The sequence below is a fragment of the Equus caballus genome, chromosome 26 (genome assembly GCF_041296265.1).
Source record: "Equus caballus isolate H_3958 breed thoroughbred chromosome 26, TB-T2T, whole genome shotgun sequence".
NCBI lineage: Eukaryota > Metazoa > Chordata > Mammalia > Perissodactyla > Equidae > Equus > Equus caballus.
In genome coordinates, this window is record NC_091709.1 from 44,309,673 (window position 1) to 44,595,711 (window position 286,039).

At 50.8% G+C, this 286,039-nt stretch overlaps 4 protein-coding genes and 3 long non-coding RNA genes across 14 annotated transcripts; 2 read left to right on the forward strand and 5 right to left on the reverse strand.

The window, feature by feature from the left end:
- Positions 1-5,978: 5,978 nt before the first annotated feature.
- On the reverse strand, positions 5,979-36,830 carry RIPK4 (receptor interacting serine/threonine kinase 4). 2 transcript variants are annotated; one of them, XM_023630209.2, is made up of 8 exons: positions 36,548-36,830; positions 22,558-22,849; positions 17,301-17,449; positions 15,678-15,727; positions 13,310-13,468; positions 12,082-12,185; positions 10,359-10,620; positions 5,979-8,442 (listed from the first exon to the last, which is right to left on the reverse strand). In XM_023630209.2, exons 1-8 carry the CDS (start codon positions 36,556-36,558, stop codon positions 7,283-7,285), a joined length of 2,187 nt encoding a protein of 728 aa, XP_023485977.2. In that variant the 5' UTR covers positions 36,559-36,830; the 3' UTR covers positions 5,979-7,282. The 2 variants fall into 2 exon arrangements, with proteins under 2 accessions (XP_023485977.2, XP_023485976.2); XM_023630208.2 differs by lacking the exon at positions 36,548-36,830 and adding an exon at positions 32,844-33,098.
- Positions 36,831-39,688: 2,858 nt separating this feature from the next.
- Positions 39,689-44,054, reverse strand: LOC138920957 (uncharacterized). Its single transcript, XR_011433067.1, has 3 exons — positions 43,875-44,054; positions 41,781-41,936; positions 39,689-41,419 (listed from the first exon to the last, which is right to left on the reverse strand). It is a non-coding gene; the product is annotated as an uncharacterized lncRNA (long non-coding RNA).
- A 19,663-nt stretch (positions 44,055-63,717) lies between these two features.
- PRDM15 (PR/SET domain 15) lies at positions 63,718-134,815 on the reverse strand. 4 transcript variants are annotated; one of them, XM_070252699.1, is made up of 24 exons: positions 134,728-134,815; positions 112,560-112,605; positions 111,882-111,975; positions 110,185-110,338; positions 107,858-108,110; positions 102,674-102,769; positions 101,096-101,320; positions 99,016-99,145; positions 97,195-97,376; positions 96,890-96,984; positions 96,385-96,472; positions 92,146-92,313; positions 89,654-89,748; positions 87,309-87,440; positions 85,406-85,540; positions 84,837-85,000; positions 83,815-83,894; positions 83,362-83,481; positions 77,486-77,617; positions 75,808-75,891; positions 75,227-75,402; positions 70,400-70,480; positions 68,560-68,769; positions 63,718-67,264 (listed from the first exon to the last, which is right to left on the reverse strand). In XM_070252699.1, the coding sequence occupies exons 2-24, from the start codon at positions 112,594-112,596 to the stop codon at positions 66,785-66,787; spliced, it is 3,411 nt and encodes a 1,136-aa protein (XP_070108800.1). In that variant the 5' UTR covers positions 112,597-112,605; positions 134,728-134,815; the 3' UTR covers positions 63,718-66,784. The 4 variants fall into 4 exon arrangements, with proteins under 4 accessions (XP_070108800.1, XP_023485981.2, XP_023485980.2 ...); XM_023630213.2 differs by having other exon boundaries at positions 102,674-102,775; XM_023630212.2 differs by having other exon boundaries at positions 134,724-134,793.
- A 5,428-nt stretch (positions 134,816-140,243) lies between these two features.
- C2CD2 (C2 calcium dependent domain containing 2) lies at positions 140,244-194,625 on the reverse strand. Its single transcript, XM_001491310.5, has 14 exons — positions 193,931-194,625; positions 184,929-185,027; positions 174,156-174,275; positions 171,247-171,351; positions 167,640-167,762; positions 164,582-164,705; positions 162,994-163,102; positions 160,648-160,712; positions 158,811-158,935; positions 158,137-158,311; positions 157,214-157,327; positions 155,030-155,157; positions 152,931-153,240; positions 140,244-144,144 (listed from the first exon to the last, which is right to left on the reverse strand). Exons 1-14 carry the CDS (start codon positions 194,201-194,203, stop codon positions 143,924-143,926), a joined length of 2,091 nt encoding a protein of 696 aa, XP_001491360.3. The 5' UTR covers positions 194,204-194,625; the 3' UTR covers positions 140,244-143,923.
- A 2,510-nt stretch (positions 194,626-197,135) lies between these two features.
- On the forward strand, positions 197,136-205,492 carry LOC138920900 (uncharacterized). Its single transcript, XR_011432892.1, has 2 exons — positions 197,136-197,491; positions 200,490-205,492. It is a non-coding gene; the product is annotated as an uncharacterized lncRNA (long non-coding RNA).
- A 21,229-nt stretch (positions 205,493-226,721) lies between these two features.
- ZBTB21 (zinc finger and BTB domain containing 21) lies at positions 226,722-245,799 on the reverse strand. Of its 4 annotated transcripts, XM_070252387.1 has the most exons (3): positions 245,541-245,799; positions 232,369-233,969; positions 226,722-231,768 (listed from the first exon to the last, which is right to left on the reverse strand). In XM_070252387.1, the coding sequence occupies exons 2-3, from the start codon at positions 233,954-233,956 to the stop codon at positions 230,774-230,776; spliced, it is 2,583 nt and encodes an 860-aa protein (XP_070108488.1). In that variant the 5' UTR covers positions 233,957-233,969; positions 245,541-245,799; the 3' UTR covers positions 226,722-230,773. The 4 variants fall into 4 exon arrangements, with proteins under 4 accessions (XP_070108488.1, XP_023485982.1, XP_070108487.1 ...); XM_023630214.2 differs by having other exon boundaries at positions 226,722-233,969; positions 245,541-245,755; XM_070252386.1 differs by lacking the exon at positions 245,541-245,799 and adding an exon at positions 240,279-241,762 and having other exon boundaries at positions 226,722-233,969.
- Positions 245,800-259,383: 13,584 nt separating this feature from the next.
- LOC111770828 (uncharacterized) lies at positions 259,384-261,041 on the forward strand. Its single transcript, XR_002804262.2, has 2 exons — positions 259,384-259,543; positions 260,751-261,041. It is a non-coding gene; the product is annotated as an uncharacterized lncRNA (long non-coding RNA).
- The last annotated feature ends 24,998 nt before the right edge of the window (positions 261,042-286,039 follow it).

Consider the following 286,039-nt stretch of genomic DNA (forward strand, 5'->3'; position numbering starts at 1 on the left):
CTAGTAGATTTTTTTTTTTTTCTCCTGATCCATCCTTTGTCTTCTGATTCTTCTCTCTGCTCATTGGGCTGGTTGGGAGTAGCATCTTCGGCTTTCTGGTGAGGGGCATTCTTTGTGTCCAGAGGGATCACTGTTCATTTTCCAGACATGAGTTCGTAACAGATGTCTGGAAACCCCTTGTGCACGGGTGGGGCATATCTATGAGTGTGTGTCTCTGCAGGATGATGGGGGCGGGGACCTTGGAGCGTCAGGCTGCAGATCTTTTCCTGCTTGGAGCTGCTGGATGCTGAGGGAAGGGAGAGGCTGGAGGGGTGGGGCGGTGAGGCGCTTCTCACCTTCAAGTACACGGATTAGACCTAATTTCCTCCCACTGAGTTCCTTCCCCAAGCCGACTCCACACGCACCAGGAGTCATCGGGTCCAGGCACATCTGGTTCAACCTTGTCCCATCTGATGGAGTGGGGGCAGGGAGGGACCCCTGGCTGTGTGGGGCGAGAGGAGGTCTGCGTCTCCCCGTTACTGGTAAAGAAGAACAACCTTCTTGCGTCCGTCCCACCCTTCTCCTCGGCCTTCACAGTCAGGTGCAATCACCCCTGCAGGCTGACATTATTATCGTTAGATTCAACAGATTTGGTTGACTTTGTTCCTGGAGGCACAAGGAGAGGTCGGGAGGCGGGGGAGAATCCTGCTCTCCCCAGGAGTGGCTGGCCTTCTTGAATCAGCGAGACTTTGCCTGTGGGCAAGCCTCTCTCCCCACAACCACCCGGGAAAGAGAAAGAAAGAGGACGCCCCATGGCCACAGCCCACAGAGGAGGCTGCTTTCTCCCTGAGCAAGGGCCACCTCCCCACCAAGCCCACTCACAGGGCTCGCCAGGTGCCACCTCACCTCGGTCTCGTTTTTCCGGTGGCACAGCTGGTCCAGGCAGTGACGTGGGAGGAAGGAAGACACCCACAGGGACACCTCATTCTTCTTGGTTGCCACAGAGGGACCAAGGCTTAAGGAGACCTCCAGGCTCCATTCCAGGGGCAGCATCTGACCCAGACGTTGTCATATAAAAAGTGGGGGTCCTCCCCCAGTGCCCTGGATCCCCACTCTCTGGGGCAGCTCTTACTTGGGGGAGCACCTTCTGAAGATCTTCACACAACCCTGTATTTATTCTTGTAACTGCACACGATCCTACACGTGAAATGCTAAGGCGGGGACATCTCCTGCCCTGGAGCCTGCTTGCTTATGTCCCACTGCACTTTTTCTCTTCCTAATCCAGCATCTGAACACTTTTTTTTTTTTTTTTTTTTTTGAACTTACTTCTTTTAGTGCAAACATTTTCACTATAGATCTTAGCACTTTCCACCAGCCAGGGAGACTCCGTTTACTCTTCGTTACTCTCTGTTAACCTCTTCATCATCAGGGACCACAGCAGTTACCTGGGAGGCTCTGGAATGTTCTTTCCCTCCCGTGGAGAGCAGAGGCAGTCACCCCGAGAAAGGGGGCTGTTCCTACAAGCCTTTCCTCATTATTCGGTGGCTTCATTCCTTCAATTAGGTGGGCTCTCTCTTAGGTCCCACTTGGCTTAGGTACGCTGGGGCGCCCCCACTCTCCTCCGCTGGGATCCTGGCTCTGTGCCTCCCCTTCCAGGCAGAGCTCAGTGGCTGGAAGTGGCTGTCCTCCTCACTCCAGATGTGGTTTGGTGCTTCACTGAGCTCTGGGATCAGGGGTTCTTCCTCCACCTCTGACACAGCTAGCGGGTAGCCCCCCGACTCTCTCTGACCCACCTGCTGTGGCTTTGAAGTTACTGGGCACCATCTCCATTGCTGGGCTGATGTGTGGTTCTTCCAAAACACCCGCTGCCCTTCTCCCATGGTTCCGAGAGGGGCCGCCACGGATCAGGGAGCCCCATCCGTGTTCCTGAGAAATGGACACACACACATTCCACACACTACTTCAGGTCGTTTGCAGGTTGTCCCAGCTGCTCTGTGGCTCTCCACAGAGGGTCCCCCATGTGAGACCTCCTGTGGCTGCAGCTACCCAGGAACGAGTCCATCTTGTCCAGTAAGAGCACCCCCGATTTTCCTTTAGGCAACTGCCACCCCCACTTTCAGGGGTGAGATCCTCCAGCCTGATCCAACCTGGTCAACCAGAACATTCTCTGCCCCTGGCTGCCACGATCGTTTTTAAGAACAGGCAGGGCCACACACAAGGGCCACCATATTGCATCAATTCTTGAGATGCCATTGATTATAAAATGTACCATTATCTAAAGCACTTCCAAAAGAGAAAAAACGCTGCCAATTTGAATTGTTAGATACCATCAACTCTCTCAAGTTAAAATTTGGGGGTTGGGGGAAGTCTAAGCATCTATGAAGTATGTTTAATTTGGGAGTTAGGAAGCGGGAATTATTGTGGAAAGAAGCTCTCTTTCTACTGGAATCCTCGAGCAGAGGTTATTTAAGCTTAGAGATGTCAGGGCCATATTTTTGCAAGGGGCCTGACCATTAGTGAAGCCAACATCGAGGAAAGGTGAGGCCATGTGAATGCCTGGATCCAGCCATTCCTGACACTGGTGTTTCATAAGGCAGTACATTTTTTTTTTTGCCAGTGGGGCCTAAAGCAGTGACTAGCACCAGTGCATGGAACAGACTGCACATCCTGTGTCCCTTCTCATGCAACAGTCACCATCAGTGCCACTGTCCCTCTGATCATGGATGTGTCCATGCAGACACAACAGAAGGCTTGAGCTCCAGCACCTGAGAATGTTGGTGCAAGGCCTAGTGTGGTGGAGTTCTGAACTTCTGACTTTATGTGATAATTAATTATAAAGGGAGGGAGGGAAGCAGGAAGGAAGAAGGATGGATGGAAGGAAGGAAAGTGGGGGAGGTAACTGGTGAGGAAATCTTGTCCAGGGTTAAGAGTGTGTTTTCAAGAACTGGCCACGACAGTGAAAGCTTAGGGGCAAGGATTCTCTCTCCTCTGAATGCCGACTTCTGTGAATGCCAGCTCCCTTTCTGCTGCCGTGTCACCCAGAGGCCTTCAGAACACCACCCACCACACCCATGCTTTTGCAATAAGCAGCTAATGCTTGGCACAGCGAAATGCCTCTGGAAGACAAAGGCCCCAGAGAACTGGAACCAGGCTCAATGACCCGGAAGAAGATGGTGACTCTTGGCTCATCAGTGCTGTGGAGTGGAGCGGTCGAGGGGTAAGCCAGCTGTTTGCTAAGGAAGCCCTTGGTACACAGGGACGCGGGCCACCAGCCATCACCGTGAGAGCTCCAGGAGGCTGACTGGCTGCCCAGCAGGGACTTCAGAAGGACGCTGCACTGGGGCCCAACATCTCCTAAGATTTGTAGGACACAGTCATGAAACCATGGAACCAGAAGGAATACGCCATTCATGGCCAGGCGGCCAACCTGTGCTCTGAGACAGCACAGCTTCAGGCGTGTGTCTGTAAGATTTGCTGACAGACAATAAAGTCGTGGTGCACCTGAGCCCAGCGGGTCCCGGCTCTCAGTTGGCTGGAGGTGAGCAGAGATGGGCATAAGAAGAGCCACGTGGACCTGGATTCTCCGTGCCCGGCAGGGTGGAGGGTGGACAGTGGCGGGACTGACTCCGCGGCTGAGGGTGAGAGCTTTGCTAGTGGTTTGCTGGGTGGCCCCCAAGCTGGGTATCCTGGTCAGTAACTGGGGAACGTTTGGTGCCGACTCCCCCCGGTTCTGACCTCATCCCAGGCTGCTAGGAGGAATGCAGCGAGCAGACCATCTGTGGACCCGGATGTCAGGGCTTGGGGTGCTGCCCTGTGGCTCCCCTTGCTCCAGCTAAGGAGAACCACTTCTCTTCTGGAACCTTCCATCTCCATGTCTCAGAGCTGCTGCAGAAAGGCTGGCATGCCTGACAGTGCCTGGGGCTGGGGGCCTGGAGGGATGGGCTGGGGGTGTCCTAAAGGACCCTCAGCCCCAGAGCAACAGCAGAGCACATGTAAGTGAAGACCCACTTTTGCTTCCTTCCAGGAACAAAGGGGCAGTTTTTTCCTAAAGTGGAAGAACTAAGAGAAAAGATCATGTGGTCCTCAAACCAGGGTGAAAAAGCATGGAACAGGGATCAGAGGGAAAAGGGAAAAAAACGTTCAAATTTTCTGAGAAGTGAAGGAAAAATGTAACATTGTTAACCTATCTCAAGACAGGAAGGGAAGTGACGGAGGTACCTAACAGAGAAAAAGCAAAGTTAAGCCAAATGGCAGAGTCTTAGTAAGACAAAGTTCATAGGTCTTGATTCCTGGCACAAAAGGCTTTTTGAAAGAATTGTCACTCCACAGGCTGGGGAACTTGGCTGGCGCACTGCTGGGCACAAGGCTGGGAGGAACCTGGCTGGCTCAGCCTCTGTGAAGGGACACAGGCTGAGGTGGCAGTCAGCATGGCAGAGAGATCCACCACACACTCGGGACCCGGCAAATGTGCACATATGTTGAGGATGATGGGGACGGACCTTCTCCTTGTCAGAGGAAGTAGATGCAACATGGATAAGCTAGAATAAATCCTGGGATGTTCGATGCTAATTGAAGGCATTGTTGCAAAATCACGGTTCTTAAAAAGATGCAGAGATGTGTACGTGTATATATGTGCAAGTTATGCACACACAGTTTCCCTACGTCTGTCTGCAGAGAGCACAGCCGTGATGACACCCCCGGAACAACGAGCACACCTAAGGCCCAGATCTTGGTTTCTAAAGACCATTCTCCACTGAAGAAACTGGAGAAACGGCTGCTTCTGAGGCTGGGCTGGGGGAAGCACAGATGAGCCTGGAACATCTCATGTGTCAGAAAGGAAGATGTGCTCAAAGGACGATGGAGATGCTTCACGGGGACACAAGCGTGACGGCACTCGAACTGGCCAACTCAGGGATAATTTGAACATCAAAATGAGTGATAACAATGGAGTGGAACCTACGGATCAAAGAGGACTCCGTGACTGCACACTGATAGAAATAAAAAATTAAAAGGAAAGCTACACTTCATACACAATAGCCCATCTGTGGTATTTCTGCCCAAAACACACAGCCTAAATTAAATCCTTAGCAGAATTAAGACAAACCTAAACTGAGGACATTCTACAAAATAACTGGGTGTACCTCCCAAAAAGGCAAGGTCATGAAGGACAAGGCTGAGGAGCAGAGGCCTGAAGAGTCAGGATAACCGAATACAGCGGGGGCCCGGCCAGAGGCGGAAGGAAGACACCCTTCATTGCTGCTGGTGGTGGTTGTTTTTTCTACAAACAGTTTTGAGACAATCAGAAAATCCTTGAAAAGGATTTATAGATCAGGTGGTAGTATTGTAGCACTGTTAATTTCCTGATTTGGAGGGGCTATATAGGAGAAAGTCCTTGTTTTTAGGAGATACACACTGGAACATTTAGGAGTCCTGGGGCACATTGTCTGCAACCTACCCAAATAGATGGATGGATGGATGGGTAGATGGGTAGATAGGTGGATGGATGGACGAGTAGATAAGTGGGTGGGCGGGTTGATGGATAGACGGGTGGATGGGTGGATGGGTGCGAGATGAGAAAGAAAACAGAATGATCAGGCCAATGAGATAAAATGTAAAAAACTGAGAAATCTAGGTGAAGGGTACCCCAGAGTTCTAGGCACTATTCTTATATTCTTTTCTATAATTTGTCATTATTTCAAAACATAAAGTTAACAAATGAAAACAAGAACTATAAACTTAGGAAGAAAAAAAAAACCTTGTGTTGGGAGCTTCTTCCACCAAGACTAGGTCAGCTCCCCGCTGGTGCACAGTGTGGAAGCCGGGGTCCAGCCTTCCACCTCCTTCGTGCCCCCACGTCACAGGCAAATTCAGTGCATACGGACCGCCCTTACCCAGGGCATCTCCACACCACAGAGGACCGTCTCAAACCGCTGGTTTTCAGAAGTCAGACGACTTGAGCTCATTTATATGAAAAAGCAGTCTCACTGACTTCAAAAAAGTAGAAGAGTACTTTGCTTTATTGACATCAAACAGAACTTTTTTTCTTCTACGCGTTCTATATAACAGTAGCACAAGGGAGTTAAAAGCAGGAGGCATATTAAAACATAGCCACTTCTAAGCAGTCTGGATATTTCCTATCATAGAAAAGAAGTACCCTGCCCACAGATTCACATTAACATACACGGTACGTTAACATCAATCTCGGTACCGCACGCCGGGCCACGGGCGTGTGTGCGTGCGGGGTTGCAGGCTGCAGCAAACTCGCGAACAACAGTGTTCGGGGGGGCACCACGTGGGACACACGTGACAATGAGGAATGAGGCTAATCTAATCTTTTACAGCCAGGAGTGTGCGGGGGTCTCCGGGAGCCGCCTGGGGGGGCTCCTGCGTGGTGCGGCCGTCTGTCCGGCAGGTCAGACACGCCCGTGGAGCCCCCACAACAGGGGCGTTCAGCACAGCCAGCCAGCCGACCGAAAATCAGAGCTGGAAAGAAACCGACGAGGAAGGAGGTTCCTCCACCTCGGTAATACTGTTTTTAGTCCAAAACTGAGGTTACTGGCTCTGGAGTTCAAAAAGCATTTTATGCCGTAAGAACGGAACGAGAGCAAGAAGATAGGCGTGTGGCCGCCCACGGGGACTGATGGAAGGACACATCTGGAGACCTAAGGGCTGGTAAGATAGCCGTTTTTTGTTTTAAAAACCAACCTTATTAATTCATACTCATTCCTCACAGACCAGACTATCCAATGATCTGAACATTTTGAACAGGTTTAAAGCAACAGTTGATACTGTGTTCATCTAGCAGAGATATTCTATTAAAACAAGAATCCCACTAAACTTTCTGGAACAGGCTGCGTGCCCTGCGGCCGCACATGAAGACAAAGGGCAGCTCCTCTGGTGTCTGCCTCCCCAGCTGGGGCCCCGAGCAATCATTAGGTGGCTCAGCTCAGGACAAGGCAGACCCAATCCTGCCCGCGGTTTTGTCACCGAGGGGCCAACATCAGGAGCAAGGAGCCCAATGAAATGACTCCGACCCATCGTCCCTGACACCGGGCGCACTGAGGGGTGGACGGGTCACACATCCTAACCAACTTCATCCAGGGGGGAACACGCCCAAGCAGACGCCCGGCACGAATCAGGAGTCGGCAACCCCCTGCCTCTTGACAGCCCGCTCGGTCAGTGTTCCACCAGGCCACTGACAAATGAGCGAAGCTGACCAGTGTGGTGTCATTCTGTCCCCTCAGGGGAACATGACGACGGGACAAGAACCCCGCACAGGGCCCCGGTCTCCGTGGGCAGCAGACTAGGTCTTGCTCCGCCGGAGAAGTGTGGCTGAGGGGCTGTGGCTGCCCTGGAACTTGAGGCTCTGCAGGTTGACGTGGGCCCCGTGCTTGAGCAGCGTCTCCACTGTCTTGGCGTGCCGGCCCTGGGCGGCCAGGTGCAGCGCGCTGAGGCCCTGCTCGTCGGCCAGGTTGAGCACGTCAGCGCTGACCAGCTCCTCCACCACCTCCGAGTGCCCGCTGGCGGCGGCCAGGTGCAGCGCCGTCTGGTTCCGGGGCCCCCGGGCCAGCACATCGGCCTTCTCCTCCACGAGCAGCTTGACAGTCGCCAGGTGCCCGTTCCGGGAAGCCAGGTGCAGGGCAGTGCAGCCCTCCGCGGTCACTGCCTCCCTGCTGGCGCCGCGATGCAGGAGCAGCCTGGCGGTGCTCGTGTGCCCCGTCTCCGCGGCGACGTGCAGTGGTGTCTGCGCGAGCAGGTTGCGGACATTGATGTCGGACCGCAGGTCGATGAGGATGCGGGCCACGCGGTAGTGCCCCCGCTGGGCGGCCAGGTGCAGGGGCGTCCTCCCGTCCAGCGTCTGGGCGTTCACGCTCACCCCCGGCTGTTTCGCCAGCAGCTTGACGATGGGCAGGTGGCCCTGCCAGGCGGCGTAGTGCAACGGCACCCAGGCGTCCTTCCCCTGCAGGCCCACGTCAACACCTCGGCGCAGCAGGATGCGCACGATGCTCTCCTGCCCGTGCTGGCAGGCCACGTGCATGGGCGTCCGGCCCTCGAAGTCCACCTCATTAATGGAGGCGTTCTTCTCCAGCAGCAGCCGCGTGCTGCACTCGTCCCCGTTCTGGGCCGCGAAGTGGAGGGCCGTCCACTGGTCCTCATCCGTGGCGTTGATGCTAATCTTCCGGGACAGCAGGAGCTCGACGACGCCCCGCACCCTCCTCTCCACAGCCAGGTGCAGGGGGGTGGAGCCCTTCCTGTTGGTCAGGTTGGGGTTGGCATTATTGAGGAGAAGCCACTTGACACACTCCTCCTGCCCGGCCTCCACAGCCAGGTGCAGCAGGCTGGCGCCACCGTCCAGGACCAGATCAACGTCCTGGGGCTGCAGGATCTTCATCAGCCTGCTGGTGTCCCCGTTCACGACGGCGTCCACGAGCTTCTTCTTCTGGACGTCTGTTGTGCCGAGATCTGCGGGCAGAGCAGACGCAGGGGTCAGGAGAGGCTGCTTACCTGCAGGTTCCCCCTGAGGCCCCGCTGGTGTCCTAACGGGGCCCACACCTCCCCACGGCCGCCACGTCACTTTTCACCTGAAACTGCTTAAGTCTTGTGCTGTCTGCACTGATTTAATCTTGGGTCTAGCGGGGAGGGGGAGAGCTTGGGCAGGTCAGTTAACGTCTCCAAGGTGCTCTTTTGTCAATTTGCAAAACAGAAATCATTCTGGCCATCCTGTAGGGCCGTGATGAGATCAAGAATGTAAAACTCAGGCCCCTGCTGGTGCTCAGAAATGGCAGTGATTACCAACAGGAAGGGAGGGAGAGAGGGAGGGAGGGCACAGACCGGCGCAGCCCCAGTCCACCTGAGAGCTAGCAGCTCCTACCTCAGCAACACCCCTCCAGGGCCCACCTGCCTGCTCCCAGCCCATCCTCCAAATGGTGGTTCTCGTCCCGGCAACACCACTAGAAAATTTCCTGCGATAACCCTCAAAGGACTGAGTCTCCGATTTCAGGAGGACCCTTATTCGCCATGAAAAGGGTTTTTAACATAAAAACTCTCCTGCATTGTCTAGAGTCCTGATTCACATTGAACAATATGCCCTCGCAAGAAACACTGCCAAGGGGACTTGCCTGGGAGGGCGGGGTGCTGGGTGGAACTAAGAGAATGCCATCAACCCAGTCTGGACCTGGTGTTTTTACTGTGACTTCTGAGTTGGGCCAGGAATTGATCCTCCCTAAGTAGGAAGACGTCATCCAGACAGAAAGTTCTACATCTTTCTCCGAGGGAGACGGGGTATTTCTTTCCTTTTATCTCATCTTCATGGCTTACCTCCCATCTGGCTGTCCAGCCACAGCCTTCCCCATCTCTGTGTCTCCGTCTTTTCTCAACCCTAAATGCCCTCTTTCAGCTCAAATTTTCCACTCTGAAAATCCCAGGAGGCCCACAGCATCCGGGAAAAGTGCTCCCTTCCTGGAGGAATTCCTCGATTCGTCAGGAAAAGCAAACATCCCCTCCTCCTGGTGTCTGCACCCCTTCCACGACCCTCCAGCACCGGGCCACCCCTGCAGTGCAGCCCCGAGCATGAGCATCTGTCCTCCCCTCCCAGGGCTGCAGCCTCCTGAGAGGCAGGACGTGACCGCAGCCCATCCTCGCAGGCAGCAGCGAGGGGCTACAGTAAGCACCAGCCCCCACACCCAAGGACCAGCGCTCAGGGCAGGGAAAGGGAAAAAAACACCCTCTAAAAAGAAAACCTATCAAAATTAACATCAGAAGACAGGATGAGCTAACTGAGAAGGGTCCCACCTAACAGGCAGCATAGAGACATATAGATGGGACCAGAGTCTAATAACCTCCCAGGATAAGTCACCCCTTACAATGCACAGCTGTAGTAGATGGGGACCCCAGAAACGAGAAAGCATGGGGCTATTTACCCAGCACTGTCTGAGAAAGGGGTGCAGGGCTGATATCAACAGAGAGAGATCTCCAGGGTGTGGGGTTCAATTCACCCACTGGGCTCCCTTGATGCAGCTTGGGGTTTTCAAGCTGCAAACCTGAGGTTGAAGCCTGCACTGGGTGTGGGCACAGGTAAGACCCCCCCTCCCCCCACCACGCACAAGCAGGTGCGTGGCCCCATTCCCTTACACTTAAGTGACACCCCACAGAGCTGCCCAGCCAGTGTCCATCTGTGCTTTGTGCTCAGTGAACTAACTATGCCACTGACCCCCAAAACCAATTAGTGAAGGGAGGGAGAAAACAAAGAATTACTGTGTGGTCAAGAAACGGGGTGCCTGATCCTTTTTAGTCGCTCACGGACACCACACACCCTGCCCGCGGCCCCCCAGCCCCATGATGAAGCTCATTCTTCCCCAGGGTGTGGGGTCCTTGCTCACCGCCCGTCGAAGGCTCCCGCTCAAAGGACAAGGACAGCGACCCTCTGGAGGAAAAGGCGGAGTCGACGGAGGACACCCCTGAAAGCCTCTTGCCGCTGTTGGCCGAGGGCAGCTTGGACTCCGAGGAGCTGCGGCTGAGCTCTTCCGGGCCCTCGAGGGTCTGAGAGATGCCGGAGTCCAGCTGAGACAACAGCTCGGAGAGGCTGCAGTCGGTATCGAAGGTCGGGGCAGAGGCTCGCTTGAGGGGCGCGGGCACGGGTGCCTGCAAGGACGAGCAGAGGGAGGTGGCTGAGACCCCATCCACGACACGAGCGGGGAGGCAGAGGAAGGAGGGTGGATGGGAGGAAGGAAGGGAAACACGTGGGTGCACCGTAAGCCAAGCAGGGGACTCAACTCCCCGTTACCATCCGCGCGGCGCCAGGGAGCCCAAAGACACCGCGCTGGGTCCACCAACGGAAACGACATTGGAAGATAAAGTGGACTTGATAAAAACGGCAAGTCCAGCATCACGCTGCCAGGGCCCCACCTGCCCGGTGGCATGGCACAGAGCGCCATCCGGACAGAAGGCAGAACACAAATAAGCTGCCTAAGCGTGACGCCTGAGTGCTGGGCTGTGTCCGCCCGGCACGGGTTGGCAGGGTGAGAAACAGAGGAGGGAGCCGGGTCCCTGACCACCTGCGAGGCCTCCGTTGAGCCGTGCGAGTCTGGCTTGGGGGCCGTGTGGACAAGGACAAGGAGTGGAGCCAGCTACAGGGACAACACTGGGCTCCAACCCAACATGGACCAACGGGACCCTCTCCAAGGGTCTCTCCTGACCGCTGACGAGAAAGGTGGATTTCTGGTAAGTGACCAGAATCCGTGGGTAACTCATTCTTCAAGTTCACGCCCACTTGTCCCCAAATCCTCCCTCTCCTTGGGAACTGCCCCAACTTGCAGCACTGACTCACAGGCGCTCGCTGGGTGCCTTCCTTTTTCCTCATCGGGGGCCAGCTCGCCTACCTCGGCACCTTTGCTCCCCAACCTCACACACACGCCCCTCCATGTTCAGACGCTGAGTGCCCCACAGAGGTTTGCTTAGCTCCCAGCCTAACGCCAATGGCCTGGGACAAACGCCAGCACCAGAGAACACGTCAGGAAGTCAGCTTCTCAGGCTTCACCCAATGAGTCTCATTACCTTACAGGTATTGGGTTAGGCCTGGCGTAATTTCTTATCACATCTTACGTCACCGGTGTGGCACTCAGGGAACAAATCATTTATGAGCAGTTAAAAAGTGCCAGGCCCCCAAGCCATGAGTGCAAAGACCCCCAGACCCCACACCCACTCCCCCAACCGGGCCCAGCAGGGGCCTCCCATCCCCTGCTGCAAAGAGCAGCCAATGGCGGCATCGTAACGCCCAGCACAGGCCTGCACTGTTCATTTGTGACCACAGCCAGGGTGGGGATGGTCGCAGTTGGGCAGAAAATGACTCTGGGGCCACCGAGGGTGGCCACAGGACCTGCCCTCCTGCCACCAAGCACAGGACTCCCAAGACTGGTTCACCAGAGCAGCAAGCACGTGGCCGCCTGGCACAGGATGGAGCTCAGATGGCAGGTCCGAGCCACAGAACAGGGGTGAGGGGTCCAGGCTGGCAGGGGAGTGTGCAGAAAGGAGAGGCCCGGGGTTCGGAAAAGTCAACCCGAGGCCCATGCAGCAAAAAGAACGCCTGCGGGCGATGCCCATTACCTCGCTCTTGGGCGCAGGCGGCGTTTTCACGTCCAGATCTCGGGTCATCTCTTTTACCTCCTCGTCAGGCTTTTCACACAGGTCCTCGGTTTCAGAAGTAATTTCTTTTGGGGAGAAAACGAGAAAGGGCACGTCACTCAGAAAAGGACTCGTGAGTACAGCTCTACTGAAACGTGCAACCTTGGGGATGGAAGAAGCAACACCCTAAGGGCACACGTCTTGGTGGACTCGGTCTGCACCGCAATTCCCACGCTGCTGGCCCCCCGCTGAACTCACAGACAATCGCCTGGGGCCTCTGAATGGGCCAAACCAGGCCTCCCACCAGCAACCATCTGCAGGGTCAGACTCAAGCAGGAGCCACGCTGTTGCAGTTTCCAAAAATCCTCAGGGAAACATCAGGGGACCATCTGCCAGACCCACCAGCCGGAGTCCCCCTGACGGCCAGGCTGCCAGCACCCAGCACCTCATTCAGGTTGTTTCCCTGAGTATTGCTGTTTTGTTTTGTTTTTTTGCTGAGGAAGATTCACCCTGAGCTAACATTTGTTGCCAATCTTCCTCTTTTTTTGCTTGAGGAAGCTTGGCCCTGAGTTAACATCTTGTGCCCATCTTCCTCTATTTCGTATGTGGGATGCTGCCACAGCTTGACTGATGAGTGGAGTAGGTCCATGCTCAGGATCCAAATCCGTGAACCTGGGCCACCAAAGCAGAACATGCAGAACTTTGACCACTTGGACAGGGGCCAGCCCCTTCCCCATGTGTTTTAAATGCAGTGATCGTCTTCATTTTCCTAAGGATCATTTTTCTAACCAAACAACACATCTGTTCCATGGGGACAAGACCCCAAGAGAAGTGCAAAGGAAGCCTCAGGCCAGCAGTCACAGCAGTCCCTAAAAGGCACATCGCTGCCTCGGACCCTGAACCACCAAGTATGGGCCCCTCCGGGCAGCAAGCCCAGCCCCGGGCGGGGGGTAGGGGTGAGCGGCTGGAGCTGACCACGCAGTTCCTGTCACGCCATCCCAGTCCTGAGGGCTGGAGGGCCTCAGGCAGGTGCCAACCTGTTCGTGCAGGGCTCACCTGGGTGCACATGTCTCTGCACAGCCTTCCCCATCCAGCCTCCTCCCCACCCCATCCTGGTCATCAACTCTGTCCCCTGTGACACCAGCAGAACAATCTAACAGCAACATTCCAGGGAGCCCCGAGGCTGGGACCCCTCGGGTGGAGCGCTCACCTTGGAAGGTGGGCCGTTCGCGCGGATCCCCATGCCAGCATCTCTGCATGAGGCGTATGAGGTTCCCACAGGCGCGCGGCCTGGGTCTGCAGACGGGCGGCAGCTCCGGGCGGTGGCCCTTCACCACTTTCACCATAATGTGCAGGATGTTCTTCTCATCTGCGAAGGAAACACGCCCGCGTCAGCACAGCTCTGCGGGGCTGGGGGCCGATTTCTCACCTCCGGGAGGAAAGGACGAGGAGCGCGCAGAGTGAAGCCCTCAATGTTCGTCCCCTGGAGCACTCCCCACCTGCACCCCACCACCGGGAGACCACGTGACTTCCTCTGCAAAGCACAGAGCTTTCTTTCATTCCTAGTCTTACAGGGCACGTGTGTTCTCTATTTTCCAGGTTTTAGCAACTACCTCTGATCTATCAAATGAAATCAGTGCATTGTATCACAGAGCAGATCTTTCTGGGCATGGAACTCAAAGGAAAACCGAGTTCAAAGGAGGAAAACATCGAATGAGACATGTTCCGCAGTGGGCAGTGCCTGCTGAAGGGAGAGGACACTTAGAAATCGTGGAGCCACATCATCCAGCCCCCAAGTGGACCCAAGCTCCCTGCAATGATGGACAAATGCCTGAATTCTGATGCCTACCTCTCCTCGGGGCACACAAATGGGGGCCTTTGCGCCCCACAATTCATAACGTGGGACCCCACCTGTCCTCCTTTCTAAACTCCATCACAAGCACGCCTGGACTCATTATTGCCGTCATCATCATCATCTTGGTCACAGACTGGGGGCGAAGGTGACCCTCGATGGGCCAGATTTCTGCTCTGCTCAGCCTAAAACCACACTGTCCATCAAGCTGCGTCTGAGCTCCTCATTCCCAGCAGCCGTCCGCAGCCGCACGGTTCCCAGCACGCCCACACGGGGTACCTCAGCGGGCAGCAGACGCAGAGCAGCAGGTGCGGGAAGTTGGCCCGGAGTCCCCGACGGCTGCCAGGACTGTATTCCCATGTTTTGTTTCACTTTCCCGTTAAACCTTGTGCAATAACCATCTGAGGTATCTACACATTATCTCCATGATAACTCAAGACGTCCAAAACCCAGCACGCCCTCTCAATAAAATGAAAGTAAATCCAACACCTGCAAGGCTTTCTACTGCCGAACACAGATGGAGAGAGTTCACGAGCCTCCTGTTCCTGCACCCTGCACTCCCCTATCTACCAAGCCACAGAGCACGCAGGCCTCGCCTCTTGGCCTTTACATCGTGAACCTGGCCTCAGGTGTTGCATCCGTCAGACAATTTCACGTCAGGCTGGCATGCTGCCACGCGGAAAAGAATTCAGACCACAGACCTCCATGGAGGAGGGCAGGGAGGGAGACGGGGGATTGGTGGGAAGACAATGGAGACACAACTCTACACTGGCCCCAGTCTGCACCTCAACCAGCAATGGACACCCAGACCTGGGGGCCATGCATTTACTCTGATCTGCATTTTTACGTATTTTTGGTCAAACCAGAAAATATCATGAGTAGCCCAGAGACGCCTGTAGAGGAAAAGGGAATCTTTCTCCAAAGAAGTGAAGAAGTGGTTGACTTTTACAATAAACCAAGTCAAGGCAGCAAAGCTTGGAGGACAGAAATCAGAACAGCTGCTGCCTGGAAGGGGGAAAGGATGCTACAGAGCTCGAGCCAGGTGGTGGCAACCTGGGTGCACCCGTGGGTGTCAAAATCCACTCCACGATTCTAGAGACTGGTTGCCCGACCATGTGAACGTACTTCACATGACTGAACTGGACGCTTAGAAATGGTAACGATGGTCAGTTTAATGCTATGTGTATTTTACCACAATTAAACATTAGAAAATTAAATAAAAGAAGGACTAGCTAGGAAACAATCACAATGGGCAAATCCAGAGACAGAAAGCAGATGAGTGTTGCTAGGGGCCGGCGGTGGGGGAATGGGAGTGACTGCTTAATGGACGTGGGGTTTTCTTCTGGGGTGATGAGAATGTTCTGGAACTAGATAGTGGTGATGACTATATAACACTGTGAATGTACTTAATGCTGCTGAGTTGTACACTTCCAATGGTTAAAGTGATAAATTTTATGTGATGTGTATTATATCTCACACAACACAAGAATTAGCTGGCACCTAAAAAAATAATCCAGTGAACAGACCCCTGCAGACCGGTGCCTTTTCCTGGATGGGAATGACACCACAGGAGCACTTTGTCAGCATATACAAAAGCCCACAGTGAGGTGGGCTGTGGGTCTCCATGTGGACCTCTTGGGCAGGACAGAGCAGCCTCACCACAGGAGAGAGTGCCCTCCGCGGCTCCAGGAGAGCCGGACCACTGCCCCAAGTCCAGGCCACTCACCTGCAAATGGCTTCTTCTGGGTCAGCACGCCCCACATCACGATGGCGAAGCTGGAAGGAAATCGGGCACGTCAGTGTCTGTGAACCTCTTTACATAAGGTCACGAGATCTCACGCTCAGCCACAAGCTTGAAGAAAACCACTCCAGTGTCTTGGAGAGAGAGATGACACCAAGACTTTCTCGTGAATTTTTTAAATGAGCAAACACTCTTATTGTGGGTCACACCACATCCATAGCTCAGAGGCTAAACAGACAAAACCCCGCCAACTGAGACCTAAGTTCCAGCAGCATGAGGGGTCCCCCAGAAGGATGCTGCTCTGTGACTAGACCATCAGCTCGCGGGAGAACGCCCATGCCTCCCGAATTCACCACTGTCTTCTCGCAAGCACTGAGCCTCAAAATGCTGACTACAGCTCTGGGTGTTGCGAGCAACCTGCTCACGGAGATTCCATCAGAGGGCTACTGAAGACAGCACACAGCAAAACGAGGTGGTGATCCCGCTGAGCCTCCCAAGGCCCTGTCTCGGTTGTTGGAAATTATCCACATATATGCGTAATATATAAAATCACTCGATACTACAAAAAAGAGCTCAATCTGACACTTTTTTAAAAAAAAAAAAACAAAACCAGGAGTGCACACCTTGAGCCAACACCCTGTGCCGAGTTGACGGTGGCTGTTTAGAGAGAGGCAAGAATTCTTCCTTGAAAACTGAAATCTGCAAGTTCAAAAGTTGAAACGCTCAACTCTAAAATAAACAGGGAATCTTGTTGTCCCCAAACTCGACAAGCTGTGACTGGCCCCTGAAGATCCCTTCACCAGCAGACGTACAGCTAAAGCCCAGCTAAACACACACACAATGGTGACTGTCAAACCAGTCCACCGGGACTCCAGGCGGTGGGTGGCGATGACAAGAAAGCCAAGATCGAGTGCTCAGGGCTCAGGGTCACAGTTACCGTGTGTAAGACGAGAACCACAAGGAGGAGCTGAGGGCAGGCCCGCACACTCCCTCTCTCTGTTCTTCTCCTAGGAGTCTGAGTGACTAAGACCTTTACAATTTCGGAAAGGAAGGCATCGGATGACTCGTGGCTTATCCTCCAGGACATAAATCCCACGGATGGTGTTTTGTGAACAGTCCCCAGCGCGTCTGCACTCCTCTGTCAGAGGTAAGTGACACTTGGCAGAGTGAGATGCTGGCCCAGAGGGGACTGGATTTCAGAGAGCCCGAATCCACATGCATACAGACACGCAGACTGCTTAAAGCCGCAGGTTTTCAGCAGATAAGCTGTAAAAACCCACGTTTCTTAAAAATACTAGAGCTTTCACAGTGTGCAAGCAGCCAGTCTAGTTACATAACTGGCTCCAATCATTAACATTTTGCCTCCTTGGCCAGCAGCACCCACAGGAGACAGCGGTCTCTTGTCTACCTGGGGTGGCCTGCAACCACCAGCTCAAAACCCCAAACCCTTTCATTTGGACTGAACCTCATGTCTGATGGCACCAAGGGGCCTCTGGGAAAAGCACCGCTCAGAGCATGAAGAATCGTTCAGAGCTTAAGAATCGAGGTACAAGCCCCCCGCGGGGCCAAGCACGCAAGGGCTCCGGGGGCTGCACACCTGTCACACACCTGTACACATCGTGCTTGGTGTCGAAGAGCCGGCTCTTTTCTCGGATGCGCTCTGGAGGGAGGTAGGCGATGGTGCCAAAGAGGCCGTCCATGCTGAGGTCGTGCGAGTGGGACAGCCCATTGCACTTGGCCAGCCCAAAATCGGAAATCTGTAACAGAGCAGTGGGAAGTAGGCTCAGCGAGCTGCTACTCTAGATGCTTTATTAACACCTCCCCTCTGCAGTGTTGGAGGGCGCACTCCCCAACACGGCCGTACCAGCACAGTCGGGAATCAGCCCCTGAGAGCCATCACCTGAGCTCCCCCGGGCAGGCAGGCAGGCAGGCACAATTGGCTTAGAAAGAACGAAGCCTGAAGCCATCAAGAGCTTGATGCATGGGGGAAAAGGTGACACTTTAAGGAAGGAATTCACTAGAGGGAGAGAACTCAAGAAGAAATATAATCCTACTTCTGTCAGGCACAAAGTCTGCCATTGTGGTCGACAGCCCCCAAGGGCACGAAGGGAAAAGGCAGCCCTGAGAGTTCTCAGACAACACGTGAGAAGCCGGGTGCTAGAGCAGTGGTTACACAATCGCCCCAGCTGGGCAGGCGGGCAAGTGGCAGCAGGTTCCTTAAGGGGAAGTCCAAGTGCCTTAAAGGGAAGGGCACCTTCAGAAGCCCTTCAAAGCAAGCAAAACACACCACACAACCTGGTCCTCCATCTGCACCGTTCTGGGATCTAGACACTTGCTGGCTCCTTCACCAAACGTGCATCTCCTCCCCCACAGGCCCACCGCCTGAGGGGCACCTGGACCCAGCTGCTCAGACCCACTCCTCCGCCTCCTCGTCTCCTCTGGGCAAAGGTCTCCAGAAAGCTCCTGGAACCCATGATGGGGGAAGCAAGCCATCCCGGACTCCCCATGGGGCGCAGGCTCTGCCTCCAGCTCCCCACCTCCTGGTGTGAACCAGGCCCCCCGGAAGCCGCGTGTGTGGGATTGGGCCACACTTGCTGGCAGTAAGGGACTCAGGATGCCCGTGGAAAATGGCCCCTTTGGATGCTCCTTCAAGGCTTACGGATTTTTTTAAGACTTCTAATTAACTCCGGGGCTCCTCCTCAAACACACCTACATAGGGATAGGAAACGGGGCTGAGTCAGGCCCTGGGTTCTGGGCTCACGGTGCCCATGGGTGAGCCAACGGCCTGGCGCCACCACCACGGAGCACGGGGAGAACTTAGGACTGGTGACTCGGTCCTTCAAGGGCTCTCTGATCACATCTGCTGGGAGGTGATGGGAAGGAAGCTCGCCAGACTGGACCCAGCTTCCACTTCTGCAGCCAGGCTGTGCCAGGACTGGCGTGGGTCTACAGAGTGGCCTGGCCCACTCTGGGCCCCTGGCAAGGTCTGTTCTCTGGTCTTCAAGAAACTCCTCACACAGGAAGGGACATCACCCAGAGTCTGCAGATCGGTAAAGCAGCTCGGGGCTGGGGAATCTCAAAACAAGTTTCAGCTCAAAACTCTCAGCAGCTCGAACCAGATGGACTGGAATGCAGGGATCCTGGTACCCAGTGCCCCTCTTGCTGGCAGCTTTTTCTCTTCATTTCTGCCATTTTCAGACAAAGTCAGCCACTTGAAAATATATTTGGTGAAGGAAAATAAGCATGAATTCTATGTAACAGCTCTGGCATCAAAAAGCAAACTCGGAAATCAGAATTCTCTGATGGCTGCCAACTCCCCACCCTGCAGGGTGTCTGTTCCGTTCTCTCTCACCTGTCCTGCCCAGGGCCTGCCTCGTCTGCCCCCTGCTTCCTCGACAGGAGGACACCACACAATCCCTGGGAACAGCAAATGCCCTATAATTTACAAATGCATTTCCCTGTTAGCATCCGCCTCAGTAGTGCCCAGAGCTGAGCACTCACAGGTGCCCCCCAAGATGTGGGCCCTTCACCTTCCAGGTCCAGCTGGATGGGACTAACGAGGGGCATGGTCAGGGCTGTGCTGCCCCGGAGACAACGGCCATTTCAGACCCCAGGAGAACAGGACCCTCAGCATCCCTCTGAACATAGTCTGGTCTGAGCAAACTGGGCCAGAAATAGCCTGAGATTTTAAGTCAAGTTATCTCATTTTCATCTTGAAATGGGTTTACTACCACTACGTGAAAATTAATATTTTAATATTGATATTTAGTATATTTAATATTCATATCAAGCATCAATCGATTATGAAGCATCTTTAGTACACTTGGCAAAGCAGGTGGTTGCTGGGAAATTCTCAGTTCCGATCATTCTATCTAGGGACAGAAAGGGAGTCTTGAGAGGCACAAGGGATGGGGGTGGACTGACAACTGATGATTTCAAGATTTCCGATTACAGTTTTATTGCCTGAAATAACCACTGACTATCTGCCTAGAAATCCAGGAAGATCAACGGGGAGCACCAGCCGACTTGGAGCCTCCGCTGCCCCCCTGCCCCCAAGTCAACTACTTCTGAGAAGGAAAGAAACGTGTTATGCAAATACATTTTCTGTTTGTCTGCAGCCGCGTGAGGCAGTCACCTAGGCACTGCTGGTCCTGGGCCTCCAGGAGCTTGGGAAGCCGGGCGGGTGTCTGCCTCTGCCCGGTCATCACTCTGCTTTCTGTCCTCGGAGACCGGTCCACACAGGCTTTGCCCCCTCCCTTTCTCAGCCTCCCAGGATCCTTCAGAAAGGGCCACTCGGCTCCCTAAGGAGTCTCCCCCATTTACTAAAACTGCCCTGACGGGCCAGGCCTGCCAAGTCAGGTGTTTATAACACAGGAGGAAGAGGAACGCGTTCCAGCTGGGCAGCTCGAGAGCCGATGCAGAAATGACCGACAAGGAATGCAAGCCACCCGTGGGCCAGACAGAGAACAACACTCGTTTTCCTTTTTGTAGTTTTTTGGTGAGGAAGATTGGCCCTGAGCTAACATCTGTGCCAGTCTTCCTCTATTTTGTATGTGGGACGCCGCCACAGCGTGGCTTGATGAGTGGTGTGCAGGTCCGCTCCCCAGCTCCTAACCTGCAAACCCTGTGCCACCAAAGCAGAGCACACGAACTTAACCACTACGCCACTGGGCAGCCCTCAGTACTTGTTCTCCTAGTGAGCAAGTATTAAGTGCCTGCTGTGTACCCAGCCCTGCGGACAACTCCACAATGAAGGTTAACATCCTCAGCATGGAAAAGATGACTACCTACTGGCCACAAAAATACCTACACCAACGGCACCAACCCTCACCCAGCACTTCCCCAGGCCAGGCACTGAGCTAACAAGCACTTTCTCATCACGGGACCCCTTACAATGACAGAGAGGGATTACCAGCAGGGGACACAGTGGGGGAGGGGGCTGTGCTCCGAAGGAGGACACCTAGAAGAAAGATGTCACTGTGATCCTCTCAGGGACCCATCTTCCCCCCCAACCCCAAACATCCCACACGACGCGTTAGCAGAGCAGCAGAGAGAGTGGAAAGGGAATGAACTGAGATAAAAGCCCAGCCAGGCCAATGTCCACCTGTGACTCTGGAGAGACACCTCAAAGGGACATGGCTGCAGACACACCCGTCTGAGGATCTCGTGAGCCTCCCACGGTGGCCTCCCCAAGCACGTTCCAAGCAGCCTCTATGACAACAGCAGTTCAGCATCCTTAAAGACGAGGGTAAGGCCCTCACGCACCCTCCATTCTAATCCGCCTATGCCTCCTGCTTGCCCTCCCCCCACACCCCAGAATTTCCCATGACTTTCGTTGGGCTGGTTCCTACACACAAAGGCTCTTCTCCTGCCCGCGCCCTCACTCCTGAGCAGGAAAGCTTGACACTCTCTGAAGACCCAGTCCCACCCAGTAACATCCCCCCAACCCCAAGGGGCTGCCTGGACACCTACTGCCCGCTACCCACTCTGCCCTCGTGACACCGAGGGCCACATGATATTTGTGAGCATCTCATATACAGCAGCAGGTCAGGGGGCTCTGGAGGCCGCAGACCCGGTTCTAACCTCTGCTCGATGACCTACAACTGGGGGACAGAGGCCCGTGCGTTAACCCCTGTGAGCCGCAGGCCCCCGCCCCAGGGAACCTTGCTTTGCAGACTGGGGCAGCTCCTGAGGTGGGGCCCCTGGCACACAGCAGGGACCTGTCATTATCTCCCGTTTCATGTATATATTCAAGTCTGAGACCAAAGGCTTCACTCTCCACGTGGTGACCACGGGACTGCACACTCCTAGTGACAACTCTGTGATGTTTTCAGGGGTACGGGACAACCAAGCGGAAGGAGGCAGGATGCCCTGGAATCCTGGAACTCCAGCACAGACTTGGGACCACCACAGTGCCGACTCAAACCAAACCTTCAGAGCTTGCCTCCGTTCTCTGGGTTTCCTGCTTCACTCAGCAGGAGAGCACTTCCGTCTTGCGCTAAAATCTTACTACTGAGGGACAACTTGTAACTACTGTCCGACATGAAAATGCACTTCCCCACCCACCCTGGGCTGGCTCAGCGGGCAGCGCTGCACCTGCTGCAAACTCCGGGCTCAGGGAGCGGCCGTGTGCATGTGTGCATGCCAGCAGGCCCCACCCCTCCTGTTACAGGTGAGGAAACTGAGGCCCAGCGAGAGCCAGGGGCAGAGCCAGGCTGAGTTCAGGCCCTGCCTGCTCCTCAGGCCAACAGGGAGGGGTCCTGCAAGCCGTGTGCAGCCCCAAATAGCCCGGTGTCAGAGCAGCAGCCGAGCCCCTGCTGAACCGGGAGGGTTTTGGGCCATCACTCCTGGGTCCTGCATGCACTCACAGGCCCACACGCTCTCCTGAGTGGAAGGGAAAGGGCCGGGGCACCTCATCTCATGGGCCAGCACAGAACCCCGGGCCTCCCGAGCGTGCGAACGTCACGACATGGGAAAAACCCCTGTCGTGTGCCCCCCAGGGTGTGGGCAACAGGACAACCCTGGACACAAAGGCCTCCCAAAGGAGAGACATGTTTAAAGAAATACAACCTAACGACATTAATAATTGCCAAGTGCAGGTGGCCGCCCCTGGGAGTGACCCGTGTTCATAAGGGTCCGTGTTCCAGATGCACATATTGGGGTGTTTATAGCAAGCATGACAAGACTGGGGAGTCCTGTGCTGAGAGAGGCCTTTGCTTCACGTTCTTCTCGCAACAACTTTCCCCTCTTCCACCCTCAAACTGACCTTAAGGTTCGACCCCTCAACACCATGTTTCCCTGCCTTCCGAAAGCACTCCCCACGCCGGCTGCCCGGTGCCCACCCAGGGCACCATCGAGTCCCTACCTTGACATGGTAGTGGGCGTCCAACAGGATGTTCGCGGGCTTGAGGTCCAGGTGGAGCAGAGGCGGGGACATGCAGTGCAGGAAGTTCATGCCCACCGCGGTCTCATGGACGATGCGGAAGCGCAGATCCCACGGCAGCGGCTCAGAGGCCAGCAGCTTCTCCAGGGAGCCCGTCTCCATGTACTCCATGACCAGGCCCACGGGTTCCTGGCAGATGCCGTACACGGGCAGAATGTAGCGAAACTTGGCCATCTCCATCTTCTTGGCTTCCTCCAGAAGTTCCATGCGCTCCCTGGAAAAGTTCGAAGACATGAGGGACACGCAGTGGTCACCTGGCCACCAACGCAGAGCACCGTGGCCAAGGGACAACCAGCTCCACACGGCTGAGAAAATTACTAAAAGGCACCCACATATGTGCAAGTGCACGCACATGCACGCACACATGGAGCTCACTTTAACGTCAATCAAATTCTGGGTCTTCCAAAGTCTTCATTCCCACAGCTATTCAAACACACGTGTGCACGGTGGGGTGATTATAAGAGAGAAGGAAAGAAATTCTAATGATTACCTGAGACCCTCAGGGAGCAATGAGCCAGTGCATGACCCGGGGCCTCAGAATGAGGAAGTCGACGCTGACAAGCCCTTTTCTTGGGTTGAAGGAAGAAAAGTTTAGGTTCAACTAAAAGTTGTAACAAATTATCCATCCAGAGAACCCAGCTCACCTTCTCCATTAAGCCCAACACTCTAGCTGGGCCCCCATTCCTGAATCCAACCTCACACTTAAATTAACGGCACATTAGTCTAAATCTGGGGTCTGCAGACTGCTGTCCAAAGCTACCTTTTTTTTAAACCATTTTTTATTGTAGCAAAATATACATAATATACTATGTCTCATTTTAACCATTCCTAAGGGTCAAAAGCATCATGATCATTCACAATGTTGTGCAACCACCACCACTGTCCACACCCAACACTTTTTCATCATCCCCAACAAAAACTCTGCCCCCCTTCAACAATCACTCCTTCCTCCCAGCCCCTCGTAACCTTTCTTCTGCTTGCAGCCTCTATGAACTTGCCTCAGCATGATGTGTTCAAGATTCATCCATGTTGCAGCCTAATCAAAACTTCATGTCTTTTTATGGCTGCATAATATTTCATTGGATGGATGGGCCACATTTTGTTGATCCATTCGTCTGTTGACGGACACTTGGGTTGTTTCTACCTTTTGGCTATTGTGACTAATGCTGTACATTTGTACACAGAGGTGTATGAATAACTGTTCAGGTCCCTGCTTTCAATTCTCTGGGATAGAAACCTAGGAGCACAATTGCTGGGTCATGTGAGAGTCCCTATTTAACCTTTTGAGAAGCTGTCAAATGCTGTCCACAGCCCACCTCCTTTCTGTAAAGAAACTTCAACTGGAAAACAGTCTCCCCCACCCACGTCCACATGGGCTGTGGCTGCTCTCCCACTCACAGCAGAGACGAGAGCTGCCATGCAGACCCTATGGCCTGCAGAGCCTATTCTTACCCTCTCGCCCTTCACAGAAAGTTTGCCAACCCTGGTCTAAGGTCACTTCCTGTTGCAGCCCATGGATTTACAAAACCAGAATCCCAGTGTCATGGTCTGTGTTAGCATCACGGGTCAAAAGTCCCACGGTGCATCCAGGGAAAAAGGCTGAATCCCAGAAGACAGGGCTCGACCACGTGCAATCTAGGTCAGCAGATCTCAAACACAGGCACAGGAGAAAACACCCCGGAACCAGCTGAAATGCAAATTCCCAGGCCCCGGGGCTTGGCCAGTATCTCAGCCCCTCTGCCTTGCCTGTCCAACCCCTGTAGCTGGGAGCCGAGACCTTTAGGAGCACACACTAAGGGGCTGCACAGTGGTGTCTCAGGGATCCCTGGGTGTAGACCAGTGATCGTCATATACAGGTGACTTTGTCCCCCAGGGACACTGGGCGCTGTCTGGAGACATTTTGGTTGTCACAGCTGGGGGCTGCTCCTGGCATCCAGCAGGTGAGGCCTGGGATGCTGCTCAGTATCCTAAAGGCACAACACAGGCCCCAAGGCAAAGAACCATCCAGCCCAAAATGACAACTGTGCCAAGTCTGAGAACCTCTGGTATAGACTGAGCTAATGCATTTCAGCCAAATTTAAAATAAACTACGACAGTCTAGAATCACCCACTTAAGTACTCCCAGAGTTTACTTTAATTTTAACCTGTTTCTACAATCAACTAATATTCGATAAGGGAGCCAAGAACACCACAAACAGTGCTGGGAAAATGGAGAAACACATGCAGAACGACGAAACTGGATCCCTCTCTCACACCACTCACAGAACCTAACTCAAAATGGATCACAGACTCAAACATAAGCCCTGATACCATAAAACATAGAAGAAAACATAGGGAAGAAGCTCAGTGACATCGTTCTCGGCAAAGATATTTTGGACATGATGCCAAAAGCACAAAAAACAAAAGCAAAATTCAACAAATGGGACAACATCGAACTCAAAAGCTTGTGCACAGCAAAGAAACAATTAACAAAATGAAAAGGCAGACTACGAAACGGGAGAAATGTTTTGCAAATCACGTTATCAGATAAGGGGTTAATATCCAAAAATATATAAAGAACTAACACAATGACAACAAGAACAATCCAATAAAAAATAGGCAGAAGAACTAAATAGGCATTTTTCCAAAGAAGATATCAAACAGCCACCAGGCAGATGAAAAGATGCTCAACATCACTAAACATCAGGGAAATACAAATCAAAACCACAATGAGCTATCACCTCACACCTGTTAGAATGGCCACTGTCAGGAAGACAAGAGATAACCAGTGCTGGTGAGGATGTGTGAAGAGAGAACCCTTATACACTACACGTGGGAATACAAATTGGTGCAAATGTTAGGGAAAACAATATGAGCATCCTCAAAAAATTACAAATAGACCAACTGTACAATCCAGCAATTCCACTTCTGGGAATATACCCAAAGGAAATGAAAAAAGGAATTCAGTGAGATATATACATCCTCATGTTTACCGCAGCATTAACCACAATAGCCAAGATATGGAAACAACCCAAATGCCCATCAACAGATGAATGGATAAAAAAGCCGCGCTGTATCTATAATGGAGTATTATTCAGCCACGAGAAAGGACAAATTGTCATTTGTGACAACATGGATGGACCTTGAGCACATTATGCCAAGTGAAATAACTCAGAGAAAGATAAGTACTGTATGATCTCACTTATATGTGGAGTCTAAAAAAAATCAAACATAGTTAAAAAAAAAAAAAAAAAAAAAACCACCACCACGGTAAAACGGTGGTTACCAGGGGATGCAGGTCAGGGGATATGACTGATGGTGTTTAAGGAGACAAACTTGTAACAAGTACTAAAATGGCCACAGAGATTTAACATACAGCTTATTAAACATAGAAAATAATATAATATGTACTGTGATAAATATCATTACGATGGCAACCATATTACAATATAGAAATGTATCAAAGTAACACGATGTGCACCTTAAGTTTACACAATGTTACTTGTCAAATATATCCAATTAAAAACATTAATTTGCTTCTTCTGGAGATCGGGTTTCTGGTGGGTGCTGAGGAACCTGCTTCCTAATAAGCTCCTACAGGAAAAGTCCTGAACCATATGCCCAGACATGCCCTCGTCAAGCTGGGAACCGCGTAGCTCCACTGTCCGGACACTGCCATGCAGGCAGCAAGCTGGGGTGGCCCCAGGGACTCCCCCAGAATGCAGATTCCAGCACAGGCAGCCTGTTCCCACTGCAGGGGCTCTTCTGGAGCCTGGATGTACCTGCCCACATCCCCCACCCAAACCTGCACCTGCTCCCATTTCCCAGCCTGCTGGAGAGTCCAAAACTGCACCAACAAAACGAGTCTGTTTCTTACTGATTTGATCTCCTCTTCGAGACTACAACATGCTCCCAGCTGCCCTTACGGTTACGGAAACATTTTCCAGGGAGGAAGGCTAGCGGGCAAGGAGGAGCCTCAGATTACACTGTTTACGGCACGCTGCAGCACCTGAGCTCTGCTTGCACTGAGCACAAAGCACTCAGGGTGGGCACCCTCCCCCGACCCCCCGCTGGTCGATGTGGAGAAGCAGGAAGCCGGCAGACACAGAGCACATTTTCCAGAGAGAATCATTAAGACTTGATGACTGATTGGATGTGGAGGAGAGAGAGGCAGCAAGGACGACCCTGGATCTCCACCAGGAGTCATTGGGTGGGGGTCAAGAGCTTGGTTTTGAACAGGCTCAAGGAGCAAAGAATCCCACTGGCCTTAGAAATAAGTGAAACAAGAATCAAGAGCGAATCATGACATGATGATAAAACAAACCTGAGTCTAACATGGCTTGCTTTCTTAGCATCTGGTTAAAGGGCCAATTAATGGAAAGCAAGACGTCCACAAGAGTGCCACGCCAGCCTCTGGCGGTCCCTGGACAGGGCCGAAGAGCTGCTCCCTCCCTCGGATGGAAACTCTGGACTGACAGATTCTGGTACCTCATCCAGGTGGGCCAGCCCCTCCCCACAGCCTCGGCCCGCTTGGCCAGGCCCCGAGACCACATGGAGGCAGACCTCAACCCTGTGCCCAGTCTCCAGGCATCTGGAAGAGGAAAGGGCTGGGTGCCAACGTCAAGCAGCCTTTAAAACGAAGCCGGTCATTTAAGAAGGAGAGAGAAGACGACACCCCTGGGCCATCTTCTTTCTCCTACACTATACTGCTGCATACAACCCCCGCTTCTCACAACAGTCACTCACTCCCCAGCTGTTGCAATTGGGGCTCAGTTCCAGCTGTTGCTTCTGCTTCCTGTTAAGTATCAGTTTTGTGACTTGTCTTTTCCTACTGCTTTTATTTTCTTTTAAAGTGGCCAGCACCCCTCCCCTACCAGTGTATGTCCTTCGAGGGACACTGCGCTCACATGGCACTGGCATGTGTCCTGCTGCAGGATGGAGACCCACTTCCAGTGGGAGACAGTGTGAGGCTCCCCTCCCGGTCCTCAGGTTTTCGGGAACTGACAGTTCAGGTGTTTACAGCCTGGCCGTGCACAAGGCTCATTTTCCCCTGTAAGTAGACATCCTGAGAACGAGCCTTCTACACCAACCCTGACTGATAACAAACACGTATTTTACAATTGCATTAAGTGGAAGCTCTGAGCCACTCTGCAAATAAAGTGTTTCCTTCCATTTGCCCAATGGGCTTCATACATAAACCCAGGGTGACTTCTGACTGCCGAGCTCATTAGCGACTCCAGAGCCATGCTGGCAGATCGCTGGTCTCTCCCCACACCGCATCGAGGTAGGCAAGTTCGCTGCTCTCTCCCCGGCCCCAGGTCCTTCCACAGAACAGACCCCATTTACCTTAGTCAAAAAAACAAAAGGGCCGGCCGGTGCCGGTCTGCTCCGGAAAGCTGATCAAGGCTGGAACGTTCTGAGAGAGCCCAGACCTTCACCGGAACACATGCCAGGCAGGCTTTGCACAACTGATCATTTCGTCGAGGAAAACCAGCTATCCTGGAAAATCAGTCATCGTTTCCAGGAACAAAATTACCTCCTTCATGACAGCTCAATCAGAAATGCCTCAGAGCAGAGAGGACCCCACCCGCCTGTTGCCAGGCCTCCCCAGTGCGAGAAAGTGGGTCCCGGGATCGCCCAGCGGGAAGTTTAAGGGGACAGGAGGTAAGCTGCTTGGCACAGGCCTGGGGAACAAGGTTGGCCAGGGCCCCCTAAATGCCAGTACTGGTTGTGTTCAGAAAGGTGGGCACAAAAAAAAGGTTCATCCTGTTTCGATTTTAGTAATCCCTGAGCTCAAACCCAGCCGCCTCCATCCTCTGGCCCTTCTTCAATTGCTCCTGGACACCCCGCTGGGACGTGCCTCCCCCAAACCCTCCCTGCTGGTTGCCAATGGCTTCGGGCAGCCTGAGCCTTTCCCCTATTGATGTCCCCAGCAGCATTTGCAATTCAATAAGCCTGAACCGGGCCCTCTCCAGGAGCCGAGGAAAAAGACCGAAAAAGACTCCTGGTGCAGAAAGCAACCAGCAACTGTTTTTTAGTCAATGGCGATTATTTTTTTTAAATACACTTTTCCTCGAAGCCGTGTTTCTGGTTCACATTGATGACAACACAAAAGGAACTGTAGATCCATGACTATGATTACCATTATTATTTTAGGACCTGGAGAGATTTTCCAGCAGTGCCAGGGCCCAAGTGCTGGGTGGGGACCCTGGAGCGCACAGTCCTGGTCCTGGTGGCACCATCATCAACTCCCATCCTTTATTGTTAGGAGGGAAGTTCAAGGCCACTCGAATCCACTGACATCAGTCTTCATTAAAACAACCTAAAAATCATGACGGGCTAAAAGCGTCCCTACAATTAGGCATAATTCAGTAGGCCGGCCTCACGGTTCTCTTCGGTCATCATTTCAGAAACGTCTCCTCCGCCCGCTTGGGGAGAGTCATTAATTGTGTTTCCCAGCAGGAATGGAGAAAGCGCCCCCACCTCTGGACCCCCTCTTGGTCCTAGATGGAAAATATCTGGGCATTAACAGGACCAAGTTGGGGTTCCATGTGTTAAAGCTACTGTCTCAAGAGCACTTACATTATTCCACTTTTCGTTCTCATTTAGGGCTGTATCTCCCCCATCCCAGGAGGGCATCGGGGGTAGGGAGAAACATCAGAAATATCACCAGACCGATCATTTCTAAGAGACGCTTTCTGGAGAAGCTCCGGGGTTCTCCCGGCTCAGTCACAAATTCCAAAGACAGTCCGAGCGCTCAGCAAGTCGAGGCTTCCCCTTCTGGAAGCATTTCCCCGGGAAAAAAGGCGAGAACGGGCCCAGGATGCAGTCTAGGAAGGCAGAGAAGCAGTCAACTGCAGGGAGAGGAAAGACTCGGTGCAGAGAGAGCTCGGAAGGCGGGGGACCCAGAGGGAGAGCGGGCCCCCTGTGGGAGAGGCAGAGGGAAGTGGCTTGGCCGTCTGCTAGCGGAGCCTTCGGCAAGGCCTGCCCGGCGCGCGCCAATCCAATGACGTTCCCTGGGAGCCTCCAAGGGGTTCCCACACTGCTATTTTTAAAACTGACAAGAATCGGGCTTGTCCGATCATCAGCTTGTACTTACAAACCCTGGGTTTGCTCAGGCTCGTCCCGACCAGCTGGTGCCCATCTCGCTGGAGCTGCTGGGGCTGCCGCCTGGGCCAGGCCCTCAGCTACGCAGAGCCTCCTCTGAGCCCGAGGGAACGAAGAGATGGGGCCTCTGGGGTCACCTGTTCTTGTCTAAATGGAATGTCCCCACCCCTAGACTCTGCCTTGGCCCCCAAGACCCCCTAATGAGGGCCAGCCAGGGAGCCAGGTCTCCTCAAAGCCAGCAGACATGCCCTTAAGGAGCAGGAAACAGATCAGTGGGGCGTCTCTTGTGGACTCTCCGAAGGTCCCCTTGGAAGCCCCCCTGGCAGGCGTTTCTCTGCTCCTTGGGATCTTTGAGAGGTGTAGGGTGCTGTGCAGCCCCTGAGGTTTCCCACACTGAAGTACATGCTCACATGGTCCCGGGCGGCTGCTGGGGATCACGCCCCGCTGTGGCCAAAGGGTGGCATAAGGCCGAGGGAAGGGCAGGAGCAGGGGACCAGGGGACCCTGGCCTGCCTGGAGGGACAGGCAGCCAATGAAAATCAGCCTGGCCTACACCTGTACCTGCGGTGGGTCCCCAAGTAACACATGGAGGGGGCCACAAATGACTCCATGTGCCCTGGGAAAGGAAAGGCCCAGCCCTCGTGGCACTGGTGAGAGATGTCATCCTTCAAGACAGCCAGGAGGGGCCCACAGCCCCGGGGGGGCTGCCCCCAGGAAAGTCCTATTCCCCACTCCAGGGAACATCTTGCAAACAGCGGGGTGACGATGGGAGGCAGCTCCCTGAAAGCGCACTGAGGCCAAACTGCCAGAATTTGGCAGGATGAGCAGCACAACTCTTCCAAGGTCTGGATGCAACCCTGCAGGATTGCGATGCGACCACTTTCTCTTGCCCTGCGGCGGGAGAGACACAAATTCCTCTCAGGACCTGAAGCTGAATACACTCAATAATTAACCCAGTATTCTTTACAAAGAACCGAGGTTTGACCATCTTCTCAAAAAATCACCCACTGCTGCCAACGCAGAACTCCAGCCCGCCCTACCCGGCCCGGCAAAGTGCAGGAGGTGGATTGCTTCCTGTTGGGTGATGGTGACCGGGACCTAGCCACCCAGGACAAGCCACCACCTGCCTAGTTCGGGCAGGGCAGGAAAAGACTTCCAATTAAAGGACAAAACACTTTTCAACCAGACTATGCAACATCCTAAGTGACGCGCCTCCAATGGAGAAACCCTACCTGCCACTGGGCCACCCAAGAAACAAGGGCCTGGTGGCTGGAAATAACAGATTCTAAAGATGCAGGCTGATGAGTCAGCCTGGGGCCGGGTTTGTTTACTTTGCCCTTCCAATACCAGAAATTGGTGTTAAAACTGCCCCGATGAATAAAACTCGCTTGGACTGGAAGATTCCATCAGACAAATGTCCCGGGGAGTGTAAAAATACCCCTAGGGCAAGGTCTTGCCTTTCAGGATCTAACCACTGGCTGGTATTCAAAGTGGTTTGGATTCCATCAAAACAACCACAGTGCCCCTCCCGGCGTGAGATGTTCCCAGGATACGTGGCACAGCGAGGGGAGGAAGGGTTTGCACAGCTTCACAAGCATCTCACCTTTGAGTTACTTATATTTTTATGACACTTGTCACCACTCTGATTAAGTTTCCAAGGAACACAGGGGTTGAGGCTTGTAACAAAAACTGCAATAGCTCTACCGTGTAAGCGCCTAGGCCAGGACACAAACGCAAAGGCAGAGAGTGCGGGGGCCTCTTCTCCCCAGGGCCTGTTCAGTGTTGCTGGCCGTGGCAGCACACACTGCCATCCTTCTGTATACCTCAGTCCTGGGGACGCACACAGCCACCCCGGAGATGGGAATCCCCACCATGCTCCAGGGGAAAAGCTGGGTTTTGGAGGCCCCATCACTTAACAAGCTGCGGATCAGAAATCGGGTCTCTGAGACAGCAAAGGCTATGTGGAGTTTAAAAGGAGCTGCTGCTCTGAGTCTGTGAGCTTCCAGGCCTGGCTGTATCAGAGGGATTTCCATACTGAACGCAAACACAACCTAACTTCTAAGCAGAATACAAAATCACCATACAAGTAATTTAAATGTGCTCCACTGAAACTCACACGTAAATTATTATTATTAAAACACAACCACATACGGCGAAATGCAAAAAAGGGAGCTGCTTCTGGACACCATCCTTCCAGCCGCTACCCCTAAATCACGCACAGACCATAATCGACCGAGGGAATTTAACTGGAGCGGCTCTGCGTCCTTTCCAATTGTCTTTATTAACTTGAGCACCCCCGTTAGGAAGGGATAGGCAGGTTGCGTCCAGGCTTTCGGACGGGGAAACTGGGGGTCAGGAGGGCGCCATGGCACGGCCACAAAGCGGGTTAACGCAAGGCCCCTCCCCAGAGGCTCGCCCTCGAAATTAAGCCAGCTAAAACGAGGGCGTGAGGCGAGGAAGCACTGGGCGGAACGAGCCCCCCGGGCCACCTCCCCGACCCCACGGCCAGGCCCACGCCCCGGAGAGCCGACGCGCAAGTGCCCGGGCGCCGAGGGAGCCTGGGCCAAGCAAGCCAGCGCTTCCGACCGAAATAATTACCGTCTTACACCAATTTGTGTTTCAACGCAAATTACTAAGTAAGTCGAACGGAGTTTCACTCACTCACAAAGCCCAGATCCCCACACGGCAATTTCTCTAAGCCGGGCGCAGACCGCAGCGCCCAGGTGGGTCCCGGGCGGGCCGGACGCGCCTCTGGCGGCCGCGGGGTCCAAGGGGCAAGACGAACTCGCGACCCTGAAAATCTGGGGCCTCACGGGAAGCCAGGTGGCCCCACCAGGCACCCTACAGCGTCTCGGCCAAACGCGAGCCCCCGAGGTGCCCCCCAGGAGCAAGAGCCCGGGGACCGGAGCTCACCAAACCAGTCCCCGCGTCCCTGCGGCCGCGCCACCCGCGCTGACTCCGCCTGGGGCTCACGGCCGCGCCCGGCGCTCGGTTTGCCTCGGAGACCACTCAGGAGGAGAGAAGGAGAGCCCCGGAATCCAAGCCCCCCGACCCCGGCCCGCCGCCGCTAGGCCCTCCCGGCCGGCCGCCCAGCGCCGCGGCGCCCCCGCCCGGGCCGCTGACCTGTCGTCGACGTGCAGGCTGGGCGAGCACTTGATGGCGAGCCACGTCTTCCAGTGGACGTGGCGCACCTTGTACACCTGCCCGAAGCCCCCCGAGCCGACCTTCTCCCAGCCCGCGAACTCGCCCGCGTCGAAGGTGCGCAGCAGCCCGAGGGCCCACGGGCTCCCGCTCTCCCCCTCCATCGCGCGCGTCTCGCAGCCGCCGGCCCGCCGCGGCCGCCCAGGTGCCCAGGTGCGCGCCCCGCCCGCCGACCTCACTTCCGCCGCGCGCCCCGCCCTCCGCCGGGCCCGCCCCCGGGGGCTGGGTCCCCTCCCGCCGACCCACGGACGCCTGGGGTCTCCGCGCTCGCCCCGGGGGCGCAGAGCGTGCTCAGGGCCGGGCGGCGCGCGCACCTGCGGGCCTGCGTGTATTCGTGTGTGCGTGTGTATATGAGTGGGTGTGCGTGTGTAGGCCATTGTAGTCGCAAGCAGTTGTAATAATTCCTTCTGCCCACTTTTCCCCAGTGCTATCACTTTGCAAAAAAAAAAAGTATACTCTCACAACCAGAATACTGACTTTTATACAATCCACCGATCTTATTCAGACTTCCCCCGTTTCATTTGTCCTCGTTTGCGTGTGAGAATTAAGTTCTATCCAATATTAATCGCCTGCGTAGGCGCGTGTATCCACCACCACAGTCCAGATAGAAAACATTCCTTCACACAAGGACCCCTCCCTGTAGCCCTTTTATAACCGAACCCACGAGCCCTCACCATCACTAATCTTTCCTTTATTTCTGAAATTCTATTTCAAAATATATTTGTACGCAGGAATCATACAGTATGAGATTAGGGGGAACTGGCTTTTTTCACTCAGCATAATTTCCTGGCGATTCATGTCTTGCTTTTTTACACCCAAGTTTCCACTCGGGAAGTAACTTTTTTTCATCATCCCAACAGCAAATCTAAAGTCCCCGTTACAAAGACAGCCAGGGGTTCCCCCAAGGCTTTGCTAGAAGACAACTTTTTACATGCACAACAGATTGCTTAAAAAAGGAAAGATATTTTTCCACCTTTGGGAGAAAAAAAATTCCCAGAGTGAATGTACTGAGCTCTTGGAAAGATATCTGGGTCAGAGGTCGAGAAGAGTAATCACAAACTTCCACGCCCCCAAACAACTCATTCCTGTAGGTCTGTAGGTGAGGGAAGGGTTATTTTTGGACAGATGAGATGAATAGTGGGGGCAGGATGGGGAAGACAAAGGAGGGAGCATTTTAAGGACATTAACTGTGTTTTTGTGTTAGTCACCTGAATAGAGAGGCTGATGTTAGCTGGCCTATGGAAGACTGTGACAGCTGCTACACAGCTTCCCTTCCACGGGGCACATGATAATCTTATTTTACAGCCAGTAATTGAGCCCCATTTCTGCTTTGTAAACAGCCCACTGCCTCCCGTCCCCCCCCCCGGGGCTTCTCTTTGGAGAGGGTTCACAGGTGGGAACATGACCGTGCTTGCTCCGGGCCCTCTTAAGAAGGGCAAGCAGCCACATCCTTTCCCACATCATCCTGAAATCAAAATTAATCTCCTTGAGCCCAGAATGGCAAGTGGTTATTTCAAGCTTGTCGGTGGCAAAGGTAACTAACATTTAAGCTAACATTTAAAAAAAATAATTGGGATTTTGAATCTATAAAGATAACTTGAAAGTAAACATAGTCATTATTTTAGTGGGAAAAAAATGAATTGACTAGAATGAGAGTCATTGGCACTGTTTCCGGGGTTCTGCTGGAGGGACCTCTCTTAGACTCCGTGAAGATTTCTCGTCTCACCTGCGTGCAGTTCAGCAGCCCAGGTGACTAACAGTCCACCCAGGTCCAGTAATAAAACACACCAATTTCATTTATTTAATCATCTGCTTGCTTCACTCGACAAATATTTATGAAGTGTCTGCTGCAGGCTGGGGGCTGGGCTCCTAGGCCAAGGGACCAGAGCTCACGAAGCCTGTTACAGCCAGTCCCCAGCAGCAAGTGGAGGGGGTGCAGAGATGGCAGGGGATGCTGGGTGGCCTGGCCGGGCTCCTCCTCAGACTTGTCTGTGTTCCTTACGCGGGCACTCCGCCCACTCTGAGGGGCTCCATCCTTGAATCTGTAAAAGGCAAACCAACTTCCTTGTAGGAACTGTGAAGACCCAGAGGTTCTAGACCCTCCGGGATTACGAGAGAGCAATCGTTATTTGTGTTCATGGCTATCGATCTTTGCCAGTTAAGGTTGGCATTTCCAAGTATAAAAGTAACTTCTAGTATCCATTTTTTTAATGATTATTTTAGCGTTGTTTATTTTATGACGGAGGAGATAAACCTTTGTGGTTACTCCTTGGCCATCCAAGAAACCCCAAAGATAGTTTAAATGTTCAAGACATCTTACTCTTTTCGACAGAGAAAATTTGGTCTGACATTAAGATAGGAGACTAACGAGTCTAAAGGGAAGAAAATATTTGCAGTCTTATTTTGTGAAAATATTTAACAGAAATACAATAGCAAGTAACAGTGACAAACTAGCAGCACAGATTTAAAATGAACACCGGAGCAAATTGTTTTGTTAAAATGATTTAAATCATTTAAAAGGCACAAAATGTAAAGATCCATCTTTTTTGAACTGTAGGTAATTTATCACTTGTAAACTTTGAAAAAAATAAATCCTAACACACCATTTTACGTATGAGCGTGTCTCTGCTCCGTGAGCATTTGCAAATTGATATTTAATGCTTTCAATGTTAGTTTTAAAATACAACAAATCTATATAATAAAATTAAAAATAACCAAAAATACAAAAATCAGAATATTAAATAAGACGAAATGTATATTAAATTGACTTTTTCATCTTAATGAACTGTGGCAATTTTCTTACTATACAGAGAAACTTTATCCATAATTTTTTAAGCATCCATATTCTCTGAAATGATTGAACCCACTAACCATGTCAATAACTTATGTCAATGAAAGCTTTTAACCGAAGCATAAAGTTTCTCTTTAAATACATTTTACCTAACTATTAAAGTGGACCGATTTAAAGAAAAATATTAGGGCAAGTTTTGCATCTGCGACTTGGGAGGTGACCTTCGAAAGGATTAATGCGACCATGTCTGGAACGTGCCAGGGTGGACCACGCGCGCGAGGAAAGCGGTCCGCCCAAATCGTGGGCGCGCGGCTGGGGCAGCGCCAGGCCAACGCGGGGCTCCGGGTAGGGGATGTGGGGGAGGTGAGCCCGGAGGGCGGGAAGCTCAGAGACGTGACGCCTGACTCCGCCCGCGAGCGCGCGTGATGGGGGGAGGGACCGCGGGGAGGGAAGGGCGAGCCCCGGGGGCTTCTGCTGGCCTCCGGCGTAAGATTTCCCAAGTCCGCTTCCTCCTGCACCGGGCCCTCGGACGGCGCATCTCAACAGGCCGCACCTCTGCTTCAGGTCCTCCGGACATTCCTGGCCCCCAGGGGATGTCCCCTTCTCCACGTGTCCATTTAGCACCGCTCGCTGACCCTGCACGCCTTTGAGTCTCACCGTGGGGACAGCCCGACCCTGCAGGCCCGGGAGAAAGCGGGTGCGAGGACCGTGGGTGCGTTTGCGGGTCCCAGAAATGGGGGCGATAGGGGTCCCTGCCTCAGGATGGCCGTGGGGCTCCAAGGAAACAGCGCGCCTGGCAGGTACCAGGTGATGGATAAACAGCGCTGGTTGTTACCTCTGGGGCATGCGTCTGCTCTGCGAAGTTTAAACTCATCTTTGTCCTCCGCAGGGTCCCCGAGCGGCGCGCCGCCCTGACACAGCCCTCCCAGGCGAGTGGCTCACTTAGGTCCTGGGGCCAACCTGGGACTGGCCGAGCTCTCCGGGGCCCAGAATGAAGCCAGCGCCCCCAAGGTCCTCCCGCTTGACCGGCCCACAGGAAGGGGCAGTGGAGCCCCGGCCGCAGATGGCGCCCTCCGCTTCCGTCCCCTCCCCGCCCCTCCCGGTGACTCCTCCAGCCCAGCCTCTTTCTGCTCGCAGGCTCCTCCCCAGGAAGGAGCCCTTGCTCTCCCACTGCAGCTCCTGCAGCAGCTTGCAGACCATTTTTTGAGAATTCCCTGCAAAGTTGAATGCTATTTGCTAAAAGAACATAACTTGTTCACTGCTGCGATTCTGCCTGCATTTACTCTGGAAAAGTGATTTGGGAGGAAGATTCTGTGGCAAGCATTTCCAGCGCCGTCCCTGGGGGTGGGGGGAGAAAGGAGGTGGAGGGACCAGCTCCTGACTTCTAGCTTTTCTCAAGCAAATATTTTCTTTTACACAAACCTCCCTTTTCAGAGATGCCACCTCCTTTGACTCGAGTGGTCCCACTTCTGTCCTCCCAGGTGGGTCTTGCTGTAAGATCCTTCATCACCTGCCAGCGGCGTGGGGTGTTATGCAAGAGCCGGCATTAGGCAGACGCTTGTTGAATTACACTTCCACCGTGGCCTGTCATCTCCTCTGCACTCTCATCCTCCACTCCCTGGTCTTCAAGTGTTGGACTCCTCAAGCCCCGGTCCAGGCTCTCTTCTCCCCAACTGCAGCCTCTCCTCTTTATCCCTAGTGATCTCGTCCGAGCCCACTGCCTCAGTTTCCATCTATTCAGCAAAGACTCCTACGTTTATATCTCTAGCCCAGACTTCTCCTCGGAGCGCCAGACCCCAAAATTCAACATGGCGCCCACACTAGGATGTCCCTAAGACGCCTCAAGATGTTTTAGATGAGCCTATGATTTTTGCCCCCAAATTGGTTCTTTCCAGAGTCCCCCATCTCTGTGAATAAACTGCCTTCTGTTCTGAAGGTCAGGAACCAAGAGGCGTCTGCTGTACCTCATGCCCCCTCCATCCCACGAGATCCAGTCCACTGCCAGCAGCCCCACCCTGGACCTGCCTTGGCCCACTCTCCAGAGGGCCCCTGTCTGGCCTTCGGTGGGCCTGCCTGTCTACACAGGGCCAGGAGGTGCCCACCGTCCTAGATCAGGCTCTGGGTACCTGTGACCCCGGAATTCCCAGCCCAATGTCCCCAGCTCATCCTCCAACCCCTGCACAGGTCCCTCCTCCAGGGGGTGACCCCACTGCTAGTATGAGCACCCTAAGGCCCAAGGCTAGCTGGAGGAAGCTGTTTGCAGGGGATATGGGTGGAGCTGGGGCACGGAGCTGGCATGTCCCCCAGTGGGCACACGAGGCCTCTCTCCGTGTGCACAAAGCTGGAGGTGGAGAGCAAGCGCTAGAGTCTGAGGGCTCTGGCTTGGGACCTGGCCCTCCACGCTGCTGTGAGGGTGTATTTGTCAAAATGGGAGGATGAATGCATTTTATTTAACATTTTGTCCGCTTGATTTATAATCTTCAACAAGTTAGATGCCTGGCATGTAGGTCTCAATTTACACCCTTCCCTGGGGGGAAATGTCAGCAGTCTGAACACCAAGACACTCGCTCCACCCTCCTGAGAATCTCTTGGCGGAACTCCGTCTCCCGTGCCAGCCCTGGGCCTAACTCACGGACAGTTCTGGGCTGGGTCATTACAGCCCCGCTCCAGCCTGTTCCTCATGCTGCAGGGGTGATGTTTGGAAAAGGCACACACACACACCCTCCCCTTCTCATTGTTTTAGGATGGAAATAGGCCTGCCTCTCTAGCCTCATCCTCTAGTCTCCACTGCTCTGGGTCCTCCAACCACCCCACCCCCACCCGGCTTCTCCCAGGTCCTTCCTCTGGGTTCCACAGGGCCTTTGCACAAGCCATCCTGTCCATCTGGAAAGTTCAGCTGATGCCTGGTTAACTCCCACTCAGCATATCGTGTCTTCTCCCGAGTCCTAGACTGGCTCAGATTCCTCTGTTTCAAGCTCGAGGGCATGTGGCCAGGTGTATCATCATGTTTACTGGGGCCTGCTGATTAATACCTGGCTCCTCCCCTCTGGGCCCCGTGAGAGCAGGGTTTCCTCTGCCCCTCCGCTGGCAGAGGCGGTGGTATGACCCTGCCCCACTCGCCCGTCCAGGTTCATGCTGACTATCACCCCCTCTCTGTTAGCAACACACTGGCCTTTTATTCTTCCACAACCTGAGCGCCTTCCTTCCTTCCTCAGACCCTCTGCAGTCCGGTTCCTCATCCTGGGATGTTCTGGCACTGATGCTCCATCAGCCTCACCTGCCTTCACCTCCTCCTGTTCAATGTCACCGCCTCACCGACATCTTCCCAGGTGACCCGTCTAAAACAGCACCGATCCCCTCCACCTGGACGCTACCCTGCCCTGGAGCCCCGCGGGAGGCTGGTGCTCGGTTACCTCTCTGCTGACACTCACCCTAAGACGCCTGGTGGTTCAGGTACTCGGCCCTCCAGAGCACTCCTGGGGTGCCTAGCGGTCCAGCAAGTGCTCCCTGAGTCAGAGGTTCCCGAACGTCCTCTGCACACAGCACCCTTAGCATCTCAGTGATGTTTCTGCAGCTTCCCTGGGCCCAGAGAAATGCCGGCAGTTTCGTTTACTTAGTTAGGATTGAACAACTTAAAAAGTATTTCTGGGAGACAGCCTGGCAATTCCTCAAAACGTTGAGCATAGAATTGCTGTATGATCTAGCAATTTCACTCCTGGGTATATCCCCCAAAGAGCTGAAAACAGGAATTCAAGCAAAAACTTATACATAAACGTTCACAGCAGCATTGTTCGCAATAGCAAAAGGCTGAAACAGCCCAAGCGACCATTGATGGACAACTGGGTAAGCAGAAGGTAGGCTGTCCACACGGGGGAATATTATTCAGCCATAAAAAGGAATGGAGTGCTGACTCATGCTACAACGTGGAGGACACCAGAAGACGCTATGCCAAGTGAAAGAAGCCAGACACAAGATGCCAGTTATTATAGGAGTTCATTTATATGGAATTTCCAGAATAGGCAAAACCACAGAGACAGAAAGCAGATGAGTGATTGCCAAGGGCTGGGGGGGAGGGGAGAATATGGAGCAGCTTCTTAATGGGTGTGGGGTTTCGTTTTGGGGTGATGACGATGTTTTGGAACTAGACAGTCATTGTGGTTGAACACCACTGTGAATGTACTAAATGCCACTGAACTGTACACTTAAAAATGGTCAAGATGATCAATTTTATATTACGCATATTTTACCCCGATAAAAAAGGTTAACTTTATGTGATGTGAATTTCACTTCAATTTTTTTAAAATTTATATTCTAACAACTTAATAGCATTTTTTAAAGAAACGATCCACACAAATTGAAGAAAAAAATTTCTTTCATTCTTAAGTAAGCACAGTTATGCCTTAAGTAAGCATAGTTGTGCCTGTTGGGCACTGCACAACTCCTCAAACCTGGGAATCATTGGCCCCTGCTCCCCTTGTTTCTTGTCCCACACTGATTTTCACACAGTAATTGCTTTTGATGACAGCAGCCGCCAAAAGCCCAGCTTTGCCAAGATATGACATCATCGAAAGGAATGTAGCACAATCTAATGTTGAAAGGGTGAATTACATGGAGTTAGTTCACATGGTTTCTGATAGATTTTGCTGGTTCTCTCCCAAATTTAAAACATCCGGCTGCACCCCTGTGAGTTCTCGGCGCTGCTCCGGGGCACCACGGCACAGCCTGGGGCCCCGGGTCATAAGTATATGCTAAGTTAAGTTGACTGTAAAGTTAACACTTAAATGCGTCTTAAGATGTCCATCCTTTGTTTCTTCTTCCTCTCTCTTTTTATTTGTAATTAACTTTTCCTTCCAAACCTCTGGCCTATTTCTTCCAAAAAAGTGCCCACTTCTGGAAGAAATATTGTACACCCTGGAGGATTTCTTTGCACTCACACCCACTCCTGCTAGAGGTGGCAGGAGTTTGACACGTGCCGGCTGGTTCGCATCACCAGACGCATCAAGAAATGCAATGAGCCTGGAATTTTAAAATCGTGACACCAGCAAAAGGCAACTTTGTCCTGTTGCTCTGAAGTCAGAAGAAAGAGGCGACAGACCAATTATGGTCTGTCCAAAGGGACCAACTATGGGTCCCGTCCTTGAAAATGTTACAGAGCTTGATGGGAAGTGTAGGCGCCTTAAAACCTCTGTCTAGTACTGTACCAACTTCATGCCAATGCGTGTTGATGACGAAACCAACTGAGGAAGTGTGAAGCTCTAAAACCTTGAAAACCAGCTTTCCTTCTTTTGAGAGCAAGATAGAAAGAAGAACAGGACCTATTTTCTGGACCTGCGATGTCAGTGTCACTGACCAGGGTCCAGGGGCCCCTGTTTGTTTATGTAAAAGGAATTTGAAGTTAGGAACAGTTAGTGAAAACAGTGAGTGGTGAGCACCTTAGAGCTTTAGAATAACCTGGGGCAGGGGGGTGAGTTAGGGGCCTCTGATCCTGAAAAACCATTTTATTTTCCACGGTGGGCGTGGGCCTGGAGCCCGCAGCTGAAGATGAAGTTGGAATGACCAGCATCAGATCTCGCACCGTTAATGGCGGTCTTAGTGACAAAGCAGGCTCTGGACCCATCTTGTCTACGGCTGGGGACGAGGCCCAGAGAGGTCCAGAAACAGCCAAGCCGTCCCTTCCGGAACCTGGATGCCTATTTCGGGAAGTTTCCTGAAAGCAGGTCAGCAGAGCCCAGGGACAGAGCGGTTCAGGGAGCAGAAAGTGACCGGCAGCCCCTGGTGTATTTTTACGAGACGTGGGGGAAGATCTGACCAGTTAACTTGCCCACTGGGGACAGCTCGTTGGCCTCCCTTGTCTGGAGCTCACAGCTGGCACAGACGGCATGCCCCCCGCCCTGCGAGCTCTGGATGACAAACCAGGCAGAACCACAGGAAAGGGCCCAGCTGGCAGGGCTTGCGCTTGGGACCCAAGCCTGTCCTCGGGGATGGGGCCCCTGGGGGGTGGGGCCAGGGCCAGTGAACAGGGCACAGACGTTGGGCAATGCTTGCTGCAGCCGGCCCCACAGACTCACCCAGGGAGAGAGGGCTGCCAAAATGGTCAAAATGTTCCACCACCTCCTCAAGGGAAGCGTTTGATGTTTTGTCAGCATCGTCTTAAAGCCCTTGAGTTGACTGCGGCGTCTTCACAGCTGTTTCAAGAGTCTTGGCAGTTCAAATGGCAGACAATTCTGCAAGGATCAGAGGACAGAGGTGAGGAAAGCGGCCGCATCAAGTGGATGGTGGAAACCCTGGGACTCCTCGCCTCCCCCGGGAGTGGCTGGGGGCGGGGAACTTGGGGGCTGTGCACCCGCAGGACCTGGTGAGACTCACTGTTACGGGCTGAATTGGGCACCCCTCCCCAAAAGATACGTTGCAGTCCTAACTCCCAGTATCTGTGAACGCAACCTTATTTGGAAATAGGTCTGTGCAGATGATGGAGTTAAGATGAGGTCATGAGGATGGGCTCTAATCCAATGTGACTGTGTCCTTAGAAAGAGGGAAAAATTGGACAGACACGTATGTGCAGAGGGAGACGATGTGAAGACACGTCTTGTACACGACACGATGTGCACAGGGAGAAGACGGCCATGTGGCCGGAGTGATGCATCTATGAAGCATGGAGCACGGTGGATGGCTGGCAAACACCAGGAGCTGGAAGAGGCAGGGAGGACCCTCCAGAGCTGGGAAAGGATGAATTCCTGTGGTTTGAAGCCGCCCAGTTAGTAGGATGTTGATATGGCAGCTCCAGGAAACTAATATACCCACTTAGATCAATATCTTTGTCACATTTACAGGGATCCTTATTTTGTCCCAAAACAAGAGACACTGAATTTCTCGGTGTCCACTCTGGGCCTATGACTGTAGCTGGTTAATAAGCTCATCTGGGGGAGGAGGGTCTATGATAATTAATTTTATGTGACAACTTGGCTGGGCCACATGGTGCCCAGATATTTGGTTAAACTTTCAGAGCGTTCTGTGAGGGTTTGTTGTTGTTTTTTGGGGTTTTTTTTTTTTGCTGAGGAAGATTAGCCCTGAGCTAATATCTGTTGCCAATCTTCCTCTTTCTTGCTAAGGAAGATTTTCCCTGAGCTAACATCCGCTGCCAATCTTCCTTTTTTTGTATGTGAGCTTCCACCACAGCATGGCCACTGACAGACAAATGGTGTTGGTCCACTCGTGGGAACCGAACCTGGACATCCGAAGCAGAGCACACCAAACTTAACCACTAGGCCACCAGGACTGGCTCCATGAGGGTGTTTTTAGACGAGATTAACATTCAAATCAGTAGACTGAGTAAAGCAGATTACTCTCCCTAATGTGGGTGAGCCTTGTCCAATCAGTTGAAGGCATAAAAAGAAGTAAGAGAGAACTCCTGCCTGATGGCCTTTGAACTGAAACATGGGCTTTTTGTGGGTCTTGAGCCTCCCATTCTGCAGACTGGAACTAGACCATTGGCCCTCCTGGGTCTTCAGCTTGTCAGTTCACCCTGCACGTCTTGGGACTTGTCAGACTCCAAAATCGTGTGAGCTAATTCCTTATAATAAATCTATTTTTCTATCTTCTATCTGTCTACCCATCTGTCTATCTACCTGTCTGTCTATATCATCTACCTATCATCTGTCTGTATCTATGTCTGTCTATATATTATCTGTCTGTCTATCATCTATCTATCTATCTATCTGTCTATCTGTCTATCTATCTAATTTCCTCTTGGTTCTGTTTCTCTGGAGAACCCTCACTAATACCGGGCCTTAAAGCTTTCCTGTTTCCTTTTAACCCTATTTTCTAAAGCCAGGCAGTCTTTTTCTTGGCAAAACTGGTTGACTCACACCTTTGCAGGCTGTTTCATTTTTTAAAAGAGTTATTTCTAAGCCACAACCATGAAGCCTGATGCTGCTGTTTGAGGTCAGTAAAAAGAATTGTCATGGCGAGAGCCCTCACCTGTCCGGACAGGTCCTCCCACAAAAAGGAGCAGAGAAATGAGGTGCTCTTTCTGGAGCTGAACCGGCTGTATTAAAATGATCTCAAAACGGGGCGTCCGCAGGTTGGCTGCCCCCCTCCCCCGCCCCGTTCTGATCCGGCCTTCCTCTTGCTGCCTCCTCCCTCTCTCCCAGAGGGAGTCCTACCTGCCCAGGGGCTGTCTGCGAGCCCCATATGCATGTCGCTCTGCCAGCGGGGTCTCTCCCATCGCTGCTCTGGATCAGACCTCGCCAGCCAAGACGCTTCTCCACAAGGCGTCTATTTGGAAAGGAATCTCCCCGGTACTACTTCTCACACTCACCCGGTGGCTCTGCCAAATTCTCAAGGGAGCCTTTCCACGAGGGGACCCTCTGCCACCTGCGGGCCGAGCGTGGGAACTGCAGCCGTGGCTGCTGGGAAGTCGAGAGCACCCAGGGATGAGCCTACCAGACCCCCACCCTGAAGGTCACTCATCCACTTAACATATGTTTCTGGTGCACCTGCCTTGCGCCAGGCGCTGCTGTGGGCACAGGTGGCCATGGCCGGCTCTGCCCCCTGCGTCCCTCAGTGAAATCCCAGGGACCCAGCCTGATGGAAGCAAGCAGCACTGCTCAGCAGCCTGGGCCACCCCTCCACCTCCCCCAGCAGGTGACCTGGGCCCTCTTGCCTCAGTTTCTCCCTCTGTAGAATGAGGAAGGTGAGACTAAGGTTCCCCACTTCACAGAATTGTTATGGGGATCGAATGAATGAATGTGTCCTCAGAACAGCATCCTCCCATCTGTGCCCTGCGCCAGTGTCAGCTCTGCCCGCCTGTCTTCTTCCAGTCTGGGCGGCTGTCACCGGCTCTCAGGTGTGCACTGAAAATGTCTAACCTACCGTTAATCCCGTCTGGCGTATTCTCCCATTGATGTGGACAAATATAACGCATCAAATTATATTCAATGAAAGAGCAAGTTGTAGGCGTTTACCTAATGAGACCGATTTCTGTTAAAATATTATACAATCTGTAAAAGTAAAAGATCAGAAGCAACCCCAATTCGCGTTGGTGGGGCACTGGGTGGATTATCATTACTCATCCATGTGGAGGAGTACTATGCAGTCATGAAAAGGGAGAAGGATGATCTCTACACACGGCTCTGGAGAGATCACAGAGATCTCTGTGAAGAGAGCAAGGTGGAAGAGAGTGTGAAGTGAATGTTACCATTTATCCAAGACAGACAGGTGACAGGAAGGCAGCTGCCTATCTATCCACCATGTCTATGTATCTATCTATCAACTATTTATCATAATTTGTCAATCAACTATCAACTATTTATCTATCGACTATCTACTATCTCTCTCTCTCTCTATCTAAGCTGCTTCTATCTTGAAACTAAGCAGTGGGAGAATACTCCGAAAGTATTTCTGAAGGACCTCTAAGCGGAGGGAGAGCGGAAGGCCCACTGGGATGGAAACGCAACTTCTCTGCGTGTGCCTTGTTTTATGCTCTGACTGGGGAACGACGCAAACGTTTCACAGACCTATGAAACCAATGAGCCTTAAAAAAGCAATCCCTAAATATAAAAAAGAAAATAGGACAGACAGACCAAATGGGCATCTACTGAGTGGCCTGACCAACCAGAGGTGGGCTATTCCAAGTGACTTTAACGTGTGGAAATTTGGAAATCCTCCTAGTGGGAAATACCCCAAGGTCAAAAAGAACTACAAGAAAGGAAGAAAAATCATAGACCTTTTCCAATAATCGCGCAGTGGGCATCGTTGTTCAGAGGCTGGTGTGTGTGTTGAGGGATAAAGGAAATGTGATGTTCAGGTTCTGTCGTCACCTGTGTCCTGGGGTATGAGAGAATGGAAGTTAAGGAGCTCTGAATCTGAAAGGGAGATAGGAGCACAGAATAACCAGCAACGCTAATGAGCTCTGATAATGCAGGCACGCTGGAAGTCGCGCTGGTTCTCCCCTGCAAGGTGAAGACGTATTTAGGGGGCTCGCTCCTCCAGACAGCGATGCTCTTTCTTCCTCCTCTGCCCTGCCTGTCCACTAATTTTATATAAACACTAAGCTCCCATTTCTACCCAAGTGCGATGCATTGTACTGAATGCAGTGAGCCTTTAGGCTATTCTAAGAACAAAAGATAAACTGTATTATTCAAGTTTACTTATAGTTTCTTAAAAGGCCACCCCCCTCCCTAGCTGATTAGTTACTTCTATCCGTAAGCAATAGTGAGATTATCATGAGTTTTCATTTTTCACTCTTAATTTTACAAGTCAGTAACACGTATTTCCTTTTCTGTAATAATCTATCATTTACAAGGTATAAATCAACAGTAGGTCCGAGTTATACACGCAACTAATAATTCTGCAGAAATCAGGGTTTTCATGTTCTCTGTAACTGGTTCCAGTTCTGACTCCTCTTCTGAAGGTCTGGAAGGGTCGTGCAGAGCGGTCACATACACACTGTCCTAGCAGAGGCGTCGTGGGCGCTCCCGGGTGCTGACTTACGGAGGCGTCCGCGGTTTCAAAGCTCGAGGGATCTCCCATGAAAGTGACTTTAATTAACGTAATCTGTAAATTATTTCCAAACACACCTCTGCTTTGTGACTCCTCATTTCATTTGTAATTTAAAGCTTAAACAAACGATATGTTATTTAAACACATTTTTAATTTGTTGAATGAAAAGTCAATATTATTAAAGATACGGCTCAAATGTAAGACCTATTTAGTGGGAAGCTGGAAAAGATCAAAGGTAGGACTGCAGAATACGTGAAAAGTTTACTAATTTTTATAAAACTCTATCTTTATATGGCCTTCCCTCCTAAGGTGTGAGGTGCTTTTCTTTACCGTGTGTTTGCGCACGTGTGTGTGCACGTGCGTGCGTGTGTGTGCACGTGCGTGCGTGTGCGTGAACCTGAACCAGACTCTCCTGCTGAGCTGCACCAGAGCCCCCTCCCCAGAGCACTGTCACCAGAACCACCCCCACCCCCACCGCCCACCACAGAGAAGAGCCGCTCTGTCTACACCGGGGCATTTGGGGGCCCTCTGTGGAAGTGACCCGCGACGCTGATGGGTCCACCAGCCCTACCCAACCCCAAAGAGCCTTCAGGATTAGCGGGGATTGGGGAAAGGCTCCAGGATGAGAAAACACAGAAAACAATCAGAAAATGGGAACAAAGAAAAAACAGAGACAGTTGAGAGACGAGGCGGGTGGGTACTTAAAACGAAAGACCTGTGTGTCATCTCAGAGGAACAAGATGTTGCACCAATGACATTGGGTCAGAACAGGCAACAGAAAGAGGACTGGGAACCAGAAAGAACTCTTGGAAACTAACACATGATGGTCAAAACTAAACATTTTAAAAAGCCAAGGAAATCCTCCAGAGATTGCAACAAAAGGAAAAGAGAGAAAACATTGAAGGAAAAAGTAAAGTAGATCCACGGAAGAAGCCCAACATCCGACTAGCAGGAATTCCAGAAAGGGAGAGGAGAGAAGGTGGTAGGGTGCGAATCATCCAAGAAAGCGTGCAAGGAGTTTCCCAGGACTGACCGAGGACCCGAGCCTTCGGTACCCACGGCATGTACATCATGTGGATAGAAGTGAAAATGTGTAAGAGAAGGGAAACAGCAACGAGAAGGCCACATAGCATCCTCATCTTCTCACACCCTCACCTCCCGCTGCCATGGGTGTACTCACCTGAAGGCATCCCATAATAGGATGCCATTTCTCTTGGGTAAATACCAGCTGTGGAATTGCTAAATTGTGGGGGAGATGCATGTTCAACTTTAAAAGATACTGATGAAGAGCTCTCCAAGGGAGCTAACCATTTTGATCTCCCACTAATGCTTGCTCCCTCCCTCTCTCTCTCTACACACACACACACACACGTACACATATATACATACGTGCACACACATGCACATCACACACAAACGCGTATACATATATGCACATACATATGCACATGCACATATATACATACATAGTCATATACACACGTATATGTGCATATACACACATATTATTTTATATATATACATACATATATGTATGTCTCAACAAAATTAATAGACTTTTTTTAGAGCAGTTTTAGGTTTACACACAGAAAGCAAAAATTCTCGTGTACCCCTTCTCCCCCTGCAACTGCCCCCCAATAACTTCCCCGATTATTGACACTATTATCAGTGTGGCACTTTGTTACAATTTGTGAACCAATAATGATAAATTACTGTTAACTAATCATTTTCAATTAACATTCACATTGAGGAGACTAACATTAGCAGTTAAGCTCATTAAACATTTAAAATATGTGGGTGATTATTTTAAAAGCCTCCCATTTTTCCAGTTTCTCATCACTTTTTAAGTGCTTTCGCTTTCCATGGAAATGACTTTTTCTGCGCCCACCTGGTGTGCGCGGACCGTCAAGCGGTGGGCAGACAGGGCGGAGGCCGGTGCGTGAGAAGGGAGCCTGCTCTTCCCTGGGTAAATATTGACAGGCAGGCGCCTGGGGGAGCCGCCCCCGCCGGGCAGCTGGTCCCTGAGAGCACGAGGCGCCTAGGTGTAGAGCTCACGAGGGGTGACCTGCTCTCATGCCAAAGGATTCTGTAAGCTCCACTTGGACAGTGTTTTGAACCTATTACATAAAAAGTCAGCCACTTACTCTTCTCCAAGATGGTGAAAGAACTGGTATTACACTGAAGTCTACAACACCCACCACATGTCTGTGGTCCGGACTTACCACTGGCGTGCCCTGATTAACACCCAACCTCAGTGACTTTGCCTAACTGTCTTCCAATTTGTCTGACTCTTACCTGTTATCACAGACACCAAGATTGGAGGGACGTTACTCTCAGGGACGAGACATTTATACAAATCATGGTGCACAGTGGACAGCTTGTGTGGCTAACCAGAAAGAAATCGGTAGAAACATTAAAACAATATGGTTTTTCTGATTCAAGATTTTAACTCTTCAATTTGCAAAACAAAATAAAAGCCTCTTCAGGCAACTGCCAAGATATTTGTATTACTTATTAAAAGCATAATTTAGGGGGCCAGCCCAGAGGCATATTGGTTAAGCTCATGTGCTCTGCTTCGGTGGCCCAGGGTTCGCAGGTTCAGATCCTGCGCACGGACCTAGCACTGCTTGTCAAGCCACACTGTGGCAGCATCCCACATAAAGTGGAGGAAGATGGCACAGATGTTAGCTCAGGGCCAGTCTTCCTCACACATACACACAAACACAAAGCATAATTTAGTATCAAAGATTTTTAAATATTGTCAACTGTCTTGAATAAATTTATGTTTGTCTCCCACAAACCCTGACTACTTGCAGGGTACTTATGGCATGGTTTTTTTCTTCTTCTTCTTCATTTTTTGTGAGGAAGATTGGCCCTGAGCTAACATCTGCAGTCTTCCTCTATTTTGTATGTGGGACGCTGCCACAGCATGGCTTGATGAGCCGTGCATAGATCTGCGCCCAGGATCCAAACCTGTGAACTCTGGGCCGCCAAAGTAGAGAGTACGAACTTAACCACTACGCCGCACCAATGGGCAGGCCCCACTTCTGGCATGCTTTAAAGCAGTAGTTTAAAATATTTTAGCCTACAATCCGAATGGGCCTATATTTCCAGGATGATCTCTGGAACAATATTCCGGGGTGGGCATAGTGGCCCCTCCGTGCTGGCTTCCTGTTCCCTTCCTTGCACTGGCAGGGGAAGGCCCGAAGCAGGAGGGAAATACCAGCTGGCAGGGGCTCTCCCTGGTGCCTCAGGGGTACAGAGAGGATGGAGTGCCCCACACACTACAGGCAGGCACAAGAAAATGCAAATAGCCATGGGTCAGAGGAAGAAATGGAGAGAAATAGTCATTGTTGTGAAAACCACACATTTCTCTGTGCTAAACTATTCAGCACAAATCATGGGATGTGTGCCAACGAATGAAAACCACCTTAAAATACACTAACTCTCGTCTTACTGTGCATTCTAACCTGGCTCCCCGGAATTCTCTTACTGGCAAAGTGTTTGCTGCTGCACTGATAAACACGTGCTCCAAAGTGAAACATAAAACTCATCAGTAAAGTATGGTTTAGTGAAAAATTCTTAAAGCATGTCTCTCATAGTTTTCCCTGAAAATCGACATGAGATGAAAGTAGACATCAGTGAGGCCCACGTGCAAACCGAAGGGTTGAGCACAGGAAGAAATAATTTAAATAAAATTAAATTGTAATAAAAAATTTAAAGATAAAATCGCAATAATGATCAGCAAATTTAAATATTTCAGGAGACCTGTGAATGTGTGTGTGCGAAGGTGTAGAAGAAAATATTGTCTTATTTCAATTGACATTTCCTATGAGAAAAGCTCCCTATGAACAGGGCCTCAAATTTTGAAAGCAGAACTGAGCCAGGAGCAGCTTTTACTATGGGACATGAGAGCCCAGGCATATACTGCCTGATCTTAAAATGTACTACACCTGCATTCTTACCATTTAGCAATGGACAACTCAAGGACATTCTGGCTCATCCTAATCCAATAGAGATATTTGGGACACAGGTGGTTTATAAGCTTATGAGGCAAGGGCCTCAGGCTCCCCACATCAGCACAAAATGAAGAAGGTTTCTAAGAGTTAATGCTGCAGGAAAATAGTGCTAAATTCTTTTCTCGTTATTGTATCAACAGCCCCATTGCCCTGATTCCTTGTATAATCAGACACTACCCCAAATTTGTCAGCACAAGAGAAGTTTGTGTCACCCATAGGTCACCCAAAGTTATGATAAGATGTGAAGACAAACACCCTTAGAGACACATTAGGTTTTTGGTAAAATGTCTTTCCTTATCCTTATAGCCAGAAAAAGATCTTTAATAACATAAAGACATCAAGGAATTTTTAAGCTAGGATGAAGCTGTCCATTGGATGGCTATCCAAATGTAAACACATCCGACTGCTAGATTAAAAAAAGATCTATCCGTTTAAATGAATTAAAAACCAGAACTATAGAAAAATACACTATTCTCTTTAAAAAATCCTAAACCTTTCTAAAACCTCCAATTTCTGAACTTCCATTTTTTCCCCAAGTCTTAACAATAAGTAATGCACTTTTAAAACTTTTCTTAAAAGAACTTCAAATCGAAATACACTTAACTGGAAAAACCCATTCCTACCAGGTTGCACACAGTGTGTTTTAACAGTGGCAGCCAGGAGGAAGCCGGGCTGTGAGTTCAGCCTCCGAGAGCGTTTGCGTGGATTCTGAGCCCATTTGATGTCAGCATGAATGTCCACAGTCTGAGACCTCATTGTATAACAATGACACAATGACGCTGATGTCACAGTCTTGTCACTTCAGTCCAACTCTAAAAGAAGTCATTAAAGACCTGTTAAACTGCCAAGATTAATTGAGGGGTTATCTGCCGATCTGTCCAGAACAGTTGTCTGTCCTGTATACCCAGTCATCCCCTAACTTCAGATTCAAAAGGAAGTCCCAATTTAAAGCATATTACGATGGTTCAAGAACCTTCAACACGTCATACTTTCAATGTCCTCGTTAAATCAGACCACAGAAAAAAATTTCTTGCGAGAGTGTTTTATTTATTACAAGAAAAGAAAACGGCAATTGACACACTGTGTTCTGGAATCCATTGTTTCACAAAGATCAAAACCTTATATTTTTGGAAAACATTCCTGAGCAAGAAGGACAGGCCAGAACGGTTTCCAAGGGTGTGTCCTGAGCGCTCCCTCAGTCGGTGCCTACTGTTTTACCTGGCTCGCACCCTAAATGATGCCCTGAAGGCATATCCTTGTGGATTATAAAAAGAGCTCCTTTAACTGGGTCTTGTGATAAAAGCAACATTACTTTTTGCAAGACATTCTAAAAATGAAAGGTTATTAACTTAACATTTACGGCTTTTGTCTAGTGGAGGATTCTATTTACATCAACTTCAGAAGGTAAAAAACACCAAGCATTGATGCAAGAGAGTCTGCTGCCAGCTACAGAATCCTGAGCTTCGTTTCGCATCTAGTCATGCTGGGACCGTAATGAACTGAAATTGTCACTACCGCTACCTGCTCTTTCAAAGAACAGGAAAAGACTAAGAACGACTTCAGCACTGGGGCACCCAGGCTCTCAATAGGTGCGACCCAGTTTAATATTTAAAGTTTGTAAAATACATTCAGATTTGATGTAACCACCAGGCTCTGGATGCTGGAGAGATTCCAAATTTAAATTCCCTTGGAAAACTGACCATCGAAGAAATGAAGTTCAAAGTTTCTATGGAGTAACGTGCTTAGAAAATAAAGCCACAAAATGTACAGTAATGAACTGTTCTTGCGCAAGAACAAGAGATGGAGCTCAGATTGCATACAAATGGGCATATTATTCATGCGCATTAAAAAACAGAAGCAATAGTGAGCAGCGAGTGGCTTTCCCCTTAGCCTTGTCATTGCATTTTTGTTAAGAAGTCTGTAAGAACTCTATTTTGGAGCATTGCTCTTGGTATAGGATCCTCCAGGGGAACGTGCGTTCTCCCCTGAGCTTCTCTTCAATTGCCCCTACATAGATCCCGCCACCACCACGGCTTAAACATGTCCGTTTTTCTTCATCAGTTCACAGGAAATTGGTTCAGACACTCCCAGGAAAGGGAGGGATTTAGAAAGGTTATCATCTCAGTGACATTTGTCAAACATTATTGCCAAAGACAGAACAAAACTTAAGTCATGTTTAATTGGCAAAAAACGACTCGGGGTTTCTAAGTGATTGGACCTAAATCACTCATACAACCCAAGTCAGAAAGACCCTCAGGTAGAGGACACGAAATAATACTTTAGGGTTTTTTTTTTTTTAAAGATTTTATTTTTTCCTTTTTCTCCCCAAAGCCCCCTGGTACATAGTTGTATATTCTCCATTGTGGGTCCTTCTAGTTGTGGCATGTGGGACGCTGCCTCAGCTTGGCTTGATGAGCGGTGCCATGTCTGCGCCCAGGATTCGAACCAATGAAACACTGGGCTGCCTGCAGCGGAGCGCGCAAACTTAACCACTCGGCCATGGGGCCAGCCCCTACTTTAGGGTTTATGATCAATATTTGGAACCCTCGAAGGTTCAGAGGAGAGCCAGAGAGGAGAAAGCGTCTGGAGAGAATGCTGAAGGACTGCAGCACGTTAAGGAGTCGGTTTGTGGGTTTGAGAAGTGAAAGGTTATTAGACACACGCCTGTGATCAGCTCTTCTTCATCTTTACCTCCAACAGAAAAAAAGGGGATACCCTCCATGATCCCACATGACGGGTTTTTTTGGATAGGAACACACGCGATGGTGTGAAGTTGAGAAATCTCTTTCACTTTCTTCATTAAGAATAAAACGAATCGTGTCTGGGGCGGTCTAGCCGTGTTTCTGTTCTTGGTTTGAAAGAAGGGTGGCACATTGCAGCTGAGGGCTGTAAAACTTGAGTTGGTCCCAAGTGGAGGGAAAAAAACGTTCGGCTCAGCTCTGAGTCACTGGAGCCAGGGATGGGCTGCGCACCGGGAAGAAGTTCCCACGCGATTTGCACGGCAAGCTGGAGGTGGCCGTCAGCCCTAAAGAGTCAGGAGTCTGACTGCGGCTGGTGACTAAGCAGTTAAAATACTTAGGCTTTGAGTCCACCTGAAGGCAGGTGTGGGGCGGGGGGTTAATTACAGCCAGAGTGGGAAAGCTCGCCGGCGGGAGCCATGGACGACAGGCAGTTAGCAGCCAGTAAACTCATTTAATTTTTCCTTGTTGCCTTTTAAATTAAAAAGGGGGAAAACATAGGTCTCCAGTTAAAAAAAAAAAAAAGTTTCTGTATTATTGGGTGCCTCACTCAGACAGTGGTTATTTCGGGAGTATTCTGACGAATCCTGGTGGGATGCTGTTAATCAGGAGCCTAAGAATGTCACCTTAGGGTGGGATTTCTACACCAACATCGTTCTTTTCTTAAAAGGAATTATTTGGCCCAAGTAGGGGACTAGCAGATGCTCAAAATTCACGGTTTCTCCAAAAGTACTGACACTGTTCTAAATACCAGAGAGGAAACTCAATTCTACAGACATGGTATTACAGACTCATTAAGACAAACTCTAATGATCACGTTTTGTCACCGGCAATAAGGTCAACCTTTTTTTGTTTTTTTTTGAGGAAGATTAGCCCTGAGCTAACATCTGCTGCCAATCCTCCTCTTTTTGCTGAGGAAGACTGGCCCTGAGCTAACATCCATGCCCATCTTCCTCTACTTTATATGTGGGTCGCCTACCACAGCATGGCTTGATGAGCGGTGCCATGTCCACAGCTGGGATCTGAACGGACAAACCCTGGCCACCGAAGCAGAAGGTGTGAACTTAACCGCTGCACCACGGGGCAGGCCCGAGGTCTTCCCTTTTGACAAGAAACCCCAACCATCTCACAAGGGCATGACAGCCATCTCTGGGGGTCATTGGAGTGATTAACCGAGCTAATGTTGGTGGAGCTCCTGCCCAAGCAAGAGTCAGTACATCAGACTATCACTGGTCTCGTCCTAAACTCACAGGTTGGCTATTTAAGTACAACTCGTTTCAGTGATATATTTTCTCTCATGCTTACAAGACGTACATAAAAACTGAAAACCTAGCAACATGTATTTCAGCTCTCAGTTTCTAAGGAACTAGATCAATCAATGTCCAACCTACCAGAAGGATAACCATCTGCAGTAAGAGATCTTTGCTTGAGATACTAGGATACTGAGAACAAGAGGCAGGGGTATTTTTTTCACAATGGTGTTTATTGGAAATTTCCCCTGTTCTTTTATCTCATCCATCAGGACTCTCTAATAGATTGCTATAGGGCGGGTACTAGAAAGTTCTGTAGGAACAATTGGGATGTGTGGGGGCAGCCTAGGGAATATGACTTTTGAAAACCGACTGGGGTACATTTATATTTCACCAGCTTCTGTGTTTGAACACTGCTATGGACCTCAGAGTCTTCAAAAATGGACCACAATTTAGACGCACACGATTGTGTCAAATAAATGTCTTTTTTATTTGCCATTTCCGTTGTGTGATCATTCAACACAATGAAGATCACTTTTCATAAAGAAAGAACCATTTTCTACTGAACGGTCACCTCCCTTAATCATTAGATAGTGCGAATAATCAAAAGGCTTGAATGATCGTGTTTTACCATTTGCTAACAAGGGACAAAAATTATAACAATAAACAAAGTCGAAGAATTAATTAATAATCTTATTAATAAGATTGACTCATTGGAGATCAGGATTTCCAAGAGTCTCGTGAAGACTTAGAAATTTCAAGTGATAATTCCAGCTGGGTAAAATAAACTCAGGGTTTTTTTGGTCGTTTGGCGGCCAAGGAAGTATGTTTTCCCCCAAGACTTAGGAAAAACGTGGTTGAAAATGAAGGCGTTGGAGTCCTCTCTCTCCATGAGCCATCTGAGTTGGCCAAATTCTTTTTCTTATTTCCTGAACCCATGTATCAGATTTTAAGTTTTGCTCTCAGAATACAGCATGAATAATTTTTGCCACCTCTGCACCTTATGATACCAGTTACATGGAAAATCCAAACCACACTGGAAACAACTAAAAGTTGGTTATCAGGTGGTTCCACAATTTCTGCCCAGATAAATTCGTATACTGACCTGACAATCCAGTCATCGCGCTCCCGGGCACTTATGCCAGAGAAGTGAAAACTTATGTACACAAAAATATTGTACACCAATGTTTTTATTCGTAATTGCCCCAAACTGGAAACAACTCAAAATGTCCTTCAATGAGAGATTGGTTCAACAAACTATGGTATATCCACACAGTAGACTCAGCAATGAAAAGGAATGAACAACTTGGGTGGATCTCAGAGTGAAAAAAGGCTGATCTCAAAATGTGACATTCTAAGTATATTGCCTGTGATGGTAGACACACAAACTAACACAGGCGAGGGCATTTAGTGCATGTGCTCACACACACACACACACACACATACACTCTGAGTGTCTCAGTCCATTCAGGCTCCTATAACAGAATACCATATGCTGGGTGGCTCATAAAACAGGATTTATTTCTTCACCGTTCTAGAGGCTGGAAGGCAAGATCAAGGTGCTGGCCGATGAGAACCTGCTTTCTGGTTCACAGACAGCATCTTCTCACTGTGTCCTCACGTGGCAGAAGGGGCAAGGGAGCTCTCCAGGGTCCCCCTTTTTTTTTTTTCAGAAAGACTGGCCCTGAGCTAACATCCGTGCCCATCTTCCTCTATTTTATATGTGGGATGCCTGCCACAGCATGGTTTGATAAGCGATGCCATGTCCACACCCAGGATCCCAACTGGAGAATCCTGGGCCACCTAAGCAGAACACACAAACTTAACCACTATGCCACCGGGCTGGCCTCTTTCATAAGGGCACTAATCCCGTCGTGGGGGCTCCGCCATCATGGCTTAATCACCTCCCAAAGGCTCCACCTCCTATTACCCTCACATTTGGGGTTAGGATTACAACATATGAATGTTGGTAGGACAGAAACATTCAGTCCATTGCAATGAGTAAACTGAGGCAATCTGAGCAAGATCAGTGGATTATATCAAAGTCAATCCCCTGGCTGGGATATTGCAATAGTTTTTCAAACCGTTACCCCTGGGGGAAATTGAACAAAGCGTTGGGGATGTCTCTGAATTATTTCTTACGGCTGCATGTGAATCTACAGTGACCTCAGTAGAAGTTTCAATTGAAAAAAAGATCATGTTGGATAATACGTAAAGGATAATACCCTGATGGACAAATATACCATACTTTTAAAAAGTTGCATTCCGGGTGACTCCATTTTGTGTGACTTTCCTGGAATGACAAAATTATAGAGGTGGAGAACAGAGGGCGATTGCCAGCTGCTAGGAACTCGGTGGGGGGTGCGCAGCTGTAAAGCGTCAGTTCTGGATCCCGATTGTGGTGGTTACACTAACGTATACCTGTCATAAAACTGCATGAATCACACACACACACACACACAAGAGTGTGTTAAATACATGAGGTGAGACGTGAACAAGGTCTGAAGTGCAGGTAACCGTCCTGAACCAGCGTCGATTCCTGGGGTCTGCTCTTGTGCTCTGTAATGCACGTCACTCCCACCGGGGGAAGCTGAGTCAAGGCTTCACGGGGCCTCCTTGTCCTTGGCAAGTTGCTGTGGGTCTATAATTATTTCAAAATCTTTTCAGAAATCACTTTGCCTACCACGCCTAATAGTTCTGAAACACAAGATCATCTTTCCGTTTCTTAGTTCCAGTACAAGAAAACCTGAGGCGGCCGGCTCTGTAGCCAAGCAGTCAAGTTAGCGTGCTCTGCTTCAGTGGCCCAGGGTTTCGCCGGTTCGGATCCTGGGCGCGGATCTAGTACCATTCATCAAGCCATGCTAAGGCGGTGTCCCACATTGCGCAACCAGAGGGACCCACAACTAGAATATACAGCTATGCACTGGGGGGCTTTGGGGAGAAGAAGGAAAAGAAAAAACGATTGGCAACAGATGTTAGCTCAGGGCCAATCTTAAGAAAATAAAAGAAAAGAAAACCTGCGGTAGAAAATTAAAATGGCCAGCATTTTGCCCCTGCGTAGAAACACAGTGCTCTGTAAGTACGTGCACCTTTCCCACCTCATCCCTGGGGCTTTTGCTTGAGCACGTGCTACTCACGACCCTTGTCATCAACAGGAAAGGTTCTTTACAACCTTCAACAATACTTAAATCCTGCACTTCCAGATTTCAAACCTTGAGAAAAGTAAATTGGCAACAACAGAATGTTTTCAGGACAGCAGACAACCACATTCTTTTGAGCCACATGAAATAACCAATGCTGGACAATTCTGGGCCTACAGAAACGACAATTTTGTATGATTCGACTTACCACGATGTTCCTTTGGAAGACTTCCAGGCAATATCGCCTGGAGGCCAAGGGCACATGACATCCTTGGTGTTGGGTGTGAAATCCTAACTCCACGACTTACCAACAGGGTGACCTGGGCTAGTTACGGGGCCTCACTGTTCTGCTTGCTGGTCAAGCCAGGAGGATAACGTTGCCCACCTCATGGCGTCTGGGGTGCTCGGTAGTCTTGCTCTGCAGCCACGCCCACCCCTCATCCTGTCCAGGCCCACTGGGGATGAGCTCCCTGCTCCCTGGGGTTGGGTGGGCTCTGTGGCTGGTCCTCGCCAATGATCAGGGAGCAGAGGTGGGCACTGGCCCTTCCTGAGCACAGACTCTTATTTTAAAGTAGGCCTTTTACGGGTAGCGTAGACTTGGGTGTTGATTGTTTGTAATCCAGTCTGACAACTGACAACCCTTGTCCTTCCATTGGCGTTGGGTCATTCAATGTGATGATTGACGTGGTTAGAGTCAATCCCCATCTTGCAATTGGTTTTCCGTTTGTCCCATCCGTTCTTTGTTCCCTTTCTCCTCTTTCACTGCTTTCGTTTGCATGAATGGAGCATTTTTTATGATTTCATTGCATCTCCTTTGTTGGCTTACTAGCTGTACTCTTTGCTCTTTGATTTTAGTCATTGCTTTAGGGTTTCCAGTCCACAGCCTTAACTTGCCATGGTCAATCTTTGATGGATAGTCTCCCACTTCACAGACGGGGGAGGGCCACACAGCAGGGCTCTCCCACCGCCTCCCCTCTGGGTCCTGGTCTCCTGTTGTCACACAGTTTATTTCTACAGATATTATGAGGTCCATGATAACTCCAATGAGCTCCATTGGTCTTATTGTTGCTTTCAGCAGTCAGTTAGATTTGTTTAGCTTTATTGAGGTATAATTGGCAAATAAAAGTTATATGCAAGCATGCCTCGTTTTATTGTGCTCCACAGAATTTGCGTTTTTTACAAGACCTTCCACCAGCAAAAAGATTACAACCTGCTGAAGGCTCAGACGACGGTTAGCATTTTTGAGCAATTAAGTATTTTTAAATTAAGGTATATACATTTTTTCCTACACATAATGCGGTTGCACATATAACAGGTTGCACATTAACTACTGTATAGTGTAAACATAACTTTTATATGCATGGGGAAACCAAAAAATTCATGTGACTCGCTTTATTCCAGTGGTGTGGAACCAAACCCAAAACATCTCCAAGGTGTGCCTGTATTTAAGGTGTACAATGTGACCTGATACGCGTATACATTGTGAAATGACCACCACAAACTAATGTATATATCCATTACCTCATATAGTTGCTATTTTCTTTTCTTTCTTTTTTTTTTTGTGGTGAGAACACTTGAAAGATCTCCCATGTTCACTGCAGCATTGTTTACAACAGCCTAGATGCGGAAACAACCGAAATGTCTGTTGATGGACGAATGGATACCGAAAATGTGGTCTATGCATACAATGGAATATTATTCAGCCTTGAAAAAGAAGGAAATTCTGCCGTTTGTGACAACATAGATGAACCCAGAGGACATTATGCTAAGTGAAATAAGCCAGACACAGAAGTACAAATACTGAATGATATCACTTATATGTGGAATCTAAAATAGTCAGCCTCATAGAAGCAGAGAGTGGAATGGTGGTTGCCAGGGGCTGGGGGGAGGGGAAATGGGGAGATGCAGGTTGAAGGTATAAAGTTTCAGTTATGCAAGATGCATAAGTTCGAGGGACAAAATGTACAGCATGGTGACTACAGTTAACAGTCAATTAGCTTTTAAATACGTCTAATAAGAAATAAGGTCTTTCATATGTACCCACCTAGCTACCATTTCTAGGGTTCCTTCCTTTGTGTGGATCTGGGTTTCCACCTGGCATCTCCCAGCTGCGTGAAGATCTTCCTCGCAGATTACTTAGTGCAGCTCTGCTGTCCCTAACTCTTTCCGCCTCTGTCTGTATGTTTGAGAAAATCTTTATTTGGCCTCCTTTTTTGAAAGATATTTTTGCTGGGTCGAGAATCTACGTTGACAGTTTCCTACAATGCTTCTAAGATGTCGCTCCCGTGACTTCTGGCTGGCGTTACGCTGATAAGTCGGCTGGCATCATTCTCTTTGCTCCTCTGTATGTGATGTGTCTTTTTCCTCTGGATGCTTGTAGGGTTTTCTCCTTATCACTGGTTTTAAGCAATTTGGTTATCATATACCTCGACCTAGTTTTTTCATCACTCTTGTGCTTGGGGTTCATTGAGCTTCTTGAATATGTGGGTTTACAGTTTTCCTTAAATTTTGGTCTCTATTTCTTCAGATGTTTTTTCAGTCTCTCACCCACCCCTTCCAAGGATTCTTCAAAGACTCGAATAACCCACATATTGGGCTGCTGGAAGTTGTCCCACAGCTCACTCACACTCTGTTCCTTTTTTCCCCTGGTCTCCTGTACAGCATGTTTCATTTGGGGTAGTTTCCATTGTTCTAGGTCCACTGATCTTTCCTTCTGCAGTGTGTGATCTGCTGTTAACACCGTCCAGTATATTTCTCAAGTCGTCACTGAGTTTCACCTGTACAAGTTCGATTACGTTTGTTTTCAAAAATATATCGTCCATGCCTCTAACATGATCAATCTCTCCTTTAGCTTTTTGAACACATGGGAAACAGTTACAATTCATAACCGTTGATGTCCTCGTCTACTAATTCTGTCATTTCTGAGTTGTTTTGATTAGCTAATTTTGCTGCTCATCATGGGTCCTGTTTTCCTGATTCTTCACAAGCCTGGTAACTTTTGGTTGGACGCTATTATGAATCTTACATTGTTGGGCGCTGGATACTTCTGTTTTCCTGTAAAATAATTCTTCAGCTTTGTTCTGGGAGTCAGTTAAGCATCTTGGAAACAGTCTGATCCTTTCCTGTTTTAAGGTTTTAAGTTTCATTAAGTGGGACTAGGGTAGAGTTTAGAGCTGATGTCCCCTAATGTTTATGCAAAATGCTTCTGAGAACTCTGCCTCAAATTCCCTAAATTATGTGGTTTTTCACTCTGCACGGTGGAGAAGCTACCTTCTTCCCCTGCGTGCCTGTCAGTGCTCAGCTGACGACTCCAGGGGGATGCTCTGCTGGTCTCTGGAGTTTTCTCTTGTACGGCTCTCTCGTCTCTGGTCCTCCACCTGGAAAAGTCTGGCTGCCTTGGCCTTCCTGGACCCCAGCATCGTCCCGTCGATTCAGAGACTGCTGCCCTCTGCCCGGGTTCCCTCTCGCTGTGCTGAGGGCTGGGAAGTCTCTCCAGGCTGAAAGCTGGGCAATCATAGGGCTCACCTTGCTTGTTTCCCATCTTCCAGGGACCACTGTCTGTCACTGCGGATGCCAAGGTCTCAAACATCATTGTCTCATGTATTTTGTCTGGGCTTTTTGGCTGTTTCAGACAGAAGGGTAAACCCAGTTCCTAGCCCCCTTGGCAGAAGCAGCAGTGTCCAGATGGGAGGAGTGCTTGTGCGAGACCCTCCAGAGGTCTTCCTTCCCTTTAGCATGACCACCATCGATGCATGAGGGGCGTGCTCTCTGAGTGACGCTAACGAAGGAGTTCCAGGAGTCACAGAGCTTGAGCAATAAAGACAATTGTTTTAAGCAACTAAGGTGTTAGGGTTGTTTGTTACTGCATCAGAAACTAGCCTATTCTGATTGAAAAAGAGTTTTTTAATGATGAGTGAGATGATGTATATGAAGATAACAGTGTCCATCCACTGTAAGTCCTGTGAAGCCACACAGACCGAGTGTTAGACCACACCAGCAAGGTGACGGTCACTCCTACGGCTGACTGTTAATCTTCACTGTGCCTCAGGCTTTACTGTGCTGGGGAGGCTGAGGGGAAAATGATGAAATGACAAAGAGAAAAAGCACAGTCCCCTCCCTTTTGGAGCTTACTGAATCACAGGGAGGCACAGACGTGAACAAATGAGCTCCCTAGTAAACAGTCAACGTAACTGCCAACTGGTGAGTGCCGTGCTGACCCATTCAGCTTGCTATCAGAGGGGGAGGTGTGAGCTTCTGAAGGATTCGAGGAGGCTTCTCTGAGCAAGTGATGTTTAAGCTGAGATCTGGACAGGCAGGCATTAGGCAGGTGAAGGGCATCGGTCAGGACGACCAGCACGTGCAGAGACCCTGGGTGGGGAGGGGCTGCAGGGAGGCCCTGCAGGCCTGGAGGCTGCAGAAAGGATCGGGGGACGTCCAGAGAGCACTTAGAATCCACTGGAGGACGCTGGGCTTGGTGCGTGGGTGACACAATAGAGGGGCACTTTTACAAGCCATCCAGGCCACCACGGTGTGGACCACAGAACCCTGGCGCTGTGAGCTGGAGACATGCAGTAGGGGACGGTCACGGACATGATGAAACCGGGACAGGTCTAAAACCACTCGGGATGCAAATTGGAAGCAAGGACGTGTCCAGGACGGCTCTGGGTTATTAGCTGGATGACAGGGCTGTCGGCTGTGGCTGGGGACAGGGTGGGGGGGAGGGCCAGTTTGGGATGAGGGTCATGAATTCCACGGGGGAGATGCTGTGAGCTCGACGACCCTTTGAGATATCCAGGTGGGAATGAACGGATGCGCTTCCATTGAACAAAGGATGGCACTCCACGAATGACACAGTGCACGCTCCTGACCATAGCCATCGCCCCCACCCCCGAGTCCATTTGAGATAAGCAGATGGCACAGCCTTGCGGTTTCTAGAGGCAGTTCCAACAACACAGCTGCAGGTCCCCCTCCTTCCTTCTTTACCTTGCTACTCGTTCTGCAGCTACAGCTAAGGAGGGAAGAGGGAAGCCCTGGATTCGGACCATTGTCATCCATGGGGATGACGCACCAGCGTTCCTGGGGAGTTGAGTGGAACAGGTGGTATTCAGCAGGTGCCATGTCCGGGTCCTCCACCCTCCCTCTTCCCCGAGAATATCCCGGGCTGCGCTCTCTGTGAAGACACAGCGTGGGTCTAAGCCCCACTCAAGGGACACCTTCCCCTGCGGGCGTCCCTCTTCATGCAGCAACTGTGGGAAGGGGGAGCTGTCAATGGGCACAGAGCAGGCCACTTGGTTCCAAGGCGACCTGTGATCTGTGTGTCTGGGAATGCCCACTGCCCACACCTGGGGACCCCGGGGCCCAGGGGCGTTGCAGTCCCCACACAGGGAGGGGAAGCTCCAGCTCTACAGGGGGCAGGGCTTGGGTGGGAGGGGTGGTCCCAGCCAGCTCTTTGTCCAGGTTCCTTCCGGAAAATTCTGCCGACTGCACCACCACATACAAACTGCTGAGCTGAAGCAGCCAGCGGCCTGGTTATCTCTCCCTTTCTATCAGAATTTGTTTTTAAGGCGTGAAAAGACTGGATTCACAGATGGACACGGTTAGTTTTTCATCACATCACATGGCCGTTAGCAAAGCAAATCCTTTGTGCTAATCTGTGCTTCACAAAGACTGGCAGGGGCATTGATGAACCAAACGTGTACAAACGACATCGCCACAATTTCTTCCTTTGGAGTCTTTTGAAAGGTCGCATTTGTGTGCAAAGAGAACCACACAGGTCTGGCACCGACAAGAAGGTGCTCATAATTTCTTGGACATTAAATGAGTGAATCCCATTCACCCGCAGGAGAAATAGTTGCCCCCAGGTATCACCCAAAATATGACTAAAATATCTAAGACAAGGGCCTCATAATTCAAATTCTTGGAATACTGGGTGACGTTTCAGGTATTTTATAACTTTAAAATGACTATTCCTAACAAATAGGAATATCCAACTTAATATCTGATCAATAAAATAAGGGACTGTTCCAGACAATCCGCCCAAAGAAACGCTGTAAGTTTCCCCCTCCTCTGGCTACCCATCTTTGTGCCCATTCTCTCTTGATCTAAGCTTTGCCAAAAATGCTACCTGCACCTCTGTGTTGCCTTTCTTTTCTTTTCTTTTTTTAACTCCTCTGGAAGCTTCTGATCCCTCACTCTCTCAGGGAACACTTCAGAGAACCCAAATGTTTCATGGCTTCTGGACTGGAGAGAAAGCAAGATGTGGGTGGCATCAAGAATTATAACTGTTCTCAAAATACACCAAGCATGTCCACTCCTTGGGACGGGCAGTCTGAGCAGAGGGCCAGCAATCGAAACAAAACACAGGTCACGGCACCTTTTATTTGTTGTCGTACAAACCGAAGGGACACAAAACACACTCAACTTCTCAAAACAGTCTTACTGCCTTTCAAAATCTAACGGGAAAGTCACAGACACTGCCTTGAGCTGGGAAGCCACCAGCTTTACACCTCTGGACACTGTGACTGGACAGAACTCAGAAGGTCCATAAATCGGCTTCCCGCGCCTGGAATTCTCCAAAGCAGCTCCCTGTCGGACTCAGCGAGGTGGCACCTGGTACGGAGAGCACATCCCACACGTAAGCCATCCCAGAGACCCAGTCCCCTCCTCACCACGGAGCATGTGATTCATGGCGAGTGGTACCCTGGGGTCTGGCTCTGCTAGATTCATGCCATCCTGTGCCACAGAACTACATAACTTCACAAATTCACAGACCAAAAATAAATTCCCATGATTTATTAATGGAGAATAACCAAGACGGCTTCACAGAGCTTGGCGGCCACAATGGTTCGATCTAACCTTCTCCTCTGGATACAGCTGTGCACCTGGGATCAGCTAAAAAAATTAAACACTTCCCATTGGTAAGCAGTGAGATATGCACAGAACAATCTGGAGTCGAGGACCCTTTTGGTCGAGTAGTAATTTTTTTTGCTCCCCAGTTTCTTACTGTTTTATGAAAACACGAACCTCTAATGCCTCAGAAAGTGGCCCTATTGAGACCAAATAAGTCTATAGAAAACTCAGGAGTAAATCTGATTTTTATTTAGAGTTCTCACGTATTATAACAAGAAGTATTATTGTCTGTCTGCGTATGTAAATGACCCGTACTCCGGAGCCACACAACGTAAATTAGGTTCTTTAAAACCACTTGCTGCGTTCTTTACTCTAGGCACAAAAACAACTTCTTTAAAAAAATACCATTGTGATTTAAAAGGCCTTTCTTCCGTAAGGAAGAGGAATAAATGATAAACGCTGTAGATGTTTAACCACCTTTGGATTAGCCGGTCTTTCACCCTTTGTATTCTGCAAATGCAAAAAAGAAACTGTCGGTGATTTTTAAAAAAATATCTTAGGAACCTTGGCACTCTTGATGATTCCATGGATAGCTGGACCACTTCTACTGGGAGAATGGAGACAATATTTTAGAAAATAAGTCACCCCTAGACCAGTTCATTTGATGAAACTATTATGTATAAAGCAGTTAATTATATACATAAATAACATAAAAATAATTATCATAAATTAAAAATTCCAACAATCTCGTACTATGAATTCAACTGCGAGGTGAGAGCTGGGAGTGTCTGAACGAGCTGTGTGAGTGTGGACAACGTGGACCCGGAGCCCCCTTTCACATCTGCTGCCTGGGTGACGAATTTCTGTAGTTCAGGGAGGCATGTATTGCACACAACAAATTCTAGCCCTAGCCTCAAAATCTTGCTGTTTGGAATAAGATGAAGTGCTGAGAAAGGTGCATTTTGTATAACGAATCGTCCTCTGCCTCACGGGCAACCTAAGATGACCGTGGCCTCGTTTATCCACTCCTGACTCCTCGCCAGTATCTCTTCAGGATGGTTCCCCAAGTAACACAGAGCCGGGGACGAACAGCGATCAAGGACAAAGTGAGGCAAATTTATCATCTCAACTTGGATACTGTTAAAAAATATCAGGGGAGTAAAAATCAAACTTCGTTCCCCACGCCTCTTTCTGTTTCCCTGGCTGGGCAGCAGCAGGGCGGCTGCTGGCTGTGGCCTCGATGGCCAGGGGCAGCCTTGCCCACCACCAGCTGCACCTGAAATGGGTACCCACGTAGGAGAGTGTGTGTCCCCGGGGAAGCAGAGCTGGCTGTTTGTCAGCACAGTCATTTATTAGGGGCGTAATGCTTCTCCCAGTGGATTAAGCTCTTCTGCTGTCATTACTGCCTGGCAAGAAATAGCAGTATCTTTGTATTGCAGAAAAACCTATTCTTTTCCACTATAAAGAGTCATGCTCGTTCCACATTTTTATAGAAAATTGGTCTTGAAACAACATCAACCTTTGGGATTAAAGTTTAAACAGAAAGAAGACATGAATTTCTTCCCTGTCCTTCAGTCCAGGGGATTTGGGCTAAGCCTCAGCCATAATAAATATATTTGGATGGCAGAGAATCCTGAGACGACCCCCAAGGAGCCACCAGAAGGGACAGCATGAGGCTGACTTGCGGCACGCTCTGCATCTGGGCAGCTGTGCACAACTGGACACAGACCAACAGTCCTACAGTGCAAACGACTTCAGCATGTTGAAAGAAAACAGAAAACAACACGGCCACAACAGAGTCTTGAACACAGAATATATGCTTGAAATAAAGCGAAAAAAGAAAAACGATACTGAAAATCGATTCACGGGTTCTGTTACTAAGAGGCCTTGGTCAGCGACTTCACAGGACCCCTTGTCCATGATGAACCTGAAGCCAGAGGGGGATCAGGGCAGATGCCATCACAGAGCATCTTCTCACACATGGTTTCAGCCCAAAGCTGGGTAACAAATTCAACTCGACTCAAATTTCAAAGAACAGAATAACTGTTAGTTTAACTTCTATCTGCTCATCTGCAAAAAAAAAAAAAAAAAAAAATCCAGAAGTGAGGAAACTGTGTTCCACAGTAGCATGCTGCCACATCTAAGCACCGTCTATGTTTCAACACAACTGAGTTCTAAAGGAAAAAACAAAACGGACCATTCATGTTCCTAATAACATAGCACTTGCCCCTTGGGATTTTGCTTCTCTGTCTGTTTCCCCTTCCCAAACCCTGTGTCCGTCAGACATAGGCGTGAGGGAGAGGCTGGGGCGTGCCCAGGGCCCGGGGCGCAACGCCCGCTAAGGCAGAGCGGGGAACCACGTGCGTTCACACGGGCCTGTCAGGGGCACTTCTTGAGTTAAGCTGACAGACGGTAGTGGCTGTTGGGGCATCTGGAGATCATCCTGCAGCAGCTAAGTCAACCTTACTTCCATTGCAATGTGATTTTTTTTCTTTGTTTGGTATCCAGCCAACAAATCTCAAAAACAACAATGGAAACCTTTCTGTGGTTCTGCTTTGAGCTCTGGGCAGTGCGACTCAGTAGCCGTACATCTGTGGCGGCTGCTCGGCCTGCACTTGGGGCTGGGCGGCAGGCGGCGGTGGGGCCTGAGGCGGTGGGGGCGGCAGGACGTCCGTCTGGGGCACCGCCCGCCACGTGAGCGGGTGCTGGTCGCTGAGCTGGCTCCCCAGGGGCGTGATGGAGTTGACCAGAGTGGTCAGATTGATGAAGTGGGCCACGGACTGCGGGTTCGAGGCCTCCGGCTGGGAGTGGATCTGGATGTCGTTCTGGCGGTTGTGCAGCATGGCGGAGCCACTGACGGTGTCAAAGGTCACGGTCAGGATCGAGTTGTCCAGCTGGAGCTGGCGTTCTGGGGCGGTCAGGTGCCCGACGGCCACCGGCTGGAGGTTGGTAAACTGAGTCCCGGCTGCAGTGGTGATGGGGGTCACGGTGATGTTGGTCAGGCCGACCGAGCTGGATGGAGTACTCACGTTTGGGTCACCCAGCGTCACCACCACCTGCAAGAGTCACACAAAACATGAAATGATTAATAGTTTCTGCAAAATGGAGCCCGGAAGAACCTTTCCCTGCCGCGTGTTGTGACGAGGGTGTATTCTCGCGCTGGAATTATCAGACGCCCACCCCAAAGGAGGAGAGGCAAGACGGCCCCGGGGGAAAGATTCAACCGAGTTAAATTTGTCCAGAAACAGAATTCCAGTGAAAAAGAGAATCAAGATACAGACATAAATGCAGAGGTCATTAGCTAGAACTGAGAACAGATGATCCCACTGGCTGGGGAAAAACCAGAGAAAAACAATGGTGAAAAAGACAGAAGTGGGGCCGGCCCTCTGGCCTAGTGGTTAAGTTCAGCGTGCTCTGCTTCTGCGGCCTGGGACCTACACCACTTGTTGGCAGCCATGCTGCAGTGGCGACCCACACACAAAATAGAGGAAGACTGGCACAGATATTAGCTCCAGGTGAATCTTCCTCAAGGAAAAAGAGGAAGACTAGCAACAGATGTTGGCTCAGGGTGAATCTTCCTCAGCAAAAAAAAAAAGAAAAGAAAAGAGAAGACAGATGCATATCATTGTCCATTCCCTCTTCTAACGTGCCTGGCTGTTGGTGCATGAAAACCCCAGTGACAATGTTAAAAATGGTGATAAACAAGTCTGCAGTACCAACAGCTAATGTATAAAAAAGAAAGCAGCTTTCTTGCCCCTAGAGAGGGAAGAGCTAGAGAAATGCAAGAATGTCTGCAGTCAGGATCACCATCTCAAGGTCAAGAGAGGTGCAGAGGGTCAGACACACACTGATTGAAGATGCGGGGGCCTCAAAACCAAAGTGATGAAGGCCGAGCCAATTGGAAGGTCCCATTAAAAGAAGCAGGATTGGCTGGCCTTGCACATCCTTCCTTCGCTCTCCAACCCTCTCTGGATGGGTCCTCTGGGACTCAGGGTTGGGCTCTCCCTGACGGTCGGCAGGGGCACGGGGCCTCCTTCCACAATAAAGGAACATGCTTAGGCCATTTACGAGCTCCCCAAACTGGAAACAACCCAATTCCCACTCGGGGGAGACAGCTCTCCTGAACATGCTATGACATCACACTGCTACCCACAGGGGCAAGTGTGATTTCCAGATCTAACTGGAAAGGCGCAGGTGGAGCAGCGCCTCAGTGAAGAACGGGGTGCCGTGCTGACTGCAGCCCGGAGCCCAGGCATCCGTTGGGCGCTCAGAACAGGCAACGCGGCCGCACCAGGGCAGCCGCCTCTCACGGAGGGACCGGGCCCGCCTCCAGCTCGAGCGAGGAAGAGACCTGCTGGATGCTCTGCACGGCGGAGTCGGTCTCGTCGCCCACGCCGCCGGAGAACGGGGGCTCTTTCTCCGGGTACTCGCTGAAGGCGGCGTCCTCGGGCCCCGGCGCGCCCGCCTCCTCCTCCGGCTTCTGCTTCCGCTTGTGAGTCCTGCGGGCGGCTTTCACGTGCTTCCCCTCGGCCAGATCTTCCTGCTCCAGACCCAGCTCAGGCTGCAGGAGAAGAAGTCCAGCAACGCCCGGGTCAAGGGGTCGTGACCCCACGGTGGCCAGAGCACCGTCCCCAGTCGGACCCCGGGGTCAGTGGGGACGCTCTCGGGCCACCAAGCTGCCAGAGGAAACAGTGACCACAGCTCATCTGCTCACTATTGCTTCTAAGGACTAGGACAAATCCCTGTTGCTTTCAGTCTGTTTTTTTTTTAAGTGAAGGAAATTACAAATTATATTTCTATAAGCCACATTTAGTGCTAAAATATAAACTTCAAATTTATTTAAGGTACGTTTCAGCCCCGGTGAGCTCAGCCTGAGCTGAAGATGCTCTCCCAGCGGGGCTCCCGTGCCCAGGCTGAAACGCATTCCCTCTGGAAACAATCTTGGATCAAAACGGGCTTGTCCGTAGGACCGGGGCGGTCATCTCCCTCGGGACAGCAATTAGGGTGTGGCCGTAGGGGTGATGCCGGATGGTGCCCCCCACACTCATCTGTGAGCCGCAGCGACGTCGCCAGTCTCCGACCCACGGCTGGGCTCACTCAGCGTCACAGAGGCCACCGGGCAGTGGTGGCCAGCAAGGGTCCCCAGCACCCCCCCTGACCTCCGGGGCCATCCCAGGCGGCTTAGAACCACTCACTGGCAGACAGACCCAGAGGAAGCCTGCCGGGGTGTGGCCATTGTGGGATTCCCTCGTCAGGGGTGGATGTGAGTTACGGCTCCCTGGGGCACTGCGGAGAGGTGGGACACGGGCATTGTCACGCTCGCTCAGGCCCACCCAGCCACCTGAGCACTGTGCACAGAGCACTGATTCAAATAAAACAGGTACAAATGTGATTCTAAAATAACCGAGAGCGTGACCTATTCTCTTTATTATGAAAAAAATTTTATGAAGGTATTAACTAAAAATTCCTTTAAAAAATAAGTTTATCTAATATGTTTAAAGTCATTTTGCTTTAACGATCTAATGATACTAAGTTTTTCTGGAAAACATCTGTGTAGTTAATTTTAAGTGTCAACCTGGCTGGGCTGGGGGGCCCAGTTGTGTGGTCAAACATGTCCAGACGTTGCTGTGAAGGTATTTTTTAGATGAGATTAACATTTAAATCAGGGGACGCTGAGTAAAGCAGATTGACCTCTGTGGTGTGGGTGGGCCTCACCCAATCAGGTGAAGGCCTTACGAGAAAAACACTGGGGTGGCTGCTGGAGGAAGAGTTCTGCCTCCAGACGGCCTGCAGACTCGAGCTGCGACATCAGCTCTTCCTGGGCCTCTCGCCTGCCAGCCTGCCCTGCAGAGTTTGGACTTGCCAGACCTCACAATCACGTGAGCCAATTCCTTAAAATAAACCTCCAGAGAACCTAATATACCATCTATCCTCCAAAATGAAATACATCCGCGTTAAGAAAATTGAAGTTCTAGAAACTTTTACAGAAACTAAAAGACTCTTGGGGAGAAGATGGATCAAAACGACGAAGGGTGACGGGACGGGGAACCCCATGGTGCAGACTCTGGGGGCCAGCCCGAGGGCAGCTCACCACACCTGGCTGAGCCTCTGGGTCCATCTAACGGGTGTCTGCTTATCTAGAAGTTCCCGGGACGAAGGCACGCACCCTGCAGGGCCTGCTCCGTGCTCACCTGGACGATGCCAATGGAGGAGGCATCGATGGTGGTGGTCTCTGGGAGGTGGTCCAGGTCGTCTATCCTCACGGCCAGGACCTACGAGGGAGCACGGGGCAGTGAGCCATGGATGCTGCACCCAAAGGCCAGCCCAGGTTCACGGCAGGCAGGACCCAGACGGCTGGACTGGCTGACAACTGACTTATTCCCTCAAAGGCATCCCAGGTGTTTCTGACCCAGCTCTGCTCAGGACTGACAGTGAAACCTCGTTTCCAGAACCCCGTCCAGGCTGGTCCTTCCCCTGTCCGTGGCCCTCATTTCAAGTCTCTGCAGTGCTTACACACGGCGCACGTCACCCGGCACCTGTCTGTGTGTCATCTCACGTCCTCCCCTGAGGGTGGAGACTCCATGTCCTCCCTTTCCTGCCCCATACTAATGTGCTTTCTGCAAGTGAATTTTCAGTGAATCTTGTTATTTCAAACCATAGCAGACGGGCACAGATATGGGACAGTAACCCTGCCCTGCAAGGGATCACCAAAAATGAGACACTGGTACCTTAACTACTTTACTTTCTAACTTGACACATGTCCAGGTACTTTGACTTACTAATTTTGTGATGACGTGACCGCCCGCCCCCATGTCCGTCCCAGAGCCACACTAAATGGTCCTCAGCACGCAGACCCTCAGGCCGCAAGGCGCTCCTCGCGTGTCCCACCCCACAGTTCAGGAGGTCTTGCCTGATTCTCATCCACAAACCTGCTCATGCCAGTTTGTACTGGTTACTGCGACTCCTTAAGGGGATTCAGTTATCAGGGAGACAATGGGACAGGAGTGCAGAGAGGGAGCGGAGGGCACTGGGGAGGTGGGCAGAGGGGAGCGGCTATAGAGAAGGGAATTCGCTGTGGAAAAGCTACACAAGATCGGAGAAAACTACAAAAGTCTGTCTGTTAAGAGTTCTTCAAACAGCTTAGCAGCATCTCTAAATTTTTGCTCAACTAAAGAAAATACACATGGGAAATTACAGATGATACATGGTGGGTGTGGCTTAGTTAAGAAAGATGATAGGAAACTGCACTTTAGGCCTCTGTTCAAAGATGAGAGCTGGCCCTGCTCTGAAAGAACGGCCAACGAAGGAGGCGGCGCAGCTGTTAAGTTCACACCAACACTGAGGACACGCGTGTGACTGATGCTACAAAACTGAGTAACAGCAGCCAGATGCCACTGACATGCTTTTTACCACTGTCTCTAGCACCACCAGCACCATGATCGTCATCACCACCACCACCCGCCACCACTGCTGTCATTACTATCTCCATCTCTGCCATCATCACTCCCACCTCCACCACCACGGTCACTCCCACCACCACCATCATCACTGTCACTTCCACACAAGCACCATCACCACCACCTCCATCATCACCACCACCTCCATCATCACCACCTCCATCATCACCACCACCACCACCACCTCCATCATCACCACCACCTCCATCACCACCACCACCTCCATCATCACCACCACCACCACCTCCATCATCACCACCACCTCCATCATCACCACCACCACCACCTCCATCATCACCACCACCTCCATCATCACCACCACCACCACCTCCATCATCACCACCACCTCCATCATCACCACCACCACCACCACCTCCATCATCACCACCACCTCCATCATCACCACCTCCATCATCACCACCACCACCACTTCCATCATCACCACCACCTCCATCATCACCACCACCACCACCTCCATCATCACCACCACCTCCATCATCACCACCACCTCCATCATCACCACCTCCATCATCACCACCACCACCACCTCCATCATCACCACCACCTCCATCATCACCACCACCACCACCTCCATCATCACCACCACCTCCATCATCACCACCTCCATCATCACCACCACCTCCATCATCACCACCACCACCACCTCCATCATCACCACCACCACCACCTCCATCATCACCACCACCACCACCACGACCACTGCCACCACCACTACCTCATCTCTGCCATCATCACCACCATCACTGTCACTTCCACCACCACCACCATCACCACTACCACCACCGCTATCACCACTCCCTCCACCTCCACTGTCATCACCAACATGGACATCATCAGTGTCCTATCACACAGTCTGGAAGCGGATGCCATGGAACAACCACAGAAGCCTTCATTGGCTTTACTCTTATTAGGAGATAAGCCCATAAAAGAAAATGGTTTTCGTGTTATAATTTTTCCAACGTACTATTCGTTCAAAGCAGAGAGAAAGATCATACCTGAAAGTTATAAAATAGCATCAGTTCTGAAAGATCTCCAATATATTTATGCTTAACAGCATGTTAGTCTGCCTCCAAAGACCTGTGCCCGAGTCTGTGCTCAGTGCCAACAAGGGGGGCTGCGTGGCTCAGTGACACGCACACTCCCATGCAGCCAGGCCCCAGAGCTGGCCCTCCCCTGCATCCCCTGCCCCAAGTCCCTTCCTCTGCCCTGTCTCTGCCGTCTGGGCCGCCTCCTCCACGTCACCTATTCTTCTCTGTGATCACGTTTCCTCTTGCCCTGCTTCCCATGCCTCTTTCTCCCACGTGAGACCGCCTCGTCCAGGAAGGCGGGGACACACTCCGTCTGGCTGGCGCACCCGCGCTCGCTCATCACGAGCAGGTGCTCACTATGTATTTGTCTGAACCAACACAGAACAAAACGACAGTGAAATGCTCAAAGGAATGGCCTAGAGGGAACAGGCGACAGGCTGGAGAGACAGAAGGGACAGGACGGGGCCAGGCCACAGAGCCCCGGCAGCACTTCCTTCTGCCTTCGCCTGCCAGCCTCCCCTCCAGGACGCCACTCTGCCTGGGTGGGCGTGCTGGAGGGGAACGGGTGGTGGGTCATCACTGCCCCAGGTTCAGAGGCACAGCACGAAAGGGTGACTGTGCACAGTGATCAATTAGGATGCGATCATTAACTCCCGTGAAAGGACCCGCTGGACGAAAGCGTCCGCCGGGCGCCTCCCTGTGCACCAGCAAGGCCTCTCTCCCCACCTGCAACACTTATTGCACGGCCAGTCTGCAGAAATCAACTTGCACACTCTTGGTTTAACACATGTAACTACAGAAAGCCTTATGGGAACAGAAATCGCTCAAGCTCCAGACTCGTCCTGTGCCGCCAGGTGAGTCTGTGGTGTCTGCTCTGAACCCTGAGACCCTGGGGACACTGTGCTTGCTGACACTGGGCAGCCGAGTGGACGCTGATGCCCCACGCTCCTGCTCCCCGACTTTGTTTTCCCACATGAACACACTAGCTGGCGACTAGGGGAAAATGGAAGCAAGTATGCAGAGCTCCGTTTGGGGGATCCCAGCTCCCCATGTCGGACCCCACAGAGGACTGGAGAGCTGGTGACTGCCTGAACCACCGGAGGGGGACCTGATCGGACTGCAGAGGAGAACACGGCGAGGTTCCGGAAGGAAAAGATGCACCTATCATCCCCAAATTAAGGCAGACTGTGCTTTTATAATTGCAAAGGTAATTCATGTTCATTAAAGGAAATTACTGAAAACGGAGAAAAATACAAAGATAAGAAATTACGCATAACTTCAACACCGGGAGAAAACCACTATGTAAGGTTTCTTCCTTTCTTTTTTCTACCTGAATCAGTTTATTTTACATAGGTGAGTGCTGTACTCACACACACGAGTATGAGGTATGTCCTACACGAACAATACACCCACTGTGTATATTGCTTTTTTGCAGTAAGTATTTCACAATTTTATTTAGAATTCTCTGTGAACATGTTTGTATAGTCAAACACATTGCTAAACTGCTAATTTAATCACATTCCTCTTACTGGATGTTGAGGGGTCCAAAGGACCAGTGATAAATGGTAAATGCCCTCCCAGAGGACATCCAGCAGTAGAGGGCCTGGCTTACCCCAGCCAGCACGGTCCCTGAGTCTAAACTGTCCGGCCGATCCGACAGACAAGGGCGGCGCCTTCCACCGCCAACGTCCGCATTTCCGCCATGCAGTGAGGCTGGACGCTCTGTCCTGCTTTTAACCTCCTGTGTCCTCTCTCGTGAACCGTCTCTCCTTGGACACACTGGGCCCTTCCTGCTCTTCTCCGTGAACGGTTGCTATCTTTACTATTCAGTTTGTGTCTGTCGACGACAGTCATATCTCACACATACTTTTCAGCTTGCCCTAGTTGGTTCTTTGGACCTACAGAAGTTCTAAGCGTTCCGTTGCTCGCGCAGTGATGTTTTTGGTTAGAGCTCTTCTGTTGCTTTTCTGCTTGTGATCTGACAGCTCTCTACCTGCTTTTTCCTCTGGCTGTGTTTTCCAATTTGCTTCTTTTTAAGGTACAACTGAACTATTTAACGCCAGTACCTTCCTTTACAACAAGCTTCCGGGTAAGCCAGGGTCTGCCTGCCTCTACAATTTCTCCCTCTCGGTCCTCAGCGCCACCCTGCTGCCGCCGGCCCCCAACACCAGGTGGAGGCTCCCCATCCTGCACGTTTTATGAGTTACTCCAAAGGGGTCAACGGGGCAGGAGGCCAGGGGTGTACTTCTGTCTTGTTGCAATTCCAGTGAGAATATAACTTACAATCTTTGCAAAAAATATGTTTGAGGCTCTTCATTCATTTATTCAGCACCTCCTGTGCAGGCACTGAGTCAGAGGGAAGGGAAGACCCAGGCCCTGCTTGAGGGATCCCAGGTCTGCAAAGGGAGACAGACCCATGAGCCAGTGTAGTGGGGACTCTGAGAGGCAGAAGCAGGCACCGGGCCGAGGGGCCGAGGGGCTCAGAGAAGGACCTGCGCCCGCCCAGGCTTACCTCTGGGTGCTTGCGCCGCATGTGTCTGCTCATCGAGGCCCTGGTGGACACCTTGGTCCCGCACAGCTGGCAGCTCTGTGCCTCCACCTTGTCGTGGGTGAGCTGCACGTGCTTCTGCAGCATGTACTCGGTGACGTACTTCTTGTCGCACACGGAGCACGTCCACTGCTTGCCCACTTCCCACACACACAGGGGGAGAAAGAAACAAGCACAGGTCATGAGTGGGGCCGTCCCACAGCCCGCAGGACAGGCGAGGAGGGCGCGCTCTGCACATGCCACAGGTGTCCTCCGCCAGGTCGGCCACGGGACCCACAGCACCGGCCGAGACAAGTCTGAGAGTGGCTTCTCTCTCACAGAGCACGGAGCCGCGTCGCTGCTCCAACATTGGAAAATTCAAGAATGGATATTTCAAAGTTGTGGTGGGCTCATTTTTAGGGGGCAAGGGGCCACCATTAAGGCAGGACAGCAGCACAAACTCTGCAAAAGTCTACAATACAGAATCGCAGCACGGTTGCTCCTACCCTGCACGCCCGGACGGCCTCACGGAGACGGCGGCGTGGGGTCCGGAACCTTCTGCTTACCTGTGTGGATGAGCTTGTGGGTCTCCATGGTGTTTCTCTCACTAAAAGTCTTTCCACACAATTCGCACATGAAATCTTTGATCCCTGCAGAAAAAGGCGCCCTTCATTTCACGTGTTCCGTAACTGTTTTAATTTAACTACACACACAAGCTGCCTCGTCCTGGACGTGCGTCAGTCTGCAGAGGCTGCAGGGGAGGTAAACCACCGGGAGACAACAGGCAGTCGACGCTCATTCTCACGCTCAACCAGAAAATCGTAGCTGGGAAACTGTCCCCTCCTGCCGGCGGCCGGCGCAGGTACAGGCCAGGGCCCACGGGCCTGCCGGAGGCTCAGCCAACAGAACCTGAGTCAACGACGAGCTTGACTCTGCACAGCTCACAACAAGCGAAGGCAGAGCCATGCTTACAAGACTTTTATGGTTTCGTCAGCTTCCTTCCAGTCCTGAGCGTTCAAACCAGTCGCTCAGTCTGGGCGATCAGCCTCTTGTCTGCAACTGGGTGAGCGAGCATCGAGCCATTGGACTGTGTCACCCCCCAAAGCGACAAGATGGTGGACCCTTAGAATGTGTTTTAAACAAATGTTCCCAAATGGAAACAAGGCAAGCGATTGTTAAAGTCCACTTAACTCAGTCCTGTGAGTATTTATCAAGCCCCACGTAGGCACAGGGCCCTGGGCCCACAGTGGCTCACGGAGGGACAGCTGGACGGAGGCCTCGACACCCAGCAGCTGGTGTGTGGCAGGCAGAGTATGGAGTGCCACAAAACCCAGAGAAGGCATGTGACCCCGTCCACGGGAGCAAGAAAGCTTCCCAGAAAAGGTGAAGCGAATAAGAGATGAGCTTCCCCAGGGAGAGGAGGGCAGACCCAGCTCATAAAGACCCAGGGACACTGGGGCCGGCACTCCGGGGGAATCCAGAGCAGACCTGCGTGGTGGCCTGGACAGCCTGGGGACAGCGAGAGAGGTGGGAGCACAGGTGAGCTGGGCCAGGCAGCTCCCATTTGGGGGAGGACACAGAACCAATGTAGAGACCCCTGCCAGAAATTTCAGACTCGGACACCACTCCTATCACCAGGGGTAGCCTTCCTTCAGCTCTAGTGTCTAATTCTCTCTCTCACACACACACGTTTATCCTTACAGAAATGTGTCATAAAAAATGAACTAGCATTGGTTGCACAGGCTGCTTTTCCTCCTAGTGTATCAGGAACTTCCAGGTAAACTAACGTATACACCTCATGCTCTTAACAGAGGCAGCGTTCTTTTTGGTGGATACACCGCAATTTCACGACTGCCCTATTGATGGACACTTAAGATGTTCCAGCGTCTTCTGTCCCAGACCATGCCATGATGACCAGCTGGAACATGTCTCTGGGCCCCTGTCTGATCATTTCTAGGGCACACGTTCCTGCAGGAAAATGGCCGAATGGAAGGTAAGCACAGCGAAGACGGCAGACCTCGCCGAACGCCCGCGGCGGCGAGCAGGGCAGTAGCCCAGGCTCCCGTGCGCGTGCGCAGTGATGGTGTGACAGCGCGCGCACCGGGAGGGGAAGCGTCCTGAGAAAAGGGCTGCGTCCCCACTCCCAGCAGAGGCTCACTCGCTTGGGAAACCCGGGGCTTCCCTGGAGCTCAAGAAAGTGGAGAGCAGCGGGGCGGAGGCAGGAGCGCACGGCCGCGCACTCACCCGTGTGGCGCTTGTAGTGCTTGAGCATGTTGACCTTCTGCGCGAACTTGCGGTGGCACTCCTTGCACTCGTACTCCTTGATGCCCTTGTGCAGCTTCATGTGGTGGCGCAGCGCGTGCTTGGTCTTCATGCCTGCGGGGACAGGAGCCGTGAGCGCGCCAGCGGCCCCGCCCTTCCCCTGAGCCACTGGGCCCCATCCCGTGCCCCGGACCTGCACAGCGCCTGCGCCCCGTTCCGCGCCGCGGACCCTGCACAGTGACTGCAGCCCGTCCCGCGCCGCGGACCCTGCACAGTGCCTGTACCCTGCCCCCCGCTCCGGACCCTGCACAGTGTCTGCGCCCCGTCCCGCGCCCTGGACCCGGCACAATGCCTGTGCCCAGTCCAGCGGACCCCGCCCAGTGCCTGCGCCCCGCCCCGTGCTGCAGACCCCGCACAGTGCCCGGGACCGCGCACAGTACCTGTACCCCGCCCCGAGCCGGGGACCCTGCACAGTGCCCGCGCACCGCCCTGCACCCTGGACGCCCCAGTGCCCGCGCCCCACCCCGCCCCCCGGGCCCTGCACAGTGCCTGCGCCCCACCCCGCCCCGCGGACCCCGCACAGTGCCCTAGACCCTGCACCCTGGACCCCCCATAGTGCCCGCGTCCCCCACTGCACCCCCCACAAAGTGCCCGCGCCCCGGACCAGAACAGTGCCCAGGCCCCAGACCCTGGGGCAGGCCCAGGTCTCGGTGAGAGTGGAACCAGCAAAGAGAAGGACAAAGTGTGGGGGCTTGTCCGAGAAGCCCCCCTCCACCAGCGGCGAGGCGGGCAGTTGTGCCTTCAGAGGCTCTCAGGAGTTACTGTCGACGTCCAGACAGCGCAGCTCATGGCTGCCCTCCCAGCCCTGACGGCCAGTGCTCACAACCACCACAGCTAGGGGTAAATTCTGAATGCTGCCATTGTGACCACGTCGAATCATCTGCTAAGTGGCCTACAAGTCTCTTGAGGGTTCCTGTTGAGCTTGGTGACGCAAACGTTAATTAAGATTACACATAAGGCCACTGGACATGACACTCTAGGTCTAAGCTGACTCTCCACCCACCTTTAGTTTAATGTAACAAAGCCAGCCTTTACCGACACCTGGAGAAGGGACGACCCTGGACCAGCATCTGAATTAGTGACTGAGGGCTCAGCCCAGGGAGACGGGATAGGGGAGCATACTGTGTGGGCAGGGCTCCGGGCAAGGGACACTGCGGGGCAGGGTGGGCAGCAGCTCGGGAGCAGAGGCAGATGGCATCCAGTCCCATGGGCCACAGGCCGACGACCCAGCCAAGAGGCAGTGGACAGGTCACTGCTACTCACTGCCACCCAGAAACTGACCTGGGGGCCTAGGTAGGGGGTGGGCGCAGAGTCAGACCACTGCTATTGCTGTCCTTAGGACAGCACTGGGAGATCTGCCATGCCTGAAAAGGGTCGTCTTTTCAGTGGCCATCAGTGCCCTAGCAGGTCACCTAGAAAACCACAGGACGAGTGACCGGGAGGTGGACGTCAACCAGCGCGTGGGGAACGGCTCTAGAGAACCAGCGTGGCTGAGCCAGCAGAGGGAGCAGGCGGCCCTGAAATGACTGTCTAGTCCTTACAGAGAGGTTCCTAGGCTGCCAGGTGGGGAGGACATGGGTGGGCCCAGCATCGACTCTGGAAGAGCATTTTTCCCTTAAAAAATTATTTTTAATCTTTTTGATTAAAAAAAATCACACACACTCATAGCAAAAAAAAAAAAAACAAACTACAGGCTAAGTTAGCGCAGAGGATGGGGCTCCAGCCGTCCAGCCTTCCAGGCCACCCGGGGCGACTGCTGAGTGCATTCTGGCCCAGCCCCCAGCAGTATCACCCCTGGACCCTCGGTGGCCCATGCTCGCCTGCGCGTCAGGCTGGGCCAGTACACACGGGACCATCAGGCTGCTTCAACGTACATACGACTCAGGGCTTGTTCTTGTTCATCAACAGACACCTGAGCTCCTACCACAGCCACACTGTTCCAGGCACCAGAGGGCAAGCAGGGAGCCAAGCAAAGTCCCCAGCTTCATGGGGGAGGGACACACAAATAAAGGGAGGGACAAAGTGTCCCATGAGAAGGCATGAAGAGAAGCAGGAGAGAGCAGGAAGGAGGGAGTGGAGGTGGCAGGGACGCTGGCTCTTCAGGGGAGCCCCTCAGATGAGGCATCTGAGAAAGTGACCTGTAAGACTTGTGCGAGGGATTATAGCTACTTGAGGGAGCAGCATTCCTGGCCAGGGAAACAGCCAGTGCAAAGGCCCTGAGGCCACTGTCATCAATCCCTCAGTGCTTCAAGCTGTTCTCTGACACACACAGTGCTGCCGTGGATGCTCATACACATCTTTCTGCTGCAAAGAGATTTTGTGCTGCAAATAAACAGGACACATTTCTAGCTGCAGCTAACTTTGCCCAAGCCCACCCCAGCCGTACTAATTCACACTCCCACCCAGAGTCCATGCGCGTGCCGGCCTCCTCCTCCTCGCCAGCACTGGCTGCTCCCCCAGGCTGTGCCTGGCACAGCGGCATCTTGGCTCTGACCCCTGATGGGATGGTCAGTTCAGGGCCCGCACCCAGTGAGTAACTGTCCGGAAGGGAGCTGGTCCTTACTGTCCTGCAAGAAACGAGAGCTCCCCTCCTCTGTGCACCTCAGATGAACTTATTCTAAATCCCCAAAATAAGACCCGGCCATAAAAACAGAAAATGCACAGGGGCTGGCCCCGTGGCCGAGTGGTTAAGTTCGCGCGCTCCGCTGCAGGCGGCCCAGTGTTTCGTCGGTTCGAATCCTGGGCGCGGACATGGCACTGCTCGTCAGACCACGCTGAGGCAGCATCCCACATGCCACAACTAGAGGAACCCACAATGAAGAATACACAACTATGTACCGGGGGGCTTTGGGGAGAAAAAGGAAAAAATAAAATCTTTAAAAAAAAATAAAAAAAAAAACAGAAAATGCACAGAAGGAAGGACACAGCAAAGTTCACCCCCCACCTGACCCCCCACAGCCCTCGTTGGTGACATTCATGTTTCTCTCTCCATTAAAAAAACCATCTGTGAACAGTTTCAAATACACATGGCTGCTGCACGGTGGAAATTTTAAGGCTCTATTGGGATTTTGATTCAGTTGGCATCACATTTACAACTTACTTTGGGGAAAACAAGTTTGTTTTGTTTTCGGTGAGAAAGATCAGCCCTGAGCTAACATCTGTTGCTGGTCTTCCTCTTTTCGCTCGAGGAAGATTGTCACTGAGCTAATATCTGTGCCCATCTTCCTCTCTTTGGTATGTGGGACATCGCCACAGCACGGCTGGATGAGCAGTGTGTAGGTTCGCGCTCGGGATCTGAACCCACAAACCCCGGGCTGCTGAAGCGGAGTGCACGGACTTCAGCACTACGCCATGGGGCCCGCGCTAGTATTTTTTAAATACTTAGAATTCCCAAACCTGGAAAGGGCCGGCCCATTTTCTCTCTCTAAAGACCTGGTGGTTTCCTCACACAGGCCACACAGCTGTCCCACCAAGATTCGTGAGTATTTCATGGGACGTGAAGTGATTTTGATAAGATATTTTCAAAGTGATTTTGACAAGATATTTTCCTGTGTGTCCTGGGCTACTGCTGCTGTACAGGAAACCCACTGGTCAGGGGACACGGGATCCCTACCACTGCGTGACGGGACCCTCATTACTTACAACGGCCTCTCACTTGAGTAAGTGCACAGTCAGGCCTAGAATTTCCAGGGAAAAATGTAAAGTAATGATATACAAGAATATTTCCTGCAACATCATTTGTAATAATAAAAGAGTGCACAAAAAACCTTCAATATATAAATAAAAGGATCTGGTTACAGGAATCCACAAGATGGAATCCTATCAAGGTTTTGAGAGAAAAATTAGGGCAATATTTACCTGTTCTGATATGAAAAGGTCTCTGATGGGTTTTTAAATAAATAAAAAGCAAGGTGTGGAAAGAAAGCATTTGCTTGAACGTGCCAGCGACTGTCATATGAAAGCATAATGACAATACCAATATTTCAGGATTATGTGAAATAAATACGGTCACCTGAGTACGAATCCCAGCCTTTATTAAAGTATTCAGAATTCATGAAAGAAATCATGAAGCCAAATAGTAAGTATATTTTAAATATAAAAATGTATATATTATTATAAGATGTGGCTCTGACCTCAGCGCCCGCCCTGCCAGGCCCTTCGGGGGACCCAGGCGGGGTTTCTCCCTGCCCACCTGCAGGGGACGGCCGACCACACCTGTCCATCTCCAACCCTTCACCCCCCACCCCTGCCCTCCACCATCTCCTCCAGGCGGGGGTGGGGGGGCAGGCAGCAGCCCTCGGGGAAGGGGCTGGAAGAGCTCAGGCAAAGCGGGGGGGCAGCTGGGGCGTGAGCCAGGGTGGCCCTCACTAAGATACAACACGCAGAGAAACTGCTGGAAATGCTCCCAGGAAACATTAACAATGGTTCTTTTGAGGAACTTAAAGAGCTCTGAGGTGGGATACACTTAACTTTATCTTACATGACCACCTGTGTTATTTAAAAAGAAACTTATTTTTGGGGGTAGGTGCCTGTGTTACTTTTGCAGTAAAACAATCTACATGCCGCACAGAGTTATTTTGGTGGACAGACAAGAAACTGTCGCTTCTGGGATGAGGGGCTGGGGAGGGGAGCATCTCACGCTCTGCTTTTCTCAGCAGTTATTTATTTTAACTTTTAATTTTTAAATTTTTTTTTTTTTTGAGGAAGATAAGCCCTGAGCTAACATCTGCTGCCAATCCTCCTCTTTTTGCTGAGGAAGACTGGCCCCAAGCTAACATCCGTGCCCATCTTCCTCTACTTTATACGTGGGATGCCTACCACAGCATGGCTGGACCAGCGGTGCCATGTCCGCACCCGGGATCCAAACCGGCAAACCCCAGGCCGCCAAGAAGCGGAACGTGCGCACTTAACCGCTGTGCCACCAGGCCAGCCCCTATTTTAACTTTTTACACGCAACCTTCTTTCGGCATGCCAGGAGGGGTGACTCGGTGAGTGAAATGATGGAGCATTTGCGTCTTCTTCATCCTTTTCTGTTTAATTTTAAAAACCAAATAAAGGAAAAAATAAAACCTTTATGGAATATAAAATTCTTAAGAGAGCCGAACGGCAAGGCAGATAACCCTGGCCTGTGGCCCTCTGACCGAGGTTGGGCCTGCTGCTTCCCTCCACGGACAGCCCCGCGGCCGCGCCACACTGCCCACCAAAGACCCACCGCTCCAGGTCTTCCAGACGGCTTGGGTTATTTTTAAAACAGAAATGGGGTTAAAATTCTACTGTGTCCTGGGATTATGTTCTTTTATTTCACTTACTGATGGGAGATATTTTCTTAATAGGTTTACTATTATTTCACTTGATTAAAATAAACATCACCGTCATGCCCGGTCACAGGAAGTCTCCATCTGAATACACAGCGGGTTCTAGTGGGGAGTGGTCAGCAGCCAGGATTCTGCATCCGCCGTCAGGCCACATGGTGCTTCTGACAAGTACTTTGGACTTTCAACAGTCATACGTTGCACTATCTCCCTACTTTGAAAAAGACTTAAGGTGCCCTGAATTGACCATGTCTGTCTGCCCTCTGGGTTGCCTTATTTCCTCCTGGGTCCCTCCCTTAAGTACGTTCCTCACAGGAGTCTCCTTTTAAGTGACTGACAAGTCTGGGTCCCCTCACACTCGGCCGGTGGCCCCTGCATGTTTTTTTCACCAGCCAGGCTCCGCCCACCCTGCCTTTGAAGCTCCGAGGGCTGGTGGCGCGTCCAGGCCTCTCCCGGGACCAGGGGCGTCTGGCCTCGTGCACGCACCTTTCCCGCACTCAGCACACAGGTACTCGCGGATGTTGTCGTGCACACGCATGTGCTCCTTCAGCATGTCCTTCCTGGCAAAGGACTTCCCACACTGCTCGCACGCGTGGCTCTTCACTCCTGAAACACACACGCGCCACAGCTTCAACCTGCGAGTTCCACGCCCACGGGGACCGTGCAAGGGCTGTTAGCCGGGAGCCCCCCAGCCTCCAGCTGGAAGCACAGGCTCACCTCCCTCAACCCTCACGGAACCTTCTCTAGGTCCCCAAGGACCTAGAAGGGGTGAAGGGGCAGGAAGGGGCCGTGGTGGGAGTGGAAGGGGTGGCAAGGATGGGAGAAGTGGAGAAAGAGCAGAATGCCCAGGGAGGGGACGATGCGGAGAAGGCCTGGGGGGCGCAGGGGGCTCGGCCCCTCCCGCAGCTCGGCACCCGCGTCCTGCAGGGAACTCGGTACCTGTGTGGATGAGCTTATGTCGCTCCAAGTTGCCTATGCTGTTGAAGATCCGCCCGCACATCTCGCAGGGGTGAATGTACCTGAAAGCAGACACGAGCCTCAGGACGCGCATGGCCTCTGGGGGCCAGCCGCCGCAGAGTCCGTCCTCCCCAAGCACCTTTATCGGCAGAGGGGAGGCAGAAGAGGTGCTACGTGGTGAGAAAAGACACCGAGCATTTAGCCTCCACAGTGGGCTGATCTGTGCCCCCTTCCAAATTCCCCTGTTGAAATCTTAACTCCCAGCACCCAGCATGTGACCTTATTTGGAGACAGGCTCCTCAGAGCTGCTCAAATGAGGTCAGAGGGATGGGCTGTAACCCAGGATGACTGGTGTCCTTATAAAAAGAGGAAATTTGGACACGCAGAGACATGCACAGACGGACGACCATGTGACGACAGAGGAGAAGATGGCCATCCCTAAGCCAAGGAGAGAGGCCTGGAAGAGACTCTCCCTCTGAATCTTAGAAGCTCTCAGAAGAAACCAGCCCTGCCGACACCTTGATCTCGGACTTCTGACCTCCAGGCCATGAGACAATACATTTGTGTTGCTGGGGCCACCTGCTACACATTCTTTGTTACGGTGGCTTGAGCCACTACTCCAGCCTCTAACAGGACTCTTCACCCACACGCTGTGCCAACAGCACTGATTCTGGGCTGCAGGCAGATGTAGGGCCAGCATCCACAAAACCTAATTACCATGGGGAAAGAGGGTTTCTGGTTGTTCTGCAGGCGGTTGAGGTCACATTATCTTTGGGATACGTGACCCGCTTGTGCCGTGAGTGCAGGCAAGAGGGTGTGCAAGCTGGGAGGGAGGACTGAAGCAGCACAGAATCAACAAGGCAAGTGCGCTCCCCAAAGCCCTGGCCGCGGGCTCCCAGAGGAGACGGGACTGTCTCGCTGGAGCATCTGCCTCTCGACAGGGAAAACTGCCCTCCCTTGGGGCACCGCTGTACACCCTGGAGCCCAGCCCCGGGAGGCCTCACTTCTGCACGTTGGGGTCCGGCAGGTTCTCGCGGTGGATGACCATGTGCGCGTGGTAGGTGGCCTTCAGGGCGAAGCGCCGGTGGCAGATGCTGCAGCCGTGGCCCTTCTCCTTGTGCACCTCCATGATGTGCTTCAGGTACTCCTTCCCCCGGCCAAAGGTGAGCTGCGGACGGCATGCCGTTCACACCACGCACGGGCCGTCCCCGTGCTGAGGACAGCGCTGCCATGCTGCACCATGGCCGGGACACTGAGAGCCCACTCCCTGGGGAGAGGGGGGAGGAGCCCCGCCAGAGATGAGGCCCCACCCCGGTCAGCCACAGTGCTGTGTGTGGACCTGTCGGGAGGCTGCTCTGAGAGGGTGGTCCGTGTGACAGCAGCGACACTCATATTCACCATCCCTCAGGGGCCATGTGACATGGGATGGCCTTCCAGGACATCTGTGGCCAGGGAACCTGGCCGAGGCGAGTGGGGCCGCCCGCCCCCGCCTGATGGAGCCCGAGCCTCTGCAGGTGTGGTAGCTGAGCCGGTGGTCAACGGCAGGGTGGTCAGGGGCGGGTGGTCACGCTACCTGACACCTCTTGCAGCTGTACTTGTGAGGCTCCGAGTCCGCACTCTCGTCAGAATTGTCATCGTTTTCCTCCGAGGAGATCCCGATCTTGCCAATGAACTCCTCCCTCTGGTGGTCATCCATCAGCGCGATGTCCTGGAACACAGTCACCACGTCCCATTTCTCACCTGCTCCAGGGGAGCCTCAATCGGTTATTTATGCCGCAGCGACAGCGAGGTTCACCCACGTGCAGAAGGCAGCGCCTCTCCAATGCACACCAGTCCCACCCAGCTCCCACTCGTGTGCCCTGCGGGACAGACCCTGGGCCACCGCTCTGGGGCCACCTCTGCACACCCCACTGCCCTGATGGGAAAGCCGCCAGGCCCGGCTTGCGTTCAGATCATTCTGTGATGCCCGCCGAGGGGTGAGGGCAGGGGCAGCAAAGGCGGCAGAAGTCCCTGCCCCGTGTCCCTTGGTTTGAGCTGTGCACTTCTCAGACTTAGGAATGCCTAGCTTCCAGCCTCGACGGTGGCATCTGTCAATGGGGCCAGATCAATGGTCTCTAAGACCTCTTTCTATGCGAGCTGGCTAGGATGGCCCCAAAGTTCCATTTACTTCTCTGGAGAGGACTGCAGGAAACACTTCAATATTCATTCTACAGGCTAGAAAAACTTGGGGAGGAGCAGCTGCGTGGGGGGCTGGCCTGGGAGCTGAAGAAGCAGCACTTCACGGAGTCAGAGGTGGCGTGTGGACCAGAGGGGTTGCTACGTGGGGCGGCTGATCCCCTTAGCAACTTAGCAACTCCTCCTGGCAGCTGTGGGGGCCTGCCATCCACTCTCCTGCCACTGCCCATGTTCCAGCCAAGGCGGCCAGGATGCGCAGCAATGCTGGCCAAGTGTCATTTCGAGCAAAACTTACAATTCTGGGAAGGGTAGAGGGGTTTCCTTGGGAAATCTCACTGTCCTGAAGCACAGAGGTTTTCACAAAGGCCTACTCCTCCCTTTCTTCTCTTCTACCGCGTCATCTCGACTCAAACTGAGTCCTTTCTCTATTTTCCATTAGCAAAGACACGGTAATATCCTTCGGAAAGAGCAGGGCTCAAGGAGGACAAGGATCTGGCTGGGAGCCACGCGGCCCAGGGCACTCAGACCTGCCAGGCCCTTGGTCTACTTGAATCCGTGTGGAAACCCACTTTCCTTGCAGGTCTCAGGGCTTCCCTTTTACAGAGAGAAGTGGGAGCTCAGAAAGGCTGCAGGACTAGAGCCCAGCTGGACTAGACCAATGGGACTAAGTCCCTCCCCTGAGGCTCTTGGCCTCTCCTGGGCCCTTCCTTCCACCCCAGCTTGCTCCACATGGCCTACACTCTCCTGCCTCGCCCCCCACTCACTCTCCTGCCTTGCCCCTGTTTTCCCTCCTGCCTCACCCTCCACTTATTCTCCTGCCTCACCTCCCCACTTTCTCTCACACCTGCCCAGCGAAATCCCAAGCTGTGCCCGGGGCTGCCCGAGAACAGTACTGAGCCACGGGCGGATGTGTCTGGGGTGGGTGTTTCCCATCTTCACTTGGGCCTCGGCACCACCTGTCATTTCTTTGTTTTTTCCCTCAACCGGTATTTCTCCTGCTCTTAATGGCGACCCCGAATCCTCGCCGCCCCGGCCAGCTCCCGCCAACACCTCCCTTTCCTCAAAGCCAAGGAGGGAAGCAAATGCCACTCCATATCCTTGTTCCCTCTCGCGGGCAGCACCGAGCATTTGGGAGTTGTAACGCGAGCCCTGCAGGGCTGCGTGAGACGCAGCAAACAGTCCTGAGGACTCATCTGAGGAGAGGCAACGTGGCCAAGCTGACAACTGTTTGAGGACGCTGACCCTGGGGCCCGCCACGCCTCCCCGTGAGCCACCCGGGAAAGGACCACGCCGGCCGACACCTTGAAGTGGACGTGGATGTGGTCCCTGAGGACGTCCACACGGAAGAACTTGCGCCCGCAGATCTCACAGGTGTACTTCTTGTCGCCGTGGGTCAGCAGGTGCTTGTTCATGTTGCTCCTGCAGGAGAACACCTGTGGGCAGAGGGACCGGGACAGGAGGCAGCCGTTCACCATCGGGCTTTAGTCTGATAAACACGACCGGGCACAAAAAGTGCAGCAAGTTGCCCCCAAAGTTAAAGTCCCAACAACTCCTGAGTGTCTGAGACCCACACATCGTCACTCGGTGTTAGAACCCTGATCACCTGCGTCATCATTTAACTACGTGCTCACATTACAGTACAGATTTATAGGCGAGAGCGTGGGAGACGAAGGAGAGGGAAGCAATTCTCAAGGAACAGAAGGCTAATGCTTTCGTGGGACACTTCAAGGTTTTCAGGTGACTTGGGGCCGACAGCCCTGGGAGGCTAGGTGGGAGGATGACTCAGTGGGGGGAGATGGGCTCCTGGGGAGGGACAGAGGCAGCAGGTGCAGCCAACACCTCAGTTTCCCGAGGCAGACTGGGCTGAAGAAGTCACTGGAAGCCATGGAGAACTCAGTTTTAGAAACATTTGTGCTCTTTCACTACCTGCCTGGACCCTCCCTGAGTATCAGTGAGCATGTCGCAGAATAAAACGTGCTTGAATGTCAGCACGGAGCTGGTGGTGTCATGCACACGATCTCCCAAAGGCATGGAGGGGACGTGGGGCCAGCACTGCCCCAGAGCCGGCGGGCAGCAGGCAGGATGACCAGGACACCTGGACACAGGGCACAGGCTCCATCCCAGCGGGCAGCGGGCAGGATGACCAGGACACCTGGACACGGGGCACAGGCTCCATCCCAGCGGGCAGCGGGCAGGATGACCAGGACACCTGGACACGGGGCACAGGCTCCATCCCAGCGGGCAGGATGACCAGGACACATGGACAGAGGGACATGAGCACAGGCTCCATCCACCCCAGTCCCGTGCAAGGCCAGGCCTGGTCACCGGGGCCCATGCGTATGCTCCATCGCACCAGCTCCCCCACTCTACGATCTCACCAGCCCCAAAGTGCAGCTGGAAGTCAGAGGCCCAATGTGGGGCCCACAGGCCACACTACCCTGTTGACTGCTTGCTTTCTGGTTTGAAAAAAATCAGAAAACTTTACATAAAAACACCAGATTTCCATTTTCTCTTGAAAAGGTCAAAAGATTTGGCAATGGTGCCACATGCCAGCAGGATGGGTCGAGTCCCAGCTGGCCGTCTGCCCGCGGCCTGCACTTCTCCACTATCTGGAACTGGTGGCTGCTGAGGGTACACTGTGCCTCCAGGGCCCCAGCACCCAGCTCAGGCAGACTGTGTGTGGCTGAGACAGACTCGGCAACTGTACCCAAACACAGCCTGGCGGTCACGTCCACCCTGCCCCACTGCAGAGGCACAGAGCCCGCTTGGGAGCCCCTCTGGGAAGCTCCCTCTGCAGCACGTGCTCTGTGTACTGCGAGGGACACGGGTTCTAGTCCTGAGGACAGAGCCGACCTCAGCAATTCCCCAGTCGTTGGAGGGGAGTCTGGGGAGCAAGCAGCCGCACTTCCGTCAAGACCACGGACGTCGTGGGCAAAGACCACCACCATTTTACGTGGCAACCTGACGTGGCTTAGACAGCAGTGCCAGGGCAGGGTTCCCAGCCCAGTGCTGACGAATGGCCGCACTGCGGGCCGTGACCCTCGGGGCTCCTGATGGGCAGTACGCTCTGGACATTTAGGGTCCGGTGGCTCTGTTGAGTTGGCCTTCTCTGATGGCCCACCTTGGACAGATCTGCTCATAAGGGTGACATCATGCCTCGCTCACTCGGCACACCAGCACCCACTGAACGTGTCATGGAGCGCCTGTGGCCATGGGCCGTCAGTGCTCTCGCTAGACATGCTCCAGGGGAGACCAGCACTGCGGAGGCTAAAGAAAGCCCTGCACCTCCCATGTCCTCGGTGTGCTCTGCCTGGTCCTCCACCACAGGGACACGTCCAGGGATGCTGAGGAGCAGAGTGTGAGGACCAGGAGTGGCACAGATGGAAAGTCGTGGCCACAGGGAAACCAGGCTGGAAAGGAGGAACAAGTATTTCTAGGCTCCTTCACCAGAGACCCATGGACAGCCAGAGATCAAAATGACAAGGGCACGAAACGAGCGGATACTGTAGCTTAAGACAGCCCGACTGTCCGTTTGTACCCGAAACACTTTTTCCCCTCAATGTTCCATGAGTGGAGTCTGAGCTTTAACCTAAGAAACGACAAGCTGTGCATTTAGGGTCCCGACCTCGAGCAGGGGGGATATTACCTTGCCGCACACGGGGCACCCTGACGGCTCCTTCTTGTAGCGGACTGGGTTCTCCCCGCTCGGCTCCAGGTCTTCCCTCTTCACTCGCCTCACTCCTGAAATGCCCGCCCCCAAGAAGACAGTGAATACACACAGAACATGCGCTCAGGCAGTTTCTACTTCAGCCAGGGGCACTTCCAGCCGGACGGGGGATGGACATGCCCAGAGAGTGGGACAAACAAGTGAGCAGTCACTCGTACAGGATGTGTCAGCACCGACCACTGCCCCGATACAGGCTCCTGGGGAAGGGGACAGATGCACAGGCCCATGGGAGGCGGTAACACGGTTCTTGCATCTGAGACATTCGGAAACACAAGGGCGGCGAGTGTTTTAAACTTCATGATGTGGAAGAGTTACAATGAGTGGCTGTGAAAGAAGGAACGTGTGCTCAATCAGAAGGCTCAAGCCTTCCGGGAGATTCTTAGAGATGCCTGTAAGGAGGCAGACACTTTTTATTAAAAAGATACTAGCATTCATCCTTCAAATTAAATCAGTCGAATCGGGATCAAGGTGAAAAGTCAGGTGATGATAAAATCTTTATGGTTTTAAGGCATAACCGTTCCTAATTGGGATTGAAACAGACTTTTAGAAGTTCACATGAAACAGGTTATCTCTGAACAAGAGAAAAAGAGGAATTCACTTCTCATGGTCTCTTTCTATAGTGCTGACCTCTTCTGGGACATTCACTGCCGGACTTAACAACGCCCAGCTGGCTGCACGAGACCACACGGCCTTCTCCAGAGGCCTCCCGGCAGCACAAAGCGCACCTGGTCTGAACAGGGGTGTAGACTACACGCCAATGTAGAGGGAAAGACCACGAAACAGCATTGGTTCATTCCCACGGCAAGTGATCTGAGTTACAGGTCAGTGGTAAAACGCAACCCAGGTGTCTGTTGATCAGCAAACACCTGACTTCTGGCCACCCCGACGGCGGCTGGCACTTATGGGCCTGTGGGGGCTTCAGAAGCAGGGTCTGGTTCCACCATCCATCAGCCTAGGCAGCTGAGCAGGGTGGGCGTCCCCACCGCACAGGTGAGGAAACCGAGGCACAGCAGCTCGCTCAAGCCCACCCAATCACTAAGCGGGCACCAGGTTTGTCTGGAGAGGCCATAAGCGCACCTCCCAAGGGATCCCAGAGGAAACGGTGGGGGAGCTTAGCAAGCCACGTGAAGAACAGCCAGGTAAAAAGCAGAGGGCAAAACTTATATAGGATGCGATTCCAGTCTTCCTGAAAAAATGCATGGTGACACGTGTACACGCACATTTGTACGGAATAGTCAGACTTTATATGCCACTTTGTGTTCTGACTTTTTTCCAACAAACATACACTTCATTTGCAATTCTCTTTAAAATGATTTTTTTCAATCTTCATAAAAAGGTGCTTTGGGGGGCCGGCCCGGTGGCGCAGTGGTTAAATGCGCACGTTCCGCTTCGGCAGCCTGGGGTCTGCCAGTTCAGATCCCGGGTGCAGACATGGCGTCCCACATATAAAAAGTAGAGGAAGATGGGCACGGATGTTAGCTCACGGCCAGTCTTCCTCGGCAAAAAGAGGAGGATTGGCAGCAGATGTTAGCTCAGGGCTGATTTTCCTCAAAAAACAAGGTGCTTTGGCTAGTGAGGGCTGGTTAGCAAGAGAGCTGTAGCTTTTAGGGTAAAAATCAGGATTGCCAACACTACAGTGCTAACTTGCAGGGGTGTGTGTGAGCAGGCTCTTTAGGAAAGTCTCCCGGGCACTCCCGACTCGCAGTGCCCATGGCTTCCCTTTGGGGCTGCGCCCTGCACAGCTCAGGTCTGCCCCGTGGGGTCACCCACACCCCACACCTCCTTTCTGGGTCTCCCTCGCTCCTGCATTGTGCTGCCTCACCCACCCCACCCCAAAACTGAAGTCCACCTTTCTCTCACACCTGGCCTCTCATAAACCCACCATGTGGACAGGCAGCCCCCCTGCCCCCCCAAGCCTGCTACGAACAGCACAGGCCATCGGGGGCCCCAGGGAAAACAGAGAGGAGGAGGAGGAGCGAGGGAGAAAGCCCTCGCCGCCCCACCCGCAGCGGCCGCCCGGCGCCTTCTGCCCCACACACTTCACGTACTGGAGTTTCCTTCTCTCTGTCATAGCGAAAGCATGTCTCACAATATTAAAGAACTCTTTGAAAAACCGCTTTTAATGACGGCATCACATTCCATCCTACAGAAAGTCCGGGTTTCTTAACTCCTGCCCCGCTGTGGAACTTGTAGGATGTTTCCAACCGTTCCCACTAACACACAACACTATTAATCCCCGGTCAGTACCTCTCTGCGCCTGAGCCGGATTCCCAGAGGAGGACACCCCACCAGATGGCGGGATCGCCAAACTGCATCCAAAGGGGCTGTGTCAACAGACGTCCCTCCCCGCGGCGCAGGGGGTACGCCCGTCCCACCCCCCAGGGGCTCACCCCACAGGCAGGGGCGCCCACCTTCCAGGTGCCTCCTCTGGTGGTCCAGCATGACGTCCTTGCGGTAGAACATTTTGTTGCAGACTTCACAAGCAAACTTCTTGTCCCCGTGCTTCTTCTTGTGCTTGGAGAGGTTACTGTTGGTGGAGAAGAATCTGAAACACATCTCACATTGGAACGTCTTGTCATCTGTCCAGAAAGCAAGCAAACACACGGCGACTTTCAGGTAAATGACGTCGGATGCGGGCTCAACCTCATGGTGCGGGAATGGCGACAAGGCACAAGTGACGGCAGAGATGCGTGAGGACCACACGGCCAGGAAAAGGCCTCGCCTGCGCCGTTGTAGCCTCTGCCCCAGCACTGGGCTACCCTCGACGTGAAAAGCAAGCATGTAGCTCATCTCCCTTCTCCACCAAGCCACGGCCAGCCCTCCTCCTGCCGCGCCAGGCATCTCACGCAGGATTTGCGCTGATTCCTCGAAAGGAGAGAGGCCTGGGCCCTCGCCTCGCACCCAACCTGCTGCAGCCCCGGCCCCACCTCCTCCGGGCTCAGGCTCAGCCCCCAGCTGCCCCTCCAGCCCACCCCTCACGCCTTTCCACAGGCTCCTCCCCACCTGCACAAACAGCCCAAAGTTCTCCCACCTTTAAACTAAACGCTCTTGTTCCCAGGTCCCCTTTAGTGAACACCCCCCCATTCAAAGCCCCCGCACTCACTTTCACGCACCCCACACACAAACGGACCCACAACAAAGCCTCCAGAAATACCCCCATCCCCACGTCCCGGCCTCACCCCTCCTCAAAGGCAGCCAATCAAACTGCCCCACTGGGGCCTCTGACAGTCCCCACCCCGCTCTCTGTTCCCCTGCACTCTCTCCCTCCAGGCACCCAGGATGGCCCACCGGACCTCCTGGATGCCCCCTGAGCCGTGAGGCCCAGCCCTGAAGGCCTGCTCTGGGTGAGCCCAAACAGCAGGCCCTGGGGCACCCGCACAGCACCGGCCCCTCCTCGGGTGTCTGTCTTTGCCCAACCTGCCTGGCCTCCCCCTTGGTTTAGGGGGTCTCAGGGCCTCACGCCCAGCTGACGCCCTGGGCCAGCACTCTCTCAGTCTTGTGCTCTGCTCTGCTCCTTCTCCCTACAGCATCCTCACCCGCTCCCTGCCCACCTTGTTCCTGCCAGCACATGTAACTGTCCACGGGTTTGTCACACAAAAAGCCCCAGAAGGGAGCCCTCACTGCCCACAGCCCTCCTGCAGCGCCAGTCTAGGGAACCTGCAGTCGCTCGGCTGCCCGGCAGAGCTGCCCTCCTCTCCCCTCCCTGTGTCACCGATGCAGGTGGGCATGATGGCATGGGTCACAGTGTGCATCCCCTTCAGAGCGAGGGCCTCAGGATACACCATGTCGTCCTCATTTCTGGGCCCTGGGCTCTAGCCCACTGACCAGCTCAGGGAGTCACTAAACGTCTGCCAAATACACAAATCCCTGAGACCACCCTCAAAGCTGCTATTTTCTACAGTGGACCCGGCCGGGGTTCCCATTCTGCTGCACAGTGCAGCCCCTGGGGCTCGTCTAAGGACCCCCACCTCCAGGGGCCTCAGCCTGGGCTCTGGTGACATTGGGGCCCATCACTCTCCCTTGTGGGGCTGTCCTGTGCACTGGTGATGCTGAGCAGCATCCCTGGCCTCACCCACCAGATGCCGGTAGCATCCCCCAGCCCGCAGCCAGCTGCGACAACCAAAATGTCTCCAGACGCTGCTCGCTGTCTTGGGAGGCTCAGGCCTTGGTAGTTCTTTACCTGCTCTCAGGGTCCCCATGTGCAGCCCAGGTGGACGCCCAGAGGTGCCTACACGATCCCCTGTACCCACGTGCATGTGCATGCTGTACCTGTGCTTAACATGCAAAACGTTTTCATGCCCATTTTAGTGGATACACAATGGCCCCTCCAGTTCATTCATCACTATTGACTTCACCATTTTTAGTACTGTAGATAATTTAGTGACCCTTAGTAATGTAGCTTTTTTCCTTCCTGCTAAATTTCCTTAGCGTGGATTCTTAGGAATGGGACCCCAGAGACAAGGGCTTCTGCCATCTTAATTCGTGCAGGGTGGGCCCCTGACAGCACAGCTCCATCATCACCAACACCCCCGCCCAACCTGGGCCCCCTCGACCACCCAGGGGGGCCTCCCTCCAGGCAGGTACTGACAGCACAGGTGGGCCTTCCTCCCAGATAGGTAGTAAGGGCACAGGTGGGCCTCCCTCCGGGGCAGGTGGCTCCACTAGCCTTGGGACCTGACAGCCGTGGAAGGAGCAGTGTTGCCCCTGGACTTCAGCGCGCGCTCTCTCTCCCTCTCTCCCTCTCTCCCTCCCAAAGACAGGACGATGGATGTCTGGAGGAGCCACGTGCACGGGAGGCTGACGGACCATGTTTTGCTCAAGGGCCTGGACGTGAACTCTGCTATTCTCTAGCACGGTCAGGACAGCCAACGGCAGGACAAGGACCATTCAGAGGAGTTACACCAACAGCTCCCCACACCCAGGACAACCGCTGAGCGAGAGCTTGAGAAAACCCATCAGACTACATGTTTCAAAGCTTCTCCCCAAGGTTGTCCAAGTTCTTGGTTTAATGGTCTATGGGAGACACACATTCACTCAACATGAATACTATAAAAAGTGGAACAGTAAGCAAATGAGCCCAGATCCCAAGATTCTCCTGTGTTTTCCACCCAAAACTTCTAACCTTTGAAATTAGAGGGAAATTGCATTTCTGTTCGCGGCTGCTCTGTTATTTCTAAATAATGAAGAGAGATAAATGCCTGGTTTAACAGAACTTTGAGCTGACATGTAGCAAAATGCTGCTTTGACTTCTTTTATTACCTTCTGTTTCATTCGAGTCCAGAGAAACAGTTAAAATAAAAAGAGGACAACTTCTCCTCCTCGACCCTGAGGCTGCCTCACCAAACACCCGACAGGACGGGGACGTCGTTCTCCGCTCTGACGCCCCACCCGCTGCACCACAAGAACGGCGAGGGGCGACACGGGCATCATTGACTCCAGTCTACAAATCCGGCTGGGCTCGTTGACTACACCCATGGACTCAGCTGGTGGATGTCCCCTGAGTCTGGGGACCCCTGGGGTGCAGGGGGCGGGCTGCAGGTGGCGCTGCACGCCGCAAGTGCAGGGATGCTGGGGGGCAGCTGGAGGTCGGGTGGAATGAGACCCACGCTGCCACTGAGAGCCCTGCATGGCGCTGTGCACTGAAGGAAGGAGCCGGCTGTGAAATGGGGGCCCTCAACGCAGAACACACAAACCAAACAAAGGAACAGGCAGACGCTGGGGAGCAGGTGCTGGCCCCCGTGGGGAGGGGCGGCGATCAGCCAGTGTGGGTTAACACTTCTCCGAGACACGGGGCAGAGGAGAAGTAGAACGGAGACACGAGTGATGCACACTGAGGGTCAACGCATCAAAGGCCACCCTGACGGGTCTCTGATCCCCCTCCTGGGTGTGCTGTAGCCCTCTGCCATGCCCCCTTGGGCGCTTCACACCAGGGAGAAGCGCGGCGGCAGGAGGGTCTTCCTCCACCAGCTGGGCACCTACGTGGCCGCCTCCTGGCTGCACGCGGGAGCTCTGTGTCGTGCATGCTCACCAGCTGCGAACTCAGCCGGACGCACCACCCAAGGCACTCGCCCAGGCCCGGAGGCCCCTCTCAGCCGCAGTCCCGCCCGAGCATGCTGGCTTCCGACTGTACACGAGCACAACTGGGCTCCATTTCACTCTTGGAGACTGGCAGGCAGAGCAGCCTCAGAGCGGAAACCATCAGTGCAGGACAGCAACGTCACCCTGCCCTGGACGCTGGCAGGACCGGGGGACAAAGGAAAGCTCGTGGCAAAAGAAACTAATTCCAAAGGCAAGGCGGACTCCCACCCCTCCAGCCACTGCCCCCACCTCTTTATTTATTCCTCGCACGGTCCTAGAACAAATCCTGCACCACTGCTCACCACCATCAGCGAGGACGAGACCCCGTGCTTCACAACAGTCTCAAACGTGGGGCACACGCAGCTTCAGTTAAAGACTAACAGGAAGTAAGGAAATAAATGCCTTCTGACACGGAAGTCCCCAGCTGTCTCTTTAGAACAAGTACTGACTGCTTGGCAGCAAAAGCAATGGAGGGAAATGGAAAAAGCGAGGTTGTGTGTGAAACCCCCGTGCTGCCCTTTGAAAGGTCCAGCTCTCCGGCCAGGTGTCCGGGCCAGGCGGGGGGCGCTCACCTGTCCTGCAGTTGTGAAACTCCAGCGCGCTCTCGATGCGGAAGGTCTTCTCGCAGGTGCCGCAGCGGTACCGGTACTCGCCGTCCACCTGGAAGGGAGGCCGCAGGTGAGAGGAGGGCGGGGGGCGATGCAAGGAGCCCGCTGCCCCGAGGGACCCCCCAGCGACTTCCAGGAGCCCACGGTCCACCCCGTTTTTCTCCGCTACTCTCCCGCTCAATTAGGGACACAGAACTTTTCACTCTTGCTGCCCAACTGCCCCAGAAAGAGAGTCCAAGTTCAGGTACCCGCACAGCCGGTGCCAGCCTCCTGGCTCTTCGTGCCGCCCTGTCGGCTCCTGGCCAGGTGGGGACGGCCACCTGCAGCCCAGGGCCCACCTCAGACACGTCGGGAGCCGCCAGGTCAGCCCGGTCTGGCTCACTCATGACTCTTGCTTCTCCTTCCAATGTGATCATTCAGTCAATTGTCTGCTTCTCCCCAGCTAGCGAGACCCGGGCCATCCACCCACCTCGTTCCTGCTGTGCTTGTAGGAGACGTGTTGCTTCAGACTCTCCTTGCGGCTGAACAACTTGGCACATTCCTCACATTTAAACAGCTTGTCTCCTGAGGAACCAACCGAGAAAGAGCTGACTCGCCGCTGCTCCAGCGTGTCCAAAACAACGTGCACGCACGAGGCCCTCAGAGCCCTCTCTCCCTCCACCTCAGACGGCAGAAGGGGACCTGGCGATGGGCAGCCCGCCGCTGCCCCCCACCCCGTCCCCATCCTTCCAGGCGTCTCCAACCCTCCTTGGCGGCGGCCGGGGGGGCACTCACCGTGGGAGCGCACGTGCCTGCTCAGGTTGCTGCTGTTCTGGAAGATCTTGCTGCAGATGCTGCACTGGTACACCCGCCGGTGCTCCCCGAGCTGCCGGACGAGCTTCCGCCGGATGCCGTGGCGGCTGGAGAGGATGAGACTCCTCTTGAGGGTGATGGAGCTACTCTGATGATGGGGGAACCTGCCGGGGCCAGACAGGGGGGAAACTGAGTCATCAGAGAAACAAGCTCAAGGTCACAATCATTTTGGAAAGAGCTCATTCCAGATCTCCCCAGCTCACTATGAGAAAGGAGGGAGCGTGCTCAGGCGTCACCCCGGCTTCAGGGGCGTGTCAGATGGAGAGGCACCGTAAACCTACGACAGCATCAGGTAGCTTTCTCCGTACCGGCTACGCATCTCACTGTGTTTCAACTCCGGCCACCAGGAAGCTTGGAGCCCAGTTTGTGCCTCAACTAGAGTAACCTTGTCTGCGCTCTGTTCTCACTGGGTTTGGTCTCTGCTCTGTTTTATATTTTCCCTGATTCTGGTTTTTAAAATTTCTTCTCCCTATTAAATGTGTTTCTGAAGGTAAGCCACCAAAATCCTCTGGGCAATAAGATAGACTATAAATAAATAAATAGGTAACACCATTTCTGACGTTACTTTGCTCTCAGTTTTCAGTATTTCCATAGGTTCCCGGACCGTAGCGGACCAGGCACCCTTTGACAACTGGGAGAGGTGCTCCAAAAAGGGCTGGAAGAAAAACTGACACCTGCATATTAAATTTCAGGGCAAAAATTTACCCAAGAATAACAACGAAAATACAAGCATTTCCATTGTTCACAAAAAAGAAAGAAAAACACAGAGCTAAGGGTTAAATTTAGAGAAATTCAAATATGAAACTGTTTTACCATAGCAGCGTTATTCATAACAGCCAAAAGGTGGGAGTAACATAAGCGTCCATCAATGGAGGAATAGATAAACAAAATGTGGTCTATACACACGAAGGAATCTTATTCAGCCTTAAACGAAGGAAATTATGACACGTTACGACATGGAGGAACCCGGAGGACGTGATGTGAGTGAAATAAGCCAGTCACGAAAAGATAAATGCTGTATGATCCACTTATCTGAGGTGCCCAGAGTCACCGATACCTCACGTAAGGTCATCATAGAGATGAAGGTAGAACGGGGGCTGCCGGGGGCTGAGGAGTTAGTGTTAAATGGGGACTGAGTTTCAGTTTGGGAAGATGGAAAGTTCTGGAGATGGATGGTGGTGACGGCTGCACGATGATGTGAATGTGTTTCAAATGACAGAACTGTGCACTTAAAAACGGTTAAGATGGTAGGGGCTGGCCCCGTGGCCGAGGGGTTAAGTTCGCGCGCTCCGCTGCAGGCAGCCCAGTGTTTCGTTGGTTCGAATCCTGGGTGCGGACATGGCACTGCTCATCAAACCATGCTGAGGCAGCGTCCCACATGCCACAACTAGAAGGACCCACAACGAAGAATATACAACTATGTACCGGGGGGCTTTGGGGAGAAAAAGGAAAAAAATAAAATCTTAAAAAAAAAAAAGAAAATGGTTAAGACGGTAAATTTTACGTTATGTATACTTTAACACAATAAAAAAAATTTTTTTTAACTGTTTTGACAGTGGACGCCCTATTCAACTCGAGCTCCACGACGTTCGTTCCACCCAAGCATATCAGTTTCCCGCCACCAGGAATAAACCAGCCCCCTCTCACATCTTCCCGCTCGGAGGCCCCTCCCCTCCCAAGGGGATTGGCTGACACGGTGCTTCTGTCCCTGGAGACCGTCCCCAGTGCTGGGCCAGGACTCACTTAGGCACTGAACTGGCCTCGCTGGCGGTGGTGGCCAGCTTCCCCAACACCAGCTCCATGATGCGCTCGTCCGGCGTCGCAGTCACGGGCTCATCCGGTGGGACCTCGGTAACGATCTCTGCCACTTGGTCTGTGTGAAGGGGATGGGACAAGCCACGTCACCACCAGGGCAGGGGACAGAACCCAAGCGAACCAACAGGACACGCCCACGGGGACTGCAGCCAGGCCAAGGTTGGAGACACGGCTTGCAAGATTTACACAGAAAAAAACAAAAAAGATGGAGAAACTAGCAATGTTTTAGAATCCACGTATTTACCTGTCTACACAGAAAAGCAAAACGTTATTCTTAACTCAAAACTGGAGTTATACATTGTGGTTCTTTTTTTAAAACGACAGCAATCATAAGTCTATACCAACCCCAAGCAAAACATTTTGATATATAAAGGGACCTGATAACCTAATAAATTAGTCCTGACAGAGGTTTAGAAATATTTTTATCATTGGACAAGCCATCTTCAGTATGTTCAAAAGCAGATAACCATTTTATACAAGGGTCAAATATCAAATAACCACAATACTAGGGACCCAGGCCTGAGCCTCTGGACAAAAGAAATACGGCAAGATTACATTTCACCTACAACGTGTGTTCCTAATGCAACTAATAATTAGTGAAATACTCACTGAGCTTTCCGCCCCCTTCTCCCCTTCTACCTGTTTACAGGGAAATAGGGAGACCGCCCAGGGGGGTTTGAGCCACTCCTCCTCCTACCAGCTCCAAACCGGCAGCCGGCGGCACCCAGAGCAGCAGAAGTGAACTGAGACTACTGTGGGAAGGCCGCGCCTCTGAATTCTCTGTTTTAATTCTGAGAAAGAATAAGGATTTCTTCTCATTCTCACAAAAGAAGTCCTGGGATATACCAGAGAGCAAAAAGAAAAACTGCCCCAGGGTCAGAAAAGAAGGCAGAGAGGGGACCCGTGTCTGAGCATCACGTCTGGTCCTCACGTGTGAGGCCCACCAGGAACCCGCTGGCACCAGGCAATGCTGGCAGAGGCTGCGTGAAGACCAAGGGGACAAAACCTTGCAAGACTGTGCATGGAGAAAGCGGGTCAAAGTTCCCTCCAAACTCTGCTGAGGATAGTGTATAATCAGAGAACAAGCTTAGCCATGGCCTGGAAACAAGCTATGTGCCCATGCACAGGCAATGCGGGAGCAGACGGCGGGGTGTTCACACGATGAACCAACCCTGCTCGGCAGCAGAGGAGAAGGGGCACCCAGAAACCTACTGTGGACGAGGCTCACCCCATAGGCCACGTGCAAGACACTGGCCACAGAAAGAGTGCCATCCACGTGAAATCCCAGGATGGGAAAGACCACTCCATAACAAGGAGGGAAGTGGCTGGGGGCATGGAAACGTTCTCTGGCCTGATCAGGGTGCTGGTTACACAGGTGGACCCATCTGTCAAAGTCCAAAATTCGCACACTTTCTGGTGCAAATTGTATTACATGTAAATCGCACTCTAAAAGCACTGATTTAGAGAAAGAGAGAAGGGCTTAGATTCCACCTCCATGTGGTCTCTCTAGGCTGAAGTTTCCCACCCAGCAGAGTGGAGACATGGCCTTGGGTTCCTCTCTCCTCCCTGGCAGTTGTCTTCCAGGACCACCCCCACCTGCTGGCTCTTCTCCCAGGACTAGCCCCCAGCTGCTGGTTCCTCCCCCAGGACTACTGCCCACCTGCTGGCTCCTCTCCCAGGACCAGCACTCACCTGCTGGCTCTTCTCCCAGGACCACCCCCCACGAGCTGGCTCTTCTCCCAGGACTACCCCCCACGAGCTGGCTCTTCTCCCAGGACTAGCCCCCACCTGCGGCTCCTCTCCTGGAACCACCCCGACCTGCTGGCTCTTCTCCCAGGACCAGCCCTCACCTGCTGGCTCCTCCCCCAGGACCACCGCTCACCTGCTGGCTCCTCCCCCAGGACCACGGCTCACCTGCTGGCTCTTCTCCCAGGACTAGCCCCCACCTGCAGCTCCTCTCCTGGAACCACCCCGACCTGCTGGCTCTTCTCCCAGGACCAGCCCTCACCTGCTGGCTCCTTGCCTTCAACGATGACCAGAGGCTGCTCTGGTTTCGACACTTTGGGTTTCCTCCCCCTTCGAGGCTTTTTCTTGTGCTCTTTGGTGGCACTGACGCTCTTGGGGACAGCCGGAGGCTCCCCACAGGGCACGTCGGGCTCCTTCTCGGGGGCTGCTTCGTGCTGGCTGGTGGGGGGAAGGCTTTTGGCTTGTTCCAAGTGACCCACCAGATGCTCTGCAGGAGAGGGGACAACCACAAGGAAACAAACGAGGACGCTGAGGAAGAGGTCAGCCCACCCCCCTTTTGTCTGTTTTTAATTTTATTTGCTAACAGTGTGCCCTTTGCATAGCTAAACCAACTTTATTTCCACTGCTTTTGAAAAATAAAAGCATTCCCACTGCACCAAACATGAGTACTATTTTAAAAAGTGAATTAGCAGACAGAAGCTGAGCGGGTTCACCGTGAACACAGTTTTGTAAAAACTAAACGTGTGCATGCACATGTAGGTGCAAAGAAAAACGAAGGAGGGAGATGTCAGAATACTCATGTGGTCCTTGCCAGGTGGGGACGTTACAGGCAATTTTAATTTTCTTTAAGCTCATTTGTATTTTCTAATTTTTCTATAATGAATATGCAATATAATTACTTAAAAACGCAGCCTCTAAGGAGAAATATTCAATTCATGATAAACAAAATTGTCTTTAAAAACACTGCATGAAAGCAAAAACCTCTGCTTTATCTTCAACTGAAGAAAAGCCTCAGAAATTCCCAAGGAAAGATATCAGCAAGAAACGCGGGAAGCAGGAGGCAGGCGGGGATGGGCACCAAGTTCAAGAATGGCCCAGGTCCCCAAACGAAGGCAAGGCCAGCTCAGACCAGCTGGACAGCAGGGGCCAGCAGGAGGGGTGACCCACGAGACAGACGGGGACCAAGGCGCTCCAAGGACAGAGGCGCCCATGCACACTGATTCCTCCCACTGTAAATCTCAGCTGGTTCTACACAGGCGTTAGTGTGAAGCGGTGGCTGTTACTTCCGCTCTTGCTCCTTATTTAGGGACATTGTGTTGAGTGAGGGCCCTCGAGGAGCTGTATCTAGGGAGGGAAGAAAATTAACAAGCAGACACACTGTAACGTGTATAACATGACACGTGTTGTAGGAAGGGTTCGGCAGCTCAGCCACATTGCACAACAAGCTAACGATGAGCCCGCCTGGCTGAAAAGGCTTGGAAAGATGAGGTAAGATAGAGACCCACCACTCCTCCCAAATTGTAACACACTGTGGGCCTAAGAGAAAGAAAACAGATCTCTGTGTGGTGGCAGACATGGAGAGAGCTTCAAGGCAAAGCGTAAAGACACAGCTGACCGGGCCCCAGGCTCTCACGCACATGCAGGTCTGGGAGACCTGCATCCGGTCTACACGGGGGTCCAGGAGTGAGCTGCTCACGTAAAGCCTGGAACATCCCGATGGCCACGTGTCTTGCTCCCCCTTGAAAAGGGATGGTGTGGAAGTGACAGCGCGAATCAGAGTGAGGTCCACACAGGACTCTCTAAATTGAACTTAGCAAGCTGACCCGTGCCACCCCCTTACCATTCAGGAGCTGCAGCTCGAGGAAGGAGGAGGAACACACTTTACACACCCACTGGCTGGGCTCCGATTCCACCGGGGCGCTGTTTTCTGGGGTGCCTGCAGCTTCGAAAGAGAGGAGGAAAAGGTGACCCACAGCAGCGCGTCTCTCGGAGAAGCCCCAGCCCCACGGAGAATGCACCTGTCCCGACAGGCGAGATGCTGGAGACAGTAAGAACGACAGCTCACGCTCATGAGCACCCTCAATGCTCCAGGCACCGTGCTGGGGGTTTGACACACATGGACTCCTCCAGTCCTTGTGAACATGCCCATTTCACTGAGGGGGAAATTGAGCGCAGAGAGGTGGAGCCAGGCAGCCTGATGCAGAGTCTGTGGCCAGTCACAGAAACACGACTTCCTCCAAGAAGCTGGTCCAGTGCGACCAAATGCATCCCTACATAAGGCTTCAAAAAAAAGTGCATCCTCCAGACCAAAAGGAAGTCCTCAATCTCTCATTGGCTCAAGCGACAAGAACCCGCAAAGGCCAGTCAGTGGTGCCCTGCGCCTAGTCTGGCCACGGCTCTAGCCCAGCGCTGTCCAACAGAACCTCTGCAACGACAGAAATGCTCTGCAACTGCACTTCCAGCAGCCGCACGTGGCCAGTGCCCCAGAAGAACGGAATTTTTAATTTTATTTAATTTGAATTTAAATTTACATAGTGACCCAGGGCAAGCGGCTGCTGTCAGGGCAGTGACTCTGGCCTTCACTGCACTCCCAGGGGAGTGTGAGGACAGAGGAGATGACCAGGGTTCATGCCACGCAGACGGAGAGCCTGGTTGTAAAGAGGGGATCAGAGGCTCCTTTTAAAAAAAAAAAAATTACTGATGGTCTCGTGGGACCTAAAAGTTCATGATCTCCTGGCCCAGCCCAGTTTCTCTAAGCTCGTCTGGCAGCCTGGCAGGGCTGGCCTGGGGCCACGAGCCCTCACCACCACTCCCGCTCCATCACTGGACAGCCTCTGTGGACACTCACGACCCATCGCAACATCCCGGGGGCCGCTCACACAGCAAACTCCCGGGTCCTTGAGAAAATCATCCAGAACTGCGATTCACATGCATTCAGTACCAGGAAAAAACACACCTCTTTCTGCATCTAAAACCAGTGATAAGTTTGCAAAGGATGGAAGAAAAAGATGCAGACCATTGCTGCAACTGTTTGCCTGCATTTTCTGAGTCCTCTAAGATAACAAGAAGGAAGAAATGTAAACGCGATAGGAAATTTTTTGTTACACTAAAAACAGCAGAAAGAGTCAGGAGTGAGCGCCACGGGCAGCAGGGGGCTGTTATGGGGTGTCCCATGCAGACCAGCCTCCGCTCTCTCTGGACTCGCTCTCTGGGAATGTGCCAGCTGAAGAACATCAGATGGAGGTCAGGGACGAACGGAAATCAGAGCCGAAGTCCCATTTCTCACCCATCTTCCCAAACCCACATGGTGCCAAAGAGAGAAAATGACACTGGCACACGAGAGTTTCAGACGATGAGGACGAGGAGCGGGTTAGCTGAAGGCCGACCTCGTGGATCAAGGCAGTGAATGAGCTGCTGTCCCCGGCAATAAGGTCCCCACCCCACGGACGCGAATTCAAACTAACCCGGATAAGAAACCCTTCTCTTCAACCAGTGCTCTGATGCTAGGTCAACAGGACTAACTAGAAGAACTAGTCACCACTACTGTCCTCTCATCACCCTTAATGTGAGTTGAAGATAAAAATGTAAATAGAAAGTCAATCCACTGCCAGAAAAAAATTAGTAAAAATTAATTTTTTAAAGAAGTGTGTCACTACTCCTTCATGTTGTAACCAACTTTTCTCTATGTTTAGAAGTCTGCTCTGCCAATCTACAAATTGGCTGATTTCTATAACAAAGATGCATTTTGAAGCAAATTCAAAAAAGAGAATTAAATTGAGTCTTAGCAGTTCTGACGCTCACCAAGAAAGATTCTGAATAATAATGTATGGGAAGACAGCTTGTTGGCCCACTGGTCACCAACATGATTCTTCTAGAACATCCTGGTGATTCCTAAGGCCCCATTTCCCTTGCTCTGTCCCATCCCCCTGGGGTCAAAGGTGCAGCAACGGCCACAAAAGGCCCCCTTCCCTCCACCATACAGCAGTGGTCTCACGGGCACATCCAGACTAGAGGCCAGGATGGGGAGCGGCCCCATCACCGAGAAGGAGAGAGAAGCCCCTCCCTCAGGATGCGGGTAATATGAAACACACGGAAGACCAGTTTTCCCTTATTTCTGGGCCTCTCTTCACAGGTCATGTCTACTCTAGTTTCTAAGAAGTGGGCAGTGGTGGGCTCACAACGATGGCCTTAGCTGGGTAAGGCATTCAAGACAGGCACCCAAGACTGCTCTGAGCCCCAGGCATTCAGGGCGGGAAGAGCTGGAGCAGGGTTCTAGAAGCTTCTGTGCCAGGAGAGGACTCCTGGGGACTTGGGGAGGAGGGGCTTGAGGAAGGGGCTGGGCGGGAGGCCAGGGTGGTGGGAGGCAGTGCAGGGGGCCCTGGGGCAGCTGCTATGTCACTATTTTACCAGGTATACCAACAGCGGATGTTACAGCTGACCCTAGGGAAAGCTGGCCAGGGAGTTACCAGCATGGCCAGGACCAAGCAATCATTGGACAGGAGGTGCTCTCAGGAAGAAAATAAATCAGGAAGCTAATAACCAATAAAAAGCAGTCAGTAACTTCCACTACATTTCCAAGAAGTCCCTGCTGGCCGTCTGTCTCAAAACAGAACGTGAAAACCATAAAAAGCGTGTCTACCAGGTTAGCACACCTAAGTTGCTTATTTATTTTCCCAATCTGAAAACACGTTTAGGTGACTGTGCTTCCCAGTTTCTGCTGGCTGTCCCGGCATAATTATTAACAGCGCCCCGTGTCTCAGGTCTGGAGGAGGAACCACATGGTCAGCCCGCATTCCTGAACGAGCGGTCAGGACGAGATCAGGAGGCAGTCGTACTGGAGGACACAGGACACGGTCACAGGCCACTTCACTAAACCTCTGCTCTCAAGCTGAGCTCCAGATTAAAGAGCTCTCAGGCAGGCGGAATGCAAACAGAACCGGATCTCTGACAGGGGCGGCAACCTTTGCTTTGACTTTGACCTTGAGAGTCGTGAGGGGCGTGGCATCATCCAGGACACAACCAACAAGGTCAGCCTCTAACAACCAGAACCGGACGTGCAGTCTGGGCTGATCCTGGGGCACACCTGGCGATGCTGTTCCGGCCAGAAGGAATCGGGACACGAGAAAACCGGGTCAGGAAGATCTTAGTGTTCTCGGATAGCACCCCATGAGCCCAGCCTCTCAGGCTCGAAAGTGACGTCTGACCCAGGTGGGCGCCAGGTGCCCGGTTTAGCAAATCCTGAAGGGTGGAGCTGGGAGCTGCCAGGTGAAAAGCCGTTCGTTCGTCTCTCCCAGTTCTGTCCCCTTCACTATCAAAAGAAAGCACGCCCCATAAAGCCCAGTCTTGCTCTGCAAACACCTCTGTGAAGAAGGTAAACCCTCTGCGGCCACCAGAGGCAGGAGCACAGGCCCTCTGCCTCCCGCCCACGCTCCCCAGGCATCCTCAGCGCCCACACTCCACCACCCCTCACCCAGCCTGTAGTGGGCTGAAGAGTGGTCCCCCGAAATTCACGTCTGCCTGGACCCTTTGGGATCAAGATAAGATGAGGTCAGGGTGCATGAGGGTGGGCCCACATCCAATGACTGGTGTCCTTCTAAGGAGAAAGCACAGAGACACAGGGAGAGGACCACATGAAGACACAGGCAGGGATCGGGGCAACACATCTACAAGCCAAGGAACACCGAGGGCTGCCAACGACATCAGAAGCCGGAAGAGAGCCCAGGAAAGGATTCTCCCCCACAGCGTCCAGAAGGAACCAACCCTACCGACACCTGGATCTCGAACTTTGGGCCTCCAGAGCTGAGAGACGACACACTTCTGTCCTTTAAGCTCCCATCTGTGCTGCAGCCTCCCAGACTCCCCCCGTCCCCACTGCGCTGTGTGCCCACCAGGAGCAGGGACAGCCAGGAGGGCTCCATCAGGGAGCAATGCACAAAACGCCAACCACAATGCGCACCCAGGACAGACCAGAACCTTCCAAACATGTTCAGACTCTTACTCTGGAGACCTGTTTGCATCACAACACGTTCGTAAGAAGGAAAGCATTCTCTCGTCAGAGCCTGTTGTTTTCGGGCTCAGAAGGAAAGTCAGTGTCTATTTCTCTCCCTTGAGCAAGTAATCTTTGTTCAACAATAAACCTGCTCGCCCTGGGGACCCGGTTAAGCACGTGACCTGCTCTCCTGCAGGTCAAAAACGTCGAGCCTGAGCAATTTCACGCGGCCTCTCCAGGTTACATGAAGAGGACCTGTGCCACACGGACCCTCAGTGTGGGCAGAAAGGACTGAACTCAGCGGGCCCTGCACAGGGCGATGCCCAGGCCCGGGTCGGCAGGAGGCATATTTTTATTAGCGTTTCCAATAGGAAGGTTGGATTTGGGTGAATCACCCAGATGACCTTCACTAGGTCTTTCTTTGAACACGTGCACAGACACGTACACACATAGACACACGTGCACGTGCATGCAGGCACACGCACACACCCCAAATCCAGGAGGAGGCTGCTACAGGGTGGACAGCCCAGCACTAGAGCCAGATTCTGAATTCGAATCTGGATTCGTCCCTCTCCTGCACTGTGACACAGGGCAAGTTCCTGAACCTCTCTGTGCTCCTCCCAGGGGGCATTTCCTCTGCCCCAAACCAGGGACGATAAGCCTGCCTCAGTGGACTGGGAGGATGAATTACGGTGCAGAAGCCCCGAGGGCAGGGCTCAATGTGAGCCGTGGTACCCAGCCCCCAGACTCACTGCGCCAGAGCCGGGAGCGAGACCTTCCCCCAGGAGGTGTCCACTCACCTAGCGGTGAGCTCTTCTGATCGTCTCTCAGCCCAGATATCTCACAAGCAGAACAGACCCAACCATGTGGGGTCAAGGCTTACCCCTCGGTGCGCCCCACGTCCAGTCAGCTAGGCCAGCACAATTCCTCTCGCTAAGAGTCAGGTTACTGCATGGGGTCAAGGGGCTGTCGGTTCCCGGGGCAAGGCACCACAGGAGGCAGGCTCCAGGGCACAGAGGGGGCGTCGCCACGTACCGTGGACACTGGAGCAGGCCTGCTTCAGCATGGGCTTGTCCATCTTCTTGGCGTAAAAGGCCGCGTACCACACGCGCAGCTCAGTGCCGGCGGGGATGTCCCGTGAGGTGGTGAAGTACACGTCGCTGCCGTGCTGGTAGGCCGTGAGGTTCTGGTGCTCGGCCTCCACCGCCGGCCGCACCAGCATCATCCAGTTGCAGTCATCCTCGTTGGAAGTGTCGAAGCACACGGGGTGCCCGTCCTTCTGGAACACCTGAGGGCGAGCACGTCCCGCCGAGGGGCCAGGCAAGGAGCTGGTTATCCACTGGTCTGTGTGTCAGTGTCTGTGTATGTGCATGCGTGCGGTGAGGGGTGGTCCCCAGCAGCCAGTCTAGACAGTGCCGCATCAGAGGCCCTATCAGGCTCCATACGAGCCCTGTTTGGGTTTGCAGTGGTTAGGAGGGTCACAGGGGGACCATGTGCTTCAGACAGGTCAGGCTGGTCACAGGCACAAGGGAGGCAGTAGACACAGCAAAAGGTCCAGGGATCATTGGGACACCTGAGGTCTATGCATGGCCCAGTTGGGAACTGGGATGCTTGAATTCTAATCATGGTCCAGGTGTCAATGGGACACCTGAGGTCTATGCATGGCCCAGTTGGGAACTGGGATGCTTGAATTCTAATCATGGTCCAGGTGTCAATGGGACACCTGAGGTCTATGCATGGCCCAGTTGGGAATTGGGATGCCTGAGTTCTACTCGTGGCTCAGGTGGGCATGTGGATACTGGCTCTGTTACAAGTGCGTCTGTGACTTCAGCAAAGCTCCTCCCTCTCTATAAGCTGCGCCCTCATCTGTAACTCAGCCCCACTGCTTTATGGATTAAATGCGGGCAGGGAGCAGGGGAGAAACTTAAATATTTTGAAGTTCAAAGTAACCGCATGAGTCTAGGAGGCTTTTGCCCCCTGTTTTCTGATGCAATCATGGCCTCCTTGCTATAGGAAGAAATCTCTCGCCTCTCCTGAGCCTTTCTTAATAAGGGCTCCCCTCTGCTAATGAGCTAGAGGCCCCCTGTGAGGATGGAGCCCTTGGAAGCGAAGGGAGCAGGGAGAGGGGGCCATCAGGTGTCTAGTGACCCCCAGCTGGTGTGGGGGCATGCTCCCAGCTGGCCTCTGCCCTCCCTCTGGTGGGCACGAAGTTGTCCCCAGGCACACAGGTACTCAACGCTGAGCCTCTGCTGAAAACAACTCAATACCAGATGCAGACCTTGAGAATCGAGTCCTTGAAAGAAACCAAAATGGGCACAAAGGTCTTTTTCAAAGAGGCAGCGGCCTGGCCATGTATCCACAGCGACAGTGGGCATCAACCTCTGGGTCCTGTGAAGGGTGGCAGCCAACTGCCTTCCCGGGGTGTGGCCTCAGGCCTCTTTACATACTCCCTTCACGTGAAACAGCCTTTCTTTCTTTTAGTTCTTTTTTCATAAATAAATCAAGTGCCTTTCCTTTTTCCATTTCACTGAAATCTGCCTTGTCAGCTCAATTTTCTGAGGACTCCAAAAACTCGGGGTTATCTATTCCATCTCTGTCCTGAAACACGGGGATCTCTGTTAAGGGTCCCTAAGAGAAGTTCACTCTGTGTAAGTGCCGCCTGACCAGCACCGCTCCCTCCCTTGTTGATTTCACGGGCGTGTCTGAGGCCTTGCTCTGGGCCCGGACCACGAACACCACCCGCCTCCCCGGGCCTCACGGGGCATCCACAGGTCTTCCTTTAACTATTCTAAGCCTTCTCTGCAATTTATATCCACTTTGTTTTCCTCAATTTCACATAAAGGCTGTCTTTTCCCAGTCTGATGTGCTGCTTAGAGCTGCCAAACTTTGTCCTGGTGGCTCATCGCTGCATCAAGAAAACACCTTCCATTTGCAGGAGCTTTGCAGAGTACCCCACGCTCCGCAGAGGTATGAAAATAAGCATGGGACGCACCCCTGCAGAAATTTAGAGAATCGCTGCCCCCCAAAGCCCTGTAACAAGATCAGCCTCGGCTGTAAGAGAAGCAAAGCCAGCATCTGCGCTCTATTCTTGCACACGCTTTAAATACACTCTCGTGAGTGTTTTGCAAAGTTGAAAATTACAAAATACAAACTTAACTTGGATGCTCTTGTGATATAAAAACAAACTAAAAAAAAAAAGAAGAAAGAAACAGTGTTTTGGAAATTAAGCAGAACTGAAATATTTAGAGCAGCTTCCAGGACGTTTATAAAGCACTGGAACTCTGTGGCTACGACTCCCCATTCGCAGGGAGGGAAGTCGTCAAACAGCCAGTTCCCGAGCTCCCCACGGCACCGGCCTTTACCTTCAGGGGAAAGGCAGATTCCTTCTCCCATTTGGCGACCCGCCGAGACTCAAATGGACCAAACTGCGTCCGCTTGACGAGCTGAGTGACAGCAAACACTCCTTCGGCTCCGTCTTCCAGTCGTCTGATCTCCAAGTTGGAAGGGAGAGACGACCTAGAAATGGAACAAACAGAGGCTGTGGGCTCCTGAGTGCCCTTGGCTGAGGGCGGCCACTCACACCAGGGGACAGACGGTTAAGATAAGAGCTCAACGAAGGGGCCATTCGCCACAGGGTGCATTTAAAATCTCCACCTGGGAGACAGGGCTGACAGGCATACATGCTCTGCGTGTGGGTGCGATGGGCCAGCGAGGTGACCCAGACCAGGCTCTCGCCTGCAGAGGCGCACGGTCCAGAGAGGGAGGGAAGACCACAGAGCGCCCCAGGACCAGGTGCCACGTGGAAAGTACCACAGGAAAGATACCAAGCACCACGGCATTCCACAGACCAGAGAAGGGTTTCCAGCCAGGCTGAACTGGGCCGGTTTCATTGCAGATGTGGCCTTTTTAAGTAAACTAGCAGAATGTCAAGGATGGGACACTGAAGGAGGGAGGCAAGTGGCCTGGGACCTCAGGATGCGCAAGCCTGTCCAGGAACAGGGCAGACATGCAGGGCCTGGAGCACAGCCCCTCGCAGGAGTGTGCGGGATGCAGCTGAGATGAGGAACCTGACCACAGGGGTCCTGGTGCCAGGTCGATGGCTCCCGTTGGATTTTCCTGGGCAGCGTGGGCCATTGACGGTTTTGGAGAGAGCTGATCAGATCTTGACTCTAGGCAAAAATATCAGTCTCTTTGTTTTGAGATGGTAAATCACAGTGAGAAAAAGTAAATAAAGAGGCTCGGAAAACCAGTTGGGAGAGTTCTAGAAACAGCACTGATAAGATGATAATTTTAGCATCTCCATGCGCCAGGCCTGTGTCATATATAATGGTCACAACTTTACAGGGGGTACTGTTAAACTTTCCACTTTACAGATGAGGCAAGTGAGGTGTGGAAAGAATGCCTCATGCGAGTTCAAACAGCTGCCACGTGGCAGACGTGGCTGTGACCTGGGCAGTCACTCAGAGCCCTTGCTCCGGCCCACGGGGTGACCCAGGGCCCCACAGGGAAACATGGAATGGCAGAGCCTCTGAGCCTCCTCACCAGACCTGCTGGTGCTTTTCCAGAAGCTGCGATGGCTTTGCCTTGTTATCTGCCCATGGGTCCCCCCACCACCCACCTTGCCCATGGCAGGCGTCTGTCAGATGGCAGGCCTGGATTTGGACCACGGGGAAAACTGAGTGAGGAGACCCACAACTTGGCCATCACTGCTCAATGCATAAACCAACTCAGCGCATCGGCTTCTCCACGGCTGCCGCGCTGGGTCTCAGACAGCTTGGTTCTGAAGAACCACAAACTAGATGTAAGCCGTTCCCTCTGAAGCCACATGTCCTGGCTGGTCCTCGCCGGTCCTGGCCACAGGCGACTTCCACAGGGATGGAAGTCATGGGGGCCTCTGGAAAGTGAGAGCAGTCCTTCTCACTCAGTCTTTCTTCTCCTTCTTCTGCCGTTTCCTCCCTTTCTGCAGATGTGGAGGCCACCAGGCTCTCGCCCCAGTCGACAGACAGACAACCCTGTTTGACAGGCTGGACAGTGAAAACAGCTCGAGGCGGTCACTCACCTTGCCCGGCTTAACACAAAGGAGTCTTTGACCATGACCACGGGGCCCAGCTCGGGACACTCAGAGTCGTGGTACTGGCTGCAGTCTTCACACCCTGCGAACAGACAGACACCTGAGCGTCAGAGGGGACGGCGTGCAGGGAGGGAGACGCCCGAAGAACACGGTGCGGCCCCAGGCCCAGGATGCAGACTCCCTGCCTGATGGGGTGAGCGACAGTGCTCCCCACAAACATAAAAGGAGTGGGAACACAGGCCATGCCCCCCAAGGAAAAGACTCTGCTCTATAGGACATTTCAAGGCACACAGGGTCACCTCTACAGTGACAAGGAACATGATCTTTCCCAGGAATGAGGATAAGTGAAAATTCACCAATTTAACCTGTTTACCATAAATCTAACATACTGCGAATCCCTTTCTAAACCCTGGGATTACTTTTCTGAATCAAATGCCACCCCCTGCAAAGCACCCTTTGCCAGGAGCCCTGAGAAAGATGATCCTTGTGAAACCACACCCCCATGGCACACTTCTCATGCAATAAATCACGTTTCTTAAAGTAAAATCATTTCCATTTAAAAAGCAACAGTTTTTCTGCGTTATGAGAACAAAATGTGGATGTGGCTTTGCCCAGACAGCAAGGCCGCACCCATGTGCATCTAAGGCCAGGCCGCGGCCCACTTACAGATAAACATGATCTCCTCGCTCCCGTCTTCGGCCATCGCCGACACCTGTCAGGACACAGAGAGCATCGTTAACGATGAGCTTTTTCCCAAAGCAATTTTTAAAGACAATTCCTGCTAAGGGCCCCGTCCGGCCTGCGGGCCTTGCCTTGTGCTTCAAAGGCCACGTGCCACAGGGGCCCCTTTATCGTGGGATGGAGCCAGGGGGGCCTCGAAATGTTTCTCACCTGAAATAAAGTTGTTCTTTAATAAAGGCAATGGATTTGAATGGCTCTAGAAACTCAGACTTTCATCTTTTTCTATTAGCTCTTGGTTTCCATTTGTAAAGTAGCCATAGCACCATTTTTAAAAAGCCAGTTTTCACACTGTCACTTCTTTTTTTCCTCCCTGCCTGGACTGTGAATTCCTCCAGGGCAACCACGTCTAGTCCAATGCAACCTCTGTTTTTCTTCAGCTGCTAATCTGGGCCTGACACCCAGGACACACTGATTTCTCTTGGGGACTAAAGCAGCACATGGCACCATGGAGGAAGCGTCACATAAGCCTTCATCACATCCACTCATCCTACTCATCCTTTGGGGTTCACGTCAAGAGCCACCTCCACGGTGGGCAGCTGAGGTCAGACCCCCACATATTTGCAGGGTGATCTGGACATGTTAATTCTGGGGCCTCGGGTTCTTGACCTATAAAATGGAAATACAGATGCTCACCTCACGCACTTTCAGGGGCAGCATGAAAGGCGACACACCCAGGACATGCCTCCTCTCTCGCACTCCCTCCATCACCAGTTCAGCCACCCAGCAGATCCCTCCTGCATCCCACTTCTGGTCCAGCCCCTCGGTGTGTACCGCTGGGTACCTCTCAGGGACAGTGTGCAGGCTGGCACTCCCTGGATGCTGACTCCGCCACCCTCTGCCCCGTTCCCAGCCCCAGCCACTCGAAGGCTGAAGGGCAGACAATGCTGAGTCCAGAGGAAAAGTCCCATCTGCCGAACACGTTTCATGAGCAGAGAGGAGAAGACAGTCGGAAACTTCCCTACGGAAGAGTGACTGGGCTACGAGGAAACAAGGCAGAGACGGGATTTCCAATCTGCCCTTAAAATGCCAAGGACAAATGACCAGGGCATGTTTCTCTCCAAACACAGTACCGTGTTTTTTCTTTTTCTGCAAACACCCATTTAAGTTACAAGGTGGCTTCTGCGGCCCTCACAGCTTCCACGTAGGGTTTCCTGGTTGGTGGGCTCCAAGAGTGTGGTCAGGGACCTGTCTGAACGGGGACGGCAGCTGGTCCCCAGGCAGAAGGTGAGGAGAGACAGGGAGGCAAAGAAAGGAGGGGAAGCCGGCGTTGATGAGCTGCTGAAGTGACCCCAGAGCCCAAGCACCCGTCCCCCCACCGCAGGAGCCCCCTCCGCCCGCCACAGTGGCTCACGGGCGAGGGCGTTCTGCCAAGGGGACGGCGGGGTGTGAACAGGTGGCCCCGGATCTGCAGTCGGACCACGGGCAACGGCAGAATACACAGGCCCTACAAGAACGCGGACGAGGGGACCGTGCCCATCTTCCCCGTGGAGGCCTGGCTGAATCCCCCAGGCCAGCGCCGGCCTCCGCTCTGGCCTCTGAAGAGGGAGGCAAAGCAGACGGCGCCTTGTCCCCTGGGTCCCCAAGGAAGCAGCTCCTCCAGGCGTACGGGCTGGGAGAGGAAACCCGGGCAAGATGAGTTTAGAAGTGGCCGCAGGAAGAAAACAATGGAGGGGCAAGAAAATGCGAAGCTTTAGCCTCTTATTATCCTGCGCTCTTGTCATATTTAAATGTCTGAGTCCTGGCAATAACATTCTTTATTAGAAGGATCTAGCCCTTGAAACGTGGTCCCTAAAATGGTTCTTTAAGCCCCAAAGCAGAGATCACGGCCATCCCGGGCAGCGGGTAAGGCCTGAAGGAAGGGAGCATCCGGAAATGTGTGCTCGTGGCAAAATCCCATTAGCACTCAGAATGTTCCTTTCTAGAAGGGAAGTCCAGCCTCAGTCTCCAGACTTCCACAGCATGTAAGAAATCCCAGAATAAAGGATCGTAGATCGTGCTGCTGTAGGAAAAGGACAGAAAAAGACTAAAAGCATGAGGTTCGGCCATTTTAACCACCGATCCTGGGAAAACTTGCCTGACACGGGTGGTTCTCAAAGTGTGGCCCCTGGACCAGCAAACAGTAGTACCCGCAGCACCCGGGGAATTTCTTGGAAATGCAGCTTCCCGGGCCCCGCCCCAGACCCGCTGCGGCAGCCTCTCTGCGACAGGACCCCCGACCCTGTGTTTCCACAAAGCTCCAGCTTATTCTGATGCAGCTCAAGTCTGAGGATGGCCGCTTAACCTGAACTCCTCTAAAGACACATAAGACTATGACCCCAAAACTCTAACTGACCAACCACACTGATCGTCAGAAGGCCACAGAGTGGTGTCAGGAAACCGGATTTACCACGGATGTCAGGCAGGCTCAGGGCAGCACCATCTGCACGTAACCTGGTGGAAATGGGGACGGAGGCGGCAGCTTGGACAAAAGGTCTCTAGGACAACTGGGGTTTACAAGCAAGCCCCAGTGATGCCAACTCTTAGAAGAATTTTGAAAAATAAGACTAAGTGAGAGGAACGGGTCTACCTTATTTTAAGCTTGATTATAAAGCTACAGCAATGACGACTTTGGTATTGGTGAAGGGACAGACACATAGATCAATGGAAACCAAGACACAGACCAACACAAATATGCTCGGTCATTTTTTTTTTTTAAGATTGGCACCTGAACCAACTGGCACCTGAATCTGTTGCCAATCTTTTTATCTTTTTTCCTTCTTTTTCTTCTTCTCCCTAACTCTCCCCAGTACGTAGTTGTATATTCTAGTTGTGGGTCCTTCTGGTTGTGGTATGTGGTATGCTGCCTCAGTGTGGCCTGATGAGCGGTGCCGTGTCTGCGCGCGGGATCCGAATTGGCGAAACCCTGAGCCACCGAAGTGGAGCACTTGAACTTAACCACTCGGCCACGGGGCCGGCCCCTCAGTGATTTTTGACAGAGGTGTACAAGCAATTCAATGGAAGAAGGACAGCCTTCTCGACAAATGGAGCTGGAGCAAATGGACATCCACAGGCAAAAAAAATAACTGTGACCTCACAGATTATACAAAAATTAACTCATAATGGAAGACAGACTTAAAACATAAAACAGTATAAGTTTTTAGGAAAATATAGGAGAAAATCTTTGCGATCTAGGGCTAGCCAGTTTTTGGACTTCTCACCCAAAGCACTGTCTGTAAAAGGCAAATTAAATTGGACTCTATAAAAATTTAAAATTGCTCTACAAAAGATGCTGTTAAGAGGATGAAAAGACGAGCTAAAGACTGGCAGACCTTTTGGCAAACCACATATCTGTATCCAGAATATGGAAAAGAACTCTCAAAATTCCACAGTAAAAAGAAACAATCCAATTAGAAAATGGGCAAGAGACATTTCACCAAGGAAAATAGATGAACGGCAAAGAAGCACATGAAAAGATGTCCAACATCATTAGCCACCAGGGAAATGCAGGTCAAAACCACGAGATCACCACACATCCATCAGAACCACACAAACGCTGGCGAAGACAAGGAAACACTGGGCTCTCCTCTGCGGCCGGTGGGAATGTAAAACCGTTTGGCCGTTTCTGATAAAACCAACATGCACTTGGCCTATGACCCAGCAATGGCAGTGGTGGGCATTTATCCCAGAGAATTGAAAACTTACATCCACACAAAATCCTGTACGCACTTGTTCCCAGCAGCTTTATTCAAAACAGCCGAAACTGGAAACAACCCAGGTGTCCCTCAATGGGTGAATTAACGATCTGTGGTCCATCCACACTCTGGAATACTGGTCAGCAATTAAAAGGACTGAACTATAGATATACGCACACTCCACAGATCTAGATGAATCTCCAGAATGGTACTGAGTGAAAAAAGTCAATCCCAAAAGGTTCATACTGTGTGATCCCATTTATATGACATTCCTTTTTCTTTTTCCTCCCCAAAGCCCCAGTATATAGTTGCATATCCTAATTGTAAGTCATTCTAGCTCTTCTATGTGGGATGCCGCCACAGCATGGCTTGATGAGTGGTGTATAGGTCTGTGCCCAGGATCCGAACTGGTGAACCCCAGCTGCCCAAGTGGAGTGCACGAACTTAACCATTATGCCACCGGGCTGGCCCTTACATTCTTTTTTTTTAAGGTTTGCCCTGAGTTAACATCTGTTGCCAATCTTCTCTTTTTTTTTTTTCCCCTCCTCAAAGCCCCAGTACATAGTTGGATATTCTAGTTGTAGGTCCTTCTAGTCCTATGTGGGATGCCACCTCAGCATGGCTACTGACAGACGAGTGGTGTGGTTCTGCGCCCGGGAACTGAACCTGGGCTGCCAAAGTGGAGTGTGCCAAACTTTAACCTCTAGGCCATTAGGCCTGGCTCTATATGACATTCTTTTTTTTTTTTTTTTTTTTTTTTTAAGATTTTATTTTTTCCTTTTTCTCCCCAAAGCCCCCCGGTACATAGTTGTGTATTCTTCGTTGTGGGTTCCTCTAGTTGTGGCATGTGGGACGCTGCCTCAGCGTGGTCTGACGAGCAGTGCCATGTCCGCGCCCAGGATTCGAACCGACGAAACACTGGGCCGCCTGCAGCGGAGCGCGAGAACTTAACCACTCGGCCACGGGGCCAGCCCCTCTATATGACATTCTTGAAATGACAAAATCACAGAGATGAAGAACAGATCAGTGGTTGGTGGGGGTTAAGGGGGGGATGGGGTGGAAGGAAAGAGGGTGTGGCTCTAAGAGGGCAGCAGGAAGGACCCCTGTGGGGAGGAACACCCTGTATCTTGTCTGTATGGATGCACGCATCCTGGATGTCACGTTGTGCTGGAGTTCTGCAAGATGCTCCCACTGGGGGGAACTAGATAAAGAGCACACGGAGCTCTCTGCATTATTTTTTACAACTATATGTGAATCTACAATTATCTCAAAATAAAAAGTTTTATTAAAAAAAGATATGGAGGGGACCCCAGGACCAGAGCGCTTTCCTGGGGAATTTTACCAAACTTTCAGAGAGGATTTAATACCTATCTTTCTCAAGCTATTCCAAAAAATTAGGGAAGATGGAACACTTCCTAACACATTCTACGAGGCCAACATCACGCTGATACCAAAGCCTGACAAGGACAACACAAAAAAGGAGAACTACAGGCCAATATCGCTGACGAACACAGATGCAAAAATCCTCAACAAAATATTGGCAACCCGAATACAGCAATACATCAAAAGGATCATATACCATGATCAAGTGGGATTCATACCAGGGACACAGGGATGGTTCAACATCTGCAAATCAATCAACATGATACACCACATCAACAAACTGAGGAATAAAAACCACATGATCATCTCAACAGATGCAGAGAAAGCATTTGACAAGATCCAACAGCCATTTATGATAAAAACTCTTTTTTTTTTTTTTTTGAGGAAGATTAGCCCTGAGCTAACTGCTGCCAATCCTCCTCTTTTTGCTGAGGAACACTGGCCCTGAGCTAACATCCATGCCCATCTTCCTCTACTTTATATATGGGACGCCTACCAAAGCATGGCTGTTGCCAAGCGGTGCCATGTCCACACCCAGGATCCAAACCAGTGAACCCTGGGCCACCAAGAAGCAGAACGTGTAAACTTAACCGCTGCGCCACCGGGCCAGCCCCTATGATAGACACTTTTAACAAAATGGGGATAGAAGGAAGTTACCTCAATATAATAAAAGCCATATATGACAAACCCACAGCCAACATCATACTCAATGGGCAAAAACCGAGCCCCATCCCTCTGAGAACAGGAATAAGACAAGGGTGCCCACTATCACCACTCTTATTCAACACAGTACCGGAGGTGTTGGCCAGAGCAATTAGGCAAGAAAAAGAAAGAAAAGGAATCCAAATAGGAAGTGAAGAAATGAAACTCTTGCTGTTTGCAGATGACATGATCTTATATACAGAAAAACCCCCAAAATCCATTGGAAAACTAATAGAAATAATTAACAACTACAGTAAAGTTGCAGGGTACAGAATCAACTTACAAAAATCAGTTGCTTTTCTATCCTCCAATAATGAAGTTACAGAAAGAGAACTCAAGAATACAATTCCATTTGCAACCGCAACTAAAAGAATAAAGTACCTAGGAATAAATTTAACCAAGGAGGTGAAGGACTTATACAATGAGAACTATAAGACCTTACTGAAAGAAACTGATGACAACATAAAGAGATGGAAAGACATTCCATGCACATGGATTGGAAGAATAAATATAGTTAAAATGTCCATACTACCCAAGGCAATCTACAGATTCAATGCAATCCCTATCAGAATCCCAATGACATTCTTCACAGAAATAGAACAAAGAATCCTAAAATTCATATGGGGCAGCCAAAGACCCCGAATTGCTAAGGCAATCCTGAGAAAAAAGAACAAAGCTGGAGGCATCACAATCCCTGACTTCAAAATGTTCTACAAAGCCATAGTGACCAAAACAGCATGGTACTGGTACAAAAACAGGCACACAGATCAATGGAACAGAACTGAAAGCCCAGAAATAAAACCACACATCTACAGACAGTTAATCTTCGACAAAGGAGCTGAGAACATACAATGGAGAAAAGGTAGTCTCTTCACTAAACAGTGTTGGGAAAACTGGACAGCCACATGCAAAAGAATGAAGGTAGACCACTATCTCACATCACATACAAAAATAAACTCAAAATGGATCAAAGACTTGAAGTTATATCCTGAAACCATAAAACTCCTATAGGATAACATAGGTAGTACACTCTTTGACATCGAACTAAAAAGGATCTTTTCAAATATCATGTCTTCTCAGACAAGGGAAACAAAAGAAAAAATAAACAAGTGGGACTTCATCAGACCAAAGAGCTTCTGCAAGGCAAAAGAAACTAGGATCAAAACAAAGAGACAACCCATCAATTGGGAGAAAATATTTGCAAATCATATATCTGACATGGGGTTAATCTCCATAATATATAAGGAACTCACACAACTGAATAAAAAAGCAAACAACCCGATCAAAAAGTGGGCAGAGGAGATGAACAGACATTTTTCCAAAGAAGATATACACATGGCCAATAAACACACGAAAAGATGTTCAACATCACTAATCCTCAGGGAAATGCAAATCAAAACTATACTTAGATACCACCTTACGCCTGTTAAAATGGATATAATCACTAAGACTAAAAATAACAAATGTTGGAGAGGGTGTGGAGAGAAGGGAACCCTCATCCACTGCTGGTGGGAATGCAAACTGGTGCAGCCACTATGGAAAACAGTATAGAGATGCCTCAAAAAACTAAAAACAGAACTACCATATGACCCAGCTATCTCACTACTGGGTATCAACCCAAAGAACTTGAAATCAACCACCCAAATAAGCATATGTGCCCCTATGTTCCTTGCAGCACTATTCACAATAGCCAAGACATGGAAACAATCCAAGTGCCCATCGACTGATGATTGGATAAAGATGTGGTGTATATATACAATGGAATACTACTCAGCCAGAAGAAAAGACAAATTCATCCCATTTGCAATACCATGGAAGGACCTGGAGGGTATTATGCTGAGTGAAATAAGCCAGACTGGGAAAGACAAACACTAGATGATTTCACTCATATGTGGAATATAAACAAACACACGGATAAAGAAAATAGCTCAGTGGTTACCAGGGGAGTGGGCTTGGAGGGTGGGCACAGGGGGTGAAAGGGAGCACTTATGCGGTGACAGTCAAGAAATAATGGACAACTGACATCTCACATTGATGTAAACTATTATAAACTCAATTAAAAAAAGATATGGAGGGGAGATCTGTAGATTAAAAGTGACTTCAAGCACAACGTGTGGGTGTGGTCTGGATCCTAATGGAAAACTTTCATTGGACCACTGAGAAGGTGAATGCTGAGTGCACCCTGGACCACACTATGGAACCAGTATTATACCGTTTTAGGTGGACTATGGTATTGTGGCTCTTCTTCAGAGTCCTTCTCTCATAGAGACCCAGACTGAAACATTTACAAAGTCAATCACACAATCAAGGTTTGATGCCAAGTTCTATTGGTGGGGAGTCCTGGACAGGGGCGGAAGGAGCAGATCAGGCCCGGGTGACAGCAGCTGGGCTTGGTGATGCATGTGGGGGTCAGCGGTTGCTAGCCTGTCCACTGTTTTGTGCGTTCAAGTTTTTCATAATAAAATTATTTGCAAGTAGTGCTGACACACCCTCTTCCCACATCCCCTCTTCCATCCTTCCAGCAAAGCCAGCCTTGGAAATGCGCCCAGTCCCATCAACTCTTTTTCTTTACCTCACTTGGCCTCTTGGTGGCACGGACACGGCTGGCCGCTCTCAGGTCTCGACAGTCCCACCTCTCTCGTCCTCTCCCTGCGGTAAACCTCCTCCACCATCTGATCTTAGTCTTGGCTCTCCTTGGGCTCAGCCCTGGCCCCTTCCCACGTCTCCTCGCGCTCGACCCTCTCCCCAGGCAGTCACGCCCATTTCTGAGGCTGACATTAACACCACATAGAGGCCGGTGCCTTTCCTCCGAGTCCCACATGTACGTCCAGCTGCCCAACTGCACCTTCACCTGGAAGGCCATGAGCAGCTTAACGTGCCAAAAATGAACAGCAGACCGCTCCCAGGTCCCCGGCCAGATCTGTCCGTCCTGTGCCGCCCACATCTCAGAACACGGCTGTCAGAGACCTGGACTCACCTGTCACCTCCCATCGTCACACAGACTCTACCTGCAGCCTCCACCACCTCCCTCGGCCACGCCCCACCTTCTCCCCTTGGAAGGCTGCAAGGATCTCTGGACGGCTCTTCCTGCTCCACCCTGGCCCCCAACCCAGTCTCCACACCGCAATGGACTCTTCTAGACAGGAACCCAATCACATTACTTGACAGCCTGAAATTTAATGGCTTTCCACCGTCCCTGGGACAAAACCCAAAGGCACCAGCCTCCTCTGCCCACATCCCCCTCGCTGACCCTCTGGGGCCCAAGGCCTTGTTTTAGTCCCCAGAAACGCCACGTTCCCTGCTGCCTCCAGGCCTCTCACATGCTGTTCCCCACGCCTGGAACCTCTCCCGGCTCTGACGCTCACTGACGCCTCCTCATTCTTCTCATCTTGGCATAACTGTCACTTCCTTGGGGACGGTTTCCTGACCCGCCTGCCTAAATTAGGGCCCTCGTGACTCTTCCTAAAAGCACCCTGCAACTCTCCCTCCCCGCGCTTTTCACCTCTGCAACGTCTACGTGCGTATCATTTCTCTGTGACTGAAGGGCCGAGCGGACAAGAACCACCAGCACAGGCTCAGGCCTGCACGAGCCAGGCGCAGGGGGCGGGACACCTGAAACAGAATCAGCCACTTCTCAGGGTACTCCCCTCCACTCCTCCGGCCACCTCCCCTGCCACACCACCCCCAGCTACGGACCCCAGGTCCCCTCCACGTGCACGGCCTGCTTCCTGCAGTCCCCGTCCTCTGCCTGTGTCCCCCTTCCTCGGAGTCCGCCCCTGGAAGTACCCCCATCTTTCAGGACAGAGCCCAACCTCACCCCCCCAGACACCCTCCTCCCCTTCAATTCCTCTCCCCACCCCTCTAGTCCCAAACGAAAGAGGACGCTGCCTAGTAAACAGTTATCTCCAGCCGTCCTTTGAGTCACGTGCACTGCCTGGTTTTGCACGAGGTTATTAACAGAAGCTTCATAGTGATCCTTCTGCTCACTGCCTTTCTCAACCCTTACGTCCTCCGTACGTGACACTGTCTGCAGGGGAGCCTCGAGACAGTGTTGACGGGACTCCCTCTGTACGCCAGATGGTTAAAAGCTGGCTGGAAAGTTCCAAATGCTCCATTTGTACCATTTATGCCAGGAAGTCCGACAGTTTGGTTAGATTAGCAGTGAGACCTAAATAAGAAATTTTACATGTTCCCAGTAAAAAGTGATTTTAAATGCTTATATCACTTTTTCAGGAGCACCCGCTAGGCACAAGGTTCCCAGGCCACCTCCAGCCCAGGACTCGGACAGCGGGCGGGGCTCGGTGCTGCCCGCCTCGGGCTGGCTCAGAGCTAGGGCCCCCTCGTCTGCGGCCTCCTGGGGATGGCTGCATGGCCTGTCCTGGCTCTCCCAGGGCATCTGTCTTCTCTCCCTTGGACACGAGGCCCGTTGGAGGGTTTCCAGCTACATGTACTTGAAAGAAAGTTTAAACAGAAAATCTGTTAGTGAAGAAATCTTGCAAACCAATAACACTATTATGGGAAACAGTGGCTTTTCAGGACAGTGTCTGGTACCCACGAGAACATTCTATCAGCAAATACGACAACACCCCTCTCTCGCCCAGGTAGTCCCCAGACACCTACCACCGCCAAGTGGTGCTGAAAAACTGTTTTATTTGGGGCGGCAGGATGCGTAGGAGCCCTCTCCCTGTCCACAAAATACGGCAGGACGAGGGGCGGCCCAGAGCCTGCTGGAGGGGACCCTGGGGGGGCTGAGGTGCAGGATCCGGATTTGGCCAAACAAACACGTCCTCATCTTCCACTTCTGGGGAGCAGCCAGCGAATACTTCAATCCCCAGGGGAAACCCTACGCATCTGTTTCTCAGTACAAAGGGGGAAAGGTCTAGAACAAAGCACACCAGCTTTCCCCATGGTCACCAGGCAGATGGGTCCTGCAGGGTTCCATCACAAAGTCACTCAGCTGTACGGGGTCTGGGAGCACGGCTGCAGGGGAGCACCAGGCCAGTCCCATTCCTCCAATCACGGCCTAGAGCTCGGGGCCCAAGGGGACCTGCCAGCCCGCGCCTGGCCCCCTCAGGCAGGTGGGACGAGGAGCCGGGTCCCTTCCTACACCTGCAAAGGTTCATCACCCAGATTTCTGAGATGCGGGACAATGCCCGACGATGCCCCACTGCCATCCTCAGCTCAGAAGGCCGAGAAACCTCATCAGACTATTTCGAGTTTTGCTCGAACTTTCCATAAAGAGGGTGTGGTTCGACAGAACACCGACCACTCGGGGTTTCTACAACCTCCCACGAGTCAAACACCGATCTGGAGAAGAGACAGAACCAGATGGGCAAGGCTTCTCTTCCAGCTGAGTTTCCCCAGGAAAACAGGTCTGCACCAGGGGGCCTGGAAGGGGAAAGAAAAGCACGTGGATGCTCTACCTGGCCTCAGCGGAACATGGGAACAGAACACTTTTAAGAGATTATTTAATATGAACCTGACTCCTGCAGGCACTTCATATAAGTTGGATCATACTGTCCCTTCGTGACTGGCTCACTTCCCTCAGCACAATGTACTCAAGCTTCATCCATGTTGTAACAGATGTCTGAACATCCTTCCTTTTTAAGGCTGAGTAATATTCCATTGTATGTATGCATCATATTTCCTTTATCTATTCATCCATCCATGGACACTTGGGTTGCTTCCATGTTTTAACTATTGTGAATAGTGCTGCTATGCACATGGGGGTACAGATACTTCTTCAAATATGGGTATTTGAACATGGGTGTACAAATACTACCCTGCTTTCACTTCTTGTGGGTCTATATCCAGAAGGAGAATTGCTGGGTCACATGGTAATTCTATATTTAAGCTGCTGAGGGCTCACTATACTGTTTCCCACGGCGGCAGCACCATTTAACATTCTCACCAACAGTGCACAAGGGTTCCAATTCTCCGCATCCTCACCGACTTGTTATTTTCTGGGTTTTTTTTTTTAACAGTAGCCATCCTAATGGACGTGAGGCAGTAAAAGATTATTTTTTAATGCGATCTGCAAAGTTTGAGATTTAGAAAAAATAATCAGTTTTGAAACACTGGAAAATGAAAACTTCACGATTTTAAGACACAAGTGGCTAAAAATAACTCAGATAAAAGGCGTTTTCAGGGAGGTTGTTGATGTCAGCGTGAAATGAAGATTATCTCTTGTTTAACCCGGCTGGGCCTTCCCCGACGGCACCTGCCCACGTGTGTGACGGAGGGAGACGGATACAGGAGCGAGGCGACCGGGGCTGATGTCCTGAGAGGCTATAACTGGCCTGGATTATTTTCTTTTCAGGTCCAAAGCAGCCCTCTCCAACAGAAATATAAGGTGAGCCACACAGGTAATACTTTTTTGACTGTTGTTGTTAAGTTTTGAAATAATTATAGATTCACAGGAAGTTTAAAAATAGCACAGACAGGTCCCACACATCCTTCAACCAGTTTTCTCCAACAGTTCCATCTTACATAACGTACAACATCAAAACTCTTATATAACTACAGCATCATCAAAGCCAGCAAACTGACCTTGGCACAACGTGTGCGCATGGTTCTATGTGATCTCATCACAGGTGGAGATTCCCGTGACGCCCTCTGCAAACAAGATTCGGGACTGGTCCATCACTGAGAAACCTCACTCACGTGCCCCCTTTAGGGTCATACTCCCTCCCCCAGCCCCACTCCCAACCCCGAGCAACCACTAACCTGTTCTCCATCTCTATAATTTCACCATTTCAAGAATGTCATGTAAATGGGATCATATGGTATGTGACCTTTTGGGAGTGGCTGTTTTCACTCAGCATAATGCTCTCAAGCTCCTGAAAGTATATCAATAGTTGATATACTGTGTAGCCACAGATGATTCCTTTTCACTGCTGAGTAATATTCCACAGTATAAATGCACTACAGTTGGTTTTACTGTTCACTCACTGAAGGACACTTGCAGTTTTCTCCATTTCTGTCTACTGCAAACAAAGCCTCTATGAGGAACGCCATATAGATTTTTTTGTGGACGTCAGTTTCCATTTCTCTGGGATAAATGCCCAAGAGTGTAATTACTGGGTCACATGTTAAGTGGATGTTTAGTTTATTAAGAAATTGCCACACTGGCAACATCTGAGAGGTCAGTTTCTTCACACCCTCGCCAGCATTGGGTGTGGTCCCTATGCTTTATTTTGGCCATTCTCCTGGAGGGGTAGTGGTGTCTCGTTGTGGTTTCTATTTGCATTTCCCTAATGTCTAAGGATACTGAACACCTTTTCACGTGCTCATTTGCCATCTGTAAATCCTCTTCAGCAAAATGTCTCTTCAGGTCTTTTGCCCATTTTCTAGTTGGACTGTCTGGGTTTTTCCTGTTGTGTTTTGCAAGTTCCTTACATATCTAGATCTTTGTCAGAGGTGTGGTTTGCAAATATCTTCTCCCTGCCTACAGCACTGCTTTCCGTCTTCTTAACGGAGTCTTCGGATGAACAAAGGTTTTTCATTTTGATGAAGTCCAACTTACCGATTTTTCCTTTTCGGACCGCAATTTTGGGGTCACGTCTAAGAGCTCTGCACCAAACCCTACGTCTCCCATGTTTCTTAGAAAAGTCTTCCAGTTTTACACATTTAAGTCAACTATCCACTTAGAGTTCATTTTTGTAGAAGATCTAAGGTTGAGGTCCAAGTTCATCTTTTTGCCAATAGACGTCCAAGTGCATCAGCACCACGGATTGCTTTGTCCAAAACCAGTCGGCCGTCTCTGTGCGGGTCTCTTTCTGGGTTCGCGCTTCTGTTCCACTGATCTCTGTGTCGGTCCCTCCACCAACAGCACGCCTGCTGGAGGTCCTTCCACGCGGCCTTGATTACCGTAACTCTACAGCAAGTCTAAAAGCCGGGTCGAGTGGCTCCCCTCGTTTTATTCTTCTTTTTCAAAATTGTTTTAGCTGTTTCTACTATCCTTGCCTTTCCATACAAATTTTAGAACAACGTCATCTATATTGACAAAAATTCTCACTGGGATTCACATTTGTAATTTAGGTAACATTTTATTTAACAGCACATATCCCAAATATTACCACTTCACATGTAATTAATATAAAATATTATTAATGAATGTTTTTATACTAAGTCTCATATATCCAGTGTATACTTGAGCCTCACGGCCTATCCTAATTCGGATCAGCCACATTCCAGGTGCTCAGCAGCCAGCCCTGGTCTAGAGGCTCAGGGAATTTTTTTTAAGCAAGAGGGACATTTTCCCTGGGCCTATGCCCTTGTGACAATATTAAAAACACGGGTAGGTGGGTAGAGAGGAATTTCGTGGCCGCTAAACTTGGAAAACATTGCAGACTGCCATTCCGGAGTTCCGATACACAATGGCACTTTAAAGGCCCTGAGAAGTCCTGCAATAAAAGTCTGTTGAAATGGGTTTAGCCCAGCATTCCTGCACTTATTTGCACCAAGAGCATTCCACCGCACACTGATTAACATGTTCGAGAACCACGGTCCAGACAGACTGTGGGTGTGTCAGTTCAAGGGAAGGGCCTGGTCCTGTTGTGAAAGGACGGATGCCAGGAACCAGGCTGTGAGTGTGGCTCTGCTGTTTACGGGATGTGAGAAACCTGCCCCTCTGTGGAGCTCGGTTTCCTCGTCTGTACCATGAGGGGACGGGACATCCACTCTGAACGCCCCTCCAGCCTGCACAGGCACGATCCTGAAACTCCAGTTCATGGTTATGACCTCAAAAAACGGCGGTTCTCAAGGACGTCCATCCCTCGGTCCCCTCTCCCCCCATTGCTACTTTGCTACATATGTACTTTTCAAAAGCAAGCTTTCAATGTCACAAAGAAATGGCAGGACACAGCCGTCACTTCCCATTGCTTATTAACCAGGAAAGTTCATACTCGTGAATCTGGCATTAACAAGTCTGTAAACTGGTGGTAACTTCCCTTTCTTCCTAATCTGATTTCCCATTCTACACAACACTTTGCTCCAGCCACATTAAGTGACTACCCGTGCCACAGGAGCTTCCACTTCTGGACTCTTCCTGATCCTCCATTACCCACCCCATTACACAGACACACACACACACACACGACCACTGGCACGACCATTCTGTCTCATGTGAGTTCAACTCTCCCTGTCTCTGTTTCTCTCTCACACAGCAACTGCTGTTTTTAAAGCCCCGGGCTGTCACTGTTTATGCCCACATCCTTTCTCGCCTGCCATAGTGAGCGCACCACGAGGGCAGAATTCCAGTCTGCCAGGTGCTGCACGGCCGGGCCAGCACAGGGCTCCGGGACCCTTTGTGGAACATTTCATCTCTTTGAAACTCATTTCCAAAAGCCACTTCATCTGACCCACAGGTTCCCAGCCCAGGATCTGCAGGCTGACGGTGGTTCATGAAAGCAGATTTGGGGAGCCCACAGTCCCCCTCCACACGCCTTAAAAGAGGACAGAAACGGAAGAGATGCCCTCTGCTGCTACCATGGATAACCCCGTCCGTCAGCAGCTTCCTAACTTCAGGGTGGTCCCAGCTCCCCCATAGGTACTGTGTTTCTGGGCGTGGGAAACGGGGGGAATAGCGGGCCCCCCCGACCGGTCCCACGCCAACGCCCCAGGTCCAGCCCCTCCTCCTCCACACGTGTGGTCCAGTCTCCCGCTGCCCATCGGCTCTCGGCTCGTGCATCAGTGTGCACCTACAAGGTCAAACCCAGCCCCCTGGCCCAACTCGAGCCACCACCCAGGGGAGGCCCTTCAATGTGGCAGGGTCTTCAACCCCCACTTCTTTTTTTTTTCTTATTTTTAGTCTATTAAAGTGAATAGCTATAACGAGTATGCACAGCTTTAGAAACCAAAAGGCGCCCTCTCTCGCCTCCCCCACCTCCTATGTGTGTTCTCAGGTCCAGCCGTCTGCAGTATCCCGGTCTCTCTGCTCCATCAACGTTCACATCTGGAAACAACATGCCCATCCTGGGATCCCCTAATTTCTCACTTTGGAGGGTTGTGTTTTTAGTTCTTATTAGAGTAGAGAAATAGTCAGCTTTGTTACACTTTTCTCCTCTCCCCTCATTCCTCAATACAATTCTAGTTAATTCAGCGTACATAATATTATGACTCTGAAAATATTGACTGCCAGCTTAAGCAAATTCATGATTCATATATTTCTTTTCTAGTGCGACCTTTTTAAATGTAATTGATTTTTTTTTGTATTTGCTCAGTTCTTGTTTGCGTGTCTATTTTGTTATGTTGTTTTACGCGCGTTAGATTTTGTCATGCTGTTTTGTGCAGGTCTTGTGTTGTGCGTGTAGATGTTGTATGTTGTTTCTGCTGTGTGTGTGCAGGTTCTGTTGTGCGTGTACATGTGTAGATTCCGGGGTCGTGGCAGTGTTGGGGGGAAGGTTTCCACGGCTACCCCTCCCCACATCCCGCAGTCACCTCCTTATGCTTGTTTGTCACACGGTCAAACCAACAGGGCCCGGGGTTCCACCGCATTCCCGGAGCCACCCTTCCAGCCCCGGCTGCGCGGCAGGCCTGCCCCAGGCCGCATGCAGGGCCTTCCCCTCCCCATCACTGCGATTCATTTGTCCCCTTGGGCGTGCAGCTCTTGTCTCCTGAGTCCCTTGCTCCCGCGTTCTTGGTTTATTCCTTCCACCTGGGGAGCGCGTTTTCCCAGCTTCCTTGGAGTGGTGCCTGGGAGGACTAGCCCTGTCCGCACACGTCTTCGTGCTCATCTCACACCACGGCTGGTTTGCTGGCCACACAGTCGACTTCACACAGATCACTGAGAGCTGGACCCCATCGTCCTCCGGCCTCCACTGTTAAGCCACCTGAGGGGTCTGCCATCTTTCCACCAGGCAAACCTTTTCCCGTGACTCCCTACCCCCAGACCTTTTAGAGTGTTTGTTTTAGCTCCTGTGATCAGGGCCAGCTTCGGTGATGAGCACTGGTGGGCCTTTTGACCTGGCACCATGTCCTTCAGCCTGAAGATTTTCTTGTATTATTTCTTTAATAATTTCTTCTCTTCTCTCTTTCCAAACCTCTTAGTTTTGTCAAAGATGACACCTATATTTCTGATTTCCACATCTGGTTCTTTAAGGAGGGGCTTCTGAGCAAAGAAGGGAGAGAGAGGTCTGCCTCCTGCCATCCTAAAGATGGAACCTGAGGGCGTGCTGACCATCTCAGGCTGATTTGGGCTCTCCGACGAAGTCATCTTTTTGCTTAACAAAAAGGGCAGGTGGTAAGCCCTGATCCTTACTTCACAATGGGCCTTGTGTGACAGACAAGCTACTTGAAAGCCAGGTGCCCCTGGGAGCTTTGCTGGTGAAAAGAGCCTCATACGTTCCCAGTGTAGGGCTGGAGCACTGCCCGGGGAAGAAGTGGAAAGGACCCAGAGGGACGCCAGGGGACGGAGACCACGGGGCCCGTGAACAGAATGGAAGTGGCCTGATCAGAACAAGGATGTCATAAGCCTCGTGACTAATGTGGCCTTAAAACCACATTTATGCTTTTGGTCACAATAAAATGCAAACTTACTATAACTAATTAGCATATATATTTTTTAAACTTACAAAGGGCCAGAGGCCTTGAGAGTTACAAGACACTCAGAACACTCCTCAAAGACAGACCCTTTGTCCGGCAGGTGAGGTCCCTTCTTCCCAGAGAAGTGACAGTCCTGCCACATGACCCCACGAAGGCCCCTGGCAGGCCCCTCGCAGGAATCATGATTTAAGGACACTCAACTCTGCAGCCGCCTCAAGGGCAGAGGATATTTAATAAGGGTTTTCTGAGGAGACTTGCAATATGTCGGCGCTTGCTGGAAGCTATAAGTTGGAGACACAGACCGCGCTGAGCATCGAAGTCGATCGGAGCCGACAACACACGGCCCGTCTCAGGTGAAGAACGGCCTCAGCTCTGAGACCTCCAAGCTCCGGTTCTGTGTAGGTCTGTGGCAATGTGACCCCACGGGCTCTGGAAGGCTCGAGAGGAAGATCCAGAGTCGGGCTTCTTCAGATTTTACTAGGACCAGAGGCCCCAACAGGCCTCGATTAGCACCTGCCCTGCCTCCCAGGGGGGCAGCCCCAGGGTTCCTCTCTCCACATGGTCCACGACCACTTCCCAGCCTCCGCGCCACCTTCCTCTTGTTGCCTCTTCCAGAAACACTCTCTCTCCCTCTGTGAAACTCCTACCTCATCTTTAAGACCTGATCCGAATGGCCCTCCTCTCTGAAGCACTCTTGGCCAGACCTGTCACACGCCACACCCACTTCTCCCCGGGGAGGCCAAGGCCACCTGCGCCTCCCTCAGGCTGAGTCACACCTGGAATTATTCACGCCAGCCTCCAACAGAGCTCACTCAGACAACAAATAATGTTTCCTTAACGTCACCTCCCCCATGGCTTCCTCACCTCCTGTCTCTCTCGAATGGGAGGATCAGCCCCCACCCCTCCACCAGAGCACACCAGTCAAGTGGCCTTCCAGCTGGTCAGGCCAACCCTCCACCAGCCCTGGGCCCTGGCAGCGCCCCACAGGCAGGCCCACCCTCCCTCCCTCTGGACACCCTTTCTTCTGCGGTCTCCCAGTCTTCCCTCTGTCACTGGATGTGCCTCCCTCAGCCCCCTCCCCCTCCCATCCCCCATCCACACATGACCCACAGTGGGGTAGCCTAGGCCGGCTCCTGGGTTCTCTCTCCCTCTGGACCCAGCACTGCCCCCCCAGGGCACCTCCCCGGCCTGCACCCCTGGTCCAGCCCTCCCCAGGCCCCTGACCCCACCCCACGCCTGGTTACTTCCTGCACTTCTGCTGACAGCTCAAACTGCTCCTCCTGAGTTTAAACAGCTGCAAGGGATGTAATTCCCAGCACATCATAAATATTGATTTCTTAAAATAAAACTGTTGTGTCACTCTTCTAAACATGTCTACCGGGATCCGAGCCCTTCACTGGTACCCACTGCCCTCTACTTCCAAAGTACGGGCACCAGCTCCACCGTCAGGAGGGTCACAGCCTTCTCTCCCTCCGATCCTGTCTCCACGGCTGCACGTGTGAAACCCGATGTTACACATTCGTGCCTGGAACGACTCGACTGATCCCACCACAGCTACGCACATACATCAAATGAGTCTTGATTCTCTGGGCCCATGAGGCTGTGCTATTTTCTTCCGGATTGAGTTGTCATTGCAATAGATGGAACCCCACTGATTGAAACAGAAGCACGGCGGCGCACGCTTTGGGAAACGGTTGTCTAACAGAAGCTGTGTTGATGGAGGCAGGGAGGCTCTCCCCAGTCGGTCCACCCAGGACGGACTAACGTTCAGCTCGGCTCCTAGCCTTCGGTTTTAAAACGTGAATGTGGGAAACTGCTGCACGGACAAGTAGATGGGGATGGAAGAGCTCTGCTCCTGCAGCGTCGCTCACAGCCACTTGTCAAGGACCACCACAAACGCCCACGGGCCCCTCCTCCTCCGTCAGCACACGACGCCTTCTATCCACTGACCGTGCAAGGTCTGCTGCCCACGGTTGGGGTCACTCTGCTGACACCCCCACATGTGTTGGGACCCGGAGGTTTCCCATACTGAGCGCCATGGCCCACACCAACACTGGGGACGGGGGTCACTGGCTCCTGGACGGCAGGAGGCGGGACCCTTTCCTAGGATACGCCATTTGATGAGACCATCTGGGGAAGGCGAGGGCCCTGGGCCCCAGGCAAGGGTCTCCCCCACCCCAGAGGATGCTGGTCCACAGGGCCCTGATTCCCCCTCTCACCCCGGCAACCTGCACACCTGCCATCTGCACCTCAGTAAATGGCACCTCTTGTCACCCAGCACACATTTCCCAGCCAAAACAGCAGCAAGGCCTGCCTCGCTCTAGAAATACGCTTTGTCCTGACTCCTCATTTCCCCTTCTGCCCCGACCTTATTTCTACTGTCTTGTTGGGCCTGGATTTCCCATGCAGCAGGTACTGGATCGTCTCTAAAAAGACACAGATCCTGTCCCACTCCTGTCCAAGCCCCCAGCGGCATCCACCTGGCACTCAGGATAAACTCTGGATGGTGGACAGCCTGTGCTGCCCTCCTAAGCTTCCTCTCATCAGCCACACTGGCTTTTCTCATTCTTGGGTGCACAGAGCTTATTCCCACCCCAGGGCCTTTGCACTTGCCATTTGTCTGCCTGTAACACCCACACCCAAGATCTCCACTGAGCACCTCATAGCACTGGTCTCCATTCAGATGTCCCCTGCTTAGACCTTTCTAGTCTCAACTGCCCAAGTGTGCCCACCCCTATCCACATTGCAGCCTCCACCTGCTGCCCTTCCTTCTTTCTTGTCCATGATCTAGCCACTGTCTACCTAACATAGTTTTATCGTGTATTATCTGCACCTCCCTCCCTCCAGAACATCACGGCCACCACCCAGGGCCTTCTTTCTTGTTCTCTGCAGTGCTGGGCACATGATAGGTGCCCAGTGAATAAATGTTTGTTGAATGAATAAATACATACATTCATGAACTGTTTGAGGCAAACTGGACAGGCGTCACCCACATTTCACAAATGTGAAAAGGAGGCTGAGAAAGCATTTACGTCACTGCTTACAATCTCAACCGCTGAAATCATGTGTAAGAAACAGCTGCCTGAAACTTCCCTGAAATCTGAAAAATGGGCAGAGTGTTCCTTCCGTGGCCTTCTACACAGATAATGTTAGAAGAAGGATCCACGAGAGATCTATCCTAAGCTAACAGATTCCTCCCAAATATAATTATTCCAAGAAAAGCTATTAGTCTTGCAATTTGGGTTGATTTCTTAATTTATTTATTTGTCTTCTGGAACAAATACTCCTGCTTCGCAAATCGAACATGCTATTATACTGTTTGTTGGCAACTTGTCTGCAAAAGTACAAATCAAAGATCTCAAGGGAAGAAAACTCTATAAAGGATAAATTTTACTGTTTTTCCCTTTCAAAACCCAAACTATAGCTCTGTTTCACAGCCATTCACCATAAGGTGGTGATGTCAGGAAATCCAGAGAAGCAGAGTGGAGCAGGGAAAATGTGGAGAATGTGAAAATGCCCAGGTTTGAAACAAAACAGGGTGGCGGTGTGCGTGCATTGTGCAGGAGGGGGCACCTCACTTAGAAACACAGTGTCTACATGGTTGCACGTTCCAGGGAGAGTTCTCATCGTTGCCTTTAAGGTTTATCACCAAGCCAGTTGCTCATTTACTTTTCATCCTTAAAAATATCTCCAGGAACCAAGCTGGGTTCTCCAAATTTATCTGGTGAGTCCAGATTTTATGAGAGTGGCTTAAGCCAGCGAGGTTTTTGTGCGTTGGCAGCTATAAATACATGCACTGGTCCACTGTCTCTGAGCACACACTTGTTTCTACCATTTTAACCTACCCCTGGGGGGGGGGGGGGAGTGTGCAATTTCTGAACATTTGTGGAAAAAACCTCATCCGCTACCTTAACAACTTCATAAAGGTAAACATAATAACCATAACTACCAGGTAGGTGGATGTTTCCATAATGAGTTTTCACTTGCCTTCTCAAAGCTGACCCTCACCGCGAGCACCTGTCCCTCTCGCCAGAGGCCACATGACCAACTTGTCCACCTGTCCGCGCCGCGGCCAGGCCAGACCTCACCTGTGGCCCGCGCGCCCCTTCCCAGCCACCCACCCCCCCGAGGGCGGGCACATGTCACCTGTCCACGGATTTGACTACTTGCCCTGTGCCACCCAAGGGTTTACAGAAACAGGGCGGAGGGTGCTCTTGGAGGGGGCCCGGGGAGCCCCATCGGCCAGACTCCTGGGGTCTGCCTCCCGTCCGCAGGGGACCCTCCCCGTGCGCCCCCGGGCTCTGTGCCCGAGGACGGGGGAGAGCGACATCACAAGGGACCGTCGGCAGCGAAGGCGCCCAGGGGCGGGGGCCGGGGCCGGGGGCGGAGGAGCCCCCACGCCGCGCCCACGGGCGAGCGCGGCCCCGCACCCCGCGCCCCGGGCCCCGCGCTGGCCGGCGGGCGGCGGGCGGCGGGCGGCGGGCGGTGGGCGCGGGCCCGGAGCGCCCGGGCCGCGGGGCCGGCGGCGGGGCCGGCGGGCGGGCGGCGCGCAGGGCGATCCCGGAGCGGCTCCGGGAAATCCAGCCGGGTTTTGACTCCGATCGCCCGCGGTGCCCGCAGCCGGCGAATGTAACAAAGAACAGTCGGCATGGCGGCTGGACCGGGGCGGGCGGCGGGCGGCCGGGCGGGGCGGGGGCGGCGGGCCGCGCGGGGCGCGGGGGCGGCGGGCGCGGGCCGGGCCGGGGGCGCGCGCGGGGGCGGGCGGCGGGCGCGGGGCCCCGGGCTGTACCTGCCTTTGGAATGTGCAGAGCGGGATCGGATCCGGACTCCGGGTTGCGATCCGCTCCGGAAACTGCGCAGCACCGGAAGCCGGGGGGCGGCGGCGGGGCATTGTGGGAGTTGTAGTCCTGGCGGGGTGGGGGGAGCGGGCCGCGTGGACGGGGGGAGCGGGAGAGCGGGCGGCGTGGACCGTGGAGCGGGAGCGCAGGCGGTGTGGACGGGGGCAAGCGGGCGGCGCGGACCAGGGAGTAGGAGAGCGGGCGGCGTGGACGGGGGCGACGGGGACCCCTGGAGCGGGAGCGCAGGCGATGTGGATGGGGGCAAGCGGGCGGCGTGGACCAGGGAGTAGGAAAGCGGGCAACGTGGACGGGAGAGCGGACGGCCTGGACTGGAGGTGGGCAGCCTGGACTGGGGAGTGGGATAGTGGGCGGTGTGGACCCGAGAGTGGGTGAGCGAGCGTCGTGGACAGGAGAGAGGCAGGGCGCGGGCAGTGTGGACGGGGGGCGGAGGGGGCGACGAGGCGTGGACGGGGAGTGGGTGGCTTGGACAGGGGAGCGGACGGAGTAGACGGGGAGTAGGCGGCGTGGACGGAGAGCGGGCGGTATGGACAGGGGCGCAGGGTAAGCGGGCGGCGTGGATCCGGATCCGCCCGGAGAAGCGGGCGTTCCGGCCCCCCTTTCTCCGTGCCAGAGGGGGCGTCTAGCGGCCACGCGCGGCCCCTTTCCTGGTGGCGCGGCCAGTCTGGCGACCCCGACGGCCACGTGCGGGCAGCTCACAGGGCCCATTACCTTCCTTCTGGCGGCTACGTCGAGCCCTAATTTCTCTTGGGGGGGTTAGGTGGGGGAGGGGGTCGAATTTTTCCTGAAATTGGGTCGGAGGTTTGCTGCCCGATCATAATAATTCCTGGATGTAGCCGTTGGGCTTCTGCCACTCTTGGCCATCCGTCTGGTCGGCTCGATGAACGCTTCTAAGCGCTTAGTCCGACCCCCACCAAGTAGACGGAGGTCGGGCACCCGCCGGGAGTGACAGACCCGGGCGTTTGAATCCAGGCGGAGTGGGCTCCTGAAATCCGCGCCTTAACCTCCAGCGACGCTGCTGTGTGGAAAGTTCGGGAAATGCCGCCGGGTGGCAAAATTGAGTCTAGACTTCTGCCTGCCACTGTTTCTGCCTCCTCCCCACCTCCCACATCCTGGTGTCCTGTGTCGCCTCCATCAAATAAATGACGGTCAGCCCCTTCCATGCGATGTCCGTGCGGTTACAAAATAGTAGAAATAGAAGGCACTGGAGGGGTGGTTTGATCTAGTCCTGTCGTCAGATTCTGAGAAGTAAGCTGTCCTGTTCATTCCTGCCTGCAAAAACCTCCATTAATAAAGTCAAGGAGAGGTGGCGAGCTGGCGGGGAAATGATTTGAAATTGATACCCGAGAGGCCTGTTTTCCTCATACACGTGAAGCTCTTCAGAATCAGTAAGAAAAAGACAAATAACCCAATGCAAACAAACGGAGTCCATGGACAGTTCACAGAAAAGAAAATACAGTGACTCCTAAGCCTAGGAGGAGCTGTTCGACTGTACTGTAATGAGAGAGAAAGCAAAATTGCAGCGAGATAATTTTTATTACATTAGCAAAGATTTTTTTTTTAAAGTTGAATAGCATTTTTTTGGAAGAGACTGTAGAAAACCAGCTGCCTCATCCTTTCCTAGTGGGAGAATGAATTGGATTGCCTCCACTGGGGCCATTTGTTAGTATCCAGAGAAATTCTAAATGCACGCAGCTTTTGGCCCAACAGCCCCACATGCAGGAAGTTATGCTACAGCCGGACTCACTTGTATGAATTGGCGTATGTATAGGAGAGCACGTCCCTCGGGCGGGAGGCTGAGCTGCCAGAGAAGGAGCATGGGGTGTGTTGTTCCCTGGGCCTCATTTCTCTGCCCTCCCTAACATTCTGCAGGGCTTCCCGGTTGCGATTACAGGAGGTCTGAACCACAACCTTCCAGAACTTTCTTGATCATCTCACTTGTGCCCCCTCACCTCTGCCCTGCTTGGACCCCACCCAGCCTGCCTTCTGCTCCTCAGACACATTCTTGAGATCTTCTGTACTCGTTCCGTCTTCCCTGGAACTCTTTCCCAGGGTTTTCCACCACCATCTTTTCATCCTTCAGGTCTTTGCTGAAATGTACCCCAACTCTCAAGAGCCCTAGGTGGACAACTACAGCTAATGTGCATCCCCCCCCCATTTACACACCCACCTTCTAGTGACATCCCTCACAATTTCAAATGCCCAGACAGCTGGTTCCCTGGGCCTCTGCGCACTATCGGGACCAGCATACATCAACAAAAGCAGGCTGTCTACAGAAAAAAATGACAGGGCACAGCGAGAGCACAGAATACTAGACAGAAGGACAAAGACAGAAAGGAGACAGAAGACCTCCACCCAGCTGAGGCCGTTTCTTAGAGTGATAAGGGCAGCACGGGGCTGGGCTTCTGCTCACAGTGGTCATCTCGGCTGCAAGAGAATTCTCAGCGTGAGCAGTGTGGATGCCTTCGACGAAGCCTGGAAATAATTTCCTTCAAGGCAGATTTATATCCAAAATTCTAAATTAAAAAAAGTTTTGCTTAAAGTGTCAAATTCTCATTGGTAACAACTAATGCAATGTACAATCTTTGAACTCTGGGTGGAAAAAATGAAAAGCCAACTACAAAAGGTGTTATTGGGGCAACTGGGGCAATTTGAATATGGATTGTGATCCTGGAAAATAGCATTGCATCGATGTTGACTTCCCCAGGCGTGATGATTATACTGAAGGTATGATATGAAGATGCATGGTTCTTAGAAAATGTGTCCTGAAGAATGTAGGGTGAGTCATCATGATGTTGCCAACAACAATGGGTTATTCTGTAGGTGTGAAATTTTAAGAAATAAGTTGGGGAATTTAAAAACCCATAAACAGAGAAGAGCTTCCATTGTTATCAATGGATTTTCCTAAGAACACAGTATTCTCCCTGAACAGAGACTAGCTGTGGTGTTAAGATGCCATCACTCCACCGTGTGGCCCCAGTGGGGTGAGGCGCTCAGCCCTGACTGTGGCCTGCCTTACACAGGTGCTTTCCCACGGACATGCCTCATCAGCTCTGGTTTTTTGTTAATTATCAAACTCCTTTAATACCGGACATTGTGGACGTACATATCCTCAGCCATTTCTCTACACCACCTCTCACTTTTGTTCTCAATCTGGCTACTTTTTCCCATCTAGATACAGAGAAGTCTAATGAGCAAAAATTTAATTCCTACTATGTGCAAAGCATGTCATCTCACTATATTATTCTCATCCATAACCGGGAGCATTAAAGTTCAGAAAAGACCACATAAGGCCACAAGTCCTCGGTCTCTCCATTTGACACAAGGTAGTGAAGACTCCTGGCTATGAGCATGGATTCTCCAGCCAGACAGCCTGGGCTCACATTCTGGTTCTGCCACTTATCAGCTGTGTGATCTTGGGCAAGTTATTTAACCTCTCTGTGCCTCAGTTTCCTAATCTGTAAGGCTGAGCCAGAGCATAACTCATGGGGTTGTTTCAAAGAATATCAGAGTCAATACATGTCAAACCCTTTGAAAAATTCCTGGCACGTAGAAAGCGCTCAATTAGTATGACTATTATCACTGTGATCTCAAGTCTTTCTCTCGTATTTCTCTGAGATACTAAGCAGCCCGAGGCACCTAAGCATCCAACTTTATAAATATTGGCATCAATATAATCGATAGTTTTGGATGCATGGCCCATGCAGGGCGCAACTTGGCGATTTGCGTTGTGGACCATCACGGAGCAGAGCCGAGGTGAGCTGTGGTCCACACATGAAAGTTGATGCGTGTAGGTCACGTGGGAAGAGGGTCTGAGCTGGCAGCTTTCTCTCCAGAGAGGGCACGGCGCCGGGTTATCCATCCTGTGCTCAGCCCTCTGTGCTAAGCGATCCCCCTTTTCTTTTTTATAAACTGTTTATTGACATAAACACACAGCACCCTGTGTTTGTAGGGGTGACCGGGGTCAGAAAGAGCATGTTGCCATATGCGCCCCCCCCCCCCGCCAGGTGCTGTCCCCCACCCTGGGCCCTGAGTAGTTGGGTGGGGTGGGTGTGAGCAGCCGTCCCGTATGTGCTTATATAAGGTTATCAGCTCATGTCTGTCAGGTAGGCACTGTCCCGAGTCCAGGGGATACATGCACTTACATTCTCGCCATGGGGCAAGCGTGGGAGAGGGTGATGTGGACTGAGTGACAGGACTGAAGGATGCTGACCATTAGAAGTGCCCTGGGTCATCCCTGGGGGCCGAAGCCCCTGCATGGAGAAGGCAGGATCTGAGTTTGGTTAGATCATTAGAATAGGAGGGGTGTATGCTGGGGGCGAGCAGAATGACTGCGGGTAGCCGAAGTGGGTTAATTTGGGCGGTGTAGATGGGATTGGCAAGGACCCCGCGTCCACTTGGAGGTCACCAGCAGGAGATCAGGTAAGGAAAGCTGGTAGATTAGGACCAGTCTGGCCTTCCAGCAAGTCCATCCAGTCTCCTCCTGGACAGTCAGCCCGAAGTGGACCCCAGGCCACACAGGAAGCAGCCGCTCAATCCCGGCCCCGGGGCAACTCAGTCCCAAACGAGACGCAGTGCCATCGCCCCCTTGCCACATCCAGAGCTGAGGATCCGGAATCCGAGCCCCTCCAACGGCTGGGGCTTTCCACGGGTGGACTCTCCCTCGGAAATGCAAAGCTGGCAGTCACTCTGGGCTCCCCGTGACCGTTCTCCACCGGAGGGGGCTGGCGGAAGGGTTAGGGCAGTGGGGGTGAGGGGCTGGGGCGGACTGTTAATCCCCCCAGTGCACCCGTTCTGCAGCCGCTCCCATGCTCGGGCACAGCAAGGGGGTGATGACCAGGAAGGAGACGAGATGTAGAGGTTGTGCAGGACACGTCCGTGTGCCGCTCCAGACCCCGTTGCCCTGTCCCCACCCAGTAACCACGAGGCTGGTGCAGGATCCTCTGACCCCACGAGGGAGCCCGCTCTGCACCCACCCATGGGCCACCTCTGCGCCAGGTGTTGCCAACAGGGGTGGACGGATGGTTAAAAGCTTTGCCCCCAAGGGGACGGTGCTCCTCAGAAAGTTCCTGGGGATCAAGCAGGTTCAGACTGCCGCCTTGTGCCGGCTTTTGCTCCTGGGGGACACAGACCAAGCAGGCCCTGACCGGTAGCACCCAGTTCACTGTGACCTGCAAGTTCACTGGAATCACTGACTTTCTAGTAAGTGATTTTAGCCCCAGGCCTAAAACAGGATGCTCAGCAACTTAAAACTCGTGAAGAAGGATGTTAGGAGGAAGGTCCTTCGCCAAGAACCCAGCAAGAGGAAGCCTCTTCTTCCGTGGCAGCTGGCCATGATGGTCACATGCAGTGACCAGTGAGGCACCAGACGAAAGAAAGACAGTGACTCCGAGACCCTCAGAGAAGACTCGGGACTTTTGGGCCCCACAGGACTCAGCAGAAACAACTCAGTGTTTAGTGTTCCATGTGCACATTTATTTATTTCCAAGACCGCTCATGTTCCAGCCACATCGTCTCGCAGGACTGTCATGTTTTTAAAGTGCTACTGAGGAGTACAATCATTGTCGTGTAAATTCATCACCACACTGGCCATCAAGCCAAACCTTTCCGCAGACCTGGAAAACCCTTTATTGTCTTCTTTTTTTTACATGTAGCTTTGATGTGACCTGAGGAAAGAAAAGCTACACGCGTAAATTAAAAATGGTCCATTCCTGACCCTTTGGAAGCTGGGTGCACGGGCAGGTGAGCATATTCCAAGTGGCTCCTCGTACGGAAGCAGGAATGGATGGTAAAGCAAAGGGAGCAGAGGGAACCTGAGTTTGCTTTGCAGGATTCAGCAGTTCTGGCAACCCGAGCTGCTCGCTTTGGTAGTCACGCCTCGGCAGATCTGGGGCAATGGAGAGGGGGCCTGGCATCAGATCGGCCAGTGCCGAGACCTGCTTCCCATCTGGTAGAGAGAGATGTTCTGACTTCCAGCATCCACCAATCATGCTCTGAGTTTTCAAGACCAAGAGCCATGACATTATTACTCAGAAAACACCTGCATTTGGTGGCCACAATGTTAAGTTAATCTTTCCCTTTCTGCTCAAGAAGAAAATGAGCAACTCTCTTCTCTAGATGTGGCCAGTAAAACGCATCAAAAACCTGGACAGGCACCTAATTTGTGACTGGTCGGCAGCGACTGGCCAGGTGGCCATCAGGGGGAAGCCAGGGCTGGTTTCCAACTTAAACTTGAGACTTGATTTAAATAAAGTGCTCTGTCTAAACCTTCGTCCTCAAAGCAGGTTTCAGCTGGAAACATGAGATCGCTACTTTTGTTATTGCTACATTAAAACACAGACAAGTAAAGCTCCATTTCATTCCTCCACAGATAGCACGGGCACATCCTTACACAGAGCACAGGGGCATGTTGCCAGCTCATTAAATAAAGCCAATCTAAGCACCTGGGTCCAGACATACGGACGCACATTAATACTAGTGTTCATAGGGAATCGCTTTTAGAATACCACTCTGCAAAAATTTCATCCAGACAAAAAAAACAAAAGCTCGCAAGCCACTCTGGCTTGCAGAAAAGCGAAGAGAATAAGGTGATTTACAAATTAGTATGTTCAGCACTTGGTGTCTCATCTTAATTGATGTTTAACCTTAATGACCTTACGTTAACATAAATACCTTATACCATTCAAAAAAACCTGGATAAACAGCTTGGAGAAGCAGCATTCACAGTATCAATACAGCCCGTTTCCTCACGGTGTAACCCGGACACCGTCCTTCTGTTTCCATTTTCTCGTTAAACTCCCTGGTACGTTAGTGTCTTCGTCCTCCGTAACTTCAGAACAGGCCGTCAGATGGAGACAAAGTGTGTGTGTCTTGAGGATGGGCTCCCGGGTCTTACTCAAATGTGCAGGGGTCTCGGGTGTACCCAACAGACACAAAGGTCTCCTGCACGACACTGTACCTCCCACGTTAATTCACTTGCTTCACCCACTCGGGACAGACGCAGTCCACCTGACGCTTCCCCAGGACCCTGAAGAGGATTCAAGTCACGAGGAAGTTGAGAAAGCAGCGCCCTTGACGAAGGGATCCCCCAGTGAACAGAACGCTCGTGGGGTAATCTGGGAATGGGGATGGCGAAAGCCTTTTTTTTGGAGAGCGAGAAAGCTCAGCCGAAAACTCTGATACCCTCACACCTGAATAAACTGAGTCCATCTGAATTTCAAAAGCAAACAAAAAAAACTCTACTAAAAACTCCTGGTGAGGGTTTGCAATTCTGACAGATGCTATCCTCTTAGAGTTCATTCTCGAATGCCACAAGTTCTGCCTGTCATAAGAAAGAGCAGTCATCCTTTCAGGAAAACTCAACATTAAGTGACCGCTCATTCCAAAAAGACTAGCAGCGATGGCTAACCCATGGGGACTGACTTAGTATTCATATATTTTGGAAGGCCAGGTGCTATTTTACAATGATTTAAATTGGAATATAATCTTTAAAAACAAAGCATGGCGAAAAAGTCATCTTAATTTTACAGTCACTAGATAATTTCTGGGACATCTAAGAATTTTTAAACGTGCATTTTAAAGTAAAACTCTTAATCTCTCCCTCAAAAAAAAAATAAAAAGGAATGGGAAAAATTCTATAATTTTGGTTTTTATAAAGGCTTTTGCTCATCAATGGCTCCATGACTCCTGAAGTATATGTTTAAGGATTAACGAAAACACCTGTAGGAAGGAGGCCACCCAATTTCACGTCCGTGAATGAAGTCGTTTTCATAATAGCCTTGTAAATCTTATTGGAGGAAAACGAATCTTACTAAACTGTGCAAACTTTTCATCCCAATGACAATTGCACTTTAAGAAGCACGCCTCCTGGAAGGGGCAGATTCAGGAGGAGTGGACCAATGTGGAAACTGTGAACGAAACTAAGTGGAAGGTAGCTGGAAAGATACATAGGGGTATTAAAATTTTGTGCCAAGCTTATAATGCCTTCCACTGGAAATCAAAACAAGGGCGCCCCAAAATGTGTCCAGCACTGTGCACAGTAGAATCCTGAAGAGCTCATAAAAGGAATTTGATGCGAGACTGGCCCATTGGTTATGTCACTTCCATTCCTAAGACTCACACCTGAGACATAAAATAATTTCCTCTTTTGCCATAAGAGAACTTTGTTTCAGCTACTGGCAATATTTGGCAAACCAATCTCAGACTAAAGAAAAACCACACGTGTGTGGTCACCATGTTCTATTAGCGGTCACTTATTGCTCCTAATGTCATCGGAGGGGCTCGCTGCCCTGTTGTTGCACAAGGATGCCAGACTGGACAAAAGAGATCCGTGGGTTGACTGCTCATTGGTATTATTAGAGCTTTTGACACTATCGAGAAAAATGTAAAAACCACGTAAGAATTTATATATCTCCCACTTGCAAATAGGCTCAAAGTAAACTTAGAAAAGTGTTCAGCATAATATGCATAGGATATATTTAGTATTTGCATAATTTTTCAAGTTATATGGCTAATACCAAAGGCAAGTGTCTTCCTACATTTGTCATAGTGTTTCCATTCCTATCGCAATTTCTCTAATTGCCAAAAATCCTGCCTATGCTCCACCTCTCTCTACTCAGGGCCAGCTGCACTTTTTGATGGGGAGCGGCCCGTTCCGAGAGGGTACTCATCCATTCTGTTCACAGTGACAGCACAGAGGGATGCCTTCCCTTGGTGATGTGGTCCAGGCATGGACCCAAAATAACACCTGTTGGAGCACAGAGTGGGTAAAGTTAGGTCCCCCAAACCTGCCCCACTCACAGTCCATTACAGTACGTCTTTGAGTTCATCCTGTAAATATCACTGTAATATCTAACTTCAACTCTTACATTTGAGCACAGCCCAATGGGCGGACCATTGGGTCTCCTTTGGCATCTGGAGGCAAATCAAGCTTTGTCGGTTCTCTCTGGGGGAAACCTCCTGGCTGGAGACGCAGATTTTTTCTCCCCTTTAAAGGATAAAATTGTCGGGCAAAACCCAGTTCGGCAAGGCAGGCCATGCGACAGCTCACTGGCCCTCTGGCTCTGTCCTGGCAGGTAGCTAGGTTGGGTCCACGTCTCACAGCCTCAAGGTGAAGAGGCTGCTGACGGTGGCCCTACGCACAGGGGTCTGGGGGAGCGCCATTCATGGTGCTCTTGCTTCTGTGCCTGGAGAGCAGCTTCTTGTTCAGGATCCTGGTGAGCGTCGCCCCCTTCCTCCGGGCCCCCTCCGGCTGCTGCAGGAACATGAGGTCGTTGTGCGACTGGCTCATCCCGGGGTCTTTCTGCTGATGCCGCCGGCGGAAGAACAGCTTTGCGCCTTTCCTTAAAATCCCCCCTGGGAGAACAAAGCACAGGCCGGTCAGGTGGGCTGTGGCTGCAACACTGGGGTGACTACTCCAAGTGGAAATGGGAAGAAGGAAGTTCGAATGACTAACAAAAAGCAGCATATTACGTCAGTGTGCTGCTGCAGTTTGCACGAGCAAAACAGCTGGGATCTAGAGTTTTCAAGATGAAATGGAGAGATTATGGAAGTTGAAGCACTGAGCTGGACTACCACTTGCCATCCACGCCCAGGGCAGGGATTTCTCTCTCTGACGTCCTGGTCAAACCAGATGGCGGCAGGCTGTCCCCACCTTGGGCCCCTGGGGGCCCCTGAGCTCCACCGGCTCCCCTTCATTAGGAAGGGCATAAATGTCAAAGCAGTACCATGTGCCCCAGAAAGGATGGTCATGCTATCAAAACCAAGTTAAGGACCCTGAGAACAATGGTATTCACTTTCTTAGGGAAGTTAAATAATATTCGTTCTTTGGGGAGTAAGGCTTTTTTTTTATAACTCCAGATCCTAAGTCGTAAGAAATGTCTGTTCCTTGATCATTTTTGACCTACAAAACCTCAACCTTCTGTACAGTTCAACCCATCTGTATATGATGTTGAAACCGGCTCAACACGAGGTTGACATAGGGAAGCGCTATTGTAGACAATAGACCATGTTGTAACTTTGACCTCTGACTAACTAACCCAGCTGGATCTGCACCCTCCAGGAGACTCCCTGCTCTGTAGATTTTATGACCCCTGCAAATGCATATACCTCCCAGCTGTGATAAGACGATAACTTCAGTTCTTTTGAGTTCCTTAGGAATGTGATGACCCCCGAACAGAGAGTCTATGCAGATAGCCATCATCAATGACAATTGAAAGATCTGGTGTGGCAACTCCCAGTCCAAAACACCAGAGGGTCAACACTGCTAACCCTCCCCCCGATAACCCACTGGCCTATATAACTGCTTCAAGATTCTGTACCCTGCTTAAGATGGTTCTTTTGGGCATTAATCGGCTGTCTTCCCTCTTGCTAGCAAGCCATCATAAAACGCCCTTTCTCTGCCCCCATCTTGCCTCTTGACAATTGGCTTTTCTCTCGTGGCGAGCAGATCGTGCCCCTTGTGCGGTAACAGTGTCAGGTCGTGGAATATGGAATATTAAAGAAAAACTCGCAGCTGCAGCAACAATAATTTCAACAGCAAGGATTCCTTAAAGATCAAATGCAAGCTAACATAGCAGCAGGGGCAGGAAGCCAGGGAGCCACTTACATCTTCACAGATTAGCGTAACATCCCATTAACCAAGGCCCAGCACGGGCAGGGAGCCTGGCCAGCTAGGCTGCGAAACTCATTACCATTTCACGAAACTCATTACCATTTCACGTAGGTGTTAATGACTTTGAAGGAAGACAGACCTGGCCATCGCCCTGCAGAGCTTTATCGCTAATTTGGAAATTCATTCTTTTCGTGATAGACACAAAGAACCATCCATGTTTATTCAAAGGGGAGGATGGAGAGCATCAGTCGTTTTTCCACGTGAAATGCATGCCGACAACGGAGGGTCTGGTCCAGCCCCGCCTATGGACCTCTGAATGATCAACACTTGCCGGGGAAGAGCTCATGGCTGTGACTGTAAGAGGCTGACCCGGCTTTTAAGGATGAGCTTCTTGGTCCTGTTAGCGCTGCCCGGGCGGAGCAGCAGAACGCAAAGCTCGAGAGCTCCAAGGAAGGGACCGATGTAATCTGGTCAAAGCTGCCAAAAAGACTTTTTTTGTCATTTTCTCTTTGGATGTAATCAGGTAGCCTATTATGAAGATTCAGCAGGGCTTTTTTTTTCTTCTTTTACAATTAAAGTTGGGAGGCATTTTTTTTTTTTACAATTATCTAAAGTCGGGAGGCCGTGTGCAGGGGTTTAAGGATGGCTGGGAAGGATGAAGCAGGAGGATGAGGATAAATGTAAGTGGCTTTTCTCTTGGCAGCAGGCCTCGTGTGCGACACCTGTGGGCCGTAAATGTCCGTTCCTGGAGCCATTTGGATCCCTGCAAGATGCAACGGATCAGGGAAAACCACCAGACAGGGTGTGTTATGACGCAGATCACACCACCACGTGGACTTGACTGTGGAGTTTGGCCAGTGGGGTGGGTGCCGTGGGGCCCACCGGTTAATTACCCGGCGTATCAGGTACCCCGGGCTCTCACACTGGACTAGAGGAGAGGAAGGAGGGGCCGAGGGACCCATTAGGTTCATCTGGACTGCTCTGATCCCACCCCCACCCCAACCTCCCCAGGGGGAACAGAAGCCTGGGGAGGGAGCCAACCAGTCCATCCCTGGGTCAGCTGGAGACCCAGGGACTTGGAGGCCAGCCCTACGAGGGCCTCTCCTGGAAGGCCCGTCTCCAAAGCCCGCTTCCTGTGTGTCCCTGAACTGGATGGAGCTGGGTCTGCGGTGTGAGCAGGGGTGGTGTTAGGGGTTGGATGGTGTCCTTCCAAAACTCATAAGATGGGATCCTAACCCCCAAGACCTCAGAGTGTGACCTGATTTAGGGACAGGGTCTTTACACACGTAGTTAAGTTACAGTGAGATCACTGGGGTGGCCTCTGATCCAACATGACTGTGTCCTTACAAAAAGGGGAAATCTGGAACACAGGGAGAACACCCCGTGAAGGTGAAGGCAGAGACGGGGGTGGTGTTCTACAAGCCCAGGAACACCAAGGACTGCCAGCAAACCCCTAGACGCTAGGAGAGGCCCGGAACATTCTCCGTCACAGCCCTCAGAAGGGACCAGCCCTGCTGACACCAGGATCCTGGACTGGGAGGGAACAGATTTCTGCTGCTTAAACCCCCATGTGTGGTTCTTTATACGGCCACCCCAGGGATCTAAGACAGATGGGAAAGGCGAGGGGAGCGTTTGACGTAAGACGAGGGTCCTGGAATGGCCAGCCACACCTTCCTGTTCAGTCCTTGTAACCCTGGCATGCCGCGGAGAAGATCAGGAACAGAGGGGTGGATGGCAGAGCCCTGTTCTCAGCCCCGAGATGCGCCTGAGTCGGCCAGCAGCTTTTTAAAACTGCCGAAGCCAGGCCTGCCCCCTGGGAGCAGCCGACCTGATCAGGTCTGGGGGGACACCCAGACATCAGCATCTTCTGAAAGACCCCAGGTCTTTCTAACATGCCGCTGGGGTTGACAACCACTAGCCCAGGTCAGGTCCAACTGCCAGCAGCACTTAGAACACCCAGAACACTTTGCTGAAGACCAGAGGCATCAACCCTGGGGGAACGGACCAGAGAGTGGACAGGAAGCAATACGTTCCCTTCCTCTTATGCCGTTCCCGGATGCTCCTTCACGTTTCCCAGTCTCTCAGAGCTGTGTGGATGGGGACAGACAGCAGCCCTGCGGGGCCCAGCACCTGGCTGTTGAGAAGCATGGGGTCTGTACCACTAAGAAAGAAGCCAGAGCATGGGGACAGGCAAAGCGTGGCTGTGTCCAAAATTCTTTATAAAGGGAATCTTTATTCCCTTTATAAACGTTTTGGAGCAATCACTGTAAATCGTTTAAATGAAATTATACTTTAAACGCCTAAAATTCAAATTCTTGCCACATTAGGATGAAATATCAAGGACTGCCAGCCTGTGAATTAAGTCACTAGAGTAGAAAGATTCATATACGCTAGTTGTTGGAAGCTCCTGCTGGCTGCAGTCTGTCCTGGTCTGAGGCTCCCTGGTTTCAGCAGCTTCCCCCACCGCCGAGGCAGCCCTGCTCACATGCCCCGCGCCAACAGGCCCACGGCGGGGTACTTTCTGTTCTTGTGTCCTCACTCACGCCCTCCAGGACAGGTCTGCTCTTCTGTTAGATTTTACTATTGGATGTCCACGCCAGGACCAGACGGTGTCATACACATTGGTGCACATTGTCCTGGAGTCATGTGCATGACTCACCAGGCCTGCATTTCTCCCAACTTGACATGACTTAGCACGGCTTCTAGGGGGACAACGTCAGCTTCTTGGACAGAAGACATTCATGTGAGGGGAGGGACTGAGGTTTGCAAATTGGCAGCCTGGAGCCTGGGGGGAGGTCTTATTCCTAGCTTACAAAGGAGGAAGCCACTGTTCCAGAGGTGATGTGCTCTGTCCTAGTCACGTGGGCCCAGGGTGGAGAGCCCGTGTCTCGCGCCCGGCTCTTCCGTGCTGCTCAGGATGGCATCTGAGCCGACGGGATGAGTCCCATCCCTGAGCAGGGGCCAGCCAGGAGTCTGGTAAAGGGCACATCAACTGGGGAGACCTCGAGAGAGCGGGATGGATCACAGCTCTCAGAGGAATCACAGAGCACAGCCCTCCACTCCGGCATGGACTCGGAAAGGATTTCCAGAACTGTGTAAATCTCCCTAGAGGCACGCTGGTGGCATGGGCAGGACAGCACATGCTAGCGATCCAAATCATCTCTGGGGTCCACAGTTCAACTCACCGAACGTGAAGGATAACCAGCATACACCGAGGTCGCTCATTTACATTTCTAAATAGAAAATGTTAAAGTCTGTTTAAACTTGGCCACTGTCTCACAGTTACCTTTGGGGTGGGTAATGCCGGAAGAACACGGCCACAGATCTGCTCGGGGCACCCTGGCACGGCCACCTCCCGGGGGGCTGCAGGCCGCAGCACGGACAGGCAGGCACACTCCCTCTAGACGTGGAGCTCCCTCAGCTAACGAGGACTGTGGTGGTCAGTCTTCACGTCAGTGTGGCCCGAGCCCCCGGTGAGCCCACGCTGATCTGAGCGTGATATGAAGGCACGTGGCGGATGTGGTCAAAAGCTACAGTCGGTTGGCGTGAACTAAAGGAGATTAGCCTGGATAACGTGGATGGGCTTCATCCGATCAATGGAATGCCTTCAGAGCGAAAACTAGGGTCTGCCGGAGAGGGGGACATTCCACCTCAAGGCTGCAGCATCGGCTCCTGCCTGCATCTCCAGCCTGCCGGCCCCCTACAGATGTCAGATTGTCAGCCCCCACAACCGCGGGAGCCCCTCCCCTGGAATACGGAAACTGTGGGTTCTGTTTCTTTGGAGAACCCTGACTGACACAGTAACTAATAGTTTGGAATGTCACACTTGGCTGTGGGCCCACAGAATCTGTCCCCCTTTGCTGATAGGGACATTCACATCCACCGGGCAAGAGGGGCTGGACGGTTTGGATTCCAAACTCTGAACTCCTTTACCCCAGGCCACCCGATCCACACCAGCAGGCACGAAGCAAGAGCCAGACTTCACCCCCAACTGCAAAGATTCCTTAAGATAAAATCTGGATGCAGGGTATGTGAAATTCGAGGCAAATAACCCAAATTTCAAACTAGGGGCAGGGAGGAGAAAAAAAGAGCTTTCCTTGCTTCTAGGAAAGTTAAAAAAAAAAAAGTCACAAGAAGGCTGAAGAATAAACAAACAAATGAAGGAATTCAAAACAATTACTCTAAATTATAGCTTTAACGTTGCAAACACTTACAGATTTATTCCTGTTTTGTCTCCACAGAGTCTAACAGACTTAAGTAGCTCCCTGAGGGATCCGTCTTAAAGTCGGATAGGTAGAAAAACAGAGACTAGAAGGAACCTGGTAAACTGTAGTTTGTTGCCCAAAGAACAGCTTTTGATTTCAAGTTAAACCATAGACGGTCTGTTTACGAAGAGCGACTACTCTTCAGAACTGGAGGATGACGAAGGGAACCGTCTGTCCGCATTTCACAGCCAGGCTGTTTGTCACAGCAGCTAAGAGGAATGCCCTCCCCTGACTGGCCGAGATGCTAACTAACGTGACCAGGTGCTTCAAGGAGGAGAATGGGGAACCCAGCATCCTGGTGGGGGGGGGGGGGCACTGGAAAGGGGGACAAAGAAAAAGGGAGGAAGGAGGGATCCACTTCCTGCTCTGTTAGAATATACGCTTTTCTCATAGCAAGACTACATTCAATTGTTTTAGAAAAAATATATAAGACAAAAATAACTTACTGTGTAGGCAATTAATGCTGGTTGGCATAGTGATCCTCTTAAGTTAAAGGGAATGAGCATGAGAGGAAGGAGGTAAAAAAAGAAAAGGATTCGAAAGCAAAATAAGAGGGAAAGACAGTAAGAGTTTTGAAGCATTTACATTGTACATACATATGCAGTTCCTGTGCGGGACACTTGGCAAGGTTTTTATTTTTACTTTTTAATATTTCTCACAGTCTCCATCAATGCTTTTGTTCCTATCTGTGGTGAAATGCACATAACATAAAATTTACCACCTTAACCGTTTCTAAGCGCGTGGTTCAGTTGTGTTAAGTACATTCTCATTGTTGTGCAACCACGAGAATAGTTTGTTAAGCTAAAAATAAACCCAAATTTAGGGAATTAATTTTTTGTATTGGCCGGTAGCATCGTACTATGTACATTTCCAACCAGCAAAATTCCGGGAGAATTCTAAATCTGCAGGCAGTCTCGGACACCTAGGGAAACTCCTTGCTACAACAGAAGATACAGGTGGTTCTCGAGCCAAAAAATAAGCTCTAGTTTAAAAATGAGACAGAACTCCACAGAACTGCTCCCTCTATCACCAGTTTCAAAAAATATTTGCTGGAAAACAAAAACTATTTGGCACCCGTAACACATAATCGTCTAAGGGTCTGACAACATCTCATAGAGATGCTGAGTACAAATCTCGCAGAAAAGACTGGAAGGAAAAGCAATTTTAAAAACACTGCCAAATATGTCCCTTTAAAAAATCTCGGGTCTGCGTGGAAGACATAAGAGTGGAATGTGCTGTAGGGCTGACGCCCCCTTCCCGAATGACAAGCCTCTCGGTGGAGCAGGAAGCACGTGCTGGAGGGGTCCCCAGCACGCCTGCTGGCACCCAGGTCCCCCAAAATGCCTCTCCTGAGGAGGTCATCCACCTGGCCCATGATGGGGGAGGAGGACAGCCATGACACAGCGAGGATGGAAACCCAAGGGAAAGAACTCTCCAGAAGGAAAAGCAGAGGGAGGTAAGGAGGGAGTCACAGGATAGACGAACAGTGGTCTCTGAATGGACCTGGGGTCAGCGAGGCTTGGCCCTTCAGAACAGAGGGCAGGTTGGGAGGTTTGGGTTCTGTCAGAAGAGGAAATACTCCATCAGGCGAAAGAAGGGAGAGGAGGGGTACCCTGCCCAGCGCCCACCTGCCTTCATCAGGACCAGGTGAGCCCCCTTGGGCTGCTCTGGCCCCAAGACAAGGACCAGGCCAGGGGTGCGTGTGTCATGCTGCGGATAAGAAGCCAGGTCACCCTGTCCATAACCTGGGCGAGCCTTCGTAACAGAAGCGAGGGAGCGGCCACAGAGGTCAACGCATGGTTACAGCTTCCCAAGCCAGGCCAGGTCACCCAGACTCAGTCCACGGGATCAGGACCCCCAAGACCATGCAGTGAGCAGATGGAGGCCCGTGGCCCAATCATCACGGGGTCTGGAAATCACATCCAGGAATCCTCTTCCTTTCTCTTTTTCTTCCAACTTTCAACTCCTCCCCCATCTGTCCCCACTCCACTTTGGCCAGGGGGGTAGGTCACAGGGGAGAGACATGAAGTGAATGGGAAGAGGTGGGCAAGGTTGGATGCAGACCCTGTACAGCGGGGTTCTCAGCCACGGCACTGCGGGCATCGGGGCCACCCTGTGCACCACAGGCTGTTGAGCAGTGCCCCTGGCCTCTACTTCCCTGATGCCAGCTGTGACAAGTGAACTGTCCCCAGACACTGCCAGTGTCCCTGGTGTGAGACCCACTGGTCCACGGCCCCCACAACAGAGGGGCAGCGAGGCAGTGGCAGGGCAGCTTGCCAAGGTCCCCAACCCAGAGTGACTGGAATTTCCCGTGTCCCCACTCTTGGGGAGCTGGGACTCAGTCCTGAGCCGCGCCCAGGACTCCCGGCCTGGCCCAGGCGCCTGCCTTCGTCTCCCATCCTGTCCTCTGCACCGGGATCTCCTGTTCCTGCCTGGCTGGGGGATCGGGGAGCAGGGGGCACACCCCCTTTAGGGAGGAGGAAGCTGAGGCTCAGAGAGCTGAGTCTCACCTCTAGAACTGGGCCCAGGCCCCTGGACTGTGTCCCCTCGGCAAATATCTTTAGGTCACGGTCATGCCAAAGCCCCGTCTAGGGAAAACTGCGCAGGTTGAGGAAATTTACAGATTTAGAGCACCGACTGAGTGCTAATGGAAAACAATCGATGATGCTAATGAAATGACTGCCTCATCAACACATCATATTAAGTGAATCGGTTAATTTTCTAGGGCGCTCATCTCCCCGTGGACCCTGCGAGGCTCAGGTGGCGAGGTCTGGTCTGCTGTGCGTTGGCAGGAAGAGTCTGTGGGCACCAGCGAGGAGGGTGCCATCCCCACAACTGGAGGAAACCCAGTGTGGCCCCACTGTGCTCTGAGTCTCTGGCTGCATGTTGCACCCGGCTCTTGGTGACCCATCTAAATGCTCTGGGTAGTTTTACCCCTGGGGGTGGGGAGCAAGCCCCGACGGAGGAAGGGGTGCCTCTAGCATGAACACAAACTGACCACCCCCCGCCACCAGCAAACGCAGAGGGATGACCCAGCCACTCACACTCAGAAGGATTCTGAATATGTCCCCGCCCCGACCCCTGCCCACGGGCTCTAAATGGGTGCAACCGTTTAGTGCAGGTGTCTTTCTCAGGGTGGGGGCGCTGAGGGTGGGATGGACTTCTAGAGGAGAAGGGAAAGAAGGCAGATGATGATGATGAGAACTAAGAGTGAGCTTGGAAACTAGTGGAGAGCAAAGCCGGGGTGGGCGCGGGGCAGGTACCTTTATGCTTTTTGGCAGCGCCCGGCTCGGAGACACTCAGGGAGCTCTCTGACAGCTCATCCCCGTCGGGGTCCAGTGGGGCTTGGCTGCCCCATGCCGCGGCCTGCGACTCCTTCTCCAAGTCCCAGGAGTCTAGCTCACTCTCCTGGGACTCCAGGGCCGGTGGGGCCTGCGCTGACGCCCCTTCCTCGGGCGGGTCAGAGGCTGCGGCCGCCCCCGGATGGGACGGGGCGTCCTCCTGGTGGGCGCTGTCCATGGAGGCTGCGTAGTCCAGCATCAGTGTGGCCTCGTTGTCCTGAGATAGCGAGGTCTGTCGGGGAGGCGAAAGAAAAAGTCAGTGTGAGGGAAGATGACAAGGATGCCTGGAAGGCCGTGCGGGCGTGGAAAAGCCTGGAAAGCACTGTGCAAACATCATAACCGGTGATCTCAGTGTCAGAAGACACCCAGGTCCTCCGCGGAGGCAGCTAAGAAAACACGGCAGCTGCATTTCAAGGGGTGAAAATGCACCCCTGCATTCCATGCTCACTGCAGACGGCGGGCCGCCTGGCAGGGAGGAGTGTGCAGGGTGGAGGGTGTTGACGAAGGGGTCAGCACCCTTCCCTAGCAGAGGGGCCAGCCAGAGGGTGTGTGGGAGCCCTGGAGGGCGATGCAAGAGTGAGCACGACCCTCTAAGGAGATGGCAGACTGAGTGACAGAGGAAGGGGGCTTCAGAGTCTCAGATTCTGTTTCTCTCTCAAGCTTTTGTTCCTAAGCATTTTTACACTTCCTGCAAGTGGAAATTAATGGATATACACTATGTATCCTGAGAATTATATTTGCATGTAAAACATAGGTATGTGCTAAACTAACCTATGGGATGGGGAGCCGGGAAGGGGTTCCCGGGATGGTGGGAAAGTGACTGTGGGGGACAGGGGGGCCTAGTGACCAAGGCACTTTTCTGACTCAAGTGCCGGCTTGCAGAAGTGCCCACTGACTCAAGAGGGGACAGGTCGAGCATCAGCAAAAGTAATAATCGCAGTGGGTTGGGTGAGTTAAACGTTAAGATCCATGAGTCCCTAATGATTCTGAAATCAAACCTTAGAGAAAGCACAGAGGCGGTGGTCACGAGTCTCAACCTTATTTTGTGCCAGTTCATCCAGGACGAAAGAAAACCCAACAGGTGGCCTGGGCGCTTCCAGAGACGCCATCGCCCCCTGCTGGCTGCCACTGGAAGTGCACCCAGGAAACCCCAGAGAGGCACCTGTGGGCCTAGAGGGATGCCCAAGGCCACCTGGGAGCTGTACCCCTTGGGACTTGAGCACCGGCCACCATGCCCTGAGCATTATACTGACCGGTTCTGACCCCTCTCCCAGCAGCTGAGGCGTGGATTTTCAGCATGCCCTCCCACCCTACCCTCTCATGCCTCGAAGCATCAACCCAGCCTCCGTGTTCAAAAATCCTTCTTCCTCCCCATCCGCTCCCAGCTACCATATCCCCCAGCCACCCCTCCACTGCTCACATTCTCCTTGTTCATTCTGAAACATCAACAAAGAGGAAGGGACTCTGGGGTGCCTGTGCCCTGAGGGGCTGGCCTCTCCAGCAGCCTGGCCTGCATGGTGGCCACCAGGACTCACCATCTACCTGCACAGGTGACACAGAGCAGGACCAGGGAGGGAACGGGCTCAGGATATGTTTTAAAACAATCTGCATTTCTCTCTGATTGCAAAAGGCAAACATATTCACGGCAAAAAAATTAAAGCGGGTTGGAAAGGCGTAAGGTGGAAAGTGAAAGTTCCCCACCCTCGAGGGTGGGAGGGTGGAGGTTCTGTCCCAGTGGGGAGTCTGACATCATGTCAGTCTTTCTCTTTCAATAATTTTTCTTCAAATGATTCACCAACTTCTCAACCAACAAAGCACCCCGGGTCAGAAACTCTCAAGTTTCCTTGATAAACAGGATAAGCTGCGTAAACACAGTACCGCGAATAACCCCCTGGTTGGGTGAGGAAAGTAATGTGACATTTGTAAATGGAACTTTCTGGAAGCGGACCAAGAGCTGGGCTGACTCCCACAAGGGGGCGGGGTGGTGGCCGGGACAGACGTGCGCGCCCGCGAGGCCGCACCTTGGAGACCCCGGATATGATGAGGGTGCTTTTCTTCCGAGGAGACTTGAGCTTCAGCTTCGAAGACTCGCTGAGCTGTCGAATGGCAACTTCGGCCACCGGGTCGGACCCATTCAACACCAGCAGTTCTGCGGAGGGAAGGCCGTGTGGACACATGAGCAAGAGTTAAGACCGTTGTCGACCCTCCGTCTACAGCTGATTGTGTGGTTACGTGCTCCTCACTGAGGTGCACGCTTAAGGTCCACGCATTTTATTCTACAGAAGTGACCCCTCCACCAAGGTGCTGAGAGATGACTAAAGCAGGGAAACTAACAAACAACCTCTCACCTTTGGGGGGATTCTGGACTTTGCAAGGCAATACAATTACTCTTTTTCTCTCCCAAGAGTGGTTAACACACATGATGGTGTTCAGAGCCATGAAGGGCCAGCTCCTTCCCATGGTTAGAAATACCCCACCCCGGCCAACACCTGCAGAATGCTTAATGTGTACCAGGCGCTGTGCACACTACTTCATTTTAATCACCCTGTGAACCCTATGAGGGAGGTACTTTTTTTTTTTTTTGCTGAGGAAGAGTCACTCTGAGCTAACATCTTTGCCAATCTTCCTCTTTTTTGTACGTGGGTCACCACCACAGCATGGCTGCTGATGAGTGGTATAGGTCCACACTCAGGATCTGCACCCATCCACTGAAGCAGAGCATGCCGAACTTAACCACTAGGCCATGAGGCCAGCCCTGAGGGAGGTACTTTTTTTATCCCCATTTGAGAAATGGGGAAATTGTCAAGCAGCCAGGCAGGTGGCAGAGCCAAGATGCCCAGCCAGGTCTCTCAGACTTGGAGCTGGTGCTTAGACCTTACGCTGTTCTGGTAAGGTAAAATTAAAATGGCAACGCCATCAAAGGAGCACGATGTGAACAGGAAGTCTTCCCGTCTGAGTTTTGGCCGTGGCCTACGGATGACAGATGCTACATTTCCAAAGGGAGTGGTGACTGGGCCCATGCGGCCGAGAACTGCTTGACCATAACCCACGGGGAGAAGAGAGAAAGTCCCAAGAAAGGCCTTGGGGAGGACTCCTCAGGAAGAGCTGTGCTGGGGTTCTCAATGCCCCCAAGGGACAGGCGTGGGACTGCCACCTCCGCACACCAAGCCCAGAGCCTCTGTGCTGTGCACGGAGAGCCCTGTCGAGGCGCCCGGTGTGCCTGAGAAGGCTACTGCAGCCCCCGGTTGCATGGTGGGAGCTGACGCTCGGGGCTGCACCGCTGCCCATGGACCAGGGGAGGAAGCCGCCTCAGGGTCTTTTAAAAAGGGATGTGGCCCAGGTGTGGGGACCGCTGCAGTGTGAGGCCGTGGGGCATCCTGTCAGGGGCAGAAACAGAGACAGGGTGCTCAGGAACAGCAAGCCCAAGGAAGGGCATTGCTGTGTCTAGGAAGTTGTAGCTGGGCAGACCCTGCAGCCTGTATCTGAAGAACCAGGAAAATGCCCACAAGGGAAAGAGGCCATTTCAACTTCCGCCAGGCTGAGAAAATACAAACCCTCAGATGAGAACTTTCTACCCCCCTCCCCTGCTCCTCCTTGCCCCATCTTTGACACTGACAAGGTCTGAGCAGGACTCAGCGAACAGGAAGATGAGCAGAGAGAAGCTGCCAGCCCGCCCCGTCTCTGACCCCAGAGCCCAGTGAGAAAATTTAATCCCCAAATTTAGATTCTGCTGTGACTTCAAAAGGCAGTAACACAGCTCCTTAAAGATGTTTATGACCTCAAAGTGACCACAAAAATGGGAAATCGGCATCAAGACCTTTGGGGGAAACTCCTCTGATAAACAGGTTTCATGGGACCGTGGGAGAAAACAACAAAGCTGCTTTGATGATGATGTCTCCTGAGTCCCACTCATTTTATGATTTTCACCTAACTGCTATGTTGAAGGAGAGAAAAATAACGCCCAGAAACGTTATGAAATGAGGCAGAAGCTATTTTGTTAAGGCATTCCCTAAAACTCAAAGCTGATGCTAGCGCCGCTGCTGGACCTCGATTTCCCTTTTCTCCTAGTTCTTCACTTATTATTATAGAAAACTCCCCCCAAACTCCGGAAAGGAAATGCGTGCTTCTCATCAGATGACACAGGCTCGTGAGCAGAGCCGCAGGAAGCCAAGAGGGAGACGCACCACGAGCCAGGGGTCCGTTACCTGTGTCTGAAGAGGAGAACGTCTTACTGACGGGAGCGCTGTGGCAAGAGATGGCTTGGACCGAGATGTCCTTCTCAATCACCTTCACCTTGACAGGCGTCCTCAGGGGAGACTCTGCCGGGGGGGAAAAATCCCCATGGTGACAGCCCTCCGCAGCGAAACCCCACCTGCCTTCCATGCAACTTCCCGCCGTTGGGAAAGCCAAGGGCTGAACCTCAAGATGTCTTAACAATCTCTCTTCTTCTTTCTTTCTTTTTTTTTTAGGGGGTGGGAAGGGTTTGCCTGGAAGTGGTGTGGGGAGCCCAGGTTTAAATCAAATTTCAGAAACACTTTAATTAAAGGCAGAATTTCACTTTCTGTTTTGCATTTGAGAACTGGGCCAAGCAATGCAGGCTGGGAAGATAATAGTTTTGTATAAGCAGAAACCAGTATAAATAAAAAATAATACATCATAAATCATACACTTGCATGGAAGCTGTCTCCAGGGTGGGGGCTGTGGGGACAGGTACAGAATTCGGCTGGGTCTAAAATGGGTGCACATCAAGCCGTCTAAGAAATGATGTTTAACGTAAGAAACTCTACGCTGACTGCTCACATCTAACATTTCAAGATGGTGTGGTGTCCCCACGTGAACGTAATGCAGCACTTAACCACATGCGCATCTACTCTCTAGAGCTCAGCTTCAGAATATACCAGCGTTGACCCCTGCTTCAGCTCGCCATGTATTTATTTGACAAAATAGAAAGATGATTGCCTTAAGAGCAGTTAAGCAGAAGTCCTTCCAATTACTATCCTTCCTGCGCCTTGACATTTTCTGAAGCATCCTCAATACCGCCAACTGGCAGCCTTCTGCAGTTACAGAGGCAAGACGTCTACAGGGCACTTCAGAGTGTCTGCAGGGACGGCGCTTCCCGCTCTCTCACCAGAGCTGAGCGGGGACGCCCGCCCTGTCTCGAAGCGAGGCTTGGTTTTCACAGCAGTGACAGTAGTGACCACAGTCCCACAGGGCATCACCGTGCGGTCCCTTTCTATCTTCGCAGCAGGAACAGGGGGAGGCGTCGGCCAGGGTTTCGCTTCGCCGGGTTCTATGTAAGAAAACTGCAGAGAAGGCTGGTTACATGCCTTACAGTCAGCGCGAAGACGGACACCCCACCGGGGAACGCCGACTTCCTCTGAAATATGCACTGGTCTCTCCCACTGATGCCACTTAGTATTAGAACTGACTTATAATTAACCCAGATTTCCCCAGAATTGACATGGGACGATGAAACCCATGCTCAAACCCAGTCACTCAACACAGAATAATTGGAGCAAAAGGTGGAGAACCAAATGAAATAAAAAAGCCATTTCTGGGTTAAGCCCACGTGAAATGGCACCATGGAAAGTCATATCATATGGCAGACAACTCAACCCCACCATGGGCAGGAAGGGTCCCAGCAAAGTCTGCAAATGGCCAGCATGAAAGAGCAACTCTACTGAGATGAGCTTCTTGTTTCACGGTGGAGCAAGAGCAAGACTCTGACACACACATGTGAAGATGCTCTTCGTCCCAAGTGGGCGGAGCTGGAACTTGGCCCCAAAGAGAATGACGTCCTACCTCTGCGGTGACCGAACCCGACACTGAGCTGCCGAAGGAGGACCCGCTGGTCAGCGTAAAGCTTTGTGGCCCAGAAGGCTGCTTCTTAAACAGATCTAAAGGAACAGTCGTCATGGCCAGCGGGGCTAAAAAGACAGGAGACAAGCAAGGAGCTCCGTGGATGTTCCCACCGGGTTCCATGAGAGCAAAAGGTCAGCGTGACCAGAATGACCAGAACAACCTCCGGGTGGATGTCCTGTTCACTTGAAAATGCTCCAGTTTCAGCACATTGCAAAAACATCAATGTCATAAAAGACAAAGAAAGCCTGTAGAAATGTTCCAGACCAAGGGAGGCTGAAGAGAGATGAGGATTAGAGGCAATGTCTGATTCTGTGCTGGAGAGGGAAACAGCTGCTGTGAGGGACATTAGTGGGTCAACTGATGAAAATGGGAATACGGGCGGTGAAGAGCTGTCTCAATGCAAATTCAGGAAGCTGATAACTACTGTGGACGCTTAAGAAAACATCCCTGTTCTCAGGAAATACACACGGAAGAATTTAGGGGTAAAAGGCCATTGTGCATGCAGCTGACCCTCAAATGGTTCACACATTCACCCGTGTGTGTGTGTGTGTGTGCGTGCGCACGTGGGTGTGGACAGAGCAAGTGAGAGCAACCACCACGTGTATAATAACAACCACCAATAATAAAGGAAATGGGGCAAAATGTTAAAAACACATGAGTTTGAGTAAAGGTCGAATGGTTGTTCTTTGCTTTTTTTTTTTTTAAGTTGGAAATTTCATAGATCCCATCAGGCTGGACTGGGATGAAATTCCAATGGAAGGGGCAGGAGCGGTGCCCCAGGAATGTAGGAGGAGCCGGCTTCTCTGCAGGCAAACTGGCCCCACGCTGTGTTCACACTGCTCGCCCTCTCTGGGAATGTCAGCTCTTATCTCAGGAGCGTCCCCATTATCTCAAGATGACAGCATCAAGGAAACTGCCTCAGAATTCTTGTTCAGAACCAGAAGCTTGAATTGCTGTTTCCCGTGCCTTTGTGACTTTAGGAGATAACCAAATGGCCTGGATTTGTAGCTAGCCAAGCCAGGCAAATGTCCTCCTCTCCCAATTTTGGTATCAGACTTAAAATCTGATAAACACTGAAACATTTATACGCATGCACACATACAGGTCCAGTGTCCACTTCAGGGATTTCTACTTATTGTTGCTGTCTTGTATCTAAAGCACGTGTCCAATTGAAAAGCAGCTGTGGCTTATTTCACAGGAAAAGCCAGTTGAGATTCACAGAGACAGGAAGGAGAATGGTGGGTGCGGGAGCCCCGGGGGAAGGAGGGAATGAGGACCTGTTTAGTGGCAAGAGTTTCAGTTTTGTAAGATAAAAAGAGTTCTGAAGATGGACGGCGGTGGGGGTTGCACCACCATGTGAATGCACTTAATGCCACTGAATTTTATACTCAAAAATGGTGAAGATGGTAAGTTTTACGTTATATGTATTTTACCACAATTGTAAAAAAAAAAAAAGGGAGAGTCTATTGAGGCCAACACAGTTGAGAACTGCTTCTCTAAGCCAAGAATTCTTGAATAAACGATTTTGGGAATTTGTTAAACAAACAAACCACAAAACCAGTTGAACATACTCTTTCCCAAAATCTATGACCTTGGTGGTAACTGAAATTGACTGTCAAACAAATACTCCCCTGGGAAGACCCGGCGTGGTTTCACGGAGGACCGGCCTCCTGTGCTGGGTCTACTGCCCACCCCTCAACAGCTTCCCAACGCCACGGTCAGGGCGGCCGGATGACCCTCTCAGAGGGCAGGGCCTCCGTCCACGCTCCACACGCACCTTCTGAGGCTCGCCCATCCTGTGAAATCTGTAGGTACAACTCCTTCGACTTAGCATTCAGCTCACTGCAGAAAGGAAAAAGAGCTGTGATCCTGAAAAATGCTTAATTACTTTTTTGAAACAGTATTTTTTTTCTGATTATAGAAAGCAGCACACATCACTATCAATATTTAAGAAACTACAGAGACATATAACCAAACATACAAAGATTATCTGCAACCTCACTTTCCATAATAGCTACTGTTTACAAATAGCTCCTGTTAATATTTGGTGACTAGTCTTCCAGAACTATCCAACAGAACTTTCTGGATGATGATGGAAATGCTCTAAATAGGTGCTATCAAATATGCTGGCCACTAGCCACATGTGGCTATTGAGAACTTGAAATGTGGCCAGTGCAAACTGAGAAACTGGACTTTTTAATTTTATTAATTGAAATTTAAAGAGCCACATGTGGCTAGCAGTTACTGTATCAAAGTGCAGCTATATAATTATCTAAAAACAAAACATAGAACCCATATATCCCGCTGCTCCTTTCCAACCTATTTTTTTCACTTAAGATATCATGGATATCTTTCCACGTCAATAACTAGAGAGCAACATAATTTTTAATAGGTATCTAGTATTCCACTATCTGGCCTTAGGAGATTTTATGTAGCCAATTCCTTAATAACCAACCCTTGATAATGAGTTGGTTGTTTCCAATATTTCATAATTATAAACATCCTCATACATATGTCTTTGCACATACTGTGTGATGATTTCCTTAGGAAAACGGTAATTGCCAGTCAAAAGGTACACATATTTAAGAGATTTTTCTTCTTTTTACACATATTGATGACCTCCAGAATGGGTATTCCAATTTACACTTTCACTGGCCATTCCTACCCTCTTATTCTTTACCAACCTGTAAGGTAAAAAAACATGATGTCTTTTGGTTATGTTTGCTATTTCTGAGACTGAATATCTTTCCAGAAGTTTCTGGTCATCTATAGTTCTTGCTTTTGTGTTTCTAGTTCATAAATTTTGCCCAGTTTTCCAACAGAGTGTTCATATTTTCATTAATGATTTATAAAAGCCCTTTGTATTACACATGCAACTTTTCTTCCATTACTTTTTTTAATTGTTTACGATTTAAGCATCAGAAAGCAATTTCTTTATTTTTGCAGTCAGCCACTTTATCGAAATATTGTTTCTACTCGTTTTTCTAATGTTATTTCTATCCTATATCCATTATTTCTAATAGTTTTAATTACTTTTCGTGAGTAGTCTAGATATGTAATAATATCATCTCCAAGTAATGATTAGTTTTGCCTCTTCGTTTCTAGTACTTGTACACGATTTTTCTTATCTAATTGCACTAACCAGTACTTCTAGAACAAAACAGGGGGTATCCTCTTGATGTTAGTGGGGCTGTTTCTGGTATTGATCATTTATAGTGATTTTTAAAAATTTTTATTTATTTATTTATAATACAGCAATTTCTAAAAATTTTAATAAAAGAAGTGCCCATAAATCTTGTTCCAATTAAGATTTTTAAAATTAGGAATGGGCATTAAATGTCACTGAATATCTTTTGGACATATATGGAGAGAATAAATTTTCTCTGATCTAGTAACACAGCCAATTTCATCCATTGATTTCCGCATATTAAATCCTCCTTACTTTCTTGCTATGAACTCAGCCAGTCTTAGTGTACCAGTTTCAATGTGTTGCCAGATTCTATTCGATAACATTTTATTTAAGATTCCGACATCATTACTTATAAGTAGTGTACATGTTTCCCTTTTCCTATTCTCTTTCTCAGATTTTGCTATCAATCAGAAGTTTCTTTCTATTCTGCTCTGCATGGTGGGTGTTTCCAAAGCAAGTGGGAGGCCCAACGACAGGTCTCTCTTGTCGCAACAGGGCACAGGGTTGTGGGTGAAGGGGAAATAGATACCAAGAGCTGCCTTCAAACAGAATCTATGTTTGACTTAAAGCTATCTCAGATGCTTAATATGCTTTTTTTTTTTTTTTCTGGTGCGGAAGATTGGCCCTGAGCTATCACCTGTGCCAGCCTTCCTCTGTTTTATATGTGGGATGCCACCAGAGCATGGCTTGATGAACGGTGCCATGTCCGCGCCTGGGATCCGAACCGGCGAACCCCAGGCTGCTGAAGCAGAGTGCACAAACTTAATCACTTCACCACCAGGCCGGCCCCTGCTTACTATACTTTTTAAAATTTTGTTAAACTCTGTGTTGTTTTGGTATGAACAGTGCTACAGTAAAATGATGGCAGGGTCTGGCAGTCTTGCCTAGTGTGGCTGTGGAAACCCAAGCCCAGAACACGCGGGCTGTACGCACAAGGTGAGCTCCTCTTCCCAAGAGAGGTCGGTAGTGTTTTCTGGGAGGGCGCTGGAGAACTTCTGAAGGGGGTCGTTCAGCTGGACCACACACAGCGGGTTAACGTGGCCTGTGATCAGACAAAGGGGCACCGTATTGGCTTTTATTTTTGTTTTTTAATTGCTTCAAGACATATTTCATCTAAAAGAAAGACTGAATTAAATCCCTAAGGTCTTGGTCACCCACTTCTGCGGGTTCAGTGTTTCTTTTATGGCTGCTTCCTTTGGGGTGAAGCGTTTTCTACCCTTACTTGGCCCACAGCCCTGGGCTAGCCCCAGTGCCCCTGCTTCCCCTCAGTTCTGGCTGCAGGCACAGCCTCTGGGTGGGGGACCATCCCTGGGGGGCGACATCGCTACAGCAGAGATGTGCCTCCCACTTTTGGACAAGAGTAACTGTTTGCCAAAGGAAGGGCATCTGGGATGACTCCTAAATTGGGGCCACCTCACGGAATACCCATCACTCTACTCACAATGGCTGTGTGTTTTTACACCTGACTCAGCTCAGTCAAAACCTTTTTTGGGGCATTTGATCCAGATAATAGGACATTCCACCAGCGGACAGCTGCTTCTGCTTCCAGGCAATGCTTGTCCGGAGGCAGAAAACATGAATACACTGTGTGATCAATAATTCTGGAATGTTTGGGCCCTTCACCACGTACCAGGCAGAGTTAGGTGTTCTGCACACATCATCTCACTAATCTTCACCTTCGAGGGGAGACCCAGACCCAGACAGCAACCTGCTGGCAGAGGCGAGGAACGGAGACCCTAACCCTGGCTGGCTGAGTCCAGGGAGCCATTCTCAGTCGCCAAGCAGTGTGGCCTCAGAGGACAACGTGCACGTGCTTTTACCCAAACAGTCCCCTACAACTAGCTCCACAGTCTGGGTTGTTAAATGTAGCCCAATGTGCTTTTGGAACTAGAAGAAATTCCTTGCAAATAAAGATAAGTAACCCCCAACATTCTCAGCCAACAAAAAAGAACCCATGCCTATTCTTAGCAAAGCTGAACCGCAGTGGAGAGACATGTGCTCTCCCAGGCTGCTACGCGCTTGGAGGCACAGCAGCAAGTCAGAATCACCCACAAGGAGTCACCCATCCTGCACCACCTCTGCCTTCGCTCAGAGAGCAGCCCAGAGGGAGCCCTGCTGACGCCCCATAAACCACCTGCGTGGCACCTCACCTGCCCGGAAAGCAGAAGGCACCCTGACATGTATTGACAGGTTCGATAGTAAAAAAAAAAAAAAAAAAAAAATTAAAAAGAAAAGAAAAGTTATTTCCAGACTAAAAAAACCCAAAATGGGCAAAGCAACAGTTGCATTCCTTTCTCCATGTGTGCAAAATCAGGGCTGTGTCTGTAACCGTCTCTCTGTACTATTCCAGTTTTCGGGTGCTCATCTTTGCTCCAAGGCAGGGATCACTCTGCAGACCCGATGGGAGGGAGCACAGGAGACGTCAAAGGCCACTGAACCCACAGGTCCCCCTCCACTGGGCTCAGGCTGCAGGACAGTCACAGCCATGACCAGCCTGGCTCCCTGCAGTGCTGTCACCTACCCGAAGCACCGGGGTCGTTTAGCAGCGAGGCTCGGATGTTCTTCACCAGTAATTTGAGCTCGTGAGCCCTTGGCGGCTTGCGAGGACAGGATTCCTGAGGAGCACATGAAGCGCGCTGTAGATTCTGCAAAAGGAAACCAGAGAGGTGACTCCCAGGGAAGACGGAGAACTGAGGCGGCGGCCGCCGGACACCTGTTACAGGGAGGGGTGTCTGTGGGAAAATCTGCATGGGGAGGCTGAACCCCAGGGTCTGCTCCGTAACTACTTTCCCATCTTAAGGAAGGGAGGGCACCCACCAACCATAACCATTTCCCCTGCTCGGGAACGTTTTCAGACCCAAAGAAAGCAAGTGACACAGCAGTACGTTCGGCCAGAGAGGGCGCCCCAGAATCTCGCTGTGTGTGGGGACCAGGAGAAAAGCTTGCTGTGGGTCCACTCCGACCCCAAGCCAGGTGCTTAAGGCACTGGGACGCCCTCTCCAGGCTGCAGGTGCCCATGGCCCACCAGCACCGGGTAGGACACCAGCCAGACACGAATGTCTAGGGCCACCAGCCTGTGACCACACCTTCAGGCAGACCCAGCATCCACGTGGGGAATATCTAAGTATCATTTGGGTGTGGCTCTAGAGAGGAAACAGAGGCAGGCGCAGCTGGGACCAGCTTCGGTCAACGTGTCCTCAAAAGGCATCAAAGCATTTCCGACAGGGAGCCTCTCCAAGTCTGGAGGACCCCACCTTCAAGCCAGCCTTTCCCAAACTGGCTTCCACCTTTCACCCATGGCTGCGGGTTGTTCTTTAAAAGGGGCTCCTTAGGGACACACATCTGGGAATCCTGGGCTGGCTTCTCAGAGATATCTCAGGCCTCTACCTGGCGAGAACCTTCTGGGTGGGTATCCTGGGTGCTGACATGACCTCAGAATGCTTTTTGGGGGCACGCTTACTAACTTCTCAAGCGATGCTAGCATTCTCTAGGTCACCATTTGGAAAACCCTATTCTGAACCAGGGCCTCACCAACTGTGAGCTGCGGGTGCTGGGGTGCCAAGAAGCAACTGCAAAAGCCCATGAGCACTGGGGACAGAGCAAACCACATCTGGGATGGAGACAAAATGCTTTTTCCATTTGTACACGTGTGATGGTCTGTTTTACGCGTCAACTTGACTGGACCATGGGGTGCCCTGGTATTTGGTCAAACATTATTCTGGGTGTTTCTGTGAGGGGGTTTTTGGATGAGATCATTATTTAAATCAGTTAGACTGAGTAAAGCAGACTTCCCTCCCTAATGTGGGTGGGCCTCATCCAATCAGTTGAAGGTGAATAGAACAAAAGGCTGACCCCCTCCGAATAAGAAGGACTTCCTCATACCTGATTGCCTTCAAACTGGGAGACCAGTTTTTTCCTGCCTTTGGACCTGAATTGAAACACCGGCTTTTCCTGGGTCTCAAGCCTGCTGGCCTTTGGACTGGAACTTCACCATCAGCTGTCTGGGTCTGCAGCTGGCTGACTCACCCTGCAGATCCTGGGACCCGTCAGCCTCCATAATCATGTGAGCTGAATTTGGCTCATGCAATTACGGAGACTGATGATATATATATAAATATATACACACACATCTCATTGGTTCTGTTTCCCCGGAGAACTCTGACTAATTCAATATATATGCTATTTTGATATATAAATGCTACAAATTTATTTAGAAGCATTATTGGATTTATGGTGGTTTGGCTCCTTTCATTTTCTGAATCCATGTATTCTAAAAATATACTAGTATTTTACAAAGTCTCTCAAATTTTGACTTTAAAACTTTACTGTCATATTCAAAATGGGCAGGCACCTCTGCTCTGAAATAAACCACCACAACAGAGTTACTGAAAGAGAGAGCAGCCGCGACTCTGCTCTCACCTCCCGGGAAGCATGGCCTGAGACCCTCTCTCTGGGGGGCTCAGCACCCCCGGCCGCATGCCCTGGGAAGCCTGCGAGAGCATCCACAGCTCTTCCTGTCTGCTTCCCCAGCCACTTCTGCTGCTGCCCTGCGCCCATCAGGAAGGTGCTAATCCCCAGTTTAACAGAGAACACAGCAGTCAACTGCTACTGATCAACAAATCCAACAGCTTTCGTCTCCAGACTCTACACCCTAACAGCCGGTGAGAGGTGATGCCCTCCCGAATAAGAACCAGAGACCAAGAGCCTGCATCATGAAAATCATACAAAAAGTTACATTTTCAAAATGACTTCACCAAGAACTCTATAATATGGATGGCTATTCTGCCGTGCCACAGAAAATCACCAGAAATACGTATGAAAAATAACTTCAGGGATGATACATGCAGGTTTCGCATAATCATAACACAAAGATCAACTCACAGTTGGGAGAATTAATTCTCCTTAGGCAACGGTTTTTAGATGTGTTGCCTAAGAAGCTTTGAGAGACCGAGGCCCATGAGGCTGCCCAAGGCAAATGCCTCGGACAAGAGTTCAGCCAAAGAAGCACCAGCCTCATCAGGTGGTGGAGAAGGGCTCCAGAATGGGGGGATGGACCAGGGGGCCACACAGAGGAGGTCACCCCGAGTGTCCCACACTGCCCAAGGGAGATAAACCCGCGAGAGGCAGATGCTACTGGAGGCAGGGCCAGGTCCTCAGGCTGTCCCCCAGCCAGGGCTACATGGTCTGTCCCTGCAGTGCCCTCGCAGATGTTCTCATGGCCGGTCGGGTTTCCCAGATACCTCAGTGCCAGAAGGATGAGGTCCCAGACAACAGGCTCTGAATGGACAGTGAAAAGTCAAAGTTTGGCTCCCAAAAACAGAGACTCAGGGCTAACTAGTGTTGCACCGCTAATTAGCTGAGCCGCCCAGATCCCTCTTCCCCCCATCCCACGGGCTTTGGGACCCTGAACTTGAAGCTTCGTCCCCGACCACAGTCATGATCCACCAGCAGGCACTCACGCCATCTTGCCCTACCACGAGGAGTGAGGGACCTCAGAAGCACACACGGCTTCTCCAGGAGAGGCGGACCTCGATCCCCAGCGGGGTCGCGAAGCACCCACCCACCGCAAACGGGCTCACCTGAACTTCCCTCACGTCCGCGGGCTTGGTGCTCAGAACCAGCGACGGGGAGGCGGAGCGGACCAGGTGCTTCAAAATTTCCTTGAGCGTTTCAGACACTGCCTTCGCCTCGGCCGCCTGGTCCTGCCGAGAGGGGAGAAGTCATCAAATCATTTCATCGCCACACACGCGTGCGCAAGGACAGGCAGACGCTCGGCTCTCCTCTCTCGGTCTCTGAGAGGTGTCCGGGGGGCTGCGGGCTCAGATCAGGACAGGCGAGGCACCCGCTAGTTCTCATCCGGGAGGGGAGGGTCCTTGTACTGATCTCAGAAGTGATTCACGCTCCTTATTTTCAGGAAGGGTAAAAATATAGCCTGTGCAGCTTAGAACTATGTTACTATTTCTGTGTATATCCCTTTCGGTCTTTTCCCCTAAACATATCGACCCGTGGTTTTTCTTTCTTGGATGACATTTGATATTTTTTTAATTAAAAAGTATCCAAGTAAACGAAAAGACCCAATAAGAAGGGAGACAAGCTCGCAGAAGGAGAGCGAAGCTGCACGACTTACGGTACCCGATGTCAACCTCTACAAAGCGACAGCACTTAATACCCAGCAGAAATGCGTCCACCTGTTCTAGAATGTTCACAGCACTGCTGCTCATAATTCCACGACCTAAGTATCCACCAACAGCCAAACAGATGCATAAACTATGGGGTGGTCACACAATGGAAGTCGATGTGGGCCCTCCGGTGTCTCTCGTCTCCTCTGGCATAAACGCCGTCACTGTGGGCTCCAGCCATCCTTGCCCTGCTCAGGGGGATGGGACACTGAGAGGACTGGACTGCCAGCAGGACTACAGACCTACCGAAACCTCCTGAACTGTGGAGCTGGAGTGACTTCAGAAATTCGTCTGCAGTGGCTCAAGGACGACCAGCTGGCCAGGCCTTGTTACAGCAAACTTACTCCAAATCAGCCATTTATTGAAAATCTACTTTCTGCCAGGAACTCTCATAATAATCAAAATAGCTAATACCTATGTCACTGTTAGGGTGTATTGCTTTATTCTACGCACTTCTATGTATTAACTAATTTAATCCTCACAACCACCTTGAATACCATTATCCCCACTTTACAGAAGAGGGAACTAAGGCAAAGAGAGGTTCATTAACATGTGTAGGGTCACACAGCTCACAGGTGGCAGAGCCGAGAGTCAAACCCAGGCGTTAAGGCTGCAGGGTCTGCGCTTCTAACCACCCTGCCATCACTTTCCTCTTCAATAGGTCCTTGACAGACTTAGCTTTTTTTGACTTGAGGTGAAATTCGCATCTCATAAAATTAATCATTTTAAAGTACACGTTTCAGTGGCTTGAGTACACTCACAGTGCTGTGCAACCATCACCTCTATCTAGTTCCAAAGTATTCTCATCACTCCCCAAAAGTAAACCCCTTACCCATTAGCATTCACTCCCCATCACTCCCCCACCAACAGCTCCGTGAACCACTCATCTGCTGTCTGCATGGATTTGCCTATTCTGGATATTTCACAAAAATGGAGTCATACGACACGGGGTCTTTAATGTCTGGCTTCTTTAACTGAGCACATTTTCCAAGTTCATTTCTATTACCGCATGTGTCAGTACTTCATTCTTTTTCATGGATGAATAATATTCCACTGTGTGGATGTACCTCATTTTGTTTATCTACTTTTCTCTCATTTAACCCTCACAACTTCCCCTCTCTTTATAGAGAAGGAAACTCAGGGTGAAAGATGAATTTGGGGGGGCTCAGACATCAGCGTTCATCACATCTTAGATCCCCAGAGCAGCTGACTTGAGAACCTTCCTTTAATGGCTTCACCCTACAGAAGTGCTTCACTGAGGGGGTCGTGCTTCTCATTAATACAAGGAGCACGTGGTGGTCGGAGGAATGTACAGGGCTTGGTGGGGGGGGGCAAAGAGTGAAGAACACACCCAGCATGCCACCGTTTGGGTAAGAAAGGGGAAATAAGATCATTTTTGCAAAAAGAAGGCCAGGATGGCTAAACAGAATCTACTGACACACATGACCATGTACAGGGTACAGATGGGGAGGGCAGAGGGACAGAGACCGAGAACGGACTTCTGAGTATAACCTTTCATGTCATTTTGACTTTTGAACCATGTTAATATTTTACACATTCAAAAAATACATTTAAATTGACAAAGACAGGGATAAAACCTAAAACTGAATACAAATAGAAGCACATGCACTTAACCTACATCAAGTTGGTAACATAACCACATAGAGAAAAAAATAATTTGAAGTTTTTTTGTTTTTTTTTTGGTGCAGAAGATTGGCCCTGAGCTAACATCTCTGCCAATCTTCCTCTATTTTGTATGTGGGATGCCACCACAGCATGGCTTGATGAGTGGTGTGTGGGGCCACACCTGGATCTGAACCTGTGAACCCCAGGCCACTGAAGCAGAGTGTGCAAACCCAACCACTATGCCACTGAGTCAGCCCCAATTTGAGTAATTTTTGAACACAGCACTCTGTACCCTTCAGCGGGATACATCCTGATGCAAAGGCCAGTAAAGCAGTCTTGGACGTCGGCGGGATGGTTGGAGGTCAGCAGTGGTGGTGGGGGAGCAGTTTACAAAACGGTTTTGGGCACACTGTAGGCCTGAACAGAGGATGCCATTGTGGGAGAAAGGAGATAGTAATACGGGAAAGAAAATGAATTGGCAACAAGGAAAATACTTAATAAACACATTGTGTATAATGAACTGGCCAGGCCAATATTGCAATTCTGATGTATGCAAGTTAAAAGAATTACAATCCAAATTTATTCATCTTAAAAAAAACCCTGCATACATCTACAAGGCATGAAAGGCATGTCTACATCATTGACAAACAACCCATTAAATTCACGTGTTTCAGCTGTGGTGACTTCTCCATATTGCACAAGAGCCTGAAATACAGTAAATTGCAAAGAGACATCGTAAAAGCCATTGCAAGAGAGTCACTTAATAACCTCAGCCTTTGGTATAAACGATTTTTCAGGATCTTTCCAGCAGCTGAGTGACAACACCAACTCGCCTTAGCAGGCCCGTTCCCGGCTCCCATAGACACTCTTCAAACACTTAAGGCCAAGGGAAGCAGGAGGAGAGGGCCTCCAGATTTTAGATGCATCTTTGTAAAAACTGTGGAGAGAAAGGAGCCGTGCCCTTGGGAGGACCAGCCCCTGAGCTGTAAGTGCAGCACCTCATGGGAGGAGAGAGGATCTGACAGTGGGGAATGAAAGAACGTCAAGGAAAACCTGGGTTTTCATTATTTCGGTGGTTCTCAGCCTCAGCCACACAGGAGTGCTTTGAACAATTCCCAGACAATTAAACCTGCGTTGGGGGTGGGCAGCGGGCTCCAGGGTTTTTTAAAGGGGACCGGGTTGAGAGCCAGGCATGACAGCCATTGCAGCCGCCCCTCCCCTGCGCTGCCCTGTCGCTGCCTCGCCCCGTTCCCTGGGAGGAGGGAAGGAGGCGGCATGCTTCAGATGCACCGAGCTGAGCTCCACTTCCAGGAGCAGGCTCATAAGGCGCACACGCCCTCACACGCACCCAGGCAGGAATCACCCGAGCTGACGGACTGACCTCCCCCAGGGCTTTGGGCTGGATCGTGATGGCCATTTCCGGCACGCTGAGGAAGGACCATCTGATCTGAATGTCCTCTCTCTTCTCTTTCATGTGGAGCTCCAGCTATTAAGAAAATAAATAAATAAAAGGTTACTGGAGGGCTACTCTCTCCACCGGAGCCTTAACGTGCGTCCGCGTGCTCGTCTATTTTCACAGCCTCCCCTGGAGAGTGCTCTGGGCTTTCAAAATGGAGAGGAAGGACCCCAACTCCCTTCGACCTCCTGCTTCACCATCGTGTACCCCACCCCGCCCCAGCCAGTGCCTTACTCTGCCACAACCGACCCCTCAGAGAGGAACCTCAGTGTTGGTGGCTGGTGGCCAGATGGCATTAAAACTTGCATTACTCTTAAAGGAGTAATTCTCTGCTTTGCATTTCTCTTCTGGGAGTTATTACCAAAGCATAAAGGAGGGGGAGCAACAGAAGGAAGCAGGATGCCTCATTCCACCCCACGCTCACTCACCCCTGAGGGTTGTGTACACAGCGCATTGGAATCCTTACCCTCTCTTGCCTGGGACGCCACACAAGCTTTAATTGGACTCTGACGCCCCATCCAACCCTACCCATCTACCTACCTAACATCTGTGGTGGCAGAATAACGGCCCCTGGAAGATGTCCACGCCCCAGTCCTTGGAAGCTGTGAACATGTGACCTTACACGGCGAGAGGGACTTGGCAGGTGTGATTAGGGTAAGGACCTTGAGAGGGGGAGAGCATCCTGGGGGGTTCTGGTGAGCCCAGTGGAATCATAACAAACCCTTAAAAATGGAGAGGAAGACAAAAGAGCAAGCCAGAGAGATGTGCCTTGAAGATGGAGGAAGGACGCTGGGAGCCCAGGAACGAGGTTGCCTCCAGAAGCTGGGAACGGCCCCTCAGCTGACAACAGGGAAAGGGGCCTCAGTCCTATAACCGTAAGGAACTGAACTCTGCCAACAACTGCAATGAGCAAGGAAACAGATTCCCCACCCCCGGGGCTTCCAGGAAGGAAGGCAGCCCACCAACACCTTGATTTTAGCCTGTGTTGGACATCAGACCTCCAGGATGGTAACGTAATACATTTGTGCTGTTTTAAGCTGTTTTTGGTAATTTCTTTCAGCAGCCACAACAAACTAATATACTCTCCTTCATTTTTCAGCCAGAGCCCTTTCTGAAGCAAAAATCTAAGCTTTTCACATCTCCATACCTTCTCCTCTCCCTGCAACAAAAGGGTGGGAAAGAGTAGCTTTTGACTGTATTTCTGAATATTTGGGGCTCTCACCTCACGCTAGCAACAGGCTAAGGGAAACGAAGCCTTCCCTCGCCCTATAATTCTGGGTAATTCTAGAAAAAGTGCACTTTAATTTCACAGCCACGGGTCCCAGAGTTGACCCCCGCCACCAGGCAGAGCTGGGGGGAGGCATGGAGACCAATTGCTGGCCCCTCGCTGCACCTTTTATCTGACAAACAGCACAGAAGCGGGAATGCCTCCTGTCTCAACATTAATCATTTACCAACCTGGAGCAGCCGCCTCTGCCTGGAGAGGTCATCCACAGGCTGCTCTCAAACTTGCTACAGATCAAAGATACACTGTGTGACTCGTGTCTGAGGCGTGGCACAGAAACACCATCCCAGAAACGACATCTCCTCGGTTAACGTTTGTGGTCCTTGCTGGACTCACCCAGTCCTGAAACGTGCTTCAAACGCTGGGGACGCATGTCCCAGACTCTGAAGTTATTTTCTAATCATATTGTCCCAAATATTTGTGGGAGGGCATTACATCTGACAAGTCCACGAAGCCAACACTTCATCTCTCCAGCTCTCAAAAAAGAAATGTTATTGGGGCCGGGCTGGAGGGGGCTGGATTTCAGGAAAAAAGCCATTTAGGTAGCCAGCAGCTCTTGTGTGCCCTGGTATTTAAAACCACATCTTTGTAAGAACCGTGCATGGAACACCATCCTCCCTTGTGGTTTAGAATCCTGGATGACTGGAGCTCATCCCCAAATTAGCAGCCAAGCTCAAGGGCAGGGGCAGAGGAGATGAAACAAACAGGCAGCAACCCTAAAACAGACCCAGAAATTCACCGTTTCTACACCCTGGCCAGATGGGAGCTTCAGGGAATTTCTGCTTCATGTGAGATGCACGATTCCCTGGTGGTTCGGGCATCCAGAAGTTCCACTAAGCCTATTATAACTATTATATATGTCTGTCTCTATAATTTTATATATATAATTATATATTCTATATAACATATAGAATATGTAATATGTAGTTATATACAAATTATAAAATACATCGTTATATATTAGTCTATTATAATTATTATAAACCTATTATCCAAAAAATAATGGTAACACTCATTTTTTAACTTATAAAAATAATAAGGGGTCTTTTGAAGTTGACTTTTTCAAAAACTAAAAAGAGGAATGCCCAGCCCGGCCGCGAAGGTGTTTTCCCAAGCTGTAGCAGGCTTCTGAGTCCGGCACCTGATTCTGAAACAGAACCGCTTCCCCAGCTCAGACGCCACTTACCTTATGCTATCGGTCAACAACATGCCTGGTTTCTTGAAATGCCTTGAAAAATAGGCAGATGAGCAACCTCTGAATTCATCATCTATTTACACGTGTGTATGCATATATGTGTATGTGTGTGTGTGTGTGTATACATGCGTGTATATATGTGTGTGTCTATATGTGTATATGTGTATACATAACACACCACACTTTTTTATTTCCTACAGATACAATATAATATGCAAAGTTACAATTTGAAAATTATGAAACAAACGGTAACTAATGAAAACGTGGGTATTCCCAGCCCTGTGATCACACCAGGCTTACCCAGTGGGCTTATGAGAACTGTTTCCCCTGACTCAACAATCTACCCAAGTTCACCTGTAAATGGAAGGGGGAGAGGCGCACGCCGTACAGCTGGTGCCCTGTGTCCTCGGGGGAGGCCGGCCCCGCGCTGACCAGGAACTGAATGGTCTCACCCACCACATGACAAGACACCACCTGGAGGAGGGACGAGATAAAGGGTGAAATGATATGTGAGAGAAAGGAGACTTCATACCGTACACATCTTTATTTCATTGAAGAAAATCACCTGGACTTTATAAATCAGCAAGGACAAGAACTGAGAGTCTCAAACTGGGATAAATATCCAGATTCACATCTTTTCTATTCTGCAGCAGTCTGAAAACTGGAAATAATATTTCAAGTCTTTTCTTTCTGATGGATTTCTCAGCACTAAACTCTGTCTTGTCCTTTCCACACATGAAGATTGCTTTGCTCTTTCCACACCTAATGCCCCTTTTCTTTAAATATTCCTTTGTTCTATTTCTCCACCGGCTGATTTTAAATTCCCCAGACATTTCCACATTCATATGGTATAAAAGCCATTAGCCATCTTCTCTCACTAAAAATGAGCCTTAAAAAAAAATAAGCTATAGATATTATAGATAAAAAATAAAAAATGTACCCAGCACACAAAAAAATTGTTTCTATCTAAACAATTTTTAACCTATAATGCTTTTCAAAGATGTGGGGATAATTCAAAGAACATATGAAATATTAAACAGTTAGAAAATTATACAGCCTTAACAAAAATAGAATTATCAAATGAGCTCGTTTAAGGACCCATAAGACAGAGACAAATAATTTACATCAGGAATAAACCAGACCACATTCTCGATAAAAATCACAAAGCATTTCAGAGGGAGGATGGCCGTGACTGTTACCACACAGCACAGAGAAATATCGAGTTGCTGCCACAGAATCCTGCTATAGGAACGGATCTTCTAGAATGGGGGGTTGCCACCCTCCTGGGCAGAATGCCAAGCAAGTATGGGATGACGACAAGGCCAGGTGCCAGGTGTGCATAGGCTGGGAGGAAGGGCGGTGGGGGCGGCCAGGGGCAGCCCAGGCACTGGAAGGACGGAGTCCAGTGGGTGGCCAGTGTGTTGGGCAAAAGCTGAGTCATCAGGAGGCAGAGAGTAGACAACACAGACCCCACATTCCCAAGGGAGCTGCTGACCCCACATTGCAGGGTGTCACTTGGAAAGGAAGAGAAAATTCTTTCATTCCCTGGTGGATTTATCAGAATCTAAAATACCAAGTGGAAAGATTATCAAAATAGTTGTTTGTCGGGGCCTGCTATTTCACAAAGTTTGGGCTAGAACATCTCCCCTCCCCCTCCCCATGCCCCAGCTAACTCCCTTCCTCCCCACACCCACCCGCCCTCTGTCCGGCATCTCTCTACTCCGGGCCCACCTGCCCCAATTCAGCAAAAACTGGACTTGTACGCCAGGTCCCCCGGCGAGGGGTCCATTTCCAACATGCATCCTAAAAGACCTCAACAGCACAGATCTAAAGAAAATCCTGCCTTTTCTCAATACTGGCTGAAGCCTGCACATCCCTTATTTACGCCCTTGTAAGGTCGCTCTCAGAAGAATGATGTACATTGGGTTAGTTACACGCCTCATTGTGTTATTGTGTCTCCATGGCTCACAAAAGGTTGGAACAAAAAAATGTTTGTATAAGAAATGTCGTCTATTCATTTTAAAAATAAATACTCTATAAACAATCCTTTCTGGAGGAACATATTTTGACGCCAGCTGAGTTACACACACAAATGACATGACATGGAGAAAATTTGCTGTCCTTTGTCTCAACAGCCCAGGATTTTTACTGCTTAAAAATAAAAAAACAGACAATGACTGGTCTGCTTCTGTTGCTTCCTGGGAACCTTCTATACAAAGCTAATTAGAATTTTACCAAGAGAACTGACAGCTGAGTGCCTTGACTCAAGCTAGAAATTGCATCCAGTTCTACAAAAAGCTTCCCCACCACTCCGTCCCTTGATACGTATAGAGCCCAAGCATATGGCTAAAAGCAAGTAAATAACAAGCAAACAAATAAAGATGTTACGATGTAAAACTTCTGGAATGCAGGACTCCAAAGGTCACCATTACCACTCAAGTCACATCAAGAGAGTAAGTGCCACACCACAAATGGGACATCTATAGGTTGTCATAGAGACCCCCTGGAGGGTCTTTTCCAGCCAATCCTCTAAATAAAACAGTCACACAGACCGATCGTTTCTTGGTCCCCCTGCAGTGGTCAGTTGGAAGACCTAATTAAAACAACAACCAGAGCCTGCCTCAACACCGCCACACAGCCAAACAAATGCCACTACCATTCCCAGGAGGCCAGCTGGAGGGACAACGATTAGGGCCAAATCCTTTTCCAGGGCCAGCCTCGGCCCCTGCCCCTCTGAGAATAATAACGCCCCATTTACCAAATGGATGAGAACAAAATGGAAAGGAGCTTTTAAAAACAGGTAATCTCCTTTTAGTGTATTAAGGTGTTACCCATAATGGGGATTAAATTCTGACAAGCCAGGCAAATCGCGGCGAGGCCTTCGCCATCCCAGAGGGGTCCCCCTCTTGGGAGAACAGAAGGCAGGACCCCCTGAGGCCAGGTTAAGTGGCCCCTTCTAGCTAGTCAGCCTTCCCAAGTGGCCGGAACGTCCGGGGTTGACACCTACCCAAACACAGGAGAACAGGTAGAGACCTTGATCTTGAGCCCAGAATCCCCCTCCCCCAGTCGCACGGTGTTAGCAGGACCCCTTCTGAAGTTTCCGAGTCGGCTCCTCAGAGCTCCACCTGCATGGAGCCGCTTAAATACAACTGTTAAATCCTTAATGCTTGGGCTTCCCGCTGGAGGGGTCTGATATCGATACTGGATTTTTAAAGTTAAATAGAAACAATATCCAGTATCTGTGCTGGGACCAAGGACTTCTCCAAGGACAGAAGTGGGGTGGGCCCCAGAGCAGGACTCCACAAAGCCAAGATCTATGACCCCAGGAAGCAGCTCCCTTGAAAACAGCCGGCCGCGGACCCACCTGGTTTATTCTTGAGAAAGAACTCATCGATTACATAAACCGTTTCAAAATCACCAACAGAGGCTGGACTGTGTATTCGGATAAAACCTCGTCCCTTCTGCATAAGGGAGCATTTATGGAGGGTGGACCATACGTGGTGAGGGTCCCAAAGGTGGAAGTCTTGAGCCCAAGGAGCGCCTGGGCTGACAGGTGAAGGGTCAGGACATCGCTGGTCTACCCCCATGGGTCAAGAGAGAAGGCAGCCGAGGGAAGCATCGTCAGGACGTGAAAGTCCATGCACACTTCATTATAGCCTGCGTGGACGGGGTAGAAAGGGGAGGCCCTCATTCAGTGTTTTGTGCTCTCTCCAGCTTCAAGACCTTAAACTCAAATAGTCACACACCTATGCAAACAGATCTTATCTTGAAACACTACTCCTTGGTTTAGACCCAGAAGTGGGCCCAGGAATGCCAGGCTTAGGGACTCCCAAGTTCTGCTCTTGCTCATCAACGAAAAACTCCTCTAACGTCTGCGGTCTCACTACAGTCTTTCCACTTTGCTTTTCAATTAAGCTTCTCATACAGCTGCCTCAGCTCCTCCTTCTCTTAGAATACTCTAGAGAACCGGAAATAACTTAATTACTTTTGTCTCCAAAAGAACTAGGAACACAGCCTAGAAAACGCATCCAAAAGGTTTATGTCATTGAATATTTTTCACTTTAATCACTCTACTTAACATTCTGAGGAAAGAAGTCCAAAACAAAACGGAAGTGGAGACCCCTCCCTAAGCACTCAGAGGTCCCCATCAGGTCTCTCCCCCACCTCTGCCATCGTGTCTACCTCTGTAAAGACTCTTCAAGACAGCGCAAATCTGATAGAAAATGTTATTTCTACTCTGCAACAGAGACTCAATTTAAAAAACAAAATCCTTTTGAGCTAAATATTATCCGAACATCTATAACGTTAATCCTATTTGCCCACCTGTTCACAGTCGATGGCTGAAAATGTGTTTTTATACAGAACTCTCCCAGCGGATGGAGATGAAAAATGCTGGAAAGAAGATGGCAGCCAAACTCACGGGATGCTGGGTAGATGCTGCATGTTACCGTGCTCGAGGGGTGTGCCTTGGACCGCACGGGCTCCGACACCCCACCCCCAGCAACATTCTCCATTCCTGCTCTTGTTGCGACACTTTAAAATGAGCAGGAGGCTTTTCAGTAATATTACACTATCAGGAGGGGCTGTTGCTACATAACGTGATTTCCTGTGGGCATTCCTTAGCTGAAACATCTGTTTGTGAGATGCTGTTCTCTTTCATCAACTCTACGTATTACAAGACATATGCAAGACATTTCCTTTCAAATGAACGTGGGAGGCATTGGTGCTCTCCGCCTGGGGCCAGGTTGCTGTCATATCTACCCCAAAGGCCACTGCCTGAATTCCAACCCTCAGACAAAACGGCAGCTTTCCCGTGGGTTCTTTTGTCCTGTCTTCTCCAGGCGAAGTCAGGCTGTACCCTCAGCCCAGAATTCCAGACACTGTAACCAAAAAAAAAAAAAGGCAGTCCTCCAGGGAGGCAGTACTCCCATTCAGGGGCATCCACACTGGGTCTCAGAGGGCGGGGCCTCTGCTGAGGAATCTCATGCCTGCCCTTGGAAAGATCTCACTTCAAAACAATTTCACAACCTAAGAGCATTTTTGCATACATACCAGGTTAATGGGGCACCCGGAATTTCAAGTCATGCAAGCAAAAAAAAAAAAAAACAGTGAACCAAGTGTCCTATTTGCAACTAGAGAGACAACATGGCCATTGAGTCATGCTACCCTTGCAAACCTAGGGGCCCACCAAGGTCTGGAAAGAGCAGAGGAGACCCCAGAAGCTCTGATTATGTGTCAGTATAAAAATGTATAACAGACAGCCTTGAGATAGAAACGGAACATGCACACAACACACACTCAGTGATGGCTGTGGGGTTCCCCACACGCAACATGGAATGAGATACCGGGAGAAGTTCCACGCAATTGCCCGAGTTCTGTTTGTTGCTATGGTTTTACAGAAGCAAAGGCTGGTTAGCGCCTTTCAATTCTCTTTTCCCTGTCTTCATTGTCTCTTTCATGGTAGGGGCGGGAGTGGGAGCTTAAGGGAAATAATAATAATAAAAATGTCGAAATAATAGTAACCGCACTGTTTATGGTGTGCAGTGGTGGGAGCTCCTTTCTGGAAACCGACTCGGGTTCAATTCCAGCCTCTGCTCCTTAGAAGCTCTTACCTTGGCCAAGTGACTTAGCCTCTCTCTGCCTCAGTTTCCTCCTCTGTCCAATGGGCATGATACTTGTTCGGGCAGAGGAGCGTTGTGAGCACTCATGAGAACGGACACGAGCCTGTCGCCCAGGTCTGGTCAGGAGCTCCGTCCTGTGAGGTACCGCACAGGCTGGAGCCCTCATTCTCCCCAGAGCCCCGCCAGGGAGGCATTCATATTCTACAGACACAGAAGCTGAAGCTCGGAGAGAGGAGGAAGTGTCCCCCAGACAAGCTCAGATCCACCCAGCTGAGCCCTGACTTCCGAGCCGGGCCTGTCTCCACGCTGGGTGGGTTATTACATTTATTTAAAACTTTACCCGACGGTCCATCATTATACCATTAGAAGGCTCTATTTATTTAGGAATGGCGCTGAAAATAGAGATAATTAATGCCCTTCACAGGACACCTGGACTCACCCCAAGAAAGCCAGCATCACTTGACATCTCCAAAGATCGCTCCCAGCACCAGCTGTGGCCCTTGCTGTCACCGGGAAGCTTTGCCAGTAAATGTTATGTTCAAAGAGACACTTACCATGCTTCCTGAAGGGCATGGCTCTCTGGGTGGCGCCTATCACAGCACAACCCCCTCAAACCCTGATTCACGTTCAGTAGCTTCCACGCTGCCCTTGTGGTCCTCACACCCCCACGGAATGGAGCAGGGAACTTCCGAACCCCGAGACGTGCCGTGGAAGGGCTATTGCTACTGCTGCATCCTGCGCAGGGGGACCTGCCTCTCAGGCCACTTGCGATAGAGAAATAAAGGTTTCCTTTTTCTGGGTCAAACACTCTGGAGCAAACCTCTCCCAGAACGTAAGGAAAAAGAATGTGGGTAGAAAGCTCACTGTTGTGTAAGACCGTAATTACAGCCTGGGAGAAATCGGTGTGCTCAGTGCGTGTTGAGACTGGAAGAGAAGGCAGAGGGAGCCGCTGGAGGAAAGTTCAAAGGGGATGCCTTCTTCCGTGCAGAGGACCCCCCCCCTCCCCCCCGAGAATGCCTCCCCGGACAACCAAGCCCTGGCTGAGTCCTCCGTCCCAGCCAGGCCGAGCACGAGGCTGCACACAATGAGCCTTGGTCCCGGGATGCTGCTAGTCGCCATCTGAAAAGATGTGCTCCCAGGTAAGCACAGGCTCCTTCACTGAGGAGAATTCTCCTAGGACAACACCACGACCCCTGCAGGGCCTGCTGCTTGGGATACATAAATATTTGGTCTTCATCCCCAGTTCCTGGCACACAGCTCCTAAAACCCTTGGAATCTCCGAAGTGATAAGAGTGTCTTTTGTGTGCTAAGGAGGTGACCAGTGGCTGGGGGCCCCTAGATGACTTCAGGATGGGGGCTGGTCCCCAGGAAGACCAGGCATGATTAGAGGGCTGGAAGTTTCCGCCCCACTCCCGGTCTCTGACCTGCGGGGACGGGGCTCGGGCTGGAGGTTGGCTCAATCACCAACAGGCTGTGATTTAATGGATCCTGCCTGTGTAATGAAACCTTCACAAAGGCCCTGAAACAGTGGGGTTCAGAGAGCTTCTGAGATGGTCAACACTGGAGGTGTTGGGAGGGTGGTGCCTGGAGAGAGGATGGAAGCTCTGTGCCCCGTCTCCCTCCCCTCGCCCTGTGCATCTTTTTTTTTTTTTTTTTTTTTTAGGAAGATTAGTCCTGAGCTAACATCTGCCTCCAATCCTCCTCTTTTTGCTGAGGAAGATTGGCCCTGAGCTAAGATCCTAAGATCCGTGCCCATCTTCCTCTACTTTATATGTGGGATACCTACCACAGCATAGCTTGACAACTGGTGCCATGTCCACACCCAGGATCCAAACTGGGGAACCCCGGGCCACCGAAGTGGAATGTGGGAACTTAACCACTGTGCCACCAGGCCGGCCCCTGCCCTGCGCATCTTCGTGCCTGTTCCTGAGTTGTGTCCCTTATCATAAGCTGGCAGTAGTACGTAAACTGCTTTCCTGAGTTCTGTGAGCTGTTCTAGCAAATTATCAAACCTGAGGAGGGGGTTATGGGAACCTCCAACTTTGTAGCCAGTTGATCAGAAGGACAGGTGGCCCAGACCTGGGCGGGTGTCTGAACTGGGGGGCCATCTTGCGGGGCCGAGCCCTTAACCTGTGGGGTCTGCGCTGACTCTGGGTAGTTAGTGCCAGTATCGATCCAATCGTTGAACGCCCAGTTGGTGTCCAGGGGGTGGGAGAGTTGCTTGTTGGGTGGAGGAATAAACCCACACATTTGGCGTCAGAAGCGTTGTGAGCAATCAGTTCAGACTGCTCCTGCAGCAGCCAAGGCTGGGCAGGGCATAGATTTTGCACCTATCGTGGGTCCTGCAAGATGACCCAAACTGCTCTAAGCTGTGCAAGACCCCACTCTCTGTGTAGGACCACAAATGGCGGGGGAGGATTTGAAGAAGAACCAGGTATTTGCAAACGTGATTACTTTGGCACATGGGGTCTTCAGAGGTTGCAGGACAAAGTCGGAGGACAGGGCACTGGAGAGCTGCGCAGGCTAGGTTTTCTTCATGGTGGCCACAGGGAGACTCCAGACCAATGCAAGTTAGGAAGCTGCTCACAAAGAGACCAGAGCCCCCTTCTGCTCTAGGTGATCACAGACGTGACTACATACCAGACCCCCATGGTCCAGGCGGACTCGTCTCTATCTTTGGCTCAAAGGCCATCCTTTGTCTCCTGCTGGGGCTGAGTTAGAGAGATGAGAAAGATACAGCCTGACACGATGGGGGGAACTTAGAAAGGGGAGGGGTAACGTGCTTGAGATCACAAGTGGGTGTTTCTTTTATAACTTCTATTTGCACTCCTCACGTTCTGTTAGTTTTTTTCTTCTCAAGAATTATGCAGAGCAGAGTGAACACATGAGGATGCTGACATAGGAGTCACTACAAGTCCTGAACGCATGGGCGTGTGTGGTTTAGACCCTAAAAGGAGGAAGACACCAGTGTAAGCGTCCCGCCCGATACGGCAGTTCAAGTACACTAGCTTCTGGAATGACAGCAAAGGGAGGCCTCACTGTGTTCTCATCTTCATTGAACACATGGATGCTACATTACAAGAGAAACGCAGATGAGCCTGGCTCGATTCCTTTGCAAAACGACGCCCTGAAACGTGGCGTGGTCGACCAAGACGCTCGTCCAAGAATGGAGAAGGCCGTGCACAGGATCTAAGCATCCAGGGATGTCCTACCCCCAACTTCCCAGGAGCCGGGCAGATCCCAACAGGCGGCCCCACGGGTGGGCGTGCACAAGGCCTGGGCTGGTGAGCACTATTGTGACACTCAACACCCACCGGGACCCACTTTCCCACATTGCTCAGAGGTCAGGGGGCCTCTCCACCCACCTGGCCAACAGCTTGCCCGAGAGGACAGCACTGGCCACAGCATGACAAGGCAATGACAACTGCTCATTTCCTCGTTGGGCAAGAAAACACAGAAGTCAAGAACCATGAAGAAACTTGGAAAACAAAACAAGACCCCGTGTGCACCTTTCTATCTGTCTGTGGTTGATGAGAAGCCCCCGAGAAGACACCGCGGACAGCAGTCGGTGGGCCTGGGGAGCTGAGGGAGCAGGGCGAGGAGGGCTGAGCTCAGGGGAGGAGAGGGCAGACCTTTTTTCCAAAAAGTATATACACTTCTAGTTTGTGTTTAACTTATAATGAGCATGCACTATTTCTGTAACTGCATTAAAGTAAACACGGCTTAACCAGGCACTTTCTCAGGATGCTTTGCTGGCGCTAAACATCAAGACCCTTAAAAGTGGTCTGTTGCTCTTTCTAATCTCTGCTCCTGCCTCTTCCCCCGGGGTCAGCCCTGAATGCTCCGTTCCTCTTAATTGGGACAGTGTCAGGACCCAGCAAGCAGAAACCATGCACCACAAAGGGCTCCGGTCCCGATTAGTCAATAATAGAGGGCAATCGCTGCACCGAGAGGCACTTCCCAAGCAGGGGGCTCGGGGGGCTCAGCCTGCGGGGATCTGTGCCTCAGCCCCCCCCAGGCTGTGAAACTCAGCCACTGCACCATCCGCCGGCCCGGCCCCTCCAGCGCTACGGACCATGCTGGTCTCAGCATCCTGAGCTGCTGCCACCAGTTTCCTCCTGTAACCCCAATATCTCCCAGAGCCTTGCCACACCTGTCACAGGGGTTATAGAGCGTGTGACTCCAGTATTGGCAAGGGGATGGGGAAAGAGAGCTTGCCGATGCTGCCAGGGCACAGTAAGCTCTTTGGTGACCAGTTCTGGAATACTCGGGCAGCTGAATTGTGCACACACACAACCGAGCTATTCCACGCCCGCCCTGGGGACACGCCTGTGCCTATGCCTGACGAGTGAGGAGGCCAGGGCAGCCTTGTTGTACTTGTGAAAAAGAGAAAACCACCTAATTATCCATCAACAGAAGATGCAGAAAGAAGCCCTGGTCCATCCAGAATCCTGAACTGTAGTTAAGGCTCGTGAACCACAGCCACATAAATCAACCTGGCTGAATCTCAGTACCATGTTCTGTAAGGAGACAGCATCTTGTAAAATTACACATACAAAGTGATAAATGCTTTAAATGCATGAACCATACTCCAGCTAAGGCAGGGAGGAGAAACACAGTGTGGGGTTCCAGGGCTGGCACTGCTTCTTCTCCACCTGGGGTCACACAGGTGTCCCCTCCTCACTGTCTGCTAAATCGTATGCATTTAACATGATAATAAAGTGAAGATAGATACAAGGGTAAGCCTTATATTTAAGAGAAAGTTCCTTAGGCTTTTTATTGATACTTTTCATTAAAAAAAATCTTTAAGATTATTTATGGTATTTGCCCAGTCTCATAAGTAATTTTAGCCTGTGAACTGCTAGCAACTGTAAAACGAACTCTATATAACAGCTAAATGGCTCAAATATATATATCACATTGCAGAATATATATACATTTTATTAAGATACAATTCATAGACCATATAATTCATCCATTTAAATTGTACAATTAAACGTTTTTGAAATATACTTCACAGACTTGTACAAGCATTGCCACCATCACTTTTAAAACATTTTCATCACCCCAAAAAGAAACCTCAGACCCATTAGCAGTCATTCTCCATTTCCGCTCAGACACTACCCCCACCCAGCCCCTGATAACCACTGATCTACTTTCTGTCTCTATTGATTTATCTATTCTGGGTATTTCATGTAAATGGAATCATACAATATGTGACCTTTTGAGTCTGGTTTCTTTCACCAAGCATAATGTCTTCCAGGCTCATCCACGTTGTAGCATGCAGCAGAATTTCATTCCTATTTAAGGCCAAATAATATTCCATTTTATGGACCTACCATACTTTATTTATCCGTTCATCAGTTGATGAAACAAACTTTTTTTTTTTTTTAATGTAAGGTCATTTTTAATAACTCTAAGACAGAATAAACCGCCTCATCGCAGCTTTAAATTCACTTCCTCGGTAAGGAAAGGCCCATCGCAGGTGACTGCGCCCCCGGCTCACCTTCTCCTGGGCTGACCTGGCCACACTCCAGACTTGCTGCACCGCCAGCTCCAGGGGCGGCTGCAGAGGGTCCTCCTGGAAGGAGAGGAGCAGCGGGCCCTGGAACAGAAAAGCACGATGAGGGCACGCATGCATGGGGGGTGGGGGGGTGCCTGCTTTTAAGGAAAATTATACACTCGCTACAAAGCTGTGCAAATCTAAGAAAAGGTAATACAACTTCTTTTAGTTCAACCTGTGCTTCTAAACAGCAGCACTGGTCCCACAGCAGGAAGTTCACACCCCGCCGTGGACCAGCTCACGGTCGATCGCCCTCAGGGGGGGTGTTCAGCTAGGGGAGAAGGATGGGAAATGGAGAACAAAGAAACGGAACCAAAGATGTAGCAATAAAAACAATGAAAGGTGTCTGGAATCCTCATGTTTGCAATCTAAGGAAAGAAGCTGAGGCTGCTGCAGGTCTGTGGGGCTGCAGGTTGAGCACAGGATCTGGGCAGCTTCCAGGGCTGTGTCCTCCCTTCTTCTGGGGAGAGTCCTCTGTCTGGTCCTCGTGGTTGCTGGCACTGTTACTTAAGATGCCCCCTTCTCTTCTCCTAATGCCCGCGTGGTTGGTGGACAGGAACCCCCAAGGGCTGGCCGCCACTGCCTGGAATCTGAGCTTCTCTGGCTGGAAATGAGCCAGCCTAGGGGCTGTGCCTGAGGAACCCGCTGGTTCCTGAGCCCCTACTTCACAGAGCTCCAGAGCTCCCTGGCTCCTGCGCCCCCAGCGCCTCCTGGTTGAACTCTGCCTTCCGCTCCGTGCATCCTCCTGCACCCTTCCAGTAAAGTCCACAGCTTAAGTCGGCCTCCATCCATTTCGGTTCTTGCAAATCTCCAAGTGACAGATGTGCAAGCAAAGCAATATGACCACTAAGCAACAAGACCAATGTTTGATAAAGGAATAAATGAGGGGCTGCATAGCCCACCAGGTCCGGGCTTTTTAAAAATAAGTTCTCTTGAGAGGCTGGACCCTTATGCCAACGACGCGACCCTGGAATGAAACTCTTCTTAAACTGTTTTCCTGACACGCTGCAGAAAGCACGCCATGGTCAAGTAAGTTCTGATTAAGTGGTTAAAAAAGAACTTCGGCCCCCCAACTTCCCGCCACGTCTCATAGACTTCAGAGACTCTGTTGTGGTGAGCTGGTTCCAACTATGAGGTGTGGTCAAGGGTGGAGGAATAGAAAGGGTGGAAAACGGCCCCACAGCTCTTCTGGCAAGCACAGAGCAAATGAGCAAACAATGGGGTTATCATGGGGCAATTTCTTAAGAATTCTCAATGATGGAGAGTCAACCTAAAAGGCACAGAACATTTCCATTACATGCTTCTAACCTCACCCTGTTTTTGCAGCATCATCTCACCCCCTAAAATTCATCAGGGCAGAATTAAATCTACCTCTCAAGAGTGATGAAATCACGGTTTCAGGGCTGCTCTGCTGACATTCTCCATGGCTGGAGCTTCTTTTGTTGTGACCTGCTGGCCAGGGGCACACCGTGAGCTTGGGGATGACACGGTTCCATGTGGCAGGCTGGATGGCTGAGAGAATAGCACCCTGCATGGAGCCCAGTGCCAGGCAGGGAACAAACCCGTCAGCAGGAGTGGTTCCAGCTGCCTGGACTGCACGGTGAAACAATGCACCTTCTGTACCAGCCGAAAGATACAGCGTTGCGGTAAGCAGCCTGGATGCAGCCTTGGGCTCCTAGGCATCAATAGATGCAGTCCGTGCCCTCTTACCTATGGCACCTTTGGGATTAAAACCTTGAAAAGATTCTGCTGGGAAATTTAACGTCAAGGGGTAGTCTCATAAAGGAAATAAATTATTAAGTTAAAATAAGGACCCAGAGATTCCCTTTCCGACTGCCTGATCCTTGAGCATCAGAAGTCTAGCATGCGCACAGCACACGGCCACAGACTCCTGCACCTCCCACACTCTGTCTGCGGGCTGACAGCCCCCATTCCAGGCTCTACCCCACTGAGACTAAAGCAAGATTTTACATCCACATGGGAAAGCAGCACGCAGGAATCACCAGGAAAACACTGAAAAAGGAAAACCAGAGAGATGAGCCCCAGGAGAGATTAAAACACACTACAGAACGTCCAGAATTCCAGCTGTGTGGTACTGGCGCATGAGCACACAAGCGGACTAGTGGGCTAGAACAGGAAGTCCAGAACAAACCCAAATACACGGGGAAACAGTACATGACAAAGGCGACTTCCGAAGTCACTGGGTAAAGATGGATTTTTTTTTCTTAATCAGGATGTGGGAGGAATCCCAGATGGAATACAAACACTAAGAAATGAACCGAACTGTGTTATAAGTGAGTGAGACAACCACCCTGAAGGGGTGGGGAAGACAGATCGAACCTAAGAAACTTTGGAAAATAATATCCTGACCACACGCAAATGCCATAATCTGGTCAGTGTGTTTCTCACAGGGGTGTGGGTTAGCAATTCAGAAACTACTTTATGTATATACTAGAAATGACCAAATAAATAAACATGTTACCGATAGTAAGTACCAGAAGCCTCACTCTTGGAGAAGAAAGTTAAACATAAGGAAAGGGGAAGAGTAGAAAGAACTCTGTGCTGTTGACCTGGAATGCAAGGTTATCAGTATGAAGTCATGGTTTTGAAGACACAGAAAGATACAGAAATGCAGACATGTGTATACGAGTGTGTTAGTATACACACATCTATCTCCTAACTCTGTCCACTAAAAGGGTCTAGAAGTAATGAGACCCCAGCAGTAAAGAGCACCCCTAAAGCCCAGATCTTGGATTCTAAACACTTTTCCAGTAAAAGGAACCAGGGCCGCTTAGAGAAGTGGCTGAATCCAGGGCTGGAAGAGGGAAAGTGCAAGATGAGTCTAGAACAAAGATCTTGTGGGAGCATGAAGTAAGTAAGTGCTAAAAAGATAAATATATGTGTCTCTTGATGGAAAAACAGAAGAGGCTATTACTGAAAGAGCTCCTAATGGCCCAAACAAGAACAATTTAAGCAACAAAATAAACAGTGATAATATTGGATCATAACCCATGGAATAAAATAAATTATCCATGAGTGCATTCTGATGTAAGTAATCAATGAAATATACAGATGAAGACGAGTGGCAGCTCTTTCTTGTCATGGAATTCCAACGAATAAATGGAGACGGAGAGAAGGGAACAGAAAATCGTCATTAAGCAAACTGCACAGAAGTACGTATTGCAGACTACAGACACACGGATGCAAAATCAGTGAGCAAAAGTTGGAGGATAACAGGATTTGTATGGTCTCAAAGTCCCTCCCCACGATATCTGTTAACTACAGGGGGAAAGGTGTCAGAGGAGACGGAAGCCGGAAGAAGAGTTGGCAGAAACCACGTTACCCAAGGGATCAAGGCCAAGGTCCCCAGCAGTAGGTTACACTGACGTCACGAACTCCACGACACGTACACTAAAAGGGGCACGTCACTTCTGTGGTTTGTGTTACCTCAGTCCAATCGTGTGAAAACACCAAATGGAGGGACATTTGGCAAAATAACAATCAATACTCTTCCGAGTTGTCAAGGTCATGAAAAACCAGGAATGACTAGGAAACTGTTATAGACCCCGGGAGACTAAGGAGAAGCATGGACTCAGTGCCATGTGGGACCTGAATGGGACCCTGGAACAATAAAGGGATACTGGTGGAAAACCTGTGAAATTCCAATAAGGTCTTCAGTCTAGTTAAAGGCACGTGCCAAAGTCAACTTCATTGTACTATGAATTATAGTAACATTGTACAATTATAGTAACAATGTTAATTTCCTGGCTCTGATCATTGTGCTATGGTTATGCAAGGCTGGGGGAGGAATGTATGGAAACTCTCTGAATTATTTTTGCAACTTTTCTATAAATCTAAAAGCAGTAAAAAACAAAAAGTTTTACAAAAAGGAGACTACAAGAGAACAGCCCACCTTTATCGACTCATTATTTGTTAAATGCCTCACACAGATCTCGTCTCATCCGGAGTGGATACTGTTTTCCAGATTGATCCTAAACCTATCCCCTTCTACAGATAAAGAACAGAGAAGTCAGGACTTGCCCAAGGTCACACAGCCCCAGAGCTACCTTCCAGCCGAAGGTGTGAACACACAGCTCTTCCAAGTGGCTCAAGAAGTCCCCTCCCTCCTCAGCAGCCCAGGAGAGGGCCACCGGGTGGAAGTTACCTTGGCTGCATTTTAGTCGACATTCACACTACACCCACTCTTCCTTCCCCTGAATTCCTGTCTCGTTGGGAGAACGGGTGAGAGCACAGAACAACCTGAACCGGCACCTACTCCAGGGTTTCGGATGGACAATTTGCAAAGTCATCAGCGAGCTCCTTTCATGTAGACTCTTTAGAAGTGAAAAACAGAGCACATTAAAAGCTTGTTTTGCCCAGGCTTGGCCGGCTCCCAAGAGGGAAGGCCTGTGTCCAGACAGCCAATGCACACTGCCACTGCTTCTCCCCCTCCAGCGACAAGCTTCTAACAGGGCCTGTCATTCATCCCCCAGACCACCACCTGCTCTGAGCCAGCCTTGTGCTGGACACCGGGTTGGCTGTGCCTGGACGGATCCGACCAGGCTCTGACCTAGCTCACAATCCCAGGAGCCAATGACACAGGGGACCACAAGGTGCTGACGCGGGGATGGGTGCAGGCTGCGGGGGGTGGGGGTGGGGCAGCATCCTCACAGAAAGGGAGGATCAGGGACCTTTGAGCTGAGACCTGAAAGATTTACAGAAGTTAAATAAGGAGAAAGGTTAAGTAAGTGCTGGAGACAAAAGGAATGGCCTGTGGGACGGCCCCACACAGGAAAGAACCTGAACGTCCCAGCGACAGGAAGGAGACCGGCGGTAGGGGTCACGGTGGAAGGCGCAGGGAAGGGCAGTTGATGGCCTTACCCAAGGTCACCTTCACATTCTTACTGACTGACTTCTTAGATTGCTGCCACCGTCATTGGTCAAGGAGCTTGGATTCTGGTGAGCACCACTCAAAGGTCATTACATAATAGGAAAACTCTCAAGTCCTGTTCCTTTGTTTATTTCTTAAATTGCCGAAGCTCATATACAAGTCAGAGCTATTAATAACCTGTTCTAAGTTCACACAGCATCCTTTTTCTTTTTTTTTTTCTTTTTACAAAGACCACAAATTGTCCCATAGTCTCAGTCATCTGCATTTAGAACATTCCTCTGAAAAAATCCTGGAGCAGAGGACGAAAGAAGCAAGCGGCTTTGGTGACGCTCCTCACGCAGGGCCTCAGCCAGCTCGGGTGGTCCATTTCCAGGCAAGTCCAGAACTTGGCCCTCGCCCTCAGAACCTGTGTGGCACAGGCAGCAGCCCCCTGCGGAGAGAAGCGCCATCCACCCACGGGCAGGGGTCACTGGGCTGCGAGCACACTGGCCGCCAGTGCCCATGAGGCTGTAGAAAGAGCAAGCCCAGTGCCTTTCATATGGGTGTCGGGGGTGTGGGCCATCGCTGGAGTAACTGATTGTCACCACAAGCCATTCTGTAGAGGTTAACACAAACTCAGGAGAATCGGAGGGAAACCCTCTGCCTCGCCTTTGGAGAATACGGTATTGGTTTCCAGTCTAGTGACTAAGCCAGTTCTGGCATCTTTCTGTTCTCCATGACTGAACTGCCATCACATCAACTGGAAGGAGGTGTTTGTAACACTGGAGTGGAGAGGTGTTGCTGGGTGAGGAGACTCTCAATGATTGACTGATGGTTGGCTTAGGGACAGGTGTATATCTAGTGGCTTCTCACTATTGAGAAGCTGGCTTGGGGAACGTGTGAAAAACACAGTATGCTCCCCACACCGCCGCCAACCTAGCCAGCTGAGTCTGAATTTGGTGGTGGTGGTGGGGGGGGGGTCAGGCATGAGTATTTTTTCAAAGCTCTCCAGGCAATTCGCCTGCGCTCTCCCAAACACCTGGCACCTGCGCGACCAGCTGGCAGGGCAGCCACGGTTTCCTCTTGTGTCTCCCCAACTCCCAGCCTGTCTAATTTAAAAACACTTACAAAGTGAGGGTCGGAACCTGGGAGGAGGGGGCCTCTGACACAGGGTAGCTGAGCTGCCACAGGCCCTGGGCATTGAGGGTGCAAAGGAGACTCCACGAGTCGCTGATCAAGCCTCCGATCCATCCCCGGAGATTCGAGCCCCACTGTTAGGGATGATGTGTTCCACAATCGTCCCCTTTTGTCCTTTCCTGCTGGACCTCAACTAAAGGGAACATTTGGGTCTCAAAGTCCAATTTGCTTCCTACAGGGGAATGTTCCAGCCCAGGGTCTAGGTCAATCCTCGCAGGTCTCTCCAGCTCATGGGCTCCACTCTCCCCTTCTGGGGAAGGAAAGGGCTCTGCTAGAGCATTTAGGGTTCCTTTCAGTCCTAAAAGACAAAGCTGGGGCACAATTTAGAATGGGAGCAGTTACCATCTCCACTGGATAGAAAATTCCACCTTGCATGGGAGACACTAGATATGATTAAGGTACTTCCAGTGTGTCCTGGATCCCCCAGTGACAGGCTGAGAAGTGGGCTCCTCACTGGCCAGAGCAGAGAGATCATAAGACGTGGTGGGGACGGGAGCGGGGCACTGAGCTGTGGCTCTCTGGGCTGAGTGAGCTTGGAGTGTCATCCCAGATCAGGGATTAGTGGGAATCGAGTTGGGGGAGGGCAGAGAGACTCCTGCGGGGCTGGCTGCCCAGGTCAGACATCCACTAAGGAAACACCAGCACCTGCTCACCCATGTTGTCATTAGGGCTGCGACAGTGATGACCCAGGGTGCTGGGAGCGTGTGTGACCCGGCAGTAGGAGGGAGCCGAGTTACCCAGATCCTACCTGCCTGCAAAACCTTCCACCTGAATTCAAATCAAGCAAGAGTTGCAGGGACCAAGGACAGCAGAGTGACATCACACACACACACACACACACAGAATGAATCCCCACCTGACACCACAGTCAGACCCACTCTACATCCACACGGAACTGTTAGAGAAGACTCGTGGCTGCTTTGAACTTGGACTTGGTACATTATCGCCACTTCCAGGCAGGAGTCTGGAAAGACTGATGTCTAATAAAAAACTGATGATGGCCAACAGCAGATAAAGAACAGAGAAAATGCAAACAAGCCAGATCTGTCTTTCCACTCCTTGAACACAGAGCTTCCCCTGCTCCCACACAAATATTCAAGCGTTCCAGGTGAAAGGTTTTCGCCCCAAAACCTTCAGTTATTTTTTTTCAACGTTCTCAGCTTTACCTGACCAACCAAAGACAAATTCCGGAGCAGAGACTTCCTCTTATCTCTCTCAACACCCCAAGCACACTGGTACTCTGGCAGCATTGTGTCTAAGGCAATCATATTTTCTGAAGCCCATCAAGAAATTTCAAGAAATGAAACAGAATGGTCTCAGTGGGACCATCCCAAATTTACAGGAGGCAGGGTCTTGCCCCCGACCCTGGAACTCTGTCAGGAGTCCCAGTGGGAGAACGGAAGGACCCTACAGGTCATTCACCCAATGCTCACTCACATTTTACAGAAGAGAAGGGAACAAGGCTTGCCCCAGCTCACACAACCAGCCCCAGAACCCCGGCCAGTGACACCAGGTCAATCAGGGGTCAACGACAGCAGTTTTGTGGGAAAACAAATCTGTGTTTGCTCCCATGTGAGAGGTCACATGGCTTTGGAGCGCCCTCAAGAGACGGGGTGGTTCCCCCGAACAGGAGATGCCCAGCTCTGATCAGTGGGGCACAGAGTCTAGGAACCAAGACAGATGGCAGTCAACTGACCTTGAAACCTTTTTTTTCATCCAAAAGTTACAGTTATTTTTTTCAAGAGTTCAGAACGAAGTCTTTCGAATTGTTGGATTTATGCTCATTTACGCTCAAAGCTTTTTTGGTTTTAAAATCCATGGCTATGTGTGCCAGGGCCATGGGACAAAGACCAGGAGAGGACCTACTGTCGGCTATTTTGAAGGTTGCTGGGTCCAGACAGGCTGCATGCCCTCTCTCCAAGGTGAACGGCCACAGGCTTCTCCAGCGAGCGGCAGGAGCAGGTGCAGGACTGTGTGCCCCTGAGAGCGAGGGGGACCAGCAAAGGCTGGGAGCCACTTCCCCGAACCCAGGACGCCCTAATTCCTCCTGTGGAATACCTAGAAATAGTAGTCGCCAGGAACTTGTCATTAAACTACGATGTCTTAAAAGTAAAAATAAGTCAGCAAGTCGTTAACTACGGAAGAAATATAAGCACAAGAGTGCGAGGCAGCAGAGGTCAAGAATAAGCCCCTGAGCTGTGAGGTAGGAGGGAGCTGGGTTCAAATCCAGCTCTGCCACCCACACACCCAGGCTGTGTGACCTTGGGCAGGTGACTTAACCTCTCCAGGCCTCAGTTTGCTCACCTGTAAAATGTTGACAACGCCTCTGTCCCAGGAGTTATGGGACAGCATCTGGCGAATGGCTGGCCACCAACAAATGGTCACTAATTTCATATGCCGAGGAATCAAACCTTTGGGAAATATATTCTTGGTGAAATTCATTTTTATAGCTGGAAGCATATTTGGGTCACAGTTATTCACACATCAGGTGCAACAGTGGAAGTGTCCAGCTGGGCACCAGAATCCACCTGGGACTCCAGGAAGGGCAGGTATGAGCTAGAAGGGGCATGGGCCCCTCTGATGAGTATCTCCGACAGACTGTCCCTGTGGTGGAGCCCGGGCCTGGCACACCTGATGAGTGATGAATAAAATCTAATCCCTTTGCCTGGGTTCCCCATCAAGGGTCCTCCGCTCTCCAGGGTCTTTCTCCGAACTTTCAAGGATGCTCTGCGGCGGGGAAGGCTCACTTCCAATCAGTCGAGGGCTGTGGAGGGCTGTGGCGAGGCTCCAAGAAGATGAGCTCTCTGCCCTGTCCGCCGGCACCTCGCCATCAGCCGCACCCCGACCCGCAGCACGACCCGCCCTCACCGAAACTCACCCCTTGCCGTTTGGCCTCATCGTTCAGGGCCGTCACCCAGGCCGCCTGCCACTGGCTCCTCCAGCTGTTCAGCGTCAGGATCCAGGCGAGCAGGGTGTCCGACTCCGGGCGCCGGCCCTCCTCAGGCTCCGCCGCCCGCCGCGGGGGCCGGGGTCGCGCCCTGGCCAGCGCCCACTGCGCCAGGTACAGGCCCACCGTGCCCAAGGCCACGACGAAGAGCGACACCAAGACCAGCCACTGGACCTCGGCGACCCACGAGCCCAGGCGGGACATGGTGATGGCGCATACCCGGCGCGCCTCGCCCCAACTTCCCAGGACAGCTCCCGGGCCGGGGCGCGGAGCCCGCGGGCGGCGAGCTCAGGACATCAGCTCGCGGCGGCCGGGGCGCGCGGGGGGCGTGGAGGGAGCGCGGCGGGGCCGATCCGGGAGGCCGGAGGCCGGAGGCCGGGCGAGGCGAGCAGGAGGCAACGCCCGGGCGGCGCACGACGGCCACGGCCCGGGACTGCGGCCCCAAGCCGCACACCGGCAAGTGGGGACGCGGCGCTCGGCGTTGCCGACTCGCGCGTCTGGGCAGGTCCCCGCGCCGCGGCCGGGAGCGCTTCCTCGTCGCGCGCCGCCCCGGGCGTCCCGCCCGCGGCCCAGCAGTGGCCGGAGGAGGCGCGGGCCGCCGGGCGGGGCGGGGGCGGGGCCGGGCCGAGGGGCGGGGGCGGGGGCGGGGCCTGGGCCGCCCGTGCGCCTGGCTGTCCCCGCCGCGGCCCCCAGCCGCCCGCCCCGCCCGCCCCCTTAAAGGCCCCGCCGCCGCCCCGGCCCCCAGCCCCGCCACGTGCGCGCGCGGCCGTCCACCCTGGTGACTTCCTGCGGACCGTGGCGGCGGGGTGGCCAGCTCGGCGTGCCCGGCGCGCTTCCCCCAGCGCTGACATGCCCCCGGCGTGGCGACGCGACAGCTGGTGTGGCGACTTTCCAGTTAGTCAGCTGGACCCCAGGGCCACTGTGGGGCCGGCTGGCCCGGCTTCCGTGTGCGTGTGCCGCGTGTGTGTGTGCACACGTGTGTCTCCGTGTGCGTGGGGAAGGGTGATTTCCAGGGTCACCATCTCCCACCAGCAAGACAGTGTCTGGTTTTAACATATTTGGAAAGTCCCTAGAAATCCACGACTCGCGCCCTAAAGTCAAGAGGGCCCGGAGCCTCGCCTTACCGGCTGCCACGCTCATGTCCGGGAGGGTCTCAGAAAGACACCCCTTCGTGTGAATGTATTTGCTAAGAAGTGTGAGGGCGTGTGCAGAGTCAGCCCCCGTCATTAGGAGATGCCACAGAGCACTAGCCTGGGACTCTCCGGGCCCCACTGAAAGGCCCAAATCATAAAATAGCCATTTGCTTGTGTTTTCTGCAGCTGTATGAAGGGGATTTGACGTTGAACTGGGTTGGCTAGACCTGACCACTTGGCCCCTCTTACCTGGCCAGGGTCTGCTGGTGGGCCAGGTTACTAACGTCAGCCAGGATTCTGGCTCCGCCATTGCAGCCAGAGTCCTGACAGGTTCCTCCTCAGCCCCTCCCTGCCACTGCCCCCCAGGAAAGAGAAGCCTTAGTACCTGGCTCAGAGGTCAGTTTGCTAAGAAGACAGGCTAGTTTGGCAGATCCAAGATTAGGATCCCAGATCTGGTTCTGGGCAGGTGGCATTTATTGACAGCTATTATGCAAAAACGCTGGGAACAGTAGAGCAAGGAGAACCACAGATGCTGTGATGGCTCTGCCCTGGATGCCGAGTATTAAGGACAGGAGTGAGGTGCTGGGCTGGAAAGGGAGTGGTTGGTGTAATGGCATATGAAGAAATGTGTGTGTACAAAGGCCTGAGGCATGTGCGCAGCTCAGGACCCGGAGGCAGAGAGTGTAAGAGGGAGCTGGAGGTGGTCAGGAGGCGGGACACCTAGCTTATGGATAAGAGATGGTGCCACGGAAAAGGAGAAGCAACAGCTGTCTTAAGCACAGAATAGAAAAAAAAAAAGAATTTCCCAATAATCATTCCTCGCAGCATGTAGAGGCTAGTAGGAAGGAAGTGGTGGGGGTGGGGGGTGGAAGGGAGACTAGGTAGAAGGTGATCCCAAGGGTCCATGGGTCATGGTGGGGGAGAGTTTGAGAGGGACAAGATATTTCTTGCTTAGAGGCTGGAGGCCACGAGAAGAGGATGTGTGAGCTTGAAGTTGTGGGACAGGGAACAGCAGGACGGACGGTGAAGAAATTTGCACCCAAGGGCCCTGATTTTCTTTGAGAAGGAGGAAGGAATTGGGAGGCAGCTGGACCAAAAGCCCTGGTGGGAACAGAACAGGAGCTGGCAGGGAGGTGAAATCATCAGATTGCCCAAGTGAGCTGGGGTGGGGGAGAACGAGCCCTTGCTAGGCAGGTCTCACGTTCCAGAGAGGAACTAGCATGATCCCATCAGGTTTCTGTGAGTTACCCGGTCATCAAGCACAAGCTCTCTGTGCAGCCCACAGGCGCTTAGGGGTTGTGGGGAATTGCTCTCCTTTTCTCGGAAATCTATTTGGAGGAAATACCTAATTATATTCTTATCTGTAGCTAGATCTATGCAGTGGAATAATTTGAGTCCTGGGGCCCCCTTGCCAGGATAACAGGGATGACTAGCAACCTAGGGCTCCACGTCTCCCTGTTCTGGGGTGGGCACCCGTGCACGCCTGTGCCCTGGATGTGGCCATGTTGGCAGTTACGAGACGGCCCGTCCCGTGTGACTGGTGGAACCAGTCTGGTTACCCCTCTGCCATGTCTCCGAGGCGTGCTCACCCCACTGGCCCATTTAGAGGCTCCTAACAGACTGTAAACTAACAACCAATCCTGGTTTGGAACTTGTCACACTGCTCTAAGTTTTTACAAAAGGAATGTAAACATATAGTTATTGCATTACGTCTGTGTAAAAGCAAATTGAGGGAACACCAGGCATGACATCAGCCCACAGGAAAATGCAGTTGTGATCAAATCATGCGATAGGAACAGAAACATCTTGGAAATCTATGAAAAAGACCCGGGCTCCCCTCACTTCTGCTCCCGGCCCAGCGTCACTGCGCCTGGTCCCATTGGTCCAGTGCAAGGAGGACACTGGACGGCTTAGCTCCCCAGTAGGAGCAGCATTTTCCCCACCGTGGTGACGGTCCCTCCTCCGGGCACATGGTTCTCTCCTCCTCCCTGTATCCCTTCGGCAGGAGGAGCCGAGCTGCTGCTCTGCCCAGGAGGAGCTCCCGTGCTCGCCCACCAGTCCTGCCAGTGGGTCAGCTTCCATCACACACTGCAGTTGTTTGCTGTTTCTAACTGCTCCTGAAAGGCCCCCACTGTGCTTTGATCCTCCAAGGCACTCACACCGAGCTTCTGTGAGCAGACAGGTGGCAGTCCGGGCGTCCAGCGGCAGGGGAGGAGGCCCCAGGTGCTGGCGGCTGTCCCCAAGGCAGGCTGGCACACTGTGGCCCAAGGGGAGCCTCTTCACATCAACCTACAGGACCCGCCAGAGGCAGCCACCTGCCTGGAACTCTCCAGAAGCCCTCTCTCTGAACCTGGACCAGGTCAGTCCCATGGCGACAGGGATTAAACAGGAGAAAGTGTTTCCAAATTTCCCTTCAGAATGTTGTCCAGTAACTGGCTTTGAGACTGGAGCACAGGATGCAGGAGTAAAGGCTCCATTGTTCCATTCTTCATTTTGAGAACACTTCCAAAATGCTCTTCCTGTGGACAAGCACTGCGTGCTGGGTGGCCTCCGCCCAGTCACCCCACCTCTGGGTGCCTTATCTGTGCGGCCAGGGAAGAGGTATTTTAACGTCTTCCCTACCAACCCAGGAGGTCCTGTGATGATGTTACATTGCTAAAAATTAATAAACATGTCTAGTGTCGTATGTTACATATCTATAAACACAGTTATATTTATTAATACTGGAAATTATTTATTACCATTGAACTAGATATTCTTATATTTTTTAAAGAATGCTTAACAAAAAATTGGGATGTGTACTTAAATACTTACAAAAACATTTCATTAAATTTCCAATTAATTATCTTAAATTTCCAGAAGAGGAAAGCAGGGGGCCAGGAAGTTTACAGTTTGTCTCTAATGCGGTGCAGAAACGTCTTCACCCAGCATCAGCTTGCACGACTGTTACTATTATTGCTCCAATTATCAGGTTGTGCCCCCAGCGCCCCCCTGAGAGACCAGAGCCCTGGCCCTCCGCCGGCTGCGATGGACGACCAGGGTGCACGACCTGTGAATGCATGTGGCACTTGAGAGAAGGCAGTCCGAGAATTCCCTCTTAGTAAAAGGCTTTTAAGACTTGGCCCTGTGCCCTGGGCCGTGGGGTCTGCAGGGACATTTGACCCAATCTCCTCGGCTCCATTCGCATGGGCTTAGTCACTTCCACCATCCGGAGTCTGGACCGTGCTTTGGGTCCATTTCCTGTCCTGCCTGTGAATGGACGTAGGGAGGTTGCGAACCCAGAAGAAGGTCGCCCTGGGCCAGAGCGCCCTGCGCCCTCTTGCCCCCGCCCCGTTTGAGGCCTGGAATTCTCCTGCTGATCATTTGCATGACTTGCCTACCGAGCCGCTGTGCAGCTGCCTTCCCCGGGCGAAGAACGACAGCTCTGCGGCGCTGCAGTAGCCCTGACCATGCAGCCTCGCGAGGGCTGTGGGAAAGTTGGAGTCTGAGGACCAGGCCACATGCAAGCCGCCCCTGGCAGGAGTGACTGATAGATATGGGGGTTAGCATCTAGCAAGCCCCTTCCTCGGGGGGCATCATGGCACGTCCCTGGCGTGGGGGTCCCTACGAATGCACCAGCCTGGTGGGGCAGGTGGCAGGCTCTCAGGGCAGTCACAGCCGTGTGTACCAACAGATGCTGGAGGAGGTGCTCGAATTGATGGGCTCACTTAAATTTCATGGCAACACGCAAAGGGTGGCCTCATTTTAAAAGTGCAGAAGCTGAGTTCAGAGAGGCTGAGTCACTTGTCCAAGGCCACACAGCAAGAACGTGGCAGAGCCAGAGTTTGACCCCAGGGAGTGTGGACCCCAAAGCCCATGTTCTTTCTCTTAACTTTTATAAAGTATAAATTATACTAAAAAGAGAAAAATGTTAAAAGCTGGACATGAAAGGGTCCCATTTCTCATGTCCTTGGGCAAAGGCCTGTCTAAAAAAGATGAATTGCCTTTTGTGTTCTGAAGTCCAGGAGACGTGGACTCTTTCAAACCCAGAGGGGAAGGAAGTTCACTTAGGGTTCATTCGAGGGACCGGTGTGGCACTTCTGCTGTGTCCCAGGCCCTTTCTGGGGAAGACACAGATGAATCCTGCCACAGCCCCAGCACCTGCCGGAGGTGGCCGGGCAATCAGACGAGGATCCTGCAGGCGCTGGCCCACTGGGGAGGGGCCCTCCAGGCCATCCACCTCCCACCTTAAGAGTGAACAGTCAACAGGATGTGCCCTCAAATCCCAGCCTGGTGAAGGGGCCGTCGAGGAGCCTGAGTCATGTGCTGTTGCAGGGAGGGGCCAGCTGAGGGCCAGCCCCACCTGCCAAGAGCCTGCCCGGGGCCACCCCCATCATGCAGCCTCTGTGACTCTGCGCCCACGCCAGGGGGACGGAAATGTGTGAGCCAGATGGCAACCTCCATTCCCGCCAGGTGGCTCAGTTATGCCCAAGAACAAGGTGACGTGGCATCTCGGCTTGCACCCGAGGCTGCGACCTACCTTATGGATGAAAATGCTTAACCCTGTATTTTTTTATACTCTGAGAAAGTAATTCCAAGGAGGCAGTGGCGTCAACGGTATGTTTGCCTTGGCTCCAAAGACCGCTGCCCCCACACCTGTCCACTGATAGGTGAGGTCGCCCTCGGAGAGTCAGAGGTGTCCACCAGATAGAAACTGAGTTCATAGGGCTTCCTCGGGCAGCTGTGGGAGCCTGGCAGAAGGGTACACCGAGGAGAGAGAGATGAAGGCACTGAAGACAGATACTGCCATCGCTTGTTGGGACTTTGCTGTGGCCCACATCAGAGGCCCCAAGTGGAGGTGGCTGCTGTGGGGCCTTGCCTGCTGGGGACGGACCCCTGGGCCGAACAAAGGGAGCCAGCTCCTAGCTTCTCAGAGCCCTCTGGATCCGCCTTTGCAATCCCATTGATTTGGCCATTCCCAGTGCTGACTTCAGAATGACACAGGCTTGATCTGTGGGATGGCTCAGCAAGGGAAGAGCGTGTTCCCGGCTGGCAGCCGGGCCCTGCAAGCTGGAGGGAGGGCCACGGCTCAGCCGCCCAATGTGGGGCCCAGGAAAGCAGCTCTTGTCCCCTCGCAAGGCACATTCTGTGTCATTAATGTTTTGCCTTCATTCTGGCCTAAAATTTTCCTGGGCGCTAAGTGTTTTTTTAAAAAAGCCTTGCTGGGCACAAGGATAGAATCAACTATCTGGGGGGATACTTAGCTTCTTTAAGAGTTAAAGGAAGCCACTATTAAAGGCTTTTAAAACAACCCAGGAGCACCCGTTTATCTACAAATAGTTAATATACTAATTACAAATGATTATTGTCTATTTTAGGGGCTCACCAAGAAGGCCAGTCAGACAAAGTGGACAATTTTGCTGGTCTGGAAAATCCTGAAATCTGGAAACAACTGATCTAGTGATTAACAGAAGAAAACATGAATGCAATCGGTTTGCCCATCACTTGGCGATAAGTGTTTTAACAGGTAAGTCACCGGGGACAACGTGGCTTGAAGGTGGCAGAGATAGACCTGGAAGCAGGTGCCCCTGCATGCTCCTTCGTGCGACAGCTGCAGCGAGTCTGCACGCCATGCCTGTGGAATGAAAGAGCAAGTCTTCACATGGATTTATTGCCGTGTCTCATTTTTCACCGATTCCGATGGAGTCATCCTCGCCCCACGCCACTCGGGGTGGGAGATGTGACTGTACCTGGGAACACCTGAGGTCATCGCGCGCATTCTCTTGCTGCATCATTTCCAGGCAGAGTCACCTTTCCGAGGCTCTGCCAGCTCCCTGTCAGGAAGGGAGGGGCCGGCAAAGCAGGAGACACCACCCGCAACTCCAGCATCCTTTCCCCAGCTCTCCCTCCCAGTGTGGTCCAGTCTGGCTCTCCCTGAGTGAAGCGGGCCACAAAGATGAAGCCGGAAACTCTCTGGAGGGAAGCAGTGCAGCCCTCACCCTCCAGGCTCTTCCCAAGTGATGGGAAGAAGACGGCTGATGGGTCCCAGTGGGAGAAAAAGGTCCCGCTTCAGCCCCACCCTGGCTGTTTGTGCAAGCCCGTAATGAGCCTGCCTCACGTGTGTTGGAAGTGGTCCAGCTCCTGATGATTCCTACAGATATTGTTTTAACTCTATATTTCTGTGTCCAGCAAGATGTGGGATAAAATTTCCTGGGAACCGTCCTGCCCCCACGCATCTAGGAAAGTCCCGGGGAGTCATACCAGCAGCCTTTCCAACACACAGCAGAGCTTGATTGAAAAACAGCAGAGTCTAAAGGTTTCCCCAAAGGACCAGGAAAGAGGAGGCAGAGAGATTTCCAGGGGGTGCGCCCGCTGCTCTGGGGCAGCACAGGGCAGGGCATTTCAGGCCACAGATGAACACTGAGCAGGTGGAAATGAGACCCCCCACATTGAACAGACCCCTTTCTAGGGAAACTAGAAAAAGAACGTTCTGGGAGTAAAGGGTGACATCAAGGAAACTGGTATGCAAGAAGCTGCACGATCTCAGAAATCCATGCAAACACTCCTATAAAAGGGGATGTCCCCTGGGAACACCGAGGGCTCCCACAGAAGCCCCTGCACAGGGCAACATCGGGGATGGGCGCTCTGAAGACCCCTTGGCTCAGCTGCATTAGGGAACACAGATTCCAAGTTGCAGACTCTCTGGGGAAAGCCGGCAGATGAAACCACCCAGGGTACAACTGAGCTTAGACCAATGGATAAGTAAAATGACCAAAGATGCTTCAAAAGGAATTGAAAATGTGAAAAGGAAATCAGACTTGGCCACATTTTAATCTTAGCCCTCACAGTGCTGTGATGTGGGCAAAATGGATGTGATTATCCCTGTTTTGCGGTAGGCACTTGAAGTCCAGATAGTTCTGGGTCTTCTCAAGGATCCTACATTTATTACAGACACAGCTGAGGGTTAACAGGTGTGTCAGGGGTACTAAGGACCCACATCCAACTCCCCTACTAGCCAAGAACAGCCTGTGTGGCCACGGAGCAGCTAAGCCTCATTCCTGAGCACATTTTTCTAAGACAGCAGTTCCATCAGACACACCTTTGGGAAATCGTTCGACATTTAGCCCACGCTGTAGTAAAGGGCTGGTTGGCATTATCTGCTCTAATAATAAAACCATACATATTCATTTTTTTAAAAAAAATCATCAAAGCAACTCTGCAGTGAAAGATAGCAAACGCCCAGGCTTCCACTGGGCAGGCTCCAGGTGACGGAATTGTTCGGGCACGGCCATTTGTGCAAATGCAGTAATCTGCCATGTTGGGAAGAAAATGGTCTTTTCTTTCTTATTTTGCCTCTTAAAAAAAAATTGATCTAAGAAATTATGCAAGATTGAAGGAACAGGGAAAAGATGCAGTCTACATGAGGTTCTGTTGTTGCCAGAGGCGTGTTTAGCGTGGAAAATGTGCCCTTCTGAGTAGCAGACTGGTGGCAGAGCTGTCCTGCTCCATGTGGTCATGTCCCTGAGCCCCCTGCCTCCCAACGACATCCTTCTGCTAGCAGCCGCAGGGTGGGCATCTCCCAGACCCTGGCACATCCATGGCTGTGGACACCGTGGACATAGAAGATGCCGCCTCTCTCTCTCTCTCTCTCTCTCAACATCTCCATGAGGGTTTCCTCAGTGAGGTCCAGAAATGGATGGATGCGAATGACCCAGATGCCATCTCCTCACCAAAGTTTCTCCTCCCTCCCAGAACGATGCAGAGAATAAACCGTGGGAGAGGCTTCCTGTCGGTGGGTTTATAAGACGTAAAGATTCTAGTGCGAGGTGGCAACAAAGGGAACATGGTTTGCGTTGGGAAGAGCGAGACTGACCATTACTGAATGTAATAAATGAGCGTCCTTGAACAGGGGGACATCCAAGAGGCCATTAGAGGAATTGACCGGTGCACGAGGCCAAGTGGTAGCTCTTGTTGGCCCATCTGTGGTATTTAATGAACCCTGTCCTGAGAAGACCGGGGAAGAGGGAGCCAGGCAGGAGAGACGGTGCCAGATGGGCCAGGAGGCGTCCTCGCCTTCATCCTGTGGTTCTGGGACCAGCCCCGAGACTGTAAGATTCCATTTGTGTGAAACATGCAGAAGAGGCAAATCCATAGCGGTGGAAAGCAGACCCATGGCCGCCAGGGGCTGGGGGTGGGGGGTGGGGAGTGACTGCTAAGGGGTATGAGGTTTCTTTTTTGGAGGTGATGAAAATGTTCTGGAACTAGATGGTGGTGAGGGTGTACAACATTTTGAGTATCCTAAATGCCGTTGAATTGTACACTTTAAAATGGTCAACTTTACGTTATGTGTATTTTACCACCGTTTTAAAAAGGAGATTGACCGGCTGATTTAACCCCTGTGTGTGTGGTGCTCTCTGTGGGCGGGGCAGGGTGGTTCGTCCACCTGCTTGTTGGTTCATTCTTTCGTTCATTGAGTCCACAAGTATTTATCGGGTGCCAGCTGTGTGCCAGCTGCTGGGCGAGGTGCTGGGGTCTCATGACGAGCAAAATCAATTCTCATGGGGCTCAAACTCAGCAGAGGAGACAGATGTTGGTGGAACAGTCCCCCAGATAACTGTGAATGGAAGGGATGGCAGGGCGGCCGTGTGGCTGGAGCCAGACACCCAGGGAAAGCAGAGGGATGCCAGCTCGGGCGAGACTTTGAGGAGCCTGTGTGTTCTGTTCCTTCTGCAAGAGGAAAGAGTGGCAGAGACATGGTCCCATTTGTGCTTGGCCAAGACAGGCCCTGGGAAGCCGGAGGGGGGGCGGAGTGCACCACAGCTCGTCGGGGATGGCGCGTAGGGGCCCCGCTCTGCAGGCGTTTGGAGGTCAGGATGGCAGACTTGGAGGTGGAGGTGGGGATGCTGAGGGTGACGAGCAGGTGTCTCGCTGAGGCAGAACCTGTGCAGAGGGGCCTGGCCCCAGGAGGGACAAGCAAGGCCGCCTGTGAGAGCATCTTGACTGGCCTGAGATGCAGGAAGAGAGAAAAAAGGAGGAAGGAGAGGACCATGAAAAGGGCTGAGAACCCCCGACAGCGAAGAGAAAGGACCCCGCGGTGGGGAACGGCAGGGCTCCAGGTGCTGAGGCAGCCCGCCAGGGGCCTGCCCATCTTATAAAGCCACGCGTATGAAGCCGGAATTGAGTGACAAACACACACAGGCCCCAGAAATAGATGCCCAGGACGCATTTAGTGCCCAGTAGACTGAGCATCACAAGATACTGGGGAAGAACTTAATTAGTAAATCTTGGGATAGAATTATTAAATGGGAGGAGAATGATACAGACAACCAGAGGATGCCACTGCTTGGTTTTATACTCAAGGAACGAGGGCTGAGCACTGTCCCCAAGGACAAGCCAGATTGAAGGACAGTGCTGGCACCACTGACCCAGCCTCCAGTGCTCATGACTCTAAGAAGATGTGGGTGTGGCACAAAGAGCAGCCCCACCTGCAGACGAGGAACAGGCTTTGTCACCCCATCTGTAGAATGGGGACCACTCCTACCAAGAAGGGCCGACGTGTGGGTTGGAGGTGATGCACACACACAGAGGTGGCACCTGGCACGCTGTGTGCACTCAACACATAACAGAAAAGATGGCTCTTGTTACATAACCAGAGACCAGAATAGGGAAGAATTCAATTGGCTTTCAATGCGCCCTTCACGCCAAACACATTTGACTTCAGATGAATAAACAGCAAAAGCAAACAAACGAAAAACATAACGTAGAGGAAAGCAGTCTGGCAGCTCCTCAAAAGTTAAACATAGAATACTACATGATCCAGCAATCCTGCTCCTGTGTGTACACTCAACATAACGGAAAAGAGGTGGCCCAAGGACACCTGTACACGCATGTGCACAGCAGCACAATTCACAACAGCCAGAGAGCGGCGACAACCCAAATGTCCATCGCCAGAAGAATGGATACACAAATCGTGGTCTATCCATCCATGCGATGGAATATTACTCAGCCATAAAAAAGAATGAAGTAGCGACACGTGCTGTGACATGGATGAGCCTCCAAACACTACGCCAAGTGAAAGAAGCCAGACCCCAAAGTCACACAGTGTATGATCCCATTGATATAAAACGGCCGGAATGGGCAAATCCATAGAGGCAGAAAGCAGATTTCAGTGGGTGCCAGGGGCTGGGGATGGGGAGCAAGGGAGACTGTCTCCTAATGGGTACGAGTTTCCTTTTCTGAGTGATGACAACGTTCTGGGTTTAGGTAGTGGTGGTGGTTGCATAACAATGTGAATTATGAAAAGCCGCTAAATTGTTCACTTTGACATGGTGACTGTCATGTTACATAAATTTTACCCCGATTAAAAAAACATCATAGAGAATGAATCAAAAGGAGAACACGGTAATCCCCCCATGGCTGGTGATGCTTCCCTCTGTTAAACACGATCAGAGAAAGTATAAAGGAAAGAGGCCTCCTCCTGACTGAGCGCCTCCTTCGCTGGAAAGGCAACATATGAACACAGTTTAAAATGCTGGTCTAACAACAAAAATCTTCCTTCCAACTTCTCTCCTCGTGTCACAGTGGCACCATTTTCTCTCACACACGCACCCAGGAATCCTCGGTACCCAGGTCATTTCTCCAACCCCGACCGCATCCGATCTGGTCAATTGATCAGAAACCAATGCCACCCCTTTGCCATCTAACCCCGGCTTCTCGCTTCCTTCCGTCTGAGCCCTGTCTGCAGGACTCTGTGGCCAGTCCTCCCCCTGCTGTGTCACTTTTGGGGATGTTAGAACGCTTTCCCTAATTAGAAAAGCTTCGATGTAAAATAAGTGTGATCTTGGCCTCAAAATCGAGGTCACATCGCTGTCATATCTAGAGGCAGGACAACTCTTCATCAGAGAAATTTCCAGGCTATTCATCTGGGTACAGTATGGATAATCAACATATTCAAAACCAAAGTTCCACATGTCACGTTTATTTTAAATCTATAAAGACTGGAAACTATTTGAACGAAGCAGCTAGCCAATAGTTTCTCTGCTGTTTCCGGATATTCCTTTATCGTTGATCACATGCACTCAGTGGGGACTGCCCTTCCTTCTTGCTCCTGTTTCTTCTCTTCTTCCCCAGGGGCTCAGAGGTCTGCTACACTGGACACCACTTCGTGCCTCTTTGTAGTGCACAGAGAAGGCGGTGGCAGGGGCCTTGTAGGCTGAGACCCCTTAGTAGGTTCTTATAACTACTCTGGACTTCGTGTTCAGTTGCTTGGGCTGCTCACTGCACAAGGACACTGTGCTGAGGGGCGAGTGGGGCTGCTATGCATCTGTCTGGAGGAAGGGGCGACTTCTTCCAATACACACAGCAGGCCTGTCCGGCCGTTGGCAGCCTGGCTCCCTTGTCCCCCCTGGTGCACCAAGGCATGGCGCTCAGGGAGTTGCAAAGGCAGCCGCACTGGCCTAGGAAGCATGAGACCCTCAGCTACACACAGAAACTACGGCTGTGTGGTCTGTTTGCAGCCTCGGGGCGCCGTGCTCTTATTTCAGGGAGAGAAGAGCTTGGGGAAAGCTGTGCTCTATTCCACGCGGGGTAAAAGGAGGAGAGGAAACCTGGGCAGGTTCCACAGGTGGAGGCCCTGAAGATAGATGGGGGGGCCTGCTGGCTCTTCCCCTCCGGGCATCGCAGCATCCTTGCTGCTTGGCACTCAGGTACCTGGTGTGCCGGGGGAGGCCCGGAGACCTGGCCCACGGCTTGCCATGGGTAATCCTGCAGAGGGGGCCTTCCATACGCTGTTCCTATTTTCTTGGGAAAGGCACCGGCACTGCCTGCAGCTCACCCACAGACGCCTGGACGCAGCTCACATGTGGGGTGAGAGTCCCGCAGGTTTGTTTTGGGAAACGAGGCCCTTGCCTGGGGTTATGTGGCAGGCACCCCGCGCTGTCCACTGCCTCCGCTTTCTCTCCCACTCTGGGTTTGGGCTGTCTATCCCCAACCCTGGCCCCTCTTTCCCTTCCTCTTCTCCCGCAACCAAAGGCCTCCTTCCCACGAGCCCACCTGGCTGGGTCCCCTGGGCTTCGGTCCTTGGTCAGGCTCACTCCCACAGTCACCTGCCCCGGCCCCTCTGAAATCCTTATCACCCTTGTAACTTGTACGGGAGTCTTTCCCCAGACGGGGAGCCCTGCTGAGCAGCGTCTGCGTCTGAGCTGCCCCTCGCCCATCCCTGGAGCCGGGGCTCCCATTACACGCCTGGGAATAACAGAGAGCAGATTAGAGACGAGCCCACCCGTGCTCCAGCAGCCCCTCTTTAGGGACGTAGATGGCCTTTGATCTGGGTGAGAACGCAAGTCAGGGCCTTGAGCGGTCACAGCAACATAGTGGCGGCAAATGCCACACAGACCTGGGGTCCATTCGGCCCTGGTGGATGAGCGCCACCAGGAAGGTGGTGACAGTGGCCCTGGGCCCACCTCAGACTACCAGCATCGAAGGTGACACAGAGAATCGGGCATTTACAGACACTTCCAGTGGCCTTCCCTCTGGGAGTTCAAAGCTCCGCTCTTGTATGAAGTAGGATTATGAGGGGGAAAAAAATGACCTCAGTTCTGCTCCCCTTGGGAAAAATTTCCCTGAGTTAATATTAGTGATGAAATTTCAGCTGTTAATAAGGTCCAATATATACAGAGATCATAAAGATGATTCGTTTGCAGAATGTTTCCAGTCTTTCAAAAAACGCAGAAGACTTTGTTGTTCATCAGGTGTGTCATAAGTTCCTCCTTACTATCACGCAGGCTCGTCTCCCACTTTATGCGAAGACGTGACCGTGTTAGGCAGCGGGGGAAATGGCCAGACTCGAGGAAAATTCAACAGCTGCCCCATTTCCAGGGCTTGCTCCCCAGGGTCCCGGATCAGTTCCTGGGTTTTCAACTGTTCTGGTTTAGTTTACTTTGCTAAGGTCCCTCATAAGAAGGGAAGTACATCAAGACGTGTCGAAAAAGCAGCAAATCTGTGAAGCAAAGCTTTTGGATGATCAGGAAAAATAGCATTCAGGTAAGAGCAGGGTTGGCTGACAAAGGGGCTGCCGGGGACCCTTCTAGTTTTACCCACGTTGTCCTAGAGCCTGGGGATCACATGGTGCTAAGCGGTTTCTCGTCTCCCCAGGAGAGGAAGGAGACACTCGGAGTGCTGCCCGGGGTTAGAGGATAATGAACTCCAAAACAAGTCACGCGTGGAAGTTATTTTTTAATTTTAATTTGCTTCTCATTTTACATATTTATAGTTCCAGCTTTTTTTTTTTTAAGTGAGTTTGCTCTCCTTTCTGTTTTTGTGGTCAGCCTCTGATCACCACCAGATCTACCACATTCCTCTACCTTCTCGCTCTGTTCAAGCTCCTCACCCTAGCCGGGCCGACCCCAGTACACTGCGAAAATGTTTCTCATGCATTTCTAAAGGTGCTTCACGATGCCCTCACACGTAGAGGCGTCAAGAGGATTCTAGAATCTCAGTGAACTTATCCTAACTTCCGACCCAATGCACAAAGTAGTTCTGCAGAGCCCTTTCTTTCTCCTGCTCCCCTCTGAGTTTAAAAAAAAATTGGCCTGATCCATGATCTATTCGATATTCTTCCAGCTTTTATTTTATCTGCAGATTTGATCAACATCAGTATGACTTCAAAGTCTTTGTTCAAGAAATGGGTGTCAACGTTGGTCGAGGCATGAGAAAGACGGCACAGGAGAGTCGGTCAGAAGTGGCCCGGGTCTTCAGCCTCCGTTCCTGAGGCTGTGGTGCAGAGCTGTACGCCCTGTGCATGCTTCTTCCTCTTGCCTATGAGTACCTCAGGAGAGGCGTAGGCAGATCCCGAGTGCTCGACGTTGATTATTTCCTGGGCTAGCAATCTGACAACTGGATCCACAAAGAAAACAAGGCTGTTGGTTCTCATTCATTCATTCAGCATCCTTTGGGTTCACAGCCATCAACCGGCACAGTGTCAGGTGCCGCAGTCCCCATTCTGGGACTCGCCTGAGAAGAGTGGCCATCCCCCCTGGGGTCGGATGCTTTGGGCCCCACCTCCCATCCTCCGGATCTGCTTCTTGCTTCAGCCCCGCTCTGGCGCCCACTGTGCCCAGGTGAGCCTGGCAGCAATTTGCCTCGGTGGTACCAGTTGTCTCTGCCCTGGGTTTCTCTGCTGCTTCTGCACGGGACTGGCCCAACCATTCTGGAACACACATATATCTTGAAATGACAGAACATTAATGGGGCAAGCCTTGACCAGTGGCGACAGGAGTTGGGGGACCAATACTCCCTTCTTGGTGTCTCTCTTCTCAGAAGCCCCCTCCACCTGTCCTCAGGGGGTCCCCAGCAGGAGGGGCCCCTGGGCCCACAGCATAACTAGCTGGGTCCCGCACTTACTGGAGTCTCCCCTTCTTCCCTGTTTCCCTCTTCCCAGCCCCCACCTGTTCCCTGGAATCTCTTCCCAAAGCAAACCGCCAGGGAGGAAGCTCTTTTTCCCTGGGGAGACCCCGAAGGCCTATGCCAGGGGCTTGCAGTCTAGGGCAATGGAGCAGGGCACCCAAACCATTACTTACGAAATGACATGGAGAGGGCTAACGGGGGTATTTCACAAAGCATGGGGGACACAGATGGAGGAGAGCCCCGACTCTGTTGGGGGGTGGCCGTGGGTCAGGGAAAGGCTGACTAGGTCTTGAGTGTCTGTAGAAATAAACAATGTTGAAGAGGAAGTGGGGGGGAGGGACAGTCATTCTAGACAGGCGGAGCAGCTTGGTCAAAGGCTGGGAAATGAGAGCGGCTGCGCTCCGTGGTTGTGGCTAGATCCAGCTAGATGTTAACCGTGTTTGGTTGGACCTGATTGAGGTGAGTTTGGAAACGAAGGCAGGGCCTGGTGAAATGTGGCCTTGTAGAGCGTTCAGTTTTATCCCAAAGGGGAGAGGGAGCCATCCAAGGATTGAGCAAGGCAGAGGCATGCTCAAGTTTGTACATCACTTGAAGACTGGCTATTCAAAGTGTGGTCCTGGGCCAGCTGCATCAACCTCAGCTGGGAGCTTGTTAGAAACGCCGACTCCAGGCCCTGCCCCAGACCCGTGGAATCCAAAACTGCATTTTAGTAAAAGCGCAGGGAATTTCAAAGCACACTAAAGTTTGAGAAATCCTGTTCTAGGACAGTTTGCAGTGGATGCTTTTGACTGGGGGGTTAGGGGTGGGGTGCCCAGGTCCCATCAGGGCTCTGCAGGGCAAGATGAGGGGGCTGGGGAACAGGGCATCTGCTAAGGCATCTGGGCGGGGAGGCAGAGGACAGCATCCAGGCACCTGCCGGTTCTCAGCCACAGGTGGGTGTGAACTACTTCCTGGAAACGTGAGGCTGAGGGCAGGTGGGCGGGGAGGTGGGGTGACGAGCCCCGTTTGGGGCGTGCTACAGTCAAGGTGTCTGTAGTGATGGGTCCAGAACTCGGAACCAGAGGTGTTCACTGGGAGCGGCTTTTAGTGAACTGGCTGGCTTGGCATCTTTGCCGTTTTCTAAATCTTTTCAAACCACCCTTTTAGTGATCAGGTCTAAAATGTTGTCCGGGATCAATGACAACATTACCAGAATGAAATTTCTGGAAGCCATCTTGTAAAAAACTGGGACATTTACACTTTCCCTTTTATTTGCACCTATATTAAGATCTCTGAGTGGGGTCCCCCAGAAGTAGCACCCCCACTTCCTCACCAGGATGCTGAATGAGTCAGGAGTGAAGTAATGGGTAAGGAGGATGCAGACTGTCACCTTAGTACAGGTGAGCTAAGCTGAGGTCTCTCAGTAGAGTAGGTTTGTCATTGCTGAGCGCCTAGATCAGCAGACCCAGACACCCAGTCACAGGCAGGCAGCTCGGTCCTAATCACCTCCACCTGTTCTTCCAAATTTGCCTGAGAGCCACACCTGCTTCCCAGGGCAGCGTGTGCAAGGGCCACAGGAGGCTGGGAGTCACACGAATGGGGCCTCGGGCTCAGGAAGGAGACACAGAACTGCGGGGGGCGGGGGGGGGTGGGTTTGGGAACTGCTCGCCCACTGCACACCTGTCTTTGCTCACCCAGCTCTGAGGACAGCGAGTCTGTAAGCTCTCCAACATCTTTTTCTGTTTATTTTTTTATTTTATTGAGGTCACGTTGGTTTACGACATTGTGTAATTTCAGGTGTACATTATTACATATCAGTTTCTGTATGGACTGCATCGTGTTCCTCCCCAATAGTGTAGTTTTCATCCATCACCATATATTCATGCCCCTTTACCCCTTTCGCCCTCTGCCCACCCCCTTTCCCTCTGGTGACCACTAATCTGTTCTCCTTATCCATGTGTTTGTTATCTTCCACGCGTGAGTGAAATCATGTGGTGTTTGTCTTTCTCTGTCTGGCTTATTTCGCTTTGGCATCTTTGTGTTGACCCACCTGGGCCTTGAAGCGCTGACCTGAAGGAAGCCTGGAGGTGTTCTTTTTCTCCGCTCCAGCGCCCCATCCAGCCCTGTGGGATGTTTTCAGTTTGCATAGGGCTGTCTTCGGTGAGGAGCTCAAAGGGAAGTGGGACAAAGGCGGAAGCCCCCTAGAGCAGAGGAGTGGGCACCGAGTCCTTTCAGCCGCGGACCCCAAGCTTCTGGCCTTGCGTAGAGAGGGTGCTAGAAGATTCTGGCTCTGTCTCCAGCTGGTCGCGTGATCATGGTAGAATCACCGCCATCTCAGGAGCTCTGTGGAACCTTCCTTGAGAGGAGGGGATGTCTCTGGGGTCCTTGTTTTCACTTGCCCATCACCTTGCTACTTCTCTCAGGCAAAGCTGTGTGAAGCCGATAGGCCTGCCTGCCCTGAGCTGCCTCTGGCTTGGGATGCGCTCCCTGCCCTGGCTGATCGTTCCTCCTGTCTTTTTAAAATTATTTTTTTAAAGTAGCTTCTGAAATCCCTTAAGCCAACTTTCTCCTTTGAAGATAGACAGTGAATTCTACGGAGCTCCATCATCCGATGAGGCAATTGGGAAACTAATCTGTGTTTTCCTAATTTACCCAAGAACCACAGGGCTGCTTGTTAAAGATGCAGGTTCCAGGCTCTCCCAGGGCCCCAACAGTGAATGTGTAAAGCCTGTTGCTCACAGCGCGGCCTCGCCTGGGAGCTTGTTCTAACAAGGCCGAGAATGCAGGATCCTGGGCCCCGCCCTACCCAGGAAGGCAGAACCTGCACTCTAACAAGACGCCCAGGGGATCTGCTTTCACATTCAAGTTTGAGAGGCGCTGCTCGCAATCAGCTCTTCTCAGCCTTGGCTGCACATTTGTGTCGATTGGAGTCATCGAAAGAGTGGACAAAAATCTCTCATGCCTGGGGCTCACCCCGAGGAACTCTGATTGGTCTGCAATGGGGCCCTAGCATTGTCTACTTTATATTTACTTTCCAAAGGTTTACTGAAGTATAATATACACAAAGTGCATGCACCATGTGTTCAGATCAGTGAGTTTTCACCAACGGACACACCCATGTAACCCAGATCAGGGATCAAAACAGAACCAGCACCCAGGCCCCGCTCCCCCTCCAAAGATGACCAGATAACGACTTCTAGCAGCGCAGGGCCTGCCTGCTGTTGTGCTTTCTGTGAGCCGGATCACAGGGTCTCTTCTCTCCCGTCTTTCGCTGACTGGCAGGTGAGGGACTCATGCAGAGTTGTGTGTGGCTATGCAGGACTCATCCTCACCGCTGTGCAGAAGGCCGTGGCGTGAACACACCTCTCTGTCCATCCTACCGTGGCTGGGCATCGTCAGCTTTCTTCCCGGTCGGGGCCATTAGGAAAATGGCACCTGTGTTTCTTAACAGTTCCCGTGATGGTTTTTAACGTAGAGCCAGATCTGAGAGCCACTGGCCCCGCAATGTCACCACACCTGTGGGGAAGGAGCGTGCACCTTTGCAGTGACAGCCTGCCCCGTTCTCATCAGCTCCACCTTCAGAGCCCATTGGGTCTCTGCTGGCAGCTGGCTTTTCTTTTTATCTCTGTGTCCGGCTGCCCAAGGATGACAAATGGCCATTTCCAGAAGCCTCTGTGTTCTTCCAGGACAGCAGGAGCTGTGATAAACTTTAAAGTCTGAACTTATTTAAGTCAAGCGCTCTGACGAACGATGACATGACCTTACACGCTCCCCCGCGAGTCTTCAAGCATCCGGCCAGAGGAAAGGCTGCCATGTGACTTCCTGCCTCCTGGCAGGAGGTGCTCAGGATGCAGGCTGGGCCCCAGGGCCAGCACGGCTGTGATGTGAGGCGAGGGAGGCACTTGTCTGGGGTGCAAAATTGAAGGGGACTCCGAAAAGTCAGTAACCCAGATAATAAGGTTTTAATACAATATTTAAAAAACCAAAGTTAACGCAAAAAATCCATGATGAACAGAATATCAACATTTTAAATAAAGTCCAGTGCTGAACTGGGCCATATTGGACCATGAGCAAAAGAAAAAATGTGCACCCCTATATACATGTTCTAATGTATTTTTTTTTAAGGCTTATAAAGTTTTTAATATGGTGTCTGAGACAAAATAACTATTCGACCAAAGATGAGTAAAAGAAAACATGTAGGTTTACTTGGATCCTTGCCTTTTGTTTTTATTAAACATTTTTTTATTAAGGTTATAAAAGTTAACATCCTTGTGAAATTACAGTTGTACATTATTATTAGTCATGTTGTAGGTACCCCACTTCACCCCTAGTGCCCTCCCCCCACCCCCTTTCCCCTGGAAACCACTGATCAGTTCTCCTTGTCCATACGTTAACTACCACCTATGAGTGGAGTCATGCCGAGTTCGTCTTTCTCTGTCTGGCTTATTTCACTCAACATAATACTCTCAAGGTCTATCCATGTTGTTGTGAATGGGACAACTTTGTCCTTTTTTATGGCTGAGTAGTATTCCATTGTATAAATATACCACAACTTCTGTATCCAATCATCAGTTGCTGGGCACTTAGGTTGGTTCCATGACTTGGCTATTGTGAATAATGCTGCAATGAAGATAGGGGTGCATAGAGCTTTTGAAATTGCTGATTTCAGGTTCTTAGGATATATACCCAGTAGTGGGATGGCTGGGTCATAAGGTATTTCTATTCTTAACTTTTTGAGGAATCTCCATACTGTTTTCCATAGTGGCTGCACCAGTTTGCATTCCCACCAACAGTGTATGAGGGTTCCCTTTTCTCCACAGCCTCTCCAACATTTGTCACTCTTGGTTTTGGATATTTTTGCCATTCTAACAGGTGTAAGGTGATATCTTAGTGTAGTTTTGATTTGCATTTCTCTGATGATTAGTGATGATGAGCACCTTTTCATGAGTCTATTGGCCATCCGTATATCTTCTTTGGAGAAATGTCTGTTCATGTCCTCTGCCCATTTCGTAATTGGGTTATTTGATTTTTTATTGTTGAGTTGTGTGAGTTCTTTGTATATTATGGAGATTAACCCTTTGTCTGATAAATAACTTGTGAATATTTTTTCCCACTTAGTGGGCTGTTTTTTTGTTTCAATCCTGTTTTCCCTTGCCTTGAAGAAGCTCTTTAGCCTGATGAAGTCCCATTTGTTTATCCTTTCTATTGTTTCCCTCATGTGAGGGGTTATGGTGTCCGAAAAGATTCTTTTGAAGCTGATGTCAAAGAGTGTGCTGCCGATATTCTCTTCTAGCAGACTTATTGTTTCAGGCCTAATCTTTCGGTCTTTGATCCATTTTGAGTTTATTTTAGTAAATGGTGAAAAAGAATGGTTGATTTTCATTCTTTGACATGTGGCTGTCCAGTTTTCCCAGCAACATTTGTTGAAGAGACTTTCTTTCCTCCATTGTAGGCCCTCAGCTCCTTTGTCAAAGATTAGCTGTCCATAGATGTGTGGTTTTATTTCTGGGCTTTCAATTCTGTTCCATTGATCTGTGCATCTGTTTTTGTCCCAGTACCATGCTGTTTTGATTACTGTGGCCTTGTAGTCTGTTTTGAAGTCAGGGATTGTGATGCCTCCAGCTTTGTTCTTCTTTCTCAGGTTTGCTTTAGCAATTCGGGGTCTTTTGTTGCCCCATATGAATTTTTGGATTCTTTGTTCGATTTCTGTAAAGAATGACATTGGAATTCTGATTGGGATGGTGTTGAATCTGTATATTGCTTTAGGTAGTATGGACATTTTAACTATGTTTATTCTTCCAATCCATGTGCATGGAATGTCTTTCCATCTCTTTATGTTGTCGTCGATTTCTTTCAAGAAGGTCTTGTAGTTTTCGTTGTATAGATCTTTCACTTCCTTGGTTAAATTTATCCCAAGGTATTTTATTCTTTTTCTTGCTATCGTGAATCGGATTGAGTTCTTGAGATCTTTTTCTGTTAATTCATTGTTAGCATATAGAAATGCTACTGATTTATGTATGTTGATTTTATACCCTGCAACTTTGCTGTAGTTGTTGATTGTTTCTAATAGTTTTTGTATGGAATCTTTGGGGTTTTCTATATATAAGATCATGTCGTCTGCAAACAGCGAGAGTTTTACTTCTTCGTTGCCTATTTGGATTCCTTTCATTTCTTTTTCCTGCTGAATTGCTCTGGCCAACACCTCCAGTACTATGTTGAATAGGAGTGGTGAAAGTGGGCACCCTTGTCTTGTTCCTGTTCTGAGAGGGATGGGTTTCAGTTTTTGTCCATTGAGTATGATGTTGGCTGTGGGTTTGTCATATATGGCCTTGATTATGTTGAGGTACTTTCCTTCTATACCTATTTTATTGAGGGTTTTTATCATAAATGGATGTTGGATCTTGTCGAATGCTTTCTCTGCATCTATTGAGATGATCATGTGGTTTTTGTTTCTCATATTGTTAATGTAGTGAATCACGTTGATTGACTTGCGGATGTTGAACCATCCCTGTGTCCCTGGTATAAATCCCACTTGATCGTGGTGTATAATCTTTTTGATATATTGCTGTATTCGGTTTGCCAAAATTTTGTTGAGGATTTTTGCATCTATATTCATCAGTGATACTGGCCTGTAGTTTTCCTTCTTTGTGTTGTCCTTGTCAGGTTTGGGGATCAGGGTGCTGTTGGCTTCATAGAATGTGTTAGGGAGTGCTCCATCTTCCTCTCTAATGTATTTTTTAATGGTCTGGATTTTTTCCAGAAATTTAAAGTAATTGAAAAATATTGAAGAATGGAAAAGGAGGTGTACTAAAACTCATAACATTATTTTAAGTTTAAATATTTTACTAACATTATAAACAGAAATTATTATAATTTTACTCTCCTGGCTTTAATGGAAACAAACTCATCAATAGTATTTTCAAGATCTCTTCTTTGCTTATCTCATTTTCAATTTGATAACTGCTCCATCTGACAATTGCTCTTGACCAAGGGATGGTCTAAAATAATTTTAAATTAATATTAAATATTATTTTCAGTATTAAATAACATTAAACATAAAATATTTTAATAACATTAAAATTATCTAAAATTGTAAGTTGATCAAGAGAAATTACTACACAAGGCAATTCTCTCTTTAATATTAAATATCATCATTATCAAATGTTAATATTAAATAGCGTTAAACATGTAATGTTTTAGTAATGTTAAAATGATTCAAGAATCGTCACTTCATTGCCTGGGGTCCAACGTCTTGAGAACTGTTGCTTTCTATCTTCTGTCTGGTGTTGTAGTTGTTTTAGGCGGGAAGACAAATCCAGTCCCTATTATTCCATCTTGGCCAGAGTGGAAATCTTCCATAACTTTGAACTTTTTCTTCATATTGTCAATCTTCTCGTCTCTTTGTACCGACTCTGTGTAATTTTTTCCCGATGCATCTGCTAGTTCATGAATTCTCTTCAGTTACATGAACTCTGTTCTTTGAGCCAGTCATCATCGTCCATTCGGGCTGCTCTAACGAAATACCAGGCATCTCATAAACAACAGAAATTTATTTCTCACAGTTCTGGAGGCTGGAAGTCCAAGATCAAAGTGTCGGCAGATGTGGTGTCTGGTGAGACCCGATTTCTGGGTCGTGGACAGCGTCTTCTTGCTGTGTCCCTCACTTGGTGGACGAGGTGAGAGCTCTCTGGGGTCTCTTTATAACTAATCCATTCATGTGGGCTCCACCCCTGTGACCCAGTCACGTCCCAAAGTCCCCACCTGAAAACACTATCACATTAGGGATGAGGTCTCAACATAAGAATTTTGGAAGGACACAAATATTCAGTCCATAGCACCATTTACCAAGTTTTTAATTTCAAATTGTTTTCCTTTTCTAGAAGTTCCATTTGTTTCTTTCTGAAGTCTGCCTGTTCAGTCCTGATAATGTTGAATTACTTATTTATCATCTTTATTTCCCTCTTTTTTCCTTTAAGTGTTGCATAAATACCTGTCGTGCACCTGGCATACGACAGCTGTAACGCCTGCAGCTTTTGGGGGTCTGATTCTGTTGCTGGCCGTTTCTGCCAACTCTCACGCGTGGGGCCTGCCTCCTTGTGTGGTGACTGCGAGCTCTTGGCTTGATCTACTGGAATCATGAGTGCCTACATTTGGGGTGCTTTTATATGGAGAGGACTGTCGTCTGATTCAATTGTGAGCCAAATTGTGACTTGAAACCACGTGTTGGGGCCCCCAAGGCCACCCCCAGGTTTGGTGATTTGCTAGGACACACAGTCATGGGATATAGACATACTCCTGGGGGGTAACTGATTGCAGCGAAAGGACACAGAGCAAAATCAGTGAAGAGAAAAGATGCGTGAGGGACATCTGGAGGACACCAGGAGCAAGCTTCCAAGAGTCCTTCAGCGGAGTCACACAGGATGTGCTTGATTCCTCCAGCAACGAGTTGTGACAACACATGTGAAATACTGCCTACCAAGGAGGCTCATTAGAGACTCGGTGCCAGTGTTTCTGGGAGGCTGGTAACGTGGGCACCTTCTGCCTGCCTAGCACGCATCAAAATTCCAGACTCCCGGAGGGGAGCATGCGTTCAGCACAAACCATACTATCTGTACAAACAGTTGTGGCACAGTCAGCCACTCTGATCAGGGATCAGTGAGAACCTGCCCCAAATCTAAGTTCCCCGATGCCAGCCGAGGGCCAACCCTGCAAACTTTCTAAGGAGAGCAGTCTTGTTATGGCACCACTTTTCTGCACACTGATGTCAGCCCCCAGCTCCCACAGAGGCCCAGCTCGATGTGAGTGTCCAGGTCCCCACCTTGTCACTGCCCTGAGACTCATCATTTCTGGACAGTGACGCCAGGAGCATCCACCCTCAGGTAACACAAATCTCCCCCTAGCTCGTGAGTTTAGTTTGCTTTTGCGGGTGGCTGGGGAGGGGACCTGGAAAATCCTCTTACTTCTTATGGGTCTGGTCATTCACCAGAAAGGATGTCTCATCAAGAATCCAGGTGCTCCAAGTAGGAAATCTCCTCAGCGCACCCAATTCATCATGTATCGAAATAAAAGTACTTTATATTTACTTTTTAAAGGATTTTAAAAAATCTCAGTAAGAATTCCTAATCTCAATTATCAAGCTAAAAAATAAACAAATGCATGTGAAGTCTGTCACCCTCTGAATCACTTTTCTAACAGAAACTTCAGAAGCCATTTCCATTTGTCTGTATGGGGCATCTGCTTCTCTTGGCCGGCTCACATGGTTGCTCGCCTCATTTCTTCCTTTAATCAGGACCGACTTATCCATCAGGCACGGTGCTAGGGCCCATGGTACTTTTAGGAAATCACAAAAATGTTTCTTTTGGGGACCACAAAAATATTTTAATTTCTTTGAAAATCAGAAGGAAGAAAATGAGCTCTTAGGGTCAAATAAAATGTTTTAGCTTTTCATCCAGCCTGGGTTATATTTTTCTTTATATGAATGCAGCTGTAAAATAGAATTAATATATATTTTCTTAATCGAAGAAAGTTCTCCCTTAAATGTCTAGGGCTACAAAAATTATAATGTGGCCCTGCCTTCAATGTGTTAAAAAAAATAACCACTTACTGGGAACATAATATATTTCTAGTACTGCGTCCCAACATTGGCAGTGGAAATATGGCTATTTCAAAGAAACAAATTTCCAAATTGTATAAATTGTAAGGCTGTTCCTGAGCTCTGGGAGCTGTTTCAATTGTAACTCTCTGGGCCAATCAAAATACATTTCCAGGGAAAGCACTTCAGCCCCTGAATTGTTTGAAGTCTTTCCTTAGTGGTAGGCTTCAGTCATTTCCAACTACTCTATGCAAAAAGTCAGGAAAAGGTCTCTGGATGTTTCTAAACTTATATGGGTGTGCAGGGAGCTAGAGGCAGAGCCCAGCCCTTCTTAGAGACCCAATGGCACTTGATGTAAATTATTTTATTTTAAATGAAAGGGCTGGTAGGGTATTTGCACTTTATGTTCTTTTCCTTTACTGAGAAATAAGACAAAAATAGCATCAAACATTGCACACTATTCAATGATCCATCTTTGGTCTTTGATTTTGTGAACAGAACCTTGTTGTCGATAAGCTCTATGAACTTAAGTTGGAGACACAACTTTAAGACCTGTGAAAATCTCCTTTTATCAATAAGACCATTAGAACCAAATCTCTGCTTCCTTACACACCAAATTTCTGTTGTAAGTGGTACAGATTAAGATTCCATCCTCATTTCCCAATGTCTTTATCACATGAGAGAGAAAAATAGGTCTAGCGTGTCTGCCATTTTAACTACAAATCATCTCTGCCAAAAAATTTGAGAATCAAAAGGGATGGCTCTTCCTTTGGCCAGCAAGCCAGAGGTCATTCCAGCCTCCTCCTAAGGAGCACATCCTTGCCATTCAGGTCATCTGAAGACCTGGCCAAAGTAAAGGGTTGTCTAACGGTAGTTTGTGACCCATTATCAGATTATGAAATTCATGTAATGGGTTGTGACTGAGGTTTTTCACTATAAATGAATAAGATAGACAGAGGCACATTTACTGTGAAGCTAATAAAGCTTAGGTCCCTCACTTGTACAAGCCACTTCCACTTCCAAATCATAAATACCTTACATGACAAATTTTATAAAGACGTGACCATGCAGGTACCAAACACAAGAGAGACATCTGTCTCTTTCCATTCTGATGTCCCCTCCACCATAATTTCTTTCATTATGGTTGGTGTTGAGGTGACCATAGGTTTTGTGAGACATGACTAAGGGTGAGTTGAGGAGAGGATAAATTTGTTTGGATGTAGTGAGATGTGTATGTGACTTTTTGGTCAAGTTTGAGAAAATCTCTATTGAGTTCTTTCATATATGAGCTGCTTGGAATTTGGAAGAATTTTCCACAGGCAAGTTTTTGGCATAGAATCCATGGATATCCAGTGCTAGATGCTTAGAACATGTTAGCTAACCTACTGATGATAAAATGACAAGTTTTTAGTTCCACTTCTGACCAAGATAGAGTAACAGGGACTGGATTTACCACCCTGCATGAAACAACTAAATTCCAGTCAAAATAGATGAAAGAATGATTTTCAAAACATTGAATATCAAGCAACAAAGAATAGTGATCACTGGGAGACAAGAAAGAAATGAGGTAAACTAGCAGTCTCCTGACTGAGGAATTGGAGCTGGGAGTCCAGAGAAGACAAGGGGGTTAGAGTTCTGAGGGTAGGACACCAGAGAGGAGAAGGATGTCCAGAGAGGGGCTCCTTGACTCTTCAGCTGAGTACTGATCACACATGCGTGTGAGGAAACTCAAAGGGAAAAGGACAGGCTGAGAAAAGGACCTTGGAGCCCACACAGTGCTTAAAATAATTCATGGTCCCTTGGGTAGAAGGAGTGTGTCTGCCTCAGGAGGAGAGCAAAATAAGCCCTAGATTAAATGATGCTCTGATCTCACTTAACACAGTTTAAAAGCAAAACCTAAAATGGAGAGAGCTGTTTCCAAGTAAGTTAATTATGTCCCCCAAACAAAGCTCTAGAATATTTATAGGGCTACAAAAATACCCAGCCTCCAACAAGGAAAATTCACAATGTCTGCCATCCAACAAAAAATTACCAGATATGCCAAGAGGCAGGAAAATGTTACCCAGAATGAGGAGGAAAAAAAAAAAAATAAATTGAAACCAACCCAGAAATGGAAGAGATGATAGAATTAGTATACAAGGAGATTTAAAAAGTTGTTATAACTGTATCCCATATGTTAAAAAAGCTAGAGGAAAGATGGAACATGTTAAGTAGAGACATAGAAGATATAAATAAGATCCAAATCAAATTTCTAGACATGAAAACTATGCCAGCTGGGATTAATGGCAGATTGGACTTTACAGAAGGAAAAGAAAAGATTAGTGAACTAGAAACTATCCAAAATGAAACACAGAGGGGGAAAAAAAGGAAAGAATTTTAAAAAGCAGTAGCAATCTCTGGGACAATTTCAAATGGCTTACTAAGAGTGTAATTGGAATCCTTGAAGGAGAGAAAAAAGAGGGCAAAAAAGAAAAAGTATTTAAGGAAATAATGGCTGAAAAATTTCCAAGTTTGACAAAAGCTACAAACCCAAGAAATGAAATGAACTTAAGTGTGTATGGGTGCACACACACCCCATAAAAGGTACACCATGCTACATCATAATCAGATTGCATAAAACTGGGAATAGAGAGAAAATCTTAAAAGCAGAGTAAAAATGATATGTATAGGGGAAGAAAGAAAAGGACAGCAGACTTCTCATTGGAAATAATTCAAGCTGGAAACAGTGAACCAACACCTTTGAAGTACTAAAAGAAAACACCCCACTATCAATCTAGAATTCTATACCCAGCAAAACTATCTTTCAAAATTGGCAAAATACTTTTTTTAGACATACAGAAGCTGAAAGCATTTAGCACCAGTGGACCTACATTAATGTTAATGTCCTCTAGGCAGAAGGGCAATGATATCACGTGGAAACTTGGATCTGCAGGTGAAATGAAGAGCACCGGAAATGTAAACTTAGATGGGCAAATATAAAGCCTTTGCTTCTTATTACATTTCTTCGAAATTTTAATCGACTATTTAAAGAGAAAATAATAACAATGTATGGTGGAGCTGATGCCATACACAGAAGTGAAATGTATGATGACCACAGCACAAATACTGGGAAGGGAGAAAAGGAAGCCTACGCCGTCAATTCTTGTAGCACACGTAAGGTGGTATGATGTTACTTGAGGGTAGACTATGATAGGATAAAGGTGTATACTTTTAACTCTACAGCAGCCACTAAAATAATACAACACAGTTATAGCTAATAAGCCAACAAAGGAGAAAAACAGAATGATAAAAAATACTCAGTTAATCTAAAAGAAGGGAGAAAAAGAGAAAACAGGGAACAAAGAACCGGTAGGATAAATAGAAAATGAATGATAAGTTGGTAGATTCAAATCCAACCATATCAATAATCCCATTAAATGTAAATGATCCAAATACCCTGATTAAAAGGCAGAGGATGTCAGATTGGATTTAAAAAATCAGTACCCAAAAATATACTGCCTATAAGAAACAGACTTTAAATATAATGACACAAAGAGGTTACAAGTCAAAGGATGGAAAAATATACCAAGCTGGAGTATTTATATTAATACAAATGAAGTAGCTTCACAGTAGATAAATAAGGTCATTTAAAAAATGGTAAAGGGGTCAGTTCATCAACCCTGTACATTTATGCATCTAGTATCAGAGCGTTAAACTACATGAGGCAAAAATTGATAAACTGGAAGGTAAAAGAGACAGACAATTATAGTCCTTCTTCCTTCCCCCCTCCTTCCCATCCTCCCTCCATTCCTTCCTTCCTTGTCAAAAAGCCATTAGGTAGATCCCCATGAGGTGGGCAGTCAGCCTGAGTGTGGGAGGCAGGCCCAGGGGGGCCAGAGATTGGTTACATGCAGGGAGACTGAGGTAATGCGAGCCTTGTTTTTCACCATCAGAGAGAGGAGGTACAAACACGGAAAGAGGAGGCCACGGAATGAACCATGTGGTGTTGGATTGGAATTGAATCTATCGGTGTGAACTCACAGACTTCCGCCGGTATGGATAGGACGAGAAGACTCAGAAGTGAATCCAGACGTAAATGTGTATGCGTGTGTGTGTGTGTGTGTATTTTTTCCCCTTTAAGCCTGTCCACTGAAGGGCCTGGGAGCTGCCCCACTCTAGTGTCAGTAGCACACGTAATGCCCGGGTCTTGGTTTCCAAACGCCCTTCTCCACTAAAAGGAATGAGGTTCCTTAGAGAAGTGACTGATTTCAGGGGTCTGGCAGGGAAAGAATGAGATGAGTCTGGAACAACAGAAAGTAGGAAAATACTCAAAGAATAAAGAGGACATGTCAAAGGTCAGAGATGCCAGTTTGAACTTCCACTGGTAAATCTAGAATAATCTGAGAATCAAAATTTAAAAAGAAGTGACGGCAACTGATTCTAACCCATTGAGAAGAATAGGAATCCGTGAATCCACAACACTTAAACAAGGAAATGAATAAATCAGTGAGAATAACAGAACATTTTTTCTTTCGGTAGAAAGCCCACAAATAAATGAAGAGAGAACGGAGGTATGAGAACGTCTCCAATTGGCGATGACTGTAAAAAATAATTAATTCAGGCAAGAAAACCCACAAATGCTAAAATTAGTGGGTAAAATTGAGACGAGGAATGGGGTTTTACATAGTCTCAAAATATCTCCCTGCAAAAGATTGCTTTACAAAGGGGAAAAGCATAGTGGAGAGGCCTGGCAGCAATGATCTTTGTCAAAGGATTGAAATTAGTGCTATCAGTAAAGGGACAAACAGACGTCGTATGCCGCCCCTGGGCTGACACGAAAAGAACACAGCTTCTGTGATGTTCTGGTGCAAAAAGGCATAACTCACCCCCAATTAAGGGACACTCTGCAAGATGACCGCTCTTACCATCTTCCAAACGATCAAGGCCACGACAGGCAAAGACAGGCTGAGGAATATTCCACGTTGAGGGAGATGAGAAAGGACTGGGCTGTCTGAGGATAGGGAAGGGAAAGTGAAAGATAAATGGGAGGAAAACAAGCCTGTGACTGTTTTACAAATGCTACTGTGCACAGGTGCACAGCGCCTTGCTTGTGGCAGCACTCAGTCTAGCTCCTCCTACAGCACTAGTCACAGCCAGTACTTAGCTATTGCTGTTCTTAGGTTTACTGATGAGTTTATCCAGACCACTCACCACTCTGGGGTGAGCTAACGGGCACTTTAGCAGTGCCAGCGACACTCACACCAGCACGTCACACCCCCAAGACTATTACGGCAGCCCAAGAGTGCATGGCATTTACAAAGTTCAAGGGACTCCTCCATGTGAGACCAGCCATTTGAACATTTCCATTCCTCCTTGAGCTTACTGAGAACCACAGAAAAAGTAAAACATGCTTTGAGCCTTATTGAGTAGCTGAATCAAAATCTGGGGAATATATGCACAGATATTCAAGAAGTTCCTTCAAATGTTAGCTGAAAATAAATGGGCTGGTTGTCTTCTTGCCTCTGACAAGCCTTCTTTGCTGTCTTTATTTACCAAATACTTAATAGGCCCCTTCCATTTGCCTGGTCCTGGACTGACAGCCCCTGCCCTGAGCCCCTCTCCGTCTTGTGGGACGGACCACATGCAGGGAGAATAAAAGGCAGCAAGTCCAATGCCAGGGCAGTCAGGGTTTCATGAGAACCCTTAGGAGGGACAATGCTTTGGGCTGGGGTGAGGAGTGAGTGGAAAGGAGTCAGGAAGTACTTCCTGGAAGAAATGATGCCAACTATAATAAATGGGATCTAAGACACTCAGCTGGGCAAAATGCAGGTCTGCATTACCAGGAGGTCAACGAGCTGACCAAGGGACCCTACTGTGGAGGATGGGGACCGACGGCCGATCACACGATACCCCAACTCGTGCTACGGCATGGCTGCACCATGCTGTGTTTTTAAACTGCTTTTACGACAACATGGGGAGTCTTTTTCTCCAGTCCTATGCCTCGTTCGAGGAATACCTGCCACTCAACTTTCCTAGTCCACAGAGTTTATGCTGTTAACAGAGCCAAGACTTAGTCTCTGGCTGGGGAAAAATATTACACATTGGACATGTGGCTTTGCCACAACCGGCATTTGCTGTTGAGTGTGTGCCTAAGACGGAGGAGGATGCAACAGGAGTGCGACAACCCCAAACCTCAAAAAACTGTTATTACTAAGAAGAAAGGGCAAATCTAAGTTCCTAAAAGGAAACGGCATTTGGTGGCAAATTGAATAGTAGGGCTAAAGCAGATTAAAATAAGATTCTACTGATTGTCCCTAATGCAGTGTGTTCAAGAAGCTTTTAGCCAGAGGCTCCCAAGAAAGAGTAGTTTAGGATACCAGGCAAGAAAAACGCAACCATTGGAAGAGCTGAGTGCGAGCCCGGGGTGGGGTGAATCCACACTCGTCAGCCAGGTACGTCTCTCCTTTCCCTCCCTCTCAAGCTCCACTGTCAGTTTCGTGGTGTTTATGGGAAATATCCACAGCTCAGCTCTTCACTTCACAGGGAGAGCTAACATAACAAGAGGTTAACACGTCCCACTGTTGGGGAAGAACCTCCATAGAACAAAAAAGACACTACAACGTGGAGGCCCTTAAATTATGAAATAAAACCAGTTATCAATTGCTATGCTGAAACGCAGGGTGCCAAACTTTCTTTTCATGCATTTACCCCTACAATCACGTGAAAGACCACTAACTTGAAGAGCAAAGGAAAAGATGGATAAGTAAAGATTGCTCCTTCTCTGGTTCTGATTGTATCTTTGTGGTGCCCCAAGGACTGAAGCTTTACTATGAACTTAATCTTCAAGCAATGTGGCGCTGATGGGGAAAATCAAATCTCTCACAATTTTCTTTTTTAAATGTATGTAGCTCTCACTCCTGTGTAGGGATTCAGGCATTTCCCAGAAATCTTTTTTTTTTTTTGTAAGTATGCTTTTTGTTGAGGAAGATTGGCCCTGAGCTAACATCTGTTGCCAATCTTCCTTTTTTTTCCCCCTCCCCAAAGCCCCAATACATAGTTGTACATCATAGTTGTAGCTCATTCTAGTTCTATGTGGGATGCTGCCACAGCATGGCTTGAGGAGTGGTGCGTAGGTCTATACCCAGAATCCGAACTGGCAAAACTCTGGGCTGCTGCAGCAGGTGCACAAACTTAACCACTTGGCCACGGGGCGGGCCCCACTCACAACTCTTTTATTTATTTATTTGTTTTTGAGGAAGATTAGCCAGCCCCTCACAACTCTTTTATTTATTTATTTATTTTTCTTTGAGGAAGATTAGCCCTGAGCTAACATCTGCTGCCAATCCTTTTTTTGCTGAAGACTGGCCCTGAGCTAACATCTGTGCCCATCTTCCTCTACTTTATATGTGGGACGCCTGCCACAGCATGGCTTGCCAAGCGGTGCCATGTCCGCACCCGGGATCTGAACCGGCGAACCCCGGGCCGCCAAATCAGAACATGTGGACTTCAGTGCTGTGCCACAGGGCCAGCCCCTCACAACTCTTAAGTGGCTATTCTTATTACCCAGACAGAAGAGCTTTATCTTTACTTTCATAAATTTAAATGCTATCATTAGTCATTATCATCAAAGTCCAAAACATACCAATGAGACTGTGACTCAGAACAAAATACAGTACAAATTTATTGACTCCAATCATTCTTAGTCAAGATTTAAGCAAAGTAAACAGACAACAGAATTGGATACAAATAAGCAATGGATTAACATTAGATAGAAATCCTATTTTACTGTGAATTTTCAGTCCAAAAAAGCTTATTCCTAAATAAAATTGAACAATGATTTACTCTGCTAAGGCATATGTCAACAAAATATACACAATTATAAAACCACATTTGTTTTTCTTTTAACAATAAGCATTTATTCAATGAAAATTCTGAAATACTCTTGGATTAATGTCACTAAGAAATTACCACCTTTTGAAAATTAGTATTAACCAAGTACAACTTTGTGGGAAATCTGGACAGCACGAATAAAAGACTCAGGAGCACTGAATCCAATTATTTTAAAGTTTTACAGTAAAATACTTTGGTTCCCAAACAATTGTCTCTAAAAGGAATTTAAAAAAAATCTAACATGAACTCATTTTTGCTCTTCTGGAATCTAAATGCGGACGGCTCAGTTTTCTTCCCAGTAGCGTGGAAATGCCGTACACTAGAGAACTCGACGGGAAGCACTGAACGAGTGTGTCAAAAATTATGCAAACATCAAACTTCTTAAAGTGCTAAAGCCACAAGAGAAAAACCTATTCTTAAAACTTAAAAAAAAAGCCAGTGTTAAAGAACTTATTAAAGAATATGGGCTAGCATTATTTAAATCAATAATGCTTTTCATAATTATTGCAAAAAACATGAATGAAACATCAAAAATTGATAAACTGACTTATAATATTCCAATATTAATTAGTGCAATTTATAAAGAAACCTGTTATGAATGACCTCTAATTACTTTTGTAGTAAGAAAATTCAAATATTTTACTTCCTGAAGTTTCAGATTATGGTTGTACACACACTCACACACACACACACAATCTGTGGGAACAAAGGCTGACTTCAGAGCTGTTAATTCCTGTCCCTCCCTCACCCTGACCGTCAGTTGGCCTGTAGATGGAGACACCTCCTGCCTCCACAAAAGGGCACATTTCACTCTCGTCTGTTTCTATGCTCAGCATCAGCGGGTGTTATGTGTGGATACGATTACCACCAATTAAGTGCTGGGGCATATTTTTAAAGAGGCTGTAAGGATCCATTCCAAAACAGAAAACCAAGAACCACATCCACCTCCCCACAAATGCAAATAACATCACTGTTGAAGTATTTGTATATTTTGATAAAATTATAATGCATACTAACCATAACTAGTTTTGAAGGCGAATATTCTATTAATCTTGAAATATTACTATTAAAAAATGCAGTTACCTCCATTGCTTACTTTGATAAAAACATGTTTTATGGTGTTCCTCCCTCCCTCCCCCACATGAAGAAAATGATTCAATAAAAGGTTCTGAGATTAACAAAGAATATATTAAAACATCTTACATTCTTTCCACAACCGCGTCAAAGCAGGCATCCTGAATACTTACAGGGCATAACAAGCTTTCTACATTTTCAAAAATTAATTACAATCAGAAAAAACATTTACAAGAATATCTTTACTAGCTAAAGAGTTGCAACAATGAAAGACCAACTAGCCTACTGGCTGAGAAAAACATTGTTAAAAAAACTGTTTGCTGAACAAAGCAATTAAGGTGTCTTTCATTATTTTACTTCTTAACATTTAAAATAGCTACAGGAGTGGAAGCATATTTCATTTTTTGACCATCAAAATAAACTCTTCCAGCCTAATGCTTTTCAGATACAGTATAAAAAGTAATAGAAAAACCAGAACTGCATTATAAATGTTTTTGGTTCAAAATTTTATTTGAAATCTTATATTCCTTGCCTAGACAAAATGTGAACGAACAAGACAAAACAGTGGAAAAATTTTAAAAATCTAACAGATACGCAGAGCCTATATTTAGATCAAAAATATCTTTCTTCTAATTAACATTATTAAAAAATCTTCAAAAACGTAGCATAAAGGTTCAAGTCTGGGATACTGGATTTCCAACGCCAAGATACTGTGCATCAGGGGGTTATGAGGTGCTCCAACGGCCGTCAGTAGTGATGGCTCTGAAGGAAACTGTTTTGAAGTGACAGCTACCAAGGTGTTCACCTCACACAGGGAATGAGTTCAGGGAACAATAATCCATCCTCATGTTTCACCTAAGATCATATGCTTTAGTTTTGTCTTTAAAATGCATAGATTTCTTCAAGAAAATATAAAGATGGCAATAATGAGTAACTGCAGCTTAATCTTATTTTCCTTTCTCCACCGAATTTAAGTAAGAACGAAAATAGGAAGTAACCACTCAAATACGTGGGGACTTTTAATAGTTTTCAAATGAAAGAATGAGAGGCAAAATTTCTATGATGTACAAAGTCAATCAGTATTTTACAAAAATGCTTGGGTTTCAATAAAAATATCTTTCCTACCACTGGAATGGAATGTGGGTAATGAGATTGATGAGTACAGAGTTCTTTTCTGCGAGAGGACAAATTTAAGTAACTCAGCAAATTATTTCTTCGTCACAAGAGATTCTTTTTATTTGAAAGAAGAGCTTGTAAAAAAAATTAATAAACTCGGAGTCTTAATCCATATCACTACCTTAAAAGGATTGTGTAGTTTCAACACTATTTCTACTTGTATGTATCTACGCCACCCTCAAGTAAAATAAAAATTTTCCCTTTTGAACGCCCCATTGAACTCTGGACAACACCTACTGAAAGGCTTTTACTGACAACTTAGAACAGGAAAGAAAAAGAAGACCAAACCCTATGGACCAAAATGAGCAGCAGAAACTAATTTTGGACCCTTGACAGCACTTGAACACATATGTATGAAAGTTCAAGCAGTGACGTAAAGCAGAATGGCTTCACTATGGGCGTTTTGCCACGATAAACGCCAACAAGTGCTAACAGAAATCATCGCAAGACAGAGGCAGGAAACTGTGCATTGTGTCCATTGTTCTGAAAAGCCTGTGGGACTGCAGTGTGCTCGCTCTCCCTCTGCTCCCCGTCCCTGAAGTCAGCGGGAATTCAGGACTGAGAGCGGCCCCACTGACCCCAGGGGCCCGGGGCCTTCGTCAGTCTACGTCCTACCTGATTTGTGATACCAACGTTGTTAAGTTCGAAACTACTGCTGTATGCTGTTTTTTGTCCCAAACACACTCAGATTTTCAGTTTGTGACAGCATCAAACAGGAAAGCACACGTGTGCAGTCCTTCCAATGCCGATCTGACTTTACAAGTGTGCCGTGCACACGCAGCACGATCAGCACTTTTGATCGTAATGCCTGTCGCGACTGAAGCTTTTGTAAACCAACCGGGAGGCCTTCTGGAAATCTTAATCTTTTTATTTCCCAAGTCTTCCACCATTAATTATAGTAAATGACCCAAGAGCAAGTTATTTTATAAAAATTTAAGTGTTACTATTGCTGATTTAAATTTCTCACAATTTTCATACAAAAAAAAGTTCTACATGACCACAAAATACCAAATATTTATTTTTATCAAGTGTCAGGATAACTTACAAAAGTTGAGGTTTATCATTTTTCTTATTGCTAAAAAGTATTCTAAGATCTAAACCAATACTGCAAACTATTCCACTTCTTCCTGATACATTTTGGACTTAAGAACATGGCTAAGATTTAAGTAGAACTTAGGTGTCTGATATAATCAAAGGAAGAAATACTTTAATAGTATTCCACTAATTGCAAATCAGTAAAAAACCAAAACAACCTCAATTGAAAGATTATACTGACACCATGGATAGGGGACCATGCAAACAACCGAGATCAACCAAATGTCAACAGTAATGAAGTCGCACCGCCCTGTGGCGAAGACGTCCAGAAGCACGATGTTTCTCAGTTTCTAAGTGGAGTAAGGACATTACTAATTAACACCAGTTTACCTCACACTTACATTCAAGCATAACAATTTCCAACCTTTATTATTCTTTTTTAAAAATATTTTGTTTCTTATGACACATGTCACCCTGCAGGCTGGAACCAGGAGGCCGTCCCCCGCTTCGTCACAGGTAAGAAGGGGCGGCCCTTTAATTGTGGGTTTGTTCGTGACTCCAGAGGCTGAACGCCGTCTTGAAGGTCCTATGGCAAAGTTTACACATGAACTGCCTTTTGAAGGTGATTGCTGACAGGGGTGGGGCGTGGTAGAAAAGCGTGTCTGACTCCTGGGGCGCAAACAGCTTCTCCGTGGAGGGGGCCGGGTTCTCTGGCAACCCCGTGGGGCTGTCAGGCTCCAGGGGCTGGATCTTGGGCAGCGGCGGTGGTGGGGGCAGAGGCGGCGGCGACGGAGAGTTTGTGGGGACAGGGCACGCGTCCGAGTCCTTGTGCGCCGGGTCCTCTGCTGCCTGAGACATGTGCGACTGGAAGTGGCTCCAGAGCCGGAAGTTGGTGCGGAAGGCTTTGTTGCAGACGTGGCAGATGAAGGGCTTCACGGAGCACAGGAGCTCCTGGTGCCGCTCCAGCTGCTTGTGCGCCGGGAATGTCTTGCCGCACTTCTCGCAGGGCCACAGGCCGGGGTCCGCGCTGGAGCCCGCGTCCTTGGGGGCAGCGCTGGCCTCGGGCGCCTCTTCCTCAGCCTCCTCCGCAGGCTCCTCTTTCACCTGGATTTTCAGCTGCTTCGAAAGGCTCAGGTCTTCAGGGAGACAGGAGGAGTCTTCCGAGTCGAAGTTCACCTGCTCGGAACAGTCGCTGAACACGTTGTCGTCTTTCGCTGCGACCAGGTGGTTGGTGTTCCGGGGCTCGGGCGGGGCCTGGGGCCTGGAGGGCGCGCTCACTTCACCATTGTGGTCCAGGACGGGGAGGGAGAAGTTTTCGGCCGGCGCCATGGTGTTCTGGTTGTGGACCTCGACCTGGTGCCGCCAGATGCTGAAGGAGGACTTGAAAGTGCGCATGCACTCCAGGCACGTCAGCTTCTTGTACTCACACTTGCTCTCGTGCTCGTGCTTCAGCTCGGGCGAGAAAAACCTAAGGCTGCAGTAGGGGCAAACGGTCGCGTTGCGGCACAGGCGCTCGTGGTTTCCTTGCTCTAGAAGAGAAGAGAGCTCAGCATTACAGAGGCGGCACTGGTAAACCTCCTTGTTTGCTACCGGACTCTCGAGAGGAACATGCTCTTTTGGCTTAGCAATTTTGTGGACGCCAACGGGCCTCTCTCCCGGGTGCATCTTTATGTGCTGCTTGAACTGCGAGAGGAAGCGATAGGCTTTTCCACAGTACGTACAGATGTACGCCCCTTTGGCTCGTGATCGCAGGTTCCGCTTGATGACCTGGGCCTGGGAGCCGCCCTGGCCCTGAAAGCCGGGCTTGCCGCGCCTGAGCTTAATGATCAGGGCCTTCTTAATCTCTCTCTCTCTCACTATGTCAATCAGCTTTCTTTGGAACTTCTCATCCAAAACGGCATGTGAACTAGAGGCTGGTGACGGGTTCTTCACTATGCCGTGCTGGGTCTGACAGTGTGTCCACACTTTGAAGTTCGTGTGAAACCGCTTGTGACAGATGTCACAAGCGTAGGGCTTTTCTGGGTTATGGTACATGTTAATGTGCCGGTGAAGACCTGCTGTTGATCTAAAGATCTTAAGGCAATGTTTACATTTAAATTTTTTGTTTGGTCTTGTTCCCTCCAACTCACCAAATTCATCTTTATTCAAGTCAGAATCTGGAAAATCTGCCTCGAGGAGAGCGGGGCTTGAGCCTTCCTCCAAATTGTCTGCTGACCCCGGAGAACCGGGCCCATCCTCCTTGAGCTTCTTAACCGGCAGTCTTCTGTCCGCCTGGAACCTCCTTTTGGCTGGCAGTCTGCTCATGTCTTTTTGGTCGTCTTCTGTTTTCAGAGAAAGGTCTCTCGTGCTGGAGGAGGCCGCTGCGGCGTCGCCCACGGTGACTCGGATGATGTCCGAGGGATCCGACAGTGGGCTGCGGGGCTCGGTCTTGATCCGGACCTCTGTGACGGGGGGCACTCCCTCCCTCTCTGTCGACTGAGAAGCGCTGAAGGACCGGAGGCGGTGCGGCTGCGGAACTGGAGTCCGGTCATCCAGGGCTGATTTTTCACCGCCATCTTTTAAAGATGACCTTTGAGATAAAGCACAAAACACATTCCCTGGTGCGTCGACTGACACTGAAGATGACCCCTGGGAAGATTTCAAATCTATTGAGGGTGAGTAGACAGGAACCTGGCTGTCCATCGACAATGACCGCCTGAGGAGACTCTTGACAAGAGGGCCACTTCTGTCGATGCTTTGGTTTCCAGAACCAGACCCACTGGATGGGATCACTAACCCCAGCTTTGAATAGTACAGCAAGTTTCTATCTTCGCCAGGACCACTTCCTTTGTTAGTTTCTTTCAACAGATACGGAGTCTCTGATGAGCTTCGAAGAGACAAAACAGGTGGCCGTGGTCTTTTCAAAGCCAGCTCTATGGCTTTTCCTTTGGGCAGCTGACCACTCACACCGGGTTTATCATCCCCTGCCTCTCTGTCTTGTAGCGGCTTTGAAGGCAGCACTGCATTCCTTTTCCCCAAACTGCTTCTGTTAGGATCATCCACAGATGCAGAATGCTCGAGAGACTTTGCATACCCTACAGAACTATCTTTTGGCCAAGTCTTTTCAGTCAATGACAAGTTGTGCAGCGGCTCCACCGGTTTGGGAACATGCGGCTTGCTGGTGCTGGTCCTGACGGCAAGGTTCGGTGCAGGCCGGGAAGTATGGCTTCCGTCGGCTGGATGCTGACTTACAGTTTTCCCTTGTGCTTCGTTTCTACTTTGACAAACAATGACACTTCTCTTTTGAGAACTGTTTTCGTCATCTTCTATGAACACTTTTTTCCTGTTGGGACATGCTGGAAAGGGGGCTTGAGGTGTTTTAGAGACGATGTTAGTCAGAAAGGAAATCCCAAGGCTGTAGCCCAGTTCTTGCACAGCGGCAAGGCTGCCTTTCTCAACAAACAAAGACGAAGAATAAATGTAGTTCAGAACGTTATCGAAAGCATCTGGTTCACAAAAGTCAAGCTGAAATACAGTTTGTGACTCATTCTCCTTATTTGTGAATAAACTCTGAAAGTATTCACTGCTGGCAGCCAAGACATTTTTATGAGCTCGAAATTTCTGGTCTCCGACGATCAGAAGCACGTCACACAGCTGTCCTTTGAGGCGCTCCTCGTTGAGGGCACTCAGGAGAGAGATGGCGTGCGCTGGGTTGATGTAATGCAGTAGTCCCTCCATCGCCTGGGCTGATCTGAAAGACAAAACGTGACAGCGTCACGAAAACGCAGGAGGGCTCCTGAGGTGCAGTGCTCCTAGGGGCAGGAACACTAGCTGTCTTTCCGGAGGTGCCAAGAGTTAGCAGATTACAGGCAGACAAAAGCTTTCTGGATGAACAATCTTATTTAAACAACACAGAAAATACAAACAGACAAGTTTTATGGCTTATGTAGGTCATCAATCATTAAAACTGAAGAATTTTAGGAACTGAAGACAATAACAGGCATTTTTATACCCTCAGAAGGCTCCTGGTATGCAGGGAAGCAACATCTGAAAATAAAGGCTTATTATTTAGGGTCCTTATCCACTTGATGCTTGGTTCTATTCCTCATTAGTTCAGAAAATACGTATGAAATATCAAAACCCCTACAGTCCATAATTCTGAAAGGAAATCAGTTTTACTACTGGATGTAATTAAACACAATGTGAATTGTTAACAATGGGTTGTAAAGTAGAGGTCTCGCTAGACCTTTAAAAATAGGTAAGAATTTGGAAAGAGAAAAATCATTTGCTAATTACTATATCATCAAAGGTTAACACAAAGGGTTTAAGAAAGGTTAGAAATAGTAAAGAATAAAAGAGTTTGTTTTCTTTCTTATCTAAACACCTTGCAATCTACTGAATTTTCTTACCAAATTACACTTTCAACAACAGCACAAAGGAAACTTTGGCCTGGATCTAAACTTCATTGTTACTAAGTCTAAATCCGGGTGTCACTTGACGTCCCACTGAGATTCTCTCCAAATCTAAAAGCGAGACACGAGGGCCTAGCAGCCAAGTGAGGCTCTGGCCCAGATGCTGGCTCCTCCCTGTTGTCCATCAGCCTCTCTCTGATTATCCAGTCCCCACGTGAGTTACTCCCACTGGGAGTAACGACTGTGCCCTCCTTTACGGTTGCTGCAAAATTCACATGAGCTAGCATCTCGTACATAGTAAGGACTCAACGAATATTGTGTAATTAATTTTCAGAAACTGCAGGACTAACAAGCACTTAATTCAGTATCAAAGCAAAGGGTGCAGATTCACCCCACCCGTGCTCTTGATGAAGATGAAGTTATTTTGTATGGAGACAACGCCTGATTCTCCAGACCCGACCCTTCACTTAGACTTCTGTTATGGTACCAGCTCAGCCCTGTGGTTTGATTTTATAATGCCACCTTTTCTTTAAAATAGTTATGACACTTACTTTTAATATCAAAATGGATTAAAGGAACCAGGACTATTTGTGACGGTTTTAGCATTCTCTTGAGGGCAAGCAGTAGGTGTACCAAACTTGGCACGCGGACACTTGCAGGTTCTCCTTCGGCTTCAAAGGATCAGCTTCTGTTGGTCGACTGGCATCCAGCTCTTCTGAAGAGCCACAAAGAAGAGTGTGCTAGGCCACCAATCTGGAGCGACCAAACATGGTATACAAATTTCTCGAATTTTATTCTGACTCTGTGCTATGGTGCTGACTCAATTGAACTGACTCAGAGGCATGACTTTGCTTCCGGGGACGAAGCTTGTAGCCCGTCCACGAATGAGTGACTCGGTGAGACTGTATCGAGTTTCTGTTCACTCCTGCCTCCCATCATTTCACATCAATGGGAGATTTTAATTCCTCTATTTGTGATTGTTTGTTAAAGATATTTTCCCTTCCTTTTCCTTTCCTGTCAGCCATTTTAATTTCTCTCTTAATCCTAATATATGGTCTTTATAATCACATATCTATTTATGTGCAAAGCAACCCTTGTCATCTTTTACAGAGGTCAGCAGAGAAAGAAACTTATAATGCCACACTTATCAACTCAGCTGCATACCAAACACTGTTTTTAGTGCGAATAATTTTTGAGAAAGCTAGTTCAGATGTCGCCACAGGGAAAAGTAACATGCAGAATCAAAGGCCTAGACAAGTACTTTGCAAAAGGGTTTCTTCAAATCAGTTTAGTGGTTTGAAATCAGCAATAGGAAAAATAAAATGACTGGGACAGAGGAGAAAACGTCAGAATGTCTCAAAGGTACTAAGACCAAGCTCTCGTGAAACTCTTGTTCCAGTTATGTGCGTACATACCCACCCATGCAAGAGAGTACAATGGGGCTGAGATGTACGACATATTCCTTCCTGAGCGCGGAGTCAAGACAGCATGAAAGTCAGTGCTTGGGCTCATCAACCTCTCTGAGCCTCAGTTTTCCCCACTGTATAATAGGAATAACAGCAGCTACACATAATGCTATTGTGAGAATTAAATGAAAAAAACAGTAACTGCTGTCATTTATTCAGCACCTACAACACACTATAAATTGTGCCAGGAACTCCACATGTCCTTCATTCGTTCACTCATCCAACAAAATGGCATTTGAGAAGGGCTGAAGGAGGCAAGGATGAGCCAAGAGGGAAGAGCATTAAAGCAGAGGGAAGAACCAAGGTAACAGTAGGGCTGGAGTAGAGAGCTGAGGGAACCATGGAAGATGACACTGGAGAAGCACGAGGAGACACCGTGCAGGGCTGGGTGGGCCACTGCAAGAATAGCACTTCTTACCAGGAGTGAAGCAGGCAGCCACTGGAAGACTCTGAGCAGACGAAGGACAATGACCCAAATTATGTTTTACAAAGACTGCTTTGGCTATGTTGTCGAGAATGGACCATGGAAGGTAGGGCAAGAGAGGAAGCTGGGAGGCCAACATGGAATCCACTGCAACGATGCAGGTGAGACATGATGGCAGCCTGGATGGGCTAGGAGTCTACTGCAATGATGCAGGTGTTGACATGATGGCGGCCTGGACGGGCTAGGAGTCCACTGCAACGATGCAGATGTGACATGATGGCAGCCTGGATGGGCTAGGAGTCCACTGCAATGATGCAGGTGAGACATGATGGTGGCCTGGACCAGCTGGGAGTCTACTGCAACAATGCAGGTGAGGCATGATGGTGGCCTGGACCAGCTAGGAGTTTATTGCAATGATGCAGGTGAGACATGATGGCGGCCTGGATGGGCTAGGAGTCTACTGCAATGATGCAGGTGAGACATGATGGCGGCCTGGATGGGCTAGGAGTCCACTGCAACGATGTAGGTGAGACATGATGGCGGCCTGGATGGGCTAGGAGTCTACTGCAACGATGCAGATGTGACATGATGGCAGCCTGGACGGGCTAGGAGTCCACTGCAACGATGTAGGTGAGACATGATGGTGGCCTGGACCAGCTAGGAGTCTACTGCAATGATGCAGGTGAGATATGATGATGGTGCATGGACCAGGGTGGCAGCAGCGGAGATAAAGGCAGTCATTAGGATTTCTAATGGACTGACTGTAGAGGATAAGAAAGTGAGGAGTTAAGGATGTCTCCAAGGATTCTGCCAGAACCACCGGAAGGATGTCTTTACTTGATTTGAAGTTTGATAGAAAAATCGGTTCAGATTTTTTTCAGGAATTCAGTTTTGATATTTTAAATATGAATAGGAATGCATTCATTAATGTAAGCTTCATGGGCATCCTTTCCTGCTTCACTTTCCCTACAACCCTTCTTGCACTTCTGGGGTCACTTCCCAAATGAACATCTACAACTGAATCCTTGTCTCAGGGTCTGCTTTTGGGGGAACCCAAACTAAGAGACCAAGGGAACCTGAAACCACAGGTGGAGGCTCAGGAACTGTATGAGGACTAAACCAAGTGAGATTTTCTCTGTCCCTGGACAGGAAGCAAATGCTACTCCACATACCATCCGGACTCTATTCCTAAAGGGCAAAACCCAACATTTTCTCATCTTTCATCGTTCAGAAAGCTTCTTTTGCTTTCTTCAAATGATCATGATCCCTGTTTTTGTTCTAAGTAACTGCTTCTAATCCCTTGAACCAAGGGCTTTTATGCTCTTTGAATGAAAACAGCTGGGAATTAGGGAATAAGAAGTCACTCACAGTTGAGTCGGAAGAGAAACAGTCACTGTCCCTAAACATTATTTGGGGTTTAAAACTATTCACTTGACTATAACCTCCATTTAGTTATCAACGAGACCGCCTGCTTGAAAAGCGACAAAGCACGTCCACATTCCTGACGCACAGCACAGTGACTCCACAGGATTGACTCTCCATTCCAGCCAGCCAAACACTAACTGGACAGTTTCTAACAGCTAACATTGGAGTGCTCACGCTGCCGCAGACTACTGTAAAGACTTTTCATGCATTAAACTCACTCTTTACAGCAACCTTAGGAGGTACCATCATTATCCCCATTTTGCAGATGAGGAAACTAAGGCATAGAGGGTTAAGTAACTTGCTCAAGGTCACACAGATAATAAGAAACAGAGCAGAATTCCACCAGGTGACTTGGCTGCCAAGGCCACGCTCTTGACCCCTACAGCATACTGGCTCTAGTTACCTCTTTTAATTCTCACATAACCACCTGAGCTGGGCACTGTCATCATCTCTGTTTTACAAATTAGGAAACTGAGGCACTGAGAGGTCAAGTAATGTGCCTAAGGTCACCCAGTCAGTTGGCAGTGGAGCTGGGGGACTGGCCTCAGAGCCTGGACTCTTAGTCACCACGTGACATGCTTCTTACAGCTGGACACCTGTCTAGTATGTGCTAGACCTGGCTAGACAGGCAGGAGACCAGTGCGCCAGCCACGGTCCCACCTTACAGTGCTTGAAGTCTTGTGTGGAATTGGACAAGCCAGTCCGCCATCATGCTCTAGCGTGCTCAGCACCAGATGGGAGCGTGCAGAAGGACAGACAGTGTGCAGGTGAGGCCATCGCACTCAGAGGACGGCGAGGTCAGGGAAGGCACCCATCCTATGGAAGAGCTTCCTGAACCAGCAGGAGTCAGAGAGGGTGGGAGCAGTCAGGAAGAAGGGTGAAGGGCATTTCAAGGACAGGAGCAGTGTGTCCAACGTCACACAGACAAGATACAGTCCTGGCTGGAGCAAAGGATATGTGGAGGGGAGGGCGGGCGAGGAGCCGGAGAGGGGATGGAGGCATGAGGGTCCTGGAGGCTAACGTAAGGCCACTTGAGGAGGAGAGTGACTCTCCCACCCTCTCCAGCAGGCCAGGACAAAGGCTCTGGGTGTCTGCAGTGACAGGAGAGTGCAGGGCACCTTCACGTTGAGGCCCTTGCTTCTACCTTTAGTTCAAGTATTAAAACTTAAAAACAACGGTCCCTTTCCTAGTCTAGCTACAAACAATGAACATTTTGGACTTTCGTGTTTCAATGACAGTAGGTATATTGACTGAGTTTAACAACTTAACTAAAAATGTAAAATGCTCCATTAAGAATGCAGGCAAAATGTCACAAGCCAACCCAGCAAACCCTCTGCAGCTGGTGGATGTGCAAACTGAGTTCGCAAACCCTCCTGCTTTTCCTGCTCTTCAGCCCTCAGACAAGGCCAGCCTTGCTGATGGACGTACTTTCTCCTGCATAAATCTCTGGCTTATCAAACTCCAGTTGCTCATGTATGTTTTAATTATGGATAATCATTAAGACAGTGCATCAGAAAGCTAAAAGTTCTCACGTATCAATACATATTGCCCCCGTGTCCACATCCCGGGCCTTTTCCACTGCTCATCTCGACCTGACTCATCAAGGCAGGAGTTCCTGCTACCACTTTAGTCATGCTGGAAAAACCTTGGCACTCTTAAAAGAAAAGTGGGTGAAATGTGGAAGAAAAGGCCTGTTTATGATTGATAGAATAAGCTGGGAGGAAATCCCCGAGGAAAGCCAGATCCTGAAACAGGGCTGGTTCGCGCACCACTTGGATCCTCGCACAGAATTTCCTCCCAAACCCCGCCTGAACTGCTTCTAGTCCATGTTTCCTGAAATCGCAAAATGGGAGAATCTCTGTGGCTAACAACTCATGGAAGTCATTACAGCTCCATGGAAAAGTCTTTCAAATCAGTCTACCTGTCGCCAGTCCTGGCTGTGCCACCTATTAGGTAAGTAACCTGGTAAGGACCACTCGGCCTTTCTGATACTATCTGACCACAGAGGATTTCATGAAGAAGACAAGACGTAACATGTCTGCAGGCTCCTAGTAGATCCAGTGTTTCCTATATGGCAAGCACGCATTTTACTTCCTTCCTCTCTCCTTTTCCTGAAGGTTTACGTGGGCTGCTATATGTCACGTATCACAAGAGATGAGTGAGCTGGCCAGCTGCTTGTTCTCCAGCAGCACACATTCCCTGGGAGAAAGACATGTAAAAATAAAATACAAGGAAGAATACAAAAAGTGCTAGGAGACTAACGACTTGAGGAAGCAGTTAATTTGGCCAGGAGGTGGAAGGCGGAGGAGGAGTGGGGACAGCTCCTCACTCACCTGACTGTGGCGTCATCCCAAAGCTTCCACTCCTCGCATCCCCACTGCAGACGCTCTTCAGAAACACACCTCCGACCCGGCCAGGGGCTAAGCCTGCCCCGGCCCGAAGGTCCAACCTCCCAGAACAGCCACAAAGCCCTTCAAAACTGGAGGCCAGGAAATTATTGCATAGCACGACCTCAAATTCCTCAGGTACTAAACGCTAAGAGGGGAAGGGAACTCATATCTTAATAGGAATTAATTCCATACAAATAATTTCCTCCTATAGCAATGTTAGATCCATGGCAGGGAGTTAAGATTGTTAAGGGGATGGTGGGAAGGTAGGCAATTTGAGAATAGAGCATCCTGGGGATATAAACAGAAGAAAGCAAAGCACAGCTAAGCATTCAGATAAAAGGACACTAGGTGGTGAGTGAGGGGCCCAGAAAGGGAGATGGGAAGAGACCAAAACAACCTCGCCGCCTTTCAAGTTTTGGAGCCCTGGTACCAGGGCTAAGGTACATTAAATATCAAATTTGCTCCAAGACTAGCCAACAAACCCCTTACTACCAGTTCTATAGGAAAATGTCTCTTTACCTCCAAAACATTAACCCAAAACTGAACTCTGGGCACACAATCGTTTGGAATGTTGGGGACTGCTTATGTAGTCTGAACCATGACACTGGACAAGAGGAGGAACGCCCATAACAGAAAGCAAACACCTAGTGAGAAAACCAGAGCATCCACCCACATTTGACTTTGGAGCATAAACACGCACACAGCATTCACCCCAAATCTCACCTCTGGATTTCGCCCAGACTCTCTCTGTTTGATTTTACTATTAGATGGTGACAGGAAGTCGGCTCTGAGTTTGGGTCTTATCATCACTCACTAGGTGACAATGCAGATATCCAGAAATTATCTAAAGCTCCTCAGATTTCAAAGCTAGCCTCCTTTACTTGATCCTTCAAGGGCAGTAATGTCTCTCCCTTGGATCCCATCTCACGGCCTTTCAGTCTCTCTAGGGAAGGTCTCGTTTTGGTTTACGGGGTGCCCTCTGCTCCACCAGCCCGGGGACTACTGCGACAGCGCAGGCTCTTCATGGCACCTTCCTTGATAGAGCAGCCTCTCTCGTCTGGCTCCACCCAGCCGGTAGCCACTCCTGCTGCCAGTCGAGGACCCCTGATCTGGCTCTGGAAGAAGCCCCCTCGCCCCCAAGTGCAGGCTGATGTGCTGCTCTCCCCTCGCTCAGGGGCAGGCAACAAGCAAGGCCAAGCCGATGAGAAACCTTCTCCCGGGAAGTTGGCCGAGGAGAACAAGAGAGGCAGCAAAGGAGGGGCGCTGATTTCTCCGGCAGTGCCTGAAGACGCAGCCGCTGGTTACCTTGGTTTCCGCCCTTCCTGGCCCAATTCTTTAGCTTTTCCTTAACCCTCCAGAGCAACCCTGTGTCTTTACAGTAAATTCCTTGTTCTATGCAGGCTAGCCTGTCAGTTTCTGTTCTTGTTATTAAAAGACCCTAACTAATATATCTCCGAGTGGTCTTCCTTCTTCCCCTCATGCCCTCCAAATCCACCCTTTGTAACACCGCTGCTGGACCGAGCCTCCCACAACACGGCTTTGATCATTCATCGGACGTGCACATTAAGTAAACTGTTATTACTTCAACTTAGTGACTGAGTTCCTATTATGAGCAAGACATGGTGAGACACACCTGAAGTGCAGGGGGGCGCAAAACAGACAAGGCCCCCACTTTCTAGTAGGGAAAATCAGATAAGCAAGAAAAGAAACAAAAAAGCTAACTTCAGACTTGGAACTAAATAGGGTGCTGCGACTGGGCCAAAGTAACAAGGGGCTTGGGGAGGACAGTCAGGAAAGGCCTCGACGTGGTGTTTCAGCTGAGACCTTAGACCCGAGTGAAAAGAAGTAATAATAAAAACAATGGTTCTCCATTAGGTTAAAAAGCAACATTTTAAAAACATGGACTCCTGGGCTTTGTAACCCTGGTTTCCAATTGCTTTTTAAATGTTCTTTTCCTTGACTATTCCCTTGTGGTAACTTCCTGCTGCAGACACTTTGCCTTGGAGACCGAGCTGCACGTCCTGCCTCCTCCATCACCCAATCCGGGATGTCCTAGACCTCATCTAGCCCCCCGCCCAGCACTCCACTCTGCGGAACATTAATCGTCTTTCAGAGCTCAGCTCCAGTGTCAGCTCCTCCATGCAGCCTTCTGTCGTGGGCTGGACTGTGTCCCCCTCGCCTCCCCAAATTCCTATGCTGAAGTGCTAACCCCCAGCAACTCAGAATGTACGTGTATTTGGAGAGTCTTTGAAGAGACAATTAAGCCATAATGAGGTCACTAGGGTGGGCCTTATGGGCACCAATATGACTGGTGTCCCTATAAGAGGAGGCGATCAGGACACATGCAGAGGGGGACCACGTGAACATTTGGAGAAGACGGCCATCCACACAGCGAGGAGAGAGGCCTCAGGAGGAACCAACCCTGCTGACACCTGGATCCTAGACTTCCAGGCTCCAGAATTGTGGGAAAACACACTTCTGCTGTTTCAGCCCGTGGTAGTCGGTCAAGGCCGCCCTAGCAGACTCATATACCTTCCTTGACTACTTTCATTTATAACAAGTGAACACCTTTCAAATCCTGTGCTACACTGAGTGGCGGCATTTACATGGTGCTCGTTCAGTGCCATGTATTCTCAGCTGCTCGTCTCCCCAGCAGAACCGTTAGCTACCAAAGGACTAAAACTCTGCTTAACATCTTTTGATACTCTTCACAATGCTCAACGGCATCTTGCACTCTAAATGCAGGTCTGGAAAACATGCCTTTTATTTGTTTTCCTAAAGTAAAGCTCGTCCCATCACTGTCCTTAGAATACCATACTGATTTTTCTATTACTCCCGATGAAATCTGAACTCTACAGACTGGCATACAAGACCATTTCTTCTCTCCACCCTTACTAGACACTCCTTACCATCCAACTTACAAACTTGCACACCCGATTCCAACCACCTAAAATATCTTTGTTACTGTTGCTGTATGTGGCCAACTTCTCCAGAAAGACCCGGCTCAAACATCAGTGTCTTACAAAACCCTCGTGACCTGCTCCCAGCCAGTCGCTCAGTCATCTAACTACCACAGTCCTTGGCCTCTTCAGCAAGATCACCGGGGCTATGCTGAGTGATCTGCTTCTCTGTCTGTCTCCCTCATCAGAGTCCTTAAAAGGAAGAACCCTTGTTTCCACCTGTGTCTCCCTAATGCTTAGCACAGGATGGCAGCTATCTACTGGGTGCAGAGAGAAAGTATCGAGACCTGGACTTGCCCACCTTTCTGGCTCCAGTGTCTGGGACAGAGCTCAGCAGGTGGCAGCCTTCTTGGCTTTCTGTATGAGCTCTCGTGGCTTTAACCACTTTTGCATGAGGATTCCCAAATCTGCATCTCCCTGGGACTCCAGCCTCTCAGGTACCCACCGAACACTCCCATCACAGGATATCTATCTGTCCGGGATGGTATTATGACCCACCCCCACCGCCTGACCCCCACATCTGCCTGTCCTTACATGTTCCCTGATTAGTTTGGTGTGTGGCCAACCAGCAGTCTAGAAAACCAGAAGCCTCTTCTCTTTCGTCTCTAGCCAGTCACCACGACCCGTCACAGCTTGTTCACAAACAGCTCCAGGATCTGCTCTCTACATCCCCACTGGCTGTGGGGCCAATTAAAACTGTCCCTTCAGTCACCTCCTGCTCACCCAGACTCCCTCAAGCATGGAGCCCCCGTCTTGTTACCCCTGAACCCCCCCCCCCCATGAACCGCCTGTAAGGTCCTCCAGGGCAGGGGTTGCCTCCTCCTCAACTTTTACACCCACCAAAGGAAGCACACTGTACCTTCAATACACAGCGCTAAAAGGAAGAATGAATTAAACATAAGGCCACTTTTAAGTAAACCAAAGCCCCAAATTCCTACTTTCTTTTTAACATCACTAGTTGGGGGCATTTAAATGTAAATGTAACGACTGTCAGTCACCAGAGGTAGATGAGGGATTTACTCCGAGCATCAGAGGGAAGAAAATTTTTAAATATAACTGACAACGAGAAATCTTCCTAAAATGGATTAACCCACTTCCTTGCCTTCTTAAACAGGTACGCAGAACCTAACGCAGGCTCCTTATTGATGACTCAGGGTCATCCTTATGAACAACCGCCGGCCAAGGCTGTAATGCGCTGATGCCCTCGGATGCTGGAGGGGAGCAGCGCTGTGCGCTCTTGCACTCAGACGCCCCGGGCTGCTGCGCCGAGCGGGGTCTGGGACCGTCTCCTCCATCCCCGCTGTCGGGCCAGCCCGCGGAGGCCGCGTCTCTACGATCACCCCACTCCACACGTGCTGCGGGGCGGCCCTCTCCAGAGCCACGCAGCCCTGCGGCGGGAGTGCAAGCAGCCGGCGCGGAGGGCCAGGGCCGAGGGCTCCCCCGCGGGTCAAGGCACGATCCTCGTGGTGGTCTGGGCGGTGAGCAGCCCCGACAGCACCACGGGGGTCTCGGGGCCGGGACCGCCCTCCTCGCCGCCTCCGGCCGCAGATCGCGGACTTTCCCAAGTGGGGAACCACCCAGAGCCCGGCGGGGAAGCTGTGTCCGGCGGAGGGGCTGCGCTGCTGCCGGCGGGCGTGGACTCGGAGGAGCAAGCAACCCAGGGCTCCCGGAGGGAAAGGGGCGCGCTCGGGTCCGGCGGAGGGCCCGCCAGGGGGCGGGACGGGAAAGCAAAGTCAACTCGGTGGTGGCGCCGGCGGCCGCCAGGCGGGGCCGGGGGGCAGCAGGTGCCGGGTCCCAGCGCCCCGCCGCTCCCGCGCACACCCGCCGGCCGCCACGCCTGCCCGGGACGCGAGCACGCGCCCCGGCCGGAAGGCATCCCGACTGTTCGCGCAGCGGCGCGCGCCAAGCCCGGCCGGCGGCGTCCACCCCAAGGCCACCTGGCCCGGCGAGGGAAGCCCAGTGAGGGACGGAGCGTGCGCAGTGGCGAGGGCGAGGCCAAGTGCGGGCACGGGGCATGCGCACTGTGAAGGCACAATCGGCTACGTGGGGGCCCGGGGCATGCTCGGTGAGCGCCGCGCCCGGCGCACGCGCAGAAGCGCTCGGAGCCCGCAAGCCGCTGGTGGAGAGAAAAAAGAGAGAAATCACCTCAGAGTTACGTCAGGAAAGGCCGCGTTTTGCGGGGAGGCTGTGGCCTCCCACCGGGCCCCGCCGTTCTCCTAGGGCGAGGGGCGTGACAGTTACTCACCGGTCTTCAGCCGCGAGGCAGACGCCGGGCCCCTTTCCGCTCACACTCGGCTCGCGCGCGCCGCAGCCGCCGCTGCCGCTGTGATTCCATCCATCTTGAATTTGACGTCATCCCACACCAGGGATGAGGTCATCGCAGGCAGCGCTCGTCACGTGCGCGGCGCTGTGATTGGCCGCCGGGCGCCAGGGGGCGGGGCGAGGGAGGTGCGCGGCGCGGGGGGCCGGGCGAGGGCGGGCCTGACGGGAGCGCCGCCGCCGCCGCGTCCTCCCCGCGCCGCTTCCGCCCGGGGCGCCGCCAACCGCCGCCGCCCGCGTGCTCCCGGCGCCCCGCGTCTTCCCCGCGCCGCTTCCGCCCGGCCGGGGGCGGTCGCCGGTGTCCCGCGGGCGGCCCGGAGGGAGGAGGTGGCGGCGGGAGGTGGGCATCGCGGTGGCCCCGAGGACACGCTCCCTCCGACGTGCGCCCCGGGGTCGTGCTGGGACCCACCGGCGGTCGTGGGCACCGGCGCCCGGGCGCGCGCGCGCGCGCGGTGACCTCGCGGGCTGGCCCGCTGCGCGCGTCTGCCGAGAGTGGACCCTGAGCGCGCGCCTTCCCCCATCCCGGAGGACCGCTCGGTAGTGACCGGAGGGAACGGTCAGGGCCCCCGGGGTCCTTCTGCTCCAACAGGTGGGGGTGGCTGCGATCGTCGGCCTCACGGGGCACCTGCTTGTCAACTGTGTGGTCACAGGCCGAGTCCTCCGCTTGGGTGGACATCGAGTTAGGTGATCATTCGGCGGTGATTTTCTCTAATATCCATTCTCGTCTGGTTATGTCTTGGATTGTCTCCTTGCATGAACATTGCAAGTGCATTAATTAGAAAACTCATTTCCCTTTCAATCAAAGCCAGAAAATTAGCAGGAATGCCAGACTGTAAACACTGACACTAAAGGAAAGGTTTTGTTAGCCAGCTAAATAGGACATCTTGATGTGTTCCCCGAAGCCAGATGAGATCAGATCGAAAGGAGGAGGAGGTGCCTTCTAAATCAATAATAGCAGGACAGACACTTAAATTCCTGGATTTTAGATCCGTCTCGTTTAATATCTTTCAAATATGTTTAATTTTTTTTAAGTTGGGTTTATGCACAGGATCCCAGGTAAAATAATTTGTGAGATGTTTGGGGAGTATGCATAAGAAATAATCTTGCATTTGGTTGATAGAAATTAACTACTTGTTCCTAAATTCACAGCTCTGTCAGTTGTTTTGGTTTCCTTAATTTTAAGAGGACTCCTAGTCTCGAAGGAAGAACCTTGCACCTAGAAATTTTCTCCGACGACTATTTAAAAGTTTAAAAAGCATCTGTATTTTGAACTGAGTGGCCGTAGAGCAAAAAAGTGGCTTTGTACATAAAAGAAGGCACAATGCCACCGTGACTGTGAGTCTGTTCAAGGGCCTTGAGTTTTAGGGTCCCCTGCTATCGGGCTCCGGGAGCACGTTGTCATCCTCATGTTACACCTGAGAAAACCGTTGCCAAGGTGTGTGTCGAGAGCCAGAGCCAGAAGCCAGGTTTCCTGGTTCTCAGAGTGCGTGCTATGCTGTGTGCCAGAGCCATCTCCTTCCACCAGTGTTCCTTTCTAGCTGCCTCCGGGGGGTACACGTCGCTGTCTCCCCTTTAAGCCCCGTGGTCAGGTTTTGCCCTCGCCATTTCACTGACTGCTCAATCCCGCGGAAGCCTTCCGCTCTTTCTGTCGACCTCTGATTTGTTACCCTTTACCAATTCCTGCTTCACACCCACTTGCTTCAGCAATACCTCATTCCCCCTGATTTTCTCCATCTTCTCTGACCTCTGGTTCGGCCTCCTGCTTGGGCTCCTCTGTCTGCCCCCGCCCATCCTGTCCTCTCGCTTTGGGTTCCCGGGGTTCTGAACTTGGCCCTCCTGTTACACTCACCTAGTGCAGTCTCCGCCATCACTGGGACATCAGCCCGGCTGCCCGAGCCAGGACCTGGGCACCACCTCTGCCCCTCTTTTGTCATCAGTATCCAGCCTGTCACCAAGTCCACTCCATCTGCCTCCTGGATGTATCTCTGATAATGTAACCACTTTCCGCCCCAACAGCCTCCTAACTGCTGCCCCAGCCTCCAGGGATTTTCCCTTTTAATCCACCCTCATATTGCAGTCAAAGTGATCTTTTTAAAAAGCAAAAGGGGTCATGCCACTCCCTTGCTAACATTTTTGATGGCTCTCAGTTGCTCTAAGGATAACATTCAGTCTCCATAATGTGATTGACCAGAGTGATGACTTGGCCCCCTGTCATCCCGTCTCTCCCCCGACACCCACACAGACACACCTTCTCTACACAGTCATGCTCTGTCTCTCACCTCTGGGCGTCTTGTGTGCTGTCCTCTCCCCGTGAGCTGTGTCTCCCCGCCCATACCACCACCACCACCACCATGCAACACACCACCACACCACCGTTTTGCCTTGATGAATTCATCTTGCTGGCTCATGTTACTTCCTCCAGGCTTCCGCCAACGCCCTCCCCCATCACCACCTCCCCAGCCTCCTCCTGGGTTTGGTGCTCCCCCTCTGAGCTCCCGTGGCACCTCATCTAGCTTCTTAGAACCCCTGTGCATATGCTGTTGGGTTTGCCTGCAGTCCCCTCTCATCCCGCAGGGGGCTTCTCGTTCACCTCTGCCTGCCCAGTGCCTGGCGCTGTGCCCAGCCTCTAGTAGGAGTGCAACATATATTTATTGCATATTATCCATACCCTGATGCATCGCAACAGGCTCTCCAGCACCGAAGACGTGTATATTTATTTATACACAATTCACATCGTTTTGTAGCCAGCTTCTTATTAGGCATCTGAATCTGGGTAACCTACAGCTATGCACTCAGCAAGCTCCTGGCTGAACTTGCTGTCTGCTGTTTCTCGTCCCTTAAACCTGTTCTTCCTTCCCTGTCCCTGTCCTACTCAATTAATGGGGCTGCCCTCGGCCCTGTCACCCAAGCCGGAAACTTAATGGCTGCTTTAGCCTCCTCGCTCCATCTCTGCGTTCAGCTGTCGCTCAGTCCTGTCGGTCTCCCTCTCCATTGACCCTACATCTGTCCTCACGAGCCCTCCGTCTGCCCTTCCCGGCCTCCAGGGTCTCACAGCCAATCATCGTAGCGACTCCGCCAAGGTCCTGCTTCACTTTTGCTCTTCTCCTTCCCAGTTCGGTCCACTTTCAGTCGAATTTCTCTCTCCAAATGCAGGTCTGATGTTGTCTGCAGCCTCAGGCCTACGAAGTGCTTTCAGGGTGGCTTGCTCTCTGCTCCCAACCCCCCCACCCCCCTCACCAGCTGCTCTGGCCATGCCCGGAGCTGGGACAGGCACTGACTGGGTGCCCTTTGCCCGTTCAGTCTGCTGGCACATCCCGGTTCTCTTCCAGGCGTCGGATGAAGCCCTGCTGGCTCTGTGCTTCGGCTGCTCCGCTCTAACATCTATTCCTGTTACGTACGGGCTGCCCGCAGGCCGGCTTCTCCACCAGCTTGTGGGCTCCTTTGGTGCAGAGACCGTGTCTGTTAACCTGTGTGTTCCCAGAGCTTTGGCCTGTCGTTAGGGCTGCATCCTGGGCCATCTGCCCGCCGATGGTCAGTTTTCCCTCAGAAACTGTGTTACAGTGGTGTCCAATTCTGTGATGCAGCCTGTGTCCCTTAATGAGGGGGATGTTCTGAGAAACGTGTGGTCAGGTGATGTCATCATCGCGTGAACATCATAGAGTGACTTAACCTGGATGGTACAGCCTGCTCCACACCGTGGTACATGGTACTGACCTTACGGGACCACTGTCGTACGTGCGGTTTGTCATTGACTGAAGTGTTATGCAGCTCATGGCTGAACTAGGAATTCTATAACTTGGTTTATTTGCATTTCTTGTACCAAACACACATCCCTTTCATAAATTGGGGGAGGAGGTCTATATGGGTTTAAAACCATAAGCCTCTACAGATTTGGAAGTGGGAAGTTTTAATCACCTCTGATTCTCTTAACCATCCATTTCGTTTTGCCGTGCATCTAGATGTCCAAATTTGCCCAACCTGTAGGTTGGGAGGTTGTCCTTTTAAAAAATCAGGTTGGGCGGGCTGGCTTGGTGGCATAGTGGTTAAGTTCTCACACTCCGCTTAGGTGGCGTGCGGTTGGCAGGTTCGGATCCCGGATGCAGACGTAGCACTGCTCCTCAAGCTAGGCTGTGGTGGCGTCCCACATAAGACAGAGGAAGATGGGCACAGATGTTAGCTCAGCGACAATCATCCCCAAGCAAAAAGAGGAAGATTGGCAACAGATGTTAGCTCAGGGCCAATCTTCCTCACCAAAAAAAAAAAAAAAAAAAAAATCAAGTTGGGGTAGAGGGTGATGTATTTGTTTCCTGTGGCTGCTGTAACATAACAAATTACCACAATCTCGGTGGCTTACAACAGCAAAAATGGATTCTTTCCCAGTTCTGGAGGCCCGTAGTCCAACATCAGTATCACTGGGCTGAAACCAAGGTGTCAGCAGCACTGTGCTCCCTCTGGAGGCTCTAGGGGAGAAGCCATTCTTCACCCCTTCAGCTTCTGGCTGCTGCTGGCATCCCTTGGTTTGTGGCCTCCACTCCCTTCCGTGGTCATGTGGCCTTGTGTCTGTATGTCAGGTCCCCTCTGCCTCTCCAAGGACACTTGGGAAGGCATTTAGGGCCTCCTGTGTAATCAGGATAACCTCCCCATCTCGGGATCTTTAACTTAGTCACGTCTGCAAAGGCCCTTTTACATATGAGGTCACGTTACGGGCTCCAGGGAGTAGGACCTGCTGCCTGGGGAGGCTGCTCTTCCACCTTCTGCGGATGCAGCCCGTGCTCCTGTATGCCTGATAGCAGTGTGGGAAGGTCTGTGAAAAGCACGTGGTACGGAAAAAAGAGAAGAGAGGAATGGGAGCGGGCAGTGGCGCAGCGCTAGGTTGCCGCGTAAATGGATCGGGACAGCCCCCTCAGTGGGCATGCCGCGCCAGAGGCTCAGGGAGGCTCAGGCTGGCCTGGGCCAGAGCTCGCTGTCCAGCGGGGTTGACGTTGGCTCAGGAGAAGTATCCATCCCACTGGGTTCTCACCGTTGGGAAGTCTTGTCTTCAAACATTATTGTGAGAAAAGCTGGGTATGAAGCTGAAATACGACCCCAGCCAGAAGCATCAGTCTTCGTGTGCTCCCCTTTCTGGTCCTAGGAGACCAAAGACGCCTCAAGACCCTCCAGTTTGGCAGACAGCGGACGCTGATGGTAACTGGATTGTGTCAACACCTCCATACCAGGTCCTAGCAACCCGTTTGCCTTAAAGAAGATTGGGAGCAGACTCTGTGTGTATTTGTAACGGCAGTTGTAATTCTGGGTGTTTGATTATGAACTGGGTACAGTAAGAAAGTGGATTTCGATGGGATTTCTTGTGTGCTGTCCTGCAAGTTGCCATTATGAAAGGAGATGAGGGGTGCGGTTCCTTTAAAATCTGCACCGTGGCATCGCTTTGGTAGAGAAAGATGGCCCCCAGCTCCCCAAGGCCGTGCACTGGGGTGAAGGAGGACAGCTGGGATTGGGCAAGTGTCTGCCCTCAGCTGTGGTCTGATCCGCACGGCCACCCTGCTTTTTAGGAATTATCCATCCCGTCTGTGAGGTCATAAAGGCTAGGAGCTGGGGGAGTGGGTGTTGGAACCAGATCTGACAGCAAAGTCCGTGACCTTGCAAACGAGCTGCTCTGGGAGTGTTTCGGGTGTGTAGGGTGGAGTTTGTTAAGGGTCAGCCCTTAATCTGCTTTTTCTCCTAATGGGGAGGGGTTAAGCCAGAGCACGGAGCTTCGGTTAGAAGGTTTGGGAAGGGAGACAAGTGTGTGCAGGGGGGATGAGCTGAAAGGGAGCAGGAAGCAGAGGAGTGATGCTCCGCAGCCTGTGCTGGACGAGTGAGTGAATCAGTTGATGAGCAGCTTAGTCTATAAAGAGTGAGGTATGTGGGCCTATGGGTCAGGTCCATCTCTTGGCTGTCTCGCCTTTTTTTCCCTCCCTGCCGTCAGCATATGACGTACGTGCCGGTCATGCCCAGGCTTTGGGACTGCACAGATGAATACCACATGGTCCCTGCCCTCGAGGAACTGGCTCCCTCTTTGGGGAAATAGACGTGAACCATCAACCCAAGTGGCAAATGCTCTGAGACTCATGTGTGCTCAGGACTGTGAGGCACGAGGGCAAGCGTCTCTGCCTCTCCCAGGGACCCAGACACAGGGTGGGCCCCAGGCGCGCAGCAGCCGCATCAGCCCCTGTCCTCTCAGCACAAGGAAGATGGACTCTGGAAGCAGTCAGTATCCTCCTTCCCGTGCAGGGGCCACACATCAAGGGGATCTAGCTTCGTCTCTGACGGGAGCTGTGCTCATTCCGGGACAGGCGAGAGGGAGCCGACAGCCGTCGTTCTGGATTTCTAGACGGAGACACGAGACTGTGGGAGAAACTTACTGAAGGGCGTTGGTCTGGGTGGCCCTTTGCAAACAGCGGCTTACGCTGTGTGTCTACAAGCGGAATGGTGGTGTTTCTTACCACCTCATTTCAAAACAGCTGAGCACCTCTGTCTGACTGAGACCTGAAGATTCATGTGCACGTGACAAATGGATGGTTAGAAATGCTGACTGCATCTATCTGACCCTGAAGCTATTTTTAAAAGACCAGAGATGTGACTGTTTTTTGTTCGTTTGTTTCTTTTTCCTTAAAAAAACCAAAAAATCCTGGGGGGTGAGCCCAGTGGTGCAGCAGTTAAGTGCACACGTTCCACTTCGGTGGCCCGGGGTTCCCCAGTTCAGATCCCAGGTGCAGACATGGCACCACTTGGCCAGCCATGCTGTGGTAGGTGTCTCAGCTATAAGTAGAGGAAGATGGGCACAGATGTTAGCTCAGGGCCAGTCTTCCTCAGCAAAAAGAGGCGGATTGGCAACAGCTCAGGGCTAATCTTCCTCAAAAAAAAAAAAAAATTTAAAAAAAATCCTGGAGACTTTAGAGCTTTACTTCTCTTTTAGTGAGAGTCAACCTTGTTGACCTTGATCCAGAACATGAGTCACCCTGTTGAAAACAGAAATAGGGACGTGCATTTAAACGTGATTCTAAAAGTACTCAACTGTACCTAGTCATTTCCGAGATTCATTTTGATATTTGACATGTTTCATGCTATCAATTTGACACACTCAAGTGTCTTAATAAATATTTTCCCCCAAATCTACATTAAATTATCAACTTTAGAACTAGACTTGCTAAAACGTTATAGCACTTGAAGTTTGCTTACGAAGCACTGTCATAAAAACTGGGTCAAATGATTTAATGTTTTCTCCATTAGGGAGCAGACTCACCCCGAAAGGTGACTCAGTTGATTCGGTTCACTGTCTGGTTCCCTGATACCTGTGAAATTACTGCTGCTAAAAATAGATGCCCCGGTCCTTTTATGCGTTCTTTCTTTCTAAGGTAGAATTATTGTCAATGTTCCAATGCTGTGGAAATAGAAAGGTAGTGCTGACCAATGACCAAGAACCACAATGATGTCATCTGAGGTTTAACCTAAGTCTGCATGTTTAATTCATTTGACGTGTCGTTGGCTATAAGTCTAGAATTTTCAAATAATGCTTGGAAATAGTCCCCCCAATTTTTGACTTATAAAAATCAGCTAAATGTTAAAAATAAGATGTTGGGAGTATGTGATAAGGAGGTAAGGGAGAAAAAATGTTTGGGCATCCCTCTGAAATCCGGTGTCCTTTTCCGATTTAGTTCTCCCCTCACAATCAATGAGCTGGAGTGGCTGATTTCATCTTGATGGCATGCTTATCAAGATCATATTACTGCTATATTATCAGCAGTGTAATAATTAGTCTCAAATTAAGCCCTGTGCGCTTTCTCCTGGGATTGAAGTTAGCTCTTCAGAATTCTGTATTAAAACTAAAATCCCAGAGGAAGATGGGCATGGATGTTAGCTCAGGGCCAGTCTTCCTCAGCAAAAAGAGGAGGATTGGCAGTAGTTAGCTCAGGGCTAATCTTCCTCAAAAAAAAAAAACTAAACTAAACTAAAATCCCTTCCTAGTGCTCCATGAAGGGGGCTCTCCCTATCTGTTACCAGCTAGTAGAGTGAGTGGCCTACCTTGGGCTCAGGTGCCAAAAAAATCTAAGAGGCCATCAACCCAGTTATGCTACAGTGAAACCATCAGTTGTTTTAGCAGGTACAAACTAACCTTGAGGACAGCACCGCTCAGATACTGTTTTAAATGGGGCCAAATGTGTACAAAAATGTAAAGAGTCCATAAGCGAAATTATACCAGTGATTCATCCCCAAATATATTATAAAAGACAAAATGTCACAAAGTTGAGCTATTGCATAGAATATTAATTGAAATGGAAATGCCTTCAAGTCTGAGCATTGATATTAATTGTAGGATGAATGAAGAAGCTCCACTCGGTGGCTGAGAAACCCTGGTCTAATTCTGGAATCAGGAAGGATGAACAAAGGAAGTGCCACTGGTCGCAGCCAATGAAGATGGGAGCCTTAGTGATGTTGCTTGGCCCGACTGGTCTGGCTGAGAGACAGCCACAAAAATACACGTGGTGTTTGTTTTTAAATTTTGTAAAAGTGGCACCAGGAGATGGAACACACAATGCTGGTGCATTGGTGCATGGTGTGTGCATGGTGCATGGTGCATGGTGGCGTGGATTACCAGTCCTGGGTTCAAGAGCCAGCTCTTCAACTTAATGACTGGGTGACCTGGGGTAAGTTGCATATCCTCTGCACCCTGCAGTTTCCTGTCCATCAAATAGGAGCGTGGGCAGCCTGCAGCTCCTCAGATCTGTAGGAGGGTTGCAGGAGATAATGAAGGTTATCGCTTAGCACTGCCTGGCATCTCGTAGGCATCCAACGAGAATCAGATATTATTGTTGTTATGTTGACTCCCTTCATAAAGCACTACTTTGAGATCGAAAGCCATTTCCGAGAAAAATCGTCAGATCTGGAGTAAGCACAGATGGACGTGGTCCTGGAGCTGATCGCTCAAGTGACCAGCAGGACGCACAGGGTGAAAGGGAATCTGTCTGGGAAATGCTGTCTGGGACGGTACTGGATGTGAGATTAAACAGTGATGATGAAGATACACAAAAAAGGTCATAAAAGAAAGACCAAACCTCTCACATGATATGATCTACATGATGATAAATTAACGGATGATAAATTGACAGAAATAATTTGCTCGAAATCTCATATTTTCAGATTTGACAATAATTATGACAATAGAAAAGCCAAGGAAAGTGAAAATTGGTGCTTACAGGAAAATGCAAAGAATTTCCATACAAATGTATAATGGTTTAAAAATGGGACATCAGCGAAGGTTGACAATTAAAGCGATATTCAATTTGGGCAAGGTGGAAGATTCCACAATGTGTTTGAGCAAAGGTGTATTAGGGACGCTGGCTGCAGAATCTGAACAGGAGGTTCCCAGCGTAGTCCCAGCCGTGGGGAAGACTGTGCCGCTTGCCTCACCGTGGCATCTTGGAGCAGAGCTCCTCCGCAGCAGGTGCAGTGGGTGCAACCAGCAAGACTGAGACGAAATGCTCCTCTCATCTTTTACCGAGTTAACCCTGATACTCACCTGACGCTCTTAGAATTACTTTTAGTAGTGAAAATCATCACTGAATTACAGGAATTGTAAAATCGACTGTGGGGTAAATACAGATTCACTGATAATTGGGAAATTCTAAATTAACTTTCAGGGTTTTGCAATACACTAATGACCCAAAGGATTTTTCACAGAGAACTAGAACTCCGTGAAGGACCTTACAGGCCCGAGACTGACCTACCCGTACTTTGTTGGGGGCACTGATGCGTGAGCAAGCCCTGCCTTTCTCCAGAGCAAGTGAGCTGGAAAACGCTAGTCTGTCTTTCAAAGGCCCTGGTTGCTTCTCGGATCCTTCCAACGGACACCCTCCCCCCGCCCCCCGCGGCCTGGGACACGCCTCCTTGTGTTGGAATGCCTGTCTCCACTCTGAGGCTGTGAGCTCTGCAAGGGCAGAGCCCACGTCTCCCTCATTTCTAGGCTTGAAGATACAAGGCAGGTGGGCTCTTGGCCAGCTCAGGGCTCCCTTGCTATTTGTGGATCAAATGGGACGCCCCTCTGACAGAGTAGCAGAGTAGCAGAGACTTCCTGTGCTTCTTTCTCAGACTCCTCCTCCACCCCAGGGCACTGATGATAATTCCATGTCCTGCCCCCTGCCATTAAGTAGAACCATGTGACCAGCTGTGGCTGATGGGTTATGAGCAAAAGCGACCTTTGTCACCTCCTGATTGTTCAACAGCTTTGTTCAGGTGTTCCATGAGCCATTACTGAGCATGCGCCCAGTGGTGGGGCACACTGTGCTGCCAGTGGGGTGCGGAGATGCACAGGGCTCAGGCCCTGCCCTGAAGGAGCTCGGCTGGTGACTGGCACACATTCAAGGGCATCAACGTAAATACACTGTGATAAGCACCTTGAAAGGTTGTCTGTGTCCCAGTTTCTCTTTCGCCCCCTCCCCTATGTGGTCCTCAATCCACTCCAGTCTTCCTGAGTCTCTGCCACTTGTCAAGGTCACTGGTAACCTCCACGCGACCAAATCCGGTGGTCACTCATCTGTGTTCATTCATTCATTCATTCGTCCATCTGCACCTACCACATGCCAGGCACTGTTCTAGCCTCCAGATGCATCCATAAGTAAAACACAGCTCCCTGCCCTCGTGGGTCTGCGCTCTAGTGGAGGGAGACAGTTTGTAGTAAATGCAAATGAATGTCATGCCACAGAAGGTGACAGGTGCTATAAGAATGAGAAAAGGTGCCGTGGGGTCAGCAGGTGTCCCGGCAGGATTGCACTTCTAATTGGGTGGTCAGGGCAGGCCCCATGAGGAGGAAGAGTCCAGCAAAGACTTGAAGCGGCAGAGAGTGAACAGGAGAGGGGCACTGGGGAGTCAGGTCAGGCGGGGCCTGCGGGCCGTTGTGAGGACCGTGCTCTGAGCAAGGTGGGCGTATGGGCACGTGTGAGCAGACCTGCCTTAGCTTCGCCAGCCTTGTGTGAAATAGACCCGTTTGACTCTGGCCTGTGACCCAGCTGGCCGTCTCCTGTAGAAGCCCCGCTCGCATCTTTCGTCCTACGTTCCAGGGGTGCCTCCTTTCCCGAGGGATGCCCCACTCTCTCCCCTCTGGCTCAGCCTCCTCCTCTGCCTCCCTGTGCTGCCGTTCCCCAGGATGTGGTCTTGGGACCCTCTTCTCAGCTCCATCCATATTCCCTCCATCCCTTGCTTTTAAATACTATATATCTGCCTCCGATTCAAATTCGGCTCCAGTGCCGACCTCACGCCTGAATTCCGGATTAGTTCATCCAGCTCCTTGGCATTTCGGTTGGGATGTCCGGAAGGCGTCTTACACTTGACATTCCCAAGAGGAATTCCCACCCTGCACTCTCCCCCTGCCCCCAAATGCACCCCTCTCCTCCGGCAACGGAACCACCACCATCCTCTCAGTTGCCCCAGCACCAAACCTGAAGTCCTTCTGGATCCCTTTCTTCATCTTCTTATCCAGTTTGGCAGCGAGTCTCATCACTTCTGCCTCCAGAACACATTCTGCGTATCTTCCCGTCTCCACCACCATCCACCGAGTCTGCAACGCCAAGTGTCGAAGCAGCTTCTTCTCTTACCCTCCTACAGTATACTCGAAAAGTGATCTTTTCAAATTGTAAGATCATGTCACTGCCCTTCTTAAAGGGAGAAGCTGTTAATCACACTCAGAGCAAAACCCAAACCCCCACCCTGCTGTGTGGACGCTGAGATACACCATCCAGATCCGGCTTCAGGGATGGAGGCTGGTGCCCCAGCTGCTGGGGTGGTGGCTGGCAGACCCCAGGCCCCCGGAGACTGCTGAAGACCTCCCCTCACCCAAGGTCGTGATTCGTCCCAGAGCAGCGGCATCTGATGACTGATTACTGTGGGGTGTGATGGCCCAGCTCTCTCCCCAACCCAGGACGGCCCTGAAGGTTCTCCTTGTCTTCAGAACCGCTGTGGGGCTGGCTGAGCCTCCCACTGAGGCTGCCTCTCAGCTTGACTTCTCCGTCCACCTGACCCTGCTCCCTTCCCTTCCCTTCCCTTCTGCAGGGTGGGGCCCAGGAGCAAGCCCTACCATACCTCCCGCAGGAAGTGTCTGCCCGCCAGAGGACCCAACCTGGGAGCCCGGCTCAGGAAGCCTGGCTGTCAGCCCCTGGCCACGCTCTCCTTTCACTGGCCTTCTTTTTCTCTCCTGCTTAGGGGCCTCGGCGTGGGCTCTTTCCTCCACCTGGAACGTCTTTCCTCTTTAGTCTCCTTATGGCTGACTCCTCCTTGCCCTCGGTCCTCACCCTGCCCAGGTGTGTTCCCGTTCTCCAGCATTCTCCTCATCGTAGTGCTCGCCAACACCTGGCGCACTCTGAGTTGCTTACTGTCAGTTACCCCACCAAAATTCAAGTTCCACACCGTATCCCTGGTGCATAGAATGGTGCCTGGACGTAACAGGTGCTCAGTGAATACGAGCCGAATAACTGGGGTTGGGAAGGGAGTTCTGGATATAAGGAATGGCGTGTGCAAAGACACGAGGGTCAGAGTACACCCTGGAACTAGAGGGTTGGGGGCCCAGCTGGAGCCCAGGACTGGTGAGGGCTGAGGTGGGGGCTCTGAATGTGCCCAGGCCTGGACTTCCCTTGGATGACAAGGGCATCGTGTGAGGTTTCACCATCAGGAGAGAACGTTCAGCTTGTGAGGCTGGGTGTGCTGTGAAGGATCGGAGGAGAAGGAAGAGATTAGCAGCCAGGTGTCTTCCACAGTGTGTGTAATGAGAAATGAAAGAAGCCTGAAATAAGACAGTGATATTGGTAATCGACGCAAATATCTGAGAGGGAGGTTCTAGAACCCTGTGACTCATTGGATGGGCGGGTTGGAGAGGGAGGGGGAGCCTGGGCTGACCCCCAGTTTCAGGCCTGGGCAGCAGGTGTACCCCAGGGCCCAGCCCCAGATCACTGCTCCCTCAGCTTCCACTTTCCTCTGTATGCCCTTGTGCATGCTGCTAGCTCCATGCGGAACACCGTGCCGTGAGCCCACCATCCCTGCCTGTCGACTCTTCGCTCAGCTGCGTTAAGCTGTCCTGGAATGGACAGTCCCAGACAGGCCCGGCATAGTCCCTCCAGCTTTTGTCTCAGATGGGGAGGGACTCAAGAACATTAGACACACACGAAGGAGGGGTAATCCGTCTGCCTATGGTGCTCTCTAAACCCGTTCCGAGTCCTGCCACGGTCTGCGTGGGCAGCGCTCCAGAGCAGGCAGAAGTCCAGGAGGGGCGCTTTGAATGCTGAAACCAGCAATTCTTGGGACATGTGACTTGTGAAAATGGAGGAGACTACGTGAAGTTGTGAGTGTCCTGGGAGATCGGGGACGTGTGGTGGACTTAGGCATTCACCCGTCGCCATCAGTGGATGCACCTGGGTGTGGGGAAGGCCTTGGGTTTGAGGCAAGACATGGTCAGAGGACAAGAGAGCCAAAGTCGAAGCCTGCAAAAGGGGGGCAGCAGAGAGGGGCCTGGGCGGGTGGCATCTAGGGCCTTGGTGGGGCGGCGGATAAGCCAGCAGGAGTCAGGTCCTGGAGCTCTGGGATTGGGAGCTGGCTCATCTAGGGGTGGAGAAGACCCTCCATGGTCATCAGCCTCTGGGGAAGGGGGGGGTCCAAGGACAGCGCAGAGTGAAGCCCCCACGCTGGCATCGAGGTGCAGCCGCCCTGCAGGAAGTTGGAGGAAAGGCTGTGTCACAATAGGCACCACCAGTCTGGCTGGGGGCGGGGCAGGTGGGGTGTTGTGGCCAGGCACCTGGTCCCTGTGTCCCCCAGCCTGCCATCCCCAAGCTGGCTTCTTGTACACTGACACATGCTTGGGGTCCAGCACTGCGTGGGACTCCCACAGTGGGCCTAAGATCACGGTCCAATGTGAGTAACCCCAGGAGGACTCTGGGAGGCTGATGCCAGCAGAGCAGCCTCGAGCCCTTGGCTCTCGGGGCTCAGAGGAGGTGGGGAAGGTGGGGGAATAGAAAATCAGGAACAAGCAGGCTTGGAATAGAACCGAAAGTGGGGGTGGAATTTCGACAGCGGGAGTTGGGACTGTCCTATCGTCTCTCTGACTGTGGCAAGGCACACAAGGCCTGGCTCAGCCCTGTCTCTCCAGGTCCGCTCCGAGGCCCACAGGTAGCAGCACCCTACAAGCACTAGTTGTGTGTGAAAGGTGTCGTGTTTCAGAATTTAAGATTCCTGTTCAGCACTAGTCCCTGCTCTTAGGGCGTAGACTTTTTCTATGCTATTTTACCTGCATTTATTTCTATAGCATCACAGACCGGGCAGCTTAAACGATAGGACTTTGTTCGCTCACCATTCTGGGGGCCAGACGTCCAAAATCAAGGTGTCAGCAGGGCCGTGTTCCCTCTGAAGGCTCCAGGGGAGGGTCCTTCCTGCCTCTTCCAGCTTCTGTGGGTTCTGGCAACCCTTGGCTTGTGGCTGCATCTGTCCAGTCTCTGCCCCGTCGTCACATGGCCTTCTCGTAACTTGATGACATCTGCAAAGACCCTGTTTCCAAATAAGGTCACATTCACGGGCGTTGAGGGTTAGGACTTAGACATATCTTTTTAGGGAACGTAGTCCAACCCACAACAATATTTCCCACGAAAACTTCTAAAAATCATAGGGGGTTATTTTCCTTTCAGGCCCTTGAAATAACAGATTTTTAAAAAATGTATTTCACAAATAAGCGTTGGGTAACAACTGAAGCACGTGTTAAAATAAGTGCCGAGTGTCGGCCGCGACTGCGTGAGGTCTCATTAACGTTTCCAGAGGGTGAAGAATTAAAGCCATGTGTATATGTACAGAAACCTCCTATGTTTTGACTTTATGGCATTCACCCATTCATTTGTTCATTCAACAAATATTTATTGCCTTCTAGGGTCCATGAGAGAGGAAGTGGGATGTAAGGACCTGGTCCTCACTCTGCCATCATCCCCTTGGCATCGCTGGTCCACTATGGGATGCCGTTTCCCTGAGCCGCCCCCACACTTTCCATCTCTCTCTGGTCCAGCTTCAGCTCTGGCTTGAACGCCTGCTGAGTTTCTTTCTCCTCCTAAACCTCCCATTTTCTGCTTCAAATCAGGTGGCTTCCTGCACCCTTCTCCCCATACCCACAAGGGAGACCCACAGGATTCGAGCTTCTGTCTGTGTTTTGCTTGTGCCTGGACCTGGCGAAACCTCCATGGTGATCGATCCCCACTTTGCGTGGATGGGACAGCCGTCCTCAACATTCTTCCTTGGACATGCTCACCGATGGTACTTACACAAGCCCCTCATGCCCACAGGCGACCCAGGTATCCACGGAATTCAGAATCTTTGTGAATGGAAAAATAGCAAATGTCTTGTGAATAATAAAGTGTCACTCATTCAAAAATCTCAAATGAGTGCCATTTTATAAGAAAATGTCCAGAGAAATAGAACCAACAGGATATGTGTGTGTGTGTATATATGTGGCGAGAGAGATTGATTTTAAGGAATTACCTTACGGGGGCTGCTGAACCCAAAATCTGCAGGGTGGGCTGGCAGGCTGGGAACCCAGGGAAGAGCTGCAGTTTGAGCCCAAAGTCTGTCTTTTGGCAGAATTCCTTCTTCCTCGGGGGAAGTCAATCTGTTTTCCTTAAGACCTTCAAGTGACTGGATGAGACCCACCTACGTTATGGAGGGCCATCTGCTTTACTCAGATTCCCTGATTAATCATTAATCTCAGCTAAAAAATGCCTTCAGAGAAACATCTACAATAACGTTTGGCCGAATATCTGGGCACCGTAGCCTAGCCAAGTTGACACATAAAATTAACCATCACGTATGGCTGGTCTAGTTTTCAATTTACTTTCCTTTTTAAAAACCAGTTAAGTTTTTGTAAGCCTCCAAATAAAAATGAACAATTTGAGAATGTGAATAAATAAACATTACCATTAAAGACGATGATACGTGGGTTTCTCAGACTTTAAGATGTGGCAACCATGCACCGTGCAAGGGGCTCCCAGCCTTTGCTGCGGCTGCTGTAAACCTGTGTTGTCACCAAGGGCATGCCTTCTTCATTTATCTTTGCGTTTTTCCTTATTATTTTTTTTCCCTGATGAGGATAAAAATAAAATGGGATTAATGATAGCATCGCGGTTCATAAGCACAGCAATGGCCTAAAGTGCCACAAGGGTTAATGACATCCTGGTGCACTGGGCATGTCTGTCACTGAGCCGGACGCCTGGCAGACCCGAATCAGAAAACGCTTGGTGCAGTCGGCCCTGGGGGCTGGATCACCCCTGGGTATGTGTGTCAGGGGGCTGTCGTGTGCACTGTGGGATGTTGAACACCACCCCTGGCTCTGGACCCACTAGATGTCAGTAGCAACACCCCCCCCCCCCAGTTGTGACAACCAAAAACATTTCCAGACATTGCCCAATGTCCCCTGGCAGTGGCGGCCGCAAAGTGGCCCCCTGCTGAGAAGCACTGACCCAGAGCGTGGGGCGTGGGCATCAGGAGCCAGGCTTCACAGGGTGTGGGAGGAGGCTGGGAGTTGCACCAGGCTGAAGCTAGGAGGCTGCACAGACTGTGCACAGAGAAGAGAGCGACCCTGGCAGAGGGTAGCCGCCATAGCCAGTGTGGACTGGGGATGGGGAAGGTGGCTTTCATGCTGGGACCCTGCACACGCTGCCCAAGGTCTGCTGCTGCCCGTCTGGGCCCAGCCCTGCCCTTCTCGTCCAGCCCCTAAGGGTGGCTTTGCCTCAAGGGCCCACCTGCCGTCACCACCATAAGAACTTGGTTAGGACCAGCCAAAACCCAGCTCCTGCTGAGGGCCCAGCACCAGGGAGACTTTGGGTCCGGGAATTTCTAAATGTGCCCGCTGCACGGTCACCTCACCAACTCGGGAAAGCGTGTGGATTCAGGACTGGAGAATTACTGGATCCTGCAACAGCATTGATGAGAGGACTTCACATACCTGACAACGGATCCACGCGCCCACAGCACTGGGGTCTTTTACCCAAAGAAGGCTTCTCGGGGGGCGGGGAGGCACGTGTGTCCTACAGAAGCTCAGGGCTCCCCCAGGGCATCATCAGAGGTGACATGAAGGAAAAGGGTTAGAACCCACATGTTGAGATGCTGCCCACGTATGCCCCATCCCCCGACTCATCAGCAGCTGGGATAAGAAAGAGCAGCACCTCCATTTCTGAAAATGGGCTGAGCAGACACTTCACCAAAGAAGAGATACAGGCCCCAAATAAGCACCAAAAGATGCTCCACATCATTAGCCACTGGGGAAATGAAAATTAAAATGATAATGAGATGTCACTACACACTTAGGAGAATGGCTAAAATTAAAAATACAACAGGGGCCAGCCCCGTGGCATAGTGGTTAAGTTCCCGTGCGCTGCTTTGGCAGCCCAGGGTTCACAGGTTCTGATCCCAGGCATGGACCTATACATCGCTCATCAAGCCACGCTGTGGTGGAATTCCACATACAAAATAGAGGAAGATGGGCACTGATGCTGGCTCAGGGCCAGTCTTCCTCACACACATACAAAAAAATATTGACAACATCAAATGTCAGCAAGGATTCGGAGCAACTGGAATTCTCACCCATCGCTGGTGGGAATGGAAAATGGTGCAAACACTTTGGGAGACAACTGGGCGGTTTCTCACACATACCTTTCCTCCATGACCCCGCAAGGTCACCCCTAGGTATTTACCTAAGAGAAAAGAAAACATCTGGCAGCTTTATCACCCAAACTGGGAACAACTCAAATGGCCATCACCTGGTGCTTGGATGAAAGTGCCACGTCCACACAAGGGAATACTACTGTGCAGTAAACAATTCCTGACACAAGAACGTGGAGGAGCTCAGGAGCAACATGCCAAGTTAAAGAAGTCAGACGCTAAAAGCGACACGCTGTATAACTCTACTTACAGACATCTGGTAAAGGCAAAACTATAGGCCATAAATCAGGGGTCCTGAGGCTGCAGGAGGGGATTGACAGCAAAGGGACATGAGGGACCTCTTTGGCGTGACGGGTATGTTCTCTGGGTGCTGATGGTGACAATATGGCTGGCTGCGTTGTCAACCCTAACGGAGCTGTACACCTAAAACGGATGAATTTTGCCTCCATAAACCAGACTTAAAGAGAAAATCAAAAAGGAGAGCAAAACAAGGTCTCCTCCAGAAGGTCTGAACGCTCAGGTGGCCACAGTCCTGGAGTCTTCTGGAATCTCTCCGCGCTCCCCTGAAAGCCGAAAGGAGGGAGAAATTCAGAGCAATCCCGCCTGAATCTTTGTTTCTGGGTTTTAAGTTTGAGGTGTGACCGACATGATCTCTTTAAAACTAAGAGGTAATGAAGTTGCTGTGACTGCTGGCGTCCTTTCTGCGAGGATCAGCCCTCCAACAATTTGCTGGAAGTTTAGTACAGACACTTTATTTTTCTGTAAACAAGGGTATTAGGAAACAATATTTTTGGCAAGCATTGCTTGTGAAGACTTGTTTTCTTTGGACTATTTCTATAAGCAGAAATGTGAATGGTGAAATCAGTCACTAGTTTTGGTGAATATTTTTGAAGTGAAGAGTCAAAACTTTGACCAATGCGATGATATTTATATACCTTGAAATATAAAGTTAGGAAACTGCCTCTGTTGGGAGTCACTGTTCAACACGGAGCCCTCAGAACAGGGAGCACCTACCTTTTCTGGAGTCTGCCAGAGTTCCCTGTTCTGTGCCTCTGGACTCTTCCCTATCAGATGGCCCATCCTCAGCCTGTAGCCCTGCAGAACTGCCCTGTACTGTTGTGCAGTGTGTGCACTGCATAAAGGTTCTGACTGAAGGGGGCTGCTCTAGCTCTGCTTGTGGGCTGGATGCTCATGGAGCTGCACGTGCCCAGAGCAGCAGCTTTTCCTAGTTCACACAAAGGCATCATATCGGCCAGGAGTGGTCGATAAACCAAAGCATTCTAGAAGGTAGGAGTGAGTCATGGTGTCCAGTGCTGCAGAGCCAAGAAAGAGGCCGACTGAGAATAGAGCACTGTGTAAAGCAACAGGGGCATCATTAGTGATCTTGAGATTTGTTTTGGGGGAGCGATGGAGGTGACAGCCTCATTCAATTTGGTTCAAGAATGGGAGGAAAGGAATTAGGGCAGAAAAATGTGTGTGTGTGCGTGTGTGCGTGTGTGTTGGGCAGGTCTGGGAAACAGAGAAACCAGGACTGTGTCCAGCCAGTATGTGAAGTGCACGGGTTTCGTGGTTCTATGCGTGGGAAGGAGTCTAACCGGTGGGTGATTATTTTTAAACGAAACAGCACATGAGAAAGCGCTCGGGGCTGTGCTGGGTACATCTGAAGGCTCCATCCACGTCAGCTGTCATGGTAACCCCACGAGCAGGGACGTGCGCGTCTCCCGTCTTGCTCACACGCCACAGAGAACCAGAAGGCCTGTGCCTTCCTTCTTCAACACGCCTGTCTCCTGCTCTTTCCTTCAGCCCACAGCCATAGGCCATGGCTTCTAGCTTTGAAGAGAGAAACCTCTGTTCTTCCAGGGCTGGCCTGGGTAGGGACTGGGGGAGGCAGAGGTCCCAGAACTGGCAGAGGTGGATGCTGACTGACAGGCAGGCTGAGACGCTGTATGGTGGCAGTGAATTCTAGTCCACGTGGTTTGAGGACAGGAAGGACTCTCCTGGGAAGACTAAGATGTGGGGCACAAAAGACTCTGGCACCCCCATTGATGCATGACGGTTTGAGTAAGAGCTCAAGTATTCTGAGGAAGTGCCCAGGGTACTGGCTCATGGACTTCCTCCATCTCCATCCTCCGCCATCGCTTCTTCAGTTCCTGGGTACGTGGGGCGGCCATAAACTCTGATCACACGGAGGATGACCTTTACAGGTTGACGATGTCCTCGATGACATTCTCGATGCTCAACCTCTGTTTCCAGACATGATGAACACCCCCCTCCGTGCACCAGGCTGTGTGAATGCACGACTGTGGGATTATTTCTGTCTCTTTATTCATCCTTAAACATCTTTTGCCATTTTAACCATGCAGCCTTAAAAAATGTTTTTTTATAGAATAATTGTCTGAGCTCAGAAGAGCCAGTGGTGTTACTCATTGTCACCGAAACCCAGATGGTATTTTTGTTCTGTGCTCAAATTGGCTTTGGCGTTTCTTTCCAGGCCCTGTAAGCGCCTTAAAATTTCCATTTATCGGGTCAAGCTGTTCTGTAATCAACCAGAAAGCGCAAGACACACGTATTTCTTAATCTCTTCCAAACTGAGAGAGAGGAAGATTTTTTAAAAAGCACATATAAATTTATATATATTCTAAGAAGAGGAAAGGAGGAAGCTGTCTTCTAATATTCCCATTATAACTCATATTTAACAAAAAACAGTTTGCAGATGGCTGAGGACAATGGGAGACGAGCTGTGTCTGGCTAAGTGGAGACTAGAGCTGCGTCTGGGCCTTCCCTCTGGGCAGGGCGGGGATGGGGCCCTGGATGGAACACAGCCGGTCAGGACTCCTGGATCAGAAGGGCACAGTGGCACCCCACGAGGCTGGTCAGCCCGTCAGTTCCTCTTGGTTCCCAAGAGAAATTCACAGGACTTGGGAGATGGAAAGGACGTGGAGGTCTTCTAGCTCAGTTTGCTCATGGTGCAGATGGGGATCCCAGGGCACACAGCCTGGGGGCAGCGCCAGAATCAGAACACAGACCTTTGACTCCAGGGCTCCTAGCTGCTAGGGTAGGAAAGGTTGGAGAGAGCCCCCTGCCTGTCTCCCATCTTCCAGGGAACGTCCCCTTCTGTCCTGATGAAACAGTCAGTGACCTCCTCCTGGGAAGGTGAACTTGGATGTAGGACGCCAAGGTGCCAGGGCTCCGGGAGTGGGCCGACCTTGTCCTGCAGCTGCCTTTTCCTTCCCCAGCTCTGGATGTCTTTGCAGACACTGGTCCCGGAGCCACCTGGCCCTAAAGTCATGGAGTGTAGAACATTCTTCCTGACCTACGATATGGCTTCCATCCATTTCCTTCTGAATATTTGCAATGCAGAGAAAGGTAGCGTGATTCCACATTGCAAACTTTGATTTCAGGGCTCCAGGGCCTGCACAGGTGAGCTGGGTCCCTATTCCTGCAAACTTGGGGGTCCGCCTCCTGGGCTGGCTTTGCGTAAGAAAGCGGACATGATGCAAATTGCTGTAGACCGCGGGCTGTGGCTGATGTGAAAGTCTTTACGAGGAAGCTGAAACTCAAGATGAGCAGTAAATGTACATCAGGATCAATGGTCCAAAGTGGGAGCTCCTGCACTCATCTAGAAAATGACAGATTCCCTAAAAGGAATCCCTTTGTTTTTCTAGGAACACCAAAAGCCCCGTAGCGGAACCCAATCACCTTCCGAGGCAGTGAAGCTCTGCTTATGCCAACTTCCAGGACCAAGCCTTTGAAACGGATGTCAGTGGACCTCTGTTCTACTGAAACAGAGATGAGCAGAGGAAATGTTTGCAAAAATATTGAAGCGTAGTCCCATTAAATTATTAGCATCATCTTAGAGATGGTGACAGTAGCGAGGTTTTGGGGGATGCTGCAGGCTGAATTATGTCCTCCGCCCAAATTCACACGTTGAGGTCCTAACCCCCAGCATCCCGGACTGTGTGGTTATTTGTAGAAGAATTCTTTATAGAGGCGAGTAAGTTAAAATGACATCATTAGGGTGGGCCCCACTCCAATCTGACTGTGTCCTTATGAGAAGAGGAGATCAGGACACAGACACACGGAGGGATGGTCGTGTGAGGACGCGGGAGAAAACGACCATCTACAGGCCAAGGAGGGAGACCTCAGAGGAACCAGCCCTGTCCCCACCTGGATCCGGGGCTCCCAGCCTCCAGAACTGTGAGGAGATAAATGTCTGCTCTTCAAGCTGCGCAGTGTGTGGTACTTTGTTGCGGGACCTGAGCTGACTATGATGGGGGTAAGGCAGTCGGAAGCAGCATGACTTCAATTTAAAGCCCTACAGATGCTGCCAGCTCCAGGCCCAGGGGGACAGGCACAAAGAGAGTGCTGATGAACACGTGGGCACTATGATCGGCCAACAGTTGGGGCTGTGGATACAGAAACTGCATCACTGCCAAAAAAAGACAAGGGCCACCTCGCAGTGCCCCACCACATGCCTTGCTCTTATCAACCCCTCCTACACCTAGGAAACCAATTCTCATCGGCAACTGCGGCCCAACTCTCTTCCCACGTGAACTGTGGACACAAAGGAAGAGAACTGCCATGATGCTCGTCTGCAAACACTCCTTCCACCGGACCACAAGTACCCGGGAGAGATTGCTGGCACCTTCCCCACCCCCAACATCCACCCTCCCTTTCTTCTGAGGAACAGAACTCCAATTTTATTCAGGGTGGACATATGCCCAGCTAAAGGACTGCCTTTTCCCGTCTCTTGGCCCTCGTGGCCCTCATGTGATGTTCTGCCGGAGAGATGTCCATGGGGATGTGTTGTGGGGATTCTGGGAAGTCTCCTTCAAAGGGAGGAGACACTTCTCTCACATCCTTCTGCTTCTTTCTTTCCATGGCCTGGAATGTGGATGCCACGGCTGGAGGTTCAGCAGCCATCTTGTTCCATGAGTTGACTCTGAGAAGAGAAGCCACATGTGACAGAACAGAAAAATAGAAGCATGGGGGTCTGATGACTTCATGAAGCTGCCATGTGTGCCCTGGAATGCTTGCTTTCAGACAGCTTCTCTGTGTGAGCATTAAACCTTTCTGTGTTTAAGCCACTGTAGTCAGATCTTTGCTATAGTCAGCTGAACCTGATCCTAATATTTTCCATGGATCAACATCAAATGAAGACACATTTGTACAAAGAGGTTTTAAAAAAGTTCATGAGCATACATTTGGTGAATAAAAATACCACCTTCTTTTCTGCTAGCCCTGTGGGGTCTGACAACCATAGAGCTAAATGGGACTGGTGAACTCAGATAAACAGGGCATCCTCCTTGTTCCCACGTTTACGACTTGACTTCCTTCCTGTCCAGGATGGAAACAAAAGCCCTGAGTGAGCTCCTCTGTCAGCGGCTCTGGAGCTCGGTGCCCGGCTAATCACCCAGAGAGGGCCCTCCTGGAACCCAGGCGGCCGCGGACCTTGGAAGTGGTGAGGAGAGCCCTGTCGGGAACGTGGTGAGCAGCTTAATTCCCTTCTTCTGTGTTTTCTTTTCCCGGCTTTGGCTCGATCTTAATCCACGTTAGCATTTCCACGTGTTTGCTCTGTAAAACGAGTGGCTCTGGAAGTCGGTTGGAGCTTTGCAAATCGGAAAAATATGTGGGGTGAAGGAAGGGGTGAGACCCGGGTGAGACTAGACCTGGGCAGGGGTCCGGGATCCACGGCCTCAGCATGGCCTGCGGGTCAGCCCGGGGTGGGGTGGGGGCGTGGAAGAGACCCCGAGGGCATCCCGGAGGGTCAGCCACGCAGGAGCCATGAGCCCAGCGGGCTCTCGCTGAGTGTTGCTGATCCACTGAAGGTGTCTGCGGTTGAACCCGACGACCTGTTTCAAAGTAGCAACCTGCGCATGCGCAGCTGGGCGTGGCATCCTCCAGGACGCTCTCCTTCCCTCTCTGAGAGGCTGGAACGCTTACACGTGCTGCCAGGACCCGGAGGCGGAAGTCCCCGGGGCTGCTCTGGTCTGGCCACGCCCCAGGGGCGGGGATTTAAGAGGCCTGGTCCTGGAAGGTAGTCTTCCGCCGCAGGCTTCCGTCTGGGTGTCCATGTCTTGGCTGAGGCTCAGCGCTGGGGGCCTGGCTCCATCTCCCCTCCCATCCCACCCGGGACAAATCTGACTCCGCAGCTTGCCCAGTGCTGATCCAGGCGAGAAGCTCTTGGCGCGGATGTTCCCAGGACTGGCGTAACCTGAAAGACAGGTGCTCTGCCTTTGGGGTAGTGGCCCACCCTGAGCTGCCTTCGTCTCCAGGAGGGCGGGGGGGCGGGGTGGAACCCCCCTTCCCCAGCCTCTTCCTCGCTCCTGTGTGCGCACCGACACGGCTTCAGACTCACCACCTGGGCCCTCGGTTTGAAGCTCCTTTTAAAACACAGAGTCCCGTGAGTGACCAGATAGCACCGGTTTGCAGAGTTTAAAAGTTTTTTTTGAATGTGTGCACAGCTCATCAGCGGCCTGCTGAGCAGCCTCCAGAACGAGGATGGAGCCCAGGACGCCCCTGCCCTGTGGCGAGGGCAGCGGTCCCTCCCGCAGCAGCTCTCAGCCTGTCTCGGCAGTGGTTAGAATGGCCCGCGGAGCTTTCCATAAGCCCGATGCCCAGGCCGCACCCCGGGCCGAGCTTCACCGTGGGGCGCAGCTCCCAGCGACCTCCCCACTGGGGGTCTCTCCTGGCACAGCCATGGGCGGGTGGGCATCGGAGCAGCTCCCGGCTGGCAGCTCGCAAAGCCCGCCTTTCGAAGAGCCCAGCCTGTGGCCGGGGTCTGCAGCCAGGACACCTGGGCCCATCTGGGGTCTTCGCTGATGAGCAAGCTCGGGCAAGGGCTTGTTCTGAGTGGGGTCCTCACCTGTGCCCCGGAGGACAGGAGCCCCTTGCAGGCTTACTGCGAAGACGGAATGTGAGAAGAGCTAGGGGGACGTGCAGATGCTGTGCAGAGGCTGCTTCAAGGATGAGCCTGCTCTGCTGCTGGGGAGAGTGACCCCCCCCCCCCCTTCACCTTCTAATCTTTTCATAGACTCCGGCTTCCTGAAGCACTTTTATTTTCTTCAAAGGATGCTCAATATTTTCTCTCTCCAGGTCACTTTATTCAGGCCCTTGTCGCCTTGCCCCATAAATTCCCCACCTTCCCAGCTCAATCCTGGAGATGGAATAGCCCTTGTCCTCGGCTCTCTCCTTTCTCTGCTCCCGCACCCCCCCCCCACCTGACCTTTCCCATCTCCTGAACTTGGGTTTTCTGCTTTCTTTGAGGCCTTACCCCCAGTCTGGTTCTTGTCCAGGTGAAGTTGCTGGTTCGTTTTAATTACCCTGCTTTTTCCCAGGGTGTTTCTAGTCCCTGGAACTTTCTTCCCCCAGTTCCAAACCTCTGCCTGATCTGACTTTGGTGCTCCCCCACAGGGTTCTGTCGGGGGCACTAAAATACCCTGCATGGGCCGTGACCTGTTTGGGGCAGTTCACTGAACGGTCCTCAGGACCCACTGCTCGCTGTCCCTTCCTTTCTTCGTAACCCCAGGGGACCTTCGGAGGCCAGACAGACAGTCAATGCCATGCGTGTGTGGGCATGTCTGTGTGCACGTGTGTGCACGTGTGTGTCATTTGCACATAGTGAGTTGCTTCTTCCCTTTCGCCTGCCCGTGTTTCATTCCTGGTGGGCCGAGCATGGCACAGTTTTAGGTGAGATGCCCACCCATCTCCCAGCGAGAGAACAGAAGAAGGAATACATGGATTTCGGCGGGATTTGGTCCAAGAAATCACGAGTGAGAATTTCACATAACTCTGCAGGGAAAGATTTGTATCCAAGAATTTTATAATGACAGTGTTTGGGTGTGGGCATGATGCCCAGCAACGTAAATCATGATGTTTGAATCAGGGGTTATGAAAACTGGTTCTTGAGTTTATAGATGTTGGCATTGCTGAATGGCCAGATGCCATGGCGCGATGCAGTGAGAGCCTCACCTTCGTGGCACAAGTTAAGAGTCACGGCGCCGTGGAGGCCTGCAGTGGCCCCTGTCCTCCCCCTGAACCCCCTGCAGCCCCAGGCTGGTGGTTAGCCGTGCGGTGGGCTGGATGGACTCCCTCCAGGGTCCTCAGGGCCGGCAAGACAAGGTTCACAGTTTGACCCCCTAGGAAGAGTGGATCTGCTGAAACCCTTACCCAGGATTTGACACACAGGCTCTCGGTAGCAGGAACTGGGCCCAGCCTCCCTGCTCTCGAGGCCCAACGTGTTCTCAGAACATAGACGAAGCCAGTCAGTGCTGCCCGTAATTTCCAAGAGATGAAAGATTCGGGGTGCTTTGTGGGAACTCGGGTGCTTGCTGCAGCTCCTGCCTAGGGAGACAGGGAAGAAGGCACTTATGGCCCATCCGAGAGAAAGCAGGACTCGAGAAATTGGGGCTGCAGTCCTCTTTCCAAGAGTTAGAAACAACCCACATGTCTGTCAACAGACAAAAGGGAAAACACGACATGCTCCGTCTGTGCAGTGGAATACTGTCCGCCATTCAAAGGGATGAAGCACCGGGACCTGCAACACCATGGATGTTCTGCTCAGTGAAAGGAGCCAGACACAGAAGGCCACGTACTGGATGATCCCATTTATGTGAAATGTCCAGAATAGGAAAATCCACCGAGAGAGAAAGCAGATTAGTGGCTGCCAGGGCTGGAGGGGGTGGGGGGAGGCCAGGAGGATTGGGGAGGTGATAGCTAAAGGGTACAGGGTTTTTTAGGGGCATGGTGGAGATGATTGATTTAAAAATGATTGTGGTGATGGTTGCCCAACTCTGTGAATACACTGAAAATGATGGGACTTTACATTTTAAATGGGTGAATTGTATGGCATGTGTGTTATATTCCAATAAATCTGAAACAACAACAAAAAAGAAATAGAAGTGGGCCTGCTCAGGTGGACTGTCCAGGTGCCACCAAAGCTGACTTTGGAGCCCACCTGCCTCCTGGACCTGCCACCACGGCCCTCCCTCTCCACGTCTGTTCTATTTTAGAACACGTCGGCCCTACCAGTTAAATTTTTGTGCTGTTGCTCAGTCTTGAGAGAGTCGGCCATGGTGCCCTATTGCAATGGCCCTTCCTGGTAGAAATGGTGGAAAAAGAGGCCCCGCGTCACTGGGAGCAGATCAAAGGTCTGTGAACAGAGTCGCTGCCAGGTACTTGAGTGTTGCACAACTGAATAAATGAGTGATGGGAATATAAACAGATGCGGCAGTTCAGCGTCAAGGTTCGTTAGGAATGAGAATCTGCACGCCAGCAAGTTTCGTCTTGAACTGACGTTAAGCTTTGTCAATCACTGCCATTCTTGGCGTGAATCTCATTCTGCCACATATTCTGGATCTCAGAGAATGGAAACAGGCATGATCGCTCTAAATGCTGTTAGGATTCTAGAGTCCTCTTCACATGGGATATTAGTCCTTTCACAGTGATATTTGGAGACATGATGGCCTGAGAGGTTGCGGTGACCTTCTAGAATTTGTCTCCAAAATCCTACCTCTATCCACGCTGGAAAACCCAGGCTACTTGCTGGCTAAACCGTGGAGCTGATTCTCAGTTCTGCACGGTTCCCCACCGGCTGTCCTCTTCCTTCCCTCTGGTCTGGGGCTTCCTCCTCTTTGAGGCTCTGCTCTGTGATCACTTGCCTCCCCTTGGGTCCACCTGTCATTCCTCCTCTCAGGCCCCCAGTATCAGAGCTGGACGCAAGCTTCCCACTGCTTTCTCTACTCTGCTCTCTTGAGAACAAGGACACACATGACTTTTTGTTCTTAAGGGCTGCAGTGGATAGAATAATGGTGCCCCAACAGAGGCTCACATCCTCATCCCCAGAATCCATGCATATGTTCCCTTACATGGCAAAAGGGACTTTGCAGGTGTGATTAAGTTAAGGCTCTCCAGAGGAAAAGATTATCTTGCATCATCCAAGGGCGCCCTAAATGTGGTCGCAAGGGCCCTTAAGAAAGAGGAAGGCAGAAGGGTCGGAGAAGGAGATGTGGTGATGAAAGCAGAGATCAGAGAGAAGATGCTGCTGGCCTTGAAGATGGAGGAAGTGGCCACGAGCCGAAGAATGCAGGCAGTCTCTGGAGGTGGGAAAACGCAAGGAAGGGAAGTCTCTCCTAGAGCTTCTGGGAGGAATGCAGTCCCACCAACACCTTGATTTTAAACTTCTGACCACCAGAACTTTAAGGTAACAAATTTGTGTTGTTTTAAAACACTGAGTTTGTGGTAATTGCTACAGCAGTGGCAGGAAACAGATTCATCAGTTTTACTATTGGCCAAGGCAGGGAAACAGGCAAGACTGAAGGAAAAAGGGAGTTGCAAGAAATCCTAAAAGTTACTTGTTCCAGCAGACACTGGCCTTCCAAAGTATGCACAGGCCCAGGTCTGTTTTCCACGGCTTCTTCTCTGACTTCTGTTAAAGCCAGTTCAAGGAGTTTCCCCATGCCTGCAGAGCGGTCAGTCTTGCCCAACCCTGGCCGGGTCGGAGCTTGGGCCAGACCACCTGGATTGACCGCAGTACAGCCTGGATTGGGTGGCCTCACCACCTCTTCTGGGGGGGTTGCTCAGGCTGGTCATTACCCGTCCTGAGGGTGACACTCCCAGGCCCGTCCTGAGACTCTGGTTCCCCCACACCTTTCTAGGATGTCATGGCTCCAGCCCCTGGAGGCCTGCCTGGCCTTCCGGGTTTTCTAGGCAGCCCCGGGCGTCCTCCGTTGATTTCAGGTGGCTGTGTTACCTGTGGCTCTGGCCTTGGAGAGGGTCGCTCCCTCTGCATGCTCTCGTGTGCCTGGAATTTGCACATCAGCTGGCTAAGGAGGCTGACTGCTGCCTTAGCTGAGGCTCAGCTCTGCCCTCTGCATCCTAAGCTCATGTCCTGGCAAAGCCTCTCCCTGGCCTGTGGGTGATGGAGCAGGAGACAAGCTGCCTTAAGGCTCCCTCCAGCCGTCCCAGCAGACTCCTGCCCCTTCTTGCTTCAAAGCCGACATGTCTGAGTTCTTGTTCCCACTTCACAGCTGCTCTGGTCATTGGACACCCCAGTCTGGTGAGTGCAGGATGAAGCCCTCTCGGCTCAGAGGATTAGAAGCATCCACTGCCTCACATCCAGTTTGACTCATTCTTGTGCCATTCATCAGACATTTTGTTGACTGCCTGCTTGGGACCAGGGGCGGGGAGTCTTGGTCGTTCTGACCTTTAGGGAGTTTCCAGTCTCGTGGAGAAAGACGACTACCAAATATGATATTATGCAGATCCTTGATTCCGTTGTGATAGGGGTGTGATGAGAAAGTCCAGGTTGTTACAACTGGACCTCATCCGGCCTCAGAGCCAGAGAAAGCATCTGGGAGTAAGTGATATTTAGGCTAAGAGTTGAAAGTTGAGTGGCAGTGAAGGGGAGTGTGTGTGTGTGTGTGTGTGTGTGTTTGTGTCTTTGTGTGTGTGTAATGCAGTGGATTCCAAATATATTTGAAAGGAACAGCATTTGTTCACTCATTCATTTATTCACTTGGGAACTACTTACGGAGCATCTGGACGCCAGGCCAGAGGACAGAGCGTTGGGTGCATGGGGCAGCTGTGCGCAGCATGGACCATGAAGGCAGTGGACACTGGCAAGTGGCCGTCATATCCAGAGTGGAGGGCAGGTGGTAGCTGGGGCCAGAGCAATGTCAGGGAGAGCAAAGGCCCATTCAGGAGAGGATTCAGGAGGCGGAATTTCCCTGGACTGGATGGAGGCTCATGGAAAATGAGGGATGAGGCCACCTGGAGGGTCATGGTGACTGCCCCCCACTGTCTCCGGCATGAACAACCGGTGGATTGTGGGGTCCTCTAAGGAGGGGAGTGGTGCAGAGCAGAGGCAAGTTGTGGGGAGGAGGGAACCGTGGTTCCACTTTGGACACACGCACCCCTGTCCCAGGCACGGGCCCCGGAGGTAGGATGAGGGTGGGAGGGGAGGGAATGCCACAGAGAGAAGGCAAGCATTTCTGGAGACCCTGGTGGGGCTGTTGTGCAGCAACAGAGTCCTTTAAACCTATGCACACATGAAAGCTCTACAGTTTGCAGAGCACGGACCCGAATATTGTTCCTCCCGTTGGAGGCTGTCAGCACCCCAGCCATGTTCCTGGCGTCCCCTCCCCCAGAAATCCCTGGCTGCTCGGTGGGAACCATGGCGCACACCAAAGGGGTTTCTGCCTGCGTCTGTCTCCCAAGGACAAGGATGTTCTCTGGCCTCGGGCGTGAGCCTGTCCTGCTCATGGGACGGGCTGAAGAACGGTGATGTGAGGTCCTGGGAGTGGCTGCTAACCGACGGGGACAGGAGTTGCAGAAATGCCTCAGCTCCCTCTTGCCTTGTTGGGGCCATTCTGTGGTGTGTTCTGCCTGGTCCCGCAGCAGAGCCCCAGAGGGACTGACCCTTGTTAAAGTCTCTTTCCTCCCTCCTCCCCGTGCTTCTTGGGACCACCCCGCAAACCAGTGTTTGCATGCAAATCCTTGTCTTAGGGAACTATGAGGGAGCGAAACTCAGGCATTAATGAAAGTTCTCCTTGTATCCTATGGTCAATTATGTCTGTTTCCTTGGAAAATTGGTAAGGGTGCATTATATCCATTTAATTAAAAAGTTAATAATGGCACATGATTTCAGATTGAGAACATATTACCCTAGGAGTAATGCTCTGTGATACATTTCATCCCGTCATAAAGCGTCCAATTTATTCATCGTGATCTTAGGATGATAAAACATCTGGGGCTAGGTTTTTCTGACATTTAAAAACCTGTTTCTAAATTAATTTGCCCTGCAAAATTGATGCGTAACTGCCTCTTGCCATCTGACTCTGATTAAGTGTGAGGGGGGAGGAGGGGATCAACCCAGTGGGGATGCATCTGGGGCGAGGTGACCTTCCTAATGGGTCTTCAATCACCGTGCAGTGCAGGCACCGTCGGGATGGCCGTGCCTGCTCCAGAAGTCGGCTCTGATCTTCCCGCCGTCAACAAGACTTTCCCCTCCTTTACGTCCAGCTGACCTCTCGTGCGGGGTGAGATCCAAAACGGATAAAAACACACTGGGAGCTGCCATGTCTCAAAGTAGATGTGTGAGCATCCTACTCTCGAGCCTGCCGCTGGGAATCCAGACGTGATGAGCCTCAGTCTTTTTAATCGACAGCAGTGGTGAATCAAGATGGTAGATACTTTGCTGCAATGTGACTCGGAGCCAAGGACGGGCAGAGATTCTGTTCGCAGTCCACCTTCCTTCCAACGCTCCAGGTTGTGATGTAATTGCAGCCGAGGCAGAATTAACAATAAGGAGCCGGACGTGCCTTAATTCATTATGTGCTTTGCCTGGTGCATTTATTGATTGGTGCCAGCTTGCCTGGCCGGCTTGGTGGGTGGCAGGTGGGTCCCTGCTGGCCCCTCCGTGCTCACCTGTGATGCCTGAGCACGAGGCAGGAGCTCATCCCATGAGGAGTCCCGGGTGGGCTGCATGGGTGGTGGTGGGGTCAGGGGGCTACAGATTCTTCAAAGCGGTACGACATTTCAGAGCACCTGTTTGCCCTTTTGTTAGGGAACGATTGTCTTCAACCCCTACCCCTTCCAAGACAGAGCCCTCCCTCAGGAGCTCCTGACTTGCTGTGATCTAAGGACCCGGAAGAGCAGGGTCAAAACTGCCCTGTGCTGGAAACCATGGGCTGCGTAGTCTCTTAGGGAAATGTGTGAGCCACAGGACACCCCCCGACCATGATGATGGAGGCACATGTGGTGTTCTAACCTCCCAGCTATGGGTTGTCACCATGGTAACTACTTTCATACCTTCATTAGTATTTCCAACAACATTAACAATGACCTTGTCTTCTTGCATCTGTGGTTTCGTTTGGTCCTGGCAAGGACGTAGGGGCTGGGTATTTTTCTTTACGCTCATTTTGCCCAAGAGGAAGTGGAGACCCAGGGAAGTTAGGTGCAGCCAACTAGGTGGTAAATGATGAAGCTGGGACCCATCGGGCCTTCCAGCGTCAAGGCCTGCCTCTGGCTGGGTTTCATGACAGTGCCTCTTCTCAGGGCCGTTGTGGATGCACGGGAAGGTAGGCATGCAGGCCGGCCCCGGTTCTGTCTGTTTCCTAAGAACCAAGGGCGTCATTTGTCCAATGGCTGACAAGGACCTCGTGTGGCCTTGGGATCCCACTGCCATTTTGTTCAAGGCTCAAAAGTACGAGCCCCTTGTAACTTGACATCCGGCCCACCTTTTGTATCCTGTTTCATTCTCTTCCCCACCCAGTCTGCCTCCGCTTGGGGTCTTCTGGGCATCTCATTCCAGCCTTAGCTCACCATGGGCACCCCCTGTGCTGTGGCTTCGATCCTCAGAATAGGCTTCTTCAAGAGCTGGCAGTCCCTGGCAATGGAGGAGATCGCAAAGAACTGGACCCCCAGACTCTGTCAGCACACGGATTCTGCCCACCTGCTATGGTCTGAATGTCTGTGTCTCCCCAGAATTGACATATTGAAATCCTAATGCCTGATGTGAAGGCACTAGGGGGCAGGACCTTTGGGGGCTGATGAGGTCACCAGAGCAGAGCCTTCGTGAATGGGATCAGTGCCCTCGTAAAAGAGACCCCACAGAGCTCCCTGGGCCCTTCCACCACGTGAGGACACGGTGAGAAGACGCCGTCTATGAACCAGGGCCTTCACCAGACGCCGAATCTGCTGGCGCCTTGATTTTGGAATTCCAGCCTCCAGAACTGTGAGGAGCAAATGTCCGTTGTTTATAAGCTGCCCCATCTCTGGTATTTTGTTACAGCAGCCCAAGCAGGCTAAGATGTGCTTGTTTATATTTTCAGCCTGGGCCATTCTTGGTGGGAAGGAGAAGAAAGAATTGATTTCACAAGTTGATAATCCGTTGCATAAAAAAGTGCTATTTTTTTGATTTCCTCTCTCTAACTTTAAGGGGCCCTTCTTGGTTACGAGGCCTGAAATTTAAGTATACACGTCCGAACCCAGCCTTTCTCTGGCTCAACCACTGTGTTCATTTGCCCTGTGAGCCATTGTCCCGGCCTCATCCCTACTCATGTCTCTGCCTCCCTCAGCCGGGTGACCACGGGAGGGTGGGGGCTGAGCCACGCAGACCCCTCTCCTGTCCACCTTGGGCCGTCTCCATGCTGCCCTGGCCCTCTGGGTCTTGATCCTGCCGGTTTCAGGGTTTGTGCGTGAAGAGGCCTCCGACGGGGCTGGCTGGGTGGGGCGGTGGGATGGGGTGTGGGTGGAGTGAAGGAAATGCCGGGAAGAAGTCTCTCCCTTGACCTGTCAGTCGTCTGGGACCCGGGACCAGCCACCTGGACACACATCAATGACCTTGAGTCCCTTTTGCCTCTGGTGAGGGAGGCTATCCCTAAATGATGTGTGTGTGTATGTATATGTGTGTGCATAAATGCATGAGTGTATATGTACATGTATGCGTAAATGCATCCCCATATGTGTGTGTATGCACGTACATGGATGTGTATATGTGCCTATGTGTATACCTGTATTCATACGTATGTAAGTGTGTGTACATGTTTCTATATGTACGTTTATATATATGTGTGCATGTATGTGTGTATGTATATATGTATATGTGCATGTGTGTATGTGCGTGTGTGTATGTGTGTGTGTGCATGTGCGTGGCATTACTATGAATTTTCCCACCTTAAGACTTTCAAAATCCGTGGATCCCAGGAGTTCCTGCTTTTACTACCATCTCCCTCGCCTGACCCCCAGGCCCCCCACCCCTCAGGGGAAAGCCCCTGTCCCTGCCGTCTATTTCAGAACAATTGACTGCCCGTGGTCCCTGGAGTCTGCCAGCGAGAGCTGGTTCTGTCAAGGTGCAGAATGATCCTCCGGGGCCTTGCAGGAGCACGGGCCTCAGGAGATGGAAGGCCTGAGAATTCAAAATCAGCTTTGTTAGCGCTGAAAACGGCCTTCAAATGCAGGCAGCTCTTCTCCATGGTTGGGACTCGTGGAAAGGGTGCGGCCCGGGTGTGACACCAATTCGTGTGTGAGTGCAGTCTCTCCCCAGTGGCTCTACATTGCTAGCCACACCTGACCGAGGCTGGGATGGCCCCTGTTTGTCCTCCCAGAACACACTGAGAGGGAGGCATGACACGGAGACACAGGGCAGCATAAGCTGGTTTGGCAGCGGGTGGGGGAGAGTTACCTGCCACAGGGTTATGAATGAGCAAGTACAATGGCACCAGTTTCCAGAAGGATCCGAAGGAGCCCTCTGCACAGGAATGTAGGGATGCTAATGGATAAGTGAGCTAAAAAGATTGGGTTGGTTGGAGACGTTTGCTTTCTGTGCAGAACTTGCTGTTATTTAGGTAACATTCCCCATTCCTGCCCCAGATTCTCAAAGCCTTCAGAGGTGAGGTGGTGGTTCCATCATCGCGGTCACCAGATGGGTCAGGTGACTTTAGCAGGTGTGGGGCCCCTTTTATCTGCACATGACTGCAGTCTCTGGGTCCAACTTTGCCTAAACCGCAGGAAGGCCGGCTTCCCAGCAAGTCTGCAAGTGTTATCTTGTGAGCTCCCTGTTCATCCTTCTAGAACTGAGGCTGACCTCTGCTCAGCATCCACTGCATCTCCCTGCCAGGGACAGGTTGGATGGCTCCAGAAGAAACATCTGCTTCCTTAATTCAGCATCATTTTCAGACAAAGATCCTCATCGATGACTCGTCCCCTCTCTGTGTCCCAAAGTCCAAAGGAAAATGACAGGCAGATTCCGGGATGGACCGGGGTGAGGGCGGGTCATAGCCTTTAAAATTTGTTTTTAAAACAATACGGCAGGATTTAGAAATTGGCAATTGACTATTCCGTGTTTATTTAAAGCAGTTGGAAGCTTTAATGGCAGTATTTATTCAAAACCTGTCGCGGCGAAAAAAAATATTTGGTTTACCAGAGGCTGTGTTGGATGAGGAAGAATTCTGGGAAACCAAAACTGGGTTTCAGCATCTCTAGTCCAAACAGTTGGGGAGCCACTGGTTTCCATGGCCGTCGGGGAACGGGATGAGCTCATCGTGTTAAATCCAGCGTGACCGTGCAGCAAGATACTTTCTACGTTGGGGGAGAAATTCACACCATTTCTCATCCATAGGAAAGATACCTACTGTGCATCTTAGAATTTAGAAGGTAAGTAAGCAATGTCAAGATACCCTGTTAGATCTTAGGAAATTTATTGTGGTTGAATGGAATTTATTTTAAGATCTTGAAGTCATTACCACCATTCTTTATTTTCTGAGCAATGTGCCCCGTCTGAGAGACAGAAAGTCCTCACTCCAGGGTTAAGTCATTACCGTGAAGCCCAGACGAGAGCCAGGTGCAAGGTCGCTGGCTGGCTGCTGCCAAGGGCAGCATTGTAGCCACGCAGTGGACACTTAGTGGCAGATCCGCCACCCCGGCTGCACCGTTATGCTTATTGATCCTGAGATGGTACTTTTTAGCATCCAAGGCGCTGGGCCGTGAGTGGGTAAGGGTCAGAACAGAGCTGTACAAATGCACAGGGAGAGGGCGGCCGCTGTGTCCTGCGGAGTTCAGGGAAGCGATCGAATTCTTTCCTTTCTTCCACGGTAACAATGGCAAGGTCAGATTGATCCGACTGACCTCTTCTGTTCGCTGCTTGTCAGACGTCAGCGACAGACGGCAGAGGCGGAGGGCAGCTCTGCATTCAGACCCGCGGCTGACCTCATTGCTGCCGGGCTGATGTCCTTGGTTAAAACTTTTGTCACCTTTTTCTTTCTTTCCCCTTTTTCCATAGCAAGCATGCCCTAAACACATTGCTTCTCAAACGTTCACGTGCACACATGACCCAGAAGTCTTGTAAGACCACAGAGTCTGATTCACTAGGTCTGGGGCCAGTCCAGGGGTCAGTGTAAATAACAAACTTCCCGTGATACTGTGGCTGCTGGTCCGGGGACCAGATTTTGTGTAGCCAGGCCCTAAGCTCCCTTTGACTCCGGGAGACTTCTAGAACTGTCTCCTTCATAGCACTGTGCTGCACCCACATTGGGAGCTGGGAAACACTTGTCCACAATCATGATAGGTCAGCACATAGACATAACATCCCTCACCCATGTAGTGGTATGAACATGGATGGACCGTGAGCTCCTATTTGCAAGAAGCAGAGGAAAGACTGACTCACTCATCAGCCAGGAAGGTGTGGATAAGGGGTGGTGAGATCCGGGCGACAAGAAAGCCATGGAGAGAAACTGGACTCAGAAGACAGACTGAGGAGCTCTGTGCATGGAGGGGGGAGGACAGCAGTGTCCAGCCTGAAAAAGAAGAGTGAAGGGCGGCTTAGGGGAGCTGCGTGGTCCTGGACAGACTCAAGGCCGGGTCCTGAGAACCAGGCCGAGACAACCCTGCTTCCTTGGAGACCCAAGGAGTCTCAATTTGAAGGGTCACCGCTGTCCTCTGCGGCCTGGGATGAGGCTGGTGAAGAATGGAGTGGGAATAGGGCAGGACTGTGAAATAAGCAGTCCTGTTCAGCGCGTGAAGGTGGGTCAGACCAGTTGGGAGGCGAGTGGGTGTCTGTGTTTAGAGGGGAGCCTCACCATTGACTTTCGTCATGCTGGACTTCGGTCCCGAGCGGGGTAATTGTAGGACACTGCTGGGGAGAAGGAGTGTGGAAGATGGGGCTCAGAGAACGGGTCTCTGGAGGAGAAGTCTTGGGGGCTTGATGCAGGGGGCTATCAGCCGTGGAATCTGGGGGAACCCACCACGGCTTTGGGGGTTGAATTCTACTGGGCTCCCAACCGAATTTCTGTTGTTTATAGGCCAGTTCTTGGTGTTCTGTCACAGCAGCCTGAATGGGCCAATGCAGTCTGTCTATACATACACACCTTTTCATATATATACATATATATATATATATAATCTCTTTCTATGTATACATCTTTTTATGTATATAATATTCTCTGTCTATGTATCTACATTTTCACATATATGTCGGACATTCTCTTACATCACCAGAGTACATTTATCAAAATCAGCAGACTTAACATTACTCCATCCTAGTCTCTGATCCACTGTCCACACTCAGATATAATGCCTTTTTTTTCAGTTAAAAGCATGTAGATCTGGCTACCATCTAGCGTGAATGTCTGATACTGTTCGGTTGCCACTCCCACCCTCAATACTTTTGAGCAGATAGGACTATTGGTAGGTTTTCCCGAGAACAGGATGACATGAGTGGGACGGCCGTGTTGCCACCTCCTCCGGGTGGATCAGCGCTGCTGGTTGGTCCATTGTCATCGTCCTCATGAGGTCCTTCCCCAGGACAAATGGGGAGGCTCTCTTTGCCCCGTCTATGCCATTGAAAGGTCTGGACGGTCTGGCAAACTTTCAGATAATTGCTTGCCCAGAGATTACTTCCTTTGGGAAACAAAGGAACACTTTTTTGGGGAAGGTGTAGCCACCGATGATGAGTAAAAGTAAAACCCCACAAATGAGCTAGACTTTTTTGTAGTTTATAAAATATATAATGCCCTTTACCATTACTTTTTTCCTGGTCCAGGATCCCCCCCAGTATCACACGTTGCGTTTAGTTGTCATGATCATAATGATAGAGGGAAAGGATGATTTTCACTGTCTTTAGTAAAGGAAGGTACAAAATTAGAAGCAATGGCATAAACATTGCTGTCATTTAAAGACTTGGAATCCACAAATCCTTTCCATCAGCAAACAAAATCCTAAAACAATCGACCTGGGCAAATCTCCCGGGCTGCCCTCTGGGGAGCGGTGGGTACAAGGGCCGTTTCCAGGGGTACAGAGCCTATGATGCACCACCGTCCTGACCCCGGCCTGTCCTGAGTCCGTTATTCAGATGGCGGCCCCTGGTTGTCCACTCTTGACTCTGGTGCGACACCCTGCTCTTGTGTTAAAAGACGGTTTTAACGTTTCTGAGTTTTAGCGTTTCCACCCATGCTCTTCAACTGTGAATTTAATTACAAATTTTGCCCCGGCCCTGAAGGAATGACAACTTCCCAGCTCACTTCAAGCCGGGCGTTGCCAGGTTTCAGCTGGATTGGCCTGCTGTCCCAAAGCGAATAAATAAGTCTTTGTCCAGAGCGATGTTGGTCACCCCCAACCTCAAAGCCCCTTTGAGGGTGGCCTTATCTCTGAGGGCCTGAGTGGTGCAGATAACAGGCATCAGAGATGAGGATGCGATTGTTCTTGGCCACACTCTTTAGGGCCCAAACCAGGGCAAGGTTCAGACCAGACCCTCCTGACCAGCCTCAGGCCGAGACCTCCCACGCCCCAGCCTGCAGCAGGTGAGACTTGCTAAGGCCCACAGGCAAAACGAGGACATGTTTTTAGCCTGACTTTTATCTAAAAATCTTTTTAAGGTTTGTTACATGTTTTGCCTAGTGGCAAAATGTCCAGGATGCCTTACGGGTGACTGAGAGGTACTTTCAAGTTAACCAAAGCTGCTCGGGTCACGCATTTGACTTTTGACACAGATGTTGGAGGCGGCCTCGCCTTCCTAAATGTGCTTTCGTAGCGGCGATACAAGCAAACATTTCTACAACACCTCTCCTCGCTGGCAGGAGAGGAAGATAAAGCTCTCAGTGTGGAGGAAGTTTGTCTGCAGTGACCCGGTTGGTAAGGGGCAGCGCCAGGCTGTTTCAGAGGCCAGTAATTCAGAGATCACCAGTTCAGAGGTCAGTACCTGAGAGGTCATCACCTCAGAGGTCACCAGCCCAGAGGTCACCAGCTCAGAGGCCATCAGCCCAGAGATTACCACCTTAGAGGTTGCTACTCCGGAGGTTATCACCTCAGAGGTCACCAGCTCAGAGGTCACCACGGTCCGACTGGTTATGGAGGGCAGCCCGGGTGCTGTGTGGACCAGGAATCAGTTCCTAGCAGGAGCTCTGGGGCAGCTGGGGTGAGCGTCCACACAGCCTTCTGCACAGGGCGACCACCACATCAACCCTGATCTTCCGGGTCATCCCGCTCTGGTCCCTTTGTTGAGTGACAGCTGGCACCTCCCAAGAGGACATCTCCTTGAGTCCATTTTTCTGTGAAAAGCACCCGATTCCCTGTTGAGGCAGGCTGGGGGCTGGAATCAGACGATCTGAGTTTGATTATCCTTTCCCATCAGGAAACGAGTACAATAACGGCTTTGCCTCTCCACTCATACAATTGTTTCCGGAACACGTGAAGTCACACATGTAAAAGCAGCAATCACGTTGTCCAGGAACCCTGATACAGTCACATCTCAGAGGAAAGCGGAGCCTTTCGTAGGCTACAGAACCGCCCGGGCGAAGGGCTCCTTGTCATGGGTCCAGGGAGCGACGGCTCCCAGGAGCCAACGTGTTTATCCTCAACGTTTTATTAAGAAAATTTTCAAACACAGAAAAGCTGAAACCAATCGCAATCGATCCTACAAGTGACATTCACTGTGCTCGCTGTCTCACATGTCCACCCATCTGTCCACCACGTCTGTCCACCGTGTACCCGGTTTCCGAGGCATCTCAAAGCCACTTACTGACCTCCACGCATTTCACGCTCAAGACCCACGGGGCGTGTCATTAGGGTGCGACAGTTTCTGGCAGAGTTGTTTGAGAGCTGTTCACAGTTCTTTTGTGTTTGGGGGTAAAATTTACATGCGCTGAAATGCACAGATGTTGAGCATACGTTCACTGAGTTTTGATGGGTGATCAAACCTCCATCGAGGTACAGAAAGCCAGCGAAACTCCAGAGAAAATTCCCTCAGGCTTCTTCCCAAGCAGAGCCCATGCTGGCCCTTCAGAAGCAACCACGCTCTGATTTTTTTCTCCATAGGTTTGTTTAGCCCGTCCTAGAACTTTATATGAATGGAATCATATAGTGTGGACTATCTGGCTCTTCCATCAGCAGGATGCTTGTGTGACACATCCATGTTGCCTGTGATTCCTCAATGGCTCATTACTTTTCATCACTGAGTAGTATTCCATTTTAAGAATGCACTACAATTTACTTATCCACGCTCCCGTGAATGGACCCTTGGATTGTTTCTGGGTTTTGGCTATTATGAATACAGCTGCAATGAACATTCAAGAATGCATTTTGTGGACGTATGTTTTCATTTATCTTGGGTAAATATCTAGGATTGGAACTGTTGGGTCTACGGTAGGTGTGTGTTTAGTTTTATAAAAATCTCCCAGGCCCTTTGCCTAGCATTTCACCCTTCCACACTTCCACCAATAGTGTTTGTGAGCTCCACATGCCTGTCAGCATTTGGTGTTGTCTGTTTAAACGTTAGCCACTCTGGAGGGCAACTTCAATAACCTCTCAAAAAACCCAACGTTGTATTCTGCTTTGTTTCCATCCATCTTTGGAGGCCTGTTAAAGTTTATCCAAGACAGTAGAACCAAGGCAGTTCTCCAAAATCATGTAGAATCTAAAATTGATCTTTGCTGCTGCTGAGATCCCCAGGCTGGCACTTCTCTGCTTTCAGGCATGGGTTTCAGCTTGTCGTCTCTCCCGCTGTTTCGAGGAAAGGGTCAGGGGTCAGTGGTTCACATCTCGGTGTGAATGAGTTAGCCGTTGGCTCACTTCTCTCAGGAGGTGCGTTAGTCAGAATTCCATTAATTCTCCATTAGACAGAGGAGGAAACTGAGGCCAGGTCACCAAGCCGCTCCCTTCTTTCCTTCCTCCCTCCCTCTGCTCCGTACCCACCCTTTCTCACTCTCTCCCTCCCCTCCCCTCCTC

Excerpts from the sequence above, each read along its gene's own strand:
- PRDM15 (XM_023630213.2), bottom strand. The coding sequence starts at position 112,596 with ATGGCCGAAGACGGGAGCGAGGAGATCATGTTTATCT. Across the intron at positions 102,776-107,857 it reads GGCCTGCTCCAGTGTCCACG|CTGCAGGCACCCCAGAAAAC; the intron begins GTACGTGGCGAC and ends TCTCTTTCGAAG. Across the intron at positions 87,441-89,653 it reads GGTGCCCCGTGTGCGGCAAG|GTGTTCTCCTGCAGGAGCAA; the intron begins GTAATATCCCCC and ends CTCTGCCCACAG.
- ZBTB21 (XM_023630214.2), bottom strand. The coding sequence starts at position 233,956 with ATGGAGGGACTACTGCATTACATCAACCCAGCGCACGCCATCTCTCTC.
- C2CD2 (XM_001491310.5), bottom strand. The coding sequence starts at position 194,203 with ATGTCCCGCCTGGGCTCGTGGGTCGCCGAGGTCCAGTGGCTGGTCTTG. Across the intron at positions 160,713-162,993 it reads TGGGAAGAGGAGCTCACCTT|TGAGCTGAATGCTAAGTCGA; the intron begins GTGCGTACAGCC and ends TCCTTTCTGCAG. Across the intron at positions 158,936-160,647 it reads GGATGGGCGAGCCTCAGAAG|CCCCGCTGGCCATGACGACT; the intron begins GTGCGTGTGGAG and ends CTGTCTTTTTAG.
- RIPK4 (XM_023630208.2), bottom strand. The coding sequence starts at position 33,025 with ATGGAGGGGGAGAGCGGGAGCCCGTGGGCCCTCGGGCTGCTGCGCACC. Across the intron at positions 12,186-13,309 it reads CGAACGGCCCACCTTCCAAG|AAATTACTTCTGAAACCGAG; the intron begins GTGAGCGCTCCA and ends TCTCCCCAAAAG. Across the intron at positions 8,443-10,358 it reads GCGGGAGCCTTCGACGGGCG|ATCTCGGCACAACAGACGTC; the intron begins GTGAGCAAGGAC and ends CTCTGCCCGCAG.